Source organism: Hypomesus nipponensis, chromosome 28 (genome assembly GCF_054491055.1).
Source record: "Hypomesus nipponensis isolate SF chromosome 28, ASM5449105v1, whole genome shotgun sequence".
In the NCBI taxonomy this organism is placed as follows: Eukaryota; Metazoa; Chordata; class Actinopteri; order Osmeriformes; family Osmeridae; genus Hypomesus; species Hypomesus nipponensis.
The window spans coordinates 9,862,178-10,122,500 of record NC_140388.1 but is presented as its reverse complement, the minus strand read 5'-3'; the positions used below and the strand labels follow the sequence as shown (position 1 = coordinate 10,122,500).

At 46.8% G+C, this 260,323-nt stretch overlaps 21 protein-coding genes and 2 long non-coding RNA genes across 33 annotated transcripts in view; 10 read left to right on the top strand and 13 right to left on the bottom strand.

Annotated features, from left to right (window-relative positions):
• Positions 1-1,115, top strand: part of snrnp200 (small nuclear ribonucleoprotein 200 (U5)) — a 15,516-nt gene extending 14,401 nt beyond the window's left edge. The window contains exons 42-44 of the mRNA XM_084694500.1: positions 66-147; positions 292-384; positions 514-1,115. Coding sequence (XP_084550626.1) covers positions 66-147; positions 292-384; positions 514-663 — 325 coding nt within the window. The 3' untranslated portion in view covers positions 664-1,115. The remainder of the gene's footprint in view (positions 1-65; positions 148-291; positions 385-513) is intronic.
• Positions 1,116-1,469: 354 nt separating this feature from the next.
• Positions 1,470-4,492, bottom strand: ciao1 (cytosolic iron-sulfur assembly component 1). The gene is made up of 7 exons (XM_084694501.1): positions 4,107-4,492; positions 3,864-4,012; positions 3,641-3,752; positions 3,363-3,451; positions 2,978-3,179; positions 2,560-2,647; positions 1,470-2,208 (listed from the first exon to the last, which is right to left on the bottom strand). Exons 1-7 carry the CDS (start codon positions 4,243-4,245, stop codon positions 1,974-1,976), a joined length of 1,014 nt encoding a protein of 337 aa, XP_084550627.1. The 5' UTR covers positions 4,246-4,492; the 3' UTR covers positions 1,470-1,973.
• Positions 4,493-4,513: 21 nt separating this feature from the next.
• On the top strand, positions 4,514-7,388 carry tmem127 (transmembrane protein 127). The gene is made up of 3 exons (XM_084694502.1): positions 4,514-5,373; positions 5,466-5,630; positions 5,817-7,388. The coding sequence occupies exons 1-3, from the start codon at positions 5,130-5,132 to the stop codon at positions 6,125-6,127; spliced, it is 720 nt and encodes a 239-aa protein (XP_084550628.1). The 5' UTR covers positions 4,514-5,129; the 3' UTR covers positions 6,128-7,388.
• A 1,139-nt stretch (positions 7,389-8,527) lies between these two features.
• On the top strand, positions 8,528-11,127 carry gatd3l (glutamine amidotransferase class 1 domain containing 3, like). Of its 2 annotated transcripts, none has more exons than XM_084694918.1 (7): positions 8,528-8,719; positions 9,041-9,093; positions 9,246-9,359; positions 9,643-9,774; positions 9,973-10,065; positions 10,389-10,547; positions 10,917-11,127. In XM_084694918.1, the coding sequence occupies exons 1-7, from the start codon at positions 8,600-8,602 to the stop codon at positions 11,056-11,058; spliced, it is 813 nt and encodes a 270-aa protein (XP_084551044.1). In that variant the 5' UTR covers positions 8,528-8,599; the 3' UTR covers positions 11,059-11,127. The 2 variants fall into 2 exon arrangements, with proteins under 2 accessions (XP_084551044.1, XP_084551043.1); XM_084694917.1 differs by having other exon boundaries at positions 10,389-10,554; positions 10,924-11,127.
• Positions 8,633-11,002, bottom strand: LOC146219970 (uncharacterized). 2 transcript variants are annotated; one of them, XR_014751038.1, is made up of 3 exons: positions 10,692-11,002; positions 9,636-9,772; positions 8,633-9,346 (listed from the first exon to the last, which is right to left on the bottom strand). It is a non-coding gene; the product is annotated as an uncharacterized LOC146219970 (long non-coding RNA). The 2 variants fall into 2 exon arrangements; XR_014751039.1 differs by having other exon boundaries at positions 8,633-9,343.
• A 180-nt stretch (positions 11,128-11,307) lies between the features above and the next one.
• igsf9b (immunoglobulin superfamily, member 9b) lies at positions 11,308-33,648 on the bottom strand. Its single transcript, XM_084695178.1, has 21 exons — positions 33,559-33,648; positions 32,107-32,313; positions 24,687-24,833; positions 23,641-23,792; positions 23,242-23,359; positions 22,591-22,732; positions 21,972-22,117; positions 21,724-21,866; positions 21,492-21,632; positions 21,167-21,283; positions 20,398-20,548; positions 20,147-20,258; positions 19,659-19,834; positions 19,241-19,479; positions 19,035-19,119; positions 18,743-18,913; positions 18,257-18,293; positions 14,145-17,867; positions 13,770-13,942; positions 13,388-13,593; positions 11,308-13,129 (listed from the first exon to the last, which is right to left on the bottom strand). Exons 1-20 carry the CDS (start codon positions 33,617-33,619, stop codon positions 13,400-13,402), a joined length of 6,435 nt encoding a protein of 2,144 aa, XP_084551304.1. The 5' UTR covers positions 33,620-33,648; the 3' UTR covers positions 11,308-13,129; positions 13,388-13,399.
• Positions 33,649-40,821: 7,173 nt separating this feature from the next.
• On the bottom strand, positions 40,822-42,360 carry tmem230b (transmembrane protein 230b). The gene is made up of 3 exons (XM_084694815.1): positions 41,999-42,360; positions 41,630-41,752; positions 40,822-41,527 (listed from the first exon to the last, which is right to left on the bottom strand). The coding sequence occupies exons 1-3, from the start codon at positions 42,092-42,094 to the stop codon at positions 41,387-41,389; spliced, it is 360 nt and encodes a 119-aa protein (XP_084550941.1). The 5' UTR covers positions 42,095-42,360; the 3' UTR covers positions 40,822-41,386.
• A 7,607-nt stretch (positions 42,361-49,967) lies between these two features.
• Positions 49,968-52,378, bottom strand: LOC146219966 (uncharacterized). Its single transcript, XR_014751041.1, has 5 exons — positions 51,870-52,378; positions 50,973-51,174; positions 50,696-50,762; positions 50,567-50,603; positions 49,968-50,441 (listed from the first exon to the last, which is right to left on the bottom strand). It is a non-coding gene; the product is annotated as an uncharacterized LOC146219966 (long non-coding RNA).
• A 2,443-nt stretch (positions 52,379-54,821) lies between these two features.
• Positions 54,822-60,159, top strand: adra1aa (adrenoceptor alpha 1Aa). The gene is made up of 2 exons (XM_084694841.1): positions 54,822-55,777; positions 58,803-60,159. The coding sequence occupies exons 1-2, from the start codon at positions 54,859-54,861 to the stop codon at positions 59,342-59,344; spliced, it is 1,461 nt and encodes a 486-aa protein (XP_084550967.1). The 5' UTR covers positions 54,822-54,858; the 3' UTR covers positions 59,345-60,159.
• Positions 60,160-62,669: 2,510 nt separating this feature from the next.
• dpysl2a (dihydropyrimidinase like 2a) lies at positions 62,670-71,444 on the bottom strand. The gene is made up of 13 exons (XM_084694545.1): positions 71,133-71,444; positions 69,052-69,140; positions 68,505-68,689; positions 67,975-68,139; positions 67,638-67,699; positions 67,408-67,488; positions 67,247-67,315; positions 66,844-66,964; positions 66,477-66,633; positions 66,030-66,342; positions 65,376-65,555; positions 64,571-64,760; positions 62,670-64,233 (listed from the first exon to the last, which is right to left on the bottom strand). The coding sequence occupies exons 1-13, from the start codon at positions 71,172-71,174 to the stop codon at positions 64,142-64,144; spliced, it is 1,746 nt and encodes a 581-aa protein (XP_084550671.1). The 5' UTR covers positions 71,175-71,444; the 3' UTR covers positions 62,670-64,141.
• An 827-nt stretch (positions 71,445-72,271) lies between these two features.
• bnip3la (BCL2 interacting protein 3 like a) lies at positions 72,272-76,882 on the bottom strand. The gene is made up of 6 exons (XM_084694544.1): positions 76,798-76,882; positions 75,600-75,870; positions 75,429-75,510; positions 75,002-75,108; positions 74,552-74,701; positions 72,272-74,253 (listed from the first exon to the last, which is right to left on the bottom strand). The coding sequence occupies exons 1-6, from the start codon at positions 76,877-76,879 to the stop codon at positions 74,205-74,207; spliced, it is 741 nt and encodes a 246-aa protein (XP_084550670.1). The 5' UTR covers positions 76,880-76,882; the 3' UTR covers positions 72,272-74,204.
• A 171-nt stretch (positions 76,883-77,053) lies between these two features.
• On the bottom strand, positions 77,054-83,779 carry ppp2r2aa (protein phosphatase 2, regulatory subunit B, alpha a). Of its 2 annotated transcripts, none has more exons than XM_084694879.1 (10): positions 83,470-83,779; positions 82,796-82,891; positions 82,281-82,378; positions 81,998-82,163; positions 81,800-81,912; positions 81,468-81,645; positions 81,012-81,176; positions 80,710-80,879; positions 80,415-80,506; positions 77,054-79,819 (listed from the first exon to the last, which is right to left on the bottom strand). In XM_084694879.1, the coding sequence occupies exons 1-10, from the start codon at positions 83,474-83,476 to the stop codon at positions 79,540-79,542; spliced, it is 1,365 nt and encodes a 454-aa protein (XP_084551005.1). In that variant the 5' UTR covers positions 83,477-83,779; the 3' UTR covers positions 77,054-79,539. The 2 variants fall into 2 exon arrangements, with proteins under 2 accessions (XP_084551005.1, XP_084551006.1); XM_084694880.1 differs by having other exon boundaries at positions 82,796-82,870.
• A 20,314-nt stretch (positions 83,780-104,093) lies between these two features.
• LOC146219961 (leucine-rich repeat transmembrane neuronal protein 4) lies at positions 104,094-122,120 on the bottom strand. Of its 2 annotated transcripts, none has more exons than XM_084695212.1 (3): positions 122,030-122,120; positions 119,864-121,413; positions 104,094-105,903 (listed from the first exon to the last, which is right to left on the bottom strand). In XM_084695212.1, exons 1-3 carry the CDS (start codon positions 122,031-122,033, stop codon positions 105,679-105,681), a joined length of 1,779 nt encoding a protein of 592 aa, XP_084551338.1. In that variant the 5' UTR covers positions 122,034-122,120; the 3' UTR covers positions 104,094-105,678. The 2 variants fall into 2 exon arrangements, with proteins under 2 accessions (XP_084551338.1, XP_084551339.1); XM_084695213.1 differs by lacking the exon at positions 104,094-105,903 and adding an exon at positions 106,922-107,042.
• Positions 122,121-126,215: 4,095 nt separating this feature from the next.
• LOC146219960 (leucine-rich repeat transmembrane neuronal protein 4-like) lies at positions 126,216-128,326 on the top strand. The gene is made up of 2 exons (XM_084694940.1): positions 126,216-126,240; positions 126,723-128,326. Exons 1-2 carry the CDS (start codon positions 126,216-126,218, stop codon positions 128,324-128,326), a joined length of 1,629 nt encoding a protein of 542 aa, XP_084551066.1.
• A 10,276-nt stretch (positions 128,327-138,602) lies between these two features.
• Positions 138,603-142,844, top strand: vsig8b (V-set and immunoglobulin domain containing 8b). Its single transcript, XM_084694929.1, has 8 exons — positions 138,603-138,693; positions 139,083-139,174; positions 140,057-140,226; positions 140,429-140,630; positions 141,067-141,219; positions 141,403-141,525; positions 141,782-141,920; positions 142,361-142,844. The coding sequence occupies exons 2-8, from the start codon at positions 139,102-139,104 to the stop codon at positions 142,599-142,601; spliced, it is 1,101 nt and encodes a 366-aa protein (XP_084551055.1). The 5' UTR covers positions 138,603-138,693; positions 139,083-139,101; the 3' UTR covers positions 142,602-142,844.
• A 1,027-nt stretch (positions 142,845-143,871) lies between these two features.
• tas2r202 (taste receptor, type 2, member 202) lies at positions 143,872-144,849 on the top strand. The gene has a single exon (XM_084695335.1). The coding sequence runs from the start codon at positions 143,872-143,874 to the stop codon at positions 144,847-144,849; it is 978 nt and encodes a 325-aa protein (XP_084551461.1).
• A 1,101-nt stretch (positions 144,850-145,950) lies between these two features.
• dock5 (dedicator of cytokinesis 5) lies at positions 145,951-168,656 on the bottom strand. Of its 2 annotated transcripts, none has more exons than XM_084694757.1 (51): positions 168,505-168,656; positions 165,127-165,210; positions 164,839-164,879; positions 164,688-164,743; positions 164,360-164,456; positions 163,973-164,121; positions 163,695-163,830; positions 163,417-163,574; positions 162,955-163,036; positions 162,535-162,664; positions 161,749-161,821; positions 161,321-161,463; positions 161,026-161,151; positions 160,583-160,707; positions 160,322-160,420; positions 160,020-160,092; positions 159,803-159,906; positions 159,324-159,504; positions 159,110-159,207; positions 158,927-159,016; positions 158,708-158,808; positions 158,423-158,557; positions 158,223-158,334; positions 157,941-158,011; positions 157,710-157,816; positions 157,480-157,616; positions 157,255-157,350; positions 156,979-157,077; positions 156,206-156,376; positions 155,807-155,907; positions 155,646-155,704; positions 155,221-155,375; positions 154,954-155,039; positions 154,363-154,519; positions 154,130-154,170; positions 153,889-153,979; positions 153,597-153,716; positions 153,105-153,194; positions 152,293-152,397; positions 151,587-151,728; positions 151,257-151,338; positions 151,082-151,166; positions 150,880-150,966; positions 150,616-150,792; positions 150,332-150,415; positions 150,111-150,248; positions 149,724-149,872; positions 148,429-148,576; positions 148,186-148,336; positions 147,648-147,766; positions 145,951-147,478 (listed from the first exon to the last, which is right to left on the bottom strand). In XM_084694757.1, the coding sequence occupies exons 1-51, from the start codon at positions 168,545-168,547 to the stop codon at positions 147,395-147,397; spliced, it is 5,568 nt and encodes a 1,855-aa protein (XP_084550883.1). In that variant the 5' UTR covers positions 168,548-168,656; the 3' UTR covers positions 145,951-147,394. The 2 variants fall into 2 exon arrangements, with proteins under 2 accessions (XP_084550883.1, XP_084550884.1); XM_084694758.1 differs by having other exon boundaries at positions 148,429-148,573.
• Positions 168,657-174,024: 5,368 nt separating this feature from the next.
• On the bottom strand, positions 174,025-176,650 carry neflb (neurofilament light chain b). Its single transcript, XM_084694951.1, is given in 5 exon segments — positions 174,025-174,669; positions 174,755-175,167; positions 175,334-175,458; positions 175,602-176,533; positions 176,536-176,650. Coding segments are annotated over 5 exon segments (1,767 nt in total). The 3' UTR covers positions 174,025-174,487.
• A 331-nt stretch (positions 176,651-176,981) lies between these two features.
• Positions 176,982-192,854, bottom strand: cenpe (centromere protein E). 2 transcript variants are annotated; one of them, XM_084694835.1, is made up of 52 exons: positions 192,490-192,854; positions 192,092-192,201; positions 191,728-191,817; positions 191,501-191,619; positions 191,299-191,418; positions 191,116-191,197; positions 190,946-191,013; positions 190,791-190,865; positions 190,641-190,692; positions 190,456-190,543; positions 190,239-190,368; positions 190,021-190,140; positions 189,772-189,912; positions 189,483-189,624; positions 189,215-189,314; positions 188,773-189,124; positions 188,626-188,682; positions 188,371-188,538; positions 188,214-188,288; positions 188,029-188,097; positions 187,811-187,942; positions 187,525-187,702; positions 187,260-187,414; positions 186,873-187,163; positions 186,600-186,746; positions 186,302-186,523; positions 186,029-186,175; positions 185,629-185,847; positions 185,432-185,542; positions 184,702-185,298; positions 184,496-184,606; positions 184,045-184,362; positions 183,844-183,939; positions 183,677-183,760; positions 183,437-183,532; positions 183,171-183,347; positions 182,978-183,061; positions 182,543-182,626; positions 182,335-182,430; positions 182,106-182,186; positions 181,871-181,999; positions 181,388-181,582; positions 180,756-180,965; positions 179,921-180,133; positions 179,386-179,589; positions 178,978-179,154; positions 178,511-178,614; positions 178,197-178,294; positions 177,923-178,061; positions 177,536-177,828; positions 177,393-177,452; positions 176,982-177,167 (listed from the first exon to the last, which is right to left on the bottom strand). In XM_084694835.1, the coding sequence occupies exons 1-52, from the start codon at positions 192,543-192,545 to the stop codon at positions 177,094-177,096; spliced, it is 7,536 nt and encodes a 2,511-aa protein (XP_084550961.1). In that variant the 5' UTR covers positions 192,546-192,854; the 3' UTR covers positions 176,982-177,093. The 2 variants fall into 2 exon arrangements, with proteins under 2 accessions (XP_084550961.1, XP_084550962.1); XM_084694836.1 differs by lacking the exon at positions 177,393-177,452 and having other exon boundaries at positions 192,490-192,850.
• Positions 192,855-193,603: 749 nt separating this feature from the next.
• On the top strand, positions 193,604-197,331 carry ddx51 (DEAD (Asp-Glu-Ala-Asp) box polypeptide 51). The gene is made up of 15 exons (XM_084694837.1): positions 193,604-193,742; positions 193,877-194,064; positions 194,164-194,314; positions 194,445-194,590; positions 194,678-194,749; positions 194,855-194,961; positions 195,038-195,146; positions 195,229-195,368; positions 195,496-195,697; positions 195,918-196,033; positions 196,270-196,386; positions 196,498-196,599; positions 196,695-196,758; positions 196,960-197,094; positions 197,230-197,331. The coding sequence occupies exons 2-15, from the start codon at positions 193,888-193,890 to the stop codon at positions 197,254-197,256; spliced, it is 1,665 nt and encodes a 554-aa protein (XP_084550963.1). The 5' UTR covers positions 193,604-193,742; positions 193,877-193,887; the 3' UTR covers positions 197,257-197,331.
• A 408-nt stretch (positions 197,332-197,739) lies between these two features.
• On the top strand, positions 197,740-234,587 carry cabin1 (calcineurin binding protein 1). Of its 4 annotated transcripts, none has more exons than XM_084694549.1 (38): positions 197,740-197,944; positions 198,111-198,147; positions 198,432-198,524; positions 198,641-198,754; positions 198,863-198,997; positions 199,136-199,316; positions 199,493-199,622; positions 199,723-199,872; positions 200,199-200,503; positions 200,667-200,838; positions 200,930-201,063; positions 201,360-201,577; positions 201,753-201,825; positions 201,946-202,133; positions 202,429-202,566; positions 202,823-203,017; positions 203,097-203,342; positions 203,547-203,700; positions 203,790-203,905; positions 204,126-204,287; positions 205,060-205,266; positions 205,958-206,103; positions 206,295-206,556; positions 206,832-207,002; positions 207,443-207,532; positions 208,088-208,251; positions 208,408-208,517; positions 211,156-211,335; positions 211,980-212,389; positions 214,713-214,826; positions 222,252-222,415; positions 222,589-222,685; positions 222,812-223,492; positions 225,391-225,465; positions 229,806-230,067; positions 231,967-232,125; positions 232,297-232,499; positions 232,793-234,587. In XM_084694549.1, exons 2-38 carry the CDS (start codon positions 198,145-198,147, stop codon positions 232,940-232,942), a joined length of 6,552 nt encoding a protein of 2,183 aa, XP_084550675.1. In that variant the 5' UTR covers positions 197,740-197,944; positions 198,111-198,144; the 3' UTR covers positions 232,943-234,587. The 4 variants fall into 4 exon arrangements, with proteins under 4 accessions (XP_084550675.1, XP_084550673.1, XP_084550674.1 ...); XM_084694547.1 differs by having other exon boundaries at positions 232,763-234,587; XM_084694548.1 differs by having other exon boundaries at positions 231,967-232,146.
• A 4,296-nt stretch (positions 234,588-238,883) lies between these two features.
• On the top strand, positions 238,884-242,274 carry tbx16 (T-box transcription factor 16). The gene is made up of 8 exons (XM_084695334.1): positions 238,884-239,038; positions 239,156-239,258; positions 239,821-239,985; positions 240,413-240,559; positions 240,661-240,731; positions 240,832-240,920; positions 241,039-241,255; positions 241,380-242,274. The coding sequence occupies exons 1-8, from the start codon at positions 238,884-238,886 to the stop codon at positions 241,828-241,830; spliced, it is 1,398 nt and encodes a 465-aa protein (XP_084551460.1). The 3' UTR covers positions 241,831-242,274.
• A 2,555-nt stretch (positions 242,275-244,829) lies between these two features.
• On the bottom strand, positions 244,830-250,666 carry klhl22 (kelch-like family member 22). 2 transcript variants are annotated; one of them, XM_084695162.1, is made up of 8 exons: positions 250,287-250,666; positions 249,838-250,121; positions 249,566-249,731; positions 249,070-249,381; positions 248,019-248,428; positions 247,264-247,456; positions 246,711-246,944; positions 244,830-246,297 (listed from the first exon to the last, which is right to left on the bottom strand). In XM_084695162.1, exons 2-8 carry the CDS (start codon positions 250,056-250,058, stop codon positions 245,950-245,952), a joined length of 1,884 nt encoding a protein of 627 aa, XP_084551288.1. In that variant the 5' UTR covers positions 250,059-250,121; positions 250,287-250,666; the 3' UTR covers positions 244,830-245,949. The 2 variants fall into 2 exon arrangements, with proteins under 2 accessions (XP_084551288.1, XP_084551287.1); XM_084695161.1 differs by having other exon boundaries at positions 249,838-250,666.
• Positions 250,667-260,323: the final 9,657 nt, after the last annotated feature.

Sequence of the window (260,323 nt, the reverse complement as noted above, 5' to 3'; positions counted from 1 at the left end):
GAGCCTCACTGCGAGGGCGGTCGAGACCCATATGAATGTGATCTGTTTTATCCCCCCGTCCACAGTGGAGGTCCAGTCCTAATTCTGGTGCAGCTGGAGAGGGAGGAGGAGGTGACTGGTCCGGTCATCGCCCCACTGTTCCCTCAGGTAACCGTTTTCCACCGAGTTCCAGCACATTCGATCTGTTGAGCAAAGCCCTCAGATGCAGAGTCCCGGGCTGTTCTATCAGCCAACCGGCAAGTCGGTTGCATGTTTTGTTCTGACGCCTCGGGTGTTCTCGGTGTGTTACAGAAACGTGAGGAGGGCTGGTGGGTTGTGATTGGAGATCCCAAGTCTAACAGCCTGATCTCTATCAAGAGGCTCACCCTGCAGCAGAAGGCCAAGGTCGGTTATCCTCCCCAGACAGGCGCCCGCATGCTTCAACACTCCAGACATGTATACACAAACAAGAAACTAAAAGCTGACTACCCCAAGTGCTTGGTCTAACCCTTCATGTTGTTCCATGTGTCGCAGGTGAAACTGGACTTTGTGGCGCCCGTGTTGGGTGTCCATAACTACACGCTGTACTTCATGAGCGACGCCTACATGGGCTGCGATCAGGAGTACAAGTTCAGCGTGGACGTGAAGGAGGCCGACAGCGAGGGCGACAGCGACTCTGACTGAGGACACCTGGAGGCGTTCCAACTGACTTGTGACGGAAATCCTGTTTGAGAAGAGGATTCAGTGCGGGATTGGAAGTGTAGATAAGGATTTGGGTCATGTTTATTTTATGGATTTTTTTTTCTTTTTTCTTTGAGACGGTCATTATTTGGTTTTACAGTAATTGTTTTGTATGGCTATAATTGTTGAGTTTTTATTCCCAGAGTAGATCAGTGATGTGTGTACCTCCCAGTTTAGTCCATGTAAAATGCTCAACAATAGAAGACAACCATCTGGTGTACAGGAAAATGCCTGCATACTACTGTAGTGAACAAAATTAATTCAACATCCAAGTCACCAAGTCTGTGTGCTTTATCTTTTTCAACAATGATTGTTATTAGATTGGTCTAATAGAATTTTATGAAAATGTAATACCTGTCCTTTATTTGTTTTGCAATAAAAAGATCCTAAAAGTACCTTGAGCTGTTGGTCTGTTAGCACACTGCAGCTGTCACACATTAGGGAGACACCAAACACAAACTACTCTAATTGTTCTGCAGAAGCCTTTTCTAGTGTTCAAATGTATTAAAAGGTTTGTATCTTTATCGTAAAAGATGCAATTTAATGTAGCAAAGAAAGAAAAGATGCATCCTTTTAAATATGTCTAAATTCTACAGACAACCAACAGAATCTCCTGTGGCCCACTGGATAAGCACATGCATCATGCAGGCTCAAGCCCCAAACTGGCAAACTGGGTTCAAATCTTGCTCGGTACCCCATATGGAAGATCCATCCCATCCGCCGTCAAAATAAAGTGCTGTAAATCTTGGTGTTAATTAAAATGTTTTGTTTAATTTTAGGCTTTTCATTTACATGGTACCCTTAAACCAGTGAACTACCAGGGCCCCAATACCAAGACTCTCCCAACCGTGAGACAGCAGAGAAGGTCAGACACTCAAGCTTGTGCCACTAATAACAAACATTTTTGAAAATGTATCTTTTAAGTGGGCTTAGCACATGTTGTTGTATTTGTGACAAATCTTTCAATGTACTAAATTGGCATTTAGTTCACAAACTATTAAATGTACACAGGGCCAATCATGGGATCAAATTGAATTCAATACAAAATCAGACATGGGAGGCGGGAACCCAAAGACTACATTTCCCATGATCAGTTAGCTTAAATGGTTAAATCCTCACCTCGACTCAACAATGCAGGTAATCACAACAGAAACAACACTCAGCATCACTTCTGAAGGCATCTTAAAACGGAAAGGGGGTCGATCCTGTACTGTTACACCCCTTTCCCTGGCCGGTGAGTTCCAGGGCAGGTCTCAGGCCTCTGCCTGGTATCTCCACATGGCTATCTCTCCGTTGTCGCTGCAGGACACCAGCAGGCCTGGCTCCTTGGGGTGCCAGGTCACACAGTTGACATCCTGGTTGTGGGCCCGGGCTACGTGGGCCGACAGGGAGAACTCGGGCTGCTCCGGGTCTGATGTCACTTCCTCCTTGAACACGCGCACGCCATCATCACCGCAGGCAGTCGCCAGGGCGGCCGTCAGCGGACACCTGGGGAGGGAGGAGAGAGAGAGAGCTGCTGAGTTCATATTCACATCTGTATTCATTTAGCCGACGATTTGATCCAAAACATCAAAAGTACAGTTGACAATCAACAATCAAAAGGACATGATTCAAACAGTAATTTGGCAGTTCCAGTCAGTATTCAACCAGGCAGTGCAAAGATGACATCTCAACTACCAGGCAAGAGTGCAACAATAAAATGTTACCTACAATATTACATAGTACAGTGCAACGAAACAACAGCATGTCCGTTCAACATGGGAGGCATAGGAGACGGGGATTTGTAAGACCCACGTTTAAGCTTCTAAAACGTTTGTGAGGTAAGAAGGTGTCACTCACCATGCCACGTCGTACACAGCTCGCGCATGGAACCCCGACAGGGTGCAAACACACTTCCACGAGGCGCCTGCACTCGTACTACCATCTCCTGTAAAACACCCCAACCAGCTGACATCATGCCCTAACCCAGTGGTTCTCAACCCTGGTCCTCAAGTACCCCTGTCCTGCATGTTTAGATGTTTCCCTGCTCCAACACACCTGATTCAAATGAATGGGTCATTATCTATTTATACAGAAGCCTGCTAACGAACATTCATTTGAATCAGGTGTGTTGGAACAGGGAAATATCTAAAACATGCAGGACAGGGGGGTACTTGAGGACCACGGTTGAGAACCACTGCCCTAACCAGCCAACGAGTCACTGACACATGGCACTGTAACCCCACATCCAGTCCCTCAAACATGGCTGCCAGCTCACCTTGCCCCTCCCCTGGCGGACTCTCCTTCCAGATCTTCACGGTGCGGTCATCGCTGCACGAGGCCAGCCTCTGACCACTGGGGTCAAAGCTCAGACTCCACACGGTGGAGGTGTGGCCCTCCAGGGTGGCCGCGCACTCCCAGTCGTCGTCCTCCTCCTTGTGGATGCACACGGTGTTGTCGTAGCTGGCAGACGCCAGGAGCTTTGTGGAAAAGAGAGAGAGAGTGAGAGGATACTTAGCACACTTTAGCTGTTGTGCCGGAAGCTCTTTTCTTGAATGTCAACAAACAAGATCAACACACCACTTTAGTTTTGGTGGTTGTTGCTTGAAAAAGGTAGAAAAGGTGTAACAAGCACCATCTATGTATAGTTAATGAAGTTATACCTCCCGGTTAGGGTGCCAGACCACATGCTTGACGTCCTGAGTGTGGGAGTTCACCACACTGACACACTCATATTCATCCTCCTCATCCACTGAGCCAAACAGAAGAAGCAGAGCTGGTTTGAATTCATACAGTGCTGTGCATACAAAGCATCAGAACAAATGAAATGTGTCGTTTTGCAGCCAGTAGATATGTCTCTCACTGGATGTTGAGGTATATGTGCCAATAGCTATGACTTTGAGATTGTTGTGATTGAATGACTTCAAAATGTATGCCTCACCTTCCCAGATCCAGACACTCTTGTCTCTGCTGCACGTGGCTAACAGGTTCCCAGACGGAGCCCAGGACACACACTTGACCTCGTTCTCATGCCCCTCCAACACAGTCAAGCACTGGAAGGCACGAATACATGCAATGTTCTCATTAGCGTGGACATAGGCCTTCATAATAAACGTTTATGCTGTTTAACCAAAGGTTGAATTGTGGACAGCTATTTTTTTCACCTCAAAATCGTCATTTTTCTTCTTCCAGATAGAGGTGGTTGCGTCGAAGCTGGCGGAGGCAAGGTAGTTACCACAGGGCGACCAAGCCACCTTTCTGACTGTGCGCTGGTGTCCATCCTGAAGCACCGTCTTGCATTCCCAAGAGTCGCCTTATGCGGGCACAAATAAGGGGAACAGTTTCACTTGTCATTTCGGGTCACTGACACTTGGCTCACGTCTTCATACAATAAAATATTTGCCGACCTTCTTTCCCCCAAATTCGAATGGCCCGGTCACCACCGCAAGAGGCTAGCAAAGTGCCCTTTGGATTCCATGCAACATACCAACAGCGCGAATCCGGATGGGCGTTGAATTTGTGAATTAGGGATAATGTATCTTTCATATCTGTCTTAAAATGCTGTCTAGCTACTGTAGTTAGACAAAGTCAGAGCTGATAGCAAGCCAGGCAAAATATGCTGCAAATACAGGTACAATAAGTTACGTTCAACTTAATAACAATGAAATCATAACGACACGAATAGTACAACTGATATTTCTAATTAATCCAAATTAATAATCCAAATTAAGACTTTATGTCTTATGTCAACGCTGGATTCACAACTTCCTGCTTTGATTCTTCTTTTACTCCTTTCGGTGTGGGATAAGAACTACATCGGCGGTACAAAGAAACACGGCAGCGGGAGCGCCTGATCCCCGGTGGATGGCAGTATTTTTGTACAAAACTACAACGAAAGAAGAAGGAAGATGAACAAGGAAGTACAGGAAGCTAACCGAGGGCTTTTGTTTTGTTTCTAGTGTCCGATGCATAAGGAGTTCTCATTTTGTATTGAACCGCAGTGTTGAAACTCTAATATTATGTTAAACTGATCATGGATGATAGGTAATTTTTTTAGTTCGTTTCATCAAGTTAGCGTGTGTTCTGGCAACATCGTATATATTTATTTCAGAAAAAGCTAGACAGGCCCAGCTGGAAAGCTAAGTTAACTAGCAAGGCTAGCTTTTGTTCCATTTTTGACACAGCTGTCTGATGTTTGCGTCTTTTTAGATCTCTCACGATTGTACATTGTTAACGTTTATCTAGCAAACGTTAATCGCTGTATGCCATTCAAATAAACGATTTCGTCTGAGTGACTGTTCTACTTTCGAGTGCCGCAATACATTAACTGGCGGAGGAGGATTGTCTAAAGCTATCGGACCTTAGCTAACAAAGCGGAATTCCATACTTGACGATAACTATAAACTTGGTTTAGTAAAAGAGGTGATTGGATGACAATGTACGCACCACCGGGAACCACTGTCCCTGGAAACCGGCGAAGACGAGCGGGTACCACACTGCCCAAACAACCGGAGCGGAGCCTGGCATCTGCGCTACCCGGTGCTCTGTCGATCACGGCTCTGTGTACGGCCCTGGCCGAACCGGCTTGGCTGCGAGTCCATGGGGGTACGTGCCCCAGACAAGAACTTGGTGTGGCAGATGTCCTGGGATACACCGACCCTAAACTCCTGGAAGGTTAGTATCATAAACATCAACGACTTCTCACATCCGTCCAGACCTCAACCATTGGAGTGACTCATAGTTATTCTGGTTTTCCTATTTTTCAGATTATTGCGTGAACTCTCAGACCATCTTACTGCTGAGGGTCATAGCGGCCTTCTGTTTCCTGGGCATACTGTGCAGCCTGACAGCTTTTCTGTTGGACGTGTTTGGGCCCAAGCACCCTGCCCTCAAGATCACCCGTCGATATGCGTTTGCCCACATCCTCACAGGTATGGACGGTTGTCAATGTAATATTTTCCTTTAGAAGAACATCCCTAGCGATGTACAGGGTGGTATTTGAACTTCCTCATGATTGGTAGTCAAATAATCTTCACCCACTCACCCAAACCTATTACTGTTTTCGATGCAAATATAAACGCCCGCTAACTCATGTGCTCTCTCTCTCTGCCCCTTAGTGCTGCAGTGCGCCACGGTCATTGGGTTCTGCTACTGGGCATCGGAGCTCATCCTGTCTCTTCAGCAGCAGCACAAGAAGTATCATGGCTCCCTGATCTACGTCACCTTCGCCATCAGCTTCTACCTGGTGGCCGGCGCCGGCGGAGCCTCCATCCTGGCCACGGCGGCCAACCTCCTGCGGCATTACCCCACCGAGGAGGAGGAGCAGGCCCTGGAGCTGCTGTCTGAAATGGAGGAGAGCAGCGAGACGTATCCTACCGATTATGACATTGCCAACCAGTTCCAACCACCGCCTGCATACACGCCTTGATGTAGTCTGGTGTGGCCTCGTCTCGCTGTGTCTCTCTTTCACCCAAGCTTCTCTTATCTGCACCACTACTGGCCTCTCATCAAACATGTATCTATGGCAACCCGGTCCAGTAACTCTACCAAATGGATGTCCGGAAAATTCTCTTCTTTCCATAATCAAAACACAATGAACTCAATTATTTCTCAACTGTTGGTGCTTGTATGCATGAAAGCTTTCTTCTTTGTGGTGGCAGAATTTCTTTTTGTTTTCCACAACTGAAGCTTTTGAGTTTCAGTGAGCTGCATGTGAATGGCAACTGGGGTTTGGTCCTTACATGTAAAGCAAGCTTAATTACATTGGGCGTTGTTTCATGCTTTGCTGTACGAAACGAGTCTTCAGGTTTACTGACAAGTAGTGGTGTAACAGTCCTCGTGCTCTAAAACAGTGGGAAAGTCACGACTTGACAAATGCCAAATTTTGAACAAAGTATGGGTGAATGAGTACAGTGTTTGGCCCTTTTGTTTGGTATGTTGAATTGCTACAGATCAACATGCTTCATTTATTATTAATTTGATGGTGGTCGTTAATACTGTACTATTTAACTTTTTAATCAGTGAAAACAACAGTACCAAGACTACACTTACAGTTTTTTTTTTTTTTTTACATTTATGTTCATTTAAATTTACCCTTATTTATTAAATGATTATCCCCAGTGTGGTATATAGACAACACTTTTTCCATTTGCTGTGTGTAAGTTGTTTCCAGTTTAAAATGAGATTTGATTTAGAATGGAACCTTAACAAAAAAAGTTTACCCGATTATAAGAACATTTTAAAATTGTCTCAGTGGTAAGGAGTGATAGTTAAACAAATATAGTCATCTTCTCTAAATTTATTTGGCTGACGTATAGGTCAAATCTCCATTTGAATGGCGACTCTTGTTTGTACACTGTAAGCAGTGTTCTCTGTGTAGTCTCATCTGATTCTCCAGATCGTGGATGTGATTGTTTATCATTTTGGACACATTTTACACACACACAGACACCACAAGTTGGGAATTTGGCCATATTCTAGATTTTTTTGTATGTGATTAATGTAATTGTAAATGTAGCTGACCATTATTCCTCTTGTAAATTTCATATCTTCATTTGTATTTCCCCCTCAATTTGTTGCTAAACTTACTAAGTGTGTGGAGAATGTGTATTGTAAAATATTGTGCACTGTTTATATATAAAGCTGCTCATGTTGGAAATAATAAAACAAAAAAAAAGAAATGCCCTGAATTGGCTTGGTTTCCTTTTTTTTACACAAAAAACGTAATTACACACCAGCATCAGAAAACTGGTGTCTGTCCTGATGCGTTTGTCGAGAACACGAGGGTGCCTCTTAAAAGGATGTGTCAGTTGATTTGGCAGCAAATCATCCCAGATTGTCACAAAATAGTTCTACCAGCTTTTTGTCAAAGAGCCAGAATCACAGACAGACGTGAAGAAACAAAGATTTTCTGAATCTCTGTCATGTCCTATGTGTTTCTCTTCAATCTTGAAATGATAATTTCCTAGGCCAGAAGCTTAGCCAATCTTAAAGCTGACCTTTAAATCCAGCAGTCTTAAGGACAATGAGTAGGTGTGAATACCTTTGAGGTTGACTCTAGCGAGATGGTCAACCTCACTAAGCTTGAAGAAAACCACAAACCAGCCTCAATGTAGCACCGTCAGCTAAATGATAGATGAGAGGACGTAACAAAACAAAACTCAAAAGTACGAGAGAAAAGTTTGTAAATGTCCTTATTACATAATATGACACACAGAAGGACTGAAGCATTTAGTAGGGGTATTCAGACCAACCGATAGGCTTTCCGGTCATGTAGGATGATCAGGGCATTATCTTAGTACTCTGCTAGACACCACATGGTATTACAGAGTAAGAGCCTTACAGTTTAATGGACTTTAAAGGGCATGTGTCGCAATCAAGACCGAGACTTTTCCCCCTTTCGAATCGAAATTATTCTACAACTCGTCTTTTCAACCTATTCAATGCCAGCGAAAACATTTTAGCATAGAAGGTCACTCTTTCTCACATAGTATTTGATTTGGACCATAAGTATGTTCACATTTTTGAAAGCTTTGTCATGATCTGAGTGCCTATCAAAAGTTTAAAAGTTCACAGTCAGCGCAGAGGAGAGGGCAGCCCTTGTTTGGTCTACAGTTCAGAGCTGGGCTTTGCCACTGGTAGCCAAATAAGATAATCAGATAAATGAGACAGGTATTCTTAGATTGGTGGTATGGAAAAGAAGAAGAGAGCCTCTAGACAGACAAAGAAGAGAGGATTCTTCCCTTCCAAGAAGTTAGCTTATGAGGTAATGTCACTATGACGTACACTATGCAAGTATATATACAGCCTCACCTGTGATAACCCTCCTGGAATTTAGCTCTCAAAGTCTGTTGAGGTGTTCACTGGCTTTCTCATCACTCTTTGAGTCAAGGGCTGAACCATGCTGGCGTCAAGGAACCTGCTCGCTAAACAGGCGTCGGCTATCCTCGCTCGTCAGCCTGTCTGCCTCGCCCACCACGGGGGAGACTGGGGCAACTGGGGGAACACCAACATAGCAGTGGTAAGAGAATGACGCTTGGTGACGTGGGTGTGTGATGGGGAGTCAGGTGGCTGAGCAGTTAGGGAATTGGGCTAGTAATCAGAAGGTTGCTGGTTCGATTCCAGGCCATGGAAAAACACTTTGTGTCCTTGGGCAAGGCACTTCATCCTACTTGCCCTGGGGAATGTCCCTGTACTTACTGTAAGTCGCTCTGGATAAGAGCATCTGCCTAATGACAAAATGTAATGTATTCAATAGAATTTCACTTTATTAAACCAGGAAGGAAATTCAAGCTGGTATTGTGATTGAAGTATATGAAGTTAAGTTGAGCTTTTGTCCTAGGTGTTCTCAGGGTGCGGCTGGTGGGATGGCACTGATATCCATGAGGCTGCTTAGTGAGTATGGTTTGGATGTGTGGAACAGTGTGCCTCTCGGGCTCTGCAGAGGTGTTTAATGCTGGAGCTCGCATTTAGTGAAAGGAGCTGGCTGGGTGTGGTTGTGAAGTGTCAAGCACACAGTCACCGTTCTAACTTCTGGGTGTTTTCAGCACCATGTACCATCTGAGCAGAAATGGGGCCCGCTTCCAGATCTTTGCTCCAAACCAACCGCAGATGAACGTCATGGATCATATGAAAATGCAACCTGCTTCTGGAGAGAACCGGTAAGTTCATAAGAGGACACAAGCGTACAGTATATTTATACATAGACATAGTAATAAATAATAGAATATACTATATTTGCCACAAATATCTCATCTAATTTGCATTACAATACGAAATAGACATAGATTGTTTTTATTGGATGCAAAATTACGGAATGAAACCTCACATTTGAGGAATCGATACCATCTGATAGCTTCACATTTTAGTGCATGCATTTTAAACCCTCTCTAGGTTAGGACTGGCATTAAAAGTGCTTCAACGTCTTCTGTTCCCACCTCTCAGGAACATGATGATGGAGTCCTCTCGCTTCAGCCACGGACAGGGAACCATGCAGATGCACGATCTCTCCAAGCTGGACGTCAACAGCTTCGATGCGGTCATCTTCCCCGGAGGTCACGGCATCACCAAGAACCTGTGAGAGAGAGGGATGGAGATAGAAAGGGGGAGGGAGATGAATAAAGACAGAGAAAGAGAGATTTCTGAAACTAGAGGTGGTACAGTGAACATAGAGACATTTCCCTCTGAATACAAACTCATCCAGAAATATTATTCAAAGTCAAGGTGTCGTGGCTTTGTCCACATCCGTTAGAACTTTCTACATTTCTCTTCTAGATCCACCTTCATGAAGGAAGGTAAAGACTGTAAGCTCCACAACGACGTGGAGAGAGTACTCAAAGAGTTCCACCGCTCTCGCAAGCCTATTGGGTATGTAGCTCCAACTATACACCAGCATTACCACAGTCATGCAGAGTTCAGAAACATTTGCACAAATTACTTCCTCCATATTTCGTTTGAATCGCTTGCATGTTTTAAATACCTGGTGTTCTGTTTGGTATGCGGGTGCCGAAGTCACGCAGGTGGTTCCTCCTTCACAAACCTGAGGGTTTTGATAGGGTCCATCTTTTATAAAGCCTGCTTTGGCCAACTATGCCTCTAAGAATCTAGTAACGTGATGCGGCAGATTGTCGGTATTTATATTCACGGGTGAGTTTAACCCATTAACCTCGGTATTATCCTGTCTGTTTCAGTCTGTCTAGCATGGCCCCTGTGCTAGCCTGCCGTGTGCTGCCCAGTTTGGAGGTCACGATGGGCTATGAGAAGGACGAGAAAAGCCGCTGGGGCCACTGGCCGAACACCACCATGGTCCAGGTTGTGAAGAGCATGGGCGCACGCCACAATGTCAGGGAGCCTTACATATCCTTTCAGTAACTTGGACTCACCCAGACAGCAAATTCCACTGTGACCACAAATTACTCAGAGCACTGGACGATTAAGCATATGACACTCGAATCGAATTGTCACACGGTTGTACAATGAGTGACTGTACTTACACTAGAGAGTTGCGTGGACTATTTTATATGATAAGTTTAGGCCATCCGACTGATTTCTGACTTCATGCGGACGGCGCTCAGCTCTCATCCATCCAACTGCCAGCGTCTCCCGCGATGAATTGCATACAAATGACATACATTCTGCTTTCACGCCTTCCTGATGAGCTAGACGCTCCTTTTGATACCTTTGTTATTTAGATTACCCTGCGTTGACCTTAACCGATGACATCACGAGGCCTTTGTTGACGAGAAGAACAAAGTTATCAGCACCCCGACCTTTATGTGGGAGACAGACTACCACTACCATTACATCTTCGATGGGATCGGTAACATGGTCAAGCATGTCATGCGCATGACAGCCAAGTGAGCTGTGGTGAGCCTGTAAACAGACTCCTGGAAGTTGATGGTAGGATGACCTGTATGATTCCATAACTTACATGACGCCTAATAAAAACAACGTGAACGTAAATCTGTTCCAGGATTCTAAATGTTTCTGGGGTCCATGATGGAATACCAAACCATGTTCATGTTGTTGAATTATGACAACCTTTCTGGTACATTTAGAATAAATCAATTTATTCAATACAAACATGTAAAAATGACAAAGACAGCAACCAAACGGCAAGATATAAAATTTGTTCCAGTTTGTACAAAACACCATAATACATCTTAAAAAACGCCAACTGACTCCAGATATACAACTGCATTCTCAGTAATACAGGCTTTCATTCTTTCTTTTTTCAGAAATTATATATACTGTATGTAAAAAAAACGTGTTCACTGTAAAGTACAAAAGTACAGTATTTTTCATCACGCAAACGCAATTTTTGGGCATGACATTTACAACAATATAAGGAGACTCCTAACTCAAACATTAAAAGCCAGCTTAATGAAACATTCACAGTGTTGTTCTCACATTGGTAATGTGATTTTGTAAACATTGTTGCAATTCAAAACCCTCCTTGATAAATAAACAACTCCCCAATGATGCCTGCAATTCAAAAACGTACAGAGAATCTTAATCTCATACCCTAATTTTTTCCTTAACTTCGAAGATAGTTTATGATTTAGGTGATGTTACAGTACACGTTTACTTGGTTGGCATTCACTGGAAGCTGACTGTAATCCACGGTATACAGGCAAGAATAGGATAGTGTAGAGCAAAGGAACATAGTCTCACCTCAAAGGGCTAGGTTTAAGTTGAGGTGAAAAATAATACAGGTTTAAGGGCCTTACTGTGGTGTCATAAAAACATACAAATATATTTTATACAGATGAAGCAAATGGTTTATGTTAGAATGTAATAACTTGATCACAACAATGAGGGTGGAGTGGACAGAAATAAGAATGATCGAAGTATCAAATAAAAACAATTGCACAGACAGAGGCGTGTTTTGAATGTTTCCATTCTTACTTTGCTGTTCTTGTAATTTTTACTTACAAACCCTGGTTATTCTCCTTGTCATTTGGAGAGAAACACATAGTACATGGCATGTACGATTTTTTTTATTAATGGTAAAAAACAACACTTTGACCTACCATAGCCTCAGTGAGAGGAAGTACATGACATTTACCAGTAGGTGGCGCTGAAGGGAACAATTCAATGGGATGGGTTCTGCCCTGTTTGGACAAGGAATGCAAACACAGACCCAGATGTTGTAGCATACTCAAAGTCCTTTGGACCAAGGAGTTGCTTGGATGTTAGGTACACGATTATCATCTATATTCAATAAAAGGGATCGAAGGAAAACACCTTGTGATTTTGGTCGAGTATTTTGAGTCCTGATACAGGATTGGTCTTCGATTCTGCTGGGTATTCTGTGGGTCAGTGTGAGTTCAGGATTTCAATAGGCAGACTCTTCACAAGATGTTTGTAACGAAAGCCTTCTGTGTTTTGATTGTCTACGCACGTGGAAAACCCAAAGACACTTTGTTTCATTGATGGTCAGACCCTCGTCAAAAGCTGTCCCGTACTCAAACCACATCCTTCCATGTATTTCAAATATTCAACATTAGGTACCACAGGCTCACAACAGACTCAAGCACTTCTGTGTCAACAACCCGGGTTACCCTAGAAGTGTTTGAACTATGAGCATTGTCTGCCTCGTTCATTTGGAGATGTTAGTATCACAGTGGTTCAGCAAACCTGGATTTAGTACCAATAAAGTGTGTGGAGGAGAGACAGGTCCAGTGAGGTGTGGGGGGAGAGACAGGTCCAGTGAGGTGTGGGGGGAGAGACAGGTCCACTGAGGTGTGGGGGGACAGACAGGTCCAGTGAGGTGTGGGGGGAGAGACAGGTCCAGTGAGGTGTGGGGGGGAGAGACAGGTCCAGTGAGGTGAGTGGGGGAAAGACAGGTCCAGTGAGGTGCGACAGCATAGCTCATGAAGAGTCTTCCGTGCGAACGGAGACAGTTATTTGGTTCCTTTCTTTGAAATCCCTTGAACACAAAAAGATAAAGAAAGACAGTTTTAGAAACAGAATAGGAACAACACAAAGAAGCAAAAAACACAAATAACATGACTGTATTCCCAAAGAGAAAGAGGGAGAGAAACACGAAGGGGAAAGAACATCGAGTGACAGACTTAACATCCAAGAGCTTCATGCCACATCCAGAGTAGAAAACTCACAGGCAGAGGAGCAGGCAGAGGGGGTGGAGGGGTGGGTAAGGAGAGAGGGAGGGAGGGGAGGAACGGACCAGGGGATGCTGCTAGAGCAGGGCTGAGCTGGAGTCAGAGTCTGTGTCGCGGGGGCCCCGGGGGCCCCGGGGGCGAGAGGCCTCCTGGCCGCGCCTGTACTCCTGGAACTCGTGACGCAGTGCGTTGAAACGCGCCTCGCTGAGAGAGCGGCTGTACTGGCTGCGAGGAGGGTCGGAAACGGGCGGGCTGACGGGAGGAGGCGGGCCTGAGGAGGGGGAAGCGAGGAGAGGGGCGGCGTGGATGAGGGCTCGTGCTCACGTGACAAACATCACAGCACAGCGCACAGAGCACGGGAGGCAACAGTCACGCACAACACCAAGGGACGAATGCAAGGTCGGTAAGGATGGATGTAAGGATGGATGTAAAGGGTTCTGGTCTCACCTTTCCTCTGTATGTCCTGGAGGCCAGCTTCAGAGAGGGGTGGCTGGTGTCTAAACTCCCCCCTGCCCTTCCCTACCCCTCTCTGATTGAGCCTGGCGGCCTCCAGGACTTCCGAATCCACACAGACATCAGCTGAATCCCACTCATAACCCTCATCTACTGATGTGTTCCTTCTAACAACAGACACACAAAACAAAGCCGTCAAGACAAGACATTTCACAGGTCAATGGCAACAACAACAAAAAATAACTGAATGGTGAAATGGACAAATAACATTTTGGCAATATCCTCGACTCCCTGTGCTGTGGGTGTGGCCGTCCCTGGGGGGGGGGGGGGGGGGGGGGCGGCGGGGGGGTGGGGGCCCGGCGCTTTCACCTTTTCGCTCTTCTCTCACGTAGCTCCATCTCGGCTCTGTGTCTCTCGCTCTCCTCCGTGGTCTCCGGGGAGCTGAGGAGGGTGGGGGTGATGGAGAGAGACTGCCTGAGGAGGCCCACGCTACCCCTGCCACTGCTCTGGCTGGCGTAGCTGGTCCGGCCTCCCTCCCGGGTCTCCCGGGCCTCGGCCTCTGGCCCCCTCCCCAGCCCTCTCTCTGCCAGACCCTCCAAATCCCTGGGGGGGACGGGGGCATGGTGGGGAGACGGCCAGCTGTACATCCTGGGCAGGTGGGACCTTGGCGGAACCCTGGGAGGCCCCTGGGGTTCTATGGGACCCCTGGAGTTGGGTCTGGGTGGGTATTGGGGTATAAAGGAGTCAGGGGGGCCCCTGGAGTTGGGTCTGGGTGGGTATTGGGGTATAAAGGAGTCAGGGGGGCCCCTGGAGTTGGGTCTGGGTGGGTATTGGGGTATAAAGGAGTCAGGGGGGCCCCTGGAGTTGGGTCTGGGTGGGTATTGGGGTATAAAGGAGTCTGGGGGGCCCCTGGAGCTAGGTCTGGGCAGGTAGTGGGGTATAGAAGAGTCAGGGGGCCCCCTGGAGGATGGCCTAGGTGGGCAGTGGGGCATTGAGGTGTCAGGGGGGCCCCTAGAGCTAGGCCTGGGTTGGTAGTGGGGAATGGAGGTGTCTGGAGGCCCCCTGGAGCTTGGTCTGGGTGGGTACTGGGGTATTGAGGAGTCCAGTGGGACATATTTGTGCTGCCCAGCCCGCAAGGCTTCGTGGTGATACGTAACGGGCCACCGTGAGGGGTCAAGGAAAGCAGCGGCTTGGCGTCGAGGGTCGTACAGCTCTCGCCTCCCCCAGCCTGAGATGTGACTGGGTGGGCCCATGGTAGGAGTGAGGTAGGAGGGGCTAGGGAGGGCTCTGTCAGCGTGGTGGGGCCTCTCCAAGCTGCCAGCGCTGGGCCGCGGGGCCGGCTCTCTCCAGGAGAGACCGGGTCTGGGGAAGAACGGCGGCGTGCGGCCCAGGCTGTAGGACTTGACCCGGACATCCGGGTTGGGTAATTCGTCCCAGTAACACTTCTCAGAGATGTAGGTTCTCGGGCTCTCAAAGTGTTCCCATTTCTGTGACCCTAAGCTGGTAGATTTCTTCAGGAAGGGTCGAGGCTGACCCATGCCCGACAGGGTTCGACAGGGGCCTATGCTAAGAGATTTCCTCATGAATGGCACAGGAACTTGATAGTTGCGTGAGGTTATTTTGTTCGTCTGGTTGCCCTGAGGATAATGTCTTTGGGATTGTTCTGCGGCGGACTCTGGTCGATCTTCGAAACCGTCCGAGTGTTTCGAAACTATGTCTGCCATGCTTCTGGCCGCACTAGCCAACGTCTGGGCTAAACCTGGGCTTTGTCTGGAATGGGGTCTCTCTGAACTACTTGGAGGTTGTGATTTTTCAAAGTAATGGTATTTGCTCGGATGCAATGAGGCAGGTGATGGTCTCTTAGTCTTGTCAGAACATCCTTCTCTGAGGCCCGTCTCTCCTGTGGCAGACAGAGTGCGTCTGTACTGTGGCTTCTCGTCGTCTCTAGAAGTCAAGACGGTCTCCTCGAAAGAAACCGTTTTCTGGCTGGAAGGCGTCGCTCGTTTCTCCTGAACGTGAACCTCCCAGTTCTCTGGAACCACGTCTGGCTTCCCCACCAGAGAGCCCTCCGGCTTCAGCTCTGTCAGCTGGCTGGACGAGTCTGGCAGCGCGCTCTCCTCCCCGGGGTCGTCCACGCTCATCTCTATGAACCCGGGGAGACTGAGGTACTCCAGAATCGCACTCGTCTGCAGCGGAGACATCTTGGGAGGCTGGGTGGCCGGCTTGGTTTTGAACGACCCTGACATGCGAGCGACCGAGAAGTGCGACTGGTCGCTGTCACACTCCTCCACCAGGGTCAGCGGTGAGATACGGCTGGAGCTCTCGCCGAACAGACAGTCGCTCCTCCTGGAGCGCGCTCGGACCCCCTCTCTCTCCATCTCGGAGTACAGCAGTGAAGCGCGGCGGTCATCGTCACTCTTATCTTCGCGCACTGGCACCTTGGCCCCTATTCTGTGGAGGTCATAGGGCAAGGTGTCGTAGCTAGATGGACTGTGCCCCCCGGGGTCCCTAGCCTCATCCACATGCTCAGTCTCTCTGTTTCCAGACAGGCCGTGCGGTGTGGCCTCTAGGTAAGACTGACCTGCACTCACAACCACCTCCCTGCTGGCCCCAGCTTTGCCCCCCTCCATCACTCGCTCTGTCTGCTGTGTGCCATAAGCGTAGGAAGACCTGGTCTTCAAGGCCCCTCCTCCCGGTTCTGCCTTTTCCCTCCAGCCGCCCTCAACCATGGACCTCCGGCGGAGCGACTCTGCCTCCCGGTGCGGGCTCCTGGACCTGGCCCTGCTCGGTGGCCTGGGGTTCCCCAAGCAGAGAGGCGGGCTGTCTGCGCTGAGGTTGTGGGACAGGAGGTAGAGAGATGTGCACTGGGTGACTGGAGAGTGGGAGGAGTCGACCGGAGGGGAGTCCTCCCTCGCCGGGGCAGCCAGCGGTGTGGGAGGGGGCCTGGATGCGGAGCTCTCCAGGGGACGCTGGGCTGGAATGTGGGTGGTGACGGAGGTCACTGGGCTGATGTCCCACTGGATGTAGGAGGAGGGGAGGCGGTCCGTGGGGCTGCTGGTGTTCCCGAAGTAGCAGGCCCTCCTGTAGTCGGACGCCCGCGTCGTCTGGCCCGAGGCGCGGTGGGATTTATGGCGCAAGGGGATTTCCTGTTGCTTCCAAATGGGATCCTCCGCCGCCTCGGGCCCGCCCCCTTCCCCGAGAGGGTCGACCGCCGCCTTCTCGGGCTGCCTCGGATCGGCCGTGTAGCTCTCCAACTCCCGCTCGATCTCCTCCCTCTCCCGAGCCAGCTGCTGGCGCTTTCGAACGCTGTCCCTCTCCAGGTCCGTGCCGTCCAGACGAGACACTAGTGTGCTGGACTCTGCCTCCGCCGGCTGGTATCCCGAGGGCTGGTCTCTCTCCCTCTCCGGCAGCCTGGCTCTACTGGCCAGGCCGGGCAGCAGGTCGTCCGCGTACCCGAGCGCGTGGCACCTCTTCAGGGAGTCTCGCTTCTCGCCGTTGTCCGAGTAGAAGCTGGCTCTCTCCAGCAGAGCCTCGGAGCCCTGCTCGTCGTCGGAGTAGAAGCAGCCGTGCCGGGAGAAATTCCTGGCCATGGCCCTCACCCTGCCGGGGGAGTGTGGGGCCCTACTGGGGTCAGCCTCCTCCACAGTCAGGGGCGAGGCCTTCTGCTCCTCCTTCTCAGAGTTCAGAGAGCTGGACTTGGGAGAGTCCCTGAAGGAAGTCCGGTTGCTCCCGGAGCCACTGCCCCCTCCACCGTTCTGCAGGAAGTCCTTCTTGGAGCCCTTCTTGCTGGATGGGCTGGAACCTTCCGGGAGGGGCTGGACCATGAAGCGTCCATCGGGGCCTCTGGTGATGGACTCCAAGGCCGTGGGAGAGGAACCCTGGCATCCCAGATGGCTCTCAAACAGGGTGTAGTGTGGAGGAGGAGAGGAGCTGGACAGCAGCTGCCTTCTCTGGTCCTGGTACTCCCCTCTGCTCCCTTTGTCGAAGGAGGAGCGGTCCGACTGAGAGGAGGAGGAGTTGGGGAAGAAGGAGAGCGGAGGGCAAAACTTGAGCTTCAGGACGCTGTCGGGGCTATCAGAAGGAGAACGAGCTCTGGGGAGAGAACGAGGGGAAAAAATAGAAAGATAAGAGTTCAAGAGAACATAAGAAACATCTATTATTGAGCCAATATTGGTAAACTGAAGAAGAAAAAAAAACGTAACCCTTGTGCTGCCTTCGGGTCACATGACCCAGAGGTTCATAACGAACCATTGTTGTGTTTACCCAATATTCCCCAATACAAAAACAAATACAAATAATATTATTTTAACTTTCACAATGTGGGGGGTCTGAGACAGCCCAACGGTTTAAAGAAAGTGCTTCAATTTGGGTCACAATGACTGATGGGTCAGAATGACCCAAAGATAACACAAGTTAATCCACCCAAAAGAATCAGAAAGTGAGAAACCAGCCAATATGATGTGGGTAGGAGGCAGACTTACTGTGGAGACAAGCTCTTCTGGAAGGCAGAGGGAAGATCTGAAAAGATGATGGAGAGTGAGAAAGTCAAACAACAAATAATGCCTCAAATGAACAAGAAGATGGGGTGATAAAGAAGCCATTAACATCTTGAAAGTAGGCGTGGAATACCTTTGAGGAGTGATGACACAATCACAAGCTTATTACAAGAACAGAGCTGTCCTTTAGCTAAACAACAGACCTAGTTTTCCAAGTACGTAATCCATTTGTGTAGTATATGTGGGAGTTATATCCATGCTCCAAACAACAGCTAGTATGGAAACTTTATATAACCTCGCCCGCCCGCCCGCTCTCTCTGGCTGGCTGCTGCTCAGTGAACAGAGCAGAACAGCAACAAGGATCTGGAAGAGCTGGTGAGCTCTCTCTCTCTCTTTCTCTCTCTCTCCCTCTCTCCCTCTCTCTCCGTCTCTCTCTGTCTCTCTCTGTCTCATTTCACGGTAATTCTGTACCTTCTCTCCTCTTCCTGCGCCGACGGTGTCTCCGGTGAGTCATGAAGCAAGCTGTCACCAAGGAGAGGATGATAGCCCCAAACAGGAAGCACACTCCGCCCAGGACGCCAGCCAATAGGGGCTCGGGAACAAACTCCAGGAAGCCAGGCCGGATTGGGTACATGTCCATACCTGCAAATGAGAGGTCACGGCGGGGTCAGGACAGACGCCTCTCCACCTGCCTCAGAGCCTGGCCTCAGTAGAATGGCCTTGAAGAGGCTAATGAGATGTGTTCGATGGTGAGGGTGCTAACCTTTAGTGGACACGTTGACTGAGTCACTGGGCTCGCTCAGTAGTTTGTTGCTGCGTGACATCAGTCTCAAGTCATAGTTGGAATCCTGAGGAAAGAGAGCAGAACGGGTTCAACAACTCAAACCGACAGAACTTTAAACAAAACAAACCACGTCACGACGGCTCCTAGGAACCAGAACGTTCCATCCGCACGCTATCCCGACTCACCCTGAGGAGCCCCTGAACCAGAAGCTGAGTCTGGTTGGCGCCCAGCGCGTCGTTGAGGATGACCCACTGGGCCCGGCCCCTCCTGGCCTGGAGGACGTACCCAGTCAGGGGGGAGGAGGGGGCCTCAGGGGGGCCCCACAGCAGCAGCACTCCCTGGGCTGTCCTGTTGGCTGACAGGATCTCTGGAGGCTCCAGATATGGGGGGGTGGTCACCACGGTGGGGGGTTCTGTGGGGAGAACTGTGGAAACGGACGGTAGGCTGGGATTAGACATACAGGTAAACTGAACGATAGATGTGTACAGTTGGCCTACACTTAGGCTGTACACAGGTCTGACACAGGGCTATGAGGGAGTGGTAAGAGTAGACAGACAGACGGTTTCTATGGAGATGGGTGGGTGTGTTGAGGCCGGTACTGACCCTGGGTTCGGACACTGACGATCTCACTGAAGGGCCCGGAGCCCAGCTTGTTCTGGGGGAGTACGCTGAACTGGTAGCCGGTCCCCGAGAGCAGGCCCGTCACCAGGAGGTAAGTCTTGGACGTGGGCACGGGCAGAGAGGACCACTCGTGCTTCCCTCTGGAGGCCTGCTTCACCCTGCCGTGGGCCCCAGAGAGGAGGAGGAGGAGAGACAGAAGGAGTCAGGCAGAGCCCGGGGTTCGTAATACAGGGTAAGTCAGGTGGCTGAGCGGTTAGGGAATCTGACTAGTAATGAGAAGGCTTCCGGTTCGATTCCCGGCCGTGCCAAATGATGTTGTGTCTTTGGGCACTTCACCCTACTTGCCTCGGGGGGAATGTCCCTGTACTTACTGTAAGTCACTCTGGATAAGAGCGTCTGCTAAATGACTAAACGTAACACGACAGTCAGCGACCATCCCAGCCTGGTCTGCGACCGGATGAGATACTAACCAGACGGTGAACTTCTGTGTGTATCCCCCATCAAACCCAGGCTCCCAGGACACATTAGCCTGGTTCAGCCCCGCGCTGACAGACACTGAGGCTGCAGTGTGAGGACTGGTGCCTGCGGAGGAAGAGGAAGACATGGAAGTCAGTCAGCGGATCCTCTATTAGTGTAGCCAAGCTAAACCAGTGGAGGATACTGTGTACATGTAAACAGTGCTAGCCAGGCCAAGGCTAAGTCTTCATGACCAGATGCATACCCAGCACCATGACGACGGTGCTAGCGCTGACGGTGGCTACGCGGTTGGAAGCGTAGCACGCCCAGGCCCCCTGGTGGTCCTTGCTGAGGGGCTGGAGCAGGAGAGAGCCGTTTGCCAGCACCGTGAAGGGGGAGCGGGGGAACGGCCCGATCTGGGGGACGAGGCAGGAGAGAGAGGGTGAGTGGGTGAGTGGGTGATTGTGTGAATGAATGAGTTGATGGGTGAGTGAATGAGTGAAAACAGACTGATGTACATATACGTTGGTGTATATGGATGTCTATGGAGGTGTCTATGGATGTCTATGGATGTGTATATGGATGTCTATGGATGTGTATATGGATGTCTATGGATGTGTATATGGATGTGTATATGGATGTGTCTATGGAGGTTTATATGGAGGTGTATATGGATGTGTCTATGGAGGTTTATATGGAGGTGTATATGGATGTGTCTATGGAGGTTTATATGGATGTGTATATGGATGTGTCTATGGAGGTTTATATGGATGTGTATATGGATGTGTCTATGGAGGTTTATATGGATGTATATGGAGGTGTATATGGATGTGTATATGGATGTGTATATGGATGTGTCTATGGAGGTTTATATGGAGGTGTATATGGATGTGTATATGGATGTGTCTATGGATGTGTCTATGGAGGTTTATATGGAGGTGTATATGGATGTGTATATGGATGTGTCTATGGATGTGTCTATGGAGGTGTATGCAGTGTGTTTAGCGGTGTGTATTTATAGCGGATGTCCCCACCTTGCTCCATGTGATGTTGGGGGCAGGGTCTCCGTTGGCCTCGCAGGGGACGAGCAGCTCTCGACCCACTTCCTGGAGGTACTCAGCACGCGGGGGCACCCGGAACGAGGGCGGGTCCTGCAGGAGCAGGTAAGGGGATAAGCTAGGTAGGTGACGGCCGAACCAGGAAGTACGACACAGGTTGAATATATCATGGCTGAGACGATGACGTCATCAAAATGTGGATGTTTGCGTTTCATAGGATCAATAGGCCCCCTAGAGCAAAGCCAAGACTTAGAAGCAGGAAGTGGAAGCAGGAAGCAGTAGTCCTGAGCTGTAGTCCTACCTTCAGCAGCACCTTGGTGGGGCCTGACTGGCCCATGGTGCCGTAGCTGTTGTAGGCCGTGCAGGTGTACATCCCTACAGCGTCGTCATTGGCTGTCGCTATAAACACCGAGCCCTCGTTGTTCACCATCCAGCCAGGAAACTGAGGAGAGGAGAGACCAATCAGGAGACAGCTCAGTGATAGCACTATCAGTGACACAGTGACACAGTGATAGCTCAGAGGTAACACTTACGTTGTCAAGGTCCAGCAGGTTTCCGTCTTTGGTCCAGTTGACGTAGATGACGGGGGGGTCGGCCTGGACGGGGCAGGCGATGACTCCCTCCATGCCTGCTGGGAGGTAGGTCTCTCTCTGCATCCTGCCCACCCTGGCTGGGTCTAACACGGACACGAGGATAACAGAGGGCGTCACTACCCAACTCACTAAACCAACAGACGTCACTGCTGGGAGACATGAGGAAGTGGCGCCATGGTCAAACTTACGTTTTACTTTCAGCCGGGCGGATGCGGAGGGCGGGGTCAGAATCCCATTGGTCGGAACGCAAGTGTAATTCCCAGCGTCCTCCGGTACGAGATTTGGAATGAGGAGCGTGCCATCTACTAAGATCTTCACACGTGACTTAAGATGTCTGAAGACGAGAACATCCACACGGAACATACCGTTAGGAATCAGAAAACGATCTCTGGGTAATTTAGGGTCGAAAAGTAAATGTTTTTACCTAACTAGCGGAAATACTGAAGCATAATTAAAGACAGCGAACCTCTCTTAGCAGCAAGAGACACACATTAAGCATGCTTAACAACAGTAGCATATGAAAACCTGACCTTGGTGCTAATTAATCTTTCACTTAATCTTTTATTTATTGCCTCCTTCATCTAAGGATTACATCTGCTCATGCTGCCTTGCCAGTAATTGTCTTACAACCAATCTAAATCCCCCGGCATTGTAGTACCCATGGCTTTAGCAGATTACCGATGGGTGACGGCCAACAAAGACTACCATAAAGAAGACATTCCTCTGATGTCATGATGTCTGTGGTGTCTAGCAGCCTGCCTGCAGAAGCTCAGTGCCTGGAGGGGAGGGCAGCAGAGGAACACTCACTCTATGTGGTAGACGTTCTCCCCGTGTTTCCACCACTCGTACGTGAGGTTGGAGGGGTAGGCGTCGGCCTGGCACTGCAGGAGTGCATCCTGGGACATGTTGAGGGTGGTGTCCTCTGGGGAGATGAGGATGATGGGAGGACCTGGTTTGACACACAAAGGAGAGGATTGTGGGTAACACAGAGATCTGTGGGTAACAGAGGATTGTGGGTAATGCAGAGGAGTGTGGATAAAACAGAGGACTAAAGCATATGACGGATATCAGAAAAACAGTCATGTCGATGGTAGAACATGATTCCCTAAGGACAGCAAATATGCATGTAATTATTACACCCCTAGATGGCAGTGTAACCTATCGAATCAAACATCTCCAGTCCAGTCTGCAGTGATAGAATAAGTGATAAGTGAGAAGAACAAAGCGTGATGAACAATCCACAATAGCGCCTCCGTTGAGACTTCTGCTCCGTGTGCTGGTCTCTACTACAAGGTTACTCCTGGTGAGCTCATGCTACGACACGTCAAATCTCTCCAGTATTTGAAGTCCAAAATTTTTGTTGTTGTCACGGCCACAGCTGAAGACTCTCCCGGCGAGGCGGGCGGTGAGTTGAGCTGACATGCTGCCTTCTTAGCTGGAGAACGGGTCATCACTGACCTTTGACCTGCAGCTGCGTGACATGGGTGATGTTCCCCTCCGTGTTGGACACGTGGCACATGTATGTTCCGGATGTCTCTCTGCTGGCCAAGGCCACAGACAAGGTGCCATTGAGCACCTGGGTGAGAGGGAGAAAGAAGGGAGGCAGAGAGATGGGGGAGAGAGAGAGAGACAGAGAAGGTGGTTGCAGAAAGAGGGAGAGCGAGACAGAAGGAGAGAGAGAGAAATAAAAAAAGCGAGGGGGGGGGAGAGAAGGAGGAAGGAGGAAGGAGAATATATGAGTCATGCTGGTTTCACAGAGTAATGACCTTACCGACGAGAGAGAGAGAGGTAGGGGAGAGAGAGACAGAGGGGGAGAAAGAGAGAGAGGGAGACATCCAAACTACTTCTGACCCATACCTTAATCTTCGCATGTTTCACAATGGGGGTCTTGTCTTTGTGCCAGACGACGACTGGACGAGGGTTCCCGTGGGCCCCGCAGCTGAGAGTCAGAGAGTCCCCCTGCAGAACCTCCACGAACGTGGGAGGAGTCTGAATGAACACGGGCGGGGCTGGAGGAGAGGAGAGACGACGGCATGTGAAGCGTGGACGGATCAGAGTAAACACACATGACAGGTGTTCCAGCACTGCACCACACCACTGTCATTAAGGTACGCACTAGCGCCTAGGTTTCTGAGCATGACGCATCTGAAGTCTAAACACTGCCCGAAGACTTCACAGGTCTTTGTGAAAAGGTGTATTTAACTGAATACAGGCTTTCGTGAAACCCTACGCTTTCTTGCCATCACAAAAAATGTGTTTCAGGTTATTCATTCCTTTTGATTAAAGACTGAGGGAATTTTTCTCAAACCAGATGCCAACCATGTAGTGATTTTACCCAGGCCACTCACATATTCAGACCAAATGGCTGCTAACTACCACTATTCAACCACAGGACAGCATGCAATGTGATCATTGTTTGAGGATCTGTGTGTGTCAGTGTGTGTGAGCGAGTCTGCGCTGTCGTTTGAGTGCGTGCACGTGTGTGCTTTTGTGCGACTGTAGGCGTGCGTGTGGGCGTGTGTTTGTGAGTGTGCTTTTGAGCATGTGTGTGTGTTTTTGAGTGTGTCTGTAAGCCTTTGTGTGTGTGTGTGTGTGTGTGTTGGGGGAAGGAGCCTTGCAGAGGAGCTCCCCTGTGGCTCATAACAGACAATCCAGTGTTGACATCTCCCAGCATGCACGGCTTCAGACAAAAACGAGACGTGATCTCTCAGTCCAACAGCCTTACGCCACGAATCCCTGCCGCTCGGCAACAACACCGTCCTCAGGAGAGCACCAGGCAGGGGCCTCCTTGTCCCGGGGGCCCCTGTGGATCCACTCTCGACGGAGGACAGCAGCAGCTCTGAGGGCCTCGGAGCCGGGCCTTGCGTGCGAGAGGCCCAGGCGGGGGCGCTGCGGTGTCACACCTGTGATGGACAGGAAGGTCCAGGTCCCGTTGCGGAGCTCGTCGGTGGTGTGGTCCAGGAGCAGGATGCGACACTCGAACCAGCCCTCGTCGTCCAGGCTCAGCCCCTCCACCAGCAGAGAGGCCCCGCGAGTCAGGGACACGCGGCCTGGATGCACACACACACACACACAGGAACACACATACATACAACCACACAAACACACACATACAGAACCTGGGATCAGCACTGAGAGCCAGAACAGCAGAGTCAGCACATGCAGATAGGAGGCTTACCAGGAAGAGGGCCCAGGCATTCACTCTAAGCCCACAGTCAGGGCTTTATCATACTGTGCTAGTGCATGACTCTAGTGTGTTCTTAGGGAGATCCACTATGTAGTCAGTGGAACTTTCAGACAAAACCAGATATTCAAGGTCGGATGACAGTGATTCCACACAGTGTCAAGTAGCTACTACTTTAAGTTCTTCTGATTCCTCTGGTTCTGTTGGAACGTGGAATGAGAAAAATGAGAAACTATGTGATTTCAAGGAGCAGAGGCCAGAGAGCTTCAGAGTTTGAAGGTCAAACACATAATTCACCTCAGTAATGATGAGCCTCATTACACGTGAAGAAGTATTGCTGTTACTCTGAGGTTTCTGGCTGTGTAAACTAGGAGAAGGAGGTGGAGTGGTAAAATATTTTGGCGCAATGTCAACTCCTTCTACAAAGAGGGACACCTGTTTTTGTTTATTGATGAACAAATGGCAAGGACTAACACAGTAAGGGCAGGTTACACGTGGTATTAACCCCCCCTCCCCCCAAAAAACACACACACACACACACACACACACACCCTCTTCTGTCACCTCTCATTCACCCCCCCCCCCTCTCTCTCTCCCTCTCTCTCTACTTCTTACAACTCCTCCTTGTGCTTTGAAACTTGATCTCATGGTTGCCTAGTGACTCCAGCCTGGTTTTCAGGGTGCTGGTGTTACCCCCCCCCCCTTCCCCTTTCATCCTACGTCTCAAAGAAGTCTTTTTTTCCGGGGATTTAACTGATGAGGATGTGCACAAGGCTGTTCCTACCACAACAGAGCCAGACGGTAAACAGAACAGACCACAGGGCGGCCGGGAGGTCCGTCATCTCATGGCAGTGCTGTGAGGGCATCTCTTGTAAAATCGCAGCAGAGGGGAGGTTGATTGAACTGAATGCACAGTCCTAAGGTTAGCTAGCCCACACAACACACAGGGACTACAATAGCTAACAATTAACCCTGCATTCCTGTGTGGTTTCTGTTGCTGTGGTTAATAACCAGGTTTGCTTTGCAGGCTAATGATTGACTGACCTGAGCAGGGCATGCCTCTATATGCTCCAGTTTGGGTTTCCACACAGCCGGCCTAGCCCTCTGGAGGTCAACACCATCCAAATACCTGGGCAGGGCACTGGGAGAGGAAATGTGTGCAGAGATGATTACAGGTGTGGTAAAGACCTTAGATGTTCGCTGTTATCTCAGAGGGAGGGATCGGCGCAGAGCTGCCCTTTCTCTAGGGGGAGATTTTCTCTCTTTTCTTCCAAACCACCACAAAGGAAAAACCTTTTCACGTGCCCCAGCAGCCCTGCACGCCCCCTCAGCCCTGAGCCATGCGTGCCTTAATATTGAGGGACGCTTTAAGCTCATTACCGCTTCCAGCACCTCTTAGAATGATTAAGAAGCAAACATAAATCTTGGAATTCCAACTGGCTGATTTTGGTGTTTGGACTGGACCGGCGCTCGCTCGCTCGCACGCGGGCAGGCAGGCACGAGGGGACGCGGACACGAGGACGTGTTGATTTTCAAAACCCAGAGTGTGCCTCGCCAACTGGCTGACTGCTGGGGAATTCTTGTCTCGCCATTGAACACTTAACCCTTTCTCTCTGCCTCTTGCCTGTCCATCACCACAAAGAGAACCCCCCCCCCTCCTCCTCCTCCCTTCCAGCCCTCCTCATTTTCTCAGGTTACCATAGTGACAGGAAACACCGCGACTGGGAGTTTGGATTTGAATTCTGTTGCTGTAGAAACCAACAAGGGGGGAAAACCCTGACAGGGGAGACTCCATCGCAGGAGGGGTGGGACTGTCACTGGGATTTGAAAAATTACATGCGGAGGGGGAAAAAAAGGAAAAAATGTGTTTTGATTTGAATAGTGGGCAAATGGCTTGTAACAGTGAGCGCCGGAGGGGGAGAAGGAGAAAGAGGGGGATGGAAGAGAAGAAGAGACTGTTTTTATTTGAATCTTTGAGCTGCCAGGGAGAGGCAAATGCAGTGAATCAAATTATTACATTTCTTGTCAAGAATGGTATGAAAATGTCAAGTCCTGCATTAAGACATTTTAGGATTATAAAAATAAATTGACCTGTCTTGATATCTTTTGTTACATGGAAAAATCCAATATTCAATTTAAATTCAATTTAAAAGCCAATATAAAAAGCACATATTCTGAACAGTGCTTTTTTTCCTCCAAAGTGCAAATATGGAGCAATGAACCTCCACCTCTGATTTTATTATTTTACCGGTTGTAAAACAAACCATTGCTGCATTCCATAAGGAATTCAATGGGAGGTTACAGAGAGGTTAGAGAGAGCGTTTGAATCTGTAATCCTCCTCCAACCACCAATGGGGCAAGAGACCTTAGTGACCTCCAGGAACCTGCAGCACCAGACACATTCATCACTCTCTCCCGGCCTGCATTAGGCTGCTGCGACCCCCCCAGCCCCCCCACCCTCCGCACCCCCCAGACTGCACCCTCCAGAAGCTGCCGAGAGACGCAAACAATACCTCCGCTCCCCCCCAAGACCCCACCCTCTGTGTTTGTGCACCCTCAGATCACATGACACCAGGGTCCACCTCCGTCAGAGCGGCCGGTCTGACAGGTCTGGCTGCTGCTCAGTGAACAGAGCAGAACGGCAACAAGCATCCGGAGGAGCTGGTCACCCTCTCGCTCTCTCTCTCTCTCTCTCTGTTTATTCTCTCTCTCTGTGTCTCTCTCTCTCTCTCTGTTTATTCTCTCTCTCTCTGTTTATTCTCTCTCCTAATTCTTTGTGTGTCTCTCTCTCTCTCTGTTTATTCTCTCTCTGTTTATTCTCGCTCTTCTCTCTGTTTATTTTCTCTCTCTCTCTTCTCTGTCTCTCTCTGTCTCTCTCTGTCTCTCTCTGTCTCTCCCTCTCTCTCCCTCTATTTGTCTATCTCTCTCCGTCTCTCTCTCTGTCTCTCTCTCTCTGTCTCTCTCTCTGTCTCTCTCTCTCTCTCTCCACCCTGAGTCAGGCTCTCACACAGTGGGTGGCAGGTTCAGAATCACCCGGGCTCTCCCTGACTCCTGCCCATGCCAGGAAGCCAGCTTTGTGATTTCTGTACCCTGGCAACAGTTTTTTATGTAACCATGGCCTAGGGTGGTAATAAGCCAGAAGGTGGTCTGTGGTGTATTCAGTTCTTCAGACTATGAAATCATCCCGAGCCTGCCTGATCAGCGTAAACTCACCAATATGACTCTCTACATGATTTTCACGCTACACACACAAGCTGAGCTACACGTTCTGTTAGAATACTCCAAACTTCCGGGCGGATTCGGCGGCCGTGTGTGGCTATATTGCTCATGGTGTTTGTTTAGCTCTTTCTGTGTTTTCTGGAGCCTCTTGGAGTTAAATCTGCAGAATAAAGCTCCATTGTTTGGAGGGAAACGGCGTGGTCGTGTGAGTACTGCAGCGATGATTCCCACTGATATCCACGTCCATGAGCCGGGATCTGCGGAACACACACGCCCCAACAGCACCGGGTCCTATGGAGGAGGACGGATGCTTCTGGAACGAGAGGCCTCTGCTTTGTTTTTCTTTGTCTGTCCGTATGTATTTATGAGAGGCAGGGTGGAGGGGTGTCTGGGAGGGGAGGGGGGGGGGGGTGTGCACTGTGGGATGTGTTTTGATTTGAATACAATCATAATTCTGATGCCGTCCACCAGACCCTAACAGCCCCTCCCCCCTCCCCTTCCTCTAACCCCAAATGTCTCTCTTCAGTCCCCCTGTGCCTTCATCAGTTTAACCCTGTTGTGAATAGCTCTTTGTCCAGCGATGGATTATAGTTAACTTGGTCGTTTGCGCAAAAGCATGCACTGATCATTGTTTGTAAAAAATGTTATCATTCACCTGAAAAGACCAGTGGCTGATGGAACAGCAGGAAATGGCTTGACCGGTGTTACACATGAGACTTCCTCATTAGATCGTCTGCATTCTGAACATGATCAGGTGGTCAATTATTGACGTTGACATGTCAGGTGCTGCACTTTCTCCACTCAACCGGAACATTCCTCAAAATGTGATCCTCGCAGCTCTGAAACTCAACACTCGAGTGTGTGTTAGGTTAGAACCCTTCCTCCCCCAGCTAAACCAGGGGCTATGGGAAAACGTAGACGAAAAATATACAACACAATACTATAATACTCCGGCTGATCCCTCCTCTCCACTCGCCCAACTTTGATTCTGTCCTCTGGGACACACCTAGATGGTGAGACCAAGTAGCAGACTCTTTGTTCTACCAGAGTACCACGGAGCAGGTGAACATGAGATGCACAATCCGGCCACACATTCTTCTCTCGCTGTGTCACTGTTTGGCAAGCGCCCCTCTAGTCCAGTTTTAGCAGAAAAACTGGTTGTCGGGTTATGCCAGGCACCAGACAGTGTGTGGTATTGTGTGTGTGGGTGAGTATGGGAAAGTGTGTGTGTGTTGCGGGGGTGTGTGCTGCATATGTGTGAGGGTGTGTGTGATAGTAAAACAAGGCCACAGCTCCCCAGGGTCCAGGGGTCCTACTGAGCGTGTGATGGGAGCCTGCTGTGCCCAGGCCGGGGCCGAAGCGCTGCAGATCCAGGCCCAGGAGGGCGTCCCCTCCACATCGTCGACACTCATTTACCTCAGAACACAGGCCGTTTTTTGATCTGGCCTTTCTGGAGTAAGTGCCCCTGACAGCGTAACCAGCAAAAGAATCACAGCGACTTGAACACACTGGCGCAGCTTAAACAAACCTCCGCAGCCAGAAGGTTAAATGTATCCGTCTGGATTCTGAATCTATTAACCTTGTTTTCCTTCTGGCCGGGTGATTGATGGTCACACGCCAGGGAAAGGAGTCAGACAGGAAGAGGGTGACGGGCACTTTCTTCTAGAAGGATCCTGAATCGGAATTCAGATAAGAGATGTCTCTTCTCTGGCTGCAGGACCTGAAGGGTTAACCGACGAGCAGAACTCTGTGACACAGACACCCCTCTTCAAGCACTCACTGTAATCTGCAATACACCTGATAACTTATCTCGACAATTGAAGGTTTAATGTCTTTATTGTGTGTTCATCAGAGATAACTCTTCCACTGTCTCTTTGACGTGGCAGTCTAAACATGGCATATGGCGTCAGCTGGACATAAAACACTCAACTAGAGAGGGAGCAATCTCTTTAACTTCCATAACAAGGTCGAAACAGTCGTTATTGCGGCACTATCCGGCTTGTCTTTCTCATTTGTCACGAAACACAGACAACTAACAGACGAAGCTCAGGAAATGGCTGCTTGGAACTGTCTTGGGGTGTGGGGGGTTTGCCTAAACCTTAAATCCCCACACACTTTAATTTGAGAGTAGAATACATGATATGCTCAGCACGGATACTCTTCACATTCTGCCATCTGCCTCCGGAGAGTGGTGAGGATCTGAGGCAGACTGGAGTAACACTGACACGAGACAGAGAGAGAGAGAGAGAGAGAGAGAGAGAGAGAGAGAGAGAGAGAGAGAGAGAGAGAGGGACAGTTAGAGAGAGGGACAGTTAGAGAGAGAGAGAGAGAGAGAGAGAGGGACAGTTAGAGAGAAAGAGAAAAGGAGAGACAGAGAGAGAGAGACAGAGAAAGAGAGAGTGAGAGAGAGAGAGAGAGAGAGAGAGAGAGAGGGACAGTTAGAGAGAAAGAGAAAAGGAGAGACAGAGAGAGAGAGAGACAGAGAAAGAGTGAGAGACAGTATAAAGTTAAAACACAGCATCCAGTCAGCTGACTAACTGCATCAGTTCCTGTGGATGTGTCCTGGCGTTGTTTACCTCCCCTCCCGACCTCCCCCCAGAGTGACTGCTGGCCCCCACGCTTGTTGAAACAAGTGAGTGGCCTTAGACAATGCCCGCGTTAACTGCTAATGACAGGAGGGTTAGGGCACCAGACAGCCATGGGACATGGGTCCAGAACCCCAGCCTGGACAGACAAGGACTGGGCCTGCCTCTAGGAGCTATCTGATCCTTACACTGCCTCCTGAATGCATCCATTCAAGTGAAAACAGACTATAGGTGGGCTTAAAGGTCCCTCACAAGGTTCACTGGCCTATGTGAGCGAGTTTGGGATTTTGGAGGAAGAGGAAGGGGTGGGAGTGATCGCTTTCTTTGTCTTTTGTTCTCCGGGAGACAATGACTGGATTATGGTACTCTAGCAAGGAAACTCTGGTACCCTATGCTTGAACCATTCTCCTTGAAGCAAAACAAGCTCTTCTTAGTGGGTCAGCCTGCTCAACACCAATAAAAAACTGTCATCAGGCCACCAGCCCCCACCCTACCCAAGCTTCACTCAATTTAACCCCATTCCCTGTAATCCAGACCCCCCCCCCCCCACCTCCCCATCTCCCCCTCCTCTCACACACACACACACAGTCCCGTCTGTCAGCACCCCCCCCCCCGCCCCCCCTCCCCCGTTCCTGCAGCCAATCAAATCCATCCGTTTTCCCCCGGCCCTGTCCTCCCACACCCCCTTAGTGATAACACAGTCGTAGCCACACACAGTCACCATAATGACAGGGTTCACATTGTTTGGGTGGATTACCTATGTGGTGTAGTCTCTCCTGCCCCCGAGCATTCATAAATCTCAGGGTAGCAACCCCCGTCCCTCCCCCGACTTCAATCCCCACTTCAACCCGCCCCCCAAATCCATCCACACAGCTGTACTTCACAAGCATTCCCAGCCAGGCACTTGTGAAGGGGAAAGAAAAGTTCAAAGGAAGATCGTTGAACGTTTCTTTAACGCAGAACAACCTTTATTTAAGAAATTACTTCAGCTTTAATCAGAGAAAACTGTCTTTTCCAGGTCCTTGTCTTCCCTCCTTTCAGAAAGCTGCACCATTTCATTGGGTTCCCGAGGTTAAATGGTCTTTTGTCGCACCCCTCTGCCCGCTACTGTTAAAACTACCGAGGAATGCAATTAGACACGGCACTGGGCTTTTGTGAGCTGGCAAATGGCCACCAATAAACCAGAGAGACAAAAGGCTCGATCACAAACGGTTTTTAAAACGGTGACTCAAAAAGGTTGAAACGTGCAGTTGGCCGATGCCCCGCAAAACCAGCGCTTTCCATTCCACTGCACCGTATGCGAAGACGGTGATATCTGGGGCACATGTTACTCACCCTTGTAGTTGGGATGGACCCGCGGCGCGTAGACGCCAAACTTGATGAGGATGGGGACGTTGTATCCGAGCCGTACCCACTCCACCACGTGCAGAGGGAACAGGTTGGGGGTCGTGGCCCCGCCAGGAGGAGGGGCGAGGCTGCAGGCCAGTTCTGCGGAGCCCCCCACCCTGGCACGCACCAACGCCTCCACACCCTGCGATGTACCTGGGGAGCACACCAAATTCAATATCCCATCTGGGGGCAAATCAGGTTGTGGGGTTGGAGTGGGGGGGGGACAGGGGGGGGGACAGCTAACTCAATATTCTTTAACAGAGGAAGGGCGTGGGCGCAGAAAACCGCTTTTACTGTGGAATGTTTATTGCTAGGACGGTGAGTCTGGTCAAACACTGTGGTCACTTGTCAACGTAAATCAGTTTCACGTTGGTCTTTAAACGTCTGTGAAATATGTGTTCCATGGAGGCTTGATTCACACAGGGCTGCTCAAGGGCCAGGGAAAGTCCACTGGAAGATTGGGTTACCAACAACTAGTGAACCCTGAGTGAAATGGACTCTTTTCTAGGTGGGGGTACCGACCATAAAACTGTTTCTCAGTAGGTTTTTACAGTGGAGGGAAGAAGAGAAGGGGGGGGGAGGAGAGACCAGCTGGAAAGACAGAGATGAACACAGTCAAACAAAGAAAAGAGAAAAATTGAATTTGTCGGGTGAACGTTTCAGTCTGTGTGAACTCCCTGGTGTCCTCCTCTGTTAGGGCAGACACAAAGAGGCCATGTAGAACAACGACGCTCCATTTGGTGACACAAAACGCCTAACCTATGGACATGCTCCAATCCTATTAGTGACACCGGGAAGCAGAGCCTTTGCCTCAGTGTGTGTGTGTGTCAGTGTGTGTGTGTCCGCGGGTGCCAGTGTTAGCTCTGCACCTCGTCTGGCTGGGTGATTAAGCTTTAATCTTGATAGGGAACACTCTCTGATGCAGGCCAGAAGCCCGCCCGCCCTCCCTCCCTCCTTCTCTACTCACCCCCGCCCTCTCCAACCAGCCAACCACCACCCCCTGGGGTTCAAACATGGCTTGCCGACCACCAAACTCCCCTCCCCCCAGAAGCGTGCCTGGGGATGGGGCCTGGGTAAATCCCAGATTGATCTAAATCCACACCCTTTTTAGCTGGATTTCCCCCCCCCCCCCATTCGCCTATATCTTCACCACACGACCTTTGTATCTCGACCCCCTCCTCTCCACTTTCCCATTATAAGCTGAGGGAGACAGTGACAGATGCTTTTCACTGTATGTTTCAAAGACTGAGCTTTCTGTTCGCCGTGACCCGGGCCACGTTACAGGACAACAGCACGTGAGCAGACAGGAATGCACTTCAAACAAGGGGGGTGGGATCATTTCTGGAATCGGGAATCAAGAGAGACTCCATGTGGAAGAGGGTCAGAGGTCAGACTTACGTAGCAGACAGAGGGTGACAGCCGTGGTGACACCCAGAAGCCACAGTCTGTCCAGTCCCATGGCCGACCTCACACACCTTCACACATCCCCCAACCTGCAACAAGACAACACACACTTAATCCCACCGTCCCAAACTGCGACACAACAACACATACTTATCATCAGAGGGTTGAAGCTCAGCAGTAGAGCAGTAGAGTTTGATTGCAGGTCAAGAGGACCCAGGTGCAAATCCTGCCCTTTACTCTAAGTCATTTTGGATACAGGCCTCTGCTAAATGAATACAACATGTAAATTATTACCACAGTCCCAACCTGCAACACAACAACACATTAGTCATCTCAATCCCAACACAGTCGTCCTGGTCATCCTACTCCCATCCCTACCCAGACAAAACCAGCTTAATCCCTGAAGTTACAGTAACGTTCATCATAGTATTTCGTAATCTCTTCATCACACTGCATGCCAGCCAGTCATCTAAATGACTGTATTACTTTAAATCTTGCTGTAATACAAAATTGCATGTTGAGTCTATGTTTGGGATTAGGGTAAGAGAGAACTTTTACAACTGACATCTGGACAGTACAGCATCATCTTCTGGACATCAGGTTTAGTGTGTGTGTGTGTTCTCTCCACATGCATGTGTGTAAGTGTACGTCTACGTCTGTGTGTGTGTGTGTGTGTGTGTGTGTGTGTGACCATACAAGACAGACCTGTGGCTGTCCTTGTCACTTATTCTTTTGAGATTATCCAGCCGGCTGGTATGGGCCCAGCTGGAAGAGGGCCTCGTCTCAGTGTAAATAGGCCAACAACCCCTGACAGGTGACACAGGGAGGACGGATACAGTAAGCAAGAGTACAGACATCTCATCCACCACCTCTCTCTCTCTCTCTCTCTCTCTCTCTCTCTCTCTCTCTCTCTCTCTCTCTCTCTCTCTCTCTCTCTCTCTCTCTCTCTCTCTCTCTCTCTCTCTCTCTCTCTCTCTCTCTCTCTCTCTCTCTCTCTCTCTCTCTCTCATTATTCCATGCGCCTAACTAACATCCATCTCCAGTGAAGGTTAGTTCAAAGTGTAATTGAGTCTATGGTTCTGAAGCATCCACCTGTCTAAGGGGCATTTGAGAACCACTTTAGACACGTCAGAAGATCTCACCGTGGTGAAACTGAAGGTAGTCACAGTAGGCTATTAGCTATCCGCCACTGATTAGAACAAAATGGAACCATTAGTATGACTGCACACTTCATTCACTCACTCACTCACTCACTCACTCACTCACTCACTCACTCACTGCATTAAATGCTGTCAGGGTATTACTTCAAGTTAATCACACCTTTAATACGCCGTCTATTTTTAGATCGCTAGAGAGTGTGGACGACTGCGATTAGCGGAGGTAGACGTTCTTCTGCATTGTCCCGAGTGGACTCACGTGGTGAGTAATTAGGTTTCCCAGCAGTAAGCAGACACTGAAACAGAAAAACAGTCCCTGAATAGAAACAGGCGGGGAATATTGTTATCAACGGACTGCACTTGACCGACAGAGCATGGAAAGCATTACGATCTTTCACCGTTGATGCCTTGTAGGTCACTGATACTGTAATCACAACACTAACAACTGGAATTTTAAAAACTAAGATCAGTTGTTACAGTCAAGGACTTAAAGCCAGAAAAGTAGCAAAGTTTCTTTCTGGAAATTTTCTGAGTTATGTTCTCTCAGTTATGTCTACCATTATCTCTACAGAGGAGCAAGACGGAACATAATTAGGCTGGCCTTCGTCATGCTCTGGTCAGCTTCAATCTTGACCCCCAATCAGCTGACTAAAAGACAGTGAGCAGTACCCCTCTGGAACCACCCCATGTCATCTCTGGGATTTACACAGCTATGATCCTGAACACCGATTAAACTTCTGACAACGCAAAGATACAGCATTGTATGTGTAGCCTGTCAAGTGAAAATTCTGAGTTAGTTAGTTGTATAAACATTCAGAGTTAGTTCCAGGCTTTAGAGCGTGAGGAAATCACTCAAGGTATTTACCCGTTGGGCCTGGAGGTGGGGGTGGGGGGGATGGGTGGAGAAAAACATGGCCTGTGGGACACACGCTCACAGGGGCGTGTTCAGACCAGCCACAGAGGAAGCCTGGAGGGGTCAAAGTTCAGGTGGAGGAGGAAGCGGAGGACAGAAATCACCACTGATATATACCGCTTCTGGGGGATTTCTCTCCACAATAGACCAGACAGCCTCTTTCATCTACAGGAGTGCAGGCGTCTGGAGGTCGTCTCGTTTAAAAGACAAGCCTAGTCAACAATCCGCGAGGTGGGCTGAGGTCTTCAAACAGCAGATAGGGAGTCAGATGGCTGAGTGGTGAGGGAGTTGGGCTAGTGATCAGAAGGTTGCCGGATCGATTCCCTGCCGAGCCAAATGACGTTGTGTCCTTGGACAAGGCACTTCACTCTACTTGCCTCGGGGGAATGTCCCTGTACTTACTGTAAGTCGCTCTGGACAAGAGCGTCTGCTACATGTGTAAATGTGAGCAGATACCGCACATAGCAACCAACTCGCTACTGTCGACTATTCTGGCTATTCTGCATCTCTTTAGTAAACGTAATTGACACAAATTGACTTGGACCTAGGCTTGCTCTGCCTTCTGGCCTGGACACTTATGAAGTGTAATCCTGCACTCCCCTGATCCCGATGCTAATAGTTTAATTGAACTTGAAATTAAAGTGAAGGGATCCAAAGGGTAGTGTCTGCTGTTGTTGCAGTGTATGTTTGATGGTGTGCTCACATTGGTGGTGCACCACTGCTGGTCCTAGCTGACCGAGACATGGATCGAGCATGGTGCATTTGTGCACCAAATCACAAAACATGTCACCCTTTTCATTAGAACACTTGGTATTACTAACATGCTGGACATGACACATCTGTGACGTGTTATCAGATGAACCATACGCAAGTTCCATCTGTGATATAGGCCGTTAACGATAACTTACGACACAGCTGTGGTGAGGCTAAAGTAAAAATGTACATGGACCCTGGACCTCTACGATGACATCACAAACATGGACAGGTTTGTTTAGCTGAGCGTGGCCGGGCGTGCCAACCCTTCATCCTGAAGCCACGGATCGCCAAGCTGTGCTTCACACCCACAGCCGAGAGAGAAGGATGGGAGTGGTAAGTGTCATAATCCCCCAGCGGTAAACCCACCACCTGGAGAACCAGGGTCAGAACCAGGGTCAGAACCAGGGTCGGAACCAGGGTCAGAACCAGGGTCAGAACCAGGGTCAGAGTCAGGGTATAGGTCACAGCGGAAACACACATCGTGTCAGCGGGCACTGAAATGCTTCTGATCTGGTGCATCTGGAAAATAAAGAGCCAAAAGAGACCTATCTTCTGTTTATTCTCACAGACGTACATCAAACGCACCTTAAGAATGAATACACCTTAAGGGAGATTGCACATGAAGAGTATTGTCCTTGTGAGTGTGTTCGTGTGTATCTTGATCCTGTGCTAGTTCAGCAGGACCAGTGCTGATGGCGCTAACACAGATAGGCCTGTTAAGTAGCAGTATTACTTTCTTAGTAATCCTGGTTAATCCTGCCAGGGGGCATAGCCTCAGAGCAGGTCGGCTGGATAGGACTGGCGCCTGGCTGGATACCACAGATACACAGAGGAAACACAGCTACGCTAACGCTGACAAGCTAAACAACCCAAACAATAATCAATTCCAGGAACACACCTCAGGTACCGGTTTCCCCAACAACAAACCCTCATGAATAAATCCAAAAGGCGTGACATTTATTCATAGGGGAACAGAGAGGAGGATGTTGGAGGTTAATTCTGAAAAGTCAAACAAAGGTTATCTGTGAGTCGACAGAATGCCCTGACCTCTACAGTGCTCAAACCAATTAAGGCCATGAGGGGCGTGAGGGAGGGGCAGCTTTTTGTATGCAGCCATCGAATGTCATTTTCTTGATAAAAAGGGTGTGTGCGGGGGGACGGAACTGGACATATTTACATTTACATTTAGCAGACGCTCTTATCCAGTGCGACTTACAGTAAGTACACGGACATTCCCCCCCGAGGCAAGTAGGGTGCCTTGCCCAAGGACACAATGTCATGGGCACTGTCCGGGAATCGAACTGGCAACCTTCAGATTTCTAGCCCGATCCTCTACCCGCTCAGCCACCTGACTCCTTATATTTGCCAATTTCAAAACGATCCCACCCATGTATGATGAAACCTACGGCTCTGGGTGCATCTCTGATGGGCTAGCATCTCCCTGTAACCATGTGAATGCTTTTCTCCTCTCTGTGACCTTCGGCACTGTCCAGCTTCTACTTCTGGATCACAGGACAAAGCTGCTTAAAGACACCGCCCTGCCCTACTCTGACAGGAATACAAGGAAAACACAGCTCCTGTGGCTGACCCTGAACTAACACCAGGGTCGGCTCCACAACGCATCGGACAGGCTGCATCTGGTTTCCACAAGGGGGCATTTTGTATATAGCTCTCTGATAGAAACCCTTCATGCTCAATCTTCCATTTGAGGGGGCATTGCCTGTAGTCTTTGGAGCTAACCCTGGCTAATGCACAGCTCCTGTGCTTGAGTTAGAAAAGAAATCTTATATTTCACTTCCTCTCAAAAGGCTGGGTTTGTGTGTGAAGGCAGGTCACAAGTCAAAAACATTTGTTCATCTACAGACAGAAAAAATGCAATTCAAACTTATGTTCTAAGAGACTCAACTGTTTCTCCCAGTTATGGATCAACTACTACTGCCTAACACTACCAGTAGAACAGCAGTCCCTGCCTTCTTCTTGTGGCCAACACTTGGAGGGTTACTAGCTATGGGTATATCAGTGTGTAATTTCTACCACAAACATCCAAGTTTTTCTTTTCTTAAGTAATCTCTTTAGGTCTTTTCTCCAAAAGGGATAAGCGGGTTTACATGAAATCCTAGCAAGAAACAAAAACTTAAATTGTTCATGCTTTCTACCTCTTGTGTCTTAAATACAGTCATTACAGCAAGTGTATGAAAATGTCTGTTTGTGACTGATGGATGAACTGAACTCTACAAATGTACTTCGGTCTGGACAGTGAAAACCCTGAATAGGCAACTACCACAATAAGCTTTAAAAGCCTTTCATTCTGTACAACTATGGTATTGAATAGCCTGCACTTAAACAAAACATTGATTTGATCAGCTTGTTTTTTCAGACTTGTACTCTGGGATAGTGGCCACCGTTCAAATGATAACTGGCTTCTGTCATCTTTAATAACAATGACAAGAACTGATATCTTTTTCATCACTCAAACAATACCTCACACATTGCACGTGTGTACGACGCAAGTTTATGACAACACACTTTTAAGTTACATATTGCACCAGAGTTATTAATGTGTAACATTACATACTAACAACATTTGAGAGAGAGAGATGAAATTAACAGCATGCTTCCTTGCACACCACATGTCACTGTGTTGGGGGCACAGATTAGAGATCCTGTGTCCTGATCTATACTGGCGACCAGAGGCTTGGCAGATGCGATAATCATTCATCACTTTTCATTCTCAGTCATTGTCTATTTTGATCAATAACATAAACAAAGACTAATACCAGCCTGGCCCTTAACTGAATGCTCTAAATAAAAGTACTGTATCCACATTGAGGAATTAAATGTGCCTGTTTTCGACACCAAGTACTGTACCTCATCTCACATTAAACAGCTGCCTCTTTTGTCTGACACCTTCACAATCAAATCGAGAAATAGGATAGGGACCCTGGATTGAAATTGGCCATTCTACACAACACTCTTACATTTGATTGTACAGCACAGAGATTGTACCACAATTGATTTAATTCACTTATGATTTATTCTCAGAAGGAAATTAACTGAGAGCATGGAATCTTATATTCTCATCGTCTTTACAAAAAAAAACTAACAGCATGCGTTTTATCCAACTCAACATATTCAGTAAACAAGTGCTGAATACATCAAATCGGTCAATTAAATATTCAACTGTGTGCCCAGGCCTTTTGTCCTTTTTCTAATTTCCATAGAAATACGAAAATGTGTAAACTAAGGCTACCAAATACAAACGTGATAATAACACATTTTTTCATCTGTTGTCACATGGCTGTTCAATACTTCAGTCTCAAACAGCAGCATTTTACCTTGCTTGAGGCACTTTCCCTTGAGTTGAACACAGTTGAATTAGTCCATAGATAAGCAAGAACCCTTTCTTGTGGATGTCCCGTCGCCGTGTTCACGCCATGCCTTGTCGAAAACGTACGTAAATTAAAATTCAGGTTCTCTACAAAAAGCAGGTGGTTGCATCTTATTCACTGGCCAGTCTTTAGCGCTACTTGCATGGAGCGGTAAAAGCCACCGAACAAACATACGTAAACTCTGTTCAGTTCAACTACATTTATCAATGCGTATAACGTTTTGGATTTCTCATTTAGAATTTGATTTAATCTGAACTGGTTTAAGGGAAGGTCGATTTAAAGCCCGTTTAAAGTTCCCACGCGTGAGATCGCTATTGTGTAGGCTACTGTTCAATACGCTTTGTCTAAAGTTTCTCAAAGTAATACAAAATCTTAGTCTGTTGGATAAACTGTTAGTCCTCAACGCGAAAACGTACATGTATGCCTACTCAATCGCTGCTTATTAGAGATGCTATATCCAAATAGGTGATCCCTCGTTTGTAAGGAAAACACTGATGGGGCAGTCTTTCGACAGTCCTACTACAACGTTCCTCGCGGTCCCATATTCTCCTCCCACCTCCCTCCTACCGCCGCCCAGTTCCCAACCATTCGAGCGCTTCAAACAAAAGCGCATTTTTTTCGTGGGAACTTGTGAGTTATTAAAAGAGAACATCACGGGTATCCCTAAAAAATAACAAAAACCTCTAGAAAAGCAAATGTATCAAAACATTATGTTATAATAGTCATTGTAGTAATAATGACATTACCAAAACAAAGAAGTCTGCTACGCAACCAAAAGGGCCCCCCCATTATACATAGTTTATTATCGCACTAAGATCACAACCTTTAATTTAGAAGAACATTTAAATCACAATAAGAAACTTCAGTCTCATTGTTTCCCATTCAGTCACTCATATAAAAAAATACGATCGCCCCCGTGTGGTGGGTGATCGTATTTTTTTTTAATTCTATTTGTTGATATCTCAATGCAATTCAGTTTACCTTATTGATCGTGAGGGGAATGTAAGAAATACGCTAAATGAAGGCAAAATCTGACAGAGACAACTATTTCCATATTTTATTGATAGAAGCATCCGGAATACAATACCAGTTTTGGAATTAAATAAATTGACGTTTGAAATAGATGTTTATTGTACCCTAATTTCTAAGGAAGGTTTTCAACAGGAATAACATCCTATGGGAATGAAAGGCTTTCTTTTGCAAGTTACAACAGACACTTCTGATTGTATAAATATGTAAGCAAAGTAACCCATTGAATTAACTGTATGTGCAGACATTATGCAGATGTAATTTTCTTTTGCAATCGAGCCATTAACGTGCAAATGTTAGGCTATAGCAAGCATCTTTTTTAAAATTTATTTTTTAAGAAACACAATGTACAATGTTTTGGTAGACTTTTGCATAAAGAAATAAACTCCATGGTAGATTACTGAAGTATGAGCTATGACTAGATATATCTCCTAGAATCACATTTCTGTTATTGAATTGTAGCAAAAAAAACATTTGTCTTTCATTGTGTGGGCCTACTTGTCTTTCCTTGTTGACAGGACAAGTGGCTTTAGGAGTAAGCCATGCTTTTCCAGCACACAACAGTATTTCCACCAGGCTCAGTCATCAAAATCTGGAATGTCGTCATAAGAATATCCACGGTAACCTTTTGATGCATAGTAGGCTATCCGCAGATGATAGAACCCAGGAAGGAAAACCAGAATTCCAATGATGATGACTGGCACCGTTCTATCCCTATCCTTCAATAGAAAACAAAAAAAGGGAAGAAAAAAAAGTTTAAATGTCACAAGTCAAAGGAAAGGACCATTCGTGGAGTGAGGGGGAAATACTTCGGAACTCACCTTGACGTCAAAGTATCCCGCCAGGAGCAGGGCCCCAATGGTTATTAGCAGGGAGCCAATTAAGAAAAGGGCGGTGGCCAATGCAATGGCTTTGTATGGCACTTTAGGTGGACTCTTTTTGAACTGCGGGATACAACGCATTGGCAATTTCAACATCTCCATTCCCGTCAACTAAAGACGTAGGCCGAACACTCAAGTTTACTTTTATAAACAATACCAAAGTGCTATAAGTGCAAATGGTTAAAAACATGGTCGGACAAAGCACACAGAACATTATTGATTTGCTTAATAGTTCCAAAGCAATGAAATCATTGATACGAAGTACAAACACGAGGTGCAAAGAAATATAGTAATAAGCCTGACTCATACCTGAAGGTCAATATAACCGTCATCATCATTCGGTAATTTAGAATACCTAACTTTACTGCTAGGAATACCGTTAGTTACAATGTTACGGGCAGGCATCTTTAGTCAGAAGTAAAACGTAGATTGAGACACCTGCAAAAATGTCACATCGTTTGTTTGGCTTTATCAATTAATGCACACTATTTTCGTTTGTTCGCAAATCCAAGAATCATATTAAAACTAAAGCTCTTTGTAATCCTGGACAAAGAATAGGTCTGTTGGAAAGTTAAAACTGAACGATAACCTTTCAAACACTTATTCAAAGACTGTTTAAAGCAGATTAGTCTAGGTAGCGGTGTTCGACTTCCTGCTCTTCTCTTGTTGTGTCTGCGTGAGGTTGGCGTAAATGCGCAATACCCACGTGGGATGCATCACTAAATCGTATTGGTTCACGCGGTTAAAATCCCAACAGAGTGAATCTCCATCAATAGCCAATTCGTGTTATTTTAAAACATCTTCTTTATACAATCAAAACCGTCTAAACTTTCGTCTTCTCTTACGAAAAATCAAGTAAGCCTGTGTCTCTAACGATAATAAATTACATCTGCTGTGGTCCACACCTGAAACTAAGTGGCCACAGAGGGGCGCTGTGTCTCTTTATCAACACCACCAAGACTTTCAACTCAGGGAATCCAAAATGATTTCAGGTAGCCTGTATAATTAATAGTTTATGACAGCCGTAAGATATCTCTCTTTGGCAGATCACATTATTGTTATTCATTTTACAATGAAAAAACAAAAGCAGTCTCGAAGTCTTTACAAGGATCACGTTCATCATACATAGATAAAAAGATAGACAGACAGAAAGATGGATAGATCAGTACGTTGTTCATCCTCTAGTGAAAGTGGTGTCATTAAAGCAGTGTTAAAAAAAACGTTTAAAGCAAGTTATACTTATTGTGACCTGACTTTCACGTTTAACCATATACTGTGATTTTATGAAATATCCTCACTATGCATCTCTGTGCTGTTTAGTGTCTCCAACATTGTATACACCATGTTTATTAAAATTAATTGTATATTAGATTCAATCCATTGTTTATTAGAGTTATGATCTTTCTGCTTTTTATGTTTTGTAATCAGAATTTATTTGAATTCCACTGAGTTGTTTCTATATCCTTTTCCTGAATGAACATTTTGAACTATTTATTTAATCTGCATAATCCCCTCTCGTGCTGAATGCGTTTAAAATAAATAAGTAAAACTGTCTCGAAAAGAAAATCACCAGCCCCCTCACTGAGACCGTTGTCTGGCACACAGTGGTCAGCTCAATTACATCATGATTCCAGGCAAACTCATACACTATAGGTTCCAAGAAGTAGTCTTTTTTTAAGAGCAGTTAGCTTCATGTTTTTTTTTAAGTGCCACGATTAAGGTCAGAACTTATACGCAGTCAAGCTAACAGATGGTGATAGCCCCAAATAGTCAACGTCTGACAGACTAGAATTCATTTGATCCCCCTGTGGCATCTGTCCTGGCCAGACCCAGCCCTGGTTGATGAGTCTTCAACACGTCGATAAAGAGGGAGTAATTTATCTGGTCTGGGTCGAGAGACAACATCAGTTATTAAAAAAAAACTGTTCTGAGTCTTAATCCGATAAAAACATCAACATCAGGGAAGTTTATTTACCCTCCAAATGGGTTTTCTTTGTGATAATGTATCTGTTGCAACTGTTTAATTGTTAATGGTTTGTGTATGTGTGCGCTCTTAAATCTATCATGGAAGTACTGACTCACAGAAACACACTGGTTGTGTCTGTGGGGCATTCTGTTTGCAAAGCGCTAGTCTAAAAACAGCGACAGAGGACACTGGGTGTCTGTGATGACAGAGACCGCTGAAGATGAAGGTGGAAGGACAGCAGGAGAGTCACACACCTCCGGCAACATTTTCCACAAATTGAGCCTGCGGTGGCAGAAAGCTAGCTGAGAACAAGATGGTGTTCCTGTGTTCCTGTGTGATCATGCACAGAAATGAGACGACCAATGAACAACAGAGAAGGAGATGCTGGCTAAAAACATATAATGACTTCCTCCAACGAATAGCTGATCTAGTTGGGTTTGCGATGGGGTTTCTTCTCTGCTCTGCTATGTCACATTGATAAATTGTACTAAATATAATATGTAGAGAAAGATCCCCTTGCAGGCTACAGAGTGTGATGATAGCTATCTCCTAGCCCTCCAGCTCTGGAGTAGCAAAGCAGTGATCTGAACACTCATTCAGGGTCATACAGTTTCACGAATAAATGTTCCAAACATTACGAAGGATCTCGGGGCAAGATATGAATCAGAGGTTTGAACTGTGGTGATAATTCTTGATATCTCACAGAACCTGCTCACAGCTGCCAGAGACATTGATATTATTTGCATAAAGACATCACTACAGGCGCAGAGTCTCATTAAAACTGTGCGGGAAGCCCACCACCTTGGCTTCTAGTTTCTCTACATGAAGCTATTTGCACTGCCGTTAGAGTTCTAAGTGAAAAACAACTTTGTTTATATTGATTCGATTTTGTGTCATTCGTGTCATTTTCCCCTAATGTCTGAAACAATAGGGTTCCGTTGAGAAACCAATAAATTGTGGACAGTAAGTCAGAGTACTACTTCTTCCACAGACGTTTAAAAATGATTCGGAACTTTGCCTGCGGAGCACCATTCCCTTCTCAAGTCCTGAATTGGCATTGTTTCAGGAAGCACAGATAGATTTTGGTTTCTAAAAAAATACTGTCCTGTATGGCAACACGATAGTGGCAGCTAATGGAGTTTGAGTCAGCTTTATCATAACTAAGGGAAATCTAGTCTTAAATCAATCGGGGGCTAGCGTGATACATTCTGTAACAGATTGTCCTTGGTCAGAAGGAGACCATGTTGACATTTTAGATATTATTAACGCCGAGAACAATGTCTTCACAGTCAGTAACAGACAATTAGCCTACGAGTCGTAGGCCTATGTGTTCGTAGTTTTTGTGTGCATGCGTGTAAGTGTGTGCACGTGCACATTTTTCACGTGTGCATGGATGTGTCTGTGCGTGTGTTTTTGTGTGTGCGTTTGTTTTCTGTGGATGTGTGTGTGTGTGTTTTCTGAGGATGTGTGTGTGTTTTCTGAGGATGAGTGTGTGTTTTCTGAGGATGTGTGTGTGTGTTTTCTGAGGATGTGTGTGTGTGTTTTCTGAGGATGAGTGTGTGTTTTCTGAGGATGTGTGTGTGTTTTCTGAGGACGTGTGTGTGTTTTCTGAGGACGTGTGTGTGTTTTCTGAGGATGTGTGTGTGTTTTCTGAGGATGTGTGTGTGTTTTCTGAGGATGTGTGTGTGTGTTTTCTGAGGATGTGTGTGTGTTTTCTGAGGATGTGTGTGTGTTTTCTGAGGATGTGTGTGTGTGTTTTCTGAGGATGTGTGTGTGTTTTCTGAGGATGTGTGTGTGTTTTCTGAGGATGTGTGTGTGTTTTCTGAGGATGTGTGTGTGTTTTCTGAGGATGTGTGTGTGTGTTTTCTGAGGATGTGTGTGTGTGTGTGTGTGTGTGTGTGTATTGAGCAGTCAGCAGCCATTCATCCACTCCCTCTCACCCTGGGGTGTGACAGTGCAGTGAGCAAGCAGCAGCGAGGCCATAATTAGAGGGCTTGTTTGGGGCAGAGCTCTATTGGCTCACATAATTAGACCTGACTTCATTATAACAATTCAGATAGTGCCATGACTGGGACTAGGCTTCTGGCCTTACCATTACACCACTTGACCATCAAGCAATTTGTGCCCGGGTTTTCACGTCAAACCCACAGGGTCAGTGACGTGCATTGCTTGATGCGGCCGACTGACCGGTGTTGTATTCGTCGTTGGCAGGTTTGGTTGCAGGATAGCACACACCAATATCAGCAATCCTTACATTACAAATAAGACATGTTCCTCAGTCCCTTACCCCCCCACCCCACCCCCAAAAAATAAATAAATAAAAAGAAGCCTAGACTGTGTTCACGGTTACAGTGACTTGAAAAGCCCATGTTGTCTTTTCTTTTTCAAGTGCGTGATATACATTTACATTTAGTCATTTAGCAGACGCTCTTATCCAGAGCGACTTACAGTAAGTACAGGGAAATTCCCCCCCGAGGCAAGTAGGGTGAAGCGCCTTGCCTAAGGACACAACGTCATTTGGCACGGCCAAAGAATCGAACAGGCAACCTTCTGATTACTAGCCCGATTTCCTAACCGCTCAGCCACCTGACTCCATGAAATAAATTGTCTTTGGTATACTACCATACTACGTGATGTGTTGGATGGTGTCTGTCTTGTTTTCTCCAGCAGCCCCTGCACTAGGGGGGGGGGGGGTCTCAGTAACAAGGGAGATGTGTTTGTGTGTGAGGGGGTGGTGGGGCCGGACCTCACAGTCTGCAACTGCTCTGACAGATGACTCAGACTGTCACCCGTCTGACAGACTGTGAGAACGACAGTTTGGTTCTTTCTTCTTCTCCTCTCATGAGGTACATCCTGGTTAAGTGGGTGTAGCCGTGTCGTCCCTGTCCACCGCACATCAAACCAGATCTCCAAATAACCGTTTCCTTTGCAGGGCGGAGCGGAAAGATTGTCTTTTGAAGCCAGTGAAGTGACGTCAATTCCAACAGGTGAGAGTTGGAATTGACGTCGAACATGAGAATCGGTTCTCTGCTGCTTCCCGTCTTCTGATATGAGCATGAGCTCGATTCTGGTTCATTAAAGGATACTTGAGCTGTCGTCACGCCACGGCTACAGCTTCCCATCCAGCGTCAGAGCAAATGTCACCGTTAATGTAAACATGGAGAATGAGAATCTTTAACGGCTTTCCCTCGATTTCAGAGGTGTGTGTCTGGCTGACTGGTTTCAGCAACTTTATATTCAGGGTCGGAAGACAGGACAGTGGCCCCTAGATGTTTATCTCCTCTCTCCTCTCCACAGCTCTTTCATCTAGTCTTTATCAGTCCGTATTATATTCATTTTTCGTTATTAAAGTATGTCCCATCAATCAAATCGTGAAAGAGGACAAAAAGAAACATCTTCTAGGTGCACCCCAGATGTATACAGGTATATCATGTGCATACATGCATCATTTCAATGGTCATTTTCTCATCGTGATTTAAGAAGAGGTTCTCGAGATGTTATACAGATTCAAGCTTACGGCATCATGAGAGAAATTGTCCCCGCATGTGAGGTCAGTTAGAGAACCCATCATTTGTTGTGTTGTACATCTGTTATCTGGAAAGGACGAGTTTTCCCAAAGCTCAAAAGTAGGAGAAGTTCACTGTGGAGTCTCGGTTGGATGATTTCAGGATTGCTCACGGATAAAGAAACAAATGGTTGTGTACTAACAGAAGCATTGCTACTTACCCCAGGACATCCCTGCTGTCATCTCTAGCTGGAAGATGAAGACACACAGATAAACACCACAGTTCCCAGCACCCCATAAATCCTCGACATCGACAGAACCATCACAAACGGACAAGACCTGACACTTCAAGGATTTGGGAGTGTGTGTCTAGGTAGGTGCGTGTGTTTGTCTATGTGTTTGTGTGCTTGGGTACGTGACATGTATTGGACATTGTGCTGCAAACCACTGAGGAAAATTGAAACACTGGAAAGATCAAATCTGTTTTGCACGGGGTCTTTGAAATATGTTCCTTATCTTTACTCACTGATCGTTCTGAACAATGATCAGACCTTCAATGGCATTAGTTTTAAACGCTGAAGTTCTGAATCAATATTGATGACGCACGTATCAAACGACTCTGGAAATGGTTAGGTAGGTCTATGTAGGAAACAGGAGGAAATTGGGGGTGGTTGGAGTGACTCATTTTGTAGGCTAGTCGTCATTTGAGGGGCGCACATGCTCCACATAAGCTGCTCATATTGCGGATCTCAGGACTTTCCATCAGGAGCGCGCTTGGCTATCTAGTCCACATCACCTCGGAGCCGTACGGCGCAGTCAGTTTACAGCGGGTGTCTTCCCTGATTTCGTTGTCTATTGCTCTTTCTTGTTATTTTATGTAGCCTACTTCCACATACTGGTTGTTACATAGGCTATTGAAACGATCTGTTTCGGGTTATCCATGGGCAAAGTCAGGTGAGTTAACGGCAGACTTATATTTTACGTGACTCATTTGATTTTATTTGGACATAAGATTGACAGTTTAATTTGAGATGTAATTGGGGTTAAATACATTTATAGAACAGCTTACAATGTAATATGTACATCGATGCACATTTGGGATATTTAAGATTTAACAAGTAAACGGAAACTGAGTGTTCTGTCAACGTGGACTGCAGACGCTGCGTTATGTGACAATTACGCGCACGGTTAAACTGTTGTCACAAAGACCAATTAAACGCGTTTTTTTCTCAACTAAAAAGTTAGAAATCTTCTCTTTATATCAATTCTCCCCCATAAATAAAACTAACATTTCAGGCAGTGGGCATCAATCTTTTTTTTCAAGTAGGCTATATTCCAGAAATTGTGTACTGCAGGTTTCCGAGTCCGCATTTTTCCGAGTCTGCTCAAAATGAGTTAAAATTCAAATGTAAATTAGTAATTTGAATCATTCTACTGCAATGTTACTAAATTTGGCCAAGTTATTAAATCCAGCTAATGTCAGTGGGTAGTCAGAATGACCCTTTGGTGCTCATTTATTTCAAGCGGGTATTGTGTTATTGGCTTTATCTTCCAGAAAGAAAGGAATTACAGAAATATGTACCTCGAAGCGATGTCCATCTGTCTCATTCCATTCTTATTACACTGACATTGATCTTAAATAGATATCCTCTAACTGACGCTAAAATAGACCTGTTTAATTAGTGACCAAGTGCTTTTGGTGAGGGAATAGCTTGACAACGATGTGATAACTGCTCATTAAAAAAGCACCACTGATTGTGATTTAATCATAGACAGAACTAAAGTCGCCTGCTGAAGGGCCAGGCACGACAGGCGCCTCTAACTCTGACTCAGGGATACTCCAACATTCTCACAAGGGCCGGGTTTTCCAGATTTGTTAAGAATGTCTTAACGCCAAGAGCTTCTTAGGAGCGTTCTAAAAGCGTTCTAGAGCGTTCTTAGAACGCACTTAAGAAGCTCTTAGCGTTAAGAGCTTCTTAACGAATCTGGGAAACCCGGCCAAGACTGTTAACTTCAGACGTCGTGTTTATCACACCATCCTGCATTAAGAGAGGACTTGCTGTGAGCTGAACTCAAATGTCTTGTCTCGGAATGGATTCAAGGGGAATATGGCACTTTTGTTTGCGTCAGCGTTTGCGCACCTTATTCTGAACATGTTTTCCACAAGGCAACTCGCTACAAGCTAGCCGAGGACTGGCTCAGCTAGGTGCCATGCCACTCAACACTTGTTGATGAAAGAGAAACGGCGAATGCATATTGGTACGGTGTCTCCCTCTCGCCCCGCCCCCGCCCGCCCCCCCGCCCCCCCCCCGCCCCCCCCCATCAACCGCTCATGTGCGGTGTGAGACGCATTTCTCACACTAGAAACAGCCCGGCCTGAGTGCCATTTCGTGTAGCCCACCCTGAGAGTTCACCGTTCCAGCCAGGCAGTGACCCTGTCAGGCCCCAGGAGGGAGAGCAGGGGTGTGAATGGAGGTGACAGCTGTCTACCCCAGCCCTCCCAGGCAGGGCTGGACTGGGACAAGAAATCAGCCCTGGCATTTTTGGCCATGGCAGCCCACTAAGATTATTTATACGATATGCGGAGGCACACAACATACCAGAGGATATATGCGCATATTGTGCTGTTTCAACAATTAAAATAAAGCGCAGTAGCCTACATGGATGAGAGTAACCATGTTGAAAAATGCATACACTCTTTCACTATACTTACAGAGACTTTCATCTTTGGAGAGATGGCTACAATGCCACAATACCCATCTTGAAGTGAAAGTGGTTGTCAAAGAAACATTGCTAAAGATGTCTTTTCAGTGTTTAATGAAAATACTGTTTATACAAACGTGTACATTGTTTATAAAAATAGAAATTAAACAATTAGGTACGATCATAATTTTAATCTTTTATATAATAGCCCAAAATAACCTTTTGTTCTTTCAATGGCCACATGTAAAAACAGGAGTGGAGATTAAAAAAACTATTAGATCCTCGTGATTAGACGCTTACAAAATGTTTACACTCAAAAAAACAAGGCAGATTACAGGACTTTGAAGAAGAGAGGGTTCTGCATTTGTATTTGGGCACAATGGAGGTTTTGCAGCTAGGTCAAATCTCCTCTGAAATGACTAATGCTTATAATATGTACAGTTTGAACCGTCTCACAGTCAGCAAAAAATGCAAGAACAGAGAACAACAACAACAGGAAGTATACACAATATATGTATTATCTTATTTACACTAACTAGAACACACCAAATTATAACACAGTAAGTCAAAGTGGCACCCTAAAGTATGAGAGAGAGAGAGAGAGAGAGAGAGAGAGAGAGAGAGAGAGAGAGAGAGATCAGTTAAGGTATAGTTTAAATAATCTTTAGGTGAACAGAGAGATAATAGCTCATTTTGTACTTACATATGCTGAGACAAAAGGCTGCATGGACCTTGGTGCTCTGAGGGAGACAGAAAGGAGCAGTCAGATATGATAGATTCATCTGATACTGTCTCTTCTATAATCAAAATAAGAGCTATTTAGTAAACTCACAATGAAACAAAAAGAACACACGTGAACTCCACATCAGGGGAAGGCAATCCTTCACTCCAAAAATTACCTAAGGGGAGAGAAAGAGAGGCCAGGTGGGTCAAGAGAACAGTGAAAATTTGAATGTTTCAAAAAATTTACATTGATAGTATTGGTGTCTTTAAAGTAATACAATAATGGATAGTTGCATTCATTACAGTCACTCTGTAAAAGTAGTAGGCTTTATGACCATCCAGGTGGATGCCAGCAAGAACACAAAACAACAGTATTGTAAACTTACAAATTTGAAGAATGCCTGTGAAGTCCACACCAATGAAATGCACATCCCTGGAACACCCCTGGATGACAGGGTTTGTGGCATTCTGCTGTGGGTGAAACTTAAAGAATTCCTGCCTTTTTGTGGAATGAGGGCGGCTAAAATAGTCTACAACTGCCTGATCTTCCTGTGACTCCTCCACTCCTACTCCAACAGTCTGACTTGACTAAACATAGAGAAAGAGAGAGAGACAGGAGCATTAATTTCACTAGTGTTATTTCTCTGGTTACCTACTAATGAATAATCATTATTAGCAATTAGAAATAGCAATATTTCACTATTACATGATAATAAATAATAACTGTAAGCTATAACACCTGCAAACTATAACATAATAGCAAGCAAGCTAAAATAACACTGTAAATTGGACACAAAGTCTACTCATAGCGCACACACACACACACACACAAAAGAAATATTAGAACACATGTTTTCTCCAGGGAATACATGTTTGTCTAAATTTTGTTTATTAAGCTGGCTCACAAACAAGTTTTATCTATGTTTTCATGTCCCAAAAAAGCTGTTTACCCATAAAGCCTAATAAATTAATAAAGCAATTAAACACTGACAGCTTCCTCACATTAATGTTGTTCAAATAGCAATAGCAAAGTGATGCTCTTTCAATACACAGTCAACAGAGCTATTCAACTCCCCAAAGAAAAGCTAGCAAATGTTTAGTGGGCTAACTGTTGTGTTAGCTAAAATAGCCACTTTGACCGGGCTCAGTCTAGATTACTCTGTACAACATGTTGTTATAACGCAGGAGCTAACTGTTAGGAAACTACATACTGTGTTAAAGTTTAGGAATCTAGCTTAACAAATATTTCTTTATCAACACAAACTTAAATTTCAACTTCTTACCGCCGCCACTTCGTCTGAGGCTGAGCTCGGCCCCGGGGCCGGGCCGCCGCCAGCGCCACCCATCTCTGCGCTTGGCCTCGGCCGCCATTCAGTCACCTCTCCGTCCCCATCATCACCGACATCCTCCTCAGCCTCCGCCGCCGCAATTTCCACCGTCGCAGGTGCTAATGAAGCCGGGCCAGCTGTCGCGGCAAACATGTCCGATATTTTAGCACATGTTGCAGAGTTTGCCTCTAGGGCTTTTCTCTTTTTATCTCGGACTTTCTCCGCGCCTCCTTTCCGTTTTTTCTCCATTTTTCTGTCAGTGTCAATAAGTGACGTGACGTGACTGATTGACAGCCGAGACCCAAGGGCGGGACCTCGGCCCTCTGCTGTGTATGTGATTGGGCCAGGCCCAGCATAGAACTAATCATAATGAGTAATTGCCTGAGACCGCCAGGGACAAAGTATTTTTTTTAAACTTTCAGGTGAAGTTGACAGCCTGCCTGGCCTGCACGCACCTATGTGCCATGGGGGACCTCGGCCCTCGGCCTCGGCTGTGTGACTTGGCCGGGCCGGGCCGGGCCAGGCCGGGTCCATAAAAAAAAAATTTTTTTTTTTTTTTTTTTTTTTTTTTTAATGGACCCGGCCCGGCCCAAAATGCCTGCCGGCCCACCGGGCATTGCCCGGTACGCCCGATGGCCAGTCCAGCCCTGCTCCCAGGCTCCAGGTCCCACTAGGCAGGTCGAACATCCGCTTTGCCACAGCGGAGCAGGGCTCTGTGGGGCACAAAGAGAAAGGTCAACCTGTGGTTAATAATGTGATGGGGGATGGCAGAGTGGAGATAGCACCGTTCCTTCCACGTGACCCCTGTACTGCCTCCCCACACAGAAGGGATCCACACTTAGCTCTCGTATTGCGCATCTTTGCCAATGGCACAATGCAGAGGCAACCTCAAAGAGGGGGAGGCTTTGCAGAACTGCCCTGAATGTTTCATAGATGGACTGATTGTATGAGAACTCATCTCAGATTAACGTTTAATCTCGTCAGAAATAAAGCTTCTTATCACAACCTACTGTAAAGTCATATCCGTGTCCTTCCATGTTTAGTCATTTTTCATGTCTAATCTACGTTCACTGGAGAGCATTAGGATGAAAAAGACCAGTAATCTGCAGTGACCGGGTTGTTCAGATTATTTCACATCTGCCACACAGTGGGAGCCTCTGTTTGCCTAAATTATTGTTATGAAGTCAAAGGAATGACGGAGGGAGAAATGTTTCCGCATCAAAGCGATACAAGTCTGAACAGGTAGACAAACAGAGTGAGCGAAAAGATAAATCATTGGCTTCATTATGCAAGACTAACAATGTTTGCGGTTCACAGGTTAGATATCAAATGAGGTTACGCAAAAGTCAGTAAACCTAATGTACACGCCTAATTTAGTCTGCGAATGACTGAGAACGGGACCAACTCTGACTGTATGTGTCCACTGATCCACTACTGACCTCCAACATGTATGCTGTGGCAAGACTATAATTGCTCGGGCTTTCAAATGCCTACAGTGTGTGTGATTTATTGATTTGTTTTCGTGATTTGCCTAGAAAGATCAAGATTGGCATCAGTCAGAGAGGGATGTGATGGATGGAGTTGAGGGTCAATAGATTTGAAAGATAAGACGTGTACAAAATGTCACTCAAATGGAAAACTGACGTTGTGTACATATGGGCTCGGATCCCTGTCTCTGTGTCACCCAGCCTGGCTCAATGTCGGGGTGTCTGATCCACAACGGGATTATCTAGGATGACACAGTTCAAAGGTCAACGGCAACGACTGAACCTGTTTTTTTCAACTCCCAGTATGGATAATTGATCGCACTAGGAGGGTCGTTGATCAGGCAAGGGGAAGGTTTCTCCTTGGCATGCTGTCTTTCCCTCATTGATTGGGTCATTGTGATTGATACGGGCCATGCTACAAGTCGCGGAAAACTACATTGGTTGGAACATTGTTTGATCATTTCAGGATTCTATGTGTGATAAAAGATTATTCCTGAGAGCGTTTTTGCTTTACTTTGTCACAAACGTGTGTCTTTTAACATTTTTATATTGTATATTTAAGGACAGCACACATTTTAAGATTCAATATGTTTATTATGTTTACTGTATGCACCTGACCACCAAAGTCAATTCCTTGTTTGTGAACACTTACTTGGCAAATTAAACACAAATCCGATTCAGATTCTGATACAACTCATTCCTGCTCAGAGCAGAGTGTAACTGTGACTGTGTCTCTTTTCAGAGGGACGTCTTCGTCACAGACACCCCACCGCTGCTGCCCCTCCTCCCTCTCCTAGACGTCCAAGATGAAGCGGTCTGAGCGCACTGGCCCCAGACCTGACACTGTCCGGTTCCCTCCCCCAGCCTCAAACACAAACAAGGGGCCTGGAGAGGAAGACCTTCTCAGTATTCCCTTTCCACTCTAAGCATGTGGATCCACATGTGGATCTGATTAGCAATTCGATACCCGCCAACCGTGTCCTGGTGTTAAGTGGATGAGAAAGCTGTCGTTCCCTCAGCAGTGACTGTGCATAACCACGCGGGTTAGAACGAGGTCACTGCTTCCCAGCGCCGGGTCGTTGTCTGGTTGCATAATAACCTCTGGCCCAGCCTCGTTGACATCCATCCACACGACTGATCGCTCCCCTGTTGCTCTGCTACATTCCTCTTCAAGCACCACGGCCGTGTCATTCGGCACTATCTGCTTGCACGTATGGGGGCGTATTTATTTTTTTATAGTTGATTTTTTTCTGGTGCTCCAACCGACCACTGTAATGTCTCATTAAATAAAGGCGTCATCAGTCAATTTGTTCTTTGACATGACAGACCTAATGTGATCATTATGCTAATGGATTTCAGTTGAGTGCTCTGATGTCCTTGTTGAATCTTTGTAAATCCAGCCGTGTGTTTTGGGCCAGCCTGCCAGTCGACCATCGCTGTACGGGCACGTGTTGCGGATGAGCGCAGCACAGGAACAGATGCTTCCTGTCGCAGACAGCATGGCACCAGAGCCTCCCGCCCAGAACTGCACAGACTGCAGCTCGCCGCTCGCCCCGCCGGTCAGCGTGCTCAAGGCCGTGGCTCTCGGCCTCATCCTGGGCGTCTTCATCCTGTTCGGGGTCGTCGGCAACATCCTGGTCATCCTCTCGGTGGCGTGTCACAGGCACCTGCGCACCGTCACGCACTACTTCATCGTGAACCTGGCGGTGGCCGACCTTCTGCTGAGCTCCACCGTGCTGCCGTTCTCCGCCACCTTCGAGATCCTGGGCCGCTGGGTGTTCGGGCGGCCCTTCTGCGACGTGTGGGCCGCCGTGGACGTGCTGTGTTGCACCGCCTCCATCATGAGCCTCTGCGTCATCTCCGTGGACCGCTACATCGGGGTCAGCTACCCCCTCCGCTACCCGGCCATCGTGACCGAGCGCAGGGCCCTGATCGCCCTCGTGGGCCTCTGGGCGCTGTCCGTCACCATCTCCATCGGCCCGCTGTTTGGCTGGAAGGAGGCGGCGCCGGAGGACGAGACGGTCTGCAAGATCACGGAGGAGCCGGGCTACGCCATCTTCTCGGCCGTGGGCTCCTTCTACCTGCCCCTGGCCATCATCCTGGCCATGTACTGCCGCGTGTACGTGGTGGCCCGGCGGGAAAGCCTCGACCTGAGGGAGGGCCGCAAGACGGACAAGTCCGACTCGGAGTGCGTGACGCTGAGGATCCACCGCGGGAACGCCTCGGCCACGGAGGAGGAGGCGCTGCGGAGACGCACGCACTTTGCGCTGCGGCTGCTGAAGTTCTCGCGGGAGAAGAAGGCGGCCAAGACGCTGGGGATCGTGGTGGGCTGCTTCGTGCTCTGCTGGCTGCCCTTCTTCCTGGTGCTGCCCATAGGTGAGTGTCTTGTCAGAGCCTCCTCTCACATTCCGTGCACACAGTTCAGCCCACACGCGTCATGGGAGCTGTTGTTAGTGGCACTGCCGTCCCCAGACTGTGTTAATGGAAGAGTATGAAGATGGTGGCGGACTCCCAAAATAGATATTCATTACAGTGCGGATGTACCGTCATTAATCATACGCGTTTCTCTTGAACAATAATAACCACGGGAGCCCAAATTAAAAGAATAAGTTGGCTGTGGCTGTGTAATTGTATTACGTTATCAGAGATGGGGAGCGCGAACAAAATATCTGGGCGGTAAACGTAAAGCCAATTCATTTACAGTTGGGGGATGTTCCACGCCCAAAGGCACAACAGCTTGCATGCTCTTGCATGTTTCCTTGGTAATTGTGTCTTTTCACAGTCACTATTAATCTCTCTCGAAAACAATTTAAGAGAGTGGAATTGCCAATTTACATTCATAATCTATTTAATTTTATAGACACTCATTGATTTCAAATTCACCCAAAGTTACAAGTGCTTGTGAAATGATTCGATCATGTGTTTAATTAAATCGATTTTTCGAAGGACCATGAAAGGTTGTAACCGTCTGTGAGAGTCAATTGTGGCTCGTTAAGGACATGTGTAAATGGCTCGGCATGGGCAAGATAGCGATCTCATACAGTAGGAGTCATACAGTAGGAGTCATACAGTAGGAGTCATGCAGTAGGAGTCATACAGTAGGAGTCATACAGTAGGAGTCATGCAGTAGGAGTCATACAGTAGGAGTCATACAGTAGGAGTCATGCAGTAGGAGTCATACAGTAGGAGTCATACAGTAGGAGTCATGCAGTAGCAGTCATACAGTAGGAGTCATGCAGTAGGAGTCATGCAGTAGGAGTCATGCAGTAGGAGTCATACAGTAGGAGTCATACAGTAGGAGTCATGCAGTAGCAGTCATACAGTAGGAGTCATGCAGTAGGAGTCATGCAGTAGGAGTCATACAGTAGGAGTCATGCAGTAGGAGTCATGCAGTAGGAGTCATACAGTAGGAGTCATACAGTAGTGCTTCAGCCCCACTTATAGAATAGGGCTTCCTAGTCATACAGTGGGGTGTCAGTTTTTTGTGGTCTAGCCCTTCTCTCTGTCATCCAAGAAAATCAGTATGGCTGAAGGCTGGTCACAGAGCACAATGTCAGTCTCCTGCTCGTGTTTCACACACACACACACACTCACACACACACACACACACACACACACACACACTCACAAGCTCACTGTGACAACTAGCCTCCCGAGCCCACAGCAAGTCAAGTGCCTCCTCAGTCTTCTACTCTGTCAGATGCTCTTCCCTCACCCTGAGAACTCTGCCTCTCACTTATCACAACGAGGGCCCCTCATCCACGCCTTCTCAGCCGACCAAGTCACCCTGCCACCCTCTCGGATGATGTCGCTTCCTCCCTCCTCAGGGAAAGCCTCTGAGTTCTCTGGGGTTGGTTACAAGGCGGCGGAGTGGAGAGTGGGGGTTGGAGGGTTTCACAGAATATGCAGGGGATGGACTCATGGTTTGTTAGTATCATCATTTACTGTACGGAGTGGGAAAGAAAAAAAACAAGACAGTTTTCATGAGATTTCTCAAAACCCTCGGTAGATTTATAAAACAGTCTCATGCTTATAAATATAGCTACTGCAACATAGAGATTTTTTTTGTATTTTTAAAATGATCTTTCTCCCTTGCCATGGTTGACTGCCCTCTCTACAAACTTGTGAGGCCATCGAGAACAGCATGTCATATAACATCCTCCAGTTTTCCGTTAGGATTACCAAGCGATTTTCCAGGGGAGAGTTATTGCGAAGGGCCATGGGTGGTTGGTTTGGTGTGCCTTAGTCTGTTGGGGCAGACTTTATTTCCTCATAAAGTGCTGTGGGAATTTGATCATGTTGAAAGGGTAAGGAGAGCACTATCGTGGTCTTGGAAGTGAGTTTATTTAAAGACGGGCTTGCTCTTGTTTTCTCCTTGACATTCAGTCGTGGTTTTCATAGACACACAAGGAGCAGAGCTCCATCAGCTCACACGATACACGAGCTAGTTCCTCAAGCCATGCCTGCTGTTAAGTGACAAATCCCATTGTGCAAACGTAGCACTACTACATATGACATACACATGGTTTGAATTAAAAGGTTTTGGTAAAGGTAATCATCCGTCCGAGTTGAGATAAGCGACCGGGTTAAAATCTATAAGGAGGATAAAGAAGCATGGCTTGTTTAGCATTGTTTCATTGTTTCATTGTTTCTGTTAATAGATTCATGGGACTAATGTCAGATCTTCCCTCGAGCATCAAAAAAAAAATGTAAAGCAACCACAAAGAGTATTAGAATTGTTGTGTGTAGCACAGTTGGGGGGTGAAAGAGTTGTAATCCACAACCTGCCTGGGGGGGGGGGGGGGGTTCCTATCTAACTATCTCTTCTTTGTATTCATTTCCACGTCATGCTTCAAAAGCTCTCTGTGAACAGTGACCAAACTGACTCTGCGATAAAGAATTTCACAAGACAGCTCCCCCTCCTTTCGTCCCTGGGTGATAGATGATCAATTTCAAGGCCGCCCGAGACCTCCGCCATTTAATACTTTTAGTGTATCAAACACTGAAGGGGAGAAATCCCCCCCCCTCTAACAGCGACAGCATGGCCCTGCATGTAATGTGCGTCTTTAAGACCTCGCTTAAAGGCATGGCTGATATCTCTGCCTCAATGCAACAGTTCATCTTGGAGTTGTGTCAGTGTTCCAATATGGAAATCAAACAAAACATAAATTTACTGAAACAATACTAAAGGCATAAACCACCATCACTTTGTCAGTGATGACAAAGGATGTTGTTCTCTCTGAATGTTAAACTGGCTTTTGTTCGTGCAACCTCGCCTGCTCACCTTCAAAAGCATCTGTATTCTTCTGCAAACAGAGGATTGTGTTGTTCTTGTTTCCAAACATGTTCATTGTGTTGTCATTCATTTTTTCTTTCCTTCTCCCGTCTTTGGCATCTGTAGGTTCCATGTTTCCGCAGTACAGACCCTCAGACACAGTTTTCAAAATCACCTTCTGGCTGGGCTACTTCAACAGCTGCATCAACCCAATCATCTACCCATGCTCCAACCTGGAGTTTAAGAAGGCCTTCCAGAATGTTCTATGCGTGCACTGTCTGAGAAAACCAGCCAGACCCTCCCATCATCTGAGCCCAGGCATGGGGCAAAGCCAACCCCAGAATCAGCCCCTCACCCTGGGCCTGGACGGCCGAGGTGCCCCCTCTCGGATCAGTCCCTCCTCCTCCCAAGGCCTCTCCCGGACTCCGTCCTCCAGGGACGGACGGGATTGGGCGGTGTTCTCGGAGAGTTCGGCGGCTCCTTCGGTGGAGAGAGGCCGGGCCAAGGTGGCCAAACTCTGCAATAGGAGTCTACAGAAAACTTGCTGTTGTATCAGCGGCAGGCCTGGCTCCTATTGGTCCAGACCTCCACAGCCCTCCCCACACGGCACCCTGCCCGTCATTAAGATACACCAGCTCTCTCTGTGTGAGAACGGTGAAGCGGTATGACTTCCATTCGGATCAATTCTCTTTATTAATCCCAAAGGAAATAGCAGAATCTCAAAGGAAATTCATACCTACGGTCTCCGTCTCCGTACTAACGATCCACCGCTGTTAAACAGACATTAGGAGGACGTTCATGCAGTGCTGAGCCCTTTTGAGGAGGAAGAAGGAAACTAACAATGGATGCTGGAACCGATTGATGAAAATTCTGAGTTATCTTCAGAAATGTATTCTGAGCTGTGGCACAATGTGAAATAAATGTCTGGAACATTTTAGCTTTTGTCCGTCAAAGCTAGATGTTTTCAGCCTGGTCTAATTTTCTTTAAATCCATAAACCCTTTGTGAAGATTGTGATATTGTCCTACAGTTTACTGTCTAAAAGTCATGTTATTCCAATGTCCCTTGTACTTGACCATTTTAACAGTTAATAATTATATGTTGATTGGAATATTCCAGAAAATGTGTAGGGGGTTGTGAAGGTATTCCCTGAGCAGGGCCAAATTTGTATTATGTCGTTTTTTGTACATTTTATATTTCAGAAGAGTATAAGAATATATTGATACTGTATGTCAAGGCTGGGTATACTTGGGTAGTGTGTTTCCCCTGATCTGCTGTTTACCATTTTACCAAATATTTTCCTTGTGTCTTATCATGTACAGTAAGTTGTCTTCCTATTGTGAGAATTGTGCCTGTGATGAAGTGGTTCTCCCCAAGGAGTCTGAGGGCAGGCACAATGCCCGCAGCAAATGATTCACACCACCAGTCCACAGTTAAACCCCAGGAGGAGAGCGACCCTCCATGTCAAAGATTCCAATAAAGCGTATGAGATATTCTCAGCTTGGGGGCTTGTGGAATTCTCCTTTCCCACAGTTCCGAGTTCCAAACACATCCACCATACAGAGGATTCAGTGGAATTCTGAGAAAACAGTCACGTGACGTGGTCTGTGGCTTGTGAACTTCCTGCCTGGAGCCTGAGCTAGTATATCCACCAGAAGACAGTGTGACAGGAACCATCACACTGGGTCGGAGATATTCTCATTTCCGGGGGTTCTTTTTTTGGATCACACCACAAGTCCTCTCGCACACAAACAAGACTGATTTCACCACGGGCACGACACTCTCAGCTTTTCCGCTGTTTACGGTGAGGCAGTGGAAAGACTAGCCAGCACGACGAGGCAAACGATTGATTTTCTTGAGGTAATTTAGTCTGGGGTGTTACAATGCACTACCTCCTAGTGATATGGAGGGGTTTGATGTTGTGGTCTTCCCAAAGCCAAAGCACTGTCCTACCTAGGAGATATGTATCTCAGCCAAGGGGAATAGATTAAGAAGTGGGGACAGAAATAGTCCCTCCAGCAGACTGTCCCCATTGACTTTGTCTGTACTGTGACTCACTGTCTCAGTGGTGACGTTGTCAGGGAGCAACGAGCAGTGGACGTCAAGCCACAGATGGATTTAGTGAACACATTCTTTATCTCCCTTTCCGTCTATATCTCTTTCTGTCTCCGTCTCTCTCTCTTTCTCTCTCTTTCATTCTAAAAACATGAAGCAGGGTGTATACGTGTGCTGAAGCTTAAGCTGATATTCTCAAAAGTAATTGTGAAAGGGCTTACATGTTTAAATCTGAGCTTGACACGGGTGACACTTGAATACACATTGATGGGAACCCACCAGACTAAACAGACATCTTTTTTTTTCATTCATTCTTTCTCTCTTTCAAAATTCCAAGACAGGAGATGCCAAACACACGTGTCGACTGCACCTAACCTCCACCGACCTTGAAAAACCTGAAAGATATTAGAATCAAACTCCAAAGCCATTCCCTCACCCTGAATGACATGTTGACCTGCTGTTTAACAAGCCCCCGAGTAGATGATATCGAACGGGGGTAGGAAAAACAAATCAATCTTTGATTATATGGTAAGGAGGTAATAGGGAGCAGTGACCAGAATGAAATGTAATATGCTACGGTTCGTATCAACAGCTTGCGAAGAAAAACACTGATGACTCAACATGCTCATTTCCATGATTCCCCAGGTAGTTCCTTTTCTGGAAAGTCAAATTATTTATTTGTTTTTTTTGTGAAGGCTCTCTCGCTTGAGTGGGCGGTCTTATCGACCCGCTACTCTCTCTTCTCCAGCGCTATCAATTTGTGTGCCCGTATGTAAGTAGATGCTACGCTTAATTGGACAACTGTTTAAATATCAATGCCATAGTGCCTCCTTCCAGAAAACTTTGGAGGGGGAGGAGGGGAGGTGCGCTGTAATTAAAAAACCAGCCATGCTGAGTAACAAAACACAATCCCATAATCTCTGCCCTCCCTGATGTTTACAGATGCCGTCAGTGACGGTCGTGAACATGACTTGCTACGTGGGTTTCGTAAAAACGATTCCAAACCCTCAATCCAATCCTTCCACTTCCCCCAAAAAAATCTGAAACAGGAGAAAATACAAAATATAAAAGTAGTTCCTGTGTAGGTTTCTACATCATCATGAGATTCAATGATGATGACAAAAGAAGGCAGAGATAAATAACTTTGTTCAATTTTTATTGTTTGAAACCACTGAAGTCAACACACATGGTACAGGACTGGATGCCATCAGGAGTTAATCTAGAGGGCTAACAAACAAAAGTCAACCATTACGTAACCAAGGGCAACAGCGGAGCTTTTACACCATCAACACTAGGAAACTGCCTCGGCTGAGGCACACTGACTCGTTAGTGAACCTCCACCTGACGAGACGAGGAGGAGGAGGAGGGACTTCTGTACGGTGACACGGTGGACTCTGTAGAGGACAGGGTGGGTGACCACGACAACCGCCCCACAGTGCCGCATCATCAACATGCAACTGATTTCTATTGGTCCCGGCTCTGTAAGAGCTTCAGAGTGGTGTGTGGGGTAAGGGGGGGGGGGTAAAGGAATACTGTACTTCATCATAGTGACCCACATCAACACTTACAGGGTTCAGAGTACGTGCTATTCTAGAAACAGTGAAACCAGCGGCGGAACGTGACCGCGTCATCGTCAAACGGTTAATAACTTCTTTTACAAAGCACTCGTCATTGGGTCTCAAAGCACTACTTTGTACAGGCGTGGTCAGCCAGTGCTTCACAGGTACTTTTCATTGATACATGATTAGTGTGCTCTCGGTATCTATACAATAGGCAGGCAAGTGATATCCAACACGCATTCTTAAATAAGACAAACCCGATACAGTCACATAGGCCTATACTCACAATGTTGGCCTGGAAAGTTATAAAACAAAAGTTACGTCATAAAACCATGATTGAAGGAAGGATAGCAATATCCAGGCTCCCCCCCCCACCCACCCCATTATCATTTTCATCGCAGTAGTTAAGTGGAAAGAACACACAGCATCTGCACCTATACAGCATTACTCAAATAGCACCTGGTGTAGAAGGGTTGTTAGGGGCAACCTCATATCCAGCATGGCTGTCAGTGTCATTAACAACAAACAGCACTGTGATTATAGGAAGGCTGTTGTCCTGGCAACATTCAACTTTAGGGAGCTAAAGGAAGCCATAGGAAAGAGGAGGCCAAACGCTTCCTGTGAAATGTTTAAGGGATGAAAGCTTCTGCGTTCCCGTCAAGTATTCTGGCCGATGGTTCTGCCCCCGAACGCACCAGGAATTGGTTTACCCTATAAAGCTTTCTGCGTGCTGTGCATTCCATCGCAAACATTTCCTATTGTACTTTTTGTGTTTTATGTTAGAAATGATTGAACATGACAGTCGTAACAAAACACTATAACAGTAAGACTTGGGGGAGTGAGGCAAAGGGACAAGAGGAAGATTGAAGTGAATCAGATCAGCTAAGCATTCAGTGATACAGTAACAATGACAAAATAAAAGCGTAAGCGCGACCCAGATCAAATACTGAAAACTGATTTGTGAGCCAAAACCATCCTCTGCAGTTCCTTCCACGACACGATTCTACTGCCTAAAGATATTTACAGTGTCCAAAAAAAAGCTGCGTTACTTGGAACTGAAACACTCAAAAATCACCACCAGTTCATGCCATTGAAACGACCATTAAAAATATAACACCAATAAACACCATAAACAATGCTGCAATACCAACGCCCTGGTGCAGATTACTCACTGTCCGTCTATCACTGTATTGCATCGCAGCAAGTTCATTATCTCACAACTTGAATTCAAAGTGTCTGCTGCCAGAACAAGAAGGCATTTAAGTAGCTGGACAAAACCACACAGGGCTGCATCCTATTGTGCAGCTCATTCAGTAAACCAACCAAATATAGTTTGTACCAACAAAACCCAAAATATAAAACACCAAATATATATTCACATTTTCAATAGATACCTATCAATATCTACTGGGATGCGTACAGTTTAGTGGTAGAGCATTAGACTTCAGATCATGGGATCCCAGGTTCAAATCCCCCATTGTACGTCGCCATGGATGAAAGCGTCTGCTAACTGAATCCATTACATTATCATAACAATAAAAACTGCCATTGAAATTCACCCTGACTCCCCCTTAAAAAACACTTAAAACCATACAGCGGATCGTACGACACCAGACAGCACTATCCTTTTGTCTCCCTGTTTACTGTGACACAGCAGAAATGGATGGAGGATGGAGGGTGTGTTGTAAAGCGAGGGCGAGTCGGGTTGGAGGGTGAGGGGGGGGCGTGGTGAAGGGGGCCCTTGTAGCTGCAACTCCAGTCGATGAGGTGGTGGTGGGGGGGTGAACTGGCCCCCGTGTGGTGGTGGTCTCCAGCCCTCCTTGCCTCTCTGCTCAGGGGGGGCCGGGGCAGCTTAGCCCAGGTTGGTGATGTTGGCCCTGCCACCAGGGGGTGCCACGATGCGCTGGCTGCTGCGGCGTGGAACGTTGTCGTCGACTTGCGCACCTTGGCGACGAAGAGACAGAGAGGGAGGGAGAGAGAGAGGAGGGGGTGGAGAGAGAGAGCAAGACAGAGAGAGAGAGAGAGAGAGAGAGAGAGAGAGAGAGGGGGCGGAGAGAGAGAGCAGAGAGAGAGAGAGAGAGAGAGAGAGAGAGAGAGAGAGAGAGAGAGAGAGAGAGAGAGAGAGAGAGAGAGAAAGAGAGAGAGGAGGGGGCAGAGTGAAAGAGAGAGCAAGACAGACACAGAGAGACAGACAGCGAGAGAGCGAGAGCAAGAGGGAGAGTTAATGATCCTTCAGAGCACCAGGCATACATCTGGCACGAGTGCTGAGAGGTGTCCTCACCAGACAGGCTGAACCCAGACTGGTGCAGGTTGCGGACCGGCTGGGGGGCGGTGGCTGCCTGCTGCTGCTGCTGCAGCTTGGCGGGGGACGTCTTCACCGACGACACCGGGGTCATGGCCTTGGGGGTGAGGGTCACCTCGCACACGGGCCCGTCGTACAGCCCCCGGGGCACGCCGCGGAGCTCCGTCAGCTTGGAGGATGCAGCACAGACACGGGGTGGGGGGGGGCGGGGGGGAGGCCGTCAATACGACTGGTCTAACTTGCTAAGAATACAGGATATGTCCTATCTCTGGGGATCGCTACAGCCATCCACACACGCTGCAGCAATCATATCCCTGTTCAGGGTATGGGGACAGAGATCGACTCTGTTAATCAGGGTCGGTTCCAAATGGAATGCTGTGCCCCCCTACCGCCCTACCCCCCCACACCACCACCACTACCCCATTATTTTATTATAGCCAGAATAGTTTCTATCAGAGAGCTACATACAAAATGTTCCCTTGTGGAAACCAAATGCACGGCCATCCAATCGACTCTGTAGCCGAGCATGCCGTTCATCATCTATCCCCTGGCTGTCTTATTTAGTCTGTCGGAGGAGTAATCAGCCATGCGCAACAAAAAAGAGGTTCACACACACACACACACACAGCACGACCTACAAGCGCCCTGGGAGAACGAGGTCAGACGAGGGCCCGAGGCTGTTTGGTAATAGAAAGGAAAAAATAAAACACACCTGTACTACCCTTCCCCCCCCTTCCCCCCTTCCCCCCAACCATGGAGGAGGAGCTGGAGGTGCCGTGCTCACCCGGCTGCGGGCCTTGATCCTCTTGTACACGTGGTCGGGGAAGGGCTTCCTGCTCACATAGCGCCCACAGCCCTCGGTGGTGTGCAGGGTCCCCTCCTCCAGCACCATCTTCCCCTGGCTGATCACCACCTGTGGGGCGCCACGCACCTCCATGCCCTCGAAGATGTTGTACTCCACCGCCTGCAGGGGGGGGGGGGAAGCACAGGGGAGTATATCAAACAGACCTGGACGGTACACAGGAGTCGTGGCAGGGTTGGGCTTTCATGGACGGATACGGATGAGCTGATTGATGTGGCCCCGGGCTGGGCAGCTGGAGCTGCATCATCATCCTCTGAGGCCCCAGCTGATGTAGCTCCTCTACACAAAACAACACTCTGTCAGTCAGCCAGTCAATCAGCCAGTCAGTCAGCCAGTCAGTCAGCCAGATAGTCAGTCAGACAGATAGTCAATCAGATAGTCAGTCAGATAGTCAGTCAGGCAGTCAATCAGTCAGTCAGCCAGATAGTCAGTCAGCCAGATAGTCAGTCAGCCAGTCAGCCAGATAGTCAGTCAGTAGTCAGTCAGACAGACCACTGGGCCTCACCACCACCACCGAGCCTCACCACCAGGCCTCACCACCAGGCCTCACCACCAGGCCTCACCACCAGGCCTCACCAGGTTGTGGGTCTTGGCTGAGATGACCCGGCAGGCGTCGGGGTTCCACAGCACCAGGTCTGCGTCGGAGCCCACGGCGATGCGGCCCTTGCGCGGGTACAGGTTGAAGATCTTGGCGGCGTTGGTGCTGGTCACCGCCACAAACTGGTTCTCGTCCATCTTGCCGGCCACGACGCACTTGTCCCAGACGAGCGACAACCTCTCCTCGGTACCGTTGGTGCCCTCGGGGATGAGGGTGAAGTCGTCCTTGCCCACGGCGCGCTGGGAGGTGTGGAACGTGCAGTGTCCGCTCCCCGTCACCTGCAGGTCCCCGCTGAGGGGGCGCCCAGACCAACAAGAGACCGTCAGTCTAACTGAGCTGAGCGGTTGGGCTTCGAAGGAGAAATGTGTAAGCTTTATCGCCCCCTGGTGGAGGATTCACGCAACAGCACTGTCGGCAGCACCTACCAGGAGAGGAGGGAGTTGAGGTAGTCAGGGGTGCTGGGGTCGGGGCTGAGGGGAGGAGAGGTGATGTAGGAGGCAGCCTTGGCCCAGTTCTTGCTCCAGTAGTGGGTGCCGTCGGTGGCCAAGCTGGCAGAGATGGGCTCTCCGTAAACCACAGCCCCTGATGCAGGACAGAACAGCCCCAGCATGTTAGGACAAAGTACCCACTGAGAGAGACCAGTTGGTTGGTCCCCAAAAAGTATTGCAAAAACATTTAGAAATGTTCACATTTAGTACCATACACCCTTCTATATATCCACTGGATTACAGTGCCAGAATGTAGTACATAACTGTCTTATTGTTATAAACACTTTTAGCTCTTAGTATTTACCCTTCTTTCTGGCCAGGGCTATGACATCAGCGGCACTCTTGCTCATCACCTTGGTGACGTAGAGGGGGCAGTTGGTCTGGTTGGCCACGGTGACTGAGCGGTTGACTGCTTCAGCCTCCACCTTCACCACAGACACACAGAGAAGAACACAGCAGAGGGCTCAAAACACAGAGCTCATCAACTATTACTCTCGGTCTCTGCTGCTCCGACACAACCCTAACCCCGGCTATTTCCACGCCATTCACAATAAATAAGTAAATACAGATATACTGTAAATAAATGAATAAAAAATGATAAGAATTGTATTTGAATATTTTACAGCTTCCCCCCCCCCACCCTCTTAGAGCGAGAGATTGTCTCCTTCACCCAGGCAGAGCAGAGGTCAGAGGTCAAACGTTCGTACCTCCTCAGGACGGCTCAGGGCATGCCCCTCAGGCCCCGTGATGCCTAGCTCCAGGATCCTACGTTGCTCCTGCACACACACACACACACACACACACGTTTAACGAGCAGCTTTAGCAGTCGGGTCCGACAGGGATTAGATAGGACGGGGTGCTGCGTTACCTCGGCGATGATGTCCCCATTCTCGGCGTGCACCTGTGCGATGGCTCCCAGGTCTCTGACGACCCCAAACACCTCGTACATCTGCAGGGACAGGGAGGCAGGAAGACACAGCGGTCAAGACACAGGCTGGCGGTCTAGACCACACTCTGGGATTAGTAGTGGTATAAGTCTCCAGCACGAGGCAGGCCTAAACAGGCCGGAAGAGAAGGAAAACTCAATACAGAGCGTACCTGAGAGTCGGAAAGTTGGAAAACATCCTTATAAGCCAAATAGACGAGGAAAGAGTTGACACCTAAAGATAGAAAACTTATGAGCCCCAAGGTGCCAATAGACAGAAGAGAGAGGGCATTGGTAAGGAGGCAGGAAGCAGTAGTATAAAGTATAGGAAGGAAGTCATAGGAAGGAAATAGATCATGAAAAGCGAGAATCCTATTAGCAGAGTTTTATGTACCCGCCTGACAGATTCAGAGTTGTGTGCTCCAGTTGTGTGCATGCATGCGTGAGGGTGTGAGTGTGTGCGCATATGTACATGTGTGTTACTGTGTGTGTGTGTTGGTGTGTTCATACCATGATTCTTCACCAGGCTCTCCATTTCCTCCTGGATGCCCTGGTGCCAGGAAGTGATGTCCACGTGCAGAGCGTAGTCACAGCAGGACTTGCTGTCGGCCCACTCCCTCCACTGGCTGAAGGCCGCCACCAGACTCCCACCTGGCTCTGGAACCACGTGGTCAACTACAGAACACACAGATCAGTGAGTTCCACACACATCCCGGCATAGGTGCACATTTAGGGGTGGACAATAGGGACGTATCCCTACTAATGTCAAGAGACCGTTGAAACGTCCCCACCAACAATTAAAGTCAGAGCAGGGGTGATAAAAATATATATGCTGGCTCCGACAATGTTCAAACCAAACCGACACCCTTGTATCCTTACATCCCAGACTGTTTGTCATTAGAGAAGGAGACTACAAGCTGAAGTCAGTGTGACCTCTATTCCTCGGTAGCCATTCACCATTGGTAGCAATACGGAAACGACAGATATGCTTTATTTATCCCCTAGGAGAAATTGCGGTCAAAGCCACCGAGTGCACCTACTGATCATGGTGGTTCCTCCGGCCAGGGCGGCCCGGGTGCCCTGGTAGAAGTCGTCAGCTGCTACCATGCCCCGGTCGGGCATCTGGAAGCGGGTGTGCACATCGATGCCCCCGGGAATCACCATCCTGCCGTGGGCGTCGATGATCTTCACCCCGCCGGGAACAATGAGGTTCTCTCCGATCTGCCTGAGAACGAAGGGGGAGAGGGACCAGAAATGAGACATGAGAAGAAAAGTGGGATCGGGCGGCTGAGCGGTTAGGGAATTGGGCTAGTAATCCAAAAGGTTGCTGGTTTGATTCCCGGCCGTGCCAAATGACGTCGTGTCCTTGGGCTTCACCCTACTTGCCTCAGGGGGAATTTCCCTGTACTTACTGTAAGTCGCTCTGGATAAGAGCGTCTGCTAAATGACTAAATGAGAAATAAACAGGAAGACAGAGAGACGCAGTGACCATAGATAAATGGATGGACAGCCGGGCAGATGGACAGATAGATATATAGATAGGACAAAAGTCAGTTGACAAACAGGTGATGAAAGGGTGAGACTCACTTGATGACCCCATCCTCCATGTAGATATCAGCCAGGAAAGACTGGTCATCGTTCACGATCTTCCCTCCTTTGACAAGGAGACGGTCGCTCTGCGGGAAGAAACGAGTCACGCGGCTGCCTGATATTCCCTATCAGTGTTTCCCCTAGGATATCAACATAGGGGAAACACTGCCTATCCCCTCATCTACGTCCAGCTAGAAAAACAACCACCTCCTCTCACAGCAGTACCAATCACCACCCCAGCGTGCTGCTTGAGTTCAGCCGGAGAGAGGCCATGAACCGCGTGTTAGAGAGCGAGCGAGCATGGATTAGTATTGGCAGGCCCGGAGCAGCCACATCATAGCAGGCCCCCTACGGGACACAGAGCTGGCTGCTGTTTCCATGCGAGGGGAGGGTGTGCGGTGGCCTAACCCCCCTTCTCCTTAGGCCATCCCAGGGCTCTCTGGGGGGTGAAGGGAGCTTATAAAGAAGATGGAGGTTTGAGCCAGACCCCACAGGAGAGGAGATGCTTAAACTGTGTTCCCCCAGGAGAACACTAACCTGAGAGCTTCTATACATAGATCTAATGCTAATGGACGTTGTGGACACAGGATCAATAAACTGAATGCAAGGGCTAGGGGAAATTGGCCTTTTTTAATGGAATGATCGTGCTCGCAGTATTCCTAAACGGTCAAATAGCCTCTGGCTGACTTTCTGCAGGCAGCATTAAGATTTGTGGCATGACTTTGATTGTCTCATGAATTATGAGTGTTTCTCATCCTTTCACCTTTGGAGTCATCATTATCCTGCGCTAGTTTTTATAGCTGGAAAAACATGGTATCAGCACAAAGGTTGCAGGAGGAGCGATTCCTTCCAGGAATAGGTCCTCGATCTACCGGGAAAGTTGCTTGAACAACTAATACGACCATCGGTTCTGCATTTCTTTCCAGCACACTGTGTGTACAGTAGCGTAGGGTTTTAGTGTAGTAGTCTAGCTACTTCTAGAGAGACCACTTGCGAGGATCCACACTGCTTCATTTAGCCAACGAGAAAGCTTCTATTAGATACACTGATCTAAATCCTCAGTGAGGGACAGAGAAGGTATTCCACGAGGTGTGCCTACCCTCTTGGTCTGCTAAAGCAGAATCAGGCAGTGGTGACCGCATTGGAGGCAGTTGGGACAGAGCTGTCAGTGAGATGTGACAGAATGTTGGAGGGCTTAGTCAAGACTTTCTCCAGTTGTGAGGGAGACTTGACAGCTGCGTAGAGATGTTTTTAAAACTGCAACACCCCTTTAATCCCAGTACAACTATATGCTGCCTTTGAGAAGCCATGTGCCACCAATGTCTATTTCTGGTAATAGCATACTACTATCAAACAGTAGCATTGGTGTTTGACCGATTTGCTTGTAGATTCAACACCCATTACTCTCTTCAGCATCCATACTATAAAAGCTTCATGAGCGCAGCTTAGGGCAAGCTAGGGTGGATTTCCTCCAATGACCTACTTTTCAAAAGAGGTTTTCGTTCTTTCGTCTACGTTGAAACCCAACTGCAAGAGTGATCAGCATTCCAGCCTATGGATGTTTTAAGATGACAAAAGACTGTGTCGTTCATTTTTACCATCACGATAGGGTGGATAATACAAATAATTAAGAACTGAGAATAAATCTAGATAAATCTGAGTTTAAACAACACATTTACTATTAATGTACAGAAACTACGCTGCACTAACCAAGTAGACAAGCTAGCTCGTTCCCATTTCGAATGTCGGGCGATAAATACAATAGAATGCACACTGGGAACTGTGCGCGCTCCAGCAATCTGGCAAATTATAGCAAGGATGACTACCATGTAATTGGTAATAATGATGGGGGAAAAGAGACCTCAATTGTCAGAAAGGTTGGCTTTTACTGCTCCGTTATTCCGCCTTTGTTCAAATGTATGGCTGCTCGCTACCTGACTGGCAGTGCCGATGGTGATGAGAATCCTCTTCGTCAACAGCTATAGTAATCTCCGTAGCTAGCTAACAAGCCAACCGCCTGCTTGTAGCTTTTAAAACCCTATAAACATATTAGGTGCATAAAAAAAAGCAATACTCACTGTAATTCTGGGAATATTTTTCTTGCCCTGGTACCCCGACATTTTAGTGGCTTATTGTTGAGGGCCTCTGTTAGCAGTGCTGTCACTGTCTTACTGATGTAAACCAATGCTAGCTGGCTAGCAATGAAAGGAATGGATGCTCGCTCAGAGATGCTTTATAAGAACGCCTAAAGCAAAATGTATCCAGTTATGACTGGCTTCAGGGTAAAGAAACGTAGAACCCGAACCTTGTCGGCGCCAAATAAATAATATCTACCTAACCTGTTACTACTGGTTTTTCTATATGACAAGCTCACGTTCAAGGACTCTTCCAAGCTCTTTAAACCCAGTGTTGTGCGCCCATATGCACCCCCACCCTGAAAAGCACCCCTCGCGATAGCGCGCACAAATCACTCTAATCAAAAAGTGAAAGATTTAGTTATTATATCCCAACCAGAGGAAAGATAGTTGTATAACATTGTAATTTGTTGTTAAAAGAATAGAAGAGAATAACGTCTGTTATATTTAGTAAATGACTGATCATGATTCAAAACGTATAGTCACGAACACGAATCAATTCCTTTCTTGCTAAACGACATCGCATTCATATACCCCAGTTTACCATAATACATTGATTTTGCATATAGCATGTATTACATGCCTCTTCTTACAAATGTATATGTTCGTTACTGTTCGTTTTGAATGACGAGTTGAAGGGATTATGTGCTGAGAACATCAGTCATTTTTCACAAATAACCTACGTTATTCTCTTCTATTCTCTTATATTACAATGTGATACAACTGTCTCCCCTCTGTTTCGTTGCGATATCAACACGAAATCATTCACTGTTTGATTCGAGTGGTTTTTGCTCGCGTTCTCGTGAGTGGCTGGATGTCAGGGTGGGGGTGCATCTGGGGGCACAACACCAGGCTGTCACAGGGAGCGACCACAACAGTTAGCCACCGTGCATGCGCAATGCCCCACCCTCCCATCCATATCACCCTGAAGCTTGAGATACATAATATTACAATTGATATAATGAACAAGGCTATCATGTTCACTTGCTTAACCTACACATCAAATATTGATTTAATCTGTAATAGAATATAGATGCAGAGCAACAGTCAGATACATGCACAGATAAACACAAAACATTGGACAGGTCTGTGGCAAATTCCAAATTTTAATGACAGTTTTAGAATATGAAGAAAATAAACTGAAATGCCACAGCTTTAAGTTGTTGCTACTGGAATCATCAGACAATGCTGAGGGCCCTGCCCTCCATACAAACTGAAGAGCATCCGATTTTGGATTTTTGGAAAACAATTAACGTGCTTTACCAGTATTCAACCTGGGATAAAAGGATGAACACTCACTTTGATTAAATCTATTTAACAGCATTGTCGGTATGAAATCAACATTAAATGGTTGTCAATATCAAGCTGAAAGCATGCATGCAATGGAGCCTTAGAAAAAAAGGGGAGGGGGGGGGAAGACGACAACTCCACTTATTTAATCACAAACCCTACATCACCAAGCAGCACAGGACAGTGGGGAAAAGCATCTTCCTGTATCACTGTTATGGGTTCCAACCTCAGTCTGAGCGAGCCATTCACTGAATTATCCAGTTTTTAACCACTGTTAATTTGGTGCTATATAGGGATTGTGATTTTCATCTGAATTCGACAATGGTCATGGTTAAACATATATACAAAAGCGTTACTTACATTGTTATCGGGTATCTCCTATAAAACGTATAAAGCGAAATGTCTAAAGTCTAAATCCCCAAAGGACACATCAAAGCAAAGTAGATTACCAAACAGGATCAGGTCACAGTTTAAGTGTTTTGACATGTCAGGTAATAAGATCAGTGTCTGCACTATAGCTTATATGAGAGAGGTGATGACACTAAAAGATAAATTTGGCACTTGACTGTAGTTGTTGTATTGTATGATTCAAAACATATTTATACCAGACACTGAAAAAACTAATGATGGTTGGTCACATAGTCCTTCTACCTGACATCTGAATCAGCAAGGGATTTTTCCATATTGGTACAATTCTGAATCTTACACAGGCTCTGAGAAAGAAAGAAACAATTCATAGCTATATTCAAAAGTATTTAGAAGAGATTTTAGGAGAAAATAAATATGCTACGAGGAAAGAGCAAAACTGCAGCCTTCACATAATTCTGCATCTTTCAAACTTTCCTCTCAACAGTACACTAGCCACGTCTCCTAACCCTCTGGACCCGACCTCCAATTCTCCTTCATCAAAACCCATAAGGCAATGCTTCACTACATGCCAGGATGCCCAGCTTCTACCCATCGTCAGATAACTGCACCACGGCTGTAGAATAAACTTCTTATAAAACAGCAATTGTGCAATGACATGATTCCCAGCCACTTGTATAAAAGCCAATTAAAAGCTGGGCTGAAACATGATATGGGGTATATTATGGTTCAATATAAAAAGGTCATAGGAGATATCTGTGGTTGAGATATTGTGCAGCGTCCTCTTTCAAAAAGCCTGGAGAAGGAACACTACTGCATGCAGGGGTGTTAATTAACCTGCCAAAAAGTCACAAACAGAACTCTTACACACTGAATATCTCACAATCTATCTGTCAAAGGCATAACTAAAGAAACTTCAGAGATACTATGCAGATATAGTTTTACTGCAGTCCATACCATATACCTATGCATTTCTTCTGTACGAGATAAGTATGGGCAGGGTCTGTCTATCGTGGCCTGCTGACACCTCGACAGTTGGATGCCATAGACGGAGCAGTCTGTGACGTCCTTCTCCTGTGTCAGAAAGCAGACCTAAACGCATATGAACAAATCCCCAACACAGGGCATCAAGCGAATAGGATGTGTGTGTGTGTGTCACTGAGCATTATGACATAAACAACAGAAGAGGATCACAAAGAGAGGGAGAGATGATCAAAGGCTGAATGGGACTGAGAAAGAGGAAGTCGGGAGTGTGTTGGAAGCGGTGGAAGAGAAGGGATTTTAACACAGGGTCGTTTTTAACTATTAGTCGACGTGGGTATTTTCGACATGACTTCCAGGCACTGCTTTAGTTAGAGTTTAGAAGGAGCTGGTGGAAGGTGTGGTGAGTCTCTTCCCAATGTAGACCCTGTGGAGAGAGAACATAAATGTAAATATGATAGCACTGCAGGCACTGTCTAAACTGTTTAAACCGGAAAAGTACTGAGGCACTCCTCATGCAGTTTCAATGGCCTTTCAAAACCTTGTAACAATCCCACATTTTGGCATGGTCACATATGGTCTCAATGAGTGGACGAAATTGTCTAAAAACAACCAACATTAAGTTTTGTTCTTAATCATAAGACAAGCATCCTACAGATTATCCTGTACAGAGGAATGCGCCTGTGTTGAAAGACAACCGGTCAAAAGTCACTGCCTGTACTCACCCAAGGCCGAGGGCAAGGATGTGAGTCAGGACCAAGGAAGGGATGAAGACTTTGAGGAACTCGGCAGAGAAGACACCTCCTTTCTTCATGGCCCCGCTCTTCCTCATGCTCAGGGACACTGAACGCCGCGGGTGACGGAAGTGGAACTCCCTGGGGAAACGTCAAAACATCCACATAGTCATTATCTTGGGAGTCAGATGGCTGAGCAGTTAAGGAATCGGGCTAGTGATCTGAAGGTTGCCAGATCGATTCCCGGCCGTGCCAAATTACGCTGTGTCCTTGGACAAGGCACTTCACCCTACTTGCCTCGGGAGGAATGTCCCTGTACTTACTGTAAGTCGCTCTGGATAAGAGCGTCTGTTAAATGACTAAATGTAATCTCTCAAATAAAGGACCTTGCCCCCTCGTTCCCTTTGAAATGTAATAGCCATCAGGCTTGGGCTTGCATACTTAGGGGGAATGTTTTCGGGCCTGCTGGACCAGTCGGCCACCCAATCAGCTTCTTTGTCCATCAAGATGTCTTCCTCTCGGTCTTTCTCAGAGCCATCTTCCTCAGACTGCAAGTAGAAGAAAACAGAGGACCCGGGTGAGCAGAGGTAGACTATGCCGCTAGTGTGAACGAGAGGGGGAGAGAAGGAACGGAAGGAAGGTAGAGTGAATGGGGCTGAATGGGGGTCAGATGGCTGAGTGGATAGGGAATCGGGCTATTAATCAGAAGGTTGCCAGTTTGATTCCCGGCCGTGCCAAATGACGTTGTGTCCTTGGGCAAGGCACTTCACCCTACTTGCCTCGGGGGGAATGTTCCTGTACTTACTGTAAGTCGCTCTGGATAAGAGCGTCTGCTAAATGACAAAATGTTTAATGTAGAATACTGCACCTGGCTTCCTCTCTGGCTGGACATCTCCACGTCAAAGGTGATCTGCCCCTCGTCCTGATCTGGGCTGGGCGGTCTGTGAGGGCTGAGGATCCGGATACAAAACAAGTTATGCTCGCATCACATGACCAGAGGAGCAGGGGGGGTTATTTTCTATATTTCCGTACTCGCTACCTGTCGCAAGAGGAGCTGCTTTGGCTGGACTCGTGCTGCGCGTCCAGAAGAATCTTTTCCATGTCTCCATTGTGGATGGAAGAGGATGAAGGCACGTGCTCTAGTCCACCAGCCAGAGCCTCTTCTGCGTCCTCTTGCACCACTTCTAGGGTCTGTAGGGGCTGGCTCTCCCCCTCATTTCCATTCCCTGAGGCTGAGGAGGGTGGTAAAGGGTTTGGCTGCATAGCCAGGGATCCTGTGTTGCCATTGATCTCCAGCTCCACCCAGGACCCTGAAAAATGTCAATTTGATATTGATTTGAAATCCGCGCACTTGTGGACTTGGCCCGCAATCCTAACGTCACCGTCTCGGACTGTGGTCAATCAAAACACACACGTCATCCAGACTCGCCCATCGGCTGTTCGTTAATTGCTTGTTTGTTTTGTGCACATTTTTTGCAATTTGGTCAGTTAAACAAAACTCAAAACTGTCTTTCTAATTTGATACAGTGCTGAAACGACGCAATTTATCCGAGGGGACGAATTACCCATCTATCATATTAAATTACTGGATCAAGTTGTTTTTATGATATCTTCATGAGAATGCGGGTCACAAATACTCGGGAATATAAATGGGGAAGGGCCGGGAAAAAAATTTTCACCATCAAAACAAAACAACAAATCTTAAGTGCTTTAATTGTATTGCATATAGCAAAAACTAGCTCGTAGCTATGCCTTCACAAAACGATATCGCCAGTTGCCTTTTTTGTGACAAAGAAATGTGTCAAGAGAGATTGTAAATACGTTGTTAAAAAGTTCGATAGATAACGTATACAAGTATATATTTCACAATAAAAACCTGATTGCCACCTTATGGTAGGCTATCGGATAAATGAACATTTATGAAAAGGCCATTTTTATCATTTTTGGTCGCAGACTTGTTTTGATATATTAAGCCCGCCCACAGAAAACTTGTATCGGTGGTTGGTTAAACTCCAGTCAATCAAGTATTCAAGTAAATCCATTGAACCATTCGGGGTGACGTTATTCAACAAACCCTCCTCATGTCCGCCTAGAAGAAACTGAAGAGCTTGCGACCCGATACAAGTTTGACAATGGCTTATAAAAACAACAACCATGCAATGCCAACACGATCATGTTGCATAGGTGCAAAACTCTTGACTTTACTCGAAAACTAAAGAGCTAATATTGGTACTTACCGATGAGGACAGGTTCCTCGTTATTGTTTTGCTGGGCGGCAGCAGTAGTAGACATGTTTGCTGCCCAAAATTTCACATTCATCAACACGACACGCAATCGATTTTGAGCGCAGGCGCAGTTGCATGCACTGACCCTGTCCAACAGTTGCCCTGACACATCCCTTCCCATTCTTTAACAATCCTCATCAATGGCCTAATACTAACAAATGTCATCCATAAGTGTCGAACTAATAAAAAATGTCACCAAAAACAAAACTCATTTAATACATGTTTTATTTGCAATCCAGTCTTAGAACGCGTATTTCTTAAGAATTTAATCTATTTTGACAAAGGCAAAAAAGCGTACAGATTTTTTTTTCTCTCAATGTTTTCAAAAATGTTTATTCAAAAGCCCCTTGAAACAAATTAACAAAACATACAAATCCCAAATAAATCTCAAAAATAAAAAAAGTGCGTTCTGTCCCGACTCACACGCATAAGTCAAAATCCCCTGAGCCGACCCCGTCCTGGCCCGCCAGTCAGTTTAAGAAACATACTTGATTATCTTATTTCCTATACTGCAATGAGAAAGGCAATAAGGGTCTTTACATTTGGTGGTCTCTAACCAACAAATGAGCAAAGGACTGTGTATGTGGGAAATACTAACAGTATTGGTAGGCCGTCGATAAGTGTCAGCTAAATTAAAGTTGAACTGTCGTTTGTTATTTACTGTGATTTGAGTGTGGAATAGGTTGAGTTGGTAAACATATATATTACAAACATTGCTCCTCTTGTCACAACAGAAAATGTCCTCGAAACAATGTGACGATTACAGTATAGGACAGTGCCATAACTTACAATAACATCCACAGCTATGACATGCACCAGTGGCATTGCTAGTAAGAGATTATGAATTATTTACAATTGGCAACAAATTGTAAACAATCCTGAACTTAAATAACAAGGATACAGTGGCTCAAAAAAGAGTGCCTTGTCATTCAAGAGTCAACATAAATAACATATGTGGTATGGACAAAAATAAATCTACCCACATAATCCAAAATGCAATTAAAAGAATGCCACTGGAAACTAATACAGTACAAGTGCAGGTAATGCCAGTTTGAAATACTGTCTCCTAAGCCCTGAAACTTGACAGAGCGAGTTACTCAACCTAATGATGTATGCAAAAACAACGTAGTTCCATTTTATCTGGTGAAACCTCGCCCCACACTGTATTTTCGATATTTGAGCAAGTGTCCAACCAAATCAGTCCATAGCCCGGACACCTTTTCATTTTATGACTAAATTGAGGCAAAGGAGAATAGCTTTCCGACTTTGACCACACAATGGAAACCATGTGACTTGACTCTTTATGGCGGTTCCAGTGTTCCACTAACGCAACCATAGGGAAGGGCCACCCCGGAACCTAACCAGTAGGAAGTTACACAACTCAGCTTAGTTTAAAATTAATTTCGAATTTTCAAAATCGCTGATAAATTTTGAGTAACTGAAATACAGAATCGTATCTTGATGTGCTCAGACAGAATACAACCTCTGCTCCTAAGACTAGAAGCATGGTTATCTGAGAACACTCTTTTTGGACATCACATACATGGATAGTGGTATACAAGTATGCATCAGTCCACCATTATCTGTCCACCAGAACAAACAGTGCTCCCATTCAAGCAACATCTCCCACCAATCCCAATAATACCCTGAGTGTATAACTCTGCCCCAGACCAACAGATAAACAGACTACAGTGATCAGACTACGCTAACAGTAGACAGGACATCTAACGTTAGCAGAATTCCCATTTTAATTGATACAAAAATAAACCAACTACAAGTAATTATTCTTTGTGTTAAGTGCAGTACAAAAAAAAACTACAAAAAAAAAAAAAACATACAAACACAAACCTGATTCAGAGGAGGGCAAAAATCAAAACAGAACATTTAGTTGAGTAGCCTTAAAAACCATTAAAACGAGACAGACCAGGCACATCAGTGGCACAACATGGCTATCACCGTAGCCCTTCACCGCTGGGCTCCAGCGCGTGTGCTGAGCTTCACACGGTGGCACGGAGTACGAGACTGATAGCTGGCTGTTTGCACACAACCAGCCTACATTAAGATTGGATGGCTTGAATCAGTCACCGGAGAGTGACTCTGTGCTTACTGGTGTTACCCCTAGTCTGCACACTGTATAAACTCCTGGTATCAGATACATAGTAGTGCTCAGCTTTGTGTGTGGGTGTGTGTGTGTGTATGTCTGTGTGTGTGAGAGGTCTATATCAATGGCAAGTGTATAACTTTATTTGAGTATGTGTGTGTGTGTGTGGGGGGGGGGGGGCAGCTTGGCAACCTGACAAATGCCTGGGGCAAATAAGGAGAGTCGACAGTTCGCTGTGTTTGTAGCAAACTTTCACTCGAGCAGAATGGCATCTTTGTGGTAGATGGAGAAATGAGATTCTGTAGAAATCCCACCCTATTTTAAACGACAAAACATGCTTGCATACAAACAAATCATGTCGCAATGGCATCGAAACCGTGCATTGAATGAAGAGGAAAAAAATAAGAAAAAATGAAATGACTAAAGAGACAGTGTTCCCTTTTGGGATGTAGTGGAAAACAGTTGCATGGTAGCCGGGGAAGAGTGGACAACCAGAAACGAGTCCTTCTCCAGAAGTGGACTTAGGGGATCGGAAGAGCAAAGCATAAGTGGGATCAGGGATAAGACGTGTTTTGGGAGGGGTTCACTGGACACTAGTTCAGCTTGTCCTCAAATATATAAAGGTTGTTGGTGGTAGCCACGGCGATGATGTTGTCCTGGGGGTGCCAGGCTGTGTGCAGGATCTTCTGGTTAAAGTCCAAGCTGTCCACACTGATCTCGTCCTTCTTGCGCTTCCCGCCCGTGCACACCTTCCTGGGCTTGAGAACCGAGCGAGGCTTGCTGCCCTCCCGACACGCCTCCAGCGTCACGTCCTGCCGGTAACCGCGATCGAACATCCGGAAGAAGTTGTTGTAGGATCCAGTCATCACGACGCTGAGGAGCGAGGGGACGAGACATTTACATTTAGTCATTTAGCAGACGCTCTTATCCAGAGCCACTTACAGTAAGTACAGGGACATTCCCCCCAAAGGCAAGTAGGGTTAAGTATCTTGCCCAATGACACAACGTAATTCTACACGGCCGGGAATCGAACCAGCAACCTTCGGATTACTAGCCCAATTACCTAACCGCTCAGCCACCTGACTCCCTTAGCAACCGAACTGGAGTTTGACCCACTAGGAGGACCAGAGAGAGAAGGATTGAGACGGGTCGTGAAGGGACCTCTCTCTCTAAAGGGCAGGGTGGAGACCCTGGTACTGTATGAAGGAGATAAGGGGAGCACTTGGCCTGCTTCTCAGTTTAGACGCGGCTATGGTACACACGGAAGTGTTCAGCCTAAAACATAATACGGAGGGAACTTGCAACCATTTGATCAGCAGTGCTCTACCACTGAACAGTACCTACCCCCCTAGTATTCTACACTGGATTTGACTGCCCCTACTTAGGAGGCTCACCAGGCAGAAAATGGGTTACCCTGTGGAGAGGCAGATATTGTTTGCCGTTATCAGGGTCAATCTGATGGTCTTACCTGTCGTTACCATTCCAGCAGCACTCAAACTTGTCAAAGATGCAGTCGTTCTCATAGAGAGAACACAGTTTACTCCTGAGGTATTCATGGACCTGTTTGAACATAGGAAAAGCATGTTTGTCATGTCAGCTTTGCTTGGAAATACAACATAAAAGATCCATCACAGATCACAGATAAGTGCTCACGTTAATTCATGTGCATCTTCCCTTCTTAAAAATAGCATCTATTGTGCTTTGGCAAAAGAAAAGTATTTAGTTTCAGCTACTTTTGCAGGGAGAAAAGTCCAGACACAGACCTGATACGTCTCTACGGGGCGAGTCTCCATGTTGAGGTCCCAGATTTTGACGGACAGGTAGTCCCGGGTCATCATGTAGCGCCCGCTGTGACTGAACTTGACGTCGGAGATGGAAGAGATGATTTCCGAAAAAAACGAACGGCTGCTTGGGTCTTCAGGCTCCTCAAACACTGATCAAAAGACAACACGCAAAACACACGGCGTAGTCACCTTCACGGGTCTCAGCGACCTCATCCCGGGTCGGCACCAGGTTTTACACCGGGTATTCTGAACCCCCCCCCCCCCCGAAAAAAGATGCTTACGTTTGGAGTGCTGGTCGCAGAGCGCCGCGGCCCTCATGTCGCACAGACGGATGGTGCCTTTGCTGCTGCTGTACACGAAGGTGTTGCACTGGTTGGGGTGGAACTCGGCTGCCGTGATCACCTCAATCAGCTCCTCCATGTTGGTCGGCTTGATGTCCACGATGTCTGAGGGGGGGCAGGAAGGTCAAGGACAAAGGATCTACTGCCCCTTCAGTGCTTCACCTGATCAGGTTTACATTTATATTGAGTCATTTATCAGACGCTCTTATCCAGAGCGACTTACAGTAAGTGCAGGGACATGCTCCCCGAGACAAGTAGGGTAAAGTGCCTTGCCCAAGGACCCAGCGTCATTTGTCACGGCCCGGAATTGAACCAACAACCTTCTGATTAATAGCCCGACTCCCTAAGCGCTCAGCCGTCTGACCCGCACCTCGGGAGACAAGGGACGAAGGATACTAAAGCTGCGATCGGTGATCTCCAAGTTCCAGAGGTTGATGCGCAAGTCGTCCGCGGACAGGTACGTCTCAAAGTCGCTGTTGACGGATATGGAGTTGACGTGGTAGGTGTGGGCGTTGGCAAACACTCGCCTGGGACTTGCCTCCACCATCAGGTCCATGGGCTGGAACACAGGCACCTGGGGCGAACGGAGGAGAGAGAGAGTTTGCGAGGGTGTGTCACTGGAACTATCTTTGAGAGGGTGTGTGTGTGTGTGTGTGTGTGTGTGTGTGCCACTTGTTTGTACAGGGGTGTGAGTAATCTATTGTTTATGTACACTAAGTTCTACATACCCGAAGAGTTGTGACAGTGGTAGGATCTTTGTAGCGTCCATCTTCCTCTTTTAAGTTGTAGCCCTCTGGTCTTTTGTCTCGCTCACTTATTTTCCACAATTTAATAGTCTTATCTGCCAAAAACAAAACAATATGTACTGCAAATGCATCGTTCCGGTTATCCTTGACTTAACAGCAGGGGGGGGGGGCTCCACTGACCATTCGTGGATAACAGGAACTGAGAAGCGTTCTTCTGAGGTAGCCATCTGATCTTGTTGATCTTTTCCTCGATCTCAAGGCTCTTCAGGTAGTCAAACTCTGGTTCGTGGCTCTGGAAGGTGCTGTAAACATTGTATTCTCCCCGGCATTGTGGTTGGTTCTTGCTCTGCCCAATCACAACAACAACAACAACAGTTTACAGGTCACGTCATGACAGCAGAACAGTGGAAGAGCACTGGCCTGTGTTAAGTCGTCCATACTGTGTTAAGTCCCCCACACTGACCTCCGTCTCCTGCTGAAAGATGACAACGCGGCCCCCCTTGTCTCCGGTGGCCAGTAGATCCCCAGAGTGGTTGAATTCAACGGTGGATATGACATCAGCTGAAACAACACCACTCTCAATGAGGCTCTTTTGACACATGATCAAGAACATACAAAATGATGTCCAAGTGTGTTGCCGCTTTAGAAGTTGTCTAACAAATGTGGATAAAGCCACACACACGGAATCTGCATTTGGTGTGCTTCTTATGAGGTTTTAGAGGAAAGTTTGTTATAAAATGACATACTAGTCAACAATACAACACTATATCTCATTTATCAGAGACAAGGACAGAGACTGAAAAGGCTACTGTTATCCCTGAGATAATAGGATCTCAACTCCACTTAGTACCACACACAAGACGCTTCATGTAGGGTAATGAAAAGTTTGATTACAGACTACAGTGATTGAGTATTGTTATTTTTTCCGCTTTTCTGAAAGTTGGTATCAACAGTTTTATAGACTGTACAGATGCTTACCTTCTGCAACATCGTCATCGATTGCTCCTTTCACTTGAGAGAAGCACCACTGAACATCATTGCCTCCACCGGCTCCTGGTTCCAGAGAAACAAAGTCTGTTGGTGATGAAAACATGCTAACACCAACCTAGCAGGAATTTGATCGCCCTCCTGGCTCTAATAGCAACTTCTTCGATATAAATTGTATGTTTAAACACCGTCAAGCTACGTAACTACTGAAACCATATTTGTGTGCATTATTAAGAAAAAAATAGTTGGCCAATATTTGCAAGCATGTTAATTTCAATATGAAGAAAGTCATTGTAAAGTAGGTAGACTCGCTGGAACTGGAAAGTAACTAACCCTAACCCTAACAGTTTGGTAGCAACTGTTCATGCATACACGTTATTTCAAATAAAGTATCGAGCAAGACATCTAGTTTGAATGAACAAGAACAGTTTCCAATTTCATTAAGTCAGACATTGGCTAGTTCGCGGGACGCCAAAGTATCTCCCTGTCCCAGTTAGCTTTAGCTAGTTGTGCTAGCACTAGTTTAGTCAGACCGAGCTGTAGCTGAGTAGTTCCTTTTTGCAAGCAACATAATATAGTCTTGCAACTAGCTACACATTACTAGCTGACATTCATTATTTCTAGTTAATCTGCCGCACAGTATTCAACCACAGTTCCAAATGTACCTGCCATGGTGAGAGAGGGATTTCGTGTCGTAGACTAAGTTGGGCCCAGGTTTCCACCCACTACCCCTAGCCGGTCTAGTACAATGCAGTAATCTTAACTGCAAGAATGCAGTGCAAAATATGGCACTGAAATGTGGCTCTTCCGAGCCCCTTTTTAAACTTTACTGAGTAAGTTACTCTACTCTACAGATCTCCAGATTACCTAACCCAGTAGCTGTCAAGCGCAACAACAGCTACACGAGCTAGGCTAGATAGGCTAGCAAAATAAATTCACCCCCCCTGCTTTAATTTTTAAAATGGCGCAACCTGATTGTCTTGCAACAACGTCTTTGCGTGGTTTGCGTCAGTGTGGAAGACATCCATTGACGCCCCAGTCCTAAATTAAAAGTCCTCATTAACGTTAAATGGTCATCCACGTTCAATTAACGCCAGAATGAAATATAAAAAACATGTTTTAATTAATGACGTTGTGTATTGTGCTATTGACTATATTTTGTGTCTGACCTCAATGGGCACATACCTCCTGTTTTTTGGCTACTGAAATGTCAAAAAGATGTAGGTCTTTAGTCTACTAAACTGATGAACATTTGAAAAGCTAACTTTAGCAATTAGTAGGCTCCTGTGGCCCTCTCTCTGATCCGACTGTGACTACTTTAACCACAAGATGGCAGTAGTGTAGTGTGGATTGTTTTCAATTTCATGTTGTATGGCACACTGAAGAATTCATAAATCAGGGTGAAATACTTAAACTAGCTTCATGGTGGATCGAGAAAGAATCATGTGTGCCAAACGCCATCACGTTGTCAAATCCCGAATACCTGAAGTGCTCCTCTGTTCGCCTTTTATTTGCATTGGAGTCCATTTGAACACTCCGAGATTGTTTCTTTCCCTTAATATCTTTGTTAATGTTCCCGGTTTCACTTTGGGAAAACAGTGTCTGGAAAATAGAGTCTGGCAGGAATTGTTTGTAAGATTGCCACTTTATAACTGCACTGTGCAAAATGTGATCATGAATTGTTTCCTCTGCAAAACACCCGTGATTAGTTAATCTCTGGGGCTATACTGACACCAAAATGATCATTAATACATTATTTTTCCATGTGCACATTTCACTACATACATTTGTAATAGAACATTGTGTAAAATATACAAGGACAGACAATTTCACCCCCAAAATGGAGCACCTCAAATATGGTAATTAATAAGGACATATTTTAAGGTACAGAGAAATTGGCTGGGGGCATAAAATTGAGATGAGGTGACCTCCCTGTTAGCTAACACGAGTGCAAGAGTTGACAAAAAGTAATTGACCCTGCAGTTGAACATGCACTTCAAAATGCTACACGATATCTTCTTTCATGTAAACACATTTTTTGATTGACCTTTTGATAAACTTTGGGGGACAAAGCTTATGTTTTACCTACCAGTTGCAACCACAAAATGCTTTGAAATAGCCACAAAAATAATCTATCAAATTGTAAATGCATTAAATGTATTCCTGTCTCAGCACTTGAATCGTCGGACCTTCAGTGGTTTGCTTTCTCCCAGTGATCTTAAATAACTGAGAGGAGATTTTGAAATGACTAAAGGTTTCAAAAACCTTTTCTTAAAGTGGATCTACATTAGGTCCAGTGGACCTTGTTCAGACGCCAATTCTCTTTCATTTGTAAACACTTACCTCTCCCTATGGAAATGACGTGCTAAAGCATCCAATCACTTTCAGCAGTTGAGATACCTCCTTGACATGATCTTCAACCCAAGCTTTAGAATTTACATTTTTGAATTATCTTTGCATACTTCGAACATTTGAAGGGGTTAACATAAAAAAAAAAACGTAGGTAAGTAGGTAAACAAGTAAGCCACATCATTTGGAAATCATCAATTTCATTTAGCAGCAAAGTCAAGTTATATAGCAAGGTCAACATTTTCAGGGGATAGTCTTTATGTTCAGGGTAGAGGGTCCTGATAGGATAATCTGAGAATGCAGAGCTCGTAGCAGAGAATGTACATATCAGTGCGATATCACACACCAACAAATTCTTATGATGCCAACTGGCCCATTTAAAATGAGGATTTACTGCTTGAAATAGTCGTCTTGGCTAAGATTGCCACTTGAAAAAGAAGTCTTTATCCAAAGCCATTTATTGAACAGTTTCTTGAAGGGGAGTTTATTTTCAGGGAGTCATTTGTAGATGACAAATGCTATGTGTTTAAGATGGGAAGTATTCTCAGGAACAATCTAGGATCCAGATACCGTTTCCTCCAACCTCCATACTTTAATGTTCCCTAACTGCAGGCCACAGAAACCTGAGAGAACAGATTCTTAATCTTCTTTTGGTTTCTTCACCGTTGCCATGTGCGATCAGACAGCCTATACAATTATTACCACAGACGTGGCTTTGAGGGGGTGACAGATTGCTGAGACAGTTGATCAGTCGAGTCAGACACTCGGTCTCAGAGTGCGGAGGACAGTACAAATGATGAAGAATGTACTTAGAGAGCTGTATCTTTTTTTCCCTTCCTGCACCCTTGTGTGACATCTAACCAAGCTCCATGGCGATGAGCTCTGCTTTCGCTTCCTATCTCGGTGTCTAAATAGATTGGTGTGTCAGCTGGACAGCAGAACATCTGAGGTTTTTAATATCAAGCCTGAGGTGCCTGCCCAAGGAATTGTGGGAATGGCTTTAATTCATTTTTATTAAGTTTTTATGCAGCCTTTCGCTCTCTGTCTTCTTCTGATAAAACCCCACAGGAATCATGGGTAATATTCACTGTCTCATACAGTATATGGCCCCTTTACTGTATGTTTTGACATGGGTCGAGTTCCAATATTTCTTCAATATAAAAATGAAGTGTCTATGTGGGCCAGTATAGTATAGTACCATGTTCTGTATGTACAAACTCTGTCAATTGTTTCGCAAATACATTTTTGTGTCTTTCGCAAATTCTTTGGTGTTTTATTCACTTGCCTTGTTTTGTATACTTTTGTGTACATTAAATAGTCGTGCAGCAATTTAGAGAAACGAACAATGTTCCCCTGGTTCAGTTGTTTGAATAGCTTTTTGAGCACCAAAGAGAAGAGAGATCAAACAGGGACACATTTAGAGACATCGTTTTGTGTGACTACAGTCTCCCTGTGAACAGCCTTCTCACATTAAAAACCTCAAGGACACCTTTCCCCACAGTCTTTCACTGCCGCGCTCTCCTCCTCTTCCTATACTCAGAATAATTGATTTACAAATTGCAAACCATGTATCATTTTTAAGAAGTGACAAGAACAAAGCCGCAACAAATGTCACATAATTCGTCAAGGTAACGAAACCAGTCTGATTAGCATAATCTCGTCTGTGGTTTAAAAAAGAAAGCTTGAAATGGGAATATACATCCTGCATATATACATCTAATATGTATACTGTATTCATGTGTGAATTCCTGTGTGAATTCATGTTTATTCCATCATTCCAAAAGTTGTGTCCATGGTTACCAGAGGACTTTCATTGCTTTCTCAGGTGTGTGTAGGTGAGACTTTAACTAACTGTAAATAAGATTTATTTTGATCTTCACACATGAAAAAACTGTATATTTATACATGTACTGTATAAATAACTGTTTATCCAGTAACTGTTAACATGTTTATAAGTCAGTTGTCACATTGGGTAGTTACTATATGTGACAAGTTGTGGGCTACAATCAATATCAACCTTCTCCCAATCTTCATATTGGCCCCTTATGTCTGTTTCTACATTAAAGTGGAATTCGCCACTCTACTTAATTTTTTGGGGTGACTGCAGGACTGCTGGTCTCGTGAGATGAGCATAACAGATGTTAACAAATGGGTGATTAAAACAGAGGAGGTAAATCACTACTTGACAACCACCCCATCTTTCCTTTTGATTGCACAACTTCAGGTCACACAGGTTTGTAATATAGAGACTCAACTCATCCATTAACAACACTGACGAACTGTAAGGCAGATTGTACATGTGCAGCCTGAGTATCTGCAAGTTCAGGAAGTCCTGCAGCGAGGCCTCCACTGAGCAGAATATAGCACACAGCCCAGACAGTTAGGAGGCAAATCATGTACAAAATAGAGCTAATGTGATTAACGACCAGTTCACCTGCTGGTGTACGCTCGAGTGTATCAGTGCACTGACCACTGAAGACCCGTTAAGGAAGTAATTCTGTGCATTCTTTACTGTCCAACTCATGTATTTAAGCACGGCTGACAGAGTTTTTACTCATGCCATCAGTTTGTCTTGAACTGATTGTTTGATCCGGACGCTCAACTAATAAACCAAAGTCAGACTCCTTTCCTTTGTTGTGACTCCTTCCGGCCTGCCTTCTTCAGAAGAACCTCCTTATCGCAAACCCATGTACAAATCAAATCAAATCAAATCAAATTTATTTGTATAGCCCTTTTTACACGCAAGCATGTCACAGAGGGCTTCACATACGCCCATGGAACTGCCCCTCAACCAACCTAAACCCTCAAGGAAGACAAGGAAAAACTCCCAGAAAAACTCCCAACGGGAGAAAAAATGGAAGAAACCTTGGGAGGAGCAATTCAGAGAGGGATCCCCTCCTCCAGAGACGGTTGGCAAGAGAGAGGAGCAGAACACAAGCTAAACATAGTCATACAGTGTCAATGGGTTTTAAAACACCAAAAATCCATTGTTCGGCTTTATAGACGTTGGATGGGACCTGGAAACTCGCTGTTGACCGTCATGGAGGCTGGTTTCCGGTTGACGACCTGGTCCAGCGTTGGTAGACCGACGACCAGGCAGGTCCTGACAGCTCAGACCCCCCACACCACAAGGGATGTGTGGGGGGGACAGAGAGGAGAACAGGGATTAGAGAATGCCAGGAGCAGCTAACAGTTTCAGTCGTAATAGAATGAGATCCCCACCGGTCAAGTGTGGACTAGTGCAGCAATTTAACAAAGCTAAGAGGGTATGTGATGCAGCCCCACACACCAAGACAGCGACAGCCCCCCTTGGTTGGAACATGAAATCTGTTCCAGGGGAAACAACTCTAAAATAGGTTATATTTATACGAATAAGGATGAAAACAACCAGCCCCCCGTTGTCTCCAACTAGTAAACTATAACAATTAAAATATACAGCAACGGAACTATTACAGTAACAATATACAATAACAGGTTTACTTTATTTGTAGCATTTAAATGGGCAGTGTGAACATAAGCTAAAATTACAATTTAAAAGTTACATGTGATACACACATAGGCAAACGCACACCCCAGGTTTACATAGAAAGTACACACATTTAACAATCATAGGATTGACTAAACAGGAACGTTTTTAATCTAGTTTTAAATGTCGAAACAGTATCAGCCTCCCTAATTGAGACAGGTAATTTGTTCCAGAGAAGAGGTGCTCTATATGAGAACGCCCTACCTCCAGCAGTTTTTTTCTTAATTTTGGGTATTACCAGATAGCCGGCATCTTGAGATCTTAGAGTCCTTGCGGGGCAATAGGGTGCAAGGAGACCGGAGAGGTACAGTGGTGCCAATCCATGTAGAGATTTGTAAGTTAGTAGTAAAACTTTGAAATCAGCTCTGGCTTGGATAGGGAGCCAGTGTAAAGAGATAAGAGTAGATGTTATATGATCAAACTTCACCAACAAATCACCAGATCACACACTTGTGTCTGACACATGGGGGCGTGATATGTACAGGAGAGTCATCAGTTGCCTGGACCCTCATACGATTATTCACAACATATGATAATGCCCTTTATGTAATCATCTGTACTCTGCACAATCAAGACATGCAGGCAATCATTACTTGAGTGTTGTTTTTCAACGCAGCAGTTCATGCTATAGACAGCGCCCATGACAGTTGTTGTAGACAGAGCTGCGCCATTTGAAATGATCTCTTCGTTCTGCTGATGAAGTTATCGCAGTGGCCTTCTGTAACAAAGCCATTAAAAGGTAATATCCAGTGGTTCATTAATGGGCTTTTAATACAGTTGTGCTGTGTTGACCAAAGTAACCCAACACAGCTGAAAGGGAGGGGGGAGCACGCACGATACAGAGAGATGTTTCCAACCAGCAAATAAAAGCAGGATTTTAACAAGTACATCAGTGACTGGGATTGGGACTGGGGCATCCGCTTTTGATAAATGTCCCCAATGGGTGGATGTCTGTCAGTCACATTCAACAGAACAAGAAAGAAAAGGGAAAGAAAAAGAATCCCTGGGTCACAAAGAAAATATATATTTTATACCGGTTAATGGCATGATAAAGCCTTCCCATCGGGGTAGTTTGATGTGTGCTATTTCATGTTCCAGACCACTAATAAAAGCTCCCTTTGTGTCAGCCAAGTCTTTAGTCAACCTTGTTTTTTAATTAACTGCACAATATCCTTAAGGCCTGGATAACGGAATGTTTTCCAATATACTTCCCAGTTTTGAAGATTTTCAATGGAAAATTTTATTAATTATCATCTTATTTGGGAAAATCAGGCATGGCTGATTAAAAGAGAACATAATTAACTGTAAGCTCCAGACCGCTCACCAATCAATGGCAATACATGATTTTTCATCTCTCGGGGAGAAGCATAATTGTTTTGACACCAGATAGCAACTGCTTTAACTTACTGACAACACAAACAACCACAAAAATAGCACAGCTATTGGAACTTGCTGGAGTTTCTCACTGTAAAAACAAATACAAATGTATAGATATTTTATTACATTTCATTATCAATGTTTAATATAGAAATATATGAATATAGCTTTGTCATACAGACCAGGCAAACAGGTTAGTTACAGAGATACATTCAATAAAAGCATTACAAGGAAATTGAGATGTGTTAGATGTATATCTCAGTTGGCCGTCTTGAGACTGATCCAATGGTTTCATTGTGGAGGGTGAGCCAAATCAAGTGAACCCACGTATTTAACAACAAAAAAACAGACTTGTGATCCAGGCAGAGTCTCGGAAGGACCCTGAAGCAGCTCTCTGCCAGAACACAGAAGCAATGGATGAAAGACGATTTCATCATTTTCAAGGTGAATGATAAGGTAGCAGATAAGTTGTGAGACTAGGTTCTGGGCAAGCCTTCAATAAAATGTAAATTTAAATAACTGTTAACTTTTCTCAATTATGAGAATAGACAAAATAACTATTAACCTTGGATTGGGAATTGTAAATATAACACCTTGGTATTACAGCTTGATATCAAGCAAAGAGTGAAATAACAGAACCCACACCCCACTGGATCCTTTTAAAATCATAAAACCAACCAGCACTTATTTTCTTGCTAACAATTATACTATATTAGGAAGTACTAATAGGTACTGCAGACATTCACATGACATGTGTTTGACATGGACCGAAAGCCAATCAATTTCATGCATGCTTTCATGCTTCCAGACCAAAAGGTAACATATTAACTTTCCTTCATTTTCCTGTCACCATACTCAGTTGTGACTGATATTTTCTCTGTCAAAAGAGAACATATCATGGGAAGGGAATCTTTAAGATTGAGGTGTTAAATATATCTCAGTATAGTTGCCATCTGCAGGAATGGAGGCTGGTTATAATCTGTGATTTTCACAAATGTATAGCAGGGCGTTTTATCTTCAGACTACAAATCATTAATTGGAAGGTAACACTTTACTGGCTATAATGAGCTTACGAAACCGGTCAAATGTAAAGACCCTGTCAGACTGAGTTCCACACAAGAGGAATGTAGATTACGTTATCATGGCTGATATGGTATTTTCCTATTTTAGGAATCCAGGTGCCACCACAGAAGGGGGTGGAAGTGAATCTGTTTCTTAATTTATTTATGTGAACTTGGCCTCACTCCAGTTGGAGCAGATGATTTCATTTGTCTGAGCAGAGTGGCTGATTTAATAGGATTACAACCTGACTGTTGGGAAATAAGCATTGTCTGTGTGCCTCTACCCACCTGAAGGGTTGAGCACATTTGTTAACCCATGAGTGCTTGCACGTGTTCTCCATCCATCTTGAATCATTCATCATCCTCCTGGCTCCGAACAGCGCCTGGTAAAACAATAAAAACAACACGGTCAACCACATAAACGGGTCCTAATGTCCTGTATGACTGGGGAAAGGCAGGAGCCTGGCTGCAGGTAGATAGAGAGCACATGCAGCCATCTCCATTGGCTGCTTGGTTTAAACCCGGACAAACAAAGAGGATCATTGTCCCCCACCTCGCTTTATGTCCATATCAGAAACACAACAGTAGTCACGAAGGGTGAGGAGAAACAAAACTAGAAATAGCTCTGTCTCCTCAGCTATTGTCAGAAGAGAATACAATATAACAAACTCAGAAGCCAGCAACACCATGCGTAAAAGGAAGAACCCCCCCCCAAAAAAAGTGTTACCAGAGAAATCTGACTGCAGTGGATGTCCAGCCTGCAAATCCCTGTAGAGGTCCAGTCGAGTTACCATGGCCTTGTAGTGAGACAGAGAAGACCTCTGTTCGTGTCTCTCACTACGTGGCAACGGCTACCGGCTACCTCTCAGCTAGAAACGCAAAAAGACCAAACTAGATAAACAAATGATTCCCCCTCCTGTCTTATTTCATTGCTTGCTGACTGAAAGTGTGTTGCAGGAATCTGACAGTAATGGATATGTGTTGATTACGGTTTTCGGCGTCGACAGTTGCTACATCCATCATGATTTAGTCAATTTCCTTATTTGGGTTAGACAGGAATATACCTTTTGTCCATTATATATTTGCCAATCCATTTTTATAAGCCCTGAGACCAACAACCACATTAGCACGTTGCCACCTTGTGAATGAACAAATACATAATTTGTAGACTGGCAAATACATTTTAGTTAGAATTGAGCACTGCTGTCCTGTGACGGGCACCACAGTGCAGAGAGCAGCACATGAGTAAATGCAGGTTGAACTAAAGGAGACAGAAATCTGCATTTTATTCCCAAGGCTACCTGGAATGAAAACTCCAGCAGGGAAAATCAAGCTGAACAAGGCCAGATGAGCCAGAGACGGTGAAATGATTTAGCTGCGGGTTGATATGATGTGATTCGACTAAGAGCCTCAGAAACAAACATGGGCAGCGGATTAACCTGGGTTTTAACCATGTCTACAACATCATGTTTTATGCATGTTCTCTTTCAAATATGACAGTGCTAAACATGACTTATTTTACCCAAATAGACCTATTTCATTCGAACTACACAGTACATATGTGCAGTTATATTTTCCCTAACTGCTGTTTCCCTTGTTCAAACGCTGCCTGAAAAAAAAAAGATAAATGAAATGAGTCTCTGAGGTAACATCTAGGGGAGGAGGGAGGCACAAAGATGGACGGCTCTTTCTGTGACATTAGGCGTGCTCACCCACACACTGAGCCACTCTACGGCTTTCAGCTCTATTCCAATGAAGCTGAGGGCCCACTGAGAGCTCCCTAAGCTCTTCTCAATCTAGTAGGATGTCAAACATAATGCTGACAGTTAATGTGGTCATTTAGTGCATGGCTGGCAGTGATGGCTTTTCAATTAATACAGCCCAAATGGCAAATATGCTCAATTAGCTTTAATGTGTTCTACTCTCTGATGTATGTTGCACAAGTAGAGGGGGCAGAAAGTATTTTTTTCTAATTCATTGGTATATCCCTGCATACTTCAAATACTTTAAAGCACAATGAGCGGCAGTGTGAGTAGTGCTGTGGTGTTTCATCTTCTCACTGGTTTGACTGGTGAACGCTCACCCTTCACAGTGGGCGTCAAAATGTTCTGAAACCTCTCAGATGTACAGTATTGTTTGGAGGGGACACTGCGACAGGACGAGATGTTGGGTTTGTAATGTACTCACGAAAAACAAAGATAATTCTCCACCCACTGCTCATATCATGTCCATTCCAGAAACACAACAGTAGTCGTGAACAATGGCGAGAAACATAAGCAGACACCCCTAAGATGCAGAGTATAGTTTGTAAAAGACACTGCTGCCACAGGGGACTTTGTCTAAAATATGCAGAACAGAAGGAACTGTCAAAAGCAGAAGAGATGAAGACCAAAAAAACCAAACAGCAAAAAAACAAAACAGTTCAAATAGCTACACAAAGCCGTCGAGTTTTCAAAACGATGCCCAGATGTGAGAACAGTTGTAAATATCAAACAGGGACAGCCTTTAGTAGGCTTGTGAGACTCGGGGTCCCCTGAGTGTTATATCTGCAAGGGTGGCACAAGCTGCCGTACAGTGCTGTACTCTCTCTGTCTCTCATTTGTTTTCTGCCACTACTGCGGCAGCTCTCCAGACAATCACAGAAAGATGTTTTCCTATGTATATACATCTTATGGTGTGATATATGTTATAGAATTTGTATAGAAAAGTGTAAAGATTCTTTATTGGTATTGATGTTGTGACTCTTGTGCTCTTGTGTGCCCCTTGATGGTGTTTGTAGCTGTGAACAAGTGTCTGATAGTCTATCCCGTGGCTTGGCAATCCTCTGACTGCGTCTGAGACCCATCTACACGTCTCCCATCCTGAGCCGGATTAAAGCTAGCTAACAGGATTGCCTGGGAAACATTATATTAATTTTAGGCCTGTAAAAAAAAAAACCCAGGACAGTTACATACTTCAAGTACCTCTGCAGCAGGTTGAGCACATCTCAATTTACCTTGCTTCTCTCTGAAGGGCTCTTTCTAAATAGAGTTGTTCAGATGAGGCAAATTATTCCATAAAGAGGGGAAGATTCTCCTCCCATGTGCCTCTGCTCCAGGTGGCCTCCAGGTAGTAAAAGTGAGTCCTGGCGTCTGGCAGGGATGCGTGGCAGGCCTTGTGATTTATCTGCCAGTTCAATCCACTTGAGCACAAGCCAACAGCAGGTGTGAGATTATGGCTTGCACTTATTTTGGAGGTGAACAGATGTGAGCTCTATTATAGTTCCACCAACTACAAATGCTGCTCTTTTTCACCATTGAAAGGACTAGATTCCTGCGATTGCCACGGTGAGCCCAGGCCGTCCTATTGAGATGCATGCTATAAGTTTGGGGTAGACTACATGTGGAAACACAAAGGTATCTGCTGGCTCAAAGTAGTTTCCAGGCAAAGTCAATATTTGCTTTACCCATTTACTGACAAGTGTACACACTTGGTGACTCAGATGAGACCAATGTCACCAGGGTTCCCCCCCAAAGAAAATTCAGGGAAGTGAATTATCTCTGTTAAAAGACTATATTAGATTTTTTTTTGTTTTGTTTGAGTGACAGAGATTAGTACAGCTGGGGAGTTCTGATTCATCTCAGTTTGGCAACAGCATTCTGTTTTCCCTGATCTCTGAGGCCTGCTGTGTTAGATGGGAGCATGGGCTCACTGATCTGCTCGTTAGTTCAAGACCATTGATCTGAGAATCTCACCTGGGACAGACTGGCGACGGGACGCCATTACCTTATTATGGCTAGCGGCTAAAAACGTATACTTGTCAGGTACATGCCATCTATCGTCGTGTCACTTATGGACCACGTTGGAGGTGGTAGAGGTCTAACACAGACACATATTTACCACATTTTCAAATAGCATGAGTCAGACTTGTTTGGCATTAAATTGATCTCCGTACCTGTTTGCCAACTACTTCCATCAACTGGGCAGAAACACAGCTGAAAAGATATTGATTTTGTCCCAGGAAATTACTTGTGCAATGGATAAACCCTTCCCCCTTACTATACCAAATTTCATTTCTCTGAAATGGTTTGCTATATTCTGCAGTGCACAAACCCATTTAGGTTAAGAGAATTCTGCAGGAGGAAATTGAACACAAAAGAAGTGTATGCTACGCTACAAAAGCTTAATGACCGTCAAGTCCTGGCTGGAGCTCACTACAAGGTCAGTGAGATCGTTAAAAGTGACTTACATTATCTATGGGTTTACATATTCTTTTTTAATAATGAATCATTTGAATCTTCTAAAGGAAATTACTTGACATTGTTATGTAAATGCAGTGTAAAAAAAGATGATCTGAGCATACTACACATTATTTATTGATGGTATGTCATGTACATTAAGGTCTAAATATATATTTGTAAAAATACTTTTTACAAGAAAAATAAATTGCTCAAATTTGTCCCATAAATGTATCCAGATAGTATGATAAAAATATGTAAAGTGACATGTTCTGCTGTCCTGTGTTGTTGCACTTCAGAGATGGCCCTGCCACATGACAGAAAGCCATACATAACTTAACTCTTCGCCTGAAAGTCACCTTTCATGTCACAGCTTCATGGAAGAATGCCCAACGAAGAGCTGCCAGGTATTAAGCATTTTTAATCTCACTTAATCTCCCCCGAGTTTCGGCCAACCTTCCACTTTCGAGTTAAAACTTTATGATTTGTGATTCACATTTATGATCCACATCTATCCTTTCCTCCTCCGCGACCTACAGTATCTGTGTTTCATTAGCTCAGTCCCTGCAGCACACACACTGAGAGAGAGCACAGCGACACAGGGATGACCGACAAGCAAATCCATCCGAACCAGATGCGACTTGTTGCAGGAGGGTTGAAGTCCGGCCCAAACCCCAGGGAACGCGTTGTAGGTCTCAATCCCTTATTTCTCTGCTCTCTTCCTCGGCCCAATCACGTACAGCAAAGGTTGGTCCATGGAAAAGGTCAAACTGAAATGTAAACAACACCACATCCATCACCAACAACAGCAATGACAACAACAATACGTTTTTTTTTGTCTGGATGATGAAGATCAGGAACGTTGGGTCCTATGGACTCAGGTTGAGTTAACACTAGACTTGGCTGGTTTTTCCAAATAATATCATTTTAAATAGCTGAGTCACTCTTACATAAACCTTTCTCAACACTGTAGACTGGAATTTAGTACTTTTTACAACTTGCTGTAAGCTGCCAAGTAGAATGAACATAATGTTGTCCTGGATGAGGGATTGCTACCTTGCAAGCTACATGTTTTTTGCACACTCGCACATATTTCTCTCAATCTTTTTCTATCTAATGGACTCACACTCACTTGCACAGCCATCCATTTTGTATACGAGCACACAGTCATAATGCACACACACCCACGCTCACACAATTTGTCTCTCTTTCCCACTCAAGCTCTCTCTCCCCACCCACTCTCTCTCTCTTTCTCTTTCTCTCTCAAAATGTCACTGTCTCTTTAACGACGGATGGTTGATTGCTAGTCCATTTAGCCCATTAATCACTATATTTATTCATTTTCTTTCAGTTCATATCATATTTCTTTAGGCCGGCTGAAATAGTGAGTAAATGGGATTGCAATTAAGTAAAGTCAGCCAGATTAGAAGAAGAACATTGTTGGTGGTATAGATATACTAGCCTGTTGTTTCCGTGGCACAAAAACTTCAAGAACTTCAATGGCCGGGTTCCCCAGATTCGTTAAGAAGCTCTTAAGAGCTGTTTGAACCCAGCCAAAGAGCTTCTTAATGAATCTGGGGAACCCGGCCAATGTCTGCCCCTCCTTTAATCAAGAACTTTCTCTCTCTCTCGCTCTCTTTTTATTTTATTCTTATTTGAAATATGAATCTTTGATTCTTTTTAATTTTTATTACTATAAGCTTTGTAGCACTCGGAGATTGCTTAAATAAAGAGAACAATATAAATGCAATTTTTTATTATTATTATTATTATTATTCTCTCCTTCTATCCCTCGCTCTTTCCTTCTCTCTCTCTCTCTCTCTCTCTCTCTCTCTCTCTCTCTCTCTCTCTCTCTCTCTCTCTCTCTCTCTCTCTCTCTCTCTCTCTCTCTCTCTCTCTCTCTCTCTCTCTCTCTCTCTCTCTCTCTCTCTCTGTCTGTCTGTCTGTCTGTCTGTCTGTCTGTCTGTCTGTCTGTCTGTCTCTCTCTCTGTCTCTCTCTCTGTCTCTCTCTCTGTCTCATGCTCTGTCTCTCTCTCTCTCTCGCTCTCTATCTCTCTCTCCCTTTCTCCCTCTCTCCTGGCTTCTCCCTAACCCCCCCCCCCAATAGATTTTTAGAATGAGCAGGCAAACAATTCATCTGTGCAGTGTACCAGCTGAGATGAATTCCTGCTGTGCAGAAGTCATTCTCTGTTTCAAAATCTGCGTGGCACATGCATGAACATGGTGGCACACAAGTCACGTCTTCTTGAAGTGTGAAGGTGGTCATTTACATTCCTGTGAGAACCCACAGCAGCTTCAATTTAGTTAAACATTGGAGACCTAAGGCTAGGCAAATAAAGGCCTGTCAGTTTGTTGTATAATTGGCAGAATTCATTGATCAAAATGCATTTTCTGTACTAATAGACACAAGACTGTTGTTGCAGCGTTCAATATGACATTCTGCATGTTCATGGTCGGTAAAGCAGCCCAAATTAAAAGCATTAAATCCTCATCTTCCACTTCTTCTACTAAAAGGATGTTGGCACAATGCTTTCCTGCTCCTGCTCCCAAGAAAGGCAAAGCCATTCAAATCCCTGCTGGGCATAATTGTGATGGATGTGTACGGGTCCTGGTGGCAGTGAGTGGGTGATTGTGTGTGTGTGCACGTGTGTGTGTGTGTGTGTGGGGGGGGGGGGTGGATGGAGGGGATTGTTGCCCACAGAGACACCCAGGCGATATGCTATTACTCAGAGCTGACAGACATCTAGATTGTCTGAGAGCCTCTTTGGAGCTGACAGGTAAGCCAGGTTCTGTGCAGAGGAAACACAAATACATCCTCTTCTGGCTGAACCTATTCTACACATGTGCCTACCCAGAGAGAGACAGTACAAATGGCTGGTGTCAACTTGGTTTAGCTGATGGAGAGTCCTCTACACACCTGCTTGCTTCTCCTCATCCCAACCAGAGCGCTCTGTGTCCCCCGCAACTAGCAAGGAAATCCAGGAGACACGCTCATTACAAAGCAGAGAACGTGGGTCCCGCTTTGTGGGAGCCTGTCACATGTAGAGGATGGGCAGACAGATACCTTAATTTTGCCGTTACACACACAACTCTGAAAAGAATTGAGAGACCGCTGCACCTTTTTCTTTAATGAAAAAAAACCAGTTGAGGACAATTTTGAGTGAAGAACAGAATGGTAGAATTGAAAAGGCCGCTGCAAATTGAAAATTGAAAAAAGAACAAACCCCTATCATCCTGCTCCATACTCTCCACCTGACTCAGTCCCTGGAAGGCTTGTTAGGGCATGACTGGGTGGAAGTCCCAGGTGCTGAATCGCACCAATTCCTCAGTGACAACTCTGGCCTACATTTCAAATGTCCTGCAGCATCGAAATATCTGACGTCAGGGTGAGGCAGAGAAAGTGACGGAGCAGACAAGGTTGTCCAGTAGACGATGTTTACAGGAGACATGGTTAATCATCCTTAAAACATGGAAATCATTAGAGTAGTCTGCCTGGGAAGTTTATTCTCTCTCTTCTCACCATGGTATTGGATCAAGATGACACGGACAGCATTCTGAAGACAAGTCGACATGGGAGACAAGTAGATGTGTTGTACTGTGTGTACGTGTTTATTTGTTCAATTATTTGGATGGCTTTGTCACCTCGTTTTGATGTAATTTATCGCTTGCTGGCTCCTGTGCTTCGGTTGACAGTCTCCAATTCCGCTGTAATGTGGAGCGGCCGTGAGGCAAAGAATGGAATGAATGAGTTCATCGCCGCATGCTCACCAACCCTGAGTTCTGCACAAACAACCAACAGGTTGAAAAAAAAAATAAAGCTAATTCTGAGCCCCCCGTTTTCATGTTTGGTAGCTTTCATAGGATTTTATACAGATCATTTATTTTGTGTTACATTGTGTGCCCATTTTCCATCCTCCTGTCTCTTGCAGAAAAATCTGTTTGCAGTAATTGGCCTCATTTTATATTAGAACAGGAATTATAACAAAAAATAGCGGAATCCAGAATGAGGTGATACTTAGCGAAGGGTCATTCACTAATGGATTTTCTCCCTGTCCGGTGTTGGTTGGTGATCCATCAGAGAGCATGAGAAAACCGACCCAGATTTTTATCCCAACCCGTCAGTCTCAAACACTTTCCTTATTGTTTACTCTGACCTCGATTCAATCAGATGTGGAAACTGCAGGTCTTCCTCCTCCACCACTGTGCTCCCATGGACCCTAATGCTGAACCACTCACAGTAGCACCAGGAGAAGGACATGTACTTGCAGCAGCCTGTGTGTGTGTGTGTGTGTGTGTGTGTGTGTGTGTGTGTGTGTGCCTATTTTGGAATATGTGTGCTGATGAAGAAAGTGTTTTGTCTGTCTCTCACAAATGGAGTGACTACATTCAATTGAGTTCTGGATTTTACTAAGTAATATCAATATGCAGATTGGGAGAGAAAACCAGACCTCTGACAATAAATGACAACAGCTTAGGTCTCAATCATGTCTCTCTTTGCTCTGAAGGCCGGAGGACCATCTTTTATAGGGCACAGGAATGTAAACATAGATAGTGACAGTCAGGCAGTAATTACTTTATAACAGTCTCAGAGAAAGAGTCACAGCTCCCAACACATGACCACTCAGACTAAGGAGTTCATAGTTGGAGCTCTCCTTGTAATCGTGACACGGGACGTTTTGCCAGTACTTTCTCCTGACCCTGAACATCTATTAACCCGTGACACATGACACATAGAGATCATCTACCTATTAAGAGCAAGCTTACATGAGAACATATTAACTAGTATCCAATGACTAGTTCTATTGATTAGTGAATACTGTAAGCAAAATGAAATCCCAATTTCTTCCACAGTGCATGTGTGTGTGTGTGTGTGACTGTGTGTGTTCTTGTGACTGTGTGTATATTTGTGCGAGTGAGCATATGTGTGTTTGCATCAGTCTGTGTATGAACTTGCTCAACAACCTGTATTAGCATTCTACTCCATTCTTTAATTAAGATTAAAAGTGTGCCTTGGAGCTGGCAAAAGATGATTGATCAATGAATACCCTTCTCATAGTTTCCTCCTTTTGTGACTCTGATTAGATCACACATGATAGATTCTGAAGCATGGGGGGAAAAAACTCCAGAAGGGCACAAAATCCTGGATTTCCGCAAGTCATAAATTGCACTCTGTCAGGGAAATGTAAATCAATGTTGCGAGCTCAAATTGATGGGGCATTTTCTGGCTCAGTACCCTTTATTTCAGGCTCCGGGAGCAGACTGTGAAGCTGCAGGTGAAGCATATGGAGAGATTAGGGAACAGCAAGGAGTAGTTTAAGAAGAAAAGTAGATATTCAAACAAATAACATCAGGTATTAGCTACATAAGACAAAAACAACAGTTCTTGTTCTCCCCTCCAAGCCATCTTAAAGCTTCTATATTTAAAAAAAAACCCAGGGAGTGTGTATCTCAATCCACACTGACAGTGTTTATGTGGAGTTAATTGAGCTCATGTCCCAGAGAGCCTGGGGTGAGGCTGTAACATTAGCCTCCTTCCTGCACACAGCTCATTACCATGCTGGTGCAGTCCTGGCAGAGTACACTAGGCCTTGGCAGCGAGGCTGAGGACCGGGGATACGGAGGCCGCTGCAGGGACATGACAGCTCCAGTCTCACCAGTCATAAATCCCCCAGACTCCGCAGGGCTTGCAGCCACACCTGTGTATTATGTTGAGAGACAGCTGAATGCTATCTGACCCATCCCGCCAAGAGGGGGGAGGGAGATGAGAGCAGGCGGGGAGGGGTGGGGGGGTGGGGGGGAAGGGGGGGGGGTGGGGATGCGACGAGCCGCGCCCCAAAGCTGTATCATCAACAACCTCGTGTTATGCCTTTCCTCTCCTCTTTCCTCTCCTCTTTCCTCTCCTCTTTCCTCTCTTTGCGCAGACAGGGTCGGGAGGAAGGCGGACGGCGTGTTGCCACAGACTGTGGCACGGCTCGTGGAGCAGCAGTCTGACGTTCCCGAGGGCTTTTCTGAATATCAAGCAGATCTGAGGGAAAACAGATGCAAGTCCAGTGAAACACTATAGATAAGCTGCACCGTGGCTCGTAAATGACCCACAAAGACTTGTACGACTCGTGTAAAAGGAGAACAAACGAGGCTGATATTCCGCTGTGTGGGTGTGTATGTGTGTGTGTGTGTGTCAACACCCGGGCTCCTGAGACCTAGCTGGTCATTCACAGTTCCACCAGGTCCCCAGTCCTGCTCACAGTCCTGCTCGCTCTCTCTCTGCGGCCGGCGCGACACCTAGCAACCTCCATCAATCTCTGTACAGTACACAACAGCAATTAATCCTTCTTTTGAAACACAAATCCATTTGTAAACGCTTACGCCAATACAAAAGGTATAATGACACCGTGGGATTGCATACCTCATTATACCCACCAATGAAACATCCCCATGGGAATTAACACTCCATTTTAATTTTGTAATCCACTTTTCGATTCATTTTACATTTACATACACATAACAATAATTAGCAATGTCAATCTTCTTATATTAAAATGTGTGCCATGTTGATAAATGGTGGAGGACTAAAGGAACCGGACAGGTGGGTGCCACCCTAATTCCCAGTTCCAATTAACACCTTCCTGGCTAGTTTCTGGGTATCTTGCACAGGGACAACAGCTGAGTGAGGTGTTAGTCATTCACATGTAAACAGTCCAAGTGACCCACTTCTCTTTTGCATTTCATCCCCCAGGTGTAGGGAACTGTAAAATTGGATAACACATTTATGGGAAGGGAAAGTCTGGAGAGAAGGTACTTAGGGTGTATCCTGAAGTCAGCATGTGTTTTGTTCTCGTGAAAAAGAATGCAGCACGGCTAATGATTGCAACCAAACTGCAGATCATTACATACAGAGCGGTTTCCAACGCTTAATATGCATTTCAAACACTTAATAGGACATTGATGAAGATGGGTTATGAAATCATTTAGGTAGCTGCATTAACTATGTATTACCCTGCCTTTCAAGTGTCAACTTGAGAGTAAAAATAGATTTTTAGACAGCTGTGGCCACAGCCTGTTGTTGCACAGCTAATTGTTTGCTGACACCTTTACAATTAGACGTTACAGTATTTCTCTCATCACAATCATCGCTGTCTTTCCATCAAGTGCTCAGCCTCATTTTCTCTCAAGCATCATTGTTAATTGGGTTATGTGCCAAGTATTCCTAATTATTGGGTTCATCTGGATGTTTCTTGAGCTTATGTTAAATCAAGGCCGAGAAATCTGCCCCTGATATTGGATTTGGAGATTAACATTTCATCCACTAAAAACAGAAGTTGGTGGGTCAATTGTTCATCATTATGGAGATTAGGTAAAGATGTTGCAATCAGATGTTTTTTCCTACATGTGCCTCACTATAAGATGATTATGGATAAACAAATTCTGAGTCCACAGATATTAATTCACTGTCAGAAGATTACTCTGGGCAATGCAAACCACTTGTGGGCGTGGGATTGGTAAAATCCCTAAGAAACGCATCAAAGGCACTGCGTGCGGACTGGTTCTTCTAGAGGTGACAGAAGCAGAATGGCAGTTTGCTTTCACTGTGGTGCAACCTGAAGAAAAATACATCTTTGTGACTGTAGAAAATGAGAACAGCCTTCCATTAGGAACAGAAAAGAGGGCTTATGTCCTTGACCCTGAGTATCTCTTCCAATGCCAGGAGGAAACACAACCTTCACACATGCTGCGAAATGAGCTCGGTTTAAAACAGGAAGTAGGCAAAGGACCAGTGCCATGCTGGGTTTGTTACATGGTGAATGTAATCTGGAAATGAAGGAATAACCCTGCCAAAAGCCCCAAGGGAAATCAGACGCTTTGAAAGCTGCCCTGGCCGCCTCCACACCCAAACCTAACCACAAAGACAAGGTTCAGAGCACAGGAACACAAGGGAGGGAAGACGAAGGCACCTTGGCACCTAAACACCCCTCACACAGGACCTAATTCTCCCCAGAAAAATCCTAAAACAGAAAAGGTTGTTTTGCGCGAGGACATTTCACGTACTGTATGTTATAGATTGGGACTTTTGTGTCACCGTGTTTGAAACACCTCACTCTTCTTGTCAGATTGTGTCTGTAGCTTTGTAAATGGAACGGTAGCTTTAAAGAACACATCCTCTCAGGCCATTTGACAATTTCCCCCAGAGCAGAATGAGAGCAGGAAAGGTCTGAAGTGGAAATGATAAAAGAAGCCTTGTAGCCTGGCTTACTTTGACAGCTTGAAAGAAAAGTGAAAAAAAAAGGGAGAAAGAATCCACAGTACTGTCCAAGTGCCAGCTGATTGTCAGCAGGGCCAATATGTTGTTCAAACAGATAAAAAGTATTCTGAAAAACAACAACTTTTTATCAAGGAGCTCTCCTCAAAATGAGGTAGAGATAGAAGGAAAGTCCAACTATGTCAGAAGAACAGGCACACCAGTAGGTAATTTGTTCATGGTCAAGAATAAGGATGAGCCAGACATCCTAGAAACTGAGGATTTTTACTTCCTATGTTTACCATGTTCCAGGCTGATATAATCTCACACCTTTCTCTTCTTGCTTCCACTGACTTAACTGCAAAATTGCCTCTAAATCTCCAAATCACGCTCACAAAATTACTTGTATCAATGGCACAGATGACAAGTAAAACAGTTTCAGTAAAAGAATGAAAAAGTAATTTAATGTTCACAATGGTTATTCCTCAAAGGAATATGTAACTAAAAAACATTTGGTGATAAACTTAAATATATGTACAACCGATTAAAGCATTTCACAGCAGTATTTACATGTTCATTCAGACATGCTGTTTTCAGACAGCAAGCCTCCAAGTATTCACACTGGCTACAGCCTTCAGACACATTTGTACACCCACACATCCCCAATCAGGTCAGATTGATCAAACTCCCAGGAAAGCCTCCTGTTTATGGGCACAATAATGTATTTGTCAAGCACCAGATACTTCTTCAGTATCTAAAAATGTTGATTATTATTTCATACACCTACAGCATTGTACATTATAACATTGTCCTTGAAAAGAAAAAGAAATACTCTCCAAGCATGAACCAAAAAAGGCTACTTCATTGTCGTCTAGGATAAAAGTCACACAAGGGGAGAGCAGGACGGGTCTAAGAATCTACAAGGGCACACAGACATTTGTTTTGGATAGTCTGTTCGAAGCTGTTATGTACAGAGTTCATTTTTCTAATTACTGTGAGTCAGAACCAAACTCACAGTCCAGTATGACCTGCTGATGTGGTCAACAAAATGACCAATATTGGTCACAAACCATCTTGCACGATCGGTGAACAACGCTCAGTCATTAAGAAAAGGGGCTAATAAATAATGCTGAAGATACTACTGAACATATGAATAATTTACGCATTATTTCAAATAATCATCATCATTTTAAGATAAAAAAAGACAATGGACATAATAACATAGGATGTTGCAACCTTGGACAAAAAAAATTCAAAAGTGCACTTGACACAAAAACAATAGCTGGTCAATATTTACTGCGGCTCTCATCTTGATAAAGTACATTTAATTTCACTGCGATGAACATCAAAAATCTTTGAAAGTAATAAAAATATCCAGTGAAAAAAATATGAGATTGTGGTTAGCATTGACGGCTGTACACTTTACATACCAATGACCGCCTGCTACTCAACTTCTTTAACTACTCATCTTGGATAATTGAATTTAAGTGCCTCACTTCTTGCGATGAAATCACTGCGGGGACTTGATGATGAGAAGGACCTCTGACTGCCAACGTGATTTGAAAAAGCAGCACAAAACCTTTCAGCTCTGTTGGTCTATAATTCATTCTGCTATTCCAATGCTCCTCCTATTGTTTCTCCAGTTCTGTTTATTGCATTTTGTATTTAATTACTTACCTGACACAATAATGGAGCCAAGCCTATGCGTAGCTGAGGTGAAAGGTTCGATAGGAGTAATGGTTCACTACATTAGTCTTATTTGCATGTCATGAATCAAGAAACCTTTTGTGGCCAAAAAAGGCAAAAAAATATCACGGTGATCAGCCTCCTTCTGATAACAGAGGACCAGAAAAACACACGTCCCATATCCGGTAATGTGCGTTTTGATTTCCATTACCTAGGTACATTGGGCTATATTGGATGAATTAATAATTTATTTCAGCACATGTTTTTTAGTCCCAGCTACCTTTGGAGCAGAGAAACAGATCTTCATGTTTTAGAGGGGAGATGAGTGCATCAGCCCAGTGGTACAGCAGCAGCAGCAGCAGGCTCAGAGATGTGGCACAGGGATGGCCGTCTGGTGGTGGTGGAGGTGGGGTTGAGTCACTTCACTGTTGGAGGGCCTGGGGATCTATGGTGCTGAGGGCTGTGGGCCCTGAGGGGAGACCAGCTGTGGGGTCAAAGTGGCAGCCTGGATGCCCCAGACACCCCGGTGTCTGGGACAGAGGCTTCACAGCCCCACGGAGGTGCAGGGATAGCTGTTGGTCCTGGCAGTAGTCCACAACTGGCTGATCATAGCTGTACAACGGCACAGCACTCAGCTGCTGTGGTATCTGGTAGATAACAAAGGACAGGGGAGGGAGGGAGGGAGGGAGGGAGGGAGGGAGGGAGGGAGGGAGGGAGGGAGGGAGGGAGGGAGGGAGGGAGGGAGGGAGGGAGGGAGGGAGGGAGGGAGGGAGGGAGGGAGGGAGGGAGGGAGGGAGGGAGGGAGGGAGGGAGGGAGGGAGGGAGGGAGGGAGGGAGGGAGGGAGGGAGGGAGGGAGGGAGAGCAAGATGTAGTGAATGACATAAATCTACAATGCAGTCTTATTAGTAAATGTTACCAACAGGATTGACTTCGGAGGAAATAGTTGTTCGATTGGGTCTATATCGACATTTTAGGGAAAAGGAATTGAAAAAGCAAAGCACCGAAACACAGATGTCTTTTGAGACAAACAACTGATGCCTTTTGAAACAAACACGACAACATTTGTGCTCGGAGGACACAGGCAAAGTAACACATGCAACACATGTTGTTACAGTAAAGTGCATGTACAAGACCTCGACATTGAAAACACTCACAGCGGCATGCGTGACCGACAGCTTGAATCAGTGGCAAACACACCAAGCTAAACTGATTTATATGCAAGGTGAAAGCAGAAGCGCATATTGCTCTACTCTATAAATGGCGTCTTAACTCCATTAGGTGAAAACACTTATTTCATTACAAGCACTTTGCTGATTCAAAGGCCTTTTTTTGGTTTTATGTGCTGCACTGCTGTGCAATGCTGCATTAAAAGATATTAAACAGTATGCATATGTTATCAAATATTGTTACTGATACATTCAAGACATTCATCTGAGAGACAAATAAACATATCATCATCATTACATTCACAACCACACTATCAAAATAGAAAGTTCACACTCAAACTCCTGATCCACATTCATTCCAGTTTCATTATGTTGTCTACGTTCATAATTTCATTACAATTTATCTGCATTGATTATGGAAATTAGTTCCATGGTTGGCTCCTAAGACTGTTCTGCTCATAGACCACTGTACACTTAATATCTGGGTAGGCTATTTATTTTACACATAATGAAATCTTGGATGATTTTATTGGATTTGTGGAGGATTTGCTCTAAGCTGGTGTGGTGTGCTTTAGAGAGAGAGGTGCTTCCCGCCTGCATGGACGTCTAGTAGTCTGTGCTGGGGGAAGATGGAAATGTAAAACATGCTGAAAGAAATGAGTCATTTACCCAACACAGCACAGTGTACCTACATTTTAGTGGAAATCAAAATGTTCACGACCGGATATGAGATGTTTTGTTTTTCTTGACATCTGTTTTCTACAAACAAGGTGGACAGGAAGCAGCATCGCTCTGCTTTTAAGAAACCTTTTCCTGTAGGTTGATTCAAATGTCTCTATGATCCAAGAGGGGCCAGAATTTTCTTTGAAGGAGGTTCTCACAGAAAGTGTCTGAGCTTAAACTTGATATTCGAGCAACTTCATTCAGTATTCATGAACAGCACTATATGCAAATATGCTCAAGGGGAGGTCTGAGTCTCTGGTAAGGGTTTCGTTTCAACAACCCCTTACAGAACTACAGTAGGCATTCCTAATTAGTGGAATGGGGTATGCAAACATCTCAGCGTTTAAGTGAGCTCATGTTGTGCTCCCTCCCTCCCTCCCTCCCTCCCTCCCTCCCTCCCTCCCTCCCTCCCTCCCTCCCTCCCTCCCTCCCTCCCTCCCTCCCTCCCTCCCTCCCTCCCTCCCTCCCTCCCTCCCTCCCTCCCTCCCTCCCTCCCTCCCTCCCTCCCTCCCTCCCTCCCTCCCTCCCTCCCTCCCTCCCTCCCTCCCTCCCTCCCTCCCTCCCTCCCTCCCTCCCTCCCTCCCTCCCTCCCTAGAACACATTCCTAGAAAGGGATGGCGTCATTAGTGCATTGTGACAATTTAGCAATCTAGGCATCCTAACTGGACTGCAAGCTTTGAAAGAGCCTCAAAGGGAGGGATGTGTGCAAATATGTAGCAGCTGGTTGATTTGTGTGATGAACATAGATACATTAACTAAGGCAATGGAACAACAATATAGCCTGGCAGTGATGAACACCTTCTGGAGGAGAGGAGTTGAGTGTCAACTCTTCGTTAATGTCTGAGAGTGAGGGGCTTCTCCATGCAGCACTGCTAAATGTTAGGTACATTTACATGCTCACTACCACGTTCAAGAATCTGAGCAGCTGGACCTACAGTAAACTGCACTGTGTCGATACATAAGCCTTGACAACAATAAGGAGGACGACATTTCTTCATTTTATACTTCCTGTGGCCCTGTACTGAACATGAATATCGCCCCCTCCTGCACCCCCCCCCCCCCCCCCCCCCCCCCAGGAAACAGGATTGAATTCACGTCTGAGTGAGGAATATTTAACGAATAAAAGGCTTTTTGGCTCGCCTGGCCCTATGAGTGCCGAGGATTAATCAGGAATATTGGGACGGAGCTCACTGTTATGGCTCGAGCTTTTAAAGGCGTGACTCACAGGCCAGCGTAGTCTGGGCGACGGCCAACGCGTTACAGCCAAGCGCTGACGACTGAGGAGGACTCTGTGTGCCCAGCCTGTCTCCTGTCCACAGAGCTTCAGAGAGATAGCTTCACGTTCACACTAATAACACTAGCAGTTACACACACACACAGACACACACACACACACACTAATAAAAGGTACTAACAGTCAGAGTTATAAACGGTGGGGAGTAGGGAAGGAGCGCCTTTAATGAGGCGTCCTCCGCATCCTTTTCTATCGATCAAACTCCCCCGTGTCAGAACAGACAAGACCGAGAAGACATCTTCTCCCAGCTGCCGAGGACATCGAACAGAACATGGCCACGAACGCGTGTAACACCGCCACCGCACACTGCAATTAATTCCATTTTCCGTGCTATTAGTTTTGGATTGCTTATCAAAGCATTCACTCAAGTTGTTCCCCTTTGCGCTGCGCTGAATTGGGGTCAGCCCGGCAATGATTTTCCATTTGGAGACAGACAGCTGCAGTGTGCCGTCCAGGACGCCTCAGACTGCAGTGGGTAGCATGAGCCCGCGTTGGCATATTAACAACGTCCTCGGGTCCGGATGGGCTTCTCTGTCAGCTGGATAATTCACTCAGTGGTCTATGCGGCCTCAGCACTGCAGAGAGCATTGACAGGCCGCTATTATCATCCATGGCCATTATACACCGATGGACGCTGAATGGCATGCTAATGACCAGAGGGCCGCTAGCTGTATTTGCCTTACACAGATAAAGGTCCTAATGAAAAAAGGGGGAGGCTAATTAGAAAGTCATGATGAAGCTAGAGTCGGGGTGAAAAAGAAAAAAGCTATCACTGCTGGAAATATCGGAATCTGAGTTCATGAAAACCTATCACTCACAATTGGATGACAGTTTAATCAGACTACATGCACGAAACAAAAAAACAGCAGCATGTTTATAACTGATGTCTGGATAAGACATCTGAGATACTATCTGGATATAGCGATTGCTATTCCCGTAATGCTTAATGTCCTGAATCTTTATCTTAAAGTTGTGGTGGCATCATCTCAGATGTCATGTTGTTCCAGAACCTCTTAATCAGGAAGGGGGGGGGGGGGGGGTTGTACAGCATGCTTTGGAAGTTCCAGAAAGATCATCTTTTGCTGACTTTAATATTCATGTAATTACAATTTTATTTGAAAAGCGTTTCACGTTTGTCAAAATAGCTGTAATCCTTCAGATGTGGATTTATCCCCCCCCTAATGCTGCTCATCCCATTTTCTGCTCATCAATGTTGGCAACGCATGCTCAGATTGACTGCTATTTACCAACCAGCCTTCTTTGCGTCAATGCGGTTTCTGTTCTAATGTCTGTAGATGTCAGTTCTAATATTTTAAGTCCGATGCCATGCCAACAGAGAGGAACACAGAGTGATCCATCTCTGAACCCCATGTACTATATGTACTGTCCCTCTCTCTTTCTCTCCCATTAACCCCCCCCCACACACACACACACATACCTGCACACACACACACATACACACAATAGTGTGGGGGAGAGAAGGGTGTTCACAACCTTGTCAGCAAGAATAAAAAAAATGCATGTTAAATCCCAGAATTGAATGCTAAATTTAAACTTCTGAAGTGATCGATTGAAACATGACCTCGAACCTGACAGGGACTGGTGCCTAGTCACCTCGGGGGCATGTTGCCAGAGGTTCTTATGAATCACGTTATCTAAACATGGTACCAACATGGAAAATCCCCAAGAACAACCCTTTTAGTACACTTCGTTTTAGCTTCACAGTTCAATTATGTCACGTAAACAAACGCGATGCACAATGTGCAGTGGGATTAGACGAGAGGATAACGATGCTTGCATAAGATACTGAGATCAGATGCAAACAAGCTTATATGCTGTTCTGGCTGGTCACTGTGTGACATGCCGCCTTTTTGTGACTGATTTTCTTTCGGACGGGAGAGAGCTCATCACCATTGCACTCTACTTGCTGTGCTTTCATCGCTCCTGTTGTGACACATTTCTGCTGCCCCTGTTGTTAAACCTCACTGTATAATAGCTCAATGTGTTTCGAATTCATGCAAGCATGTGCTGCCAATTGTTTAAGTGTGAATAAATATACACTTTGTTGAAAGATCAACTAGTACTGTCATGAGTAAGAAATACATCTGGACATGTTTTTCAATCATCATGAACTAGCAGACCGTGTCTAGAAATCATGCATTTATTATTTATTTCCACCATTTGAAACTTCAGTGTGTGTGGGTGTATCTAACCACGGCATAGATTGATCCATCAAGAGACCAGGATTGGAGGTCTGTGGAGTACGATATGTAAAGAGAAAGACAAGCTGAAAGCACATCATTTTCACGTGCCTGCCAGTGTCAGACCATTTCCTTCCCTAATGGCTTTCTTTGGTTTATCAGCCCTGCTGTCTGTGCATGGAAATTCAAGCTAATGTTCCACAAACCATACCAACTTTAGCAAGCACAAAAAAGGAGATTTTTTTTTAAATGAAGCCAAGCATTGCTGTTAAATGAGTAGTAGTAGTAATGCAATCACCCTAGCTCTAAAGTAAAGAGTGAAAAAGTTTAATTTTGCACTGGATCAAAGGATTGTGACTATATGTCTTGCTGTCATGTGTCAGAGACATCTGTGATCCCGAACTCAGACTCTGAGCCCGGGACTCTCGACTGGTCCCTCCTCACATCCGCCCACAGTCTCCAGAGAACCTCAAACACTCCAGCACCACTTAAAAGCAAGATATTTCAAAGAAGAAAAAAAAATTTTTAAGAAAATTGAGAGAACTGATTAGTAGTTCAATCCCGGCAGAGGAGCTCATTGGCAGCCTTAAACGAGGGCTAACCAGGGGCGCCAGGCGGAGGAGTGGTGTGTAATTGAACAGTGCCGATGGAGACTCTCTCAGCTGCCTCAATCGCAACTTTAATTTCATTATAATGTGTAGTTAACCACTGCTGCTGCCTTCTGCTAGAGGGCCTAATCTGAATGTATTCTGATACAGAGGCACCACACAGACCACTGGAGAAAGAATCCCAGCCCATCAGCAAGCAAATACGGCATAGCTCGCAAAGTAAAAAAAAAACGGTAATGTACTTAATACAATTTCCCTTTTTAGGGAGGGAAGATTTGTTTTGGAAAAACTATTGTGTATATATATATATATATATATATATATATATATATATATATATATATATATATATATATATATATATATATATATATATATGTCATATTCTTTGGTTTCAGGCCCACTATATTGCGATGCCCTGCGCCCCATATCACCAGGTCTTTCACTTCTGTCCAGTTTCCATGGTGATCACACTACAGAAAGGACTGTACTCCTTACGTCTCCTCTTAACGCTGTGGAAAATAGCGTGTGACAGAAGATGAAGGTTAGGTGGGTTGTCTATCATTCTCTTAATATCATCTTGCTTTTTTCCAACACAAATGGACTGCTCCTTGGTATGTGTTATGACATCATAAAATATAAAAAATAAAAATATGCCAAATCAATGAGTCCTTGCAGAAAAGCTGCCCTCACTTGTGGGAGTTGTCCTTATTTCTCCCTCGCTACCTCTTGGTAGCATAGATTACAGATAATATGATTTGATTATATCTGGGGCTTATGTGGTTCCTTCACAGGAGACTAACCAGGCATTAGTTGACCGGCAAGCTGCAAGACAGTCTCTGAACTTGAGTATCTACGTGGGGGCAAATGTGAGGTGACAGGAGCCGTGACAGAGCCAGCTGTTGGACAGGTAGATTACCTCAAACCAAGGTCTGGACATGAGGGGGAGGCCATTTAGCTCCCATTGGGGACTGGCACAAGGACTCTCTGAAGGCTCTGAGGCTGTGATGGAATGGAAATAACAGCAGGGAAGACACCAAATCCAAACGATAATGGCAGAACGAGCTTTTGATTATTATTTATTTTTTTAATGGTGTGACTGTGACAAACAGTTTGATGACATTTATGGGTCTTTCAGATGAATACATAGATACCTGAGTGTGCCGACAAGCAAACAAGGTCACAATTTCTACAGGGAATAAACCCAGGCTGGGTGGCCTGTCAACAGGTTGGTGATCACAAGGTTTAGAGCTCGTCTCAACATCGGCTCCTCTCCCTCTCTCCCTCTCTCCCTCTCTCCCTCTCTCCCTCTCTCCCTCTCTCTCTCTCTCTCTCTCCCTTTCTCTCTCTCTCTCTCGCCTTGTCTCTGACCATCTCTAATCGCTCTCCACCTCTAAAAACGGTGTGCCTCTGAACCATAAAAGCATGACATGGAAGCCCATTATCAGGGTGAATTCCCCTGATCTCTACCACTCCCCTCTCAACAACTCTGTCCATGATGGACATGTAATCTCACTGGAGAATCGCCATGCTCCCCAACATTCAGTAAGGAGCAGAACTATCAACCTTGAGAACTTGAATGCCTAGCAAGGTCTCTCTTCAAGTAAATTTGGCCATCGTCAGGGTGACATTTTCACATGACTGGACCTGGCGCACACACCAATCCAGGCATCCGAGCTGTAATGCAGATGGTCTGGTAGTACTGGTTTCTGAAGGACCATGATTTCATCCTACCACAGAACATGTGGAGGAATCCATCAGTGGCACGCTGAAAAGCATCCCAGTAACAAACAATCCTAAAGGGTAATCATTAATCATAAAAGTAAAGTTTCAAGACACATTTCTTTCTCTGTGAATAATTGTTAAAGCAAAGTTTTAGCGTAATTTGGTCATTAAAATCTAGTCTCTGCGTTATATCAGGAGATTAAAGCTCCAAAAGCTATTGCCAAACTATCCAAAAGCTATCCGGATCAATTGGTTATTCTCTTTCAAATCAAAAGTCTCGAGTTCATTCAATAATTGGGACAGTCATCCTCCAAAAGACCTGAAATCCGTGTAAATGGTTCCACCCATCCAACGGACCTTATATAACACACCAGACAGCATGTAGAGGGCACGGTGCCAGGCAGAATCAGGAACATTGTTCAGGGATCTGGTGTGTCAAGCACCTGGCTGTCATTTTGAATGGCATCGTTCTAAACATGCTGATAGGGGAGGCGTGGTAGGACACGGCAATCCAGATAGAGTGTTCTGGCGAGTGTGCTAGGTCTGGGAGGGACTGGTGAGCAGCCTTGGGGTGGAATACTGGCCCACATCTGGTGGCCACCGTAGGATTGGGGGCACTAAATGTAATTGATTACATGGTTCAGTGGATCAATTCAACCTGGAAAATAAATAACACCAGCAGATTAGGGTTTAAACAGTAATCTGGAACCGCATCAAACAATCACATTCACACAGAATGACCCCTCACAAAAGGCACTTTGAGTTAAGTATTATCATCCTCACTCAATAGGAAACATCCCCCATTACTGTGAAATATGAAGTTTAGGATAGCCTCTCGTCTGATAAACTGACATTGCGCTTACATACTTGCACTATACTCTGTTCCAGAGATAGATTATGCTTCTTAGAAAGAATGAAAAAAATCGATTGTGATGAATGGTAATAGCTACTAGCAGATATTGCCAAACTGTTGATCCATAGAGCTTGTACACTTAAGTAGCATTTATTCTGGAACATTGATATTTGATTTAAAAAAGGAAGTGAACCAAAAAGCTATAGATATAGTTTATGTTTTCACAACACAGATTCCTCAAGTGATCTTGACTCGCGACCAGGGCACTTGGGAAAACACCCCTTCAAAACAAAAACAAGGACTGTCTGTTTCACTGCACACCGGCATACCCATGCCTCTCCTTTCCCATCTCTACCTCAGACAGACCTTACATTAGTATTCCGATGCATCCTTTCCCAGGCAGTAGTCAGTGCCAGCCACTTAATTTGTCATTTATTGCTCCATGACAACTGAAGTAATTGAACCTCGTGCCCATGAACCCTCCCTGCCAGCCTGGTGGCCCTTCTCGTGTGCGTGGGAGAGGAGGGGCTGGAGGACCTGGGTGAAAACAAGAGCGCAGATCTAATTTGGTCGGGCGATGAGATGGTTTAGCAGGCACCTCTGCCACCGAGGGCTCCCCGCTGTTTGCTGCCCTCCCTCGGGCCTCCGCTGAAGACTGACTGGGCTTTGTGGAGAGAGTTGGAGGAGGAGGGGAGGAGGGAGGGAGGGAATGGCAGTGGTGGTTATTGGCTCTAAAAACAGTCCCCAGTTGCTGTCAAATTTGCAAAAGCAGACAAAGCAGGAGTCCTTGCCCAGAACAAACGTGAACAAACACTAAAATAACAAGGAATTATCCAAACAGCCAATAACAGAGTCATGCAGTGTATTTAGCTAAAACGTTTTTTTTACAGATAGGACAAGCGACAACACAACTTCTTAATTACCTGTCAGCGAAGGATATCTCAAACCCAACTTTCAGCCTACGACCACAAAACACAACGAAACAACAGCTCACTCAGGTTGGATCTGAGTTGGGGCCTGCGGCTCCTTGTCCGACATGTATTTATGAGGCACAGAGCAGACCATGAACCCAGAACCTCTCCCACGTTCCAGGGCCTGTTCCAGGACCTGTTCCCTGGGTCGGGTACACACACACATATACACAACACGACCTTCAACGGGACTGGCCCGCTGTGAGACGACCGTGTCAAGAACATTTGATTTATGGGGAGAGAGGGAGCGAGAGAGGGAGGGAGAGAATAAGAGAGAGAGGGAGAGAGAGAGAGAGAGAGAGAGAGAGAGAGAGGCTTGGGAAAGTGAGGGGGACTAAACGAGAAAGATAGAAGAGAGAGAACAGGATAGTGTCAGAGCTATAACTCATTCAGCATGTCTTCTGAGCAAGTTTCTAAATTACACTCATACACAGGCAGGTTGTCAATTCTAAGGGTGGTTTTAACTCAGTTGGCTGGTTTCATTAGACCAATGTCTGGGCCAGGCGTTAAATCTGACAATTTCCATCAGTTTCAGATCCTCATTTTTTCTTTCTACTGTACACAGAATGTTACCAACTTTTTCTTATTTATGTTAACGGATGCTGGTTTTCAGATGGATGATGCGTGTATTGACTTTAGAAAATTAGAACGTAATTCTCAATTAACTGACAGAGATATTCTGAATAGAGAGTTTTTAACATGTCAGAATCGAATTTCAGAATCAAGACATTTTCATAAAGCCTAATGAAGGAACGGTTACCACGGAAACCCGCTTCAGTAAGAGGCAAACTCTGTTTGGGTTGGTAGGTTCAGTCTGGAATGAGACCTAATGCCTCTCTGTTTGACACTAAGCATCAGGGAGTTGGATTGGGAGTTTAGGTTAAGGCTGTAGAATCTGGCATGTTGCAGTGTGTGTATTTGTGTTAAATCTGCTTAGATCTGTTTGCGAACTCTGAGCACGAGCAGTTCAGATAGACGTCAACAGGAAGATTTCAGAAGCTAGACTGTGTTAGTCTGTTGGTGGTGTACTGGGCCTTCCGATAGGTCGACCAGCTACAATCTGTCCTGTCCGGGGGGGGGGGGGGGGGATACTAGATGAGGTTACTGCAACAGACGGGTGAAAAGGGACCCTGTGCAGTCTTATTCACCCACGGAAACTTACTTATTTACAAGGACTGAACACCCAAAAGTCAAACATGGCTTCATCAATCAACGCAGGGGAAGTTGACAGCTCTCTGAGAGGTATCTTGAGTCTCGGTTGTCCCGAAGCACTTCTGTAAGCTTCAAGGCTTCCCCCTGTCTCACGAGCCATTAGCCCCTCTCATATCACCCCAGCTCTGCTAATTTGCCACGTCCAGACAACCTTGACATCAATCACCACAGAACAACCAATTAGCTCCCGTAGCCTTGGCTCTCACAAGGGCTCATTAAGTCTCTATGGTGACACCCTCTGCCAATCTGCAACAATAGATCTACCAACATGTTTCAGTACAATCCTTTCCAGCCTAATAGAAATGACTTCACAACACATTAAACGTATGTTCAAAGAAAACATACTATGTTAATTAAATGCAATTTTGGCAGATGTTTTTTCCAAAGACATCTTGACTGTCTGACTGTGACCTTCCTTTAGTTTGGAGTACTTCTCTGAACTACACAGGTGGGAACACTATATTAAACCTCTCTATTGGGAACTACATTTCTTAAAACAAGTTAACAAGCATCTAGTGTAAGTGCTACCTTTTCCTTAACCACTCCATACTCTGTGAGCTCTAACCACCAAAGGGAAAGGGGATTGACTGGGATCTAAAAAAAATTGCGAGAAACTGAAAGGATTCAATAACGTCCAACATGCATGGGCTGAGGGATCAATACTAACTCCTGATCTCCAATTGATGAAATGCTTCTGTTCTCTGCTCCAAGGATAATCTCATCCACTGATTTATCTTGGGTGAGAATGTTTTACAGAACATGCAATATCGATCTTTCTCCATTTTCTTCAAATCCATCGTCCGTCTGTCTATCCACACTGACTCATGTGAAGCTACATTAATGTGGAAAAGATTGCATGAAAAACACAATCATCCACAGCAGTGCAAAGAGAGAGAGAGAGAGAGAGACAAGTGACCTTAGGATTTCAGCAGAGAAAATCTGTTTACAGTTGTTCACATCCTGCTTTTATGAAAGGGATGTGAGCAATTACCAGCAATTATAGCATTTCCAAGGAATATTCATATTCAAAGTATCAGACAATAACACATTTCAAAAAGGGTTAATGAGATATGGAAACAATAGATGTAGAACAAAACCTGGGTAAAAATACCAATCTGGTATGGCGTTGGTATACAGAGCAGATGATCTGCTGGTTTTGTGAGGTTATCACTCCCACTGCTCTGAATAACTCACCAATCCCTGACAACACACTGAGGCTTTACTACACTGCCAGCTCTTACATTACCCAGCCAGAGGCAGGCCAGCGAGGAGAGCACTGGGCTTGCGGGACATGTGGTGTTCCCACCTGGAAATAACATGATAACTTTTGTCATTTCCTGTCTTTTTTTCTCTCCAGAAGATGATGTTTCCCTGGGAAGTTACTGAGGTTTGGTCATTAAGATTCCACGTTCCTCAAGCTGCCCCCTGAGGTGGAGAAGACAAGGAGGAACTTGATGAGGAAAACCATTTCTCTCAGACGAGTCGTTAGTTATTCTAACGAGCAGAATGCCCATTAGGTCTAGTTTAGTGCTCCTCCTGCCCCATGTTCCCAACTAAAAGCCTCACTGATAAACAGGGTTTAGACTTGTTCTTACAATCAGCTTCGGCTTCAGATTGTGTGTGAGTAATGTTCTGCCACAGATATCCTACCTCAAGTTATTTGCTACATGTGCACTTCCCAGTGGATAGCCCCGTATTGGATCTAATTGTCTTTTTCCCACCAGCAGGAAGTCAGGTGGCTGAGTGATTAAGGAATCGGGATAGTAATCAGAAGGTTGCCAGTTCGATTCCCGGCTGTGCCAAACGACGTTGTGTCCTTGGTCAAGGCACTTCGCCCTACTTGCCACTGGGGGAATGTCCCTGTACTTACTGTAAGTCGCTCTGGATAAGAGCGTCTGTTAAATGACTAAATGTAAGCTGGGTTTCACCCTGTCTATGTGAAGTGGGCTCCCATTGTGCCAGCACCATACCTACAATACATGTAAATATTCCGCTGTCACAGTTCATACGTAATATTCATATAAAACTCTCTCAAACTTTATCCAAGTCATTTAATTTTCATCTTTATATCCTCGTGCATTATTGTTTGAATGACGGATGTCGCGAAAAGCCAGTGTGAGTGTCAAATTCAAACAACATTCTTATGGGAGTCAGGTGGCTGAGCAGTTAGGGAATCGGGCTAGTAATCTGAAGGTTTACCAGTTCGATTCCCGGCTGTGCCAAATGACGTTGTGTCCTTGGGCAAGGCACTTCAACCTACTTGCCTCGGGGGGGAATGTCCCTGTACTTACTGTAAGTCGCTCTGGATAAGAGCGTCTGCTAAATGTCTAAATGTAAATGTATGGCGGTTGACAGGAAATTCAACCTTTACCTCATACAGTGTTTCAACTGGGAGCGGTGTCGTGTGTGGGAACGAGTCCCAGGCATTCTCGTGTTCCCCGGCTGTCGGGGCTGATGCTGGAGGACCTGTGCCTCGGTGTGCATCTATCTGCTTTTCATGACAACCAAGGGGGTTCTGGGAGACAAAGGTGCACTGCAGACTCTAGTGACATCTTCTCAAGCAAAGCATGCCCTGCTAATCACACTCTGCCACGCTGCCAAAACACAACAAGCAACCGAACAGGAAAAGACAGAGAGACAGAAGGCGGGGGGAAAGAGAGTGCACAAGCAAAAGTGCCTAATTAACCATGAACTAATGAATTAGCCCTTCTGACTCAGTTCCTCTCATACTCCCTGCCTGCCTTGTGGCTGTCTACAAAATAGCTGTTCTTTGCACTACATATTTCCATCACAGTAATCCTTGCAGTACGTACCCTGTCCCTACACTCTACTTTATTACGACATGACAGTAAGAAATTGATTGCTGGTTAATATTTAAACACAGGCAGGTGTTGATGAATGTATGGGAAACATGTGGCTTGCTGCAATGAAACTGATGTCCTAGAGGTAGAAGTAGAGTATAGCCTACTGAACAAATCTCAGAGGACCTTTAACTTTTCCACCTTGTTTATTCCCCATGACCCGTTCCTTTTACCTTCACATTGAGCTCCACTGTGACTCAGCTCTGACCCATTCAGGGCAGTGCACTCCACGCGCAGGATGGAAATCTGCCCTGACGTCCTCTCGCTTTGTCTCAGAGCTCTCAGACAGACCTGCAATTTGCTGTGATCAAATCACGTCTCTCCCCACTGAGGCAAGAGGGTCTGTCTGGCTTCCTCCAATGAAGAGGGCCTCCATCATTGTGGCCTCAAGCCTGAACTGGTTGTGCTTCTGCTTTTACCATCAAAAAGCAGTCTGCTGCCTGCTCCACTCTCTACTGTTTACTAACTACTACTGGCCTTATATACTTGATCTGTGTACCCTGATATGTACTGGTAATAATATTTTTTGGAAGGGAGGGGGGGTAAATTATACTAATATTGTGTATTTGTGTAATGTCTAATTCTGTGTGTGAATCATTCAATGGATTTCATGATTCAAGTGATTCCCTGAGTCATGGTGTTCACAACAAACAAATAATACTCTAGCAAATACCAAACAGTTCACCATTCACTGCACAGTCACTTCACAGGGAAAGTGAATTACATTCAAATTGCAATTGATTAATGAACCATTTTGGTTCATGTAATGGAAGAATTGCCATTACAGTTCATGAACCAGAAGACACCCAGCATTTCACCACACCGAGTCACCATACATTAAAGCATTCTTTTAAATACACCAATCACAACACCAATCACGAAACGAACACCAATGTGAGAAAAAAATAGTCAACTATCTTTTTCCCGCATGTTGGAATTTACCTCTTGTGCCCCGCAGAGGAAATGGTTTTTAGTAGGGCGATGGGTCATACCTCACATTCCCTGGAGCCTGAGATGGTGTACGTGTAGGATCCAGTCCCATTCACCAGCATATCCATAGTTTCAGAGTTTGTCGGTTTGTAGTCCACGTAATACTCTTGCAAGGGCGAGCTAAGAGTGCGTTCCGTTTCCCGCATTTTTTTCCGCCTTTTTTTGCTCATGGAACGCTGCTGTAGGAGCTTGAGGCTGCTGGGATAGCGCTTCCACGACACATAGATCACCAGCAGAATCACCGCCACAGACAGGAGGAGGGCTACGCTACCCGCAATGATCTTGTGGAAGGAGACGTATTCATTATCTTGCAGAGGGAGGTCAGGAGAGGCACTGGTGGGGGTAGGGGTGGGGGGGGCCGGGCCTCCCAAGGTCAGCCCCTCGTCGACGGAGGGCAGCGTGGGAAGGGGCAGGAGGGCAGGCAGGGAGGTGGAGGTTGGCGAAGATGTGGGGGAGATAGAGGAGCTGGGCGTCGCTCTACAGATATTAAGAGTCTCGACCACATCAATCACTTTCTCGCCCTGAACCTCCTTGGGGCCAGCACAAATCATTGTAGACTCCTTGTTTCCCTTGAAGTTCCTCAGCCAGGCCACCAGGGGACATATACTGGGACTGCAGTGCCACACATTACCAGCCAGGCTGATGGTGGTGAGGGAGATCCACGCCTCTACTGTCTCTTGGGACATGTTGCTGAGCTTGTTGGAGTCCAGGTTTAGGGTCTGGAGGTTGGGGAGACACTGGTATGTGCTGGCATCCAGGTCGTACAGCTCATTTCCCGAGAGGTCCAGTTTCTGCAAAGAGGTCCACATCCAGGTGAGGCCCTGGGTTATTGACTTAATTCGGTTCCACTGCAGATAGAGGGCCCGAAGGTTGGTCAGGCGGGGAAAGTGAGAGAAGTTAATCTTGGAGAACTGGTTGTGTTCCAGATGAAGCTCTACCAGTTTGAGCAGCCCGGCGAAGGCGTTCCTTGTGAGGCTTCGCAGGCGGTTATAGCCGAGATCAAGAAACTCCAGATTGCGACAATCTTGAAAGACCCGCATTGGGACGGTTTTCAGGGAATTAGACCGCAAGTGCAAGCTGAGCAACTTCCGCAAGCCTAGAAACTGTCCGGCCTGGAGGACTTGCAGTTTATTGTACGAGAGGTCGAGATTACGCAGGTTGGTAACAGAATGGAAAGTCGAGTTTCTCAGCAGCGTAATCTTATTCGAGCTAATAATCAGCTCTTTGAGCCTCCGGACGCCGTGGAAAGCTTGGCTGTCGACTTCGCTAATGTAGTTGTGATCCAGGTAGAGCCAGACCAGCTGACTAAGGCCTGAGAATTGGCTCGGACTGAGGCTCGCCAGGCTGTTGTAACGCAGGGAGAGGCCCTGACACCCCACCGACACGTTGCTAGGCACGTCGCGGAAGGCGTTCGATTCGCAGTACACTATTTTGCCGTCACATCTGCAGCTCTGGGGACAGGGGCGCTCGCGGACGGGGCCCGGGGCGGTGGCGAGGCAGGCCTGGACCACCACGGTGAGGACGAGGAGCGGCCAACGCCGCACCAGAGATCCTGCAGGGACACAGAAAACATCTCGTACAGGAACGTGGGGGAACACTCAGGTCTGGCTCCGTTGATCATAACACACATCATCCGTTTGATCCTCCTTTGGCCTACCTAAAACTTAACTGACAGCAGGATGAAAGGTACTGTGTCAAGATGCTCCCAGTTTCTCCCCCTGTATCCAAACTATGGATGTGTACAGCTTGCTGCTCATTCTCATGCTTACGTAAGCATTCATCCAGAACAAATATGTGAAATATGACATACTGGTGTGTCTGCAGTGTCAACAGGTTTTATCTTACAAGGGTGAGCTATAGTTTTTTTTTGCTTATTGACATACTCTTATGGTCATATTTCTTCTTCTACCTAGCCCTGTTTACCTAACACACAATGAAAACACAGTTCAGAATAGGCCACAGTAGCATATGGTAAGAGTGATACGATCTAGGATCATTCAAAGATACGAATCTAAAACACATAATGGTAATTCATGTATTAAGTCAGATTTGTTTTAGTTGTTATGCGGAATCAAGGCACACTACTTCAGTTTGCAGAAGAGCTGTGCGTGAAAAATTATTTGGCTGTGATACACAAGTTAACATTGAGAGTACGTGGTGTTACATACCCATGTCTGCGTTGCCTGAGTCTCCTTTCCAAAGGTTAGAGTGCCCCTTTTCTTAAACCCAGATCTTGCATTTCGCTCGCGTTCGGCATCTGGTCTGGATTTCCAAAGAACACCCGCGCTCAGCTTCCAGTAAGAAAAGCCAATTCGCGCCGCAGCCGGCTCACAGCGCTGTGCACACCTGTCGTTGATTCAGAAGTCCTGCAAATGTCGAAAAAGGACAACCTTGAATGATTGCACCCTACACCCAAGATGCTATGAAACTCTCAAAGCAAACAAAAACGTTTGGAGAGCAAGCATTTGGTAAGACCTCATTCCTTTGTCAAATATTGAGTGTAATGTTATTTTGTGGAATCAAGACGTAATGCATGGAAGAAAGAAGGAAATGGTAGGAAATATATTCCGAGTGATAGTTAGTAAACGAGTGATTTTGTAATCCAGTATTAATCAGAGATGGGGTCGGCGCAATGAAGACCACTGCTGACCGTCTTTGCTGCAGACTGTAAACTACTGCAAATTCCCCCGTCGTGCTGTAGTTTTATCGCAGCTGGGGGTTGTGGGACGATAATCCAGACATCGTCCTACATCCTCGTGCATTTGGAATGCCCTCTCCTGGTCGTCAGGGTTACCATCTTGACAAATTATACGGGGTTACTTTGTCTTTGGGGAAATATGTTTCGTTTTAGGGATGATTACATTCACCATATGTTATAAGCCAATCGTTTGTAAATGTTATATGCTTTACACTTTTAAAATATACTCATACACCAAGCACAAAGTATAAGGTTAGTCCCAAGTGATGAAGAAAAAGAACTAACATACCATACCGTTCCACAATAAGCACAACTATTCTAACACACCTTGATTACGTTTACCGACATTAAAAACAAGTGAAGGTGTACTTTATATACCTTTTTTATAATATACCAGGCACACACAAAAAAAGCTAGTGAGACGAAAAGTTAGGCCTAAATAAATGGTTTCCACTGACTTATTGTTGAACTTCCATAATGTGAAACCTACAAGTTATCACAGTTCTCTCCCGATGATGCTTTGACGGAGTAGGAGACATCATCGATGATGCTTGGCTTTGTAGGCCTACCTTCAGCTCACATTGTTGTTGCTGACGACAAAGGACACCAATCAAGACAATTCAAGCTTTATGTCAACTCAGACAACTAAGACACAGCCCCAAGGTCTCCTGTGAAGCGGGATGCAATATGACACACTGATTAGCATGATTGAAACATACAGTTAATGCATAATAGCAAGCCCAATTAAGCTTTCATGCGGTGGACTGGACTCATTAAAAGAACACATTTTAAAATCAAATATTATTTCCATGGGGGCACCACAGATCTTTGATAATCAGACTGTAATTACACCGCATGGTGATACAGCGCTTCACTGTGGATTGATTTCCTTTATCTCAGCTAAGCCCTTAAAGGCGGTTCTAATCACCTCTTATCTCCCTATAGGACTCTTCCACAAAAACAATCTGTTTCCCGTCGTGACAGTGACCTACAAGAACAACACCAAGTGTTAGCCTTTCTGCTCTCCTATAGGATTCTCCTCAGAACACGCATAGATTGGATTTTTCAAATGTGCCAGTTCCTCAGATTCTTATGATGCAGATTCAGACATGTCCTATGCGCTTCTTCATCTATAAGTCTTACATTAAGCTGTTTCTGTTGTACAGATATTAAAACGTGTGTGAAGGGACATGGACTTAAAGTGTAACTCTCGTTCTGGTGTCTATGTGTGTTCTTTATGAGGTTGAGCAAATGCAACATTAATCTTTTTCACTTCTTGAGAACACAAAGCCAAAAAGGTTGAAAATGATTCCAATCAAATTTCTCCTCTTCTCAGAAACAACACTCATGACCAAGATTTTACGAGGGGGAAGAATGCACCCTTTTCTTTTGTTACAACCCTTCCTTGATCATGATGGTCAGGCCTTGAGTTTCCAAGACAACCAGGTCACGTTTGAGTTTCTTACCTTAAACAGCAACGCTGCATCACCTCACTGTGCGACCGACTCATCCTCCAAATTGCCTCTTATGAAACTTTAATGTCTGTCTGTGACTGAGCCCTGAATTATAGAACAAGGCAAATATCTGCTTCACTCCCAGATAATGAATCCCACTGTAACACATTATGGAAATACATAAATAATACTACAATAACAGTAAACAAAGAGGTGGTGAAAGATGGAGAGGGGTGATGTACAGAATAGGCTCTGAACACGGTTGTTTTGTTCTCTTGCCATGAGCCATTCACATGAACGACACACACGGCACAACTTGAAAGACGGCAAGTGCTCGAAAACACCCGGTTTGATGTTTACTCATTCAAACTGATCTGCTACAGGATGAACGGAACATGAGCTTTCAGAACGTTCAACTGTTCACTAGAGCTACTTGTGGAACACGTGTTTTTGTTCCCAAAAAATCCCTGCACTGATCTGTGGCCTGTTTTCAATGTGTGTACTTATGTCAGAAGAAAAGAGGGAAGATGTATTTTGTTGATGTTCAACACTTCAGCCTTTATTTTGAGGGATGACATTTATGTTGACATTTTTGTGGATTAACACAATCCACCTAAGTTCTATGCTAGAGGTTGAAGGATGTTTTCTTTTATCAAAGGATTTTATTGCAGAGTTGCCTTTCAGATGTCACAGCATTCATAATGAAAACACCCCAACAAAATACAAGACGTGGAACCTTCTTTAAGTGCAAGTATTCTCACTTTATGATCCCTCAGGTCAGGAAACCAGTTTCTGTTAAATTAAAGTGATACATGAGTCATGTAGCCTATTGTAGAGATGTGGCCCTCACACGCTGACATCGTTTTAAACACTTTCACAAGGCATTTGGAAAACCTGACTACAACTACAACTTCATATTGTATATTGACATGCACTCAATATCATTTAATACACAACATTCTAGTTTGATTAAAACCTATTTCATACTTTATAAGACTCGTAGTCTTATGCATAGAATTACTGTATGTGACCTTCCGAAGCAACCTGTATCAGATCTCACAAGGGTGGTCACTTCCATGGAGTTCATTAGAAGTGACACGGTACAAGGCTGCCATCTACCGTTCTCATATTTAAAAACGAGGTAAGAAAAGTATTGAGTAATGTGATTTCACATATTGCCAAAAAAGTATTACAACCGCTTCCATCTCAATAATAGTAATATAACTAATAATAAAAAAAAATTACGTTACGCAGAACAGCATGCTATTTCTGTTAGCATTCATATAACGTTGCTGTTACCAGGCAATCTGGGAAAGAAACATTCAATTCAAACATTCAATCAAAAATGTGGGCAAGTTCGGCCCAATACAAAATTATCTCATCAGTATTCACTTTTTAATTACTTCAGTTTAAGTAAGGTAAGGATCCAACAAAATAGGGTTCTTAATTTTTATTGATAACGGACATAAAATTAGATGTAAATTGAAAATTGGGCTAAGTTTACGTTAAACGTGCATGGTTACAGAAGTCCTTTAAATAGAAGTGGTCTGGAGTCCCATTGTGTACTGTGAGAACTGAGTTCTATTCAATCATGGACAATATGATTCCATCCACTATGCTCGATATATTTCTGCAAAAGACAATCATGCCCTCGGCAGGGTATTGATGACCAAACGTGCACATGCAACACCTCTCTCTCTCTCTCTCTCTCTCTCTCTCTCTCTCTCTCTCTCTCTCTCTCTCTCTCTCTCTCTCTCTCTCTCTCTCTCTCTCTCTCTCTCTCTCTCTCTCTCTCTCTCTCTCTCTCTCTCTCTCTCTCTTTGTGTGTCTTTGCAGAGCAAGAGAGAGAATCGGGTGTATGACCGAGCTCACTTATCGCAGTGTCGCTTGTCCACCTACTGATTTCGATATTGCGCATAAAGCCGGTTAGTTAGAATGTCGTTGAAGTAGCCTAACATTATACCATCCCTGATTACTGACAAGAGGCGCATCACTATGCATTGCCTCCAGTCTACCTTCCGCCGACTTCTGAAGCTCACTAGTTTGCACACCGCATTCCACTGTTCGAACCTGCTGCTTCTTCTGATAAATAATAGAATCAGAAATCAGTGTCAAGCGGACCTTTGCTAACTTCCAATAGTTAAGCAATTTCAAGAAGCGGGTGCAGTGAAGGATTGGAGTTTCCATCAGTTCTCAAATTGGATGTCTGCTTTTCCTCCAACGATGGGTAAGTGACCACTTAAGACTAGCCTGTGTGACAGCAATATTTCGTGACAGCAATTATAAGCTTTATATTGAACAAATGCATTTTATAGGCTCAGTCTGTTATTAAATAGGCCTATGTCTAATTATGGTTAGAAGGGAAATTCAGCACATTGAGTTTGTGTTTAGATTTCTATTTTTATCAACCTGCCAACTTAACAAAGGTACTACTAAAAATACATTATAATATTATCATCTAATTCAATTTGTGTATATTTGGTGTATTTCATGATTCTTGACTGTTATAGAGTAACACTATAGATATATACTTTGCTGGATGTGGAGGAAACAGATCAAAGTCAGTCAATCTATCACCATATATCGAAATGGTTGGCCCTGATATAAAATAAAGCAACATGCTGGCTGTCCAGTCCATATTACGGACATGCCCGATCATGTAAACCACGGGTGTGGAGTGATGGTCTCTTTCCCTCTGCTTCCTCACAGGTTCCCTGCTCTGGGACTGGAAGCTGTCATACCTTCTTCTCTATGTGTCTGTTCTCATGCTGCTCAGCCAGGGGGAGAGGATGTGCCCGACAAGCTGCCGCTGTGAGGGGAAGATTGTTTATTGTGAGTCTGGCATCTTTCAAGACGTCCCAGAAAACATATCCACTGGTTGCCAGGGTCTTTCACTGCGCTACAACAGCCTGCTGATTCTCCTTCCTTACCAGTTTGCTCATCTGAACCAGTTAATTTGGCTCTACCTGGACCACAACGTCATCAGCGCCATTGATGGTTTAGCTTTCCAGGGGGTGCGTAGGCTCAAAGAACTCATCCTTAGTTCCAACAAGATAGCACACCTCTACAATAATACTTTCAACGCTGTTCCGAACCTGCGCAACCTTGACTTGTCCTACAACCAGCTCCAGATCCTGGAACCTGGTCATTTCTACGGGCTTCGGAAACTTCAAAACCTGCACCTTCGGTCCAACGGGCTGAAAAGAATACCTGTCCGAACATTTCTGGAATGTCGTAGCCTGGAGTTCCTGGATTTGGGTTACAACCGCTTGAGGACCCTAACCCGGACCATCTTCCTGGGGCTGTTCAAGCTGAAGGAACTTCATTTGGAGCATAATCAATTTTCGAGGATTAATTTCTCTCTGTTCCCTCGTCTTACCAACCTCCGGGCTCTCTACTTGCAGTGGAACCGCATTAGAGCCATCAATCAAGGCTTGCCTTGGATCTGGCTCACGCTGCAGAAATTAGACCTCTCAGGAAACGAAATCCAGATCTTGGACCCTGGCGTGTTCCAGTGCATGCCAAATTTACAGACACTCAATCTTGAATCTAACAAGCTTAACAATGTGTCCCAGGAAACGGTCTCTGCTTGGGTCTCCATCACCACCATCAACATGGCGGGAAACTCCTGGGACTGCAGTTACAGCATATGCCCCCTGGTGGCCTGGCTGAAGACCTTCAGAGACCCGAAGGACATCAGCATGATATGCAGCAGTCCCAAGTCAGTTCAGGGAGACAAGGTCATGGACATAGTAAAGAACTACTCCATATGTGAGGACTTAAGAGATGGGGCACTTACTACGGGCGTGATGGCCGGTCTGACCACCTCAGATGTTGTCAGTTTGGGGCCCACCTCTCCCTCTGACTCGGTCACAACAAGCCAAGGTCCCCCTGCTCCACCAGTCCAGACCCCCACCCCTCCAGCTGGCAGGCTTGTCACGATAGGAGGAGAGTCCACACTGATAACCTTCATCTCTCCACCACCCACATTTCCCCCTGAGTTAGACTTTGAGCACATGGCCTTCCATAAAATCATTGCAGGCAGCGTAGCCCTGTTCCTGTCGTTGTCGTTGATCCTGCTGGTGATTTACGTCTCGTGGAGGCGCTCTCCCAGTTCCATGAGGCAGCTGCAGCAACAGTCGGTCAACCACAAGCGCAGGAAAAAGGCCCGCAAGCAGGACCTCAGCCTCAACTCTCAGCTCCAAGAGTACTACCTGACCTACCATGCTAACTCTGACACCATGGACACCCTGGTGAACGAGGCAGGCCCATGCACCTGCACTATCTCGGGATCCAGAGAGTGCGAGGTGTGAGGCGGAATCTCCGTCCCGCATTGACGCTGCAGCTGAGAGCCAGAGGTAAACAGCTCTGCTCGACGCCCCCTTCGTTTGTTCGACCTTCTCGTTCGTCGGTGCGGTTGTATTTTTCTTTTTACCAACCGCTCTCGTGTCGTAACTAAACACCACCAGTTATGCTCTCTTCGGAAGTAATTGACAATGCCAATAAAGTTACAGTAACAAGACGGTTTGTCGGTTTATGACAGATTGCTTTCGCGACACTTTATATTGGATCTGTTGTGTGTTGGTTGGTGGCATGATGGCATCACTGCCTGTGTCAGGAAGTGTATATTGTGGATCACGTCACCCTGACAACTGAAAAGTAGGGTCTGATTCTTTCACTATTCACTCACACCCCTTTTCCACCAAAGTGAACCGGGAGCTAGTTTGGAGCTGGTGCTAGAGCCGGTTCGGAGCTGGTTCAATTCGATAACGTCACAATCCACACGGATGTGTCTGTTACCAAGCAGGGTGTTAACACAGCTACATTGCGCGTGATGGTATGATAACTGGAAAGACAGCTGGTCAAAAAAACTGCTGGTCTTGTGTAATATGAATGTGGGGATGTTAAAGTAAATGTCTCCTGCATTTGTTTTCCTCAACAGTTTAATCCAGTTTATGAATATAAATTCATAGTACACTAGAAAATATTGAGAATGTTGAGAATTACAGAGCGATCCCTCTGTCCATCCGCACACATTCTCTTAGACCTTAAAAGCCATTACAGCAGTTTGCTGGTGCTAAGAAGTGGTTCTCCAAATAAAATCAATTTGGGGCAGAGAACTCATCTGCTTTAAAAAAAAAAAAAAGCTCTATTCATTTATTTTTCCATCAATGATATGGAAGTAGCTAAAGTGGAACAATCTTACAGAAGCACTTCCTGTGTGTGCTCTGAGCATTAGGAAACTGATAATTATTTCTGTCATCAGAAGAGAAACACTTTGACTGATGGATAACACTCCCATGTCTCCGGGGAGAGAGGAAGAAAGTGTTCACTTGAACCTTGCCTTGCCTATTTATACAGAAGACCTGTGTTTTTATTCAGGAATCACAGTGTTCCCCTTCTCCTTCGAGGTGTATCAAGATTGTTTTGATGTTGTTTTGAAATGGAAGCTCTCCAAGAAGCCCTTGAAAGATGTTTTCTTGCTGTGCAAGGAATGTTATCAAGTGTTTCAAGTGACAGCAGAAAGTAAATTCACCCCAACGATCGCTATGAATTGCAGCAAAGACCCAAGGCTTTTGATTTATCATCAGAGACGGATTATGCAGACTTGATTGGGTAAAAGATTAGTAATGGAATTCCTCTGCCAAGTCATTGTCCCTGAGATCTACATGATGATGCGGAAATAACTGAGTATAATCTCTGTTTTTTGATTCATTACTCAGATCTTATTAAGTGGACATTGTGTTTTCCAGAATCAGAATCTATCCGAAGTTCGGAATCTCATTGTGATGTCTAAATTAAATCTCAGGGTTTTAAATTAAGCCTACTTATGGCAACAGTAACTAAATGACAACAGGTCAATCCCACCATCCCACTTCCCTCCACCTCACTCTGTAACTGTCATCTCTACCATCCTCTGCTGTCACATGGTTAAAGCAGCAGTGCCCGTGCTGGCAGGCCTGGTGTTGTTGTGTAGGGCTGTGTGCCTGGTGTGTTCAGGGCTGCGCGCAGGGCTGTGCGCAGGGCTGCGCGCAGGGCTGTGTGGAGAGGGCTGTGTGGAGAGGGCTGTGTGGAGAGGGCTGTGTGGAGAGGGCTGTGTGAAGAGGGCTGTGTGGAGAGGGCTGTGTGGAGAGGGCTGTGTGGAGAGGGCTGTGTGGAGAGGGCTGTGTGGAGAGGGCTGTGTGGAGAGGGCTGTGTGAAGAGGGCTGTGTGGAGAGGGCTGTGTGGAGAGGGCTGTGTGGAGAGGGCTGTGTGGAGAGGGCTGTGTGCGAGGAGAGGGAGACAACAGGGACAACAGATGCTGAGGAAACAGGGACTCTGAGGGGTCAAGGCTCCCTTTGCTGTTAGGAAAATACCACACGCCTCCATCTGTCCCACCCTCCACACCTCCTGTCTGTCTCAGCCTCCTCATGGAAATGTGAAAATATCAAGTGGGCAAAGGGGCACATGTGTGTCTGTGTGTAGGATTATTCATCTCCGGTAGGAGTGGTACCTTATCAAAAAGGAGAATTTCTGCAGCAGGATACCAGGATTCATTTTGAGCAGGATAATCCAATGCGTGTTGTAATCCTATTCTCTGCAGATGGCTACTGAGCTGCAAATGTAGGTGTTGTATGCATGAGGCAGGGAATAGCCAGCTGGATAGCTTTCAGTTTTTTTTTATCAAACACAGCTCACAGCTCCTGTGTAAGGGAGAAAAAAAACCTTCACGAATGTTTATTCAGTGAGATTTATGGGCCCCATCACTCTATTCACTTAACACAGCCTGTGTTTCTGGTTTCCAGGCATGGGGTTACCTCCAGCAGAAAGATTTATATACCCATACATCATGCTTTCTGCACTTGCATTTATGATCAATCCCTTCATTTGGAAAGTCAATGCGAGCTTCACGTTGGACTCAAAAAGCGGCGCCATTGATATTCAACACAAATTGTTTGTCGTCCTGTATCGTCTGATTATGGAGGGTCGTTAGATAGTCCTAGAACAAGTGGAGGACGTTTTTTTTGGTGCCGTTTTTGGAAACAATGGTACAGTGTTGAGCTACTGCAGGGCCATGGAGGTTAAGCTGGCCATGGGTTTCTTTCTGATTTGTATGTCCATATTGTCCAATGCTGGCCCCTCGGCCCACCCATTCACAAGGGTATGGAGATCATTTAAAAAAAAAGTATTTTAAAGATATTGTTTACTAATAAGAAATTCTACTCAATCAACTCACTTGAGACATCAAGTGCTTAAGTATTCACTCACGACTTCCAAACCATAGATTATCATTGGACCCTCTGAATTTAAGAATTATTCTTCAGCATACTTTAAGATTTTTGTGTGGATAAAATGAATGGCCAATTACTTTAACAATCACTTGAAATATTTGAGTCAACAAATACACATTCGCGGTTAAAGACTGGTAAAACTACTCAGTCTTTGTCCAACTAAAAATTAAATCTTGACAGAAGCTGTCTTGCACTGCAGATGGCACTACTTAGTATTCAAAATGCTTTTAATTTATGTAACATTGGGATGAAGCAGGATATTTTAAGTCCCTCAAGTAAAATTTTTCAGTGGAATTATTTCATGTCCTCCAATTCATCACCCATGTTGATATGGTGAAATATAGAATAACAATCTATATCGCAATTTGACAGCTGTAAGCTTAGTCTGCAGGAATATATTCTCGTTAATTGCTTGGCTGTCAGCTTCCTCACGTCAAACAGCACTAAAGCCAGTGTATTAACATGGTAATTACAGAGCATAATGGTGATGCATTGTATAGCACATGTTTTGTGGGTATACCAAAGCTTACAATGTTTGTTCTCTAACAATGTCTTATACAACACACATGCATGTCTGTCATATTTACATTTACATTGAGTCATTTAGCAGATGCTCTTATCCAGAGCGACTTACAGTAAGTACAGGGACATTCCCCCCGAGGCAAGTAGGGTGAAGTGCCTTGCCCAAGGACACAACGTCATTTGGCACAGCGGGTAATCAATCCGGCAACTTTCTGATTACTAGCCCGACTCCCTCACCGCTCAGCCATCTGACTCCCATCTGACTCTCCTATGTAACTGTTACTGGCTACCCTACTTGAGGCAGTGGGCCCATACGTGGGTTTCAAAAAAGCAGTGAATGTATTCTGTAATTGTTCTCATTTCTCTTCTTTCCTCCCATAGGGTGAAACCTGCCTGGAATGCCTCTGCTTCTATACACAGAATATATATATAAATGTATAGCATAAACTCTACAGACTCCAAGTGGTCTTGACAGACTCGGAAGACTCACAACATCAGAAGGAGCTGCCTCCGCAGGAGATCGCTGGAGTGCTGTCAGGCTTTTGAAGCAGTCAGACAGTGAGGGACTTTCTCTACCAGGACAGAGGCGTTGTGTGATTCCTGACATAACAAAGGACCATCCGCCCCTGTAACCCTTCACCCTCTTGACCAAAACCGCTGTTATTGTCTCCCAGGTCATGTGCACATCTAACAGCAGAATGACATCCTTCATGTTCCTATTGCAACCTCCTCAGACCATGGACCTCGTTGGCACTCACGTTTAAATAAACTGCTGGCGTCACACTAGAACTGAACACAGAGAATTAAACGCAAAAAGTCAGTCTATTCACTGTACATAGAAACCATTAACATTTGACTTTTTAGAGCGCATGCTGCCCCTCATTCAAGTCTTGGGGAGCATTTTTAGTAGAGCATAACTTGTAAAAGTGATTTCTGTTCTGGGGTTTGTCAGGGTAAAATGAAAGTAATCCCAGGTGTTGGGGTTGGATGATATTTTATGCGCCTCAGTTTCTTTTCCATCTGACAGTTTGTGTTGTGGGCCTCTGAAAAGTATAAAATGTCCAGTCCATTTGTCTCTGTCAGAAAATATAGCACTGTGTTTGACCTCTTTGGATTTGCTGTGTTGTAGTGTTGATCCAGTGTAGTGCAAATGCTTTTTACATGAACACACATGCAAGACTGTGGATGATTAGTAGAACTATAGCTACATGCTTGACAGCATCTGCGTCAGGTCTAGCTTAGGTCTAGCTGTTGGGACTCAAACCATCGGACATTTGACTTTTAATCTTGTGTAAGTGCTATCCTACTGTGTGTTTTATTACCCACAAATGTGTGTTCAAGTTAGGTGAGTCATCACTGCTGTTTTCATTACCAGGTTGAGTACAAGGTAAACAGAAACCAAGATGCCCTGTGCTAATCTTAACACTGAAAAATAATTTGCTTAGGAATTAAAAAAGGGTTAGGGTTAATTCAGGACGGAATATGTATACATAACTGGATGACATGACAGTCCTGTTTAAGATGCCCGATAATGTCAAATAAAGATTTTTTTTAAGCTGAATGAAGAAAGTATTGATATAGCTTTTGTTTTTTTGAACTCCACAAGCTACAGACATTGTGGCTTCAGCTGTCTGTCCTTATAAACACATGAAAGACCGGAGAAGCTATGAATATTTCAAATGAAGGTTTTATCTTAAATTAACAAGGAGGGCCAGCAACTTCAAAAGAGGAAACATTCTTCTTGCGTTTATTTAAATGTTTGTTTCTCATTACCTGACACTATTCTGTCAGTTATATCAGTTATAGGAGAAACCTGTACCCCCAAACTTTTTTCCCAGGAGCTCTCACAAAAGGTTATCTGAAGAAAATAGAAAACAGTAAGGTATAATCGAACAATTTGTTTTAAAGCAAAAAATAAAATGAAAACGTATTGAGTTATGACTGTGTGTGTGTGTGTGTTTTAGATGATTCATTCTTGGTTCGTTGCACTTTGCCACTTGCAGTGAGTTAACTGTCATGGAGTGCATGGACCAGGGACCCAGACGGCTTTTTTCTCTCTTTATCAAAATGTGTCAGTTCTTTCCTCTTTTTCTCTTGGCAGGGCTGGGGGGATGTCTCTCTCCCTGGGCCCTCTCCATGGGCCCTCTCCCTGGGCCAGACTTCAGTGGTTTGGCAGAGCAGCACCCCTTCCTCCAGGATTATGGCGTCCACCATCAAATAGCTTGAGGCAGTGTTTGTGTGTGTGTGTGCGTCAGGGGAAAGACAGAACAAAGACAGAAAGTAACATAGAAAAAAAAATCTGGAGGTAATGGAACTTGGTCTTGCAACCACACAGCATGCACGACATCCCGATATATATATATTTTTTTTTATCTACTGTTTTGATGAGAAATAATTACTTTCTGTCCATTGTGAGACGTGTTGGAATGTGCAGGAAAGTGGACGGAATCTTGGCCCTTGGTTCAGGCGTCTTCTGTTGAATGCAGATTCAGGCCATTGGAGCACTGTCACAGCACCAGGCAAAGTGGTGCATATGGCACCCCTTTAAAGATTTCTGACTTACTCTTGTTCCAAATTACTTAAATTCTCTCCAATTGCTGTCCTCCGTGACTGAGCAGACAATGTTGTCCCTGTCTGTAGGGGATAAGGCTTGGCACACATTCTGGGTTTAAGCTCAGAGTAATCTGTACTGATGAGATAAAACAACTCAATCAATGTCCAATCCCTAAGACACCGGGGAAGTGATTTATTGGCACAAATGTATACTCTATCTGTGTCCCTCTTCCTTATTCAATTTTCCTTTGCCTCAGACTCCAGAGTTTCTTACTGCACAGTGAGAGGACCATGTTCCTTCTAAAAACACTCCCAGCTTAAAACTTTGCCTCCTCCTCCTCCCCCATCCCTCCCTCCAACCATCCATCCAACCATCCATCTATCTATCTATCTATCTATCTATCTATCTATCTATCTATCTACCCATCCATCCATCCATCCATCCACTAAACTGAAGCCCAAGTAGGTACTCCATGCCCCATGCCTGTGGTCATTGTAAATGGCTGCTAAAAAGCTTATAATCAGACTGCTGAACAAACACGGCAACCTTAACCTTTTGGTCTGTGCCACTCATTAGGTCTTGTCCTTTTGTGACGAGCAACATACTTTTTGTTAAGCGATTTCCGCATTGGTGGGTATAGAAGGCCAAACACTAATGGTTACCTCCCAGGGACGCATCACTTCCTGCTGTGTAATACAACATCCCTGCGCCCCACATGCTGAGCTCTGTACGCTTGACTGGGGCTTGATGGGTGTTTCTGCCCTTCTGCCTCTCTCTGTGGCTTTGGATCACAGAGAGAGAGGGGGGGTGGTGGAGGAGGACAGGGAGAGACAGAGAGTGACAGAGAGATGTTGGGGGAAGGAGAGAGAGCGAGAGAGAGAAGAGAGAGTGCGAGAGAGAGAGAGATAGAAGAAAGAGAGAGAGGCAGACTGAGAGACAGAGAGAGAGAGAGAGAGAGAGAGAGAGAGAGAGAGAGAGAGAGAGAGAGAGAGAGAGAGAGAGAGAGAGAGAGAGGAAAACCCTTATATTCTCAGGCTGCTAATGTATTTTACTTCTAGCTGTGGCACATGGATATCATGCCGTGTGGGCAGATTGGGCATGAAATGAGTCATGGCTGGAAAAACGACAGGCATAATCATTCAGGAGCATTTGCTCCATAGCACACTGAGACAGGGTGTTGGCAAAAACAATGATGATTGACAGCCGACAAGACAAGGATACTGCCTTTGTGCTCATTAGGGCGTGATAGAAAGGGCCAAACCTGCCTGGACCAGGCCCACCCTTATGATTACGACGTGAAACAGGAATGACGAATGAGATAGGAATGATGTCCATTTCTATCTCGAAAAAAAGGCAATATATTTAACCAAAATAGTCACTGTCATGGTGCCTATTACATTGAAAAAAATCGAGATGGATGTGAATATCAGTATGGGCGTACAGGCGAGCTTGCACATGTTGCTCTCCAGTCACGTAAGTCAGCGAAAGAGTGAATGACCGCAGCCCTCTGCTCGGGGCTCCCTCCTCTTTCCAGTGACATCCCACCTTAAAAAGACAAATCTTTTGTGCTAAACTGTCGTCCTGACACGGTGCACGGGCGTGACTCGCACTGCCAGTCCGCCGCAGCACAGCTGCTAGCAAGCCGCTCGGCTCCTCGGCCACTCGCGAGGCGCGGGACGGTCGTTTGTTTGCTTCCCCTGCTAGGTTGTTTACTTGTAATTTGGAAATCTGTCAAGGTGGTTTGTTTGCCACCCTGCGGTGTGATTAGGGCCGCCGTTGCCAGGTCCAGTGAGATAGATGGGGTTATCAAGAGGCTTGGCTGATAGACAGAACACGGTGTATCTTCCCTGTGGCCCGGTGTGACTGTTTAGAAACAGCAGGCAGCTCAGAGCACTGGCCTCATTTAGCCGGAGGAACACGGAGACATCCAAAACCACAAAGCCGTCATCTCTTGAACACATTTGTTGAAATCGTATTCCGAGATTTGAGGGTCCGAATAAACATTGTAGATTTCAGTGTTTTGAGTTTTCCTTGTAGATTTCAGTGTTGTGAGTTTTCCTTGTAGAGGGAATTATTCTGTTCAACATAGCTATCCATTTGCCAGAGCTTCTGTCAGACACAAGGGGGAGTTTGGGGCAATTAAACACCACCTGTTCGCATGGCATCCAGACTCACAGAATACATATGCATACATACATAGTAGGCTATGTGAACTGTATCTATTACCTGTCCGCATTCAAGCACACACAGACTCAAACACACACCGGGATTGGAGGCAGCGAGACAGGAGTGAAGCAGAGACAAGTTCTTGTCGGGCATGTATGAATATGTCAACATTGTGTGTTTCTTGCATATTTGAATTCAGGTCATGTTTCATGTGGCGTCAGAGGTGCTACTTATTTATTCATCTTCATCTTCACCATAAAGAACACCGCTCCATGACCGCATCACCGTGGCACAGTTAGTTCCCAGTGGGCACGGAGTGATCAAGTTCAGACACTCTTACAATCGATGCTGAATAATTTTATGTTCATCTCAGCCACGAACAATTAAGTCTGTCGGCTGATATCACCCTGTCCCTTCTAACTCTCATCAGCCTCAAAGAAAATCTAATAGCTCTGCGCACAACTCAATAAAAGCCACAAATCACAAAGTCCACATGTCTGTATTGAAGAAGACAGCTATAAGACATCGGAGGGATCCGATATCTGCTTTTAGGTCTACAAGACAGGTAATTGTTGAGATGGGTGACATCAGTTCTGAGTCTGGCTTCTCACATGGACAGCCAGACAGATAGACTGCCTGGCTCTCCAGTACGCTGCAACCTATTACCCTCATGGTGGTATTTATCTGCATAGTCACATAACCTGTTTGTGGAGTTCATGATGCATTCCAGTAACCCTCTTCCTCTGACTGTTCCCCATGCTACCAGTGTCTGAAAAGTATAGAAAACTTTTTTCATTTTTTGGCAGCACTTTGTACAAAGCTTTCTATATCAAACATCCCTGATCCATGGCAGTGACTGTCACTGACGTCGACACAAACACAAGCAACACGTTCACCCAGTTAAATCCAGGATTCACTCATCAAGCCATTAAAGAAAATCACCGAAGTGTGTCATTTTCATTCGACTTTAATACATCCCGAAATAAAAACCGGTAGCTGATACGTAATCATTGTGTATTGTAATGCTTTCTGAGTTGTAATCCTTTCTTATGGGGATGATGTGGAATGATTTGTCACATTGCGCAGCCTCTGTCGGGGGAAGTCGAAGCAGTCTTTCCCAAGACAAGCCCAGAGGTCTGGCTGATCATGGTAATCATTCATCTCACTCACTGACACACGCCTCGAGAAACTGGAAATTGAAACACAACAGGAATCCACAACACGCTGTAAGAAACACGACACAAATCAAAACACACAAAGGCCGGTCTGTTATACAAGCAATGTTATCAACGTCCACACACAAGTTGAGATGTAACCAATCACGATATCCAGAGGGGTTGTCAGACATAAAACTCTACTGGGCACAGGCCCCTATTCATATGCCTTTTTTCTGTCAAGTTTGCTGCACACAATACACTATAGGCTATAGAAACTCCCCTTGCTTAACCCACTATTCAAAAGTTCAGGGATGCAAGTTTGATATCAGCTTTGGAAGGGACATCAATAGTTAATGCAAGCACGCATATTTCTTTTGCATTTATTTGAACGCATATACTGTTTTTTTTTATTTTACAAGAGTTGATTGGGATACTGCGTTTATTTTTTCAGAGATTTTCTAAATGAATGCACTGACTAATAAAGTACATTGTTATAACTCAAACTTTAGATTTTACTGGGGCACAGCAGATTTATACTTACACGTGCCCCATTATAAATCGATACCCCTGACGATACGAAACACGATTCAATAGTTGAATGGGTTCATTCAGTACACTCTTTTTAACCAAAGCCAGGTACAGTGGGGAGGTGAGTCTCTAAATCTTGATTTGCAATCAAATGCTCTTCAACTGAGATATACCTATCCCAGATTAATTACATTCCTATATTTGTACATGTACATTTAAATATGTTAAATGTTTTAATATTCTTTTTACATTTTGATTTATTTGAGTCCGAATGATGCAGGAATAATGTGTTTGTAGTCCTGTTGAAACGTAAAATCCAAACCCTCCAATCGAACAACAGTTTAGGTAGGGGGGCGTGGCCTTCAGCAACTCACCTGTTGCTGAGTTTCAAGTGAGGAGAGAGAAAGTACAACTTGTCCGCTTGGGCCTACTGCTTGGCCTCGCAGGAATACTTTCTACTTGGATAATTTCCCTTCTAACAGGTACGTGGGACTGCTTTGACAATTTGACATGAATCCTTTCTGAAATTCTAGGTATTGTATTATTGTATTATATGTTTTGGAGTCTGGAAACCCCACAGTCAGTTCTTACTTTACAGTGGTTGGCGTTCACATTTGTTTACTCTAGTTAATAATTTATCTGGAACTTTAAAGAGAAAGCTTGAAAACCATAGAGAGACATACCCACCACAAGGAACACAATGGCTTCCGGCCACTGCTTACCGTAGAAGTTTTAGGGTGTAGTTGTGTTGAAAGCAGTTTAATCAAGTTTCCCTATACAGAAATAGGCTTGGAAAAAGGGAAGTATTGTAGAGTTATTCAAATAAAGCAGGTAGTTTCAGAGATCTGTTTGTGTCATCTCTGTTCCACAGGTTTTCGAACTGTTTGGCCATGGGAACGTTTTTTACACACTTCTGGCTGAAGTTGGCCGGGATGTTTGTTCTTACACACTATTTGAATTCAGGTGAGTTATTTTGACGGAAATGTTCTGAGCTGGTATTTGTTGTTTTTCTTCAGCCTAGTGCATCAGACACAAGTCACATTGCACTTTACCCAACTGATTGTAATTCACTTGGTTTTCATCCAAGTGTTACCTTTTCAGACAAGTAGAGATCAACCTGGGTAATGGTGTTTACGCATCCGAAAACAGAGGCAGAACATTCACAAACTCCTCCTTGTTGACTCAGATTTGAATCATGCATTCACAATTATTTCAGAGTCATTTCAAAGTAGCGACGCAAACTCCAGAAACTTCACTGCTTTTTCTGTAGCTTGTTCAAAACGGAAGGGGCATATGACGGTGATTCCAAGCCACCTGAACAGTCTTGGATCTTTTGTGTTTTAAAATGAGCAGTTTTTTTGTTCAGCGGGAGGGTGGAAGGCCTCTAGAACAACCTATGATGGTGTTGAATGGCGTCCACACCAAGCTCAGAGCAGTCAAAGGTGTAACCTCCTGCAGGCTGGTACTGAGGACGGATGTGTCCAGGCTGTGCTCACAGCTCCTGTCTAACCACAGCTAGAAGCTGTATTTTGGGGGACATGAACTCACTTATTCATGTGACAGTAATGCATCTGGCCTCCTGTCCACTGTGTCACAGATGTCCAATTAATGTTGCAGAGGTGAAACGATGACGTTATTCACAGAAAACTAAGCCCACTTAAAGGAACATTTCCAGAAATAGGCCTATACCGTGCAATTATTTGAATTGTCCCTTTTTTAAGATGATTAACTTGTCTCTGTCTATCACAGTTTTTTTTTTTTTTTCATACACAGCTTTTCAGGATCAAGTCCACCGACAGTAACAGTGAACCAGTCTTCATGACGTCTGTTTCTCTAAACCCTCAGGTGTGATAGAGGCGATGCAGGTGACGTCCACGGGCCCCCAGACTATCCAGAAGGCCATGGGGGAGTCTGTGACACTTGGGTGCACGTACACGCCTGGCTCTTCAGACACGGGGGACCTCGACATCGAGTGGTCCAACGTCAGCCCAGACATGACCCAGAAAGACACGCTGGTGAGGCAGCAGATCCGGAGGGGGGAAAATCGAGGATGTTATGAGAATTCACAGGAGGAAGCTGATGATTGGTTTATTAGTATAGACGGGGGCTATGCTACGGGCCATCACTGTGCTAGTGGGAAAACCTGTTTTGGGAAAAATATGCTGAGGCGGAGGTTGTTGTTTTACTTTGTCACTGAACGGGATGTCTGTGTGCCAGATCTTATCTTACGCAGGAGGGAAGACGCTACATTACGTGGATGACAGCCTGTCCTCCAGGCTGAGTTTCGTTGCAGATCCCACTAAAGGAGACGCCTCAGTTTCGATCTCCTCGTTACAAGCCTCAGACACAGCGACATACCAGTGCAAAGTAAAGAAGGCACCGGGCGTCGACATGAGAAAAGTCACCGTGGTGGTAATGGGTGAGAAATTCCTTGACTTGTCTGTCGCCCCACCCGACTGGTTTCACCCTGAAAAACTACCCTCCGACAACGAGCGCAGGCATCGTCATAAAGATGGAATTCCAACACCTTGGTTCAGCCTCAGCAGCCACTCCTTGTAGCCTCACACCTTTTGTTCCAAACATTCTGAAATATACACACAAAAATACAACGTTGGCAAGGAAACAGTACACTATTTCCATAGAGAAGCTAACAAGAGAAGGCGCAGTGAAAACAGCACTGATAACAGCACACAAATCTATAGAAAACAATATGGAAACACTGCTCTTTTCTATTCACATACTAAAACTGAAGACGAAAAAAAATAAACGTGTGACAAATATTGGCACAGTACTATAAACTGATATACGGTTCCTTCTGTGAGTGAGGTCTGACGTCCATTGCTTCCCTTCCTCAGTCCCCCCCTCCGAGCCCAAGTGCTGGGTGGACAGCGGTGAAGAGAAGGGGACCACGGTGTCCCTGCGCTGCAAGTCCTCTCAGGGCTCCACTCCTCTGACCTACGTCTGGAAGAGAGAAAGTGGCGGGCCCATCCCTCCCACTGCCACACAAGGTAGCATTCCCCACAACACCCGTTCCACGTCTTGCTATCACCCCGCTTCTCAGTTCCGTCTCTTTGTAGACACGGACACACTGACACAATGTTGCTTTGTAGGACATGAGCAGTTTTTGTGTCGACCCTGAGGTCTGTGTTATGCGAATGAACCTGTTGAATGTTCTGTGTGTTTCCCTGAAGACCCACAGACAGGGCTGCTGATGATTAAGAACCACTCTGAGAGCTACATGGGAAACTACCTGTGCGAGGTCCAGAATGCAGTGGGAAAACAACGGTGTAAATACACACTGAATGCATACAATCGTAAGTCAGAACCCAACCCCTTTGGGTGTTTCAGTGTTTGCTCAACCTCTTATCAACAGAATACAAAGCCAGCGTCGCCGTCAGAAAATCTAAACCAAGGTCGGCATTCCTTTTTAATGGTGTTGTGAACAGCAAAAGAAGGTCGAATGAAATCTGCAGCCGGCAGTCTAGTCTACAGTCAGGCTGTGTACTGTAGGTAGGTCTGTTTAGAGTTGTCTGGTACGTGTGTCTGATGTTCATCCCTGCCTCTCCACAGCCACAGACAAAGTGGGGATGATTGTGGGCGCTGTGATTGGTGCTCTGCTCCTGCTCCTCCTCCTGCTGTTCCTCATCTGGCTGCTGATTTGCTGCTGCCACAAGCGTCGCTACCAGAAGGAGCTCGCCAACGAGATCAGGTACGAGGGATTGCGGTCCTCACCTCTCACCGACAGAGTCTTGAGTGCTCTCTCCTCGTGACCCGCCTCTCACTCTCTCCCTCCTCCCCTCCCCCCCTCCTCCCTGTACCTCCCCCTTCCCCCCTCCTCCCTGTACCTCCTCCTTGTACTTCCCCTCCCCCCTCCTCCCTGTACCTCCCCTCCCCCCCTCCTCCCTGTACCTCCCCTCCCCCCTCCTCCCTGTACCTCCCCTCCCCCCTCCTCCCTGTACCTCCCCCCTCCTCCCTGTACCTCCCCTCCCCCCCTCCTCCCTGTACCTCCCCCCCCCCTCCTCCCTGTACCTGCCCCCTCCTCCTTGTACTTCCCCTCCCCCCCCTCCCTGTACCTCCCCTCCCCCCTCCTCCATGTACCTCCCCTCCCCCCTCCTCCCTGTACCTCCCTTCCCCTGTCCCCCTCCCCAGGGAGGATGCCCCAGCCCCTGAGAGCCGGCCCTCCAGCAGGAACTCCAGCTACCGCTCGGTGCTGGGATATCGCGCCCACTCCGGGGTGATCTACAGCTCTGCCAGGAAGGCCCCGTCCAGCAGGGTAGGCTCTGGCCAGGGCAGCATCCACACAGCCCAGGGCAGAGGCACACCCCAGCCTGCCCCCAGACAGAACCCCCCTCCCCTGAAGTACGACAGTCGCTATGGTTACCCTGTGTAAACACACAGCTGCTGCTGGGCTGGGAGGTGTGGATAAAGTAGGAAGACTTTCAGAAAAGAAAAATATATGTGTAGGCTATTTAAAAAAAAAAGTTTTTGTTTTAATTTCTTTGACTTTGTCTTGTAAATTAGTTTGAATGAGATTGATGTCTATTTTGCTTGGTGAATACATTATCAGTAAAGGAAAGTATGCTTTGTATATGCTTGTATAATAAAGATTTTACACTTTTTTTTTAATCAAAAATGTTGACCATCCTATGTAAGCAGGCCCTGGTAAGGATAATAACGTTGCAGGTTAGAGTGAGCAAAACGACTTGGGTCTTCTAAGGATTCTCCCAAGTAGAGTGAAATGAAATATTTATGGACAAACCCATTTGCAATGACAGTATAATCTTCTATAATTCTGAACATCATAAAACTTGAAAACTTATCGAAAAACACAGAACAACAATTGATATTCGGCCCGACAGACGCAGAATGTTTTTTCCACGACGACAGACCTTTGCCCGATATTAAATAAGAGCAGAGCCTGAAGGTGAGCCTGAGGTGGCTTCACCCTAAATCATGAGGTACGTTGTGTAAATATGTGGACAGGACTTCAGGAAGACCATTTGCATGGGGGAGCCCCCCTGGCTGAGAGAGGATGCTGCGGTCTCGCAAGGTTGTTATGCTGCACTAGTCTGGCACCGTAATGTCACTGTACATTTGCATACAGAGAAGCTCTTCACCATTGGTCCTTACGCCTTATACATATGCCTAAACCACCATTGTCGGTTCGTCTCCCATGCAAATAACGCCTTGAGCAGAGTTTGCCTCTTTATAAACTCTAATCAGGGAGTGGCGAAATCAAAGGGTTGTCTCAGTGTGCTGTGACTGGCTTAGTAAACAACTCCAGGGAAGTTCTTAAAGCCGATCTATGGAAACATTTGGTTCATTTTTCCAACTTTAACCAGAGGCAAATCTGACATTGCATCCCATCTTGAAGAATCAAAGAAGAAATTTGAGCAAAACGTTATAAAATAATAATTTCAACTCGTTATATAAAAAGGCCACTTTCCTCAAGGTAAAATACATCATTGCACCTTCCTTTCTTGTGGACTTGTAAAGAGGTTGTACATATGAGGGCATTTTAAATGTGTGTTTGTGACATGAAATGTGTGTTTTGTATTCAAACTGTGTTCTAGAAAATCCGTAATCTGTGGTGAGAAACATTTCAGATACATTTTTTGTTCTGAAAGGTTTTCCGTGATTCTTGTGAAACGAACAGCACAATGATCGGATCAATTCAGGTGTCCATCTGGGTGTTTACCAGTCTGATGGCCGTCTTCACCGGCTTCTTCAACCTGTACATCATCACGATGAGTCTTGGGAGCTACAGGCAGCACAAGCACTGGACCCCCTCTGAGACCATCATCACAGCTCTGTCTGTGGCCAACGGCGTCCACCAACTGGTGTGCTACTTCTGGATGTCCATGGACGGATTCGACCGCTACTGCTACATGCCCCAGACTGTTTACTCCCTCATGCAACTGAGCGTCTCCAGCCTCAAGTTCACCATCATGTGGAACAGCGCTTTCCTGACTTTCTACTACAGCACCAAGCTGGTCATCTCTCCCATCCAATGCTACACCAAGATCCAGGAGGCCATCGTGAAGCACGTGACCACGCTGGTCCTCCTCATCCCCCTGTTCGGCCTGGGCGCCTGCTGTCCCATGCTGGTGGTCCTCCATCCACATAACAACACGGCGGCCGGCCATGACTGTGGGGTCGTCACGCCCACCGACACCTCGGGAGACGTCTACGAGGTGGTGTACCTGATCTTGGCTGACGTCCTCCCTGGCCTGGTGATGTTGAAGTCCTGCGTGTCGATTTCCGTCCACTTGGCCCTCCACCTGCACCACATGAAGGCGAGCACCAATGGCTCCCACACCCCCAAGCTGGGCACCCAGCTGCGGGTGATACGCATGACTCTTATGCTGGTGGCTCTGGATCTCACCTTTCTGGTGGTAGATCTTTACGTCCACTACCAGTTGTCTGTCCAACACGAGGACATCATCGGACTCTCCTTGCTGTTCACGTCTGTTTATACCACCTTCAGTGCATTGGTGCTGATCTACGGGAAGAAGACCTTCTGGAAGAATCTTCTCCACTCCTACAACATCGGCCTGGACGAGTTTCCCTGTTTGGTCTTTCTGAAGGTACCAGAAACTAAGACCAAAAGCAACCCTGCCCATCCAGTCAAACACTGACTTCACAACAGGAACAGTGGTCTGAGGTATTTCTTTATGTAATATTCATCCTTCACAAATCTCTCTCTTCGGCTAGTAAAAAAATAAAAAAAGTGTGTGTAAAAAATATTACGTTGGCATCCCTATCTGATGAATTGCTATACTATCAATGCTCCCTTGCAGCATACTCTCTGGCACCACCTAGTGAAGTCCAGTGTGAAACTGTACAGTTCAGGCCAGGGGCTTGTCTGATCAGATCCCTATTGTTCTTATGGTTGTGCTCATACGGCATCTAGCCCCTGGTGTTATTGCTCCCTTTCATGCTTAGACCTTGAAGTTGTGTTTTCATTATATATAATTACTGTAAATAAATAACCAAATAAACAAACAAACTTGGTTGAACCCGTATTTGATTTGCTGCTAATAAAGCACTTCAAGTCGAAACAAATACATATTTATTGGTCGTTTTTTCATGTCGTAAGGACCTTGGCCCATGTGGCCTACACTGCTGTGCAGACACATGGCAAGGCTGAAGATACAGACTAGTCCTAGTATCTGAGAACTGCAGGAAACTCCCATCAATGCTTTGGAGGACATCACAGGACGACAGATCACCCAGATGGAACCTCCTCTCCTCTCTGCCCATGTGGCAGAGAGAGAGGAGAGACTGATATCCTGTTAGAGAGTATCTGGCAGGAAGGAACAGGCCATTAGCGGCCTAGATTACCCAGACGAACACATATCACACAGGGACCACTTCTGTAAACAACACTTATTCTGCTGATTCAAACACCCGGCCCTGTGTCAAAGCAAGGATACACAAACTGAAGAGGTCTCCCATTCCAAACGAGCGTTTTCTTTTTCTATAGGCAAATTAGTATGTACACATAAGTATGTACTTGGAATTAGTGTGTATGCACCGTAGGTACTTGTTGCTATGTTTTACTGAAGTTAAAGAATGTGTAGGCTAAATGGTGTGTAGTGTGTAGAAAACGGTCTCATGCAGTACTGTAAGTCAACCATCCCTATGTTCCAGCTGCTCTCCTACTAACTACTGTATCCAGCATAACATTCACACGCCACACAGCAGCAGTCACGCCAAGCCAGACAAGAATCTTCTCATCAGGAAATTATTTTTGTTTATTCAATTGTTTGGTTGGTTTAATGATGGACAAAACTAGATCTCTTCAAGATACTGTAAAAAAAAAAGTACCTAAACCAAAACAACTCCTTGTAAAGATTTCTTCTGGTCTTTGTTAGAAATACACATACTAACGTTATTTCCCTTCTAAAATACATAGTGGTTTTGATCTCTAAAAATACAAATATATATAAAATACTGATGCACTCTAATACATTGAATTGTATGAATATATGAAACCAAATTACAAACAAACAAGCATTGACATAAGGCACAATAAATATTGTACGTTGAACTTTCCAGCAAGTAATATTATTCACCTAGAGATAAAAATTTGATTTGGAAAAGTAAAAAATAAATTGACTCTATTCTGTACACTAAGTGTGAAATTGTCTTTCAATGAAAAATAATTTAAAGCAGTTCAATAAGTCAACAAAAAAAAAAATGAACGTAGACAGACAAAAAGACAATTTCAAAGAGATAACTGGGTTTGTCGCACACATTGTTTAAACTGACTGACTAGACCAAGCTCATTTGTAAGAAAACCAGGAAATGTATTTTGATCTTTTAAATACATAAACAAAATCACATTGATATATTCCATCCAGTGCATGTCTCTCTCTTTATAATGTAAAAAATGCTGAGGTACTTGCTTCTATTTGTATGCCTTCATCGCCATAAAGCATAGTTACAGTACTGTGGATGACACGAGTCAATTCTCACAGAAAATAACTCACCTCTTACCTCTAAGGCCATTGGGTGGAATCCACATATCAAAACAGCCAACATCCAGCATAACTGTGTTTTAACTCAGCACTGTCCACACATCCGATCCCCAGCCACCAAAACCACACGAGCCCTCCTCTGATCAGTGAAAAGCAGACTCTCTCAAAATGTTTTTTGTCAAATGTGACCATCAACATGCAACTCATGTCTGCCGCTCTCTGAGAAAGCCGACAACAAACAACAGAAATGATTTACGGTCCAGTGTGAATCCGATGCATAAAAGATAATAAGCAACATCGCAAGTGAAGCTTTGGTCATTCCCTTTGCCCAGCAGTGACACCCGAAATACAAACCCCATTATACAGAATAGTGTCAAATTCCCTACAGAAACATACCAATGACAGTTTATTTTACCGTGTTTAGTGAACATACAGCACAGAAACCGGCTTGTCCTACCTGGATTTGTACCCTTGTATACCAAATTGCATCCACCTGCTCCACCACCCTATGGCGAAACTAACATCATCGCGACCCCCCTCCTTTCACATAGACAGGTCTTGTCTCACACAGGGTCCTGTAATCATACTTTTGTACAATAAAGTGCTACAGTACCTCAAAATCAACTATAGCCTCATAGCAGGTAGTCTGCGGGGAGGGTCGTCTTTGTGGAGGAGCGAGTCTTCCCTCAGGACTGGGCTCCTAGGAGGGGAACATGGATTTCCTCACCTTGGGGGGCGGTGGAGGAGGCTTGTTTTCAATTTTCACTGGCAGCGGAGGGATGAACTTTGAGGAGACACGGGGGGGGGGGGGGGGGGGAGGAAGACAAAGCGACAACATAGAATTCAATCTTAAAAGTAAAAAAAAAAAAAAAAAACTTTTCAGTAACGTTTTTGTGCTAAAGATAGATTATGTAGACGGATGTATGTGGAGATGCCGCCTTCGGTCTGCTTACCTCAGAGGAATGCTGCGAGACGTCAATCTCGTGAGGGTGCTTCTTTGGAGGCATGGGAGGGGGGGTCCCCTCGGTTTCTGGGACGGCACCTTCACTGTCAATGTAGAGAGATGAATAACCTGGAGGGAGAACAAACACAACCACACTTTAAACTTCAACTTGGAGTGTCTGTCTGTGTGTGTGTGTGTGTGTGTGTGCTGAAGTTGGGTCTGGAATGAAACTGAATTCCCTACAGTACTGTCTGTGTGCATAGGAAGTAGGTAGATACAGGTAGTATCTGTATCTAAGGGAAGGGGGGGGGGGGGGGGGGGTCCCTGGAGATGTGGTTGAGTGTTAGTCATGGGACAGGCGTGTGTGTATGTGTTAGTCAAGAGGACAGATAGGCGATGGGTCAACACGGTGGCCAGACAAGTGTCAGTGACGTAGCGGGATATAATCGGGGTCCCTATGATTGGATTACGGGTTCCAGGGGAAATATATGTGGAGATACAGTGTACGTGCCCGGCAGTACACAGTGCATCGGGGTTTCAGTACTCACTGGAGCTGCGGGGGGTGTGCGGGGAGGCGGGCAGGGGGCTGAGAGGGCTGACGAGGCTGTGCTGAGAAGAGCCGCCCTGGAACAGGGACAGGGTGAGCCGGCGGTCCCCCAGCTGCAGGCTCTTAGGCCTCTGCTGCTTCCCCGGGGGGAGCTGTGGGAGGAGAGGAGAGACGACAGAGGAAGTGATGGAGACAGCGGCTCACAGAAGCAGTCGAGGGGGGGGGGGGAGGTGGGAGGGGCTACCTCGTCGGTGTCTGGCTGCCTCTCCAGCAGCACCTGAGACTTGCTCACGCTCCACTCTTTGCGGTTCCTTCTGCCGATGCGGGGGTCATCGTCCGGCCGAGACGCGACGGAGGAGCGGCGGTCGCTGGGGCGGGACAGCAGGGAGCTGCTGAGAGAGAGAGACGGAGTGATGAGGAGAGAGATGGGGGGAGAGAGAGCGAGAGAGATGGGGAGAGAGAGAGAGATGGGGAGAAAGGGGGATGAGGAGAGAGAGATAGGGAGAGAGAGAGAGAGAGAGAGATGGGGAAGGGGAGAGAGAGAGATGGGGAGAGAGAGAGAGAGAGATAGGGAGAGAGTGAGAGATGGGGAGGGGGAGAGAGAGAGATGGGGAGAGAGATGGGGATGGGGAGAGAGAGAAAGAGATAGGAAGAGAGAGAGAAATGGGGAAGAAGAGAGAGAGAGATGGGGAAAGAGAGATATAGGGAGAGAGTGAAAGATAGGGAGGGGGAGAGAGAGAGATGGGGAGAGAGAGAGAGATGGGGAGAGAGAGAGAGAAATGGGGAGAGAGAGATGGGGAAAGAGAGAGAGAGATGGGGAGAGAGGGGGATGGGGAGAGAGAGATAGGGAGAGAGAGAGAGAGATGGGGAGAGAGGGGGATGGGGAGAGAGAGATAGGGAGAGAGAGAGAGAGAGAGAGAGAGATGGGGAGAGAGATGGGGAGAGAGGGGGATGGGGAGAGAGAGAAAGAGATAGGGAGAGAGAGAGAGATGGGGAAGGGGAGAGAGAGAGATGGGGAGAGAGAGAGAGACAGGATGATGTGGAGAGAGATGGGGAGAGAGAGAGAGAGAGATGGGGAGGGGGAGAGAGAGAGAGAAAGAGAGAGAGAGAGGGGGAAAAGATAACGAGATGGAGACATAGAGAAGGAGACAGAGAGAGATGGAGGGGGAGGAGAGAGAGATGGAGGGGGAAGAGAGATGGAGAAGGATAACGAGGTGGAAACAAAGAGTAGGTGTCGGGAGAGAGCGATGGAGGCAGAGTGAACGAGACAAAGAGAGAGAGAAAAAGGGTAAGCAAGAGGGATATCTTGAAGAATATAGATTTCGGCAATATATATGTGTTTCTTTAACAAGAAGTGAAAGACACAAAGGGTTAGAACGTAGCAATTAAATGTCAGTTTCACGGAAAGCCAAACACAGGGAATGAAAGCGTATGGGGGGGGGGGGTGGGAGGAGGAGGAAGGGGATGAGTGGGCATTGGGGAGAGGGGGAGTTAGGAGGAGGACGGAGACACAAAGAAGGAGGCGGCGAGGAAACTGACTCCTGCGAGGAAGGGCGGGAGGCGCCGTCGGAGGCGGAGCCGGCGGAGAGGGTGGAGAGGGTGGACATGCGGCGCAGCGTGGAGGACAGGATGTAGGGCATGACGACCGAGCCCACGCGACTCTTCTTCCTCTCCGTGAGCGAGCAGGGCTGGGGGGACACGCAAATGGGATTACACTTCATCATGGGAAAACTTGGCAGGAGACGAGCGCAGCGACAGGCCAAAACACTGGCAGCCGTGCCGCTCGCTGGCGGAAGATTTATGGTCCTGTATCCATATAATGTACACTCCTCGTTGAATGAGGGGAGTTTGATAGGGAGGCGAGGGAGCCAATAGCTAAAGCTGGCAACCTCCTCCATTAAATTGAGTTTGCGGTTGGCGACCTACCAGCGTTATGACGCCATAATGCTTCTCCACTTTCTCCCTCAGGTCGTGGAAGCAGGTGAGCAGGCGGTTGTGGAGGGGCTTCAGCTGTTCTGTGGCCTTCTCGCCGTGGATACGCACTCCTTCTGCCAGGAGAGGGATCTGGGGGAGGCAGGGGCAGGTCTCGGTGCTCGCGATTGTGCGTTTGTGTGTGTGTGTGTGGCGACCATTGACGGATTCCATACCTGCAGGGCGATGAGCTGTTTGAGGGTTTCAATGTGCCCAAGGTCCTCTGGGTGTTCAAAGACGTAGGCGTCGGTAAAGAACGCCTGCGGAGACACACAACACAGCTCAAATCCACAAACACACCACTGCAGGGAGGACTCGCTATTCAAGAAAAATAACTAACAGACATGCTTGGAGGTACACATTTTCAAATAAAAGGGGAATAACTAAACCAGTGTCTACCAGAGTGTACCGTGTCGTATATGGAACAAGGTAGGGGGGGGGGGGACCGAGCAGAGCCTACCTTCTCGTAGTTGGAGAAGCCTCCCATGACGGCGGGGTCGATGATGCCGTTGAGCAGCATGGAGAGAGGGTGGACCGCCAGAGAGCGGTCACAAGCCTGCTGCTGCACCAGGTTGCTCAGCTTCTCATTGGTCATCTCCATGGTCTCTATGGCGTTCGCCAGAGGACTGATCTCCTCCTGACCAATAGAAACACGGGAAACGTGGGTTGGGATGATGTCGCAGCGGTGCGTTAGCGCTCGTGGGTGTGTCTTTGTGATACTCACCACTGAGATGGACTTCACTTCAAACCATTTGAGGATCCCTGGGAAGCAGTAGATTGTGACATAGGTTGTCCTCTCGATCCACATAGTCTGTGACATGAGAGGAAAAGCGTTTTGTCAGGTTTTTTCCCCCCCCTTAACAAAACAGTCACAGATGGCCTTCTTGGTACTCTGTATAATGTGGTATGTAAAGTACTGTACTTACAGCAAACTCATTATCTGGATTCTTTTCACCTTTCCTAAAAGGTCTGGAATACTGGAAGCGGTCCACCTCATTTGTTCTGTAGTAGCTGAGCAAAGTGGAGGATGAGAAGTCGGGTCAATTAAAAAGGGTTCATTCAGCTCTGTCACAAGTGATCCTCAGCCTTCTGGGTTCTTACTTCAGAATCTGCTCTGGGACACCCTTGTCCTTGAACTGCTTGGGCACAGTAAGAACGGGTTTGACCGTGAAACACTGGATGTCTGGCAGGCTGGTTAAGGATGCAAACACAAGATGGTTGAGCAGCAACCAATCTACCGCATTGCAGTAGAAAACATCCAATTTTCAAAAAGAGGATTACAGCGATTACATGGCTGGAATGAGTAAGAAAAAAAGCATTGCAAAACACAAGAGGTAAATGAGTGGGTTAGTGTTAAAAAAAAAAGTATTTTATAATGGAGAGTTCTAGAATTCTGATATTTGATTCTGAGAGCTCAACTTAGAAGGATACGTTGTCCTTGAGAGTTACAGATGCTATCCCCAGGGGGCGCTGTGCTGGTCATTCTCACTGCATTGGGGAACTGGGAGAGAAGCCTCAGACTAAAGTCCTCCAGGAACTCATACTCCTTACCACGGTAGATGAAGATCTTGTTCTGCATGACGGGACACATTCGACAGACACGGGGTGACTGTTAAGAGCCTCATCAACACGTTTATTATGTGAATCATCGTCCATCCATGATCTGTCATCCTCTCCATTTGTGGGGGAAAAACATGTAGAGACCTTTCAAGTTAGATCGTCTCTTGCTGTGAATAACACCATTTAAAGGCATTCTGGCATTAAGGCTGACAGATGTCAGAATAGGTAGCAGCGAAGCTATTTTTGCAAATAACATTCTCAATTCTTCAACCTTGCGAGACAGCTGGATTTGTGAGATTACGACCGTGCGAGAATCCATCTTGCCAAGCTACAAGTTATCCATTTGTGCTCAAACCACAGCGGTTCAGACCAATCAGGGTACTATGAGAAACTACTGGCAGCTAGGGGCCTAGACAAAGTTAGCCTGTGTCAGACAGACGGTTCAACCAAGCCAAGTTCTTTTTAAAGTGCCTGCCCTTTTCCAAACAGTTTCCAAGGACGACTTCCCAGATGGTTATGTTTAACACGCCATCTGGCGATTCAGGTGAAACACTCTTACCCTCTTAAACACTCTTACCCTCAGGAAGAAAGGGAATCCAAGGCCGTAGTAGCCCACTGCAAAGTACTCTGGCTGAGGTCGCATGGCGTGCATGATGTTCTCATAGAACTGGGCTTGCTGTTTCTGTGAGCCAAAGAGAAGAAATGATGTTAATATGGATACCTGAACACAAACACTCCAAAAGATAACGATATTTGAGAAAGCAAAAGTTTTGTATTTTTCCGTAAGCTATCCGTTTTTATGCACTATATAATAGAGCATGTTTAATTAAATAATACGTGAGAATTTTTATTTACAATGAGTAATGATTATACATTTTTATTTTTTGGGGAGGGGGGGGGGGTTACATTCACTAAACACATATTTTGGTATTTTGGATCTCGGTTCCTGACAGCGCAGTCTGTCAGAGGCACCACTCAGAGACGAGAGGACAGCCCTTATCTCTCCCACATTTCCTCTGCTTAGTTCTGGAACCAACTGAACTTCAGCTTGCTGACACAGCATTCTTGTTTGGGTGAGACTCGGTTGATCTAAGCCCCCCCCCCCCCCCCCCCCCCACAGACACAAACACTTCAATACTGAAAAGGACCAAGGTGCTGACAGTAGTGATTTTCTTTTGGGAAAGGGGAGATTGTCAAACTTTTTGCCAAACCAGAACAGAATGACTGGCTTCAGCCTCTTGGTCTCCTTGTGAGCGTGCAACACGTTCCCCATCGATGATTATCACTGATCATTAAAATGACCCTTCAGTGAGAATCATGTCTCATTTATTGAGTATCATGACAGTAAGAATATATTGTGGGGTCAGAACAGAGGATCGGTTGTCATACCAGAAGTTGACTGAGCTCCATGAAGTCGAACATGTGACTCTCATGCATCTTGGCCAGCTGCTTGCCCAACTCGATGGCCTTCTCCCACATCTGAAGAGACAAAGATCGTCCGTCGACAAAAACAAAGACACACAATGGCTTAACCCATCTGGCTCTCAGCAAGGTCAGGGCGCAATCAAACACGTAATCGGCTTCTAGAGATCACTTGAAACCCCTCCTGACTTTAGCGCGGATTGCAGTTTACCACTTTCACAATGCTTACTTTGTTTCTTGAATTCACAAATGTATTTGAGCAGCGCACGAGAAATAACATCCTCTACTTATCCCAGGAAATCTTGTAAACCGTTATATAGGGCAAACGCTTGCGGAAAACTCCTGCTAATCCTTCTGATGGCTCATGCGGCGACCTCGGGGGTTAAGAAGGGACTGGCGATCCATGGAGTTGTGGGGGGGACCAGGATATCGCAGGGCGAGACCAGGCCTATTACTCACTTTGCCCTTGTCGAAGTAGCACATGATCTCCTGGAAGAGCCTCTCCTTGAGCTCCTGCTGACTCCAGACATGGGAGCCGTCGCGGGGGATGAGGTGAGGAGCGCAGGGCTTGTCGGACCACTGGGGGAGAAACATGAGGCACACGCACGACAGTAAAACATCTTCCTTCGGCCAAGGGTGACCGTTTCCTTGGTAACGCTACAGGGGGTGTCAACAAAAACCGCCGCGGAACATGTTGCGATGCGACGCTGGAGCAACAAAAAAAAATGAACGTCCTTTTTCGTGCTCTGACCTCGAGTAGTTCGGCGTGCAACAGCAGGGTGTAGGCGGCTTCTGTGTAGTTCTCTCCGTCGAGGTGAAGATCCCGCAGCTTGTAGAGGTAGCTGAGGAGAGAGGAAGTACTAAGAGGAAGTACTGAGAGGAAGTACTAAGAGGAAGTACTGAGAGGAAGTACTAAGAGGAAGTACTGAGAGGAAATACTGAGAGGAATAACTCAAGAGATCCTCAGGGCAGGCAGATTCCATCGGACTCACCGGATGTAAATATCCTCTCTCTTTTTCTCCTTGTAGAAGTTCTGTCGACCAAAACAGCTCCGTCAACACTCCGATTAAACATCAAACTCCACAACGCTCCATTAGACATTTCAATTGAATATCTACTGTACTAACCACATGCCCTATTCATCTGTCACTTTGGATAAATGTGCCTGTGCTGAATGAATTGTATTTAAACAGACACAAATGTTAAAAGCTGTGAGGTGGTTTACAAGGACGTTGACGGTGCAGCTCATCCGGTGTTCTGGGCTCTCGTCGTGGGTGATGGTGCGGTAGGCCAGCAGGTTCTCCAGCAGGCTGCTCAGCAGCAGGGCAAGCTCCTCTCCAGACTGGGCCAGGTAGCGGTGGCGTCTGCAGTGCTCCAGCAGCCTGGGGAGCACACACACACGTGAGGGCCAGGAACCGAGAGGGCCCCTCAGTCACAGACAGACCACCTCAGTCTCCCTCTGGACTGTGAACAGGTCTTCTTCAACTGACATCTTATAACCAACACCGAAAACCACATCCCAGATTGGTTTCCCAGATTCGTTAAGAAGCTCTTAACGCTAAGATCTTCTTAAGAACGTTCTAAGAGCATTCTAGAGCGCCCTTAGAACGTTCTTAAGATGCTCTTAGCGTTAAGAGCTCCTTAACGAATCTGGGAAACCCGGCCATTGTGATTCAAAGCACAGTTTGTAAGTTGTTTTGGACGGAAGAAGAATAAATTAAACTAAACGTGGATGAATTGATAGAAGCTAAATGAATCTAAGAAAATGTAGTCTCCAGGGGTCGGAAAAAGCAAAGCAGGGGAAGAGTTAACTCACGTTTTTTCCAGTAGGATTTTGTACTGTTCATCTCCTCGGCCTCCCTCGACTTCCTGGTCCAGTTTGGTGATCAGCTCGTTCTCAAACTGCATGTACAGACACACTCAAACATGTGTCACAACAGCTACAGCCCCCCCCCCAGCACAGCCCATATCACACAGAGACATCTAGTAACCTAGCAACTACAAAATGACACAAAAAAAAACCTAAAACAAGAAAAGGACAAGAAGAAAGAGAAAGGATCTTGTCCGGTCGGCCGTGTCTCACCTTCTGAAACGTGTGTCCAGGGCTGAAGTTGTGCTCGCACTGCATCATGTCAAAGAAGATGGGGATGGTGGCCTTCCTGAGGTCCGGTTCTGGCACCAACGTGGCCTCCAGGATGGGCCCCACCATGGCTGGGATGAATTTCATCTTGTGTGGCCCTGAGGTAAACAAAGAGGAGTTATTGGGAAATGCTCGCCGCTTTTAAATTGAGAGGGCAATAAGCTGTACCCTTATTTGCGAACAACCGGACACAGAAGTCATAAAGTGGTAACCAGGAGACAGGGTACAACAGAAGGGAGCCATAAAACCAGCAGTATTGGAAGTCTCCTTTTAGATCCAGTGGCCAGTGGGACGGCCCTGTAGTAACTTTCTACTGTTAGAGAATTTCTTCCTCTCAACCAAGGGAGACTCTTCCACTGGCTACTTACCAAGGTTATACCACATGTCTCTGATCTTAAATCCAATGCTCTTCCTCATATCTCCGTATCTAAACGAAATGATGAAAAAGACCAGCAAGGTTAAATCCCTATTTTTCTTTAACCTTTAAATTGTCTAAGGCGCTGCTTCCCCAATGAACAAAAGTGCATACTTGTTGAGGATTTTATTGCGCTTCTCTTGAGAAAACGATTCTAGCTGCAGGCACTTGTGGGTAAGGAATGCTACCGTCAGGTGGAAATATTTGGTCCACAACTAGAAAAAGAACACAAGGAAACATGGTCACTAGCACAGCCACCCATACATTACATTAACAATTAGTCATTTAGCAGACGCTCTTATCCAGAGCGACTTACAGTAAGTACAGGGACATTCCCCCGAGGCAAGTAGGGTGAAGTGCCTTGCCCAAGGACACAACACCATTTTGTATCGAACCGACACCCTTCTGATTAATGGCCTGATTCCCTAACCGCTCAGCCATCTGACCCCACACAGCCATGCTCAATAACATACATAAGAGTGATTAGTACCCCAACAGGAAGTGAGGACCCACCTGCAGCTCAAAATGGGCCTGATCCAGGAAGTACATATTAAGGACTTCTGAGTACTGGTTGATGGCCCTCAGGAAGACCCCTATCTGGAGAAGGTTCATGGTCATCCAGTCTGCAGGGAACACGTTCCCCATCAGGTCCTTGAACATGATGAACGTCTCCATCAGGAAGTCCTGAGGGCACACAGACGTCACATGACTCACACATCAGGAAGTCCTGAGGGCACACAGACGTCATGTGACTCACACATCAGGAAGTCCTGAGGGCACACAGACGTCATGTGACTCACACATCAGGAAGTCCTGAGGGGCACACAGACATCATGTGACTCACACATCAGGAAGTCCTGAGGGCACACAGACGTCATGTGACTCACACATCAGGAAGTCCTGAGGGCACACAGACGTCATGTGACTCACACATCAGGAAGTCCTGAGGGCACACAGACGTCATGTGACTCACACATCAGGAAGTCCTGAGGGGCACACAGACGTCATGTGACCCACACATCAGGAAGTCCTGAGGGGCACACAGACGTCATGTGACTCACTCTACATCTGCAGGTTGACAGGATGGAAATGAGACCGATAACCCATCCTCATGCACCAGCACAGTTCAAACGAAGCACAGACCGTTAACTTGTCACTCACCCCAGTGAATTGTCTATAATCAATAGTTACTTAAGGAGTAGTGGCACGTTTCTAAGTTCAAAGCCAGTTATTGATTAGATGATTCCGGATCCACCTAGACTACAACAGAGAGTTGGGGTACTTACGATGATGTCCTGTCTGGTCTTAAAGGTGCTAATGTAGTGGGCGTAGTGCATGTCATCCATTTGCTTCAAGATGGCGGTCATACAGGCCAGATAGGGACCCTGGCAGGGGAATAGATTAGACCCGTAAAAAAAGAAAAAAAGAAAAAAAGAAAAGAAACAACTGCATCTTAAGGGTTCATTCCAATGTCAATATCCATCATAACATGGTTTTCTTTCCGCATTCATAATTAACTAAATGCATAACCAATCAACTAAAAGCACTTCCTGGTGTCTTACGATGAGAGGAGAGGTCCTGCTCATGCCGATGACCGTGCGGTTGACCCGCCGCAGCAGGCGCTCCATGATCATCTGGACGTGACCCCTGGTCAACCCCTGGGGGAGCGGAAAAGGTCAAAGTTCAAAACCCTCCTCTCTGAGCATCAGAACCATTATCGTTTCTGGATATGAAAAAAAAAAAAAAAAAAAACGAAAAACGAAACGCAGAGCGACCGGTTCCCTCACCACGTCCTTCCGGTCCAGGTTGTCCAGGACGGTGCTGAGGAGTTGGACGCAAGCCTCGTGGTCCGGTTTGTTGGAGTGGTCGTCCAACTGACCGCTGAGCTGATCTGTGACCAACGGCAGGAGAACGTCTCGGCACTCTGTGGAGGTCGAGAGGGAGGGTGGTGTTACGGCCGTGACCCTGGGGGCTCTCCACGGGAGGAAGTAGAGGAGTGATCACCCAAGTTGGTTACCTGGCTGCTTGAACAAGTCACTCTCCACCATCTTACACATGCAGCCGATCTTCTGACGCACCAGCTGAGAGTCGGGGATGCTCTCGATGAACTTAGTCAGAAGAATGCTAAAAAGAGAGAAATGAGAGAGGGAGAGACGGAGATTGAAAGATGAGTATGAAAGTATGAAAAACATGATTTTCATATTCAAGGCATGGTGATTATTATGCAGTGTATAGACGAAGGGTTTACCTGAGTTCGACAGGATCAAAAACGTTCTGGATGTCATTGATTATGGTTGGCAAGTATTTTAATATTGCCCCCTGCAAAATATTGAAAAATGTGAGCGGATTGAAAAATATTATAATTATTATTATAATACCAAGGGTCAAGTGAAATAAAAGTGACTTGATTTACAAAACATGTTTACATTCTCTTACAGTCGATCAACTAAACTTCAACTAAACTTTTAAGTGACGCTGAGCAGAATCGGCTTACTTAGTGTCCAGACAGAGCAGCAGGTAAGCGACTCACCTTAATCTTCACCCCCTCATCCAGAGGCCTGTCCATGAGAGTGTTGAAGGAGAGGAAGAGGGTCCGTATGGAGTTGAAGAACGCATCCCCGTCTTCACTGTTGCCATAGAACCTAAAAAGAAACAAAAAAGGACCGCTTGTGTTTTTCAGCAGAACGACCGTTGGGAGCCTGAGAGTGTGGCTGTGTTGTGGAGTGTTACCTGAGGTAGAGGACTCGGGACTGCACGATAAACCTGAACAGGTACTTGAGGGCCTTCAGGGCTGTGTAGAGCCTCTCTGCTAGTGAAGATTCCTCGGCATGGCCCACATAGTAGTTCAGAACCTTGGTCAACTTCCTGAGAGGGAAACGGAGAGAGCCAGAGAGGTCCGCTTTTGGGCAAAGTTGTAAGACGAAGGAAGGAACAAAGAAAATGGACGGGGGGGCAGGGGGGAGAAGAAGAGAGAGAGGAGGAGGTAGAGAACGGAAAGCTAAAACGGAAACTCACATGTAGGCCAACGTGGCACTGAAGTGCTTGTCAATGTAGGTCTCCAGGACGGGGTTGAAGTGTTGGAACTTGATGTCCCCAATCAGTGTTATGATGAACACCTGGTTTGGGGTGACAAAGCAGAGCACAGTCTATACCTAATGTTCAATCAGCAGTCTAGACGCCTCGAGACAGAAAGGAACCCGTTGCGGGGCGGCCCAAAGTCACGCACAAACCCACCAAGGCGTTGAACACCAAGGTGTCGTAGGTGTCTTTCTCTGAGGTTTCCATCATGATGGTGAAGAGGGCGTCCAGGGTGTCCTGGAGGAACTGAAGCCACAGGGAAACTAAACGTTACGGAGGGGCGCTTGGCTCGAGCGAAGCTGGCTTCACGACAGGAGCTCCGGCCGGGATGGGCCTCACCTTCACGATCTCTCCGCCTTCCACCTCCATGAGACGCTGCAGATTCTGCTCCAGTTCTTCCGGATTGGACCTCCAGTTCAGAAGACCCAACAAACCCACTAAAAAAGCACCACGACAGCAGCAAAACAAACAAACAAAAACACCAGATCAGTGTGAAGATGAGATCGATTCGAGGGTAAGACTTGTGAACGGCTTTAGCTGCTGTGGTATTCACCGTTCTGGGTGAGTTTCGTGGAGCAGGTGAGGGTGGAGATCTGGAAGCTGTCTTTGGTAACAGGGATCCCAGAGGTGTGGTGGTAGGGCTTCCCCTGCAGGCCTTCCTTCTCCTCCACCTCCACCAAGGTCCCTGGGAGTGCCAGATAGGTTTTAGCATCCTCAGCCTTCTTCGCGTCCACCTGAGACAGAAATGGAGAAGCACAGCTGAGCGAACGGCAAAGTGTATCGACTCACAGGATCTAATTGGATCAATATTGACCCGGAGGAGGCTAATGGATAATCTACTTACATTGTCATCTTTTTTTATAAGAATCACATACATTTTTGGGGGGAGGGTGTTCAATGTCAAAACAGGTTTGTTCAACAGGTGAACTTTAATCTTTGCATTGCCAAGTAGTGGGAGATAGAACCTGGAACAAAACCTAGGATAAGGGGAAATGTAGGGAACTGTGGAACCCAGGAGTTCTGCCGCCCCACCTTGTAGACGATGAGGTTGTGCCTGCCGTCCCTCAAAGTCGTCCCGTCTCCCTTCATCAGCCTGACGAAGGCCATCCCAAACGGCTTCTCCGATTTGTCTCGAGCTGGAGGAAGGCAGGGCGGCGGCGGTCACAAAATAACCCATCACAGGTCACATCATGCTAACCCCGGACTCTAACCAGGGCTTCATCGGAGGATAAATTAAAACGCCACTCACAGTCCTGGGATGACCTATGGCGAAACATGACCCTGAGGTGACACCGGCAAACATCCTCTATAGGAATGGTCACCTGGTTGGATGACAGGAGAGGGGAGAGGATGAAAAGAGAATGCAGACGCTATTTCATAGACAGGCAACGGTCATTTTGTGGTTTGTTTCGAGTGCCACAGTGTGTGCCAGTAAACTATTTAAAAGAATGCTTTTTTTGTGTGTGCCAGGTGTCAATTTAAATTTAATTGGGAAACATGAGACACTGTAATTACAGAGTCAACCAAACCTGTCTAGTGAGTGTGCTCTACCTTGACTGTCTCATTCCAGCAGGGCTGCTTGACTTGGTAATAAATGACCGACTTGTACTCCGTGATGCCATCGTAGCCAGCCCCTGGGAATATCGCTTTCTACGCCGTCGTAGAGGGGTAAAAACACCAGAAGGTTGTTCAATACTGCGGCCTACAGCCGCAACAGTAAAGCACCAACGCAACAGGAACAGGAAGTGACAGACATGTCATGAGGACGACAGGTCTGAGACACGAGGAGGACTGCGGAGGTGATGCCGTTACCTCCATGAGGTTCCCCTCGTTGTCCAGCACGCTCACCATCACCTCCACGTTTTTGGGCGTCTTCTTCTTCCCGCGGTCGAACTCCCCCTGCACCAGGGTCACGTAGATGTCGTTCCTCACGATTCCTAGAGAAGAAGAAGGGATAGTTGTGAGACACGCATTCGATGAAAGCCTCTCATCGCAGCCCCACATCTGGAAGGCGACGAGAGTCGGCGTGGAGGCGAGTCAGGCGTCATCACTTCGTTTGTCGGAAGCACTTCCTCCTTCACTTGCCCCACTCCAGAGTTCAAAACTACAGTCTTCTGACAAGCGCACGCAACCGACCAAACTCTTATTAAATTGCCACCAAAAAAGCTAACAATGCGATGGTGTGGGTGGGCAGTGTTTATACTGAGGAGTGGAGTTGAACCAGTTGGACTTGGGTTAGAGTGGCATGGAGGCACCTGGGAGGATGATCTCAGGGAAGCCCATTTTCCTGACGATGGCCGTGGAGCGGTCCACGAAGTGTGGGTACTCCTTCCTGACCTGGGTCAGGTCACCCGGAAGCAGTTTCAAGGTCACAAACAGTCCTGACAAAACAATAAGCACACAAACACGCGCAGGATTAAACAAACGAGAACACGACACCCACCCACCCACCCATCAACACACCCACACACAAACAAGCTGTCCTCGTCAACTTCAGGAGTTATGCCACGCTGACGTTCCCAAGGTGACCAGAGAGCAGAGAGCTCGTACCCTGGCCCTTGTGGTTGACCTCCCGGGTCGCGATGACTTTGTTGAAGACGGCCGTGAGAGGCTCGTTCTCCCCGATGACTCGGGAAGGCATCAGAGGAGACATGATGAGCTGCCTCTGACGGATGTACGTTTCCATAGCGATTCTGGGGAGAGCGAAAGGAAGGTTGGCGAAAGCCCCGTCAATATCGCTGGTGTCTGACACGCGGCAACCGCAGTGAAGAGAACGCGGGCAGCTTTGTGTTTGCGTGCCCCTAGGGCGTGCACACACAAACGCACAAAGCTGCCGCACGCGGCCCACTTGTCCTTGGCCTGTACACAGATACTGCATGGCTAACGTGCTCTGACTAAGTCCCATGAATGCTACATGCAGTGCATTTTCTATACCTTCAAAAATAAAAAAATAAAAAAGACGAACAACAACAACTCACTGTTGAAAAGGGATGAAATGTTGCTTGTCTTCATCATCAGCGTTCCCGTGGGCGATGTCGGTAATGTCCATGACTACAAACACAGAGAGCCACAACAGCACCATGGTACTACGCTTTTCAGCAAGTCACAATTACACAGGTACAGTTGAGAGTTCATTTGCAGCTGGAATGTTGACTGATCTGCTTATTGTCACCACCGTGGCAAAGCACACCATCCAGCCTTTAGTATCCTCAAGATTGAATTTCTAAACTGGAGCCTCCCAGGCCCACAGCAGAGTCTGTTACCCTTTAGGATGGAGGACTACAATGTCATCTGTGTTTCGGAAACCATTACCGGACCTTTACACACTTACACAACCGTTACTAAACACATCTGCTGTGGCAGGCCTTGGTGACCTTGTGCTACATGCCGTTTCGGCGTTCTACCTGGGCTTTTCATATATTACTGCCACAGGGAAAGCGGGGACTCTGAGTATCTTTTTTCTTCAGACTCTGGGCTCAGTCAAGTTGCAGTGACACAAGACAAAACTATTTCTTATCCAACCCTGAAATGTAATCCCCCGCCAAAACAAGGAGGCCTGTTAAGTCCATTTCCTCTCCCTCTTTTGTCAGGGCAGACCAAATCAAGGTATTTTATGGGTTAGCAGGTGGATTGGAACAGATTCCACAATAGTGATTCCTCCCCCCTTTTCATGTGCTTTACTATGAATCCGCTCAAACGTGTCAAGAATGTGGTAGGGTTTGGTCGTGTTCCAGAACTCGACTAGACGAGTTGACGCTTCTCACCGGCCACTCCGAACGGCCTACGTAGCCCAGCCGTGTGTTTCTTGCCCTCTTTGAGCTCCATGCAGCCCACCCTGATGATCTGACAAACCAGGAAGAGGCGTGGCCTAATCAGATCGCTGCTGCTCAGGTCCTGGATAGACGAAGACAGAGCAGGAAAAAAAATAATTCAGGGCACAGATTGCTATGACTCATGCTTTCTCTACAATATCGTCCATTTGTAAAAACGTGTGTGTGTGTGTTTGTGTGTTTCTGTGTGTGTGACGGAGGAGGGAAGTGATTCACACACAAAGTGCCTTGGCCAAAGTGAGATACGGCACACCCAGTCAAAGATCAGATTCCACTAGTGTCATGCTCCAGTGAGTCTCTTACATTAGACACAATAGGAACAAAAGACAATGGAAGGGGATTTATCTTAGCTACCGTAAAAAGCGCTGGCAGATTGTTGAGTTTCTCAATCTCTTTGGGCATCCCCATGCTATCCCAGCGAACCAGGAAATTCTCACTGCGGAAACACCAATCACAGTTAGGATCCAGCCTTAAAACCGTATCACCATCCATCACACACTCTCCAGTGGATATTTATTATACAAATATGTTTTTGTTGAATAAACATCCTAAACGCCTCAGTCGTTCCTGCACATCTCTGCTAAAACAACCACAAATACAAACACTGATTCGATCACTTTGATCTAGGGCTGGTTGTTATGGTGTAAACAACATCTTGCCCCGTATTCTACATCTAGAGGAGTCCGGTCTCTCTCAAGGATAACAGTTCAGTTTGTCAGTGCCACCACTGACATCTCTCCCGACCAATAAAGTAACACCCACAGGCAAAGCAGCCAATAAGCAGTGAGAACAAGGAGGGGGACGGTGACCTCTGACCTGATGAACTCTGAAAGGTCGGGGTCGTAGAGCGACATGAGGAGCTCGGCGTCTTCCCCGATGTTGCACACAAAGTTCTTGAGGTTCATCAACAGACTGTAGGTGTGCACCGTGCTGAAGAGGGACTGCTTCCTCCTCTCCAGGTTCTGCAGTCGGGTCTGAGGACACAACCAGGACGACACGGAATGAGGCCCTGTGGAACGGTTTCTGATGGCTAGCTTGTACGGTAGGAGTAGCTTAGGACCACCCTAACAACACAAACAGTAGCAGGCCCATGCCTTCTCCTCCTGGATCCTGTCGTCGATGCTGCGAGAGGAGGCCTCGTGGGCCCGGAACAGGCTGACAGTGCTGGTGCAGTCCGGGTCCAGGGTGTTCCCGGCTTCATCACGCACCACCAGGTCCAATCCCAGAATCCTGCCCGGCACACAGCGTCACACACAGCCTCAGGTCGGGTTTACAAGGGCATATTTTTAGCACCGTGACTCACTCACATAAAACTTTACAAGCACCTTCATGTCAGGATGCACTTCAACTCAAGACAGAGACGAATTCATACCGGTTGCCGTAATCAATCTTGGCCGTGACTTTCTTCCGGAGCTCCACGAGGTCGTCCTTGGGCAGAGTTCCTGACACGATCTGAGACCGGTACTCTATGAGGCTGTAGGCCATCTGCTGGACGATCCTGAACATGGTGGTCTTGTTGTTCTGTCGCGCGGAACAACCAAACACGACCGTGTCAACACCAACACCACCAACAAAACATCTAAGACGACGACAACAAAACGTATCCTGGATGGCAGGAGGGAACATTGGAGGAGAGAGAGAGATAGAGACAGAGACAGAGAGAGAGAGAGAGAGAGAGAGAGAGAGAGAGAGAGAGAGAGAGAGAGAGAGAGAGAAAGAGAGAGAGAGAGAGAGAGAGAGAGAGATACCAGCGACGTACCACGTACAACGTGTGCCATATCTGAGTCCATTCTCTCAGCGTGGCTCCCAGCTCCTGCACCAGAGAGGGATCACCAGGGATCACGATCTCTTGGTGGCTAGGGGGATACAACAGAGTACACACCCATAGTTGCAACGCCGGTGTATCAAACAAACAAAACCATGCCCTCGTTTGTATGGAGCAGCTGCAGAATATCCCGGGGCTACATTTGAGCGAGGCTTGTTTGCTTAAATCGGCTGTGTGATCCTACCGAAATGTGAATATACTGAATCCTGGCGCCTTTCATGAAGGTTCACCAGCTTCTCAGCATGTTATGCAGACTTCTTACCCTGTTCCCTCGACTTTCGCCTCCTTCAGGTGAATGTAGGAGGCTGGGAAAATACCCTGTGAAACAAGCAGTATATACAAAATCAGATTTTCAAAACCTTTTGAACAATAAAGAAAGTAACTGAACAGCGGTGGACAGAACGTTACTGCACCTTCTGTGACTTGTCTCGTAGTGTATAGCCTCTGTACCAGCCTGAGGAAATTAGACCAAAAGATACACAGTTATGAAGAGAAGGCCACAACAAGGAGATAGGACGATTAATATGTGTATAGGTTGCACAGTTCCGCGGGGCTGTTCTCGGCAGCAACATTTCAATACTGCGTAGCCGTGATTCATGACCTTTCTGAATATTACTGACTGCTTTTGCTCTTGCGACAGCTTGTTCGAAGTGGGGCTACGGAAATGTTCTAGCTGGGGCATGTTGGTCACGGTCTCTTACCTTCAAACGTCTCCAGGATGTGTACTGTGTCTCCCACCTGCAGACACAGCTCCTGATCGCCTCTGGGATTGTAATTATAGATCGCTAAAAGAAAAACAGGGCCCAAAACAACAATAGCATTTGTGTGTGTGTGTGTGTGGGGGGGGGGGGGGGGGTTGTACTTGAAAAATATACACATGCTTATTTTGTTCCAAAAAACGCTCCAGAAGTTTGGAATACCTGATATTGCAAATACCTGAAAGGTTGTACAGTGGGGAGATAAGTAGACCAAGCTGACACTTCCCCAAATTCGTTACATATTCTCACATCCCACATATATACCCTAATATACATGCTGTGCTGTGTAGGCCTGTATTAACCTCTCTTCAGGCCCTTTTTCAAACATACATATTTGAAGGCATGTTTGAACTTGATAAGGCTGTTGAAAAGGGGGAGTATCAAAAATGAAATTTGTTTCACAATAAAAGGTTGAAAGGAGACCTCGTTCTTATAACCCTTTGTGAGTTTCTGTGACTCACTGCAACAATCTAACATCACTAGGAACAATTACAATTTTGACTGCATTGTTGTACGGTCAGGAGTTGCATATTCTGCATCTGGGGAAGTAATTGAACCACAAGGATGAGTTATATCCAGGTGTGTGCCAACAAAAAAAAAGTACACGAAGAGAGGTGTTTGGGTTTCTCCTTAGTTTGCTGAAGTTGGGGTGTTCTGGGGCTGGCTGGTCTCTGTCTCTCTCTCTCTCTGTCTCTCTCTCTGTCTCTCTCTCTGTCTCTCTCTCTGTCTCTCTCTCTGTCTCTCTCTCTGTCTCTCTCTCTGTCTCTCTCTCTGTCTCTCTCTCTGTCTCTCTCTCTGTCTCTCTCTCTCTGTCTCTCTCTCTCTGTCTCTCTCTCTCTGTCTCTCTCTCTGTGTATGACAACAGCAATACCCTCTCAACCAAAAACTGACTTACATTAGGACATTTTATTCATTTAGCAGACACTCAAATCCAAAGCAACATACAAACAGTGCATACGGTCTTTAAAGCAGTTGTTCCACTGTATTCCACTTAAGTAATCTGCAATGCAGTGCAGACTAAAACATTCACGCCCTGATAAAGGGACTAGGAGTGGAGGTATGCCCTGACTTGCGTGGTGATAATCCTTGTTGCCAGAGGCAACATTTCCCAACGTGCTTCAACGAGCTCTGCTCATTACACCTCACTGTTACAAAAAAGAAAAAAAAAGAAAAAGAGACACCTGTTCGCTAAATGTCCACTTCTTTCTGTTCATCAGTATTCACATTATTTACTTTATAGGCTGTTCCACATTGCTCCTAGGGGCATAAAGACTTCATAAGAAATATAGGATTATGCTCTTCATGCAGGTTTAGCATGCTGCAATGGTTAAGCACACCGTGAGCTCTCCTGCACACGCCTACAAGCCTGACATAAACAGGGATTAGAAAACCAAGATCGAGAAGTTATAAAAGGGATGTCTACAACCTGCCTGTGTTTTGCTTTGTCAACTGAAGAATTGCTCACGTCAGCAGTTTATATACATACAGCCATCAAACGTCAACATTATCGTCCCTAACTGAAACTGCCCAAGACGCTAAAAACGACGACGAAATACACAGTAATCTTGCACACTAAATCCTAATCCTTCAACTCAGAAAGTTTCCACATTTTCAGCTGAAAACCCTCTTTGCAGCCAGAGACAAAAGCCTTATAAAAAAAAAAAACCTTCAGAAATGACATCTGCCTCTGGTCATGCAGAGTGTGACAATGGTCCGCTTCAGCAGCTTGCCAGAGTGTACAGGGCCAGTCACAACCAGGCAGTGATACAGTGGGCATGATCCAGTCTGGCATGCTGGGATGGAGCAGTGTCAGTGTCACCGCTACAGACCTACAGCCTGGGACTCTGAGCAGATCACTGCAGCAGTTCCCCTATTCTGTTAAAGAACAATACGGCTTAATTGACAGAATCCTTTTGAAGTGAAACAAGCTCTGAAAAAGATGGGTCGGTCTGTAAGACCTGAGCAGTGCAGGTGCATGATATATTTGCAAACATTGCCAAGGCCTTAGCCGTGACACGGGCACACTCACAAAGCAAAAAGCTCCCAGTTCTAGTTCTGTCAGCACCATACAAACAGTAGTTTGAGTCAATGGTCACTTCTGTCACCAGCCTCTCATAAGAAAACATAAGACCTGTTTGTCTTTAATTAAGTCATTTGTTATTCTGAAATTACAATGGATGTGGAAAGACAGATTGCAAACTGGTCTACACCAGTTTAAAAAGAACACTAGTCTTCCCGCAGCTTTCCAGATTTGAGGGCTTAATTCTTGTGTATATTTTGACCGTCAGGTTCAACCTAAGTTTTCACGGAGATGTGCCACTTCTGCGGTTCGTGAGCTGAGTCAATGTTTCCAAAAACGCTCATCTGATGATGTTACAATCCCATGAGAAAGTACAAAAACAAACCAATCTGTATTCCACTAAATCCACTGACTAGGAACAACTAAAAAGCGGTGAAGACGTCCAGAATACGACCGACACTTGTTATCTGTTACGCAAATGCCCCACATCCACTTATAGCAGAATGTGGCAGGCACCTGAACTACATTCGAATTGTTTTCCAAGGCCCATGTTTCAACTGTGACCAGCACATTAAACAACGTTGTCAAGTAGAATATCGAGAAGAACAAGCTAGTAGCACATCATAATGCAGCCTATGTGTTGTGGGAGAGCTAAATGAATACATGTAAATCTGTATCCACGTTAGTTGCCTCTGAAGAGACTTTTGATAGCCTTGGCCTGCACCAGGACTACAGAAATCTAAGGGAAAAATAATGACAACGTTCCGCAGTGCCTTGATTTACCTTGAGGGCGTGTATTCTTAAACACACACTCTCTCACACAGACTCTCTCTCTCTCAAACACACACACACACACACACACACACACACACACACACACACACACACACACACACACACACTTTCACAGAAGGCGAGAGAGAGACAGAGAGGGGGGGGGGCGGTGAGAGAAGACTAACTTTACAATAAAGCCATTGTCACAAAGTATCAACATAAACTGCAAATAAACTGCATCTTTGCAAAAACTTGCGACATGTTTATCAACCAACTTCTGACAGCTCACTCCTTTCCCAAAACATTGGCCGAGAGGCATACGCCCTAAGTAGGTCGTTAACGTTTTTCAAAGTATTATTTCATTCATCCTCATAATCTATAACCAAAGATGATCTGTGTTACGTTTTCCTGAGCGTCTTTGCTACCTGTAGGCTAAGTTATGTGCCCCAGAAGCTTGTAGCAAGTTGGCTAATGGATCTGTTGAGACAAATACGAAAAGTCGTAACAAACATCAGTCTCTCACTTACCAACGCCATATTTCTCTTTTCTCGTTGGGATCCAGCGTGTCATTGCGGGGTAATGATAGATTCATAAATAAATAAATATGTGTAGCCTTCTCCCGGGCGGGTGGGTCAGTTTTCTCGTCCAGAGTACTACAGTTCCGCCATCATGACTTCAAATAGGGGGAAGGGAGAGGGCAAAAGGCGCATTGGAAACGGGCTGGGATTGCCGAACACATTCACGTGGGTTTTCCCTCTGTCGGGAGTCACTTAAAAGTGCGTGCCAGCAGACACGAGGCTTAAATTGTTAATGAAAAACGATTTTTACGAAAGATATTCCATAATCGGTAGTTCCCCAGTGTTATGGGCTATAGGCTTATAAATTAATCCCATATCCAGTTTTTATAGCGTCGCGCGGATTGCCTCATACTTTCACTATAAAAGTAGGCTACTCTGTTACACATGGATAGTAACTGTAGGCTACTTTCCACAAGGTCAGGAATGCAGAATATTGTCCTTTTTGAACAGGGTGTAAACGTGGGCTATGCACTTTGTCTTATTGCGATTGAAATATCGCGATGAAAATAGTATTTGGTCGTTATTTATTTGACTGTGTACTTTTTTGTCAAATTGTGGCAATGTTCAATGAATTGCCCTTGTCATGTCTAGTGAAGTTATCGGTCATGATAGAGTGAACGCAGGCCTAGTATTTGACCCTCACATCCCCACACCCCACCCTGAAATCTGCAGCTGTTAGATCCCACCTGGTATCCTATTTATCCTATTATCTTGTGTGTCTGCCACAGGGGAAACCAAATGCCACTGTCACTCAGCCGACATCATTTGTTGTTTTCGTTTGACGGCTAGATTTTGTGATGTTTATTCATTTTCCATGTGTATAGCCTGTGTTGTGCTGAAGTCGTTAACCCAACGCTTTTGATAATAATTGCCCAGCCTGCATCAGATAGTCTGACTCTGTTCCTCAGCCCATCTTGCTGTGCTTTAGGATTACACAATTTGCAGACCATCTGTAGAGTTATAAAAGTTATGACTTGACCTATTTATGTAACCTGATTTATTTTGGGCACCAATCTTGGAAATTTAGGAGATTAGTGTGCGACGGAGCATTTATTAGCGCCAGAACCTGCAGGAATGCAAATGACCGTTAGATCGTTTCCTCTTCGTTGCTAATCAATTGGCAATCCAAATGTTTTCATATAAAACACAAATGGAAAATGTGCACGGATTTGCACCTTATTGGTCATCAGATTATAAAATATTTTACATTCCAACCCCAAAGGAACGGTGAATAAGAAACACAATAGTGCCATCATGCGACTGGCTTGTGTTATTGCATACAATCCCAAAACAGGTGTTAGGTTTGACACTTAGCACTCAGTAGTATGTTCATCTGATCGTAAAACTGCCACTGGACATTTTAATGCTGGCAGACTCAAAGTCTTATGAATTCATGCTGAATCAATGTGATTTTTGAAAAACAGATTAATTGGAAGTTCAGGTGGCGCTTAAGGCATTGAGTCAGTAAAGCGTTTGTGGGTTATGCTGAAGACTCTAATTACAGGGCCCTACCGAGGGAAACATGGCTGCCTCATTCACTGCTACCTCATTCACTGCTACCTGAAACAACAAGAGCCATTTTCTGAAGAACAGGGATGTGGGGTGGCCATGGAGTCAGATAAGGACTGAGCCCTCTGCCTGTGATGTCACAGAACAGCAGCCATCAGCTTGTCTCTGCCTGTGATGTCACAGAACAGCAGCCATCAGCTTGTCTCTGCCTGTGATGTCACAGAACAGCAGCCATCAGCTTGTCTCTGTCTGTGATGTCACAGAACAGCAGCCATCAGCTTGTATCTGCCTGTGATGTCACAGAACAGCAGCCATCAGCTTGTCTCTGCCTGTGATGTCACAGAACAGCAGCCATCAGCTTGTCTCTGCCTGTGATGTCACAGAAGAGCAGCCATCAGCTTGTATCTGCCTGTGATGTCATAGAACAGCAGCCATCAGCTTGTCTCTGTGTCCCTGGCTGAGTGCAGGTGCCTCCAGGTACGAGGATAGCAGAAACAGATGTGTGGTCGGTGCTTGTGCCAGTGGAACAGAGTATAAATATCCAAAACAGTCCCATTGGTCTGGTCTAGTGTACAGGGTGGGTCTTGGGAAACTAGCACTGTCACATAGTAGCCACCTGTGGGAGATATGGCACTGTTGTTTGTAGTGGCAGCTAAGGTTTGCGTTTTTCATCTTCTACTGCAAGAGGCTTTGGTGTTCCTCTGACTGGAAGTCATGTGGTGAAGCAGCTTTTATTTTACTGAACAGCTTTCACAATGCACTCTTCAGGCTTGTTGGGGTATTGACGTCAGGCATGATGGATCTTTAGTGTTTTTATTAGTCTGTCTAGTCTGCAGTCTGCTGGATTTATCTAAATAATCTGTCAGGGTTTTTACCATGTCTCCAAGTCAACTGTGTTATGAGGTTGTTTTTTTTAAACGTGTCATTGTTTCCACGACAGAGTCCAACATTAAAAGACTGTAAATAGCTGAAATCAGGGTTCATACACCGTCTCAAACATCCAATTCAGAAACCTTCCAGGCCCAGTTCCCTCAAATCCAAGGACCCACTCAGTATGTCATAGTTTATAGAGTAGATCATGGTTAATTACTGGTACACTGATCATTTTTGTAATGAGAATCTCACAGCCAATAAAAAGAGAGAGAGAGGATTGAATGTGTGAACACTTCTCAGTCGGGCTGTGTTACAGCGACAGCAGACTCTGTGGTCTCTTCTCTAACACAGCACAGCATTTCAATTTCCATTCTTCAACAAAATGTATAAATTCAAGCACTTTCAACGACCCATATCTATTAAAGTCTATTTTTAAAAACTTTCAAGGCCTTGATTTTTTGTTGGGGTCCAGTTCACAAACTTTAAAGGATTTCAAGGGCCTGTGGGAACCGTGTAAAAAGCCCTGATTCTCTACAACTGAGCTGCAGAGACTGTGAGAGCTGAAGATAATGCTTAGTCTGCTGCTAATGCATCAGCAAAGAGGAGGTAGACCTGGCAACAGGACACAATCCTAAACAGAGCTGGCACTAAGCGGCTGCTTAGGCCCCCCGTGGCCACTAGAGGGCCCTCAAGAGCACATGAAATTACAGCTTAAATAAAAAATGTTACATATTATGTTAATGGTAATTATACACATTTGGAGGGGCCCCCAAATCAATTCTGCTTAAGGCCCCATAAAGGTCTGATCCTAAACAACCCATGTCCTCCAACTAGCTTCTCTGTCCACAAAGCTCCCCCTGTCTCTGCCCCGGGGGGTGCTTCGGTGTGGGACTGGCCGAGGAGGGCGTCCCACAGTCAGCAGAGGGAGCCCAAACTCCTCCACAACATCTCACCCAGATCAATACTGGCTGTCTGACCACCGCAGACGCCAGCCCTGACTAGGGCTGCCCTGGCCGCAGTGCAGGTGGGGTGTGGGGGGCATGGGGTGGGGGTGAGCCTTGGGAGAGGTGGAAAGGCTCTTCCATGTCTAGGAGAAGGACCAGGTCTACTTCCTCGTCCCACACATATGTTCTTCTTCTAGAATAGATGACATGAAAATTTACCTTTTATTGTGTTATTTTCAATTTGGTCTCTTTTACTTTTAAAGGCACCACTTTCAGAGACAACTCCACAGTACATCAGCACAACAGGGTAGCGGATGAGTGTGGAGACTTGTGCCTTGTTCACTCAAGCCCCTCTTGTGTCAGACAGAATGACTGTTGTGATAAATGGTGAGCAGGAAGGGTAATGGAACTGCAGTGTATGCTTGTCTCAGAGGGAAACGCCAACCTCACCCCTTCTCTCTGTATTTTCATTTTTGGCAGGAAGAGAGAGGGAGGAGGAGAAGGAGGAGGAGAGGAGGAGAGGGTGGAGGAGGAGAGAAATAGGAGAGGAGGAAGAGGAGGAGAGGGAGGACGAGAGGAGGAGGAGGAGAGGGAGGAGGAGGAGAGGGTGGAGGAGAGGAGGGGGAGAGGGAGGAGGAGAGGGAGGAGGAGTAGAGGGAGGAGGAGAGGAGGAGGACGAGAGAGAGGAGGAGGAGAGAGTGGAGGAGAGGAGGTGGAGAGGGAGGAGGAGTAGAGGGAGGAGGAGGAGAGGGAGGAGGAGTAGAGGGAGGAGGAGTGTGAGCAGGGGATGGGGTGAGCTGAGGACAGGTTAGAGAGGAGATTGAGATTGCAGAGCTGCAGTTGTTTGGGCGTTGGCTCTCTGATCTGTCTGGGAACTAAACAGGAAAAGTGGCGGATCGGATGAAAAGACTGTTGATGTCTTACGACGCGAAGAGGGAGTGAAAGTGAGATCAGCATCACATTAACAGCCTACATTTCCACTAGGATAAAGCAGTGAGATCTGTGAAACAGATATGAAGCTACCACAGTTATGGCTGTCTGACCTTGAGTGCTTGTTTCAGTCTGGCAAACACAACTGCAGTGCTTCTAAAGTCCTCTGCCATTGATAGAAATAGGGTCTGTTTGGCATCCCAAGTGGCAAACTGGTTTGTGGGTGAAGTGCACATACTGATTTCACCTCTGTTTGTTACTAACTTTGCAATGCGTAATATCACTGTGATGCTGTGATCTAAGGACAATATATTTATGATGAAAGTAGAGCAAAGATTTCCAACAGGCATGCCATGTGGAACAATGACCCTAGATGGCTGGGGCAAGGTCTCTTTTCTTTTCCTCACATACTTTACTTGTGTGTGGACTATTTATAGGTCACTTAAAAACAGCCACACAAGCTCGGAATCTCGTAAACTCCCACTCAAACACACCACACCCATTCTAAATGGCTCGTTTGTTTGTTTAGACGGTTTAAACAGATTGTCTGAGCATTAAATACAAACGGTGTACGATTTGTGTGCTGCATTTGGATAGTTAGATTCCAATACTGTAAAGCTTTGAATACGCTGAGGCAAAAAGTTCAAGATCACCTTTTGTCAGACCCAAACATTATGTCTGAAGGGGAAAGTGGTCTGTCCTCTCTCAAGGTTCAGTGCTGTGAGATATTCTTCCCTCAGTGTTTCCCTCTAATGAAATGACTCTGTCTATCGTCCGTCAAAGGACATTTGGCTGGATTCTACAGTCTTGCTGGCCAACTGAGTCATAAAAGCTTCACTGGAGGGTGATTTATGTGAAGGAGGGTGAGGCAGCAGAAATAAAAACAGAAGAGTCAGCTCACTGATCAGCCCACAGTGAATGTGAGGGTAATGGGAGCGAGTGAGCAAGCTCATATGCGAGAGGAATCTGGCAGCCCGATGCTTCTCTCGTGAACAGTTCTACATGGATGTAATCTGCAGGTGTGGCTTGAATCATCACCCGCTGACTCATGTGGTGACTCAGATATCAACTACTGTTGATAGTAATCCTAACATGTCCTGTACCATAACTGCATAGACTGAAGCTCATTTTACTAGAATCATGTATAGTGGAATGTGTTAGAAATAAATAACATTGAATAAAAAAAAATCAAAACAAGGCAGGTAAACAGGGTTCAAGTCTTTTATTTTGTTTCAGTGCAGAAGGGTTTCTTCTGAAGGGAGTTTATCTAAGGCATCAAATCATTTTTGAACTGGCTAATGTTCTTAAAGGCATATGGTGGTAACAGCATACAAACCTATTTAAACAGGATTTGCATAAAAAGAAAATTGCATGATCTAGTTGCTTCAGTCCTCAAATTCCACTCTCCATCTGTGTTGTACCAACAGTGGTTGTCATTTTTATTGCTAAAAATGTATAATTGATACTTAAACTGATCTGAGGAATTCATGCATTCAGGCATGCTCTGATCCAGTTACAACACATCACATTAAATCAGCTGCTTTTCATGTGGTTAGACAATAATTAGCTCCCAATGACAGTGGGTGTTTTTATTGTACTTACTATTATCTATATTAAGAGCACCATGATAGAAGATTCAGAGGAAAATCTGTCAGGTGTAATTGATCAGCGTTGATTTAGGCCTTTTTCTTTTCACCTTCTACGTCAGCTTCTTTGGTCTCTCCCTTGTCTTCTTTATTCTCACCATCTTCAGTTTGTGTGGCTCCCTCCAGCTCTCCTTCCTGGCCCTCCTCTCCTTGGCCCTCTTCTCCATCCTCTTCACCTCTGTCCGCACCGTCTTTGGCTTCTCCTTCATCACCTTTCAAAAGTACAAACGAACGACACGTTCTCACAACAGTAAGTTCTCACAACCCATCATCATTTGGAAGATGACCATCACAAACCTGCTTCCTCGCCATCTTCTTCCTCCTCTTCCTTCTCCTCAGCCTCCTCTCCCTCTCCTTCCTCCTTTTCCTCCTCTCCATCCTTCTCCTCCTCTCCCTCCTTCTCCCCCTCCTCCTTCTCTTCCTCCTCCTTCTCTTCCTCCTCCTTCTCTTCCTCCTCCTCCTTAGTGGGGCTGGCCACGGCCTGCTGCTGCTGGGTGCAGCTGGCAGCTACGATCTCCTCCGCGGGGGAGAAGGAGGAGGTGAAGGTGCGGCCGCTGTGGTAGTAGGGCGCAGTAGAAGCCAGGCCTTGCTGCAGGGTGAAGCCTCGGCGGCCGTATGACGGGGTGAAGCTCAGGCCTGGGGAGAACACGCTGGACATGGCCCCGGGGCCACTGAAGCTCAGACGGCTCTCCTCCCCTTCAAGCAGCTTCCTAGCATGAGAAATAAGGATACATGTTACGTTTCCTGTGTCGCAGTTAAAAAAATATTCGTAAGGTGTTTTTCAGGTCGTTTTGTGATATGAATGCTCGTAATGCGTACATAAACGCCGATGACAAAGAGTGACAAGCCAGTTGCTTGTATTGAAGATCTACATACCTGTATGCCGCAATCTCAATATCCAGAGCCATCTTCACATTGAGAAGGTCTTGGTATTCTCTCAAGTACCGGGCCATCTCACTCTTGTTCATCCTCAGATCATCCTCCAGTTGGTTTATAGCTTCCTGTTGGGGAGAGATAACCTGCCTCGTCAGGACAAAGCCCATTTACAACAGCTTAACAACATTATCACCAGTGGATGCCATTTGTCAGACAGGCACTCAGTGTCAGGAACATCAACAGCATCCCGCCCTCCTCACTCTCCCACCTGAAGTTCGGACATCTCAGCGCTCTGTTTCTCCTCAACCTCCTGCAGTTGGTTGACCAGGGCCTCGTTCATGCCCCTGCAGGCTTCAATGTCCAGGTCTCTGGCCTTGAGGAGGCGACGGTACTCGCTGGCCTCTTCTCTGGCGTTGCGTGCGTTGTCCGTGTCCCGCGAGCTGTCCACCGTCATCCCCGTCATCTTGTCCTGGAACCACTCCTCCGCCGACTGGCGGTTCTGCTGGGCCAGTTTCTCATACTGGCTCCGGATCTCCAGGAGGGCTATGGACAGGTCGGGCTTGGCCACTTCCATCTCCACGGACACCTGGGCGCTGTACTGCACCTGGGCCTGCAGCTCGGAGATCTCCCCCTGGTGAAGGTGCTTGAGGAAGGCCATCTCGTCCATCAGCGTCTCCATCCTCTTCTGCACCTCCAGGCGCCCCAGCGCCGCCTCGTCCGCCCCCTTCCTGGCGTCGGCGAGACGGTTCTCCACCTCCTCCCGGCTCTGCGTCTCCTTCTCCAGGCGGCCCTGCAGGCTCCGCAGCACCCCCTCCATCTGGTCGCGGTGGCTCTGCACGGCCCGCTTCTCGTGGCGGGCGTCCTCCACGGCGGCGCGCAGCTGGCGGACCTCTTGCTCGTAGAGGGCCCGGAGGTTGGAGGGCGAGCCCTGCCTCTGCCGGAGGACCAGCAGCTCCGCCTCCAGAGCCTTGTTCTGCTGCTCCAGCTCGTGGACGCGCTCAATGAAGCTGGCGAAGCGGTCGTTCAGCTCCTGCAGCTGGGCCTTCTCCTGGGTCCTCACTGCCTTGAACTCGGAGCCGACCTGCGCCGCCTGGCTGAGGTCCAGCTCCACCATCGGAGAGGACAGCAGCCGGGAGGCGGAGCCCGCCCGGCTGTACGCCGGGTACTGGAGACGGGCCCCGCTGTGGGCTGAGAGGGGGAAGAGAGGCTGGAGTAGACGGACCTGGGTCCTGCCCTGCTCCCGTAACCGGCACTGCGCACCACCGTCTTCCTCCTGTGAGAGGAGGGGACGTAAGCACCGTAGCTGATAGAAGCCATGACTCGTCCGGCTGGCCGCTGCGACTCTGAAGGCATCCGCTGGGTGGACTGCTGCTGAACCAGAACCGCCGGGGGCTTTTATAGAGGCGGGAAGAAGCGTGACGCAAACAGTTTCTCCCTGCTCTGACTGAGGGGATCGATAAGGGTGCTTGCCAGGCAGGTTCTGAGCCCAGACGAGAGAGACGGAGGGGGGAGGAGAGATGAAAGGGGGGGGATATGCGGCGGTAAGGCGAGGGAGGGCAATGAGGACACTCTGGCTGGGCTTTGGAGAAAGCTACAGCAATTAAATAACAGCCGATACCTTTAGCGGACAATGACACAGGCATTGTATCAGTTGAAACAAACTCTTTATTATTGAAAACACAACATTAGGACACTGAACAAAAACAGAAGATTTGCTAAATACGTGTACAATTTAAAAAGGTAGCTAAAAGGTCTAGAATTTACTGCGTTTTGCACGTTTCTTCTTGTTTAGGTGACAGAGGCCACCATTCTTCTTTTTTATCTGCGGCTCCGTCTGAAAAGAGAAATAACACCGTGGTTAGTTACTGTAAGCTTCACGTGGACCATGACAACAGTCAGGGGAAAATCTAAAAAAAGCAGACATTAGACCTTCTTCCTAACCCGGGAGATTGTCAGACACCAGTGCTGACTAATAGTGACAGTGAAAGACGGTAATGAATGCGCATGCAGGTGAATTCCTCAAGCCCAGACTAAGTGGGGATAGCATGTCACTAATTACCCTCCTCTGCATATTCATCTCCATCTTCCATGTCAGCTTTGACAGGAATGCATGCAACCTCTGGTAAAACATGAGCCTACTTTCAGTATGTTCAAGAGACACTTCCTTGCTCTGTAAACCCGAGAATGATTCACGTTCGTTACCTGGAATGGTGTCCAGGCGGGAGTTATCGAAGAACTGGTGGGGATGGCTGAAATTGATCTCAGAACCTGGTCGAGCATCAAAGAACTTGCTTTTGGGAGAGTCGAGGATGGAGGGTTTGGCGGTCTCCTGGCCTCTCTTAGGCGACCCGAGGAACAGGCCCTCGGACATGGCAGGCAGACGTGTCTTGGTGGGAGTGCTTGGAGACTGGTCAAACACCTCTCTCCTCCTCCCCTTCAGTTTAAGGGCTCTATCCTTCCATTTAGAGATGTCAATGTGTTGACTGGAAACCAGGCTGGCAAACAACAGAGACACGTTTCGTTTTTGTTGTAAATGTCCTATATGACATCCCTAATTGGACCACGACAATCACCATTCCATATCCCTACCTCTCCAGTTCCTTGATCCTCTGCTGTAGCTGAGACACTTCCACCTCCAGCTTGCTCTTCTCCTGGGAAACTCTGCTTTGGAGAGTGCGCCCTCTGGTGGTGGTCAGTCGAGCGTGAAGTTCCTTTCCCTCCATGACGACTGCAATGGAAACGGAAGGGGTTATGGGTGAGGAGAAGACAGAGACACCAAGAGAGAGAGAGAGAGAGACAGGGAGCTGAGGGAGGGAGAGGTTGCGTCCACACAGAGGTGGTCTTGGTCTGGGGCTGTACTAACAGGACTGCTCCTCTTCCTGCTGGGTCTTCCTCAGTGTCTCTCTCAGTTTCCTCAGGGCCTCCTCCTTATGGTTCAGCATGGTGGTCATCCTCAGGATCCTGCCACACATGAAACTCCATTAGCTTTTATCCAAAGCAGATCCAGATGATTATTTTTCTTAAACCATACGGGACAACAACAGTGGCATTTCAAGTAAATTAAGGTACAGTGCAACATATATAGGAACGGTCTCACAGCAACCAGCTTCATGACCCTAAACACGACGTAACGTAAACGTGGCACGGTTCACGATGCAAAGCGGTTCTCCCTCTTACTCGTCTTGGTGTTTGGTGGAGGCCGCCGTCATCTCAACCTCCATGTTCACCAGTCTGGCCTTCATCTCCATCTCAGTCGCACTGGGAGGCTGCCTTCCCTCTGCCTGGACCAACATCAGCAGGTCAACAGAAGCCAGAGAGGTCATGCATTTCAGGGGGATTGATTTATACAACTAAATCAATAATAATAATAATGAGAGCTGCAGGCAGTCTGGAACGAGGTCCAGGGCAGTGTTCAGGACTTCGGAATCCAGTACATTACATTTAGCAGACGCTCTTATCCAGAGCGACTTACAGTAAGTACAGGGACATTCTCCCCCGAGGCAATTAGGGTGAAGTGCCTTGCCCAAGGACACAACGTCATTTTGCACGGCGGGGAATCGAACTAACAACCCTCTGATTAATAGCCCGACTCCCTAACCGCTCAGCCATCTTGAACAAGTCTGTTCTCCATCTCTGGAGCTCACCTCTGTCTTCCTCAGTCTGTCTCTGAGGGTGTGGTTAGCAGCCTCCTTCTCCTGGACCTGGGCGCAGGCATCCTGCAGCTGAGCCTGGAGCCGCTGGGCAGCCCGTTGGTGTGTGGAGACTCTGTCGTCGACCTCCCTCTGAGCGTCCTCCAGCTGCACCACCCTGTGCTGCATCACCTGCAGACACAAAGAAGAGTGTGGCTCAGTGGTAGAGCGTTTAACTGCAGATCGAGAGGTCCTGGGTTCAAATTCTGCCCCCTGCAGGTTGCTTTTGGATACCAAAAACAAAATCTGCTGTGTTCATGACTAAACAAGCACTGTATAGAGAACAAATCTAACAAATCAAAGCAACAAAAAAAAATACATAATCTGATGTTGAAATGAATACATTATTCAAATGAAAAGGACCTTGATTTCAGTCTCAGACTGTTCCAGCTGCTGGGCCAGTTGCTGGTTGGTCTTGAGCAGCTCCACTTCAGTCTGGATGGGGGCCTTGTCCATCCCCTGCAGCAGGGTGAAGGTCTTGCTCCTCTCCCCTCTCATCCGAGCACCAGCTCTCTCTTCCGCATGCTTCAGCTCTTCCCGCAGAGCTCGGTGCTCCTCTCGCAGTCCCTGAAAATTGAAGTTTCAAACCACGGGTCTAAATAAGCAGTTGGATAGATGTACCACTAATTGTGGTGTTGATACTGTTGCACCAACCCATCATCGCAACGATGAGATATTTAAGTTGCAATCGTGTTAATCGTTATTGTTGCACGGTGTCAGGTCAAAAATGGAAAGTTTCTTCACACAAACTAGCCTTTTCATCCTTGCTTATCTGTTGGACTTGCTACATGCACAGTTCATGCATGTCACTTTTGTATAAAACGTTTATGTGAATCGTCTGAAAGATAATCCAATGACACGTAAAAATTTAGGAGGGCCAAATGATGGGGGCATGTACCTGGAGGGCCGTCCTCCTGTGCTGGGCCGCAGAGGAGCGGAGAGACAGCTCTCTCTGCAGGTATCTCTCCACAGCAGCTGGGTCTGCTGGCTGGATCTCACACACGGCTCTCAGGTCCTTTGTGGCCAGCTGCCATGTTCTGAGCTGTTCCGTCAGGGCGTCCGTGAAAGCGGCAACGTTCTTCTCAAGCTTCTCCAAAACTCTGGTCATTTTCTAAGATACAGAATAAACAAATGATGTCATGTATCCAGGAGTTGCAACTCACTCCCCCCCCCCCCCCCCTCACTGTCCCAGTGCCGTCCCGAAGTGCAAAATGAACCGTTCCAAACTGAACTTGACCCGTCCCAAAATGTAAATTCTTGCGTTTTTGCATTTTGACACAGGTCTAGGTTATTTGCAACACTATTTATGTAATCCATAGTTGTGGGGCTCAAATAATTGTCAGAATTTCAATGTGAATACATTCTTGCTTGTTTTATGATGGGGATAACACAATTATGGGTGTGGCTGTAGTAAATAAAGTTTCTAAAGTTTTTAAAACGTTTTATTTTTTTTAATGTTTTAATTGAGATTTATAAAAAATAAAAAAATAGGTTTGCATCATTGATGAGTACTTGTGATGAAGACTCTACTAAAGTCTACTGTACTCTGTATTCCGATCAGACGCTTTAAAAGGTGTACTTGTATATCCCTAGCAGACACTTCGTCCAAGGTGACTAACTATCATCCAATGGGATTTTGACCTTGTCAGTCAAATGCTTTCCAACAGACCGACCCGCACACTTAGGGGAAATGACACCAATAGAATTGAAATGACTTTTGTCCACCCCCCCACCTGAAGGTAATCTCCTCTGTTCTGGTTCAGCTGGGAAAGTCTCTGTTCCCAGCCCCTCTGGAGGTCTCCTCCCCCCACAGAGTAGCAGGCAGCCTGGGCTCGGCACAGCAGGACATCCTGGAGTCTCCTCTCCTCAAACAGAGCCAGGTCCTGCTTCACCAGGGCCTCAAAGCCACAGCGGTACTCCTCAGCGATGCCTCTCAACACACTCTGCGATGGTTAGTCACATGACAAAAATATCAGGAAACACCATCCCCATTAAGGAGGGCTAGACTAAATATATAGATCTATGTATCTCTCTCTATAATATATCTATAATATATCTATATCTATATACACACACATACTTATGAATAATAATGTTTTTTTTTATTGAATAGAAGTATGCAGTGACATAACTACATATCAGAAGTTGATAACAAACCAAACCATTTCAAAATCGGTTGAAAATTGAGCAAGTTATGGTCATTTAAAAAGTACATGTAGCATCAACACAATGTTACAGGTGAGCGAGTTGACCGTAGCAAGATGGACGCCATGCACGGACGTTCTAGACTCCGCCGTAAGACATCTAGTCTTTATATATATATCTATGGGCTAGACATGCACAGACGTCTATGGGTCACGCTCACCTTTGTTTCAAACAGTCTGAGCTTTGCCTCCTCTGTGGATCTGAACACACTGCTGTAGAGCGTTTTGGTGGGTTTGGGAACATAGGGGAGCACCAGTAAGGACAGTTTGTTTTCTACCACGGTGGCCTCCTGCAGGGGAGCGAGTTCTGCCTGTGATAGCACATCCAGAACTCGCTGGAACCTCGCCAAGCAGTCCTGAGAAAGGCAAGCCACCATATCGTTAGAGTTGTCAAGTGACGCGTTTGGATGGATTCATGTCTCTACTCATTTCATACAGGCTTGATATGACTATTTCATGTCAAATAGTTTGTATCGATTATACATGGATGATAGGGATCGACACAGGGTGAAAATGATTTATGTAGAACTAAAGCGTTACAACCACGTGGTTTGCACATGTTCCTCCGGAACAAGACCAACAATTCTGATGTCTGTCCCTGGACTAGCGACAGACCAACGCAGAGCTTCAGGGGAGAGCCTCACCTGCAGCTGCTGAGAGGATTCTCCCAGTCCCAGCCTCTCTCCCGGGGCCTTGGCAATACTGGTGCTGTGCTCCAGGCTTTTGATCTGCTCCGTCAAGACTTGGATGGTCTGCTTGGCCTCACTGAGCAGCTACGAGACACACACACACATACACGTTCATTAGGGAAAAGCGCTACAGGAGACAGTGGAGGGGAAACGTGTTGTTTATATTGCGTTCGAGTGCTGGAAGACGGACCTGATGGGAGCTCTCCGCCTCCGATTCCAAATGGAGTTCTGCCTCCTTGAGGGCTTGTATGTTCTCCTCTAGTTTCCTCAACTATGGGAGACAAACAATTATTATTTCTTATGATAAACAATGATTGTGTATCATAAGAAATGATATAATCGACTTGGCCCAGGCCAAATCCTCCCGTTCGAAGGTTAGGGTTAGGCCCTAACCTACAGGCCCTGAAGCTGGGCCTGACCTGCTGTTTGAACTGGGCCTCCTGCTGTTTCGTCTCAGCCTGCTCCTCTTCTCTGACATGCTGCTGTTCTCTGAGGGAAGACTGGACCTGCAGAACCTGGGAGAGCACCTTGACATCAGCTCTGACGCTTCACTTTCAAAAGGGAGTGAGAAATCTCTCCCTCCGCCAGAGAGACCAGCCATTTTCCTGGAGCAGCGCGGCCTCTCACCATGTGCACCATATCCTGTAGGTTCCTCTGGAGCTCGGCCTTCTCCTCTCTCAGACTCACCTGCTCCTCCGCCTGAAGCTGAATCTGAACAGAGGACACACACACACACACACACACACACACACACACACACACACACACACACACACACACACACACACACACACACACACACACACACACACACACACACACACACACACACACACACACACACACACACACACACACACACACACACACACACACACACACACACACACACACACACACACACACACACACACACGTTAAAACGTGGTGAAACGAAACAGCAGGATTTGAATGTTAATGTGTAGAGTCAATGAAAAGCAGACGACTTTTTTGTTTGTTATTATCCAAAGTGTCGTATGGTGGGTGACCTCTTGATCTGCTGTCAAATGCTCTTCCACTGACCTGCTGTTTCATTTGGACCTCTCGTTGTTCTCCTTCATTATGGAGATCTTGCTGCTCTCTCAAGTCCTCCTGGGCCTTGATCATCTGATAAAGACATCATGAACGTCATAGAAATATAAATGATGTGAATAAAGTGTCTAATTAAAAGCCTTGGCGATGGCTTTCTGATGAAGTCAGGAAGCCCCCCTCTTACTCTTTCCTCTGCCTCCTCAAGGTCTCTCTTGAGCTGGTTCCTCTCCTCCCTCACTCCCTCCAGTATCTCCTGTAGCTGGTCTCTCTCCTCGGTGATGGAAGTCACTTTAGAGAGAAGTTCCTCCAGCTTGGCCTGGAGACGGTCTCGCTCCGCTCGGAAACCATCGAGCTCCTCAGTCTTCATTACAGAGAGAGAGAGAGAGGGTTCGAATTTGTACCTAAACGTGTGGCCCGAATGATGCCGGCTGAACAGTCCCAGTTGTTTACCTGTTGTCGTAGCACAGTCTCCTTCTCCTCAAGGTCAGAGCCGCGCTGCTTGTGTTCCTCTTGAAGTAAGGACAGGAGTCCCTGAGTCTCCCTGGCCTGGAATGACGACGTGTCAGACCAACTTTGAGGACACGGCAATAATCTTCAAGAGCCCCACAGTGCCACGTACCATCGACACGGCAAACGTCAAAACGACAACTGGGTTGGCAGACAACACGACCCAGGTAAACACACACTCACCACCTCCATTTTTTCCTGCAGGTCAGTCTTCAGCTGGCTCTTCTCTGCCTCCACTGTGGCTAGCTCCTCTTCCAGATCCTTGATCTGCAGAATGTTCATTGGTAAATGAAGACTTCTTGATGTTTAAAGTATGTTTACAACGTCGCAAAACTGTGGCAGAGCCTTACCTGCTGCTGGAGCTGAACCTCTTGTTGCTCTCGCTCAGTCTGGAGTTCAGAGTTTAGATGCTGCTGCTGTTTCAGCTCTGCGTGGACCTGCAGAACCTGTTCCAAATGTCATCTTTAGTTTTTCTATCTAGAGTATCACACAAATACCAAGTCAGAGAAGGTACACTTTTTTTTTTTTCTCCAATAGCCCAGTTCACTCACAGATTCTATATTCTGCTCAAGCTCCTTCTCGAGTTGGTTCCTCTCCTCTCTCACTCCCTGCAGTATCTCCTGCAGCTGGTCTCTCTCCTCGGTGAGAGAAGTCACTTTAGAGAGCAGTTCCTCCAGGTCCTCTGGGTGATTCTGAGCACCGTCTGTCTTCTCAGACTGGAGACGGTCTCTCTCCTCGGTGAGAGAAGTCACTTTAGAGAGCAGTTCCTCCAGCTCCTCTGGGTGATTCTGAGCACCGACTGTCTTCTCAGACTGGAGACGGTCTCTCTCCTCTCGAACACTCTCCAGCTCCTCGCTAATAGCCTTCATCTGCAGAGAGAACAAAACGATTGTTGGAACCAGATACGGGAGCGAATGCCAATCAACACTTTTTTACGACCATAAAGCCTTCAAGTGATTATAACTGAAATGTTATGACCCAGTAAGAGCAGGTATGAGTCACCTGCTCTTGCAGTAAAGAGCTGTTATCTGAGGTCTGGTTCTGCTGGTCAGAGGACAGCTGCTGTTTGACATTGTCCTCGCCATGACGGTTCAATGAGCTAGTCACCACACACTGCAAGGACAAGATGCAAGTGAAATAATGTGGTATCAGGTCTTCATTAGCATTCATGAACTGAAACTTCAGTAACTTCACAAAAACACCCTTACCATCTCCTCTATGTCTCTTTTGAGTTGGTTCCTCTCCTCCCTCACTCCCTCCAGTATCTCCTGCAGCTGGTCTCTCTCCTCGGTGAGAGAAGTCACTTTAGAGAGCAGTTCCTCCAGCTCCTCTGAGTTATTCTGAGCACCGTCTGTCTTCTCAGACTGGAGACGGTCTCTCTCCTCGGTGAGAGAAGTCACTTTAGAGAGCAGTTCCTCCAGCTCCTCTGAGTTATTCTGAGCACCGTCTGTCTTCTCAGACTGGAGACGGTCTCTCTCCTCGGTGAGAGAAGTCACTTTAGAGAGCAGTTCCTCCAGCTCCTCTGGGTGATTCTGAGCACCGACTGTCTTCTCAGACTGGAGACGGTCTCTCTCCTCGGTGAGAGAAGTCACTTTAGAGAGCAGTTCCTCCAGCTCCTCTGGGTGATTCTGAGCACCGACTGTCTTCTCAGACAGGAGACTGTCTCTCTCCTCGGTGAGAGAAGTCACTTTAGAGAGCAGTTCCTCCAGCTCCTCTGAGTGATTCTGAGCACCGTCTGTCTTCTCAGACAGGAGACGGTCTCTGTCCTCTCGAACACTTTCCAACTCCTCGCTAATAGCCTTCATCTGCAGAGAGAACAAAACAATCGTTGGAACCAGATACGGGAGCGAATGCCAATCAACACTTTTTTACGACCATAAAGCCTTCAAGTGATTATAACTGAAATGTTATGACCCAGTAAGAGCAGGTATGAGTCACCTGCTCTTGCAGTAAAGAGCTGTTATCTGAGGTCTGGTTCTGCTGGTCAGAGGACAGCTGCTGTTTGACATTGTCCTCGCCATGACGGTTTAATGAGCTAGTCACCACACACTGCAAGGACAAGATGCAAGTGAAATAATGTGGTATCAGGTCTTCATTAGCATTCATGAACTGTAACTTCACAATAACGCCCTTACCATCTCCATCTCCTCTATGTCTCTCTTGAGTTGGTTCCTCTCCTCCCTCACTCCCTCCAGTATCTCCTGCAGCTGGTCTCTCTCCTCTGTGAGAGAAGTCACTTTAGAGAGCAGTTCCTGCAGCTCCTCTGAGTGATTCTGAGCCCCGTCTGTCTTCTCAGACTGGAGACGGTCTCTCTCCTCTCGAACACTCTCCAGCTCCTCACCCAACTGTCTTATCTGGGGTACAGACAAGATGATATCAGAATGTGTGTGGTGAAATACTATTAGAATTTAAATGATCTGCTGTCCTTTCTAGATGCACTGTTTGTATGTCGCTTTGGATGAAAGTGTCTGCTAAATGAATGAAATGTAGAGCACAACACTGTCACAATGGGTGAAGAACAGTGATGGTTCGTACGCGAGTCTGCAGCTCCTCCAGCCGGCTGTCTTCACTGCCCAAGTTCTTGTGGAGAGGACTCTGGCTCGTCTCCAACTGTTTAATCCTCTTCTGTTGGTCGCGATTCCTCTCAAGGGCTGCCCTTAGTTCTTCTTGATTTTCAATCATCTGCCAAAACACAATTTTTGAAATATTAGAAGAAAAAGTTACATTAACTTTTTAAATAAGTGCATACTTTGAGAGTTGCACCCCAAGTTTATTTTCCCCCCCCACCCTACCGCCATGAACTCTCACCATCTCCACATTTTCTTGTATGTCCATCTTAAATTGGTTCCTCTCCTCCCTCACTCCCTCCAGTATCTCCTGCAGCTGGTCTCTCTCCTCGGTGAGAGAAGTCACTTTAGAGAGCAGTTCCTCCAGCTCCTCTGGGTGATTCTGAGCACCGTCTGTCTTCTCAGACTGGAGACGGTCTCTCTCCTCTCGAACACTCTCCAGCTCCTCACCCAACTGCTTGATCTGTTGTAGAAACACAGCAGTTAGACGTGTTCATCTCTGGAAACGTCTGAGCGTAGAGACGTGGAAGGAACTGTACCTGTTCTTCCAATATCTTTCCAGAATGTTCCTCTCTACCGCTGACGGATTCTCCATCTGCAATCTTCTCCTCCAAGACTTTCACAAGCTCTTGAACTTCCCCTAGTTTCTCTTCAACAGATGCTTGTTGCCTCTGACTTTCTTCAAGCTGAGTTAAACACACATAAATAACAAACTCACACGACAAGCTAAAAATAGGGTTCTGAAAGCATCACATTTTAAATCAGACGCAGTCGATTTTACCATCTTCTCCTACCGTCAACCCCTAACTTACTCTCAAGTTGGATTCCTCCATGGTCAAAAGCTGGCTGTTGTGCGCCACAGAGCGCGCCAGTTCCTCGCGAAGATTCTCCAGCTGGGTGTTGGTCTCAGAGAGCTGCAGGTCGAGGCTGTTCTCCCTCAGCGCGGCACTGCTCAGGTCAGCCTGGAGAGTCTCCAGCTGCTCCTGGCCAGCCTGGAGGTTCTCCCGGAGAAGCAGAATCTCCTTGTCACGGCCGGCGCTGACAGAGACCAAACCATCTCTCTCTGCTTGGACCCCGCCGAGCTTCTCAGTCAGGTCACATACCTGGGGGAGCGGAAAGAACAAGCGAAAAGACAGGTTCAGAGATCGTAAGAACAACAGAAAACGGTGGACGTTATTACCCAGTCGTCGTCTGTTCACCTGTTTTGTCAAACCGTCCACTTTGTCCGGAAGGTTCTGGAGCCCAGCAAGATCTTCCAACTTAGCTTGCAGGGTTCTCTCTTCCTCACGACAGGCCTGAAGCTCCTTCTTGAGTTCAGAAACCTTTCTTTCAAGTTCAACATTATCTATGAGATCTGAGAGGAAGAGAAGAGAGGTGGTCAAAAAGGCTCATTAAGAACGCAATAACCAGAGTACAACAAACGAAACACTGTGGGCTGATACAGGAGAACAAGACAAGCCATACTTCTGGGGACTTTTCCATCCAGCAGAGTGGTCAGCTTGGTGTTCTCGTCAAAGACTCCCTGCAGCTCCCGTTGGAGGTCCGACTGCATTTTTTTGAAGCGCGACTTCTCCGACTCCAGCTGCTGTTGAAGTCTGTTCACCTCCGCTCTCATCTTCTCATCATCGGCAGTCAGGGCGACCTAAGAGAGGCGGCAGAGCGGTTCAAAACGTGGCGAATGTTCACAAACGGCATCGTTTGGGTTTCGTTTACGCATTCGACTCCAATCTGTCGACAGCGAGGCGCTTACGTCTCTCTCCTTGAGCGAGATGTTCTCACTGCGTAAAAAGGCCCATTCCTTCTTGGTGTCGAGACTCAGGCCCTCAGCGTCATCCAGAGAGCGCCGCAGCTGCTTGACCTGCTGGACCAGGTCCTTGTCGCTCTGGAGAAAGAAATCTGATGGTTATGAGACAAAACAGGGCCTTGGTTGGGGGCATGTGCCGGTGAATTTGAAGGACTTTATCATACCAGACTTTGCAGCTCCTCGGCCCAGGCGGACTTCTCCTTGAGCTCTTCTGACATGGTCTCCAAACTGGCCTGAAGGGACCGCAGGAGAATTACAAAATGGCCGTTAGGAAAGGTAGCATGCACCAACAGACAAAACACATGCAGATTACTTCCAGAAAAATCTCCCTCAACATTCGAAGTCTCACTTTCAGCTCTTGACATTTGAGTTCGGAGGTCTCCATGGTCTTCTTAAGAGTGGAGATTTCATTCTGCAGTTCTTTCTGGTGGATTACAAACACACAGGCATGAGCAAAATACGTGTAGGGCATTTTCTGTGATGACAATAATGACTCCTCAGGTCACCTCATATTCCTTTTTGCACTCCTCTTCCAGAGATTTAAATTCATCCATTTCCTTCCTGGCCTTCAGTTCCTGTTGGAGGGCAGAATTGTCTTTCTCCAAATGCTTTGTCTGTTCTATGAAGATGCCAAGCTCTTGCTTGAGATAATCACACTCAGAAGACTTAATTGCCTGTCAGCCAAAAAGAATGCACGTTAAAATAATTCAGACTGTAAAAATGTTCACAAGTATAAAAGCAGAGGTACAGTCGCTGCATACCTTTTCAGCCATCAGCGTCTCACACAATTGTAAGGAATCCCCAAATTCTCGTTTCATCTGTAATAAATTGAGGTAGCTGGAAATGACATTGTTGGAATTTTTTTTTTTTTTTTTTTACATTGTTACAACTGAACTGCAGAAACAAACCTGCGTCTCATCATTGGTGGCCATTTGGGAATTTTCCTCCAGACGTTTCTCCAGATCTACCACTTTCATGTCCATACCCTGCAACTTTTCCATGACCTCCTCTTTCTGCTTGATCTCAGTCTCAAGTTGTTGCTCGAGGTCAACCATTTTCATGTCCATACCCTGCAACTTTTCCATGACCTCCTCTTTCTGCTTGATCTCAGTCTCAAGTTGTTGCTCTAGGTCAACCATTTTCATGTCCATACCCTGCAACTTTTCCATGGCCTCCTGTTTCTGTTGAATCTCAGTTTCAAGCCTTTGCTCCAGACAAGAGACCTTGTCAGACAACTCACTGACTCTTTGAGGAGATCCACTGGTGAGAAAAAGAAGAGCATTGAACTGTGAGTTTAAATGACGATGCAGTGGAAACCGTGCTGGCGACATGACGCTGGTGGAGACTCACTTTTCTAAGTGGCTGCGCACCGTCACACAGCTTTGATCCATCTCCATATCAAAAGTCGACTCATCAGGAACATACCAACGCGAATCAAGGTCCTCGCCGTCTGGGAGCACACAAACAAACAAACAAACAAACAAACACACACACACACACACACACACACACACACACACAAACACAAGCTTGAACACAATGAAATCAGATCAAGGCACAACAGCGAATAACACGACAACTCAGGGAACGTATCCTCAACCACACGTTTGCTGCTCACCTTCATTGTGCTCAGTCAACATGCTGGCTTTTCGCTTTTTGAAGAAAGGCTCAACATAACTGCCAACATTTCTAACGTTAAAGTCAAGTGGGTCTGCAGACCTCAGCAGCTTTCCACCCCAGGTCTCTCGCCGTTTTGGTACCTGGGCAAAGACAGGACACAGGTATAAACACAGGTATAAACACAGGTATAAACACAGGTATAAACCATAGAACTTGACATGGAAGAGAGCGATGGCAGAGCAGCTACACATGTCATAGTTACTGAAAGCAATTTAGAGGCAAGCTACCTTTTTGAGTGGAACAAAGTTCGAACTGGTAACAAGAAGCTGAGTCAGATTTTTTATCCTGTCCTGTTGTTCTCTTTGCAGCTGATCCTTCTCTTGCAGAAGCTGGGACAGCGACTCTGTCGTTTGAGTGCCCGAAGAAACCTGAGAAAGTCGTTGCAATTAGTCTTCACACATCCTCAGAAATAACAGAAAGGTTGGTAATAACATGTCCATGCTTGTTTGGCCCAGTTTCTCGTGAGGTCGACTCGCCTCATTAAGGCGTCGTTTGAGATCCACAATTTCATTCCTGTATCTTTTCAAAAGGGCGCCCTCATCAGAGACTTCTGTGACGTGCGGGTCATTCTTCATCTTCTTTGCTGCGCTGGCAAACTGGATCATAGGGGTGAGGGGCAAAACTTGATTCATTGTAAAAAGTTTGAAACATGTCCTGTAACGATTTCTCCAGGGAGTCTACGTATTTTACCAACCTGAAGGGTGCTGACAGTTTCTTCGATGGTTGCTGGGGTGATGGTGCAGATAATGACCGTTTTCGCGTTTCCGCCCAAGGAGTTCTGGAGTATACGCGTCAGCTTGCTGTCCCTGTAGTTGGTGAAGCCCCTGTTTGAGAGCGACAGAAGGTTCATGTTACAACCCTAGAGCAACCACCGAGATACCACACATCCGACTGAAAAGGATTTTCCCAACCTCTGGCTTTCATCAGACAGCTTCTTTATGACTTGACCAAGGGTGAACAGACTGCGGTTGATATTACATCCCTCCTTGAAGCGTGTGCCTGAAGCAGAATACAAAAGCAGAATGTCCAGGTTCAGAAAGAACCGATTTTGCAAGCATAATAACCACAAAACTAATACCACTTCAACTTCTACTACCTTCAGCCCCAGTCTGGCTGGCCCGCTCAGTTCCCGCCAAGTCAACCAGATTCTACATGAGAGGGAGGTGGATGAGACAAATAAATAAGTGGTGATTTGCACGATTCAGTGCTCACTAAAAACATACTATTTTGCAACTTGATGACTCACCAGATGGGATACAATAATAGCTCCATCTGCATTTTCACCAGACGAGTTGTCGTTACTCTCACGGCTCTCGATGATCTGAACAAAACACATCCATTATTGCCAACAAACATACATCTGACAATAAACTCGACTAGCTGTGCCACAGTTTGTCTCACCATGCGAAAAATGGTGTGTGATCGACTGCTCCGTTGATTCATCTTCGTCTTTCCGTAATGACGGTTCTCTGGCAGGGCGGACAATGCAGAGAGAAAAGTGACAGGGGAAGCACACTTAAAGAACAGCCATTCCAGCTATTCACAAAATGTAAAAATCACTTGGAGCTTACTTTCTCCTTTTCGAATCCACGCAAGAGCTTGGTTAGGGGATGTCACCAGTTCCTCTGTTAGGTCTGCCACATAAACAGTTTTCTGCAAAGACAAGGAATTTGAAGCCTACCAGCATCACCCCTGTATTTTACACCAGACCCCACCCCCTCCATCACCACACAGGATTTTTATCATAGGCTTACATTGGTCCCTTCACGGATTTCTAACGGCTTCCTTTTCCAACTGTCACATAGCAGATCTGTGACAGTTTCATTATAGATTTCCATGTAGGACACTCTCAATAAGAACTCCTTCTTTGGCCACTAAAAGCAGAAAAGAAAATCCCAGTCAATCTTTTATCATTTGCACAGCTAAATCAATATAAAGAGTAAAATCATCACTTACATTTTTGATAGTCTGGAAGACATCCTCCATGGCCAAGGGTATCACTCCTGGAATAAGATCGCTCCCCATCATAGTGAAAGTCTTTCCGGAGGAAGTTTGTCCGTAAGCAAATATTGTTCCTGAGGATTCAATATGTATTTAACCTACTACATTTAGCTATATATTTTAAACAAAAAACAAACAAACATGTTATTCTATTATTTAAGCATGTCACCACCAATTGTTACCATTGTATCCTTCGACAGCGGAGACCACAAGAGGTTTCGCAAGTTCTTGATAAAGCTGATCGGTTGTTTCCTCCGAATTGAAAACTCGGTCTGTCACAGAAGGAAATATGATATGTAGCAACAGTCTTGTTTCAGTAACTTATACCAGCTTAATTGTTGTAGTGTAAGCTACCGGTCAGCCCAATATAAAAAAAACAACAACAACAATTTCATGTTTCTTTATAAACGTTCTATTTATTAACATTTATGATGGTCTGGGTGAATACATCCCATGGGCATCCCAAGATCAAGTTGATATATAAATTAATTAAGTAATCTCTAAAGTTACGAAGAACGGCGAAAAACAAACTTAGCACTACAATACCAAAATTGAAGCTTTTAGAAAGATTTCCATCATCGAGTTGTTGAATTGAATGCTTCTCAGCTTTCCAAAATAGTTGTCCAGGCTCTGTTGAGTCCGTTGACTCCTCTTCTCTGCAATAAAGAAGAAACAAACGTTAGCCCGCTTGCTTGAACTCAACACATTCACTAAATCAAAGATTAGAAATATAACTCGATATTAATGTTAAGCTGGCTATAGCCAGCTTGCCTAGCTGCCTCTCTTGGTTTGTTTGCGAGAGGAGCAATGCTAACGACGCGTAAGACAGCAGAGCTAGCAACTGTAGATTACACAACTGTCAGTAGCTCTAGCGTTTATAGTCTAAGTCCTGTCTGCCCTCTTTGGACTAACGATGTTTGTTTATTTTAGTTGAATCACTTTACCTTTCTATAAGAGGTCGAACACGTACACACACTTTTACAGCTGATTCTTCTGTCATTGTAATCCGTTTTCTTTTTGTCCCCACTACTTATTTTTTCCCCCACGCATTTTACTGCCCAGACAAGTGTAACGCCTATTTTAAATTGTGCGCTAAAAACCTCTGGTCAGTTGTGATTGGAAGATTGCTTCTTCTTCTTTTAGTTTTTACGACGCAGTACCGCCGCCTAACTGTTCGGGAGTGTGAGCCGGTGGCTTGCACTAGTGGTATAATAAAAATTCAATATATCATAAAATAAACAAAGCAAACTACCCATACCCGGCCCCCTCACCAGTTTCTCAAGGAAATGTGCAAATAGCCCCACAACTCTCCCTATCATCATCCCCTAATGTCCAGACTGATTATTAATTTAAAAAAAGAATTATATTAGCTTAAACCAGTAGGTGGCGGCATAGCTATTCATAAACGTTGGTAGCAATCTGTCAGAACCTCAACAGAAGAAGTAATTTTTATTATTTTTTATCATCTATTACGTCATCATCACGCGTCTGTAATATGTTCAGAGACTCATGTGTGTGGATAGAAACTGAAGCACATTAGATTGATGAAGTATACTTTGCCAGCTTTCAACCCCAGTATCTAACTTTGGATATTGCTGCCTCATGAGACAGCTTCAAAGAGGCTCCCGAAGTGTCTTGTTAGTTAAGTAACGTGTATGACAGTTTCAGTTAGGAAGATAGAAAACAGATAGGCGCAGTTGGACAACTTGACATGGCCCTGTTTCTTGTCAACAGGTAATTAAGCAAACCTCTTTCTTCAGCGGTGTAATCATTCACCATATAATTCACCTACTTATTGAGTGATTACGTAATTCATAAGAACTTAAAGCTAATCTTACCTGCTGATCACATTCTTAGGTACCTTGGAGAAGATGATGATGAGGAGACCAACAAAGAATCAAGATCTCAGGAATTGCTGGCTAAACTGCAGAAGAAGGCCAAAGAGAAACAGAAATTGGCTTGTCATAATGCACACGTTCAGGCAGAAATTAACAGTTCTGAAGAAAACAGAAGTAAAAGTAAGGTGGACCACCCAAAGGAGACAAAACGCGTTAAGAAAAGGAAAAGTGAGGGGAACCAGGTTCTCCCACATGCTCCTGAAGCTGTAGAACATGGAGGTTCCCCTGACGATAATAAACCACGTAAGAAAAAAAGAAGGGCTCTGAAAAGACGAAGCTGAGATCAGACGGAAAGTCAGGTTTGTTTTAATTGTTGTGCTCTTACACATTCTCAGATTATACTTAATATAATTGTCTTTGTTTTACAGATATTTCATTTATGTATCATCATTGTTTTCTTCTTTCTGTGTACACGTTACTTTTTGGGTTTCAGAAGAGGTAAAGATGACTGAGCCTGATCACGAGCTTGTTACTGTAGAAAAGCCAGAGGATGAAGATGAAGGGAAGGAGAGCATGGTGACGAAAACGCAGACTAAACCATCGGAACAGAACACAGAAACCGGCGTTGCTCCTACTGGGTTCACAATCCTTGGAGGACACGAGCAAAAAAGGATCCAGAAGGTACAGTGTTTTTGTGCACACCATTGTATATAAAATGGGAGAATGAAATACAGTTTGCTTTTTACGCAGAATAAACTCTCAATTCTTCAATCCTCATAGGTTCACAGAGTACTACCGCAGTGGCTCTCCAGGCCAGATGCGATTCAGAGAGATATTAAAAGCAATCTGGTTCCCCTTTCTGATGTCCCCCGGATGAGCCCTAAGATTATAAAGAAACTGGAGAGTAATGGAATCCAAAACTTATTTCCAGGTTAGTGGACAACATAAACCATGATTTGGGCTGTTGGAGGTGGTTTTGGTATTTTAGCTTTGGTTAAACAAAGCTGTTATGATGTAATTGTGTTCGCCCGTCACTTACCGAAGCTGTTGTCTCTAAACAGTGCAAGCGGAAGTGATCCCTGCCATTTTGGAAAGTGTGTGCCATGGCTTCCTGATAGGAAGAGGGGGTTACAGGCCCAGGGACATCTGTGTGTCTGCACCGACAGGGAGTGGCAAGACTCTGACGTTTGTCCTCCCCGTGATTCAGGTTCGAAGGAAATCCATGTTTGTCACTTGCATGGTACGCATTCATTCAGGGTAAATTAATGGCCTTCGTTTTCTAATGTCGTTTTAGGCATTAATGCAACGCGTTGTGTGTGAAGTCAGGGCTTTGGTCGTGCTGCCCACCAAAGAGCTTGCACAGCAGGTAACTCAGGACAAAACCAGGATTTTTTACAATGAAATATGTGATCAATAAGGACTGCCTCACACCTCTCAAAAACTAAACATTCCAATGTCACCGTTCAAACAGGTTTGTAAAGTCTTCACTTCGTATGCTGAGGGCACCACTTTGAAAGTGGTTATACTTGCAGGTCAGAAGTCTTTCGGTGCAGAGCGGGCTACCCTTTCTGAAAACAGGTAAAGATCAAGTTCTTGGTGTTCTATGTCAACTTATTCCAACGGAGCGTTATATTGTTTTGGGTGTTCTTTACAGAGGCGGCTACAGCTGCTGTTTAGCGGACATTGTCGTTGCCACCCCAGGAAGACTGGTTGACCACATCAACCTGAATGCTAGCTTCAGTCTGGAGCATCTCCGCTTTCTGGTGAGGACATCACTTCCACCCTTTATTACACACTGTAGGGCAGGGACTTGTGAATATATATTAATTTATGGTTTGATTGCAGGTCATTGATGAAGCAGACCGTATGATTGACAGCATGCACCAGTCCTGGCTGAGTCAGGTGACCAAGGCTGTCTACAAATGTAGGAGTGGTCCTGATGCCATCTTCAGGAGGACTGAGCCCACACACATCACAGCGGCGAGGTAAACCTCCCCTCACACTGAAACAGAAATCAAAACAAGTGCTTTCTCCATGGGATGGATCACAGTGGGGTGTGCCTTGTTCTGAGTAAGGGATTGACATTTCACGGTTCACGTGTGTGTGTTGCAGTTTGTCACCACCTCAGATGCCTCTGCAGAAGCTCCTGTTTTCAGCCACCCTCACCCAGAACCCAGAGAAGCTCCAGCAGCTGGGGCTGTACCAGCCTAGGCTCTTCAGCTCCATCCCCAGCCAGCTGACGTCAGAGAACCCATCCAACGATACTGACGTCTCCCAGCCTAATGAAACGTTCAACTTCCCAGAGGGGCTGACGGTAAGAGCTTTCTTTTTCCATAGAAAAAGTGGAGGAAATTATATATGAAGATGAACAATGCATATTACAATGCAAGCCATGTATGTACAATAAGGTAATACTTGATCTACAAATTAGGATTAACAAATGTCAATAATTAATCCTTAAAATTCTCCCACGTTCCCCCTATATTACAAGTTAAAATGATGTGAAATATAGTACGTTTTTGTTTTGTCTGTAGGAATACTACGTGCCATGCACACTGAATAAGAAGCCCCTCCTCCTCCTCCACTTCCTGCTACGTTTGAAGTTTAGTCCAATTCTGTGCTTCACCAACTCCAGAGACGCGGCTCACAGGTTAGTAAACCTGGGGATAAATACAGTACATCTCTGTGGTAGAGCATTTCCCTTGAGATTCAGAGGTTGCCGGTTTAAATCCCATCATGTATGCCACTGTTGACGGGAAAAGTGTGTGCTATAGATTATTATATTACTACTATTATTATTGTTTCTGTCATTATCGGGTATGAGTATGTGTGTAGTTATTTGTCAGTCAGTGTTGATATTGATGTTGTGTGTTGTGTGTTGGGTAGGCTGTATGTGCTAGTGAAGCTGTTTGGTGGAGTGCAAGTGGCTGAATTCTCCTCACGGCTCTCACCCAACGAGAGAAAGAAAACCCTGAAGGACTTTGAGCAGGGGAAAATCCAACTGTAAGTATGAAATCAACCATTTTCTTTACCTCAAAACAAAATTAACATTCACTAATTTGGCACGATACAATATGTTAACATTTGTTTTTTGTTGTTTTTCCCCAATTGAAGTTTGATCAGCACTGATGCAGCTGCAAGAGGCATTGACGTTGATGGAGTGAAATGTGTCGTGAATTATGATGCACCACAGTTCATCAGGGCGTATATCCACAGGTATCTCTTTCGGTATTTCCTACTACCAATTTTCACCATTGGTACCATCCCAGTTACTAGTAAAACTCATAATCTGACATGTCTTTTTGACACAGGATTGGAAGGACTGCAAGAGCTGGAAAAGCTGGACTGGCTTTTACATTTCTGTTAGGAGTGCAGGTGAGACTATACATGCTATAAAAATGAGTAATAGCGCTGGCCCAAGATTGTCAACAAGCCAATCCAGCGAAACAGTGTAACTATACTGTGCAGGCAGCATAATAGTCAGTAGAGAGGTTTGGTTGAATCTAGCAATGAATCCCTTGATGTTGTAATCTGGCAGTTATTATAAACTCTGTATGCAATGTGAATATTTCATAGGAGAAGAACTTCCTGAAAATGGTGTCCGATGCTGGCAGCCCGGGGATCCAAAAACAGATCATCATGCCTAACAACCTGAAGAACATGGAGTCTCGTTACCAGGAGATCCTGCAGGAGCTGGGGAAGACCATTAAGGTACTAAACACACAAACACGTTGGTTACAGTAACTGCAGAGTATGGCTAAATAAAACACAGAGTTGTTTGTTTGGTATCATCGGTGTGGGATGTTAAGAGATGGCCTTATAAACACGCACATTTTTCCTCCACAGAGTGAAAATGCCAAGAAGCGGGTCTGACGTGGATGACAAAGGAGGATGCGATTGTTTTTTTGTCACTTATTATTTTTTTTCAAATAAAATATTTACTATGTATTCATGTGCATTTACTGTTTCTTTTATCCAGAGGAGGTAGTACAGTTAGAATAGTGTTACTCAACCTGGAATCTAGAACGTTATATTTGATGAAAAATTGGAATATGTTTGATGATGTCGGGTTTTTCGACGCTAACCCTTACAGTTCAAGGGTTTATTTATAAACAACGTCACACTTTCTTCTAACACTCCACACAACATTGATGAGCGAAAATAAACTTTTCTACTGCTCGTCTTAATTTCGTGGGTACCAAACATTAAATACCTTTTGTGTAGAGAAACGGGAAACGCCGGCTTATCAATCAAGCTCAATTGAATATCTGCTTTTCGGATTGGTGGTTTGAACGCGCCCGCGTTGCATTAACCAATAGACCACGTTAGTACTGTCTATCGGGCATCAACAAAGAATATCAAAGAAGTTTCTATGCACGGGAGCAGACAACTAGCTCGTTGGCTTCAAATTTGACTTGTGTTTATTGTTTGTTAGTATCAAAACAAGAGTTCTCATTTGCCATAAGTTTGATTATACCATCGGCAATGGATACACGGTTGGTTATTCACCTTGCCCAGTAGTTGAATGAACGCTGGATGGCTAGCTAGAACAACAAGGCAGGTACATTGAGCTATTGTTAGATAGCAAACAAGCTAATGCTATATGATTGGCTATCTTATTTTTAAATTGATACAGTATGTTACACACACTGCTGAGTTGCATCGGTGAATAAGTGTTTGAATGCATTTCATGCTGATCTCTGACGTCAATTCGGTGTTCCCGACAGCTGGAGTTGAACGCCATTGTGGGTGCTGATAGAAATGGTACAGTGTCTTTCAAATAACTTTTGAGATGCATCTAATAAACAAACATTAGTAACATCAAAACATTATATTCTGAGAATGATTAGTAATGCATTGGAGGTGCTAGCTATCTTAAAACCCTGGTTTATTAGTGGCAATTACTAACGTTCGCTAGCTAGCAAGCCAACTATCTGTTGGTGTGTGTTATCAGTCTGCTACAGTAGTGCTTTTCATAGCACCGTACCACAACACCCCACGTTTGTAGGCCGTTTTCCTATCAACTAGGACTGTCGTCTTTATTCCAGATCCGGATTGCAGCTCTTAATGCGGCTGCGGCTGCGGCTGATGAGACAGAAGACCATTTGAGGAGCAACAAGAGTCGAACTAAGGAAGCCCAGGTGTGCAAAACAGACACGAGAGATCACTTTCTAAGCTGTGATTGATACAGTAAGCTTGTCACAGTAGCTGTAACCCTATACGACACTCAACTTACCAAGACTCTTTACCTCTACAGGAAGCGGAGGCTTTTGCCCTATACCATAAAGCTTTAGATCTTCAAAAACATGACAAGTTTGAGGAGTCTACCAAGGCCTACCATGAGCTCCTCAAAACCCCTCTCCTCAAAGAGGTATAATGTTCAGATACATTGTTTGGTTTCTAATTGTCATTTCCCATGGACATGAATACTTCAGTGCCCCATGAACTCTGCTTACCGCAACATCTTCTCACCCATCAGGCCATGCCGTCGGATAACCAGAAGATCGGTCTCAAACACCCAGGCCTCATGCTTAAGTACTCCACCTTCAAAAACCTGGCGAGTCTGGCGGTGCTGAGGGACGACCTGCAGACCGCCATGGAGTTCTACCTGGAGGTGAGGTCACACACGCGAGTCATGCGGCGCTCAAATGAAACCTAAACCTTTTCAAATCTAAGATGGACCCAAAACGGCACATCGTAAGACATTCCTAACGCGGCCGCTGCGTCTTGCATGACTGTGTCTTGTCGACAGGCTGTGATGCTGGATTCCACGGATGTAAACATGTGGTACAAGATCGGCCAGGTGGCCGTGCGGCTCGTGCGTATTCCTCTGGCCCGGCATGCGTTTGAGGAGGGCCTGCACTGTAACCCGGACCACTGGCCCTGTCTGGACAACCTCATCACCGTCCTCTACACACTCAGTGACTACAGCTGTGAGTCACGCAGCACCTGCCAGCATCCTTTGCGACATTTTCCATGCCATTATGAGTGCACATCAAGTTCACTACATCTGTGGTCATGAGTTGAACAATCTCTCGTCTTAAAACCGACCCCCCCCCAACCCTGTTTTTGTTGGTGAAATTTGTGTGTGGTTGTTCCTTGTGTTCAGGTTGTTTGTACTTCATCGGCAAGGCCTTGGAAAAGGATCATTGTTACAGCAAAGGTTTGGTGTTGAAGGAGAAGATCTTCGAGGAGCAACCTTGTCTGAGGAAGGACACCATGCACATATTCATGAAGTGGTGAGTCTGTACTGTACTTCCGCCAACTTGTACATTCGAGCGCCCCTTTTGGAAAAACGGTGGCGTACGAGAAAGCTAACGCGCTCCGTGCCATTCGCAGCAACATGTCCGTCCACTATGTGGAGGTGGATGAAGAGGAGAGCCAGGCTATCATCCAGGAGGCCATGGACCTGCGACGTCACAGGCAGGCTTTCTCTGTCCAGGAGCCCAAGCCGGACCTGGTGCTGGTCCAGCCAATCCGTCGCTTCACGTGAGAACCCTAACCCTCTCCATGTCGCTCCGTGGACTCCTCAGTCCCCTCTTTGAGCCTGTTTTACGTGTCGGATTGCTTCCAGAGGGTTCCCAATCCTGGTCCTCGGGCCTCTTTGCCCTGCATGTCTTCGATGTTTCCCTGCTCCAACACACCTGATTCCAATGAATGGGTCGTTATCTTGTTATGCAGAAACCTGCTAACGACCATTCATTTGAATCAGGTGTGTTGGAACAAGGAAACATCTAAAACATGCAGGGCAGGGAGGCCCGAGGACCAGGATTGGAAAACCCCCTGGCTTATACGGATGCTGAATGTGTTTTCAGTTGGAAGAACATAGGAGAGAGCTTCCTGGCCATGTACAGACACCAGACCACATGCGAGGCGCCTCGTCCCAGTCTGGGCCGCAGGATCGACCTGTCCGAGTACCAGGACCCCAACTGCCTCCAGGGCGTCCCCCAGCCCGCCAGTCCGGCCAGCGTGAGCCAGACTGTGCCCAGCAGCAGCCCCTGCTCCTCCCTGCCTCCCCTCCCTGCTCCGGAGCCAGCCACCCTGTCCCAGCCCAGCACCCTGGTCCACATGCCCACCACCCAGGCCACGGTGGAGGTCACCACGACCGCCCCAGCCGACGGTCAGTTCCAAACTTGGGGGTCGAGTTGTACGAATGGGTTCGACTTCAGAGTACGGTTTTAGTTTAAACATTTATGTTTTCATTTGATCGATTCATTTGTGTCCCTGTCGCTCTGGATAAGAGCGTCTGCTAAATGACTAAATTTGAACCTGCTCTGTCACAGCGATGGACACGTCCCTCACGGAGAAGGTGAAGAAAGCCACAAAGAGGAAGAGGGTCGTTGAGGACAGTGGGGAGACGGCAAAGCGGCGCTCTGCTCGGGTCCGAAACACCAAGTGCAAGAAAGAGGAGAAGATTGACTTCCAAGAGTTGCTTTTCAAATTCCTACCTTCCAGGTGTTCATGAAACCACAGTGGAGCCGCGCAATTTTGAATTGTTCTTTTCGATTGGTATGGGATGGGAACTAATTGTACTTGTTCATCTCAGACTCAAGAAGTTTGACCCGGAGGATGATGATGAGAGCCTGAGTAACCTGGAGGCCCGGTGTGACGTCAAGCAGGACTCCCAGTTCCTCAACGGCAGCTGTACACCTCTGGAATCCATAGAATACATGGAATCAGGTGAGCATATATATATATATATATATATATATATATATATATATATATATATATATATATATATATATATATATATATATATATATATATATATATATATATACACATTATTATCACCCTATATGCTAGCACTAGCCCTGCTCTGACGCTAATTATTGGTGGGGACGTTTCAACAGTCTCTTGACATTAGTAGGGACCTTATGTCCTTATTGTCCATCCCTAAACCGAGGCCTTTGTCCCAGCTAATATTCTGAACACTGTCTTACAAATGGGACACGGTTTCTTCTCCTGCGCAGAACAACAGGATGTCCACAGCTTCCTGCTCAACAACATGACCAACGGGGGCATACTGGACCTGATGGTGCGCTACCTGAAGGCCGTGTGTCAGAGGTTCTTGGAGGAGTGGCCTCGAGGGCTGGTTGCCGTGGTGCTGGAGGTCTATCAGACCTGGAGGAAGCACAGCAGCGGGGTGCCTAACCCCTTGCTGCGAGACTGCAGCAACCAGCACATCCGGGTAGGAGGCAGGAATACTCGAGTGTCGCCCTCATTCTGTCATCCCTGGTCATGTAGTACTTTTGTCCTTCCTACAATGGCTACAGATCATCATTTGTCGAAAGTGGGACCCCATTTTTTCACAATCGACCTCTTCCTTTTTCTAAACGAGGATGTGTTTGGTGTTTGATGCGCAGGAGATGCTGGTGATGAGCTTGTCCTGCATGGAACTGCAGTTGGAGCAGTGGTCACACACCAAAGGCAAAAACGGTACGCGGGAAAAACAAAGCTCAGATATTTACTTTTTTTGGGGGGGTGAAATTTTCAGATCTGAGCTTCTGAAACGTTTTCATTTCACCCTCATCCAATCTCTGTGTGGTTACCTCCCAGCGTCTCCCAGAAAGAGCGGCGTTGGTCAGGTCGGCGACGCAGGCGTCCCAGACTTCCCCGGGCAGCACTTCCAAGCTGACCTGTCCCAGCTTGCTCTGGGCTCCTCTCAGAGGGACCTGTTTGAGGACAGCTGGCTGCCGGTCGGAGCGCGTGTGTACTGGCTCAAGGCACACTTCCTCACCCTTCAAGTAAGATTTTACACTACGTTTACATTTAGTCATTTAGCAGACGCTCTTATCGAGAGCGACTTACAGTAAGTACAAGGACATTTCTCCCCCCCCCCCCCGAAGCAAGTAGGGCGAAGTGCCTTGCCCAGGGACACAACGTCATTTTTCTCGGCCGGAAATCAAACCGGCAACCTTTGGATTAAAAGCCCAATTCCCTAACCGCTCAGCAATCTATTTATTTGTTGGTGTACTGATTTAGTATCAACACAAATGATGGATTGCCACTGATTTTCAGTTTTTTGGTTTCATTTTCTAGGGTGACATGGAGCTGGCCCTGGAAAACTATGACACGTGCGCAGGGCTGTTGCAGAGCTGGACCAAATCCCCAGACGGAAAGGAGTACACCATCTACCTGCCCAACCTGAAGGTGGACGGGTCCATCTCCCTGGAGGAGGTGGGGACCTGCATGACCCACATACAGACCACCGTTGGGGATGCAGGAGGTGGCAAAAGTGCTCCCATGGGGTGGTTCTCATCTGAAACTGTTCTCTTTCCCCCTCTCTCTCTGTCTCTCTGTCTATGTGTCTCCCTCTCTGTGTCTCCCTCTCTCTGTGTCTCTCTCCATGTCGCTGTCTCTCTCTCTCCGTCTGTCTCTCTGTCTCTCTCTGTCTCTCTCTCTCTCTCTCTCTCTCTCTCTCTCTCTTTCTCAGATTGACAAGAAGCTGAAGTCTCTGGAGCGCTGCCAGTCCCTGGAGGAGATCCAGCGGCTCCACGAAACGGGAGACCACCAGGCGGTGGTGCGCCTGCTGCAGGCCACGCTGCCCTACGGAGGCTCCGGCCGGGGCAAGCCTCCGGACTTTGTCAGCTCCGCCCCCGAAAGGCCCGCCCAGCTGCTGCTGCTGCAGGTCAGGCCCGCGCCTCTTATGAACCGCATGGCTCGATTTGGATGGGGATGACGTTTCTTTTCTTCTCCCTTGGCCCTAGAACTCTCTACTGAAGCTGAAGGACTACCAGCAGTGCCTGGAGAGCACCGAAGTGGCCCTGAACGAGGCCCTGCAGCAGCTGAACTCGACGTCGGGCAGCTCCTCTCCCTCGGTGAAGGAGGAGTGGGTGTCCACCATCACCCAGCTGCTGGGGGGGATCCGGCTGTGCTTCTCGGAGGAGCCGCAGCTGCTGAGCAGTGTGCCTCGCTGCTCCAGCATGGCCCGCCTCGCCAACAACCTCATCCAGGTCAGACGCAGCCCCTTCAGGCTTAGTGGTGCTCAGGGCACTTGAGGACAGATTGAGGTCCCAGGTTCAAATCCCCCCTCCTGTATGTTTTGGATGGTCTGCTCAACAAAGACATTTAAACATTTATAAACTTGTCGATTCTCACTCGGCCGCTTTTGTTGTTTACGTAACCTTGGATTATTTTCTGTTCTTCCTCTCCTCCAGCTGATTGACCTCAGCATGGCCATCCCGGACGATCCCAAGGAGCCTCATTTCTCCTCGGTCGTCCCCTGGGTCCTACTGCACCACATCATCAAGCACGAGGAGGCGGCCTTCGACTGCATGCTCCGCCAGCACATGGCCGTAGGGGACGAGGAAGGCATGTCCAGTCCCCTTCCCTCTCCAACCCCCGTTCCCCCTGTTCACATCTACCGTCGGTGTTTGACCTTTGACCTCTCCCCTTCCCAGATGACTCTGACGTGCCCATGCTGCCCTCGTCGCTGATGCTGCTGAACACGGCTCACGAGTACCTGGGCCGGCGCTCCTGGTGCTGCAACTCAGACGGAGCCCTCCTCAAGTTCTACGTGAGTGTGGGAGCCACAGTCCCCTCTGACCCTGACCCCCCCTCCCAGTTTAGACTGGGATCAAACTGACAGGTGTGGGCGACGGGGACCGTTTTTATTTTTCTTCGTTATCACACGTGATTTTCGATTGGATGCGGTCGAGATCCACAGTTCGCAGGGGTTGAAGTAGACCGATTTGCCTCTCGTATGTGTGTGTGTGCGCGTGCGTTCCACCATCCAGGTGGAAGTTCTGGAGAAGGAGCTGGCGGCTTCCAACAGGCTGGACTCCCACCCGTATAAGGAGGAGCTTGAGATGGCCCTGGAGCAGTGCTTCTTCTGCCTGTACGCCTACCCCAGCAAGAAGAGCAAGGCCCGCTACCTCGAGGAGCACTCAGCCCAGCAGGTCAGACGTCCTGCTCTACAGAACACACATCAAGCCCCGGTCATCTTAGTGACACTGCTGTTCAGGCAAGGCTGTTGTTGAATGTGTCCCAGGAAAGCGTATTAGTAGTACCATTTAGTATTCAGTGGTATTGTAGACATATCTCCTGTAAGTATTTCTGGGGTATTCTTGTAAGAGGAATGTGTGTGGTGCAGGAAGCCACTAGGGGAGTGTCTAATCACGTCTGATTCTCGGGACTGTCGGTTGGTACACAGTGATGTGCAGTAATGGAGAGGGGGAGAGGGGGAGAGGGAGAGAGGAAAAGAAAAGAGTCCAGGTTTATTTACTAATGGTGTCAGCCCACCTTCTAATTACTGGCTAGTCAGCAAAGTCACAAGACTAAGGGTTGCTGTGAAACAAGTCAATATATGCAAGCAATTGATTCACTTTCAGGGTGCCTAAATTTGATTTATGGCCTCTGCAAAAATACTGCCCAAAGCTCAGGTTCTGTTTGTAATGTTGAATCCCAACACTGCAGGCCTGGGTCCTTCTGTGAAACGTGTGTACATGTTATTCCATCAAAAATATATAATATATAGATAATAAAACATACATGCATTACAAACGTTTGTCTCATACAAGGTGAATGAATCAAAGCCTGCGGTGGGGGCTGCCTCTCAGCATCATACTGTCTACTATCTCATCAGCTACCTCACTCTAGTCATTGCTCAGGTACCCTCCTGCTTGCTCAACCAGCCGTAGCTCAAGGTCCCCCTCCCCCCGTGACCCGCAGGTGGAGCTGCAGTGGGGAAACGCCCTGTTCATGTTCCAGTACTTCAAGCCCAAGACCCTGCCCGAGTTCGACAGCTACAAGACGAGCACGGTGTCGGCCGACCTGGCCAACCTGCTGCGGCGCTTCTCCGGCATCGTGCCCTGCGGCGACGCCCCCTCCCTCAGCATGGACGAGGTGGCGGCCTACATCGAGGGGGTCGGCGATAAGGTCAGCCCCCGGGCGAGAGAGCCCACGCTGGACAGGAGAGAACGGCCGTTCATGAGTCACACACCTCGGACTAATGGCCAGTGTGTCAGCCAGGGTTTATTACAACCTTTATTTAACCAGGAGAGACCCGTTGAGATTAACAATCTCTTTTTCAAGGGAGACCTGGCCAAGATAGCCAGCAGCATACATACAAATATAGTTACAAAAATACAGAAGGAGACAAGATATAGGAGTTAGTGTCGTAGCCAGGTGCGAGAGGTCCCCATTTAAAAACATTTACATTTTAAGGAATCTGTCTCTAGCTCTTTAATTTAATTTAAAAACATTGAGCGAGATTAATTCCTTTAGTTTCAAGACATTTTGCAACATATTCCATGCCGAGTGTGCGGAGTACAGAAAAGCCCTCTTTCCAATTTCCAAGGGTCTGGTCTCCTTGTGACTCTGAGCTGTTTGTCAGACTGGGACCAGCGTGTTCACCGCCAATTGTATTTATTTGATTCAAACACGTCATACTAAAAGTAGAAAGCACGTCCGGAAAACCAAGGAAGAAGTGCGTAGTTCGTACGGGTATTTCTGTGGTTCGAGTCAAGGTACGGTCTTGGTATTCAGACACGTTGAGGTAGAGAGTGCAGGTGTTCAGATCCCGGAGGGTGTGATCAGGAGCTGATGCCCGGCTGGTTTGGCTCCCCAGGTGCCTGCTCTGCCCGAGGGAGGCTGTCCGGCTCCCCCCATCGTGGATGAGATCTATTACCTCCTGGGGGACTACCACTTCAAGAACAAGGAGCAGTCGAAAGCCATCAAGTTCTACATGCATGACATCTGTGTGTGTCCAAACAGGTCAGCATTGGGTTGTGAACTACTTTGACGAATAACATGTCAAGAAACATTCATATTATTTACACCTTTCCCAACGTTGGAGAGCTCACAGGTAGGAAAGAAGGGTTCTGGGGGCTGGTGTCCAGAACCTTTGGTGACCGGTTACTGATGGTGTGTGCGTGTATCTGTGGTGTGTGTGTGTGTGTGTGCAGGTTTGACTCGTGGGCGGGCATGGCCCTGGCCAGGGCCAGCCGCATCCAGGACAAGCTGAACTCCAATGAGCTGAAGAGCGACGGGCCCATCTGGAAGCACTCCCTGGCTGTGCTCAACTGCTTCAAGAGGGCCCTGGAGATCGACGCCTCCAACCTGTCCCTGTGGATCGAGTACGGCACCATGTCCTACGCCCTGCACTCCTTCGCCTCGCGCCAGCTCAAGCAGTGGAGGAGTGAGCTGCCCCCAGAGGTGGTGAAGCAGGTGCAGTGGACGCCCCCCCCCCTCCCTCCCTCCCTCCCTCCCCCTCCCCCCCACCTCCCAGTCTCTTAGTGCAGCACGGCTAGTGCTCGGTTTCCGCCACACTAAACAGATGTCACATCTTGTCACTCCTGGTCATGTGACGTGTGAATTGACGTGTTTGCTGAATTTTCGATGTGTTCTCTGGATGCAAATAACAGCTGACAGTTGTGGACGAACGTGCATCCGTGTGTGTGTGTGTGTGTGTGTGTGTGTGTGCGCGCGGGGGGTGTTTGTAGATGACTGAGAGGAGAGACTCCATGCTGGAGACGTCATCCCAGTGCTTCCAGGGGGCGTCTCGCTGCGAAGGGGACAGTGACGAGGAAGAGTGGCTCATACACTACATGCTGGGGAAGATTGCCGAGAAACGCAAGCAGCCGCCACGAGAATACCTGCATCTCTACAAGCGGGTAGGCTTCAGCGCCTCTCTGCGTCTGGGGCCCGCCGCGGCCCATTTTGCTGTGGAGGTCGATGAGGAGAGGCAGGGGGAGGCCTGGGGCTCTGGGCGGGGGTTGCTGGGAGGGGAAGGGGGGCTGCGGAGAGAGGACACGGCTCTGTGTGTCTGTCCTCTGCTCTCCTATCCTGGCCTGCCAGTCAGATGGCCCTGGGCTTAATCCCTTCTCCACCCTGCCCTCACCTCTTTTATTTATTATATACTGTTCATAAGAATGTGCACTCGCAGAGTAATAGGATTATTGGTGGAGAAAAGAAGATTTAGAGTCATAAAGGTTAGACTGCTAGCCAACGGGTCAAGAGGAGCAGAACTAAAAAGGCCTATGTACTGGTGCCCTGGCAAATACGATCTCTTTTCTCTTCCTCTGTCTTCCTCGCTGTGTCTTTCTCTCCACAGGCAGCACATTACCTGCATGAGGAGGCAGCCAGATACCCACGCAAAATACACTATCACAACCCACCAGACCTGGCTATGGAAGCCCTGGAGGTACAGTACATCACAACAGTCTGAAGGTGTCCCGGTCTGAACCGCACACTAGAACCAGGACACACCAGTACACTAGCACTAGCACACACTGACGTTAATACACACCAGTACTCACTGACGCTACCAGTACAATAGCACTAGTACGCACTGATGCTACCAGTACACTAGCACTAGTACACACTGATGCTACCAGTACACTAGCACTAGTACACACTGATGCTACCAGTACACTAGCACTAGTACACACTGATGCTACCAGTACACTAGCACTAGTACGCACTGATGCTACCAGTACACTAGCACTAGTACACACTGATGCTACCAGTACACTAGCACTAGTACGCACTGATGCTACCAGTACACTAGCACTAGTACACACTGATGCTACCCGTACACTAGCACACACTGGCACTAATACACACCAGTACAAACCCTGGAACGCTAGTAGCAGAGGACTGTACAGGCACTTAGCTCCCCAGATGGCTGTGATGATGTCAGCGTGTTGCACTTGAAGGAGGGTAACACCCCCCCCCCCCCCGCTCTGTCTGCGAGCAGCTCCACTTCCGCCTGGGCGCCTCCATCCTCAAGCTGCTGGAGGCGGCCGAGGGCGAGGCCGAGGCCGACCTGGAGCACGAGCTGCTGTTCACCCTGCTGGCCGATGCTGCCGCCGGCCCCTTCGCCCGGGGAGCGGAGAAGAGCATGCCCAAGTCCCAGGAGAAGTGAGCTACGTAGCCCTAAGGCTAACCAAGGCTAACTGGGGGGGGGGGGGGGGGATACGTTGCACTTTACTTTAGACTTTTATTTTTAGAGGACTTTTTAAGAACGTGAAGTGTCCAAACTGTCTCCGGTCTGTGTCATCTCCCCCCCCCCCCCAGGGAGAAGCCCCCCTCCATGATGGACGAGGACTCGCACGGTTCCTCCGTGTGCGTGGCGGCGGTGGCGGGCGGTCACGCTGGCGCGCCCCCGCCCCCCTCCAGCGCCCCAGGTCTGACATCCCCGCCTTACACGGCCACACCGGTCGACCATGATTACGCCAAACGTAAAACCCTGCGACGCCAGCAGCAGACGTGGCAGCAGCAGCAGCAGGAGCATAAGGAGCAGCAGGCTGATGGTACAGTCCCCCAGTCCCGGACCCTGTGGCCTGGGGAGCGGCCTGCTCTCACCCAGGACAGAGGTCCCCACCGGGGCGGGTTTGTGGGGGTTGTGTGAAGGGGAGGGTGGTGGTGGGGGTCGGGAAGCTAATCACCATGCTAATGGGTCTGATTCCGGTAATTACCTCACAAACACCCGGGTGCTTGGGATGTGGTAAAATGGGCAATATGGCTACTGCTGGTTTCTCTCAAGGGCATTGCTGTATGTTGGCGGCGGCGGAGGGGTGAGGGTGGGGTGGGGTGGGGTGGGGAGGGGAGGGGGAGAAATGACAGTGTTTAGGAGTTGAGAGGTACGAGGGCAGAGGGCGTTTTGACCTCTGTGTGTGTTGGGTGTTGTCGTTGCAGTAGATCCAGATGTCTGCTCCTGTTTCCGCCCTCCCTCAACCCTCTCCTCTGAGCCTCCGTCTCCCCCCCTGGTGTGAACACCATCCTGTTTCACTTCCTAGATCATCGAGCCCTTAACTCAGCCTAGAGCCTTTTCCTCATTTGTTTTGGATTGAGTTTGTCTGGGTTTTTCCCATCTGTGATTTTTATATTACAGCGTCTTTTGCGTTATTTAAAAAAAAGAAGCCTTTTTAAGAAAGGCTCAGACCCAAAGCTATTTATATTTGATTGTTCTGTCTCTCTCTCTGTCTCTCCCTCTCTCTCTGTTCAGATATTGATAGGAGTGAAGTTAGGCATAATGTATCTTCCTCACGAACATCTTCATGTCCTTGTTATGCATACTAGGCATAGTCAGTCGTGCTTGCGTGCGTAGATATACATAATGAATCATTTGAACTGCTAATGGTCACACAGTCCAATCTCAGTTTACATCTCAATCTGCAGTGGTTTTGGAAGTTACTTGACAAAAACCACTTAGAAGAATTGCACTGTGTAGCCTTCAGTAATTTTCCTAGGATCCAGGCTGAGCCTTCATTGAAATTATACTCATAGTTTGTAGTGTTACAAAGAAATCAGGGGGGGTAAAAAAAAAACACATTTCCAGAGCAACAAGGCAGATTGAATGCCATCATAAATACAAAAACATTTGAACGTTGAGCACAAATTCAATGCTAAATCAAATTGGCGCAAAATGCTAAGGCGCTCAATGCTAACAACAACAGCCCGCTGTGTTTTGAATTCCCCTCGATGTCCCCGTTTAGCTTCCACGTCTGAACGCTGCAGCCATATTGCCCATGTTGCCAGTTTTTCTGTCACCCTTTCCAGATTCCTTCCTACCTACCTGCCTACCTGCCTGCTTCCTCTGCCTGCTTGCTTCTGCCACCTGCTTTGTCATTTACAATGTGCATGTGGAGCCCTCAGGGGCTGAACGTATCCACGGGTGGACTGCACCCGCGCCTCTCCCGGTGCATCGGCTGCCATGCGGTGCTACTCGGGGACGTGGCCGCTCTTTTGGCTTGGGGATTTTGAAGTCGGGTCTGATTTATTTTTATTTTTTTGGGGGGGGGGGTGTTTTGCAAACGTAACACGCTAGAACGTTCCTCAACGAGGGACGATAACTCGGCATTGCATATGGTGTTCAATTGATGTGGTGTGATGCCTTGTCATGAGGAGTGTGCTTGCCCCCCTCCCCTCCTCCCCCCTCCCCCACCCCCCCCTTGTTGGCACGTGTCCGCGGATGCTGATGGCAGAAAAAGACCACCGTGTGCAGGTTTGCCAGAGGGGGGGGGGTTTGGCCCCCCCCGACATGAGGTCAGAGGTGCTTCGTGGTGACGGGAGACTGTTAAGACACTGGTCCTGAGGGGGGAGACGACACGACTGCACTTCATTGGGGTGCAAGATTCATGTTTAAGAACGCACAACATTGTTTAAAGTCCCCCTTCCAATATCTTCAACAGCCTCACCAGAGCTTGACCACGATTACTGCCTCCCACCAAAGTGCCTGACATCCCTGAATGGTACTGCCCATGAACCACCCACCATGTGTGTTGGTACAGTCCACTCAGAACACTACAGTACTACAAACCAATAGGACTACATCTTAACTGCTACACATTTTGGTTACACACTTGATAAGTTCCCAGGAATTCCAAGGAAGTGCCAGAATTTCTGCGGGGGATTTAATTGACACTGATTCTAGCTGACGTTATCTGAAATGCACAACCTCAGTGGTTGTCTTTGTAGATCAGCAGTCTTACAAGCGAGTTGACCGTCGGCCTGTCGCCCTCTGTGTAAACATGTTAATCTCTGCCCTCTGCTAAAGACGTCAGGTCAGGGGGTGCCAATGAAAGGGGAAAGCTGGTTATCATTTTGGATGTTTCAGGCAGCAAAAAAACCCACTTTGCTTAAAACACGACTGACCCTGTGTGTCGCTTACAAGAATCCCCAAACAGAATCACCACCTGGAAGATGTTCCTAAGTAACCCCGGGGGAGAGAAGGGTGGGGTCGCTAGCCACGGGAGTCTGTGTGGCCGGCAGCCCAGCCAGGCAGCTGTGGGACGTGACGTACGTGTGTGTGTGTGTGCACAGAGCGCAGTCAGGACAGCGAGGTGGTGATGCTGTCTGACTCCAACTCCACCCAGGATCCCTTCACGGACCCCGCCAGCTCCCAGGACAGCAGCCACAAGCTGGCGTCCGGCAAGGGAAGCACGTCATCCTCCGAGAACACCACGCCCGTCAAGCTGACCCAGCCCTCCACCGAAGACGCAGGTACACCAGCCGTCACTGGTTGCCTTGTATCGTAGCGGTTGCGGCCTTTTAGCCGCTGCCTTCCTGGGTGTACTTGCTGCTGCTTTTGCTGCGTTTTTTGTCCCCCCTGCTGTTGTAACAGTGCACCTTCCGTTGAGGCAACATCATTCCATGCTGTAGAACAGAAGTCTTCAACCCTGGTCCTCAGGGACCCCCCTGTCCTGCACGTTTCAGATGTTTCCTTTGCTCCAACACACCTGATTCAAATGAATGGGTCGTTATCTAGTTATGCAGAAAGCCTCTTAACGACCATTCATTAGAATCAGGTGTGTTGGAGCAGGGGAAACATCTCAAACGTGCAGGACAGGGGGATCCCTGAGGACCAGGGTTGAAGACCTCTGCTGTAGAATACACCTGAAAGGATAACTGCAAAGCCGAAATGTATGTGGGGAGTCAGATGGCTGAGTGGTGAGGGAGTCGGGCTAGTAATCAGAAAGTTGCCGGATCAATTCCCCGCTGTGCCAAATGACGTTGTGTCCTTGGGCAAGGCACTTCACCCTACTTGCCTCGGGGGGAATGTCCCTGTACTTACTGTAAGTCGCTCTGGATAAGAGCGAGCGTCTGCTAAATGTAAACGTATGTAAACGCAAACCTAATTCTCCAAGGCTCTCCCGGGGACAAGCACGCGGGGCTAGGCCCCGCCCCCACGCAGCAGGACAAGGGTATCCAGGAAGTCCCCGACGCGTCGTCCGGAAGCCCTCCTGACACCCCCCTCCCCAAGCCCCCCGCGGACCCCGGCCCCCACCCCGTCCCTGCCACGCCCCCCAAGACGGCCGCGGGGCCCCAGGGCACCCCCCAGACCCCCGTCAGCGAGGGCAAGAAGAGGGCGGAGCCCCCCCCCGAGGTGTTGATGGCGGAGGTCCCCAGGACCCTGCCCGCGGAGCGCGGGGAGCAGCGGAGGATGCTGGTGGAGATGTGCGCCGACACCCTGTTCCTCTGCCTCGGACGTTTCCCCCAGCACTACAAGAGCCTGTACCGCCTGGCCTACTTCCACGCCAACAGCAAGACGCACCAGGTCAGTCCAGGCCCCGCCCCCTCCCCCCCCTTTCTCCTTCAGACCCGCTCGCGTACACCTAGCGCTCTTCGCGGAACTACTCACCGTTTACAACCTGCTGCTCTACGCACACCCATCGTGTTTCCTGTTATTATTTCTGACATTTCATGTAGCGTACTGCCTGGTGGGGAGGGGGGCTGTGTTTTTCATGTAAATAGGTTGTGTTTTAAATGTGAGTTTCTCATACCTTAACCCAGAGCAGTTGGCTGACCCCCTTAGTGGAGAGGCATGACTACGACTGTGCTGATGTGTGTGTGTGTGTGTGTGTGTGTGTGTGTGAGAGAGAGAGGGAGACACATACAGTGAGACACATACAGTGAGACACATACAGTGAGAGAGAGAGAGAGAGAGAGAGAGAGAGAGAGAGAGAGAGAGACATACACATAGAGAGAGAGAGTGAGACACACAGAGAAAGAGAGAGTGAGACACACAGAGAAAGAGAGAGTGAGACACACAGAGAAAGAGAGAGTGGGACACACACAGAGAGAGAGTGAGACAGAGAGAGTGAGACACAGAGAGAGAGTGAGACACAGAGAGAGAGTGAGACACAGAGAGAGAGTGAGACACAGAGAGAGAGTGAGACACAGAGAGAGAGTGAGACACAGAGAGAGAGTGAGACACAGAGAGAGAGTGAGACACAGAGAGAGAGTGAGACAGAGAGAGTGAGACAGAGAGAGAGTGAGACACAGAGAGAGAGAGTGAGACACACAGAGAGAGAGAGTGAGACACACAGAGAGAGAGAGTGAGACACACAGAGAGAGAGAGTGAGACACAGAGAGAGAGTGAGACAGAGAGAGAGAGTGAGACAGAGAGAGAGTGAGACACAGAGAGAAAGTGAGACACAGAGAGAGACAGAACGTCCTGGAGAGTTCTGGTTGCCTGGAGTATACTGTGCTCTCTGCTCTGCTACAGGAGGTGAGAAAGCAGCAGAGCGAGGCTGTGAGCTCGTCGGTATGTGAGCTGGTGAAAATACCGAGTATTGTGTGTGCGTGTGCGTGTGTGTGTGTGTGTGGCCCACACGGCTGTTTGGCCATAGGTGTGTGTGTGTGTGTGTGTGGTGGGGGGGGGGGGAAGGTACAAAGCTCTTTAGGCAGAGTTGGGTGTGTGGGAGGCAGCTACCGCAGTGTTCCCGTGTGTCTGCCAGGTTTGGCTGAGGGAGCCTGCGTACTGTAGTGGCATCCTGCTGTCAGCATTCTGCTGCTCAGTCACTGTTCAGGGATGCTGGCTTGGAGAGGGCCGCGTTGTGGCTGTCAGAGAGCCCTCCAGCCCTTCGTTTAGGAGGGGTTCGGCCTTGTTATGGAAGACGCAAACTCGGGCTGTCGGCTTGACGCACTGGTACAAATGGGAAATGTATCCTGAGAAAAGACCAGAAGCTTCTAAGTGCAGGACTAAACCTGGGAGGTAAGGCCTCCAAGTTTGCTTCTGTGGTTTTCTCATTCCTGGGCACGAACGCGAGGACGTTATTTAGGTGGCCAATCGGGTTGATGCCCTGTTGTGTCAGAACAGTGACTGCATTGTCTAGAGACCAGGAAACTCCCATTGCAGATGAATAAGTAATGAGGCCGTTTCTGTATCATGTGTCAGTCTATTGTGAATGGGTCATACGTCTGCATGACTGCAGAATGATGGTCCTTTACATAAGGCCCCGGCCCCTGGAGACCTCTCCGGACCAGAGTGGTTATCAGGCAGTCATTCCTGGCAGGAGAGCCAGGGATCTTGGTAACGTTGGGTGCAAGCTGACAGGTCTTTGTAAACAAAGCGGAGTGAGAGACGGTGCTTGCAGACCAGAGGGAATGGCCTCTGTTTGGTGGCTTTCATGATCTAGCATGCTGCAAACAGGGTTTCACTCTCCCTGCTGTCACGGGTTTTGAACACGTCGTGTATTTCATTTCGTCCTCCCCCCCCGTCCCCCCCAACTTTAAGACCTATAGGTTTGGATGTCAGGTGGTCTATATGACTGCTCTGCGTGGGAGAAAGGAATGCATGCGTTAAAAAGCTGCTGTTGTCAGGCAACATTTAATTAGTCAGCATGTAGCCTGTTTTCATCTCTTGTTTTGCTACTGGATTCACTCCAGCCACACCATCGTAGTAATCACCAACCTGCGTATTTCAGCCTTGAAAGGAAATTAACTTTTTTGTTTGTTTTTTTTCTCTAGTTTCAGTTGGCCTGTGGTTAGTCTGTTCCTGTTCTGTAGCTCAGGGGCTTCCCCTTGTTTTCCCCGACACCATATTCCAATACATACATACAATAATACCTTTTTTTTTTCTTCTCTCCCCTCCACAGAATCTGCAGTGGGCACGAGATGTGTTGCTAGGAAGCAGTGTCCCATGGCAACAGCTGAAGCACATGCCAGCACAAGGACTTTTCTGTGAGAGGAACAAGACCAACCTGTTCAACGTGAGTCCCCCCAGTTCCCTGAGCCAGTTGTGCTGTCACAGCAGGCTGCAGGGGCTGTGTGTTGCTGCTCCTGCTCTCTCAAACCACAGCATGTGCTCATGGATTTTTCTTTCACGGGTAATTAGTCGATGGTTCAATCTTAGGACACCAATAATACAAATGTATTGAATATAGATGTTTTTTTTGTTTTTTTCTTCTCGAGAAGGAATCCCCTCCCCTTTTGAGGACTATATCCAGATCAGTATTCCCTGAGATTAATTTGGTACACTGTCATTATTTTATGGCTGCCTAATTGATGAGCGCTACGCAGCAATCTCATCAAAGCAGAAGCATTCTATAGAGGCTCTTCCTGTATTGTTTGACGAGGCCTCGGCAGGCTGCAGGAGATTAGTGTGTGTGTGTGTGTGTGTGTGGGCCCTGTATATTACACATTTACCTACTTTGACATTTCCTCCCGTGAAATCCAAATGGAATCCGATCCCGTTAATGGATTTCATTATGTTCACGAAAAGGGGAAAGCCCTTGGGTTTGTCTCCCCCCGGGAGCCCGTCGTAAAAGAAGGGCAGGCGGTTCATCTTCCCATCGAGTGGTGGAGGTCCGTCTTGCCTGTTTCGGGCTGTGTCGTGTGGGTGGAGGCTGACTCCTGACCCCGCTCCAGAAAGCTGCTGGGTACAGCTTGTATGCGAGGCTCCGTGTTGAGGCTGGGCCGGCGCTCTGCAGTGGCCCCTCTCCCACAGAGCCCCCGCAGAGCCCCCTTATGGAACCAAACCTGCTGCCTGGGTTCAGCCAACTGTCGGGGCTTAGCTGTCGCGGGCGAAGGAATCGGGGAATCTTGCTTCCGCGGAGGGGGGCACAACAAACAACGTCTCTGGTTTATGCAACAACAAAAAAAAGCTTTTGTTGACGGCGCGCTAGTCTGGAGCGCCATGTGTCTCGTTTGGATGTTTCTGGGGCTCTTCTGCGGTCAGAAGTACGAGTTGTTAGCGGTGTTGTAGTCCTGCTGTATAGCATATTCATTCAGCAGATGCGTTTACCCACAGCAGCATACTAGCAGCAGATTAGTGACCTCGTTATCAGCTGTGAAAACGCTGAACCGTGGCTCTGTGGGGCGGGTCGACATCCCTGGAGGATCATGTGTGGGCCCACAGGGGCAGCCGGTGTCACCAAGCCTCTAATGGGTGTTCCTCTCCTTGGCGGGCGTCCTCATCGAGTGCCTGCTTGCTGTGGGTCACTCAGTCCTGTAACAGTATGTGGGTCATGGTGCCCTAGTTTTTTCCTCCTGGTTTCTTTGGCTAGGTTATATCAACTGGGCACACATACAGCATAACCAACCTAACCTATATTCTGGTGCTTCTGACGTGTTCCAGTTCACTTGAGGCCGGGTTGCATAATTTATTGCAGTGATTGGTGCCAATGTTTTGTGGAGGGGGTGCCCTCAGTCAAACTGACCAACGGATTAAACCATAGCTCTTAGTTTCCCCTGCTTCTGCCTTATACATTGAGGAATATGTACCATTTTCAGATTTTTTTTTTTTTTTTTTTTTTTTTTTTTTGATAATGCAAAATATTTTTTTAAGAGAGATTTGTCCTGCTACAAGCAGTACTCTTTTTATTTCTGTATTGGTGCTTGTCAAAACATTAGCATTAGTAGCAGGGCTGTTCTCTGCCTGCCCCTGTAGCAGGGCTGTCCTCTGCCTGCCCCTGTAGCAGGGCTGTCCTCTGCCTGCCCCTGTAGCAGGGCTGTCCTCTGCCTGCCCCTGTAGCAGGGCTGTCCTCTGCCTGCCCCTGTAGCAGGGCTGTCTTCTGCCCCTGTAGCAGGGCTGTCCTCTGCCTGCCCCTGTAGCAGGGCTGTCTTCTGCCTGCCCCTGTAGCAGGGCTGTCCTCTGCCTGCCCCTGTAGCAGGGCTGTCCTCTGCCCCTGTAGCAGGGCTGTCTTCTGCCTGCCCCTGTAGCAGGGCTGTCCTCTGCCTGCCCCTGTAGCAGGGCTGTCCTCTGCCTGCCCCTGTAGCAGGGCTGTCCTGTGCCTGCCCCTGTAGCAGGGCTGTCCTGTGCCTGCCCCTGTAGCAGGGCTGTCCTGTGCCTGCCCCTGTAGCAGGGCTGTCTTCTGCCCCTGTAGCAGGGCTGTCTTCTGCCCCTGTAGCAGGGCTGTCTTCTGCCCCTGTAGCAGGGCTGTCCTCTGCCTGCCCCTGTAGCAGGGCTGTCCTCTGCCTGCCCCTGTAGCAGGGCTGTCCTCTGCCTGCCCCTGTAGCAGGGCTGTCCTCTGCCTGCCCCTGTAGCAGGGCTGTCCTCTGCCTGCCCCTGTAGCAGGGCTGTCCCCTGCCCCTGTAGCAGGGCTGTCCCCTGCCCCTGTAGCAGGGCTGTCCTCTGCCTGCCCCTGTAGCAGGGCTGTCCTCTGCCTGCCCCTGTAGCAGGGCTGTCTTCTGCCCCTGTAGCAGGGCTGTCCTCTGCCTGCCCCTGTAGCAGGGCTGTCTTCTGCCCCTGTAGCAGGGCTGTCCTCTGCCTGCCCCTGTAGCAGGGCTGTCTTCTGCCCCTGTAGCAGGGCTGTCCTCTGCCTGCCCCTGTAGCAGGGCTGTCCTCTGCCTGCCCCTGTAGCACGGCTGTCTTCTGCCCCTGTAGCACGGCTGTCTTCTGCCCCTGTAGCACAGCTGTCTTCTGCCCCTGCACACAGGCACAGCAGGCTCGCTCAGGCAGTGTTGCCCCCACACACACATATGTGCTTACATATTCCTCCACCCACGCACACACGCACACGGCTGCATGCTCCGGAGGAAAACCGTCTCTTCTGTTAGACATTCAGCCATTTCTTTTGTATTTTAATAGTTTACTTGTTTTGTGTATGTGTTGTGTTGATTTATGGCTTTTGCTACTCAGCCTGTACAGCACTTTGGTCAACAGTTATTTAAATTGGCTCTATAAATAGACTTGACTAGAATTGAATAACATCCAAAACCACTCCGAAACATTTTATGTTGAGACCAAGCTTACTGTAATAGGCTGAAACGTGAGTAATACTACTATTCATCCACTGGTAGGGGTTTTGTTTTGTTCATCTGTTTCAGCCCACCGTAGTTACTTTTTAACTTGACATCCTTTTTTTTTTCTTCTTTTTTTGTTGTTGCGGTAGACCAGAACATTCTGGTGTTTCTCTGCCTTGTAGTGAAGAGTACAGACAGCCTGTGAGGTGTTTTCAGCTGAGCGTGTAGGAGGAGCCTAGTCCAGAACAACCATCTACTATTTGCAAAGGAGGAGTGGCAGGTCTACATTAATACATTTGAAATTGTTGAAATTCCATATTTTGGATGTGGGCGTCTCTCTCTAAGGATATCACAGGGGTTCAGTCCACCTCTGTGTCGTGCTGTAAAAATCTTGGTTTAACAACAGGAAGCAAGGACAGACAAGATGCGCTTGCTTCGGATGTTTGTTGTGTTGAGCGGGCTGGCCGTCAGAGCGGAGCGCTGACAGGAAGGAGGTGAGCTTGTTGTTGTGCGGGGAAGCGCTCCCTGACCGCCTCGGTCTATCCTGCAGGGAGAGAGTCCTCTGACTGCATGGAATAGCATGCCTCTCTCTCTGTCTCTCTCTGTCTTTCTCTCTCTGTCTTTCTCTCACTGTCTCTCTGTGTCTCTCTGTCTCTGTCTCTCTCGCTCTCTGTCTGTCTCTCTCTGTCTTTCTCTGTGTCTGTCTCTCTCTCGATGGATGTATTTGTACACAAACTCACGTTCTCTCTCTCTCTCTCTCGTATGTTCCACCTCTCCTTCCTCCTCCCCCCTCTGCCCTCTCTCCTAACACCTATCTGGCTGGCTTTGTCCGTCTGTTTTCCAGCCATCCAACTCTTTCTCTCGTTCTTTTCCTGTTGCTTTTCTCTCTGTCGTGTGAGCGTGCTCTCCCCTCCCTTTTCTCTCTCTCTCTCTCTAGCTCCCCCTCCCCCTCTCTCTCTTTTTCTCTCCCGCGCTCTCACTCTCTCTGTCTCTCTCTCTCTCTGAGCTGCTCTAGGTCTCTCTTTACTCATTGCTCTCTTCCCCTTTGGTTTGTGTATGTATTGTGTGGGCGTGTGATTAAGGGGCGGGACCTAACTCGGCCTGCCTCCGATTGGCTGTCTGGAGTGTGAGGGGGGGCGGCGGTAGGCTGTGGTTGAGAGCGGGAGTGAGAGGGGAGGGAGGGAGCCAGCCCCGTAGCAGGCTGGGGTCATGGGAGAGAGAGAGAGAGGGGGGGGGGGGGAACGCGTGGGTGTTTTTGTGTTTGTGAGATGGCAGGGTTGGAGAGCGAGCGAGGAGCAAGTCATCCTGCCTGTCAGTGGCACGCCGCTCACTCTCCAGGACCTGACACCTGCGTCGTGTCTGCTCCCCTTCACGCTCCTCTCCTCCTCCTCCTCTTCCTCCTTGTCGTGCTCTTGCCTCCTGTCCTCCGCCCCTCCTCTCTCCCGGCACCCCGAGTGCAGCCCTCTCTCTCTCTCGCTCTCTGGGAGGGAGTTTCCATCGGGGTGGGACTGCTGCCAGGGCCGCTGGAGCCGTGAGCGCCAGCGGGAGTCCACCCAAAAAGAGAACAGTAACGCAGGCGGAGGCGCGGTAACGTTCCCCCGGTGATGGTGAGTCCTACTCCTCCTGGCCGTGTTTTAACAAACGAGCGCGTGATTTAGCGCTGGGTTTTTACGCCGGCGGAATTCTTCCCCAGTTTGCAGGAGTTGTCGGGTGTTTGTACTCGTAGGGGGGGGGGGGAGGGGGGAGGAGTCTGGCGCGGCGGAGCGCGTTCTGTTTCTCGTCAACGCAGACGAGTCCTCTCTCTCCCCTGCCGTGTGTGATTTCTCTACACAGCAGCATCCCTCTACAGACCGACTGACTGTTGCCTGAGGAGAGGGTTTCTCTGTGTGGTTGTTCCGGTGTGTGCGTGGTCGTGATGTTGGCCAGTGTATTCCCTGATCGTACTGTGCGATGTACCCAGGGTGTTGAGGTTTGATACAGGTTGACGTGACGCTGGCTCGATCCTGCGGGGCTGTGTGCTCGTTCTAGCGAAGGGAGGTGGAAGAAGGGAGGGGATTCAGCGGTTATGACCAGATAAGGAGAGAGGAGAGTGAGAGGCATGGGGGGAGGTCTCCCCCCCTGGAATCAAAGGTCCCTCGTTTTAATGATCATCGGTTGGTATACTTGGCAAGTGGTTCATGTTCTTAGTTTGTTACAGGTGGACGAAGTGATGCATGTTTTATTAAACCCTCATTTCGGTTGGTTCCTGATTCCCGGTCCAGGGCTGGCTGGACATGGTGTTCATTAGTGTGGCGTATCTGGATCTCATAGACATTTGCAGAAGGAATTGACAAGGGAAATAACTCTCTCCGTTAGTCATGTTTGCACTTCAGAAGAAGACTAATTCATCAAGTTCTCTAAAAGACATGGTCACTCAGACTAGGGTCTCATATGAGCCAAGTGCTGCTTTGGTGTGGGGGACCATGTTAGGGGGTGGGGGTGGAGGGAAGGAGGAAGTGGGTGTGGAGGGGGGAGGAGGGAGGAGGGAGAAATCCCATGCCCTGGAAGGAGATCTGAGTCAGGACCCTCCAGATCGATGTCTTCTCCCTCTGGGAGACACACCAGGGAGAATATCTGTCTCTGTTTGTATCTAGCTGCTGCTGCTGTTGTTTTGTTGCCAGAGTGAGATGATGGCTGTTCTCCAGTCATGTGACCTGTAACAGTCAGGATGTTGCGATGTGTAATGACTGAACTAGTGATGCATAATTGCTTCTGATGTGTGAATACGTAGGCCATAATCGCTGCCTTCTCCTCGCTGTCTCCCTCTCCCCCTCCAAAGCATCTCTTGTTTACAATTTAATTCCAAAAGCTGTGGGGTGGGGAGTTTCAGTGATGCCTTTAAGCTCTTGCGATGCTTGAACCTGGTTCCATAGCCTGCTAAAGTGCTGCACACATCCCCCGTCAACTATGGGTCACATTTCCCCACTGAAAATAGAGAGGGGGGGAAAAATATGCTATTTAAATAATAAATAAATAAAAAAATACAAATCCATGCTGGTAAAGTCTTACAAATCTGCTTTATCTGTTGTGCTACATGGTAATCTGTGCAAAGCTGTGGTGCAGCTCTCTCTAAACAGCTTTGCTGTGGTTGGATGTTTCTACGCTGAGGAAGAGGCCTCCCTCCCTCCTTCTCAAGCCCTCTCTAGTCCAGCACGATTGACCTATAGCGGTAAATCCCTGCTATGCTGGATTGTGCTGGTCCCCATTGTCCTACTTCTGATTAATTTTGTTGCGAGCAAACTGGCATCACACTGCTTTCTACAGCTTATTGGATACGATTATTGGAGATGGAATGAGTTGATGCATCACAATGCTCTTTGGTCGATTCCAACTTCAAGAATGCATTGGAACTCGATAGTTAACGACCAAACAAACGAATCTTTCTCCTGTGAAAATTCCAAATGCCAATGCAGAGCTGGTAGTTAAGGTGGAATATAGGCTGGTAGTTGGTGTGATTATTAGTGTGATCGTCAAGAGGAAGTGGTAGAACCTGTGGAGGCTGATAAAACAGATCTCATTTGTTTAGTTCCATTGCGATATGTGTAGCTTTTCTGTCCTTTCTGTCGCTTGCTCACACACACACACACACACACACACAGAGTTCTGAAAGCATATCTTCTGCTAAAAGGCACTCAGGTAGAACCCAAGACCTTGGCTAAACCAGCTGGGAGCAGGGCACCCCTTCGTTTGCCATAGAGACTTCTCGCATTTATGGTATGTGTATGTGTGTGTACAAGCTAAATGAAAACTAAACATTCTCACTAGTGCATGAGAGTTCCCTGTACATGAACCCATATACGTAACAGTACCCTAATGTTCCAGCTTCGGGTTGTCTGCCTCCACACACACATACACACACACACACACACACACTGCAGGATATTTCCATTCTCTCATGAGGACTCTTTCTCTTTGTAATGCCTTTTTATTTTGGCCCAAATTAATTCATGTGGCTTTCTCCACTTTCTGCTTTCCTGGGGGTTGTCCAATTCTCACTGTTGGGTCTAATTGTTTACTCATGTCAGTATTATTCACAGTGCACAGTCCCTGAAGGAGCTGGCAGCAGGCTAGCACGCAGCAGGGCACACGTCCCTAAACAAAAAGAGCGCAGAAAATTGCCCCAAATGAGCTTACCCTTGTGACCAAGACACACAATGAATGAATGAACTGCTTTAACCAACCAGAGGCCTCACGTTGTATTCCATTGTCTGTGGGGTCACCTCTGGGGTTCACGTAGGTGCACTTACAATACTAAGAAAACGGCTGCATTATATCCCTGCGCCAGTTTGAAGTATGAGCCACGTAAACGCGTGTCGATACCTGCCTGGTGGAGAAGAGTTGTGGCTGACTAACGTCTTGGCACTGTCCCTCTCCTCCCTCCTCCTCCTCCTCCTCCTCCTCACCGCCTCTAGGGCATCTGGCGTATCCCAGTGGATGAGATTGATCGCCCGGGGAGTTTTGCGTCGCATATGAACCGCTCCATCGTCCTGCTGCTGGAGGTGCTGTCTCTGCTGAAGGACCATGACACTCTGCTGAAAGTCTCTTTCATGCTTCAGAGGACGCCGGACCAGGGAAAGTAAGAGATGACGGGCCGCTAAGCCACCACCAGCAGGGGGCGCACTACCTGGGCTTCAGATAAAGGAGTGTGTGTGTGTGTGTGTGTGTGTGTGTGTGTGTGAGATATTCTGTAAACTATATTTAACTGACGTGTCTGTTTCTCTCTTTCTACCCAACCTCCTTGTTTTGAAGGAAATATTTGCGGGATGTGGATCGCCAAGTTTTGGCCAAGAGAGCATTTTTCCTCAACGTGAAAGTCCTGGAGGACAAGCTGAACAGTCTCACAGGGGTAGGAAGCCAGGGTTCCTCTCACACTCGGGGAAACCAGGAAGAAGCCCTGGGGTTCATCTCTCCGGCGCGCGCGTGTGTGTGTGCGCTCGTGTTTTCAATGGCGTCTGCTCTTCCTCACTGTCAGGTTTCGGAGCAACCTTCCAAAGGGCCTTTACCCTCCATGGGGGAGATGACGACCACAGATACATCCAGCAGGCCCGGTGCGGACGACAAACAGGCCCTGCCTAAGAAGCCCGGGCTCTCTGACGGAGCCGCTGCCCCAGGCCCTGACCCCGGCCCCAGGGAGGCCTCCCAGACACAGCCTCCTCAGGCCCCCGACAAAGGGGACCAGGCGCCAGTGCTCCCCGCGGGTAAGGCGGAGGGGCTCAGAGCGGGACCGGCTGAGCCCCTGGAGCCCATGGAGCTGGACGTCTGCCTCTGGGAGAGGGCGGCCAAGACCGCGGACCCTCAGGGCAGGCAGCTGAACACCGAGGCCCCCAGAAGTGGGACTGAGCTCGGGGAGAAGGTGCCGGAGAGCAGCCGGGCTCCGGAGCTGTCCCTGGAGGAGCTGAGTATCAGCTCCAGGCAACAGCAACAGCAGGCCCCTCACACTCCCAGAGGCCCGCTGTCGGGGTACGGGGCGGAGCAGGGGCAGGGGCCGGGGAGGAGGCCCAGCCGGAAGAGGAAGATGCTGGAGGACGTGGAGTCTGGGAAGACGTTGCTGCTGGACGCTTACAGGGTGTGGCAGCAGGGTCAGAAGGTCATGACCTATGACCTGGGGCGCATCGAGAAGATCATGTCCGAGACCTACATGCTCATGAAGCAGGCAAGTTCACAGCGACCGTTACACGCCGCCACATCTGAAAGGACATCAAACATTCTGTGGTGTTTACTCATTCCCTACGTCGACACTATACGTCGTTTTGAATGTAGTTAGGTGTGTTTGGGCCTTAGTTTTGTGTGTGTTTCTCACCCTTCCTGCCCGTGTCACTGTTGAAGAGGAGGGAGTCCTCGTCAGCCTTTGTGAACTCATTGAGCTGGGGATCAATGCTGACCGCGGGGTGGAGGTGGGGATGTGGGTGGAAGGGTGAGAGAGGGTGGGGGTGGAAGGGCTGTCATTGGCTGTGTGTCAAGCCCGAAGGCTGCAGCTGGAGTGGGAGGCTGCAAGCATGCGAGAGCAACAGAGTGGGCAGAGAGAGAAGGGAGAGAGAGGTGGATGGATGGATGAGGGCTGCTGTAGTTATAAATGTTTTTTTTTTTTTTTTTTTTATCCCCTACGTATACAGTACGTGACACTACCTTTATGATGGCCTGGTTATCGGTGGTGATCTTGTCAGCCTGACTAATCACTGATGTCTCTAAATAGAATGTTATGACGACAATGACAAGACAATGACCTGAATCGCGTTCCAATGCAGGGTGGGTCTGGCTGTGGCAGATGTAACCAGCATACGTGTGGTTGTGATGGGCGACGTGCGTCTTTTGGTCTTGTCGATGGTTTTTTTTTCTCGAATTGAATGTGGGGCAGCTCCTCTAGGCTTGAGCAATTACGCAGATACCATCGTAGAGATACCAGGCCTGGGAGACGAAATGCCACGGCGGTGATCAGTCAGGTTCACCAGGCGTCCTCATTAATCCTCCACCTGTGTTCTGCAGCAGAACACACCAGCGTGTCCTGACAAGTCTCTCTCGCTCTCTTCACCGGCGTGTTTCATTAGAGAGCGGTTTGGGGCCAGCTCGGTTTCTGTTCAGTTTTTCAGTTTCGTAACAGATCGTTTTCCCTTTCCTCCCCCACCCCAACACACACACACACACACACACATGTCCACAGCTTCCCACTTCAGCCCAGCACCACAAGCATTTCTCATTACGCTTCCCCCGGAAAAGCCCATCTTTCTTCACTACCAGAGACTCCCGTCTCCGGAGTGTGTTCAAAACGCCAATCGGTAATCAGCGTCTCGGCTCTCAGCCAACCCTCTCATTCCTCTCTGTCTGGGGTCTATTCCAGAGCCCCCCGCCCCCAATGCCGCCACTCGCTAGTCTACCCCTTAACGAGAGGCAGACAGCCCCGTGCTAAAACCTAGCCTAGCCGTAGCGCTAGCCTAGCGTGCAGGAGAGGGGATGTAGCGCTAGCCTAGCGTGCAGGAAAGGAGAGGGGATGTAGCGCTAGTCTAGCGTGCAAGAGAGGAGAGGGGATGTAGCGCTAGTCTAGCGTGCAGGAGAGGAGAGGGGATGTAGCGCTAATCTAGCGTGCAGGAGAGGAGAGGGGATGTAGCGCTAGTCTAGCGTGCAGGAGAGGAGAGGGGATGTAGCGCTAATCTAGCGTGCAAGAGAGGAGAGGGCATGTAGTGCTAGCCTAGCGTGCAGGAAAAGGGAAGTAGCGCTAGCCTAGCGTAAAGGAGAGGGGATGTAGCGCTAGCCTAGCGTAAAGGAGAGGGGATGTAGCGCTAGCCTAGCGTACGGGGGGTGGATGTAGCTGTGGATGATGTTGCTGGGCAGAAGCAGCTCTCTCACTCCCACACACAGGATCCTATCTGCTATCTGTGGCCTAATGAGGGCCTTCAGTCAGTAACACGCCCCCCCACCCCTCCCCCCACCAGACGAGGTCATCCTTAGATCAGGCCTCTGGGAAGGCAGCCAGGCCCTGCCACTCCTAACCCTTCTGCGTTCCCCTCCTCTCTCTCTCTCTGTCTCTCTCTGTCTATCTCTCTCTCCTCCCCGCAGGTCGACGAGGACGTTGCTTTGGACCAAGCGGTGAAGTTTTGCCAGGTCCAGCTGGCCACCTCTGCACAGAGACAGGTGGGTCGGTAGTTTGCACACACAACACCGGAGCAGGGCTGGGACCCTCGCTCCCCTCTCTGGGAATCTGTCTTCTGTTTCGTCAGCGACCTCCAGAGCCTTGGTTTTTCCTTTTTAATGCATCGGGAGGGGGGGGGGTCGTCAAAGCTGGTAATGAGGTGCTCGAGCTAATGAAGTCTCTCCCAGTGTAATAAAGGAAACTTCAGGTCCTGGCCATTACTTTCTAAACAACACGTCAGGCTGTGACTCACCATCCTTGGCTCAACCACCCCCCCCCCCCTTCTTTTCATCCACACTTTTGGACAAACATCCTTTGCGATGTGTTCCCTCTTTTCCGTCTGCCTCTGCAGTCTGGGTTCTCGGTTTGGTCTGAGAGCTTGCCGTGAGATTCTCTCACTGTGTCCTTGTTTAGCGCCCTTAATGAAGAGGCGACGTCTATTCTCGCTCATTATATTTAGGGCTTTTTTTCTTCTGCTGTCTTGACGGTCTGCGGTCTACAGGTTGTTGTGGTGTGCCACAGTGGCCACAGCTCAGTCAGTATCCGGGGGTACACGTTTAAGTTTCGAGTTTATCAGCCTTTTGTCGCGGGACATAAGAATTCTTGGTCCTGATCTTCACGCGTTTCCAGGCAGTCCATCCTGATCCTATAAATAAACAAATCCCAATCCTATGTGAGCGATCTTATCAACAATAAATCATGATATGTAAAGAAATTATGAATATAAGAATTCATACCACAGTCCCTGCAGTGGCTAGCATGCCCAGAAAATGCTAGAGCATTGTAGAGCATTTCTACTCCGGGGGCTGAGCGGCTGTCATTAACAGGCGCTGTCTGTGGTGAAACGTGCGGTCGTCCTCCGCTGACACGCTAGCAGGGTAATTCCCCAGGTCTTTTTGACATGTACCTTGCTCCAACCTGGCGGTGCTTTTAATAACCCAGAGAGCAGCAAGAACAGTCCCCCCATTGTCTCCACTCAGGAGCTGCCAAACTTGCTGGCTTGAGACTAGAATGTTCCCTGGTGCTGTACGAGTGTCGCTTGTTTGCATATGAAAGGGGAAAGCACACATGATTACCCAGAGATATCGTTCCTTCCTCAGCAGCCCGCACTCTTGACATATGACAATCCGAGATTCCCAACGTGTGAAATGGCGATAAGACATTCAGCGTTTCATATATATATATATATAGACCCCGGGGGGAAATGCTTTGTTTAGACTGAGCACGAGCGAGTGACGTTAGCTCAAACCTATAATCATTGCAACGGAGCTCTCTGTTCATGTCTTACGCATTCTGAATCCAGGCGTCAGTTTCTCTGACTTGTCTGTGGGTAGCTACTGAGCTTTCCCCCCCCCCTCCCTCTCCTCCCAACAAGGGCTTCTCTCTTCACATCCCGTTGTCAAGGTGATGCAAAACTCAGAACACTGAGAGTATCTATGGGAATATCACTAGACCACACGTGTTAGATGGGCTACTAGGTTGTGGTGTTTTGGGAAAAACAAAACGATTATATTATGGATGTCATAAGCCGAGTGTATCATGGTGTACAGAGTGTACTCGGATCCAAGCCCCTTATTTTGTAGTATCGTATTACTGGTACAAATGTCTATTTGTAATGGAACCAGGTACTATAAATCTGTAAACAAATGTATCTTCACTGGATGTATAAAGATCGGTCTGGTAAGTGTGTGTGTGTGTGTGTGTGTGTGTGTGTGTGTGTGTGTGTGTGCTCAGAGTCTGAGTTGGAGAGGAGGTGGGCTTAATACTGGGAGTGGTTCCCTGCCCCCTCGACGGGTCAGCCACTGTGCTCATCCAGACCAGAGCGTGAGTCAGCCCAGAGAGCAGTTCTCCTCTCAGGGCTACATGGGAAAGATGGATTGGGGGAGGCGGGGGGGGGGGGTGTCGGGGGCTTAGACAAATACTCATTCTCCTTTTCCTGTCATCTCCCTCAGATTATTAGGTTTTTTTTGGGGGGGGGGGGAGATACGATTATTAACTGGATACTTCCGTTTGTGTTGTCAGTGGTGTTGTAAACACAGCCAACAACTTCCTGTCCTCAAACACTTCCTGACCTCCCTGGTGTGGCCATGGGAATCCTCAGAAGGCCCAGGATCAGGTGTTGAGGTGATTCATGACCCTGTCTACAGGCTGGGGCTGTGCAGCCACAGTTCGCTCTCCCGCTCGCCTGCCTGACCTTGGTGTCCTTACGACTTCTGTCTCCCAGAGCGAGCTGTCTCCCAGAGCGAGCTGTCTCCCAGAGCGAGCTGTCTCCCAGAGCGAGCTGTCTCCCAGAGCGAGCTGTCTCCCAGAGCGAGCTGTCTCCCAGAGCGAGCTGTCTCCCAGAGCGAGCTGTCTCCCAGAGCGAGCTGTCTCCCAGAGCGAGCTGTCTCCCAGAGCGAGCTGTCTCCCAGAGCGAGCTGTCTCCCAGAGCGAGCTGTCTCCCAGAGCGAGCTGTCTCCCAGAGCGAGCTGTCTCCCAGAGCGAGCTGTCTCCCAGAGCGAGCTGTCTCCCAGAGCGAGCTGTCTCCCGGCCCAGTATCTGGCTTGCCAGGGAAGAATACCGACCGGCAGCTCTCTAACGTAAACAGAGAGGGACGTCTTAAACTGGCCACTTTTATAAAAAACACATTTTTAAAACATCCAGCGGTTTGTATTCCTACTGAAAGGTGATGAAAACAGGAAAGGCAATACGCTGTTATAAGCTGCTTTCCTGCCCCACACACACACACACATGCCCCATCTCAGTGTTGACGCGGGGGGCCACCGCCGTTGGATTCTAAGTCTGAAAAGCGAACCTGGTTGGTGGTGAAGCAGTCAGTCATTTCTGCTCAAAGGTTGCAGGAACACTGCAGACGCACAGTGGATCTCAGTATGCCTCTGCCCCTCTAAAGTCCCCCATGTTTAATTCAGAAGGTAGGAATCTTCAAAGCTTCCCTAGGAACTGTGTTGAGCCTCTGTAGGGCTGGTGTTTGTAGAGCGAGGGAGCGAGTTGGGAGAGCGTTTCCTCAGCTGGTGTGTTTGTTTAGCCGACTATGTGAATTCCTCTGGGAGACTCCCGATTAAACAGCTCTGACTCACCGCAGAATTTGACTCGAAACCCAAGCACTTGGAACTTGCAGTGGGAAAATAACCCTGCAAGCTCGCCCGCACTGTGGATCAATAGGGGATTTCTCTGAGTGTGTTGTGTTACCATAGTCACGGTCAACATTTACAGCAGAGTAGAGAAGCTAAGCTGTTTCAAAGTCACCTCAACTGAACCCCCCTCATGTTTTGAATATTTTGTGTAACTGACAAAATACGGCGTTGTCCTGTTCGTGTTTTCCCGGGCGACGCTCGCGGCAGTCCGGCACTCCTCCATCACAGAGGGCGAGCTGAACGGAGACCGCCTCGGCTCGCCTTTTCGACTGTGCTCCTCCACGTTGCCATGACAGCGGCTGCGGGAGCTGTTGTCACGGGGTTGTTAAGCACAGCTCTTGTCGCGGACTGGCCCTTCTGACGCTGGCTTGCGTCCTCCAGTCTCCCTCAGGCCTGTTCCCTGGAGGACCTCGCGCCCCCCTCCCCCTCCCCTCCCCCGGGGGCGGGCCCGGGGCGCCCAGGTTGCAGGAGAGTCATGAGCTGTCATTTCCTCTTCCTGTGGGAGAGAGGTGCGACAGCGTAGCCTCATGACTCATCCTCCTCCGGTTGTGACTCCTGTACAAGGAGGATGTGCACTTCTCAGGGCTGTGTTCCCTACAGTGAGACAGGGTTCCACTGCGTTCCCTACAGTGAGACAGGGTTCCACTGTGTTCCCTTACAGAGACAGGGTTCCACTGTGTTCCCTTACAGAGACAGGGTTCCACTGCGTTCCCTACAGCGAGACAGGGTTGCACTGTGTTCCCTACAGTGAGACAGGGTTCCACTGTGTTCCCTACAGTGAGACAGAGTTCCACTGTGTTCCCTACAGTGAGACAGGGTTCCACTGTGTTCCCTTACAGAGACAGGGTTCCACTGTGTTCCCTTACAGAGACAGGGTTCCACTGCGTTCCCTACAGCGAGACAGGGTTGCACTGTGTTCCCTACAGTGAGACAGGGTTCCACTGTGTTCCCTACAGTGAGACAGGGTTCCACTGTGTTCCCTACAGTGAGACAGGGTTGCACTGTGTTCCCTACAGTGAGACAGGGTTCCACTGTGTTCCCTACAGTGAGACAGGGTTCCACTGTGTTCCCTTACAGAGACAGGGTTCCACTGTGTTCCCTTAAAGAGACAGAGTTCCGCGGGTCGCCCAATCGTCAGCTTCTCTACCTTCTTAAGCAACTATCTCTCCTCTCTGTCTCTGCATTTCTCTCGTTCTCTTCATTCCCAGTCTGCCGGTGAGACGCCCACAACACCCAAGTACGCCAAGGAGCACCGAGACCTCTTCTTCCCAGCCTCGCTGCCCACGCCGGTCCTCCTCAGTCACGCCCCCTGCCCCCCCCTGCCCTCCCAGGACAGCCTAGCCAAAGTGGGCTACGAGCCGCTGGGAAAGACCCCCAGACCTGCCCCCTTCGGAGGCCACGAGCAGCCCCAGCCTCGGAGGCCCACGGTCAGCCTCTCTGCAGCGGCCATGGCCTTCCTTCCACACTCAGGTCAGTCGCTTCCCTCCTTCCACACTCAGGTCAGTCGCTTCCCTCCTTCCACACTCAGGTCAGTCGCTTCCTTCCTTCCACACTCAGGTCAGTCGCTTCCCTCCTTCCACACTCAGGTCAGTCGCTTCCCTCCTTCCACACTCAGGTCAGTCGCTTCCCTCCTTCCAGACTCAGGTCAGTCGCTTCCCTCCTTCCACACTCAGGTCAGTCGCTACCCTCCTTCCACACTCAGGTCAGTCGCTTCCCTCCTTCCACACTCAGGTCAGTCGCTTCCCTCCTTCCACACTCAGGTCAGTCGCTTCCCTCCTTCCACACTCAGGTCAGTCGCTTCCCTCCTTCCACACTCAGGTCAGTCGCTTCCCTAATTCCACACTCAGGTCAGTCGCTTCCCTCCTTCCACACTCAGGTCAGTCGCTTCCCTCCTTCCACACTCAGGTCAGTCGCTTTTTTCCACACTCTGGGTCATGAAAAGCAGTCGAGCAATGTCAGAATCAGAAAGGGTTTTATTTGCAATGAGAGTTTGCACAGACAAGGAATTTACTTTGGCAGGAAGTAAAAACATGAAACACATAGGAATCTTAAAACCTAAATATGTGGTCTAACTATACTAAAGGTGCAGGACTTAAACTCTTGCAATATCAAACAAATAGGCTGCTTTAAATTAAGCGGAGAGCTAGAAATCTTGAGGGAGCACCTTTTTAGAAAGCATATTCGTTATGTTCTCAGCAGAGGCAGTCGGAGGAGGAAGTGTGTGTGTGTGTGTGTGTGTGTGTCAGTGCTGCTGTCATGGCAGGCTGTTCTAGAGGGCAGGTTGCCCTGGCCTCTGTCCTGTACTGCCACCACACAGCCAGCAGGGGGCAGGCTAGGCCTCTCTCAGTTCACTTAAACACAGTCAACTCTCAACCATGACCTGGTTCACTCCGTCCTTTCCAGTTGAACAGTATATCTTTGAAGTCACACGTTACTCATGTCCGTGTCACGTTCATCCGACTCACCACCTGGGAGCTGGAGACGGTCGTTGCAAAGATCGCGTCAGGTGGCTGAGAGGTTAGGGAAACGGACTAGTAATCCCAGGCTAGTAATCAGACGGTTGCCGGTTCTATTCCCGGCTGTGCCATATGACGTTGTGTCCTTGGGCAAGGCACTTCACCCTACTTGCCTCGGGGGGAATATGTCTACATACTGGAGGTCGCTCTGGATAAGAGCGTCTGCTAAATGTAAATGTAAGATCGAACCGCTTGTTATCCCACGTCAGGGGGGAAACGCCTCTCGCTTACTCTGGTATTTGCGCGAACACAGCAGGGCCCTGTGATATAAACACACTGGAAAGGGTGGCGAGTGTTCAAGGCGACGCTCTGAGACTGCTCTGAAATCGACTAGGCCAATGGTTTCCCTGGCAACCTGGATGAAGAGGTCGTGGGGAGAGGGATTGTATTTCCCATCAGTCAGAGAAGCACACTGCTACCTGGACTCCTGTCTTTGCTGGAACACCTGACAGTCAGATAAGGGGAATTATGTACTGTCTGTTGCAGGGTTTGCATTTGAATGATTTTGTTTTGGGGTATTTTGATAAGTCTTTATTTGGGAACAAAGCCGTCTTTTAAAACCCCTGCTGGCAATGGATGACCTGTTATTCTCCTCTGATACTACTGTATGTGGTTTGATCTCAGAGTGATATCTGGCAATCTAAGTGGTGTGTGTGTGTGTGTGTGTGTGTGTGTGTGTGTGTGTGTGTGTGTGTGTGTGTGTGTGTGTGTGTGTGTGTGTGTGTGTGTGTGTGTGTGTGTGTGTGTGTGTGTGTGTGTGTGTGTGTGTGTGTGTGTGTGTGTGTGTGTGTGTGTGTGTGTGTGTGTGTGTGTGTGTGTGTGTGTGTCCTGCCCTTCTCTGGCGTGGTCCCAGGAGAGCGTGACCAGCTCCCAGAGGGCCTGTCGTACCGACAGCAGGAGTCTCACCTGTGCCACAAGATGAAGCTGGCCAGCGTGTGTCCCCCCGGGCAGGAGGGCGGGGCCTGGCGTCCCGAGGAGCCCCCCACCTGCAGCTCCACACAGCCCCACCCTGGTCAGCACGCGCCCAGCTCAGGTCTGCTCCCTTCAGCCAGCCCAAAGGAAATCCAAGCTTTGACTGTTTGACCGCAATGCAACATGCAGTGTTTAGATTTTTGGGGTGTATCTTGGAGACGATGCCTGTTGACTCCTCTGTCTCTCCATCTCTCTCTCTCTCTCTCTCCAGACCAGCAGCTGTACGGAGGCAGTGATCTGTCCAGGCTGTCTGACCCCAGTCGCATCCGTTCTCGCATCCCCGCCAACATGCCAAAGCTCTTCATCCCCTCCACCGTCACCAAGTTCCCCCCAGAGATCACCGTCACGCCCCCCACTCCCACCCTGCTGTCCCCCAAGGGCAGCATCTCAGAGGAAACCAAGCAGAGGCTCAAGGTACACTCTACTGACGGGTGTCTCTCTCTCTCACACACACTCTGTCTCTCTCTCTCACTCTCTCTCTCACACACTGTCTCTCACTCTCTGTCCTGCTCGCTCACACTCACTATCTCTCTCTCTCTTTTCTCTCTCTTGCTCGCTCGCTCTTTCACTCACACTCTCTCTTGCTCGCTCGCTCACTCTCTTCTCACTCTCACTGTCTCTTCTCGCTCTCGCTCTCTCTCTCTCACTTCACTCTCTCTCCTTCCCTCCCTCCTCAGAGATACTGCCCTCCCTTGTTTTCCCTCCAGAACGTCATCCTGTCATCCCAGTCCGCCGCCACGGTGAAGAAGGAGACCCTGAGCCAGCCGGCCCTGGAGGTGCAGGAGACCTCCAGCCAGGAGTCCTCCCTGGAGAGCGAGTCCGAGGAGGAGGAGGAGGACGATTACATGGACGTCTGAGATGCTAGGCAGCTTGGTTCCTTGGGTTTCTCCTGGTCCCTTGCTCAGAGCTATGGGACTCTGGGGCAGCCAGGGCCTGGGCCAGGCCTCTACCTTCAGCTGGACCCTGACTTCCTCAAGCTTCTCCAGTGGGTCCGGCTCCCACCGAACGGACCACCACTGCAGCTTGTTTGTCTCTGTGTGTGGCCGCAGTTGTCTTTCTATCTTCGACTGTGTATTCACAAACAGAGCGAGGAGGACATTCTGGAGTGATCCGTGTGGGTCATCTTCCCACTGTTGTGTGTGTGGTTGAACAAGTCAACGCTGTGTCCCTGGGCTGTACTTAGTTTAACAGTAACAGGTTTACAAAGCCACATTCATACGGAGCACACTTGCCAGACAACAAAAATTCACTAGAATATTTCCTCAAAGAAAAAAAACAAGAGAGGGAGTTATAGTAGGATTTCACTTCAAACTATGTTGTCCAAATGAAGTTCACTATGCAGAATATGTGTCTGCGGTGCCGCCAAACCCATGACTATGCTTTGTGCATAGGAAATGAATCTTATTTCTATCAGTTTATGCATCTTTTTGGCGGGCTGAGATCTGGCCCGCCTTGTGGTTGTAGCGGCTATAGCTACGTCCCAATTAACAGCTCAGCAGCCAATCAGCATGACTGCTGTTCCCGCAGGCACGAGACTCACCTACGCAACAAGCTCACGTTCAAAAGGACGTGTGTGTGTGTGTGTGTGGGGGGGGGGGGTCCGGTGGACACTAACTGAGAATGTGGAGCTGCACACAGGACTTGTCTTGGAGCCCCTCAGAGCTCTGCACTTGGACAAACACCTGCAGTCTCATAACTAGTAGCAGATTGGATACGTTTACACTTTCAACATGTCTCTTACCGGCTGATTTATTTTTGTTTTCTGTTTTTGTACTCACTTTTGGTTATTTATGTGTTGTGATATTTCGTCTTGTTTTTTTTTTCTTGGTGAATGTGTAGCTAAGGAGGTTTGGTCTTCAACCAGGAAGTAATCCTTCACCAGCATGACTCGGTCTCATATGATATAGCATGTGTACATATCGTACTACAACTTTCTTTTTTCCAACAAGGAAACTCCTCAAGGAGGCTGCATTCCAGTCAGTTTGGAATATAGATCAAATTGCAGCTCGTGAAACGGTTGGTTTTCTGATTTCAGTGGTATTAAAGTGAAGAGCGCGGACACTCCTGATTTGAGACATGTGCCTTTCTTATGGATCCGTTTTGGTAGGAAAAAAAACGGAATTGTACTGAACTCAGAGAAAGACGGGGGAATGTTTTTACAGATCGTTTTCTAGAAAAAGAATGATGTCGTTGTATGTTTTGCAAAAACTACACTTTTTAAAAAGCATAACTGAAATGTAAAAAAAGAATACTGAAGGGGCATCTCGCAAACAAAATACTTGCTTGACTGCCCCTAAATAGATGTTTGTATTTTTGGGTGTAAGATACTGTTTTGTATTCTTCAGCTGAGCTTTTTGGGACACATCATGGCTAAGGAGACACACTGGGTTCAGGGTGCTTGTCGTGACCTCTGACCTTTATCTCAGGTCTTCTGGGAAGGGTTATTGTTGTTTTCACTATAATAAAGATGTCACAAACCAAAAAATATATTTGACAAACTCACCTGGTCCCATGGCTTTTATTATACATTTTACAAGCACTTGTTGAACCATACACAGCCTATACATTATTTTTCTTTTATTTTTTTTATGTTTTTCAAAGTTTGAACTTCAACCTCCAACTTGGTCTGGATTGAAGGTCTTCTTTTTTTTGTTTGCTAGTTAAGGCCTCAGTGAAGAGCTACAGTATATTCTGTAGACCATTCTCTCTGGTCACCCTTTATCAAAAGTAACAAGCATTTTAGATGTTTAGTTTTTCTCCGATCTCTAGGTCCCAATCATGTTTTCCTCTCTGAGCTGCGACAGACCACCCCGTTACTCCTTGGTGTTTTTGACGAGGGGCTTGTACACTGGTGTGAAGTCTCTGACGCCAGGGAAGTCATTAGCCTTCATTAGCGATTTCCAGCAGATTCTTATGAAGTGCTGTGAATGTGTCATTTGCCCCTTTGCCAGGCAAGCTAAATGTGAGGTTTGTTTTCTTATGAAGTGGAGCAAATGTGTGCTCCCCGTCCCCTAGTTTGATTCATGTCCCCCAGAGTTAGCAAGGGAAGTTAGGTTTTCCTCAAGGCTGTTCTCCTATATTTTGCTGTGCATAGAAGTATAATAAAAAATATCTCTTTGTTGGCATTGATTAAAACAAAATGTCTTCTCATGCTGAAATGAAAAATCCAATCCTATCCCAAAATAAATCCATAATGCGCTGTGTTCCCTGTAATAGACAAAGTGGGTTTGTTCTCTTTCATGGAGAAAACTTTGCTTGCTTTCACTTTTTGCGACTTTGCTTATCAGGTAAAGTCGTGTCGCGTTTGGCTTGTAGAGGACTGAGGTTCTTGTCAAGGTCCAGCCAGAGACCAGTTTGTCTCCCTACAGTGTCCGCTACTTCTGCAAGCCCCTCAAAGTGGCCAATTAAGGCATCAAAAGGCCATGTTGCATGGCTAATGTGAGGGAAAGGTGTGAGATTTCACGTCGAGCCACTCCGGGGGCTCTTTACTAGGCTGTAGGACAGCCGTCTGATCCTAAGGCCTGCCTGTGTATTGGCAGCTGTTAGCGATTGAGCAGGAGGAGATCTGCGCAGTTAAAGCAAATGGCCAGGGACTGACACCTGGGAGGTAAAGCATCACAGTGCTAGAGGTGATCAGTGGCCAGGTCCAGGGCTGTTGGATCTGCAGTGGGCTGGAGAGAGAGAGAGAGGCTGGGCTGGGTGTAGAGGGAGAAGACCCTCCGCTCTCTCCCTTTCAGCAGAGCCATGTCTGTGTCATACGTCTGCGGGGTCTTGAAGTAGTGACATCTCTGCCTTGTTAAATCGAGAATTTAACCATTGTCTTAAAAACTGTATTGGCGCACGATAAAACCTAAAATCTTTGCTAAAGTGCATTGCTGAAAAGAAGCGACTGAGTTTGTGGGTTTGTTATTTTTGTTTTGTCTCTTTTGCATTAGCCTGTCTGCAGACTGGAATATAGGAAATGTGTTCCCCGGGTCTGTTTCCCCAGACAGCAGCTGTAAAGTATGACGGCAGACATTCGCCTGCTCAGACAGGTCCGTGTCCTCAGCCACGTACAGCGACACATCACACCTGCCACCTCCATTTTCACTGTGTAATGGGAGTGACACTGATGCTGCTGAAATGTACACCTTATCTCTGTGGCGTTGACACACACACATACACACACACACACATTCAACTTCTCTCTAAGCCTTTAAACCATGGTGACAGACTGAACTCACAACTTCCAAATTGGTTCCTCATCCATTACCTGAAATACACCCACTAATAAACACCACCAGAAAAAAAGCTGGAAGCTTCCTAGTGTTCATGTTCTGGGACAGTGAGTGCTGGGTGGCTGGTTGTCTCTTGTTGTGCCAGAGACCTCAAAAGTGCAAAGTGAGGAGAGCAACACTGAACCTGTGATTAATAACTCCTCGACAAACACTCGCTTTCACGTGAAGAGGATGAAACCACACAACACTTCCTCCATCCCAGAGAGCTGCCATCAGGGTGGGTCTGCATGCTGGGCGACTGCTGGAAGAAGCAGTTAAAATCTACATCAGTTCCCAGCTCCACAATAGACGGCTCGAATTAATATGAGATCCTGCAGTTTTAAAAGCCAAAATGACTCCCCAGGTCTTTGCTCCTACTTCACTAATGGCATAGTAATAGTACATCACCTCAACATGGGCTCTTTAAACCAGCCAGTCAATATTCTCACAGGCTAGGCTTTCAAGTTGTAAACATCTCCGGACGTTTATGTAAGTGCCAGGCCTTTACAAGGACCTGCACTCATCTATGGAAATAGGATGTGTTTATCAATCAATTGTTGAACTTTAAGTATGGTCCACATTGTAGCTTTAGATTGCACGTAATTCTAATGAGACCCTTTGAGAAACTGAAACATGTATTCAGTATTCTCGAGGCCTGACACAGGTTATGTGCCTCTCTCTCACTGTGAAAACAGTGTAGACATCAAGGGACTGTATGCAGTAGACATCCGCATATAAAGGGACATTGAATGTAAAGCTTTTTGCCATGTTCTGTCAAAAGACTGATAGACGGCACATTCAATGGACACTGTCGTGGAAGGAAGTGTATTGCTGTAGACCCGTCGAGGGTGTTTCAGTTCATGTAAGTGCTGTAGGAAGTGAGGACAACTGAGAAGGTTTGTGTTTAGCATATGTGAAGCCTGTGGTAACAGCAAATGATATAAGCTGGGACTGGGCCTTTGGACGCCTGTGGATTTGACTGGATGGCGATGGTGGGAGGACAGGCTTGGTAGGGTTGTTGCCTGGACTTTTTTTTTCTCTGGCCCTCTGGTCTCTTTCAGACAGTGGAGTCTTGGGCCTGTGGTGCTAACTGGCTGTTAATTGCTCACCCATACACCACTCTGCCCGCATGCAGAAACAGGAGCCTGCAGGGGAAACAAGCCTAATGAGATTATCTATTGAAGCATTGTCCTGTCTAGACACCCCAATACACAACCCCACCCCCCAAACTGTAACCACTGTCTCTGGATGGCCCCAGGTGAAGAATTACCTGGAGCAACACTGGATGTTATCACGCAATTATAGGTTAACGCAGTATGACCCACCCACCGATCAGTGTCTGACCAAATGCAAAAAGGCATGGAACACAAATGAAGGGAATATTGGGAGTCAGATGGCTGAGCGGTTAGGGAATTGGGCAAGTAATCAGAAGGTTGCTGGTTCAATTTCCGGCTCTGCCAAATGACGTTGTGTCCTTGGGCAAGGCACTTCACCCTACTTGCCTCGGGGGGAATGTCCCTATACTTACTGTAAGTCGCTCTGGATAACAGCGTCTGCTAAATGACTAAATGTAAATATTGTGTAAATAGTTTGGTCAAAATTATTATGACAAAATGAAGAAAACATGTAGGCAATTATCCGAGGTAATATAAAAGGAAGCCGATCTGTGATACCTTGTATCTATATATTTTTTGATTTAGTAAACCGCATATAACTTGTAGCTGAAAAAGTTTCTATTGTTCCAGTGGTTGTATTAACTGAATGATGATGGGTGATTAACCAGATTGCAAGAGGACACTAAGTGTGTTTTTCTGTGTGCGGTTACATCAGTGTGAATTATATTTACGCAGAATTTGGTGCAGACAGAGACCCTGATCTCCAACAGGGACTCCTGTCCATATTTGTTTAAAAGTCTCTTAGCAGTTAATAAAGATGCATTTCCTCATCCCTCTTCCTGTGGGGACGGTATCAAGGCTCTGTTAAGTCCCTTTGATTTCTGTCACCCTCCAATCACAGCAGGACCCTGACTCAGCATTGTGGCACTTCAAAGCCTGGGAATGGCCCTCCAAGCCCCTCCCACCTCTGGGCTCCCCTTAAAGACCAGGAACACCCCATCCCTGCAACTCTGCAGACGTCTCAGGACACAGTTGTTAGCTCTCCTTTGGACTTACCGCTCATGCCATCGTACTTCATTGGAATATACTGATTGATCTCCACAGATGTGCAGGATTTAAGGATTGTGAGCCAAATTGACCTCTGGATAACATTGGACCAGTTTGCTGATTCATGATAGTTTGGCAGCACAGCTGTTGTGCTACCAGTGAAACCTGAGAAATGCAATCTCTTAGAGGTGAGTGTTTTTTCCTTCATGACAAACCTGATCTGTATCATTGGTGTAAGTATATATATACACTTCTGTTCCTCCAAGCACTTATTTTGCTGAAGGCCAATCGACTCGACAACCAAAAATATGTCTTCACAATAATTTATCGTCTGATTGTTTTGGCTCGATTCATCTGAACCAACCTCTGAACTCTTAGACATGAAGCCCAACTACAGCGGCCCAGCCCAGCCCCCCTTGACTGGGGGACAGGATGCTTATCTCCAAGGCAACATCAGGATGAGCCTGGAGCACTCAGAGCTCTGGAAGTCTTTCAGTGAAATAGGAACCGAGATGATCATTACCAAACCCGGCAGGTAAGGCAATCACAAAAATATATCTTTACTGTTTACTGATAATTTATCATTTATTAAATGGAAAATATCCTGGTAATTAAAAGTTTTGGATACTGATCTCACTCTTGTATTTTTCAGGAGAATGTTCCCTCACTGTAAGATCAGCTTGTCTGGTCTGATTCCTTGCGCCAAATACATCTTATTGGTGGACATGGTACCCGAAGATGGCTTTAGATATAAGGTAAGACACATCTCACCCCTCTGCTCAAACCTCTAGTAGCAAAACCCAACCATAGAACCCCCCCCCCCCCCAGACTGCCATGTAAGATCCTGACATTAGTCTACAGCAGGTGAGGTCCAGCCACACTAGCCTCTCTATCACCTCCCTGACGTTGGACATCAAAGGCTGTTATCTCTTCCTGGTTTTCCTATCCCCTGCTGAGGACCCACTGTACTGGCCCTCCTCTCTCTCTCTGTGGGTGGTATAAGCCAAACCACCGCTCTCCAATCCGTCTTCTTTGGCTCTCTGGGAACTGAAGCCAAGGGCTTCCCTGGTTCTCACCTCTGCAGGATAGACTCTATCCACCAAAATACTGTTACAAACTGGAACTGTGCACATATAATCGTTGATTTCCTTCTGGCCTTTCTGTAGGCACTGTTTGCACTTCCCTTTGGATAAAAAAAAAGAAAAAATAAGTGCCTGAATGCCTCAATGGCGATACAGGTTTATTCATCGAGAATGTATTGATGAATAACGTGTTAAGGATTATGTGGGTGTATTGTGACTGTCTCTCTGTCTGCAGTGGAACAAGGAGAAGTGGGAAGTAGCAGGGAAGGCGGAGCCTCAGCCGCCCTGTAGGACGTACCTGCACCCAGATTCCCCGGCCCCCGGGAGCCACTGGATGAAACAACCCGTGTCCTTCCTCAAGCTGAAGCTCACCAACAACACCCTGGACCAGCACGGCCATGTAAGTGGACACACGCGGATACTCGTGCTATGCAAAAATAACCTGTCGAAGTGAAATGCAAAAATATTCGTTTTGCTTAAGCTTCATACAAGTACATTTGGATGCCAGAGTGGCAAGAACATTTCACTTGAGATTTTTTCAATTAAGATTTAAGATATTAGATAAGCCATTTATATGAGAAGAAAGTCCAACTAAATTTAAAATCTAAAAACTTAGATTATCACACTTAGCTAGATGTAGAGATGGGGAACAGTGGGGAATTTATGTTCTACTTTGTAATCATAAGTAGTAGTTACACTGCTAAGAAATAAATATGCTATGGTCAGGCTGAACAGACCCTCTCCTCCTGAGAGATCACAGAAGCATTTTGGTTCAGACTGTGATTGTTGATCCGACCGTTAAACGCGGCCAACCGTGTCTCTTCCAGATCATTTTGCATTCCATGCACTGCTATCACCCTCGGTTCCACATCGTCCAGGCCGACGACCTGTTCAGTGTTCGCTGGAGCGTCTTCCAGACCTTCATCTTTCCGGAGACTTCCTTCACCGCCGTCACTGCTTACCAGAACACCAAGGTCAGTCTCACCCACCGCCGACCAGACACTGTGGCACTGACATTCTGCCTCCCATGTTTTAGGTATAAATAGGTGTTTTAAAAATAAATGTTTCTGGACAGATAACCAAACTGAAGATTGACCACAACCCCTTTGCAAAGGGCTTTAGAGATGAAGGAACCAATTCTAAAAGGTATGTCCGGTTTCCATACTTTTCACATGGATTGCAGTTCGATGTTGTTGATTCTGATCATTTGGTGTAAAAAAAACCCCCGCTGTGCTTCCCTCCGCAGACGTGCGAGTAGAAACCCAGCTTGCTCGGAGAAGAAGTCGAAGAAGCCAAACACACAGAGCAAAGACAGTGACGAGGACAGTCCTCCAGGTACTGAATCCCTCCAAATTTCTAGCATCTCTCTCTCAACGATCATCACTCTCTATCTCGCAAAGTTCCATCTCTTTCGTACTCGAGTCGGCCTGACACCGTGTGTGTGTTTGCGCAGACTTCCGCCAGTCGTCCTACGACGGCTTCGAGGAGGAGGAGGCCGAGCCGTCCGAGAGGAAGGAGGGTGAGGTGAAGGAGGAGCGTTACTCCCCCTGGGCCTCCGAGAGGGGACACGCTCACGGCGGACGAACAGAGTCCCCGGCGGGCGCAGACACCAGGGACATGTACAACACGGAGCAGCTGGTCCCAGCCCCGGCATCGTACCAGCCCTACAGGTGAAGCACCGCATCTCAGGGACAATCTCTACGTGAAGAAGACAACTCCCCGACATTGTTGTTGTTGTCGTCGACGCACAGACTGACCCCCCCCCCCCCCCCCCCCTTCTCTTTATTCCGGCAGGTTCCACGAGCACGGCAAATCTCCGTCTCCGCCCTCCAGCGTCGGCAGCAGCAGCGGCGGAGGATCCGTACGCTCCAGCTTCGAGTCCAGGATCCACGACGTGGCCACGGTCCCCGAGCATGAGGCCTCCAAGCCCCCGGCGGAGCAGGGGCCCTCTCCCTGCGTCCCGCAGCCCCCCCCAGCCCACCAGGACTATGCTGGGGTCCTCAACATGGGCATGGCCCAGACAGCCAAACCCGGGGGGGTCCTGGGTCACCATATTTACACCCCCTACAGCGCCGAGCAGTCCCTGGGCCAGTGGAGTGGCCCCGGTCCCGCCCAGTACCCCCCTCCTCCTCCTCCTCACCACCTGCCCACCGACTACACCACGCCGGCTGTCCACCACGGCTATCACCATGGCAACGTGGCGGAGTGGAGTCAGTACCCTCTCTTCTCCTACTCCTGCTGGTGAGCGGTTCTCCTGGCTGAGGGAGAGTGCCGACAGAGACTTGATGAATGCCCCCCCACCCCTCGCTTCTAACCAGGCCTAGTAGACGACTGTTGGCTCTGCCGTGTTCACTGCTGCTGCGTGAGAATGATGCATGCCCAGGCCCGACTGGGGAGACAGACACTAGAGAGAGAGAGAGAGAGAGAGAGAGAGAGAGAGAGAGACAGAGAGAAGTGAGAGGAGCGAGGAGATCTTGGAGCCGGTTTCGTCTTCCTGAGAGATTCGTTCGTCTGTGCTGTACCGTTACTGCTCACAATCCGATGTGTGTTTGTTGAATTGTCTATTTATATTGTTTTAGGATTTCATCTCCTGCTGGTCGTAAATATTATTTTTGTAAAAAAAAACAAAATAATAATTTGGTGTGACAAATTGCTTTTATGAAATTGTGATGTGATCTGTATATAAAGAAATGACATAATAAAAGAAACTGATTTTGAAGGCTTTCTCGTAGATATCATTTTCTTGAAGTTAACATGAACAGACTTACCTGTCTGTATCCGTGGCTACAGTTCAATGGAGAGATTCCTACAACAACAACAACAAAAAAACAACTTCCTGCAGTGTTGTTTGTTTATATTTTGTCTTTGTTGATCTAACGAGGACCACACTCTTGCTTCCACAAGCCCAGCATGCATTAAAGACCCCAGTCTTTGTGCCCCTGGCCCAAAGAGACAGCCGGCATGCTGGGTTTACACACCAGAGTTATAAACCCTGCCCTGGCCATCTTTCTCTCCCTCAACGAGCGGTAAACAGCAGGAAAATGTGTGGGGGGGAGAACGCCTACTCAGTTCCTTTTCACCATTAAAAAACACAGAGAGGTCTTCATTGCCCCCCTTGGTGGATGGAAACTACTAATGACTGTCATAAAGGTCACGGGGGGAGGAGGGAGGGGATGGGGGGATGGGGTCGTGTCGAGGGACAATGAGGATATAGGCGGCTCAATTCATTAGTCAGTCTGAACATTAGCGAGCCAAATCTCATTCTTTCCTGCCCTTTCGGACCCTGTTGATGAGGCCAATATGAACAATTGTTTACTCAGTCTAAAAGTGAGGGTGCTGGGGGGGGGGGGGGGGGGGGGGGGGGCAGACCTGTACAGCCTATTGATAAAGCTCGGTGAGTCATGTCACAGGTGACTCATCCCAGTCATTTCTCATTATTAGAAGTCAGGGGACTGAGACGTCAAATGAGGCCGAGGTAATGAAGTTGCAATCCGGGCCAATCACACATAGCTCAGGACTCGGCGTCCTGGAAGAGATCAAATGAAAGTGAGTTCCCCGGGAGATGATTTGAAATGATTATTCGTTTTGCTGTTTCTCGTTTCTCATTTCATCTCAAGCCCCACAGTCACGGCCTGGAATCATAGCCACCTTCTGTGCTCTCAGCTGATGGCTTCCGGAAAGACGTTTAGCTGAGAGAAAACAACAGAGATGGAAGAACTTGAGCTAAAAACAACAAATGTCTGATGGAAGAACGTTAAATCTCCATTAAAATCTCATCTAACACCATTTAAATACATCTAGCAAGCAGATTGTTAATAAACCATCTCCAAGGAACATAGAAATGAGGAAATCTAACAATGACCTGCTATTACAGTTTGGGTGCATCAGGCGGCATAAAATGCAAATGAACGGCTCTCCAAAGTTCGCCATTAGTGCCAACAGCCCAGAAGGCAGTGCTCTCAGGAGAGTTGTGTGCTTGGAGGTGTGACGGCCCGGCCCTCTTCCTCCCCTGACAGACGCGTCTCGTCAAATGGTCAGCAGAACCCTTCTCGAAGCGCAGAGCTCTTCCTAACTCCTTGGAGGTCGCCTCTCACGTGCCCTTGTCTTTCACCCCTAACCCTCCCCCTCTCCTCCCTCCCCCCTCCTCCCTCCCCCCTCATCCTCCCCCCCTCCTCCCCCGGCATCCATCTGTGACTGACTGGTGGGTTCTGTCGATGTAGAACCGAACCGAACCGAAACACTTACAGAAAGCCCCAAGACCCTCGTACCATAGATTTGTGAATCAGCTTTCGAAGACTGCTCCATTGGGTAAATTGTGTATTTTTTCTTTTGTATTTTTAATTGCTCCAATAACGTATAGCTAAGAGTGCCACATCGACCAGCACTTTAGAGCCTGAGAGGACTTGTTAGCGATGTTAAGTGCAGCACAAATGTCTTGACAGTCCCTCTGGGAATCTCTGGTGTTGAAATGAATAGGTTCTATTCACTGACACTATGAAAACATGGCAGGCTGTCCAACCGGCGTGTGTAGCAGAAGAGGGTGACCTCCCTGAACGACGCTCTGGGGACTGGCACAGCAGTGTGAAACGAAGAGGGGGGCACCGACGAGGGGTTGAAGAGGGGCTGAAGATGAAACAGACTGAGAGGGTGAAGCAGCCGTCAAGCTTCATAAAGTCAAGGGTCTAAAGCACCAAATGGAGAGGAACCTCTGGAGACAGGGCGGGACTAACACCGTGAGACAACAGCAGCCAATCACAGCCACCAGAGCCCACTCGGGCATCGACCTATGTCATGTCACTCAAAGCCAATTGAGGAAGTAAATTAGCCCTTGTAAAGAAAAAAGCAATCCATTTCAACAATCTATTTGTTATTGTAAGGTCTCTAAATACCCTTTTATCTGAAAGACAAGGAGTCAAAGGATAGCACAATTTTCGAAATGTTAAATTTAGAGAGACACTTTTATTGTGTCGGGATTAAAGATGTCAGTTAGTACAGCCTACTTTGTAATTTATTGTAGAAATGAAAATTAATGTTGTGCCTATTTTGGATACTGTGTACGTATTTCCCTTCGGATTAGAATATAGTAACTAAAGAAACTGTCAACAATCTCTTTGACAGTAATAGAACGTATGACTCACGCAAAAGGTAAATATTTGTGTTGTAAGTGACTTGAAAGCATTGCACAGGGAGTGAACCTGAATGATTGGCAGTTCATTCAGTAGGTAAATCACGAAAAACTCAGAATCAAAAGTATTATAATGTTCTTTATTAGAGACATAGTACGTCTTATAGGTGTATTGTAAACAGTGGTCATTGTTACTTGTGATTTGCGGTACAGAGTCTTATCTTTTTTCCAGATACGTCTGGTGAGACACTGTCCACTGTTCAAACACAAACTGCTGCCATGTTTCAAACCGCATCATACAAAAGATCTCAAACTCCTGCAACACTCTTTTCTACATTACAAATCACCGTTCTTTCATGATAAAGGAGGCACACCACCAAGAACAAAGAAAAGCAAATGTTTTTGCTTGTCGATGTGAATGATTAAACAAGGCACTGACGGACGAACCCTCCAAAGTGCATGAGATCATCTTAAAGCAGGGTTCTCCAATCCTGGTCCTTGAGGGCCGCTCTCCTGCATGTTTTAGGACCAGGATTGGTAAGTTGGCCGGGAGTTGCCAGGCCAACTTACATCAGTTAACAAACATTATTACTTCAAAGCTGGACAATCAAATTATTGATCAAGGCTTGAATGCTAAGCATTAAAAACTTTTTTTTGTATTGCAACATGAAATATAACATCACGCCTAAACAATATTAATGAATTGTTAAAACAACAAATCAAAATACAGGAAAAGAATATTATTTTTTGTTGCCAGTCAAAACAAATAGATCACACACTAAAACAAAATAAAATGTATTAAAAGGATACCAACCTGTAACAAAAAAAGCGTTTCTTGCATAGCCAATACCAGCGCTGTATCTCATTTGAGCAAGGTGACAACGCCTACATGAAAGAGCAGTGCATCGTTATCAGGATTTCTCTTCAAGCAACAAAACTGTTCTGGTTTTCTATATGCTTCCAAAAAAAAAAACTTCTGTTCTCAGCTCAGGGGCAGAATGCATCCTCCCCTCCCCAGTCCATGAAGAAAAACCCCCCGAAAAAAAAAAAAAAAAAACAAGCATCCCAAACTCCCCAGTTCATGAAGAAAAAAAACAAAACAAACAAGCATCCCAAACCTACCGTCACATGCTAACACACAGAACACCCTGACGCTCTGAGGACCCCTCAGACTCCTAGGGAGAGACCAGCGTTACCGCCGGCCAGCCTCACCCCATCACCTCCGCGCGGGGGGGGTCGTCAGTCCTCGTAGTCCGTGGACTCCTCCGAGTTGTCCAGGTCCACCTCTTCCCAGGATGCCTTGGTGCGCTGCTCCCAGTTCTTGGCCTGGTTGATGACGTGGTGGGGGAGGAGGGCCACGCATGCCGCCAGGCCCGACACGCGGTCCTCGAACGCCGTGCCGCTCTCCCACAGATCTTCGTCCACGTCGTACACGTGGACGTACTTCATGCGGTTGCCGCGGTTGTGGGAGCGCCCTCCCAGGACGTAGATGCGGCTGTCCAACACGGCCACGCCAGGCTCGCCGTGGCCCGACTGGAGCGGGCTCACCACGGACCAGGAGTTAGCCCCGGGGCTGTAGCTTGCCACCTGGAGGGGGTTAGATTAACAGTCAGATGGCTGAGTGGTTAGGGAATCGGGCTATTCAATTAGAAGGTTGCCGGTTCGATTCCCGGACCGTGCATAATGACGTTGTGTCTTTGGGCAAGGCACTTCAGCCTACTTGCATTGGGAAATGTCCTGTATTTACTGTAAGCTCTGGATAAGAGCGTCTGCTAAATGTAAACATCTTAAGTCCTCCAGACCCCAAGGTCGGTTATTAAACCCCCCTCCTGTGCATCGTTTTGGATTTTAAAAAGTCAGCTGTATGAATCATTTGACATCTATGAACTGAGACTGACAGGGTTGTGGATGGCGTGTTGATTCACACCCCTCATGTTCGCTTGGATAAAAGCGTCTGCTACAGTACAACAGTGCAGAGAAGCAGGGCTAGGCCACGATACCTTGAGGACGTCTCTCCGGTAGCCATGTTCATCGTTGCTGCCTCCGATGACGTAGGCCCGGCCCTTGGCCGCTGCCATGCCGTGCCACGCCCTCTCCACAGGGCCCTCCGCGCACGCCGTCCACTGATTGGCCAGCGGGTCGTAGCAGTGGGTCTCCTTCAGGTAGCCCGAGCCCCTCCGCCCGCAAGTTATATAGATCCTGTCGTCCACCACAGCGCCAGCGTGGGCGTACACCTACAGACAGATCAAGCAGACACGCTCAGACGCAGTCAGACTCAATCACTCTCTAATCCACAGAGGCAGCCGAAAGTGAGGGTGACAGCATTCGTCATCAAAACACTGCAATCGACCTAACATATGGTGGTCTGGTTGTTTGTCTACATGACACATTTCACACATCACTGCTGTGCCTCTCACATTTGTCCTAAAAAGGACTGGCGCTGCCCCGGCAATTAAGTGGTAATGTAGCACACTCTAGTGGACGGCGGCAGTACTGCATGTGGATTATTTCCAAATGTTTTTAAAGGATCGCAGCGGTTGACCTCTCACATACCTCTTTCCGGAGGGCGGCCACGTACTCCCAGGTGTTGGTGTGGGGGTCGTAGCGCTCCACGCTCTCCAGCTCGCTGCTGTAGTCGCGTCCGCCGATGGCGTAGATGTGTCCCCCGGCCACACACACGCAGTGGTCGGCGTGCTGCTGCAGCAGGGGTTTGATGGAGCACCATTTGTTGTGGCGTGGGTCGTATCTGAGGGGAGGACACGGTGTCGTCCAGAGATGAGATCACTTTCTTCGGCGGTCAAATTCAATCAGCGGTAAGCAGATTTCAGAGCCAATTAAAGGTCAAATCTAATCAGGCGCAACCACAGAGCATCTCTTCAGATCAAAAGATGTGTTTGTGTATAGATGGCTGTCCTCCTATCGCAGACATGACAGAAACGTAAATAACATCTGTTTCACAGTGTGTTTCAGTGCTATACAGGGTCCTCTACCAGTTAAAACAGTCATGTGTGGATTATTCCAGAAGCCTATGAAAACAGAGCGACTAAATAGTCAGATGGCTGAGTGGTTAGGGAATTGGGCTACTAATCAGAAGGTTGCTGGTTTGATCCCCGGCCGTGATGACATTGTGTCCTTGGGCAAGGCACTTCACCCTAGTTGCCTCGGAGGGAATGTCCCTGTACTTCCTGTAAGTCGCTCTGGATAAGAGCGTCTGCTAAATGACTAAATGTAATGTAAATAACAGGTGGACCTCTCTCTGTCTATCTAGATCACATTAAAACCTGTCTGTACCGGTCTTGTGGTCCTACCTCCAGCAGCGAGTCTCCGCCCGGAAACCACCTGTGTTTTTGTCGCCTCCGATGAGATAGACAAAGTTGTTGAGCACGGCGATGCCCTGGTTGGACATGCGAGGGGCCTGGGCCGCTGCAAGGGACCTCCACTCGCACCAGCTGGGGTGGTAAACCTGGAACAGGTCTTCGCTTTCGGTGAGGGAGTCAGAGGAGAACATGCCGCCGAAGGCCAGGAGGCAGTGGAAGCTGGAGCGGGGCTGGGTGAGGGGGCCCTGGAGGACCGGCTGCCACACCTCCTGCTCGTGGTAGCGCAGGGCGGCCGTCACGGACTCCTTGAGGGGACAGTCGTTCAGCCGGCCCGAGAGCCTCTGCAACACCTGCTCCTCCATCAGGCAGAAACGCACTGCCTCCAGCATCTTCAGATCGTCCTGCGGGGATGGAGAGGGGATCAGGGTGGCCCAGGGAGGAGAGGGGATCAGGGTGGCCCAGGTAGGAGAGGGGATCAGGGTGGCCCAGGTAGGAGAGGGGATCAGGGTGGCCCAGGGAGGAGAGGGGATCAGGGTGGCCCAGGTAGGAGAGGGGATCAGGGTGGCCCAGAGAGGAGAGGGGATCAGGGTGGCCCAGGTAAGAGAGGGGATCAGGGTGGCCCAGGTAGGAGAGGGGATCAGGGTGGCCCAGGTAGGAGAGGGGATCAGGGTGGCCCAGGTAGGAGAGGGGATCAGGGTGGCCCAGGTAGGAGAGGGGATCAGGGTGGCCCAGGGAGGAGAGGGGATCAGGGTGGCCCAGGTAGGAGAGGGGATCAGGGTGGCCCAGGGAGGAGAGGGGATCAGGGTGGCCCAGGTAGGAGAGGGGATCAGGGTGGCCCAGGGAGGAGAGGGGATCAGGGTGGCCCAGGTAGGAGAGGGGATCAGGGTGGCCCAGGTAGGAGAGGGGATCAGGGTGGCCCAGGTAGGAGAGGGGATCAGGGTGGCCCAGGTAGGAGAGGGGATCAAAGTGGCCCAGGGAGGAGAGGGGCAAGGGTGGCCCAGAGAGGAGAGGGGATCAGGTAGGTAAGACAGGACGGACTTACCTGCAAGCACACCTGGTCTGTCTCCACCTGCTCCGGGCTGTAGTGGTAGTGCAGAGCCGCCTCGTACACCTCGTTCTCCGAGGCTACCTCCAGCTCGTTGCTGCACAGCACGGTGAACACCTTCTCTGGAGGCAGCTGGCGGTACACCTCGGTGCGAGAGAAGGTCTGGATGTTGCGGAGGATGTATGAGTGCACCTTGGCCCCCAGCTGTTGCAGGCTGTAAATGTCCGCCAGCCTGTCCACCTCCAGGATGTTGCTGTCATCCAACCAGGAGAAGAGGAAGTCACAGCAGAAGCCAATCACGTCTTCGATCTATGAAAGGAACCAGGAAGTGAGGTCGGGGGAAGGGTCACAGGTCACAGGCTACGAGCCATAACCTCCAGAGTTACCCAAACGCTTGGATTTCCTTTTGCGGTATAGTAAAGTTAATTTCATGGTTCTACATTTCATTTAACATTGGATACCTATGAAAGCTAGAAGGCTGCTGAGAAGATACCTGCATGAGAGTAGCGGCACACAGGACCTCCTGCACGTTCTCCAAGTCAAGCTCCAGCTCAGACGTGTAGATGAAGTCCAGAAGCTTTGTCATGGCCACGAACGTCACGCCGTGTACTGGGATGTCGGTCTGTTGAGTCTCTCTGAGGCCTCCGGCAAACATGCCTCTGTAGAACATGAATGCATGGTCTGGTCAGCAACACACCCAGAGTCACTTTCAAATTTATCTGAGAAGGAAATGTCAGGTAGGCAGGTGGGTGGCAGCGAGCCTACCGGAAGTAGTCACATGATGCTGCCAGGAGAATGCGATGGGCTTTGATGGGCTTGCCCTCTACCAGTAGCACCACGTCAAATAGGATACCGTTCTGCCTTAAGGCAAGCAGGCCGTCCAAGAGACTGCGAGAGTGGACACTACTACGGTAGGTCTGACGGCCACAGTTGCTTGATGAGCCGGCAGGTCCACCCATCGTGCTCAGCTTCCCATCATCAGCCATTATAGGACAATCTTTCTACCTCACATTACTGGATACTACGCCTGGTCAAATACACTGACGTCCCTATGGGGTTTACATTCGGTGGTTTGGAAAGGAAACCTTACATTAACAAGTTTATCTTAACAACTATATGCCCATGCATTTAGAACTCACAACGCACCGAACTGCAAGCTGCTGAGTAAGAGGTAGGATAGGAAAATAAACATTATACTGAGATGTACGACCTACCACGTAGGACGCCTAGATCTTGATAGATTCCTAAAGAGTAGCTAGACTAGTTGAGCTGGTTTCAAACAGGCTGCTTTACTCTATATAGATAGCTAGAGCTAACAAGTTAGCCAGCTAATAAACGAAAGCTAACTTTGGAAGTCACACACAAGTCGACTATAAACAACGAAAGGTTATCGAAGAAACCACCGACCGATATTTAAGTCGGACCGGTTTAGAAGTACGTTCAAGATCAACGACAAACGCGTTCGATTTACAGCGAACTATTTGTCTTGATTGTGAGAAACGTTGTTGGTACTGTACTACACAATAATAAATAACCTGTGTTTACGTCTTGTTTTCACCAGCTGGTACCACATACATACGCCCATTCAGTGTGAGATCACATCCGCCCAAAATACGTTATTTGCGCATATTTCTCTTTCAAAGGGTATATGACCTGATCGTCTCGGACGTCCTCCAAGTAGGCCTACCAGAACAAATAGTAGTATATATAACTGATGATTAAACTAGCTTAATGTGTTTGCCACCCTAAATTACAGGGTATTGGTGGTATTTGTTTATGTTTTCTGAAGTTGTCATTGGCTAGACAGCTTTGTTAAGCAGCGTACACAAAACTCATTGTAATAATCTTGAAAGTTACTATTATATTTCGTTATCCTCTTTCCTATTTTTCCCCTCAAAGGGCAGTAAACGTCGCACTGTGCTCCCCTGTTGACCAGAAGAGGACACTATTTCTACATTAAACATGAACAGTTTGATTAATCTCTTTATTTACCATCTGTTGGCCAAAGAAAAAATATGACATTTTAGAGCTCAAGACACAATTATCCTAGAACTGTTACACAGAAACATCATTAACAGTGACATGCTTGGGCCTAGACCATCCATGTACATATTTGCTGGTTACCTACAGTGTTTATGACTTAGGCCAAGTCATAAATGACTCAACCATGTGCTACCATGTGATTTATACTATGACCTTTATTATATGTCACATATAATAATATCATAAAGGTCTTGTTGTGAGACCTTGTAGAGAAAGCCTTGCCATCCTTGTGGATTAGCGTAGCAGAGGTGTTTTTTTTTATCGTCATTCATTGTATATCTGAATTTGTTTTGGAGCAGCTGTCCTTGTGTCACAGCGGGACAGATGTCGTACCATGCTTCAGTTTTACAGTTGCAAACGCTGTCTGTACTTATCTTCGCTGAGCTGTCAAACAAAAGCAAGACCTCTAATATTAGACATATCTAATCAGCTTGTTCAGACAACGGGGTTTTTCCATAGCTTCATATTACGAGTACTGCACAGGCTCATAAAGAGTGAGATCCTGCCCTACTTTTTCAGTTTCATCAAGGCCTTCGTTTATGACATCATTCATCTTCGACAGAAGCACTTTTACATACTGCGTGTTCTGACACGGGGTGTACATTTGACGCTATAAAAAACCCCGGAACTGATGTGTTCAGTTGCTTAAATTCCCTGGATGCTTGACACCATAAACCATGGTATTATTGATCACTGTTTTTCCTATTGTGTCATTGTCTTCACTTTCAAATATGTTTGAAAACTAATATGTAGGTTTTGTCAGTTTTATTATTATGATCCGAATGCTTATCCCAGGACCCTGTCTACACCCACAACAACTCCTTCCCCAAGTAAGCTCGATGGCTGACAAAATCTTTTGTTTGGTCTGAACAAAGTAATCAAAGCGACCACAAATGACTGAAGGGTACATAATTCAGTCAATATTAAACAGTGTTAATCTCTTTGAGTCAGTTGTCAGGTTCCTGCTGTGAAATTACAAACTGATATGGTGTTTTACAAAGATAACAATGACCCAAATCATAGTCTTATGAAATATTGTCCTATTATACACTCTGTCTATAGATAGTGATGAGAAAGTCACATGTTGTAACTGGTATACAGAAGCACAATGTCTGATTCCTGGAAATTATTTAATTGGATTTTTTTCCATGATTAGTTTTTATGGTTGATCATGTCTGAAACATAAGATAGCTCTATCAACATAAAGACAGCCAGAGTATTCTCTAAATTGTAAGCATTTGACACATCCGGCTTAGCATCTTTAAATCTGTAAAATTCAGTTTACTTTTGTAGGCTTGAAATTCAAATAACACACTGACCATTCGACCAACTGCATCTGTCCCACCTTTGTCCACTGTCCAAGATCTCAGCAAAGGCATGGGTAATTTTCCTCAGTTTCAGAAAGTGAGGCCAGAGGTCACGGGGAGAGTAGGAAAATATCCTGTCAACCCAAATCCATCTATTATGCCCTCAGGCAATACAATACGTTTTTCTTAGATTAAACAGTTGCTGACGCCAGCAAGTTGATATCAATGACCAGGAATAATGTGGTTCTCATTGCATTGATGTGGACTGTATTATGTCTGCAGATAAAGCATGTTCTGTCATGTGTGTTTGTAGAGTTTGTTATGACGAGTGTACAATACAATCTTATTCCTTTAAAGGGCACAACCACATTAGGATTTTTATAACACTGATGGACATCCACACTTTCTACGTAACTCTACATTTAGAGGATCTATTAAAGGATAATAAGAGAAGGAACATAACCAGTGAGGTCAGACTGAGGTCATTGAGTTTTGAGTTACAAGTGTTCTTCCATTACATTTTATTGTTGCTGTTCATAGAGAAGACTTGTGCGAATATTCTTGTGTTGTTTGTTTATGTTGGGCCTGAGTCAAGGTCACAGTACATCTGCTATTGTCATTAATATCTGCACTGGTCAGGAAAAGGACAGTTCAACCCACTTAGCGATTGTCGTTGAACATGAAGCAGACATGAAAGACAAACTAGTTTGGTCTTTTTAGAGGGACTTTCCTGGCCTTAAAATCTTTAGTGGAACTTTGAAACTTGAACATTTGGAATCTGCAATATAATCCTTAAAGAATTATGGATCTATATCCATGAAGGTCTCTAAATGCCAACGGCCATCGCATGCAACCCAGAGCTTTTTCCCTTCAAATTCCTCTCAAGCTTATAGTATAGCGATGGTTCTGGGAATGACTGAACAGAGTCTTCTCAAGCTACAATAAGAACTAATAATCCGGAGAGAGGCCCCAAGGTCATCGAGGTACAGGCAAACTAACCATGGCTCACAGCACGGTGGTGCTGCTGGAAACAGGCGCTGGAAGTTACTATGAAGAGGAGGTGGAAGACTTAAGGACAATACTGCTGATTAGCACAGGGCAGGTTGGCATCTCCGTCGTTCACTGTAAGCCACGGAACACGGTTTCCATGCCAACCGGAAGGCATGGATGAGCTGACTGTAACAGTGGGGTTTTATTATTATTTTAATAGTTTACTATTTGGATGAAAAGGACCATATACCTCACGCCTCATACTGTTTTCAGTGCACATACTCAAAACAGAAACACCCAAGGACCCTATCAAATTATATGGAATGGGAATGGAGGGAGGAGTTCAATCTGATTGACTGAACAGTGTTTGATTTAAATGTTCACATTTATAAACTTCTTATCTCTGTGTTGATGAATCAGAGGAAAAATTGTGTAGAGACTTAAATATGACTCCGGAAGGTTCTCTTTACAGTTTGGTGATTGCGAAAACGCAATCAGTTTTCCTCCACACTAACATATACAAAAGCCCAGAAGACTGTGTTTGATGATGGTTATTCTCAGTCTCAGTTGACATTCTTAGACTGATAGATGATTCCCTCTCTTTAAATGATATACAATGTGTTCTCTACCATCTTTTACAATGTCATCTCAGCAATGATTTGGACCGAAGCGCCTGGTATATTTTCACAGTCATAAATCACCTGGTTAAAGACTTACCAGATATATTCCCTTTGTGATTTCTTATCTATTCAATGTGCCATAAAGTTTGAACGTTTTTTTAAATGTTTTACTAGGATTGATTTTACATATGGATCATCCATCTTACGTTATTTTTGGTATTGTGTTTTGGATTGAAACTCTAAATTGAATCAGTTGATAGTAAAAGATATGTAATCTGAAAATACTATTCCATCATTGTCATTGGAAAATATTTTTCAAATATTTAGGGAGTAGACACTGTATGTCATGGTAAGAGGTTTCTCTTCCTTTCTGAAATATGTGTTTGTCTTTGGCGCAAGGGGGTCAATGCTATAAGCCTGTGTCATTCCTTGAAAGGCCAGGACATTTCCATGTCTCACAGGGGAATTGAAGAAGGGGGAGCAGTTAAGATCATTGTCACAGAATGAGTGGCCAAACCTTTATCTTATCCTACAGCAACAATTCAAGGCTATTGAGGATTCGAGGAATATATGCTTTAGTCCATTCATCTTGAGGCTAAATTATCATTACATAAACAAACTAGTCATGCTATTGTGAGAAAGCTATTGTTTGTTTAGAAATCCCTATGGTGTTACTTTGTTCCCTGTGTCTGAGGCTTCCTTGGCCCTTTGCAAGCCTTCTCCACAGCGCCTGCCCTGATTGTAAATTACTAGGCTGGTTAATGACTTCCCTGAGAGAGAGGCGCTGCATTGCATTGTGGCTGATGAGTTCTCCTTTAGTAAATTTCCGCATAAAGGGACCATGTGCAGCAGGAAAAGGACATTTCCCTGTGGAAGTGTTAAATGAATTGCAGAAGGCGACAGGCAGATTGGTCCAGACTTCCACAGCTTATGGGGGGACGAAGTGACGGTGAATACAGGAAAGGGTGAACAGCAGGGTGGGGTCTGAGAAACGAGGAAGCCAATGTCACCCTTTCCTTGTTTTTCCCGTTTTTCCCATTAACACTTTTGCAAAGCTCTGTTCATTGACTCGTGAATCATTTAAATGAATCATGAATTCAATTTGCGCAAATGACGTCTAATGTAAGCATTCTCTTGTGAAACATCCGTCAAGTTATTCTCTAATTTTATAAATCGTTTTGTCTTAACATGCACCAGAAAACCATTAACAACCACCAGGCCTGCAGACTCCAGCAAGGAAGCAAATTATAAGATTAGACTGATAACCCCTTCAGACTTCTCAGGTGCTAAATGGAATGAGCTTTTAATTTCACTGTGCCAAGAAACATCAGTCAGCAGCTGATAATATCTGCCATGTGTCAGAGGATCTGGCATCAAATCTAACTTCTTCCTGGGATCAATAATATCTTGTTCTCTCCACCTCCATCATAGTACGCTGCCAGACCATTCAATTCTCACCCCTCTCTGTTGGAAAAATCTGCTATTTTCAGATCTCTGAAATGTATCACCTTATTCACAATGGGAGTGACACAGTTTGGTTGGAACACAATCTATTTAACAGAATCAAGTTGTGAAACAGGAGATTTACAAAGATAAATACGGATCAGCAATACAAATGGAACATGTTTATTTAGAAATAAAATGTATTCCTTCTATGGATCCATGGAATGTTTTTGTAGGTTTGAGAGATCAGGCAGGCTGTGTAGAACATTGATATAGATTACACAAGGAGAATCAGCAGGACTAATGCATGGTAGATTGATTATACCTTTCTATTTAATAATGTAATTATCTTTAAATAAACCTAGGATTGCTGTTTAACTGCTCTCTCTCTCTCTCTTTAAGTCTCTCTCTCTGTGTCCCTCTCTCTCTGTCTCTCTCTCTCTCTCTCTTTGTCCCTCTCTCTCTCTCTCCTGTAAGTCCAACTTTAATTCCACATAAAAAATGTTGTGGTGCTCTATCTCATCTCTTCATTGTGCCTTTTCATTTCAGAATGTTGAAAATGATTTATACCACAACTCTGTAATGAGGCATGATTTCCATAAAGTAATGTAAATTAATCTGTTTTATTACAGAGCACTATAACATGGGTCGTTATCTAGTTATGCAGAAGCCTGCTAACGACCATTCATTTGAATCAGGTGTGTTGGAACAGGGAAACATCTAAAACATGCAGGGCATGGGGTACTTCAGGACCAGGGTTGAGAACCACTGCCTTACTGTAAACCATTTCACATAGTATAACACAATTTGCAGATCTCACTTTGACTTTTCAGCAAAACTCTAAACACATTCTCATTCTCAAAACAAATTCTGCACCCCTAATGCACATCATGTCATCCATACTGGTAAACACAAGTGGCAACAATCAAATACAAATAGAGAAAACATGTCATTGATTAAACACAACCACTCAAAATTGATTTCACTTGTTTCAAATTATGTGACACAACCAATATAAGCCAGTTCAGAGAGCAAACAGGTTGTTGAATTTGGGAAAACATTGCTTGTGATGTCGACAAGTGCCCTGGCCTGACCCAGCCCAAAGACAAGAAGAAGCACATTGATCACATGTTTACTCCTTTACTGTAATGATTCGTCATACAATAGTAGCTGTGTCTGTCGGTTGACTGAGGGTAGGTCAAGTACAATCTATCTAGAGAAAGATATTCAGCAGGCAGATGTAACGTAAAGATGGGAGAGGGTGTCTGTATTTGAACCTGCAACCTCTTAAACTGCTGTTGAATGCTCCACCATACACCTGAAATAAACAGACCAAAAAAAGTCTGCTTGTTTCTCAAACGTTATTGCGAGAGAACTTATTTGATTTTGTTTCCCACACAGGAAGAGTCGGGTAAAGGCACAATGTCTTGTGTGTTCTGAAGGCTGCAGGGGAACAAACTGTGTCGGGGTAGGCTCAATGTCAGTCGGCATCCGCACGCCTGAAGGAGCTGTTTGTCATCCCCGGGCACAGGAGGCACCGTGGCCTCTGTTTGAGGCCAGCGTAATTTACAGCCTCGTGGGATTTATAGGACAGTGTGTCCGAGAGCTGGCGTCGAGGATGGTTTTCAGCCGGAGTCCATGGATGAGGTTCTTGTTCTCTAGTGTTGTGGTTCTCCTATCGGAAAGTAACTGTTCGTGGATGCAGTTACCGCTAATCGAGGGTGACTGGAAGGAAGTCAGGGTTTAAGAAAAACAATGTTCTCATCACTTGTGTTTTTTAAGTGTCGCACAGAGTTCATTTGGTATCGGCCAACCAGGCAACCATCGTTAAAGGCCTATTGATTATGTGTTCCTGTCTTCGAAAGACTCATTGGAAAATTAGAAATTCAATTTATAAGATCACGCCTGTGTCAATTTACGTAATAGGCTAATGGACATTCCACTAATTACTCATGCACCTAATGTTGCAATAGAACACAATACGTAGTGACACTCATGGGGCTTAAGGTGTAATTGTAGGGAGTAGTTTGAAAGTGTAAAGTCAAATAAATCAGGTGAACCCTAGCATCCTGTGGGATTACAGAATCGTGACCTGTGGCAAGAAGTGGGAATAATCGGTATCTTGGGCTGCTTGGAGCATTTTGTTGTCCATGGGGGAGGATGCATATTGATTTACACAGACGGTGACACATAAAGAACATCTTTTCCCACTCTAACTGCATGTTCCACCGCTTGCTTGTGTAACGTGTCCTCTCCCAAATAAGGTCACATATTTCAGAACAATCTTAAAGGGAAAAGGAATTTGCAAATGTTTAGTGGGCAGCCTTTGATAAAGCTGATGGAAATCTTTAAACAAGATTCTTAATGTTTCAAAATATTATAAAATATCTGAACGTCCCTGCTCATTGCGACAGAAGACAGCCGAAGCTTGTTTCAAATGTCCTGTGTGTTTAGCCATAGGACTTGCTGATAAGTATGGCTGTAAGTGTAATATTTGGATAAAATTGCAAAGTTTACATAAGAAAGATACGTGTGCTTCTATATTTAGTGAGTCCTTAATCCTCAACACTGAATCATTCTAGAACCAGTTTAGTTTAGTGAAGGGTCTTCTCACTTTACCCTGATAACAAGGTATTCAGACAAGATAAACAGTTCAATTGTACTTCATTTCCAAGAATGCGGATGAACTGCTCAATGATTCAATGACGCTTTCAAACTATTCAAAGTCAATGACCTTCAACCACACCATCTCTTTTCATATTTCACCAAACATTTTTTTTTCTTTTTCCCCCTCAGTACTCCACCATAAGGCCTGTTCAAAGAAGTGTGTCAGGGCCGAGGGCTGCTTGAGTGACAGGTGTGTAGATTGTGCAGGGAAGAGGTGCAGCACTGCAAGCATCACCTCTGCAGTTCATTACTGGAGATCTGGAAAGCTGGCTCATTGGGACAGCACCATCCAGCGCTCCAATAAACCACCGCAAAACAACACACAGTCATGCCCCAGTGGTCCAAAGAAAAGCTTTCTCATCTGAAGAAAATCTCAAACCGTCTTCCGTTTATAATCACGTACTCACAACCTTAAAACTTCCAATAAATTGATTATAACGTACGAGTACCATGTGGCCAACATGTTTTAGTTCCCAGTGTGACTCACATAGCAGGGCCTCCTCATCACATCCCACTGCAAAAGAGAGAGAGCGTGGGGAAGGTGTGAAACTGTCATCTTCTAGCTTACTGAGCCGCAAAAATCTGTTCACATCGCTGCTTCGCATCGAAACCGTGGGAGAAACACTGTTCAACACCAGCACAGAAGTGTGAATGAAAATGGAAAAAAGAGGATAAAAGAATCTCCTAAATGAAATTGGCCAACATTGGTATGGCAATTTAGAATTTATATTGGAGAGGAGGCAGGTTGGGAAAATTGTCTTTTGACGAGATGGTTTCTGATACATACTGCTAGGGCTGACAATTTGTCAGAACTCTTGCTCATGCTTCATAAACTCAGACCGTATCCACCACAGCTGTTACCAGTTGATGGATATTGAATGGGGTAATGTGTGTACACATTAGTGAAGGAGAGGAGATTCAAACCTTGAGTGTGAAATGGTGTATGGCAAAGTGTTTCAGAAAATGTTCCATCCTCAGAACAGGGTTCCAAGTGCATGCAGCAAGTTTGGTGTGAATCCATCAAAGATTTGCTGAGATACGACCCAACTTCCTGTTTACTGGCTTAACGGCACATTTTGATTGGCTGTACCGGGCAAACGGTTTCTAAAATCAAAAAACCATGTGATGGCCTTTGTGGAACTTGGTCTGAAGATAATCTCTGCCAAATTTGGTGCAGGTTGGACACACTTTGTAGGAATAGTAGAGAAAAAAAAAATTTTTCAGGAATTCAAAATGGCAGCCGCATCAATTAGGTTGTTATCACAAATTATTATTAAATCACACACGGGATGTCCCAAGATTACATGAGACAAAGGAATCACTTAATAAAGGCAAACAAATCAATAGTAATTGTAATAGTAACTGTCTTAGTCTAACTATAGACTAACTCAACTAAGTTTTTACATTGAACTCGTGTCAAAGACCTTTTCCAAAGTGGGGTTGCCGGAACCCTAGGGGTCCGCAAAACATAGGCAATGGGTCTGCGAAATAATTTGACATAAAGCATAACATTGTCAAACATTGTAAAAAAAAAAAAAAGCTGTATGATTGAAAAGTAGTATTGAAAAGTAGATTCGCAGTTTTAAAACATCTGGGCCCGGCCAGTTGGCTGTTCATGTAAAACCGCTCAAGAACAGCATGTTGATCTTCTGGCAACTTCTGAGTCTATATCGTTTTGAAACCCCCATTCTCTGCAAACGGACTGGTGGACTGCATAATTCCCGTGCAAGAATGATGAATAATTCCCCAGTAGAATGACGTCATAGGCTACTAATCTGCAGTTTTGAAACGTGTGTTCTCTGATTAATCATAATATGGCAATTTTGTCAAAATACGGTCTAGAATACAATAATAATAATAATAATAATAAGACGTTAAATATATAGCACATCTCATACCATAATTGTAGCTCAAGGTCCTTTAGGCTACATAAAATCAATAAAAACAATAATACAAGTAGGCTAATAAAAGTAATAAAACCCTTCTTGCCAAAGGATTGTTTTGAAATGCATCGCACATAAAACGGGGAACGATGTGGGATACAGTTTAAACTGGTAATTACCAGCCAACAGCCAACAGCATGGTAAACTGCATGGCACCAGACGCCTACTACAATTGATTTATTGCTGTATAGGCCTACCCCGCTGTGTCTAGCACGTCCACAGAGGATCGTGTCTGAAG

Excerpts from the sequence above, each read along its gene's own strand:
- ciao1 (XM_084694501.1), bottom strand. The coding sequence starts at position 4,245 with ATGAAAGATACATTATCCCTAATTCACAAATTCAACGCCCATCCGGAT. Across the intron at positions 2,648-2,977 it reads TCCGCCAGGGGAGGGGCAAG|GAGATGGTAGTACGAGTGCA; the intron begins GTGAGCTGGCAG and ends GGTGTTTTACAG. Across the intron at positions 2,209-2,559 it reads GCTGTGTACGACGTGGCATG|GTGTCCGCTGACGGCCGCCC; the intron begins GTGAGTGACACC and ends CTCCCTCCCCAG.
- tmem127 (XM_084694502.1), top strand. The coding sequence starts at position 5,130 with ATGACAATGTACGCACCACCGGGAACCACTGTCCCTGGAAACCGGCGA. Across the intron at positions 5,374-5,465 it reads CGACCCTAAACTCCTGGAAG|ATTATTGCGTGAACTCTCAG; the intron begins GTTAGTATCATA and ends CCTATTTTTCAG. Across the intron at positions 5,631-5,816 it reads GTTTGCCCACATCCTCACAG|TGCTGCAGTGCGCCACGGTC; the intron begins GTATGGACGGTT and ends TCTGCCCCTTAG.
- gatd3l (XM_084694918.1), top strand. The coding sequence starts at position 8,600 with ATGCTGGCGTCAAGGAACCTGCTCGCTAAACAGGCGTCGGCTATCCTC. Across the intron at positions 8,720-9,040 it reads GGAACACCAACATAGCAGTG|GTGTTCTCAGGGTGCGGCTG; the intron begins GTAAGAGAATGA and ends CTTTTGTCCTAG. Across the intron at positions 9,360-9,642 it reads CCTGCTTCTGGAGAGAACCG|GAACATGATGATGGAGTCCT; the intron begins GTAAGTTCATAA and ends CCCACCTCTCAG.
- igsf9b (XM_084695178.1), bottom strand. The coding sequence starts at position 33,619 with ATGGGACTGGACAGACTGTGGCTTCTGGGTGTCACCACGGCTGTCACC. Across the intron at positions 21,284-21,491 it reads CCACCAAGGTGCTGCTGAAG|GACCCGCCCTCGTTCCGGGT; the intron begins GTAGGACTACAG and ends CTGCTCCTGCAG. Across the intron at positions 19,120-19,240 it reads TGGTTCAGGGGCTCCTCAGG|GATTCCAACTATGACTTGAG; the intron begins GTGAGTCGGGAT and ends CTCTTTCCTCAG.
- tmem230b (XM_084694815.1), bottom strand. The coding sequence starts at position 42,094 with ATGCCTGCCCGTAACATTGTAACTAACGGTATTCCTAGCAGTAAAGTT. Across the intron at positions 41,753-41,998 it reads ACGGTTATATTGACCTTCAG|TTCAAAAAGAGTCCACCTAA; the intron begins GTATGAGTCAGG and ends TGTATCCCGCAG. Across the intron at positions 41,528-41,629 it reads CGGGATACTTTGACGTCAAG|GATAGGGATAGAACGGTGCC; the intron begins GTGAGTTCCGAA and ends TTTCTATTGAAG.
- adra1aa (XM_084694841.1), top strand. The coding sequence starts at position 54,859 with ATGAGCGCAGCACAGGAACAGATGCTTCCTGTCGCAGACAGCATGGCA. Across the intron at positions 55,778-58,802 it reads CTTCCTGGTGCTGCCCATAG|GTTCCATGTTTCCGCAGTAC; the intron begins GTGAGTGTCTTG and ends TGGCATCTGTAG.
- dpysl2a (XM_084694545.1), bottom strand. The coding sequence starts at position 71,174 with ATGTCGGGGTACCAGGGCAAGAAAAATATTCCCAGAATTACA. Across the intron at positions 66,343-66,476 it reads CTCAACTCCCTCCTCTCCTG|CGGGGACCTGCAGGTGACGG; the intron begins GTAGGTGCTGCC and ends GCGCCCCCTCAG. Across the intron at positions 64,761-65,375 it reads GGATCAAGGCCCGCAGCCGG|CTGACGGAGCTCCGCGGCGT; the intron begins GTGAGCACGGCA and ends GCATCCTCCAAG.
- bnip3la (XM_084694544.1), bottom strand. The coding sequence starts at position 76,879 with ATGAATGTGAAATTTTGGGCAGCAAACATGTCTACTACTGCTGCCGCC. Across the intron at positions 75,511-75,599 it reads AGCAGCTCCTCTTGCGACAG|CCCTCACAGACCGCCCAGCC; the intron begins GTAGCGAGTACG and ends CCGGATCCTCAG. Across the intron at positions 74,702-75,001 it reads CCCGAAAACATTCCCCCTAA|GGAGTTCCACTTCCGTCACC; the intron begins GTATGCAAGCCC and ends ACGTTTCCCCAG.
- ppp2r2aa (XM_084694879.1), bottom strand. Across the intron at positions 81,646-81,799 it reads CCACTGTCACAACTCTTCGG|GTGCCTGTGTTCCAGCCCAT; the intron begins GTATGTAGAACT and ends CGTTCGCCCCAG. Across the intron at positions 79,820-80,414 it reads TGCTGGAATGGTAACGACAG|CGTCGTGATGACTGGATCCT; the intron begins GTAAGACCATCA and ends CTCGCTCCTCAG.
- LOC146219961 (XM_084695212.1), bottom strand. Across the intron at positions 105,904-119,863 it reads CAGGCTCCAGGGAATGTGAG|ATACCACAGCAGCTGAGTGC; the intron begins GTATGACCCATC and ends GTTATCTACCAG.
- LOC146219960 (XM_084694940.1), top strand. The coding sequence starts at position 126,216 with ATGTCTGCTTTTCCTCCAACGATGG. Across the intron at positions 126,241-126,722 it reads TGCTTTTCCTCCAACGATGG|GTTCCCTGCTCTGGGACTGG; the intron begins GTAAGTGACCAC and ends GCTTCCTCACAG.
- vsig8b (XM_084694929.1), top strand. The coding sequence starts at position 139,102 with ATGGGAACGTTTTTTACACACTTCTGGCTGAAGTTGGCCGGGATGTTT. Across the intron at positions 141,220-141,402 it reads CCCTCCCACTGCCACACAAG|ACCCACAGACAGGGCTGCTG; the intron begins GTAGCATTCCCC and ends GTTTCCCTGAAG. Across the intron at positions 141,921-142,360 it reads GAGCTCGCCAACGAGATCAG|GGAGGATGCCCCAGCCCCTG; the intron begins GTACGAGGGATT and ends CCCCCTCCCCAG.
- tas2r202 (XM_084695335.1), top strand. The coding sequence starts at position 143,872 with ATGATCGGATCAATTCAGGTGTCCATCTGGGTGTTTACCAGTCTGATG.
- dock5 (XM_084694757.1), bottom strand. The coding sequence starts at position 168,547 with ATGACACGCTGGATCCCAACGAGAAAAGAGAAATATGGCGTTG. Across the intron at positions 163,575-163,694 it reads ACAGGATCCAGGAGGAGAAG|ACCCGACTGCAGAACCTGGA; the intron begins GCATGGGCCTGC and ends TTGTGTCCTCAG. Across the intron at positions 151,729-152,292 it reads GATTCCCTTTCTTCCTGAGG|AACAAGATCTTCATCTACCG; the intron begins GTAAGAGTGTTT and ends CCCGTCATGCAG.
- cenpe (XM_084694835.1), bottom strand. The coding sequence starts at position 192,545 with ATGACAGAAGAATCAGCTGTAAAAGTGTGTGTACGTGTTCGACCTCTT. Across the intron at positions 186,524-186,599 it reads GAAAGATATTGGAAGAACAG|ATCAAGCAGTTGGGTGAGGA; the intron begins GTACAGTTCCTT and ends TTTCTACAACAG. Across the intron at positions 184,363-184,495 it reads GCTCTTTACTGCAAGAGCAG|ATGAAGGCTATTAGCGAGGA; the intron begins GTGACTCATACC and ends TTCTCTCTGCAG.
- ddx51 (XM_084694837.1), top strand. The coding sequence starts at position 193,888 with ATGACTGAGCCTGATCACGAGCTTGTTACTGTAGAAAAGCCAGAGGAT. Across the intron at positions 196,600-196,694 it reads ATCAGGGCGTATATCCACAG|GATTGGAAGGACTGCAAGAG; the intron begins GTATCTCTTTCG and ends TTTTTGACACAG. Across the intron at positions 197,095-197,229 it reads AGCTGGGGAAGACCATTAAG|AGTGAAAATGCCAAGAAGCG; the intron begins GTACTAAACACA and ends TTTCCTCCACAG.
- cabin1 (XM_084694546.1), top strand. Across the intron at positions 199,623-199,722 it reads ATGCACATATTCATGAAGTG|CAACATGTCCGTCCACTATG; the intron begins GTGAGTCTGTAC and ends TGCCATTCGCAG. Across the intron at positions 223,493-225,390 it reads CCTACATGCTCATGAAGCAG|GTCGACGAGGACGTTGCTTT; the intron begins GCAAGTTCACAG and ends TCCTCCCCGCAG.
- tbx16 (XM_084695334.1), top strand. The coding sequence starts at position 238,884 with ATGAAGCCCAACTACAGCGGCCCAGCCCAGCCCCCCTTGACTGGGGGA. Across the intron at positions 240,560-240,660 it reads CTGCTTACCAGAACACCAAG|ATAACCAAACTGAAGATTGA; the intron begins GTCAGTCTCACC and ends GTTTCTGGACAG. Across the intron at positions 240,732-240,831 it reads GAAGGAACCAATTCTAAAAG|ACGTGCGAGTAGAAACCCAG; the intron begins GTATGTCCGGTT and ends TTCCCTCCGCAG.
- klhl22 (XM_084695161.1), bottom strand. The coding sequence starts at position 250,058 with ATGGCTGATGATGGGAAGCTGAGCACGATGGGTGGACCTGCCGGCTCA. Across the intron at positions 249,732-249,837 it reads GCATCATGTGACTACTTCCG|AGGCATGTTTGCCGGAGGCC; the intron begins GTAGGCTCGCTG and ends CATGTTCTACAG. Across the intron at positions 248,429-249,069 it reads CAGACCAGGTGTGCTTGCAG|GACGATCTGAAGATGCTGGA; the intron begins GTAAGTCCGTCC and ends CCATCCCCGCAG.